The sequence below is a fragment of the Notothenia rossii genome (genome assembly GCF_949606895.1).
Source record: "Notothenia rossii genome assembly, chromosome: 8".
Classification (NCBI taxonomy): Eukaryota; Metazoa; Chordata; class Actinopteri; order Perciformes; family Nototheniidae; genus Notothenia; species Notothenia rossii.
The window spans coordinates 35,319,787-35,597,792 of record NC_136906.1 but is presented as its reverse complement, the minus strand read 5'-3'; the positions used below and the strand labels follow the sequence as shown (position 1 = coordinate 35,597,792).

Sequence of the window (278,006 nt, the reverse complement as noted above, 5' to 3'; positions counted from 1 at the left end):
CCCACATTGTCCCGCAAAAACGTCCTATTTGTCCCACATGTGGCTTGTTGGCACCTGGTCACCCTAACTGTAGGAATAATGTGTACTGTGTCTCATAACAGGAGGCAGCGCTGCGTTACGACACCAAGACTCCGCGCTACCTCCACATCTCCAGCAACAAGACCAACCGCTGGGGCCACCAGCGCTCCTACAGGCTGCAGGTGTTCAGCTTCACAGGGGACCATCTCCCGAGAGCCAGGCTGAGGAGAGGGCCATGTCCTGGGCAAGGTGAGACCAGACACAGCCACAAAGTCTATATTTAAAAAGAAATGCATTCCTAATAACACAATTAGGGTTATGCTCTTAATATAGCAATGTAAAAAGTATAGTTTTGAAAAACAGGATGTTGAATGGATACCTAGCATGTGATACTTTTATGCAGCATGTCCCATCATGTTAAGTTAGTCTCTTCATTAACCGTAATCTTGATTTTTCCTTAATCTTAACAATAATAGAGTAGATGCCATGAACTCCACAATTTAGCATCAAACCTGTTCTTTTTCATAGAACTTAATCTGTGGATCTGGTCCATAGCAATGTTCTTGTATTGCGGTTGAAGCCCCCTATGATCCACAAGGCATGCTTCTGCTATCTAAAGCCTCTCCTGCTTCTCTGCACCTTTTTGTCAATCACCAGGTATAAGGTTGCCATCACCAAGCATAAGGATGGAGAGCAGACCAGCAGCAGTCTGTACAGTCAAAACAACATCTGGTCTCCAGCTGTCGACTTCAGCAAGTACATTGAAGACAACGAAAGCATTGAAGACGAGGTGTGTTGTGATGGAATCTGTATGTAATGATGCGTTCACACGTGGGGCGATTACATGTAAAGTAGGGGTGTAACGGTTCACAAACATTTCGGTTCGGTACGTACCTCGGTCTTTTGCTCACGGTTCGGTACGTTTTCGGTACAGCAGAAAAAATGATCACAAAACATAAAATATATATATATTTTTTTTATTATTATTAAACTGTGAATAATGTATTCACTAAAAAAAATATATATATAATAAAATAAACATTAAGGTGCAGCATTTCGATTAACTGAAATAATCTGTATTTGAACTGTACTGTACTAGTACAGATGTAGCACTGAATTTCGGACTCCAGCTTACAGCTTCCTGCCTACTACCTGCCAAATACCAGTATAGAGGAATGTTAAGCCCTCCCACTATTTTCCAAGAGGGCGTTGCCAGATTTTCAATTTCAGGTTTTAACCAGGAGATGGCGCTTCATTCACAAATACAGAAAGACAAGTTTCATGGACTTTCAGTTGTGTTTTGAAGAGCATTTGAACACATCAATATTTTAGATCAACTAAAGTATATCTAATCTTGTAATTCAATCATATATAGTCTTTATATATTAAATAATCATAATGTAAATGTTTACATTACACTTCTTTATTTGTTATGCTCATACTTTAACCTTTACAATCGTTTACTTTAATATGCAGTATATTTTTGTGTTTGCTTCCTCCTGCTCCCTTTCGGACACATACTGTATGATTTATTATTAATATGAAGATATTATTAAGATAAGATAAGATGTTACTTTATTGATTGGACATTTTAGTTTAGAATGGGCTGTCCCACCGTAATTCAGAAGGCTCACAGGTCACATTCAGACCAATATTTAAAACAATAGGTGCTTTCACACCGTCTACAGTTTGATTTGTATAGAGGGAGCTCTGTCAGTTTTCGAATTACCCATTTGCTTTCGGGGAGCCCTATTTTTCAGAGCACATCCTGCTACTAAATATGTCACACGCACGCTCTGTTGACTGGCGCAGCAGCGCGGATGCGATCAATTGCTATAAAAACACTCTTCTACTAATACAGACGGTGTCACTATGCCGGCGGATGTGGCCGTTGTTGAAGCCTCTTCAGGCGCTCCGCATCGGCAGGCCTCTCCCTCGGTGTGGAGCTGTCAAGCTCGACCCTAACGCCGCTTACAGCCGGCCAACTAAAAGTTGTTTTCCGTTCACGTTGTCAATTTTAGACTCCTTCGCTTCTTTGCTTGTGAATCCAAAAGCTGTGACGCTTGGCTGTTTTCGTTTTGCCATATTTTTTTATTACACAGCCAGAGTAAAAAAAATATCAATATGAACATTTCAAATACCGCGCCGGCATCACCGCCATAACCATAGCAACGTAAGTCAGAATGCAGCGCCGCCACGTACAGATGGCAACACCCAGACATATTCACAAATATAAAACAAATATTCAGAAACTGTAATGAACAATAACTATTATTTATTTCAAGAACTGTTATTTACAGAAACTCAACATTTCTAATCTGTGTGACACAAATATGCACGATTGTTTTGGGCTCCCCCTATTTATCTCAAAGTCAGCCTTCAGGGGAGCTCCCTCCCTCTTCGGGGGAGCCAAGCTCCCCCTAGCTCCCCCCCATTTCGAACAGTGTCTGTAGCTGAATGGCCAGCGATTAGGTGCGGTGCATTTATCATAGGTGATCAGAGCTAACTGCCTGCCGTCAGATTTCATTTAAAAAACAGATCTGATTTTAAGACTATTTCTGCGCTCATAAAGAATGATAAGAATAAGAATAATGCGTATTGAACTGGTTTCATTAATTAGTGAGTTTATTTAACACTAGAACCGCCAATCGGGTCAATTTGTGTGATGTGTGTTGTGTGTGTGCAATGTAACTTTTTTTCAATAAAATATTAAAGTCTCCCAGTCCGTGACTTTTCCTGAAAGTGTGTTATGTAGCACCCTATGTTGTTAAAAATTGCATTCTAATAGCGTGATTTGACGGGTTTAGGTAGGCCTATACAAAAACCTCTGGCGGTTCTAGTGTTAAGGTAATTAGGTACAGTAGAAGCCCTTTTTTATCAGTAACGAATTTAGCAGTTGAACATAAAAGTCAACTAACTGAGGGTCACTTGCAATGAAAGTGTTGTGTCTAACTGTAAGCTTGTCACTCAGAGTAAAGTAGAAGTACTCAAATCTTGTACTTGAGTAAAAGTAGAAGCACTCAGGTCTTGTACTAGAGTAAAAGTAGAAGCACACAGATCTTGCACTAGAGTAAAAGTAGAAGTACTCAGGTCTTGTACTTGAGTAAAAGAAGAAGTACTCAGATCTTGTAATTGAGTAAAAGTAATAGTCCCAGAGTGTAGGAATACTCTGTTACAGTAAAAGTCCTGCATTCAAAATGTTCCTCAAGTAAAAGTAGAAAAGTATTCTCATCAAAATATAGTGAAAGTAGCGACAGTAAAAGTAGTCATTATGCAGATTGGTCCATTTCAGAATAATATATATGATATGTTTTATAATGATTGATCATGAAAGTGTTCTCAAAGCTGGTAACGGTGCAGCTAGTTTGAATGACTTTGTATACTGCAGGGTAGCTTGTGGATTTACTCCGGGTGGAACTAAAGTCTGATTTAACACTTGATTATATTTCACTTAATTAATCCAGATCTGTGAAGTAACTAAAGGTATTAAATACATGTAGTGGAGTCAAAGTACACCATGTACCTCTGAACTGTAGTGGAGTAGAAGAACAAAGTAGCAAAACATTGAAATACTTAAATAAAGTACAAGTATCTCAAAATTGTGCCCAAGTATAGTACTTGTTGAGTTTATGAACTTAGTTACTTTACACCATGTGGCTATAAAGATAAAAAGACTTAAGCCTTGCACAGAGGCACGAAAATACATTTTCAAAATGCTCAACAGTGCTGCCAAAATTATAAACTGACTGCTACACAATTTAAAATAAATGCTTTTATATATTTCTATTAGATGTGACTCTTTGGCGTTTCTGTTATTATTAACACTGCTGCTTTAGTTCTGACTGCTAAAATCCTCTGTCATTCCGTGGGTTGGGGGAGCCGGGGGCTCGGATCCTTGTCACCTTTTTCATACCTGATGAGTTTGCATCCCTGTATGTTAAAAAGCCTCAGTCACCTTAATTCATGTAATAAAAACATCTCAGGTCAGTAACACTCAAAGCTAAATGTGCAATACCATGTTCAGCTATGTTACTATTTATAATGTTATTGTTGTTACATCAGAAGATGTACATATTGAAATTATTTCTTAACTTACAGTAGGCTATTTTTTACAATGTGTGTTGGAAGGATTTATTAAATTACAATGAATATTGTCATTGTTGAAGGCTTTTAGAGAAGGGTGAACTATAAGCCTGAATTCAATCAATCAATCAATCAATGTTTATTTATATAGCCCAATATCACAAATGTTACATTTGTCTCAGTGGACTTCACAGTTTGTACAGAATATCAGTATGACAATACGACACCCTCTGTCCTTAGACCCTCACATCGTACAAGGAAAAACTTCCAGAGAAAACCCAGTTTAAAGGGAAAAATGGGAGAAACCTCAGGGAGAGCAACAGAGGAGGGATACCTCTCCCAGGACGGACAGACGTGCAATAGATGCCGTGTGTAAATTGAAAAGATAATACATTTGCAACATAGGTTGTCCAAATGTTTGGAAATGCATGTGTGTATAATAGGAAGATGAATCCATGAGTATATCCATCCAGGACTTATGATCCAGGACCACAGCCACGACTCAAGACCCAGGACTCGCAATCCATGACACAGGACCGCAGGATCATCCATGACTCCGGATCCCGGCGTATATAGACACCAAAAAGAAAGAAATTTGGGGAAGCTGGGTTAATCGGAACATGAGAGTACACAGGTATAGACAGAGAGAAGGAAGAAGTAAGATGTCCCCCGACAAACTAAGCCTATATCAGCAAAACTAGGGGCTGAATCTAATCAGCCCTAACTATAAGCTTTATCAAAAAGGAAGGTCTTAAGCGCACTCTTAAAAACGGATAGGGTGTCTGCCGTCCGAACACAAACTGGAAGCTGATTCCACAAAAGTGGAGCTTGATAAGAAAAGGCTCTGGCTCCCATTGTACTTTTAGAGACTCTAGGAACAACCAACAACCCTGCATTCTTGGAACGCAATGCCCTAGTAGGACAATAGGGTATAATGATTTCTTTAAGGTAAGATGGCGCCTGCCCATTAAGGGCTTTGTAGGCGAGAAGAAGAATTTTAAATTCTATCCTGTGTTCTATAGGGAGCCAGTGTAAGGCAGCCAGAACAGGAGTAATGTGGTCCCTTTTCCTAACTCTGGTTAGTACACGAGCTGCAGCATTTTGAATCAGCTGAAGCGACTTGACTGACTTCTTGGTACATCCTGATAATAAGGAGTTACAATAATCCAGCCTTGAAGTAACAAATGCATGGACTAGTTTCTCTGCATCGTTTTGAGGCAAGATATGCCTGATTTTTGCAATGTTACGTAGATGGAAGTAGCCGGTCCTTGAAATTGATTTTATGTGGGCGTTAAAGGATAAATCCTGATCAAATATAACACCAAGATTCCTTACAGTCTCACTGGAGGCCAAATTAATGCCATCCATAGTTAATATATCTTTAGATAATTTGTTTCGTAGATTCTTCGGGCCAAGTACAATAACTTCAGTTTTGGTCGTGTTTAACATCAAAACATTTAAGGTCATCCACGTTTTTAAGTCCTTGAGGCAGTCTTGAATTTTATTTAGATGATTAATTTCATCAGGCTTGATTGATAAATATAGTTGAGTATCATCCGCATAACAATGAAAGTTTACAGAATGATTCCTTATAATATTGCCTAACGGAAGCATATATAGGGTGAACAAAATAGGTCCAAGCACTGAGCCCTGTGGCACTCCATGGCTAACTTTGGTTTGCATGGAAGATTCATCGTTGACACGTACAAACTGAGAGCGTTCAGATAGATAGGACCTAAACCAGCCTAAAGCAGTTCCCTGTATGCCAACTAAGTGCTCTAGTCTTTGCAATAGGATATCATGGTCGATAGTATCAAATGCAGCACTAAGATCGAGCAAGACAAGAATAGAGACAAGTCCCTTGTCAGAGGCTATTAGAATGTCATTTGTGACTTTAACCAGAGCTGTCTCTGTGCTATGTTGTGTTCTAAAGCCAGACTGAAAATCTTCAAATAAATCATAGTTTTTTAAGTAATCACACAGCTGTTTTGCGACTGCTTTCTCAAGAATCTTTGAGAGGAAAGGAAGATTAGAAATAGGTCTATAGTTGGCTAAAACCTCTGGATCGAGGTTGTGCTTTTAAAGAAGCGGTTTTATCACTGCTACTTTGAATGATTGTGGAACATAGCCTGATAATAAAGACATATTCATAATATTTAATAAAGAAGTGCTAATTAATGGAAAAACTTATTTTAACAGCTTAGTTGGAATCGGGTCTAAGATACACGTTGATGGTTTAGAAGAGAGAATCATTGAATTTAATTGTTCAAGGTTTATGGCTGAAAAGCATTCTAGTTTACTATCTAGTGTAATATTAGAACTTACGTTTCCGGGAGCTGTTGATAACACTATACTGGTTAAAGGCAAGAGGTCATTGATTTTGTTTCTAAGAGTAACAATTTTATCATTAAAAAAGCACATAAAATCATTACTACTGAGTGCTATGGGAATAGAAGGCTCAGTCGAGCTGTGGCTCTCTGTCAGCCTGGCTACAGTGCTGAAAATAAATCTTGCATTATTCTTATTCTCATCTATTAATGAAGAGTAGTATGCTGCTCTCGCTTTACGCAGTGCTTTCTTATATTCATTGAGTGTAATATGCCAAATTAAACGAGATTCTTCAAGTTTAGTGGAACGCCATATCCTTTCAAGTTGTCTCGACTTTTGCTTTATTTTGCGGGTTTCGGCATTATGCCATGGAGCTAATCTATGTTGTTTTATTTTCTTCTTTTTCAAAGGAGCAACAGAGTCTAATTTTATTCGCAGCGCATCTGTAGCACTATCAACAACATGATCAATTTGGGGTGGTGTACATTTTGTATCCTTCCCTACATGCAGACATGCTATCGAGTTAAGTATTGGTTGAATCTCTTCCTTAAATTTGGCTATAGCACTAACAGATAGGTTTCTGCTGCAGGAGCTTTTGGCTAATGCTTTGTAGTCTAGTAACAGTACTTCAAAAGTTACTAAGAAATGGTCGGATAAAGCAGGATTATGCGGTTCGACTAATAGTTGCTCAATTTCAATACCATAAGTCAGAACAAGGTCAAGAGTGTGATTATAGCAGTGGGTTGGTTTATTTACACTCTGACAGAAACCAACAGAATCTAATATAGAGTTAAATGCAACAGTAAGGCTATTTTTATCATCGTCAACATGAATATTAAAGTCACCTACGATAATTACTTTATCTGTTTTAAGTACCAAAGCTGATAAAAACTTAGAGAATTCTGATAAGAATTCTGAATAAGGACCTGGTGCACGGTACACTGTAACAAATAAGATTGGCTGCAAAGTTTTCCAGGTCGGATGCGTAAGACTGAAAATGAGGCTTTCAAAGGAGGTATAATTTAATTTTTGTTTAGTATTGATAAGTAAACTTGAGTCAAAGATTGCTGCAACTCCACCTCCTTGGCCCGTGCCTCGGGCAATATGAGTATTGATATGGCTGGGTGGAGTGGCCTCATTTATGCTGACATATTCTTCATGTCTCAACCAAGTTTCAGTGAGACAGCATATATCAATATTATAATCTGATATTAAATAATTTACCAGTATTGCTTTAGATGCTAGAGATCTTATGTTTAAGAGACCACATTTAATCTTCCTGTTTTGTTCCACTGTAGTAGTTGTTACATTTACTTTTATTAGGTTATTATGTATGTCACCTCTATTAGGTTTTACCTTAAATTGTCCTTGGGCAGACACACACACCGTTAATATTGGGTATTTTATTGGGTTCGGGATTCCTATGGATGACTGCCTAGGAGAGAGCGCAGAGAAGCGTGTAAGACTGCGACTCTGCCTCCTGGTCTCAACTCCAGTTTGTCATGGATTAAGTCCACAGAGCCCTGAAATGTTTGCCGAAATGAGATTTGCACCTTCCAAAGTAGGATGAATGCCGTCTCTCTTAATCAGACCAGGTTTTCCCCAGAAGGCTGTCCAATTATTCACGAAGCCCACATTGTTTGCTGGGCACCACCAAGACAACCAGCGCTGAAATGATGACATGCGGGGGCTATACATGTCATCATTGATCAGATTGGGGAGGGGACCAGAGAAGATTACGGTGTCCGACATTGTTTTAGCATAACTACACACCGACGCCACATTAAGTTTGGTTACATAACATTTTATACCTAAAAAAATAAAAGCCACAATAAATAAATCACAATTATTCTAGTTATTTTTACCTCCCGTATTGCTTTCAACCCACCAGCTTTTATGGTGTTGTTACGTCACTAACTGTAAACTTGTCACATACAGTCTATGGTCACTCAGAGTAACCTACTGTTAATTTAGCTGCCGGAGAAGAAAGATCAGGGGGGGGGAGGGGGGGAGAGAGCTGTGGTTGATGGGCCATTAGTTGTGTAAATACACAGCTGAGAGCTGCCGTTTCATTCAGACTGTTTAAATAACTGTAACAACGGACTATTTTTCTTAGCGGATGCATGTCAATTTAAATCAATACATACAACTATTTTTTAAATCAATAAAAACATTTTCTAAATCCATAAAAGCATTTAAATTAATATTGGGAGTCATGTCGTTACTTTGTTGAGAATGTGGCCATGTAATAAGCGGGATAATTTGCTGCGACCCTTATGGGGAAAATAACACCCTTCATCCAGATGAGGATCCCTCCGCTACACTTTGGGATCCTGATCGACCGACGAAGCTCCATTAAGATATACATATTTTTGGTGAATTACTGAGTTTAGGCACGTTAATAACGTTTTAATGAAGTTGAATACAGTATATTCATATGTGTCAGTGATTTCATGTCAATTCGGGGAACATAAACATAAATGATCGTGGTGAAGATGATGATTAAATTAGGATTAAAAATCGAGAGCCGGGCTGCATTTTCTCCCGTTCGTTTTTTACGAATAACAAAATTATTTTGTTAAATAACAACATGGTGATGTTTTGTAAATGATTACATGTCTCTTATTTAGCACAGTAGTATGATATCCGTGACATATGGATCTTAACAAAGTTCCGCTGTACATCCAGCATACTGTATCTCACTTTATTTCACATCAGCTCCAGTGTGGAACCCCACTGCACCCCCTGGTGGATCAATGATCCATTGCAGCTGGCTTCATTGTAAATACATTTATCTATCACGGGGGCGGTCTCAAGTCAAGCTGGAGGTTTTCCCTTGAGCGAGGGCAGATCACGTACCAATCACGGCCCTCGCGTTTCAAACTGTCTGAAATGAATCGCTACATCTGTACCTAAGCAGCCAGTTTGACATTATGACTTGCTTGTCATTGTATTTTCATGTTTTTTTAAAGAAAAATGAACTTGCCCACATTGCTTGCCGAAAGGGCAGATCTGCTGGCACTAAAAATGTCTCCTGCTGTGGAGAACACCCTCTTGCTAGGGACAGAGGTGGCAGATACAGCCAGGTAGCGCTTTGCTAATATGGCAACATAAGGACATTTGGCATTTGTAATAGCTTTGGCTCGGTCTGAACTTTTTGCGAGTGGTGGAGGCTTAAATGCTAGTGGGAGTTGGGTTTGCACTTCAGTCTTTTTTCTTTTGGCACCTCGGTGATATTCACGTTCGGGTGATGCCTTTTCAAATGAGTCTGCAAGTTTGATGTATTGCCAGCCGCGTAACCAATTTAAGTTGAACAATGCCGACAAACAGCTTTGGTTCGGTCCACCTGTCTTTGTCCGTCATCCTTGTACGTAACTGTGAAACCAAAATGTTCCCAAACCGGAGACTTCAATGATGCTGGAGGATTTTCGATCTCAACTTTATACACATACACGTGTACCGAACCGAAGGAAATGATTCGGTACGGGCTCTTCGGTTCGGTACACGTGTACGTATACCGTTACACCCCTAATGTAAAGTCAACGCAAACACGCAGATACACAGGAATTGGCGGTGTGAATTAAGTGAATGACGTGGCCAAGCTTAATTTGTGAGAGTTCAAGGCGATACATTCGCGTGATGCTGTCCCGATAAATCTCAGCCGGTCACTGACGTTGTTGAATCAGACTATACATGTGAAACCCACACAGAATACAGTCGCTACTTTATTTATGTCAGCATGACGTTATTTTGAGTTTGGACGGAGCAGCTACAACGGTAGCTTAGCCGAGCCCGATTGATTAGATCTCCATTCAGAAAACATGCATTTGAAAAGTGTTTTGTCTGCCTTGTTGTAAACACACTTGTCAAAGCATTAATTCATGGTTTTTACTAACGAGTATCAGTATGTAGTTATAACGGCATCTTTTGAATACGTGTGTAACAATTGAATCACGGCATATTATGTTAGTTTGTTGTTGTTGGTATCTACATGGAGATAAGTCCCCGCCTCTGTGCTAGCGCATCTAGTTTGAGTGACGCTAGTAAACACAAATGATGCCGCGGTCCAACTCGCTCAAGTTGCGAATCTTCACTTTGTGTACGATGTGAACGCACTTTAAGAAGCGTGATGATACAATCATGTATTGCATGTTTACTGAAACTAATATAATGTGTTCGAAACTGTCCTGCAGGACCTGGTTGCCTGGGTGACCACCGGCTTCCTTCACATCCCCCACTCCGAGGACATCCCCAACACGGTAACCGTAGGCAACGGGGGCGGGGTCCTGCTGCGGCCACACAACTATTTTGACATGGACCCGTCCATCCACTCTGCTGATTCGGTGTACCTCTCCCCGGGCAGTGAGGACAGCTGTGACAGCAACAGGATGGCCTGCCTTGCTCAAGAGACCTGCAGCCCTGTCCTGGAACCCTTCACCTATGAAGGCTTTGATGGAGTCATGAAGTTTGAGGATTGGGTCTAATGTGTTTTTAGCCCTGATGAACTCTATTTGTTGACCTATCAGGAAGCTTTTGTCCATGTTACCATGTTTATAGAGGCAGTTTGGGACGTCACATTATGTGTGCTACATGATATGGGTCAGGGTTAAGGCTAGCAAGGAGCTCACCAGGTAAGATGAAAGAAATATTTTAACATTAGGAAAATATGCAAACTTCCTTTGTTGTGGAGAGTATGATGAGTAGATCCATATCACTCTCAGGACATGGTAAGTTGTGGAACATTTAGGGGGAAACAGCTAGCTCTGTCCTAAGTAAAATAAAAACACCTTTTTTGGTTTACAAACAGAATAGACCATCTTTGCCAGGGACAAAATGTAGGAGGCCAATGACCCCATCATCCTTCATGCTCGGATAATGCCTAACTTTTAACTCAACCTTTGTTTTTAACTCAACTTTAAATCTGTTACATTTCTCATCTACACCTTACACAGTAGCAGGGCTATCGTGGTGATGAAATCTTGAAACACTGACTCAATAACAAACAATACCATCTTGGCTGTAAATAAACGCCAACTCAGGTGAAGTTTCATGCTGGAACTATTTCTTTTTGGACAACATTCAGACTCAGTAGCTGCAGCTTCACAGTTGGTTTTCACACTAAGGTTGCGAAGTTTGGCATCAGTTTGTCTGTAATGACTAAAAACATAGCGTTGCTGACATATAAACTACATTTAAATATGTAACGAGGTAAAAACAGTGTGTAACCCATAAAACCATTATTTAAATATATCTAATAAACAAGTATAAATATCATATCAGTGAGCTTTATAATTGCTTTTTGATTTCAGAAAGAGCCAGACAGGCTAGCTGTTTCTCCTTACTTCTAGCCTTTATGCTAAACTACGCTAACCTACTGATTCCAGCTATGAACACACAGAGATGAATAAACTCAATCTTCTCCCTTCCCTTTTGGTAAAAAGGAGAATGAGGGTATTCCCCAAAATGTTGAATATCAAGAAAAAAGTCAGAATTCTGAGATCAAATCAAAACTTAACATTTTATTTAACTTTTGGTCACACCCTCATTTTCTTTCTCATGTGGCCCTAATCCTTGTCTGTAGATGTCCATGTCCGCAGATAATGACATTTTAAACTTGTTGATTATCTGACTTTTTGTCTTGCGTTTCTAACATTCGCATCAGCTGCATATTGTGTTTGCTTCAAGTTGGCAAATGTTAGAATATGAATTAGCTTAAATGCGACGGATAACATAGTAAACATTAGACCTTAGACTGCTTGGTTCTTATCATGTTAGCAATGTAATTGCGAGCAATATAGCTTGCTGATGTTAGCCTTGAGCTAAAAGAAACACAGTGCAGCCTCAGCCTCAGAGTCACAAACAAAGCTTCATTTTATTAGTGGAATTACCTAATTTATCAACAGGTTTTGTTTATTTGTTCTGTTTTCCTTTTTTCCCTTTAATAATTATATCTGCCACACAAATAGTAAGGAGCATATCACCAGTCAAATGTTATGAGTGGGAGATTTCCTTACTTACTAACAATCCCATTATTGTTTAAATGACACCCTTAATGTGAGCAAGCAAATAGGCTATGTGTTAATTTTTTTGTAATGTTGCACTTACCTTGCTTCTATGTAATCAAACACTTTTAAACATGGGGTAAAATGTTTGCCTATTACATTCAGAGAGACACAATGCTTTATCTATCTGCGTTTCCTAATTACACTGTGATGTAAACACAGTAAAGTGACACTGTAGAGCCAGCCGTGTGTAAAGCGTGCACTGAACAATATGAGCATCCAGTCGGGGTCACAGCCGGACCCCACTCTGATGCGACTCAGGACTGGGACCACCAAACAGCCGACTGGTATATCTTTTATATTTTTTATACAGGTCAACGTTGTGAGGAATGTTTTTGTTGTTTTCCCTCTCAAAATAAAAGAAGAGATTATTTGTCAAAGAGTGGGGTCTTCTGCCTTCGGTCTACACACATACAGATGTGCAACATGGGGAAGGGAGGACATTGAAACCAGATCAGCAATGTAAGGGTTAAACAGGCTCTCTCTTTCTCTCACACACACACATATGCAAACATACACAGTGACAGGATGTGACAAAAAAAGAACGCAGAGCCCCCATTGGGATTCCAAGAAAAATCTGAAGTAAAAGGCCAGACTGTTGCTGACCTCACAGATCACACATGAACTGAGCCCATATCAAGCCCCACAGACCAGTAATGTAATACACTTAGTGTATATATTTTGAGTAAAAGTGCCAACACAATAAAATGCTCTATTACAAGTCCTGCATTGAAATCCTATTAACAGTAAGTAAACATACTGATCATTTAAAAGAACCAATTCCAACTCACCCCCACCCTACCCACTTATTGCTCATGTGCGTGTTTGTGTGATTAGATTTGGGTGGTCTGTAGATTTACATGTTACTTGTTACGCTTTTATCCAAAGCAACTTACATACTCAATACTGTGCAATCCCCACAGGAGCAATTTGGGGTGAAGTGTCTGAGGGACACAATGACATGCTGACTGAAGTGGGGTTTGAACCTGGGCTCTATCCACTGTGCCACACGCCTATCCCAGTAGAGTAGTGGGTAAACCCTTCAACAGGAAGTTATTAAACTAATCTTAAAGGAAATTATTAAACCCTTCAACAGGAAGTTAGTAAACTAATCTTAAAGGAAGTTATTAAACCCTTCAACAGGAAGTTATTAAACCCTTCAACAGGAAGTTATTAAACCCTCCAAAAGGAAGCTATTAAAACCCTCAAACAGGAAGTCTGAATCTGTTCTGACTTAACTTCTCCATGTGCAACAACGCAGTGTACAATTCATTTCGTGAATACATTGACTGGTTAAGTCCGCAAAATAGGGCAAATATTTCATATTCTCACACAGAGTTTCAAGGTTGCAACGTTTTGTTTTTTTAAATGTGTGAAGTCTAGAAAACTAGAGAAATGTTCATTTGATTCAATCAATCAAATTTTATTTATATAGCCCAATATCACACATCATTTGTCTCAGTGGACTTTACAGTTTATACAGAATATGAATACGACACCCTCTGTCCGTGGACCCTCACATCGGACTAGGAACAACTCCCAAAGAAACCCCCCAGTTAATGGGGGGGAAATGGAAGAAACCTTGTGGAGAGCAACAGAGGAGGGATCCCTCTCCGAGGATGGACAGACGTGCAATGGATGTCGATATATTAATCGATGTTAATTGTAAAGTTTTGCATGTTTAAAGGGACTGTCGGAAAAAGCAAGAAGCTCATATATCTATATATCTGCCCTTCTGCCTAAAGATTTCTATAGTTTTATTATACATGTGATTTAATATGTTTTTACCCAAGAGATGCTGACTCTAAACTATGCCTACCAAACGTTACCATTTCCTGAGGGGGGTTGGTCCTGAAGTTTTCCACTGTAAACTGAAAAAACTGAAACGTTGATTTTAATGAAGTGTATTATTTCGACCAATTTCACATAACTGTATTAGTTGAAATAAATAATAATCAGTTTAAATAAAATATTAAGTTCAACTTAATATTATTGCTTTTTACTAACCTAATACAGTTATGTGAAATTTGTTGACATATTACATTTAAATAACTTCAACGTTTCAGTTTGTTCAGTGTATTTACACCCTCCACCTTAAGAAGGAGCCTAATGCAGCTGAGAGTGAACGGGGTGGGTTTGGAATTGGGCCTTGCTTCCAGGGTATTCCCAGTGGTATTTTGAGCTTTACTTTTTAGTTAGTCAAGTGTTTGTTTTGTTACTTTGTTCTGTCTGATTTTCTGGCAGTGACTGTAAAACAAGCAGAGATGGGAGAAGTACTCAGATTTGGAATTTAGTAAAAGTAGAAATACCAAAGTGTAGGAATACTCTATAACAAGTCCTGTATTCAAAATGTAACTCAAGTAAAAGTACAAAAGTATTGGCATTCAGATATAAGTACTCATTATGCAAATTGGCTTATTCGATTGATGTGTTTATCAAAGCTGGTAAAGGTGGAACTCGTTTACTGCTTGGTATAATGTGAATTTAATCCAGATATAATACAACTAAAGTATTATTCAAATTTGGATCATACTTTTTTATCATTAATCTATATCTGCAAAGTAATTAAAGGTACGCAAATGTAGTGGAGTAAAAGTACAATATTTACCTCTGAATTGTAGTGGGGTAGTAGTACAAAGTAACAAAAAATGTACTTAAGTACAGTACTTGAGTAATTATACTTAGTTACTTTACACCACTGAAAACAAGTTTGCTTTCATTTAAGTAAAGACTGTTTCTGAAAACATTTTGTCTGGGTTATGCAGTTGAGTCCCTTTCCTGCTGGTGTCAGAGTAACACTGTGATAATATGAGCCTAATATAGTTTCATTATTAACATTGACAGTGGTTGGCTTCACATTCCTGGGAGTACACATCCCAGCAGGCCTCACATGATCTGTAAACACTTCTTGCCATGTAAAGAACGCCCAGCAGAGACTGTACTTCCTCAAGTAGTTCACGTTCACACTGCGGCAGCCTGCATAGAGAAGTGCAAGAGAAGAAAGCTCTAGTGACTAAATAAAATATGTTAAAGCTTCTAGAAGTGAGTCTTGATATTATTTTTTTCAATGACAATAAGTGTAAATGTCAACTTTAAATGCATTTGTATTAAGCGTGAGTTATAACAGTGATTTTCATCTAAGGAGCAGTAGGCTTAAAGGTCCCATGTCATGCTTTTCCGGTCATTACCCGTCCCCTTGTGTGTTATGAAGGTTTTTCTGCATGTAAACGGTCTGCAGAGTCACAAACCCTCAAAGTACACCCTGTAGCGAGTAAAACTCTAAAACAGAAAAGACTATGAAATAAATAAAATAAAAGTCTATGCTGCCCCAGAATGCCTCGTTGGACATTTCTCTTTTTCCATTTTTTTCTTCCTCCCATACCCAAATGGACCCATCGGTCCAAATGGTACAATCCGTGGAGCCGTTACGTTACGTCCGCGGAGCCGTTACATTTGGACCAATCCGCGGACTTCCTCACACACACACACTCAATCTTTTCTCAGCTGCAGCTCCGCCGATTGCGAGGCTGCGGGTGTGTGTTCAGGCTGGGTTTTGCTGTGTCTCGCAGACGGCCACTGGGCTCATAGGGAGGGGGGGGGGGGAGGGGGGGGGGGGGGGTGGGACAGGAGCTTTTGGGAAATTGCACAATATAAATCTATTTTAGTATACTTCAACAATGGAATTATGATCAGTAATCAGTTGCTCTTAGTGCCCAAGATCAGGCTCAAAACCCGAGGTCACCGAGCCTTCGCAGCGGCTGGCCCCAGGCTCTAACACTCTACCCCTCCATGTGAGGTCGGCCCAGACCCTAGGGGTTTTTAAATCCTCACTAAAAACACATTTCTTCTCCCTGGCCTTCTAGTCAGACATGACACCTGGCTATTCCCTGTGTTTTTGTTTTTTATATTTCTGTTGTAAATTATTGTCTTTTATTGTGATTGTAGTAAAGTGTTTTTATTACATGTACAGCACTTTGGCTCGACCAATAATCGCTTTTAAATGTGCTATATAAATAAAACTTGATTTGATTTTGTTAGAAATGGCCATGACATGGGACCTTTAAATACCATTACAAAGGGATTCATACAAGAAAAAATGCAGGATTATCATCACAGATGGGTGAGGGGGTACTTATAGAATGGAGACCAGCTCTAGGGGTAAACGAGAAAAAAATGGTTGGGAGCCACTTGACTACATGAATACAGAAGTAGTTAGGATTAAATGTCTTGCCCAAGAACACTTGACATGTGGACTGCAGGGGATCGAACCACTGACACACGGATTGGTAGACGCCCATTTACCCCCGAGCTTCACCTGGTATGTTTGATAAAAAGACAAAATGCAGTTGAAGATCCTCGTTGCAGAATACTTGTACCGACACTGGACAATGACATAAAGCTTTGTAGTACTGCAGCCCATGCTTTTGTTTTATGATCCGTCATATACACAGTTTTTGAAACAGCAGCTAGTAAACCTACAAGCCACTCCTCACTGGAAGCAGCCACACTACACGTTATCCAGAAAATTATTTTTTGTGCATTTATTTATCAAAAAACAATACATCTGGTCATACACTTTTTGTTCAATTCTTGCCACACAATTCCATTACACAATACTATCTACCTGCTCTATCCTTTCCATAGTGTCTTATAGCAATTTATTTTTATTATTCCTGTGGAAATATGTTAATAATGTTTTTTATATCCCCTCAAAATCCCCAAATTACAAGTCAATGTCACATTTTGCTACTCCCCAAAGCAGCATGAAGACAAAACAAAAAGCCAATTATTTGTGATGGGGGTTACAAAACATTCAGTTACTTAAATGACCGCCATCAGAAGGTATTTGGGTTTAACAGAGAGAGGTATAAAGCAGCATGCTGTGAAATAGCAGCTAAATGACCCCACACCATTTCTCACACCAGTCAGTCCAAGCAGAAAACCTAGATTTGCACAGTGAAGACTTTCGACAGGAGTTTAACAGTTTCAGCACATCTGGAACCTGTCAGCAAGGAGGGGGCCCTTGGGAGCTGATCTGGATCCGTTCTCATAACAAATCTGTAACACATGTCAGAAAATATAATATAATATACTGTGACTCTGTTGTGTTGAAGTTTTTTCTCACTTTTGGACTTATTCCAAATCATGCAATATGGAAGGTATAATCATAACACCATTAGGTGTGGCTGCAGTTTGCTGTTGAATGAACCCTGTTTATATTGTGTTGACACGCAGATGCAGAAAGTATAAATTGTCTATCCTTCGGATAGAGTTTGGTATCTCACGTCCATGTTTGTCCATGTTATGAGGACATAGAAAACACATGGTTTCCTTTGTCCCTGCCTGCATTGTGTTTTGTATGTGAGCTGGCTGTAAACCTATTACATCTAAGGTAATATAAGGATACTATCACCAAAGTACCCAGTTAACTAAAACACTTTAATGTGTTGCTCTTTTATTCTAAAATGTCTATTGATTTCACTGTACGTACAATAGGGTGCCAGTAGGAAACAGTATTCTAGCATTATCCGGTTTCTTACATGAAATTACACTGAAAACATTAGAAACCAATAGAAAACTAAAAAAGTCAAAGGACCAACAGAGGTTTTAAAATGTATCTTCAAGGGAGCCTGAATATCTGTAGCAAATGCACGGCACTCCATCCTCTACAGGTGAAGCTTATATATCAAAACCAAAAAATGGCCTGCTCCCGGGTCGGCTATGCGTGGAAATGTGTACCTTTTGGTGGCATTAATGGAGCCATCAAGGGATTTTAAATATCTGTAGCAAAAGTACGAAAGTTCAGGGGATGCAGAAGTCAGTGAGATGCATCCACAATTGACTATGATTTTATTACCAAATGTAAAGCCGTCTATTCATATATTTCAGGACACATAAAACATGCTGAATATACTAAGCAACCATCATTGCAATTCCAGATAAGCATGACTTAAAATCGCAGAAAATGACTGTCATAAGGAAGGGAAATTATACAAACAGGTAAAACGACTATAAATAGCTTAGGATGGACATATGGATGGACATACCTGTAGCTATAGCTGTCTTTGTCATTGTGTGTGTGTGTGTGTGTGTGTGTGTGTGTGTGTGTGTGTGTGTGTGTGTGTGTGTGTGTGTGTGTGTGTGTGTGTGTGTGTGTGTGTGTGTGTGCGTGCCTGTGTACGTGCATGGTTGCCGACACTTTGCAACAATCAACAGAAACAGCGCCCAGTTAACACTTCCTGTGGTGGCTGTTTTCCAGGCAGATACAATGGGCAACAGTGAGTTTAAGGGGGAGGGAATCCATACCAGCTGAATCCAGTTCAATATACCCTGGATATGTTTGAGTTAGCTGGTTTACCTAATCCAAAACAAACGCGCTCTCGCTAAACTGTCCTACGACGCTGGTTATCAACTCGGTAACTCAATCCAGGGTTTTTCTGTCCGGCTGAGAGCGCGTTCACATGAAAGGGGCAGGGCTAGTAACATTTGACCAATCACAAACATGGAGAAGCAAACTCAGCGCAGCGTCATACTTCCTGAACGAAAAGTAAACTATAATATTAGACATATGAAGAAGTTAAACTTTAAACATCCATGACTTAAAGGTGGGGTAGGTAAGAAAAAGTGTTTGAATGCGTACATTAACAGGTTTATGATATCACTGCTAAGACCTAAGTGGATCTGACTTTAAAGGTCCCATGTCATGGCCATTTCTACTGATCATAATTCCATTGTTGAGGTATACTAAAATTCATTTATGCTGTGCAATTTTCCAAACTCACATTGGTTTCTCATACAGCATCTCTGTAAAGTATGTGTATTCACTCTCTGTCCTAAACGGCTTGTTGGAGCTCCTGCCCGTGTCACTAATTGTGTCTGTGAATGAGGAGTACCACGCCCGGTAGTTCTCTGGCTTGTCGTCAAATTGGTACAAGCTCGCGTTTGTAAGAACTCGCCTGGCTAAGTACTGAGCCAAGGGTTCTGCTACAGGTGTTGAGATAGCTGGAGAAGCTTGTCTCGGGATAAAGGGCTGAGCGTGCACATTTATTCGTTCTGGTGTCTGAGATAAGTATGGTTGGTTGTAACTGTCAGCTTTGGTAGGGAAAGGTAAGTGTACATCACTGGCTGCTTTAAATTCTGTTTTAAGGCTACTAAATGGTGGTGGTTGTACGATGTCTTCAGCAGGTGACAACTGAGGTATGAATCCTTCTTCTAGCTCCATGCATGGCTGGCCCATTTCACGTGAATGTTGGGGGTGAGCACTTTGTTTCAGTGCGTTTTGTTCACGGATATAGTCACTTATGTGTTCCATTTTGTTTTCAGACTCTGGTGCTCGGAATTCATCTTTAACTTTGAAACCGTCTGCCATTTCCAAAACCTGTGCTTCAGCTACTGCGGCTTCTGCTTCACACTGTAGATTTAATACTTCTAGTTCTGCATCTATTCTTGTTTTTTTCGAACTGTACTTCAGCATCTCTCCTACCTGACTCCAGCTTTAGTTTTAGTTGTTGTGATGCATAAACTGCTCTAACCTTGGCTGCTTCTGCTTTAGCACGAGCACGTGGTGCACTGCTTAATGAAGAGGTTGAGGATCTTCCTCCAGAGGTTGATGATTTTCCACTCTTTCTGGAAGTAATTTTTATCCTTTGTAAAAACTGATCTCTACTGTCTTTTCACTATAATGTTCTTATCCGGAGGTAAAAGCCGCAGACTTAACACAAAGTTAAACTCCACTCAAAATTAAGAAAAAGAGTCGTCGTCGTAGCTGGGAAACTTTACTGGTAACTCCTTCACCATGACATGGAGTGAAAACTGTAACAATAAATACAGAATGCAAAACGATCTTAGTCTTGTGTTATCTATTCAAACACCCTTAGTTGCATTGTAAATGTATACAGTATAACATTACATTTTTCTTAATTTCTTAAACATCTTTCCATCAAATAAGCATTGATATAGGAACTACAACATGTTAAGAATGAAATGTAATCACTTACGACATTGATTGATAAGTCTTTTCATGCAGATGCAAATCGATCCTAACAGTGCCTAAACATGTGGCTTCCTTGAGATTCTACCAATTTCTGATGGCATGACAGGAAGTGATGCAAGATTGACAGGAAGTGATACATTCAAATAACTTTATGAACAGTGTCAAATAAACAAACGTTACAAGTCACCTGAAAGGTGCTGTAAGCAGTATTTTAACCCTACAAATTATATGAAGTGTTTTTGAAAACACCACAATCATAAATACACAAACAACAATGAATACTTACAGACGCCTGTACTACGAAGCCGGTTCAACCTAATCTGGATATGTTTGAGTTAGCCGGTTGGCCTAATCCAAAACAAACCCGCTCTCGCTAAACTGTCCTACGACGCGGGTTATCAACTCGTTAATTCAAGCCAGCTTTGTCCTATCTAGTTATGTGCGCGTTCACATTAGAGGGACGGTATTTGGAGCGATCGACCAATCACAAACATGGACAAGCCGCGTACTGACAGCGCAGCGCGTCATACTTCCTGAATGAAAAGTAAATTATAATATTAGACATATGAAAAAGTTAAACTTTAAACATCCATGACTTAAAGCGAAGAAGAAGAAGAAGTTGATCTCTTATCCTGGAACCTATCCTGCTCCGGAGCAGGGGCCTATACTACGAATCTAGTTCAACATATCCTGGATATGTTTTGAGTTATCCGGTTGACTTAATCCAAAACAAACCCGCTCTCGCTAAACTGTCCTACGACTAGTGCTGCGTACCGGTACGCCGAACCGGTACTGGACTTGTAAAACGTTTTGGTTCAAGTCCGGTTAAAACTGGAACGTCGGGAACCGGTACTTGGACTCGCAAAAAAACTAGACCTTACGTATATTCTCCTTTTTGTTCTAAACCATCTAAAACCTTCCATAGATCGAGAAATTTGCTTTGATATGGCGGCCATTACTGAACTCACGAAGTCTCGCAAAATATCGCTACTGCTCACGAGATCTGTGTGACGTCAAGGGAAGCTAGTGATGTGATTGGCTTAGACATAGTGGACAGTCTGACTGTACAGTCACTCACTACAGTGTATACTGTATAGTAGGTGTGTAACAGTGTAATGCGTATAGTCTACTCTACACTCTACCTTTCAGCAAGGTTTTAGGGATTTAGGCTCAGTCAGCTCAGGGAATGTTTGGTTTACTTTAGTTTGGTAAATGAAATAAATGTTTGAACTTTGTAGTAGTTCACTGTAGTTGCTGTCATAAGTCATTTGTAGACTAAGTGGCAATTTTTTTTTACATTTGTTCTTTGTAGAGAAATGTAGACACAAGTTGGAAGGGAGCACAATAAACCTGACGAGTTTGAATTTCAGTTGATTATGAGCTTATTTTCAATTGATAATTAGCTCACAATAAGTTCACTTTAGTTACTCACAATACTTGACACAAGCCATGGGTTCAGGTCCGGACTTATAAGAACCTGAACCTCTGGACTTGAGTCCGGACCTGAACCTGAATTGTGAGTCCAGGTACGCAGCACTACCTACGACGCTGGCTATCAACTCGATCGCTCAAGCCAGCCGTGTCCTATCTAGTTAGGTGCGCGTTCACATAAAAGGGGTGGTATCTGGAGCATTCGACCAATCACAAACATTGAGAAGCGTACTGACAGCGCAGCGTCATACTTCCTGAATGAAAAGTCAACTATAATATTAGTCAAATATGAAGAAGTTAAACTTTAAACATCCATGATTTAAACACTTTATCCAGGATAAAAGCCACATAGCTGCACCTGCAAGGGGAATACAGCTGGTAAAAGAAAAAGTGTTTGAACGCGTACATTAACAGGTTTTTGATATCACTGCCCCGTCTAAGACACGATCTAACTTTAATTACATTTGACTCGAGTGTTGCCTCAACTTAATGGGTTGCTTAAAATAATACTTCTGCATACAGTAGGCCCTATGTGACACTGTGAGTGTTGCACGGCCAGATACGGCTCAAGAAGCTGACTCAGATAAGGAAATATATGATACATTATGATGTCATATCATGTGATAGGATAATGGGACACGACGTCTGCACTCACAGTGCCACGGACTGTAGGCTATGTAATGTTACTTTGATCCGGTTACTTATGTTGTGGCAGATATTTAAGTAAAATTTCTTAACGCTAATGTTATAATAGTCAGATTGCTCTGAAGATGGGAGGTGATATTCTATTCATTTTCACGTTCACACAGTCGGTGATTTGAACTGCAACGGCAGTTTAAACTGTATTTCCTTTATCCTGCAATATGACTTGATCGCTTTAAACTCTCCACACTCTTGTTATCAGCTGTCCCACCATGGTTTCTACCTCAACCTGTAATAGATTTATCCTTATTGAAACGGTTACATTCAACGAAAAATTAAATCAATGTGCAGGCTTACGTGAACACTGTTCTACATGAACAATATGGGTAGTTTACACATTAAATAAATCAACAGTATAGTGGCGATATGCTCCAAGTGGAAGCGATTCGCCATTAAAGCAAAGAAGGAGAAGAAGAACTCCGCATAGTTGATCTCTTATCCTGGAACCTATCCTGCTCCGGAGCAGGCTAGCCGTTCAGAATAAGCTATCTAGCCCGCTAAAAAGTGAACCAGCGTCGTAAGACCGGAAATCCCAGAAGTTAGCTTGCAAAACGAAAATCTTGATTCGTAGTATAGGCCCCCGGTTAGTCGCTCAGCATAAGTTACCATGGAGATAACCCGCTAAAAAGAGAACCAGCGTCATAGCGAAAATCCGGCTTCGTCGTACAGGCCTCAGGTCTTAGCGACAGATTCTCACTGCTTATCAGAAGAAAATAGATGGAAAACCTTATTATTGTTGTAAAATATCTATCAAAATGTTGTTATCTTTTCTAATACATTCTATGATAGGGTAACATAAATCCCCTTGTAGCCAAAAAGCACAATTCAGTGGCAGCCAGCTCAAATTATATCACAAAATATGAACAACCAGCAAATTAATGAGAGTTTTCAATGTTTTATTTAAGTACTTCATATTAAGTAAGACATTATGGATTTACCGTAAAAAATTATATGCTGTATCGAATCTGCAACGTACATCAATTCAATTATAAGTTCCTGTGTTCATGTAATTCGTAAATCCGTAAATGGGTGTAAAATGAACCAATAAAAAACGGAATTCATCAGTGGCCTCACAGGGAAGCAGCTCCTGGTTGTATTTCACAAACTGTCAATAAGTTACTTATTTTTAGAGAAGCAGAGACTTCTGGACCCTCAATTCCACTCCTTTACAAGAAAGGAAATACAAAAAAAAATGTTATCAATACAAGGATTGGCCCAGAACATATCTCCAAGAAGTTACTTACATCAACTATTTATAACATGGGTTAAAGTTAGATTTTATGTAGAGGGTTTTACTCGAAAACAGCGAAAGCTAACACATTTCTAAATGAGACAACTAAACGTCATTGTGTCGAACATTAGCCGCCTTTAGCTTAGCGGTTGTGCAACCGTAAACAAATATTTAATTTAGAGCCTAATGTTAGCCTTCACTTCTAACATTTACGCTTCAACTATTATAAAATGTGTGTTAATGTGTTGAGATTATCCTGCTGAACAAAACGTGTAAGTATCATAAATGTATGATTGTCACAGAGCAATAATCCAAAATCCATTGGAAAGTCCCCATTGCTTTTAGTCGAGAGAGCCCTTGCTATGCTCACTTCTGGGTCAGTCTAAAAAACGTCCTCACTGCACCACTCTATTTACAACCTGTCATTGCAATCCATAGAGCCACACAAATATATACACCATCATCATCCTTACTTAAGTTTATGTTGAAATATAATTACAAATGTATTAATCAACATTATTATGACATAATTTTCCAAAAACAAAATGATGATCAAAGAGAAAGCACCAAAACAAAGGAAGAGTCACATGTTAATTCTTCCCTCTCGCCTCTACTTTAAAGCCGTGGTAGGTGAAGGGTTCCAGGACGGGGCTGCAGGTCTCTTGAGCAAGGCAGGCCATCCTGTTGCTGTCACAGCTGTCCTCGCTGCCCGGGGCCAGGTACACTGAATCAGCAGAGTGGATGGACGGGTCCTCGTCAAAGTAGTTGTGGGGCCTCAGCAGGACCCCGCCCCCGTTGCCTACGGTTACCGTGTTAGGGATGTCCTCGGCGTGAGGGATGTGAAGGAAGCCGGTGCTCACCCAGGCAACTAGGTCCTAGGGAAAATTAAAAAAAGAGGTTGGATTAGGCAAGGACATTCTTTTTAAATGTGAGGAAGGTTCTCAAATGAGAAGCCCACCCCAAACACTCGCCTGGTTTTCGATGCTTTCATTGTCTTCAATGTACTTGCTGAAGTCCACAGCTGGATTCCAGATGTCATGCTGGTTGTACAGACTGCCGCAGCTCTGCTCCGAGTCCTTCTGCGTTGTGATGGCCACCTTATACCTGGGGAGGTAAAGATTAATGAGATTCCGGTGAACAAACACTCCTTTTCCACCCAGATGGTTCCAGAGGTGGTTCCTGATTGCCAACCAGTTGTTTGTGTTTCCACTGGAGTGCTGGTGGATCTTGTCCTTGAAAACATGTTCAACTTCAGAACTACCAATCTGCTAGAGATAGACCCTCAGGAAGCGGCATACGTCAGAGCCTGAGGCGGAGCTACAGCAGATCTTTGAGAGTGGACGTTTCAGAAGAAGTAGTATAGCCCGGATCGCAAAATGTCTAGAACATGACCACACACATATATCTAAACATTGTGCAACATTAACAAGACATAAATGTTATTTTTCACCAGACTTTTAATTAAAACATCCTTTGCTATAATTTTGTACTTACTCATTCAAAGCATTTTTGGTGAATAATTAATATGCCATATGTCTGCCCAAGCGCAATTTGGATTTTCTGCCCTAAATCCTGTTATTATTTATTCAGATTTGGTTGATTGGCTAGGGTAAAATCATCTATGCCATATGAAGGTAAATTCACATTATACAATCCTTATTTACAACATTATATTGCCAAACACTAGCAATGGTGCAGCTAGAGCGCTTTACGACTCCTGCGGTTGTCAAGTGCCGCTGAACTGTACTGAATACTAATGTCACCCTGGAGAGTATCAAGCTCATAAAGCAGAGCTTTTAATAAAATCTGGCTTCGTAAGTTTAAAGCAACATGAGCACAGCTCCAATGTAGTCCGCCATTGTTGTTATTGTGAGGAATATTCACACTGGCTTTGCAGCATTGTAAACTGTGACATAATGACGTGGCTCATCTGGGGCTCTGATCTGTGGAAAGCAAACTGGTTCTTTAATGGTTTAAAGTATGTTTAACCAACAGAGAACCAAACTAGCCCCAGCACTGGAACTAAAACGGAACTAATTTCTGTAAAAAGAAAAGGGTAAAAATGAAGAGGAATCACTTCTGGTCTGAGCTATGTTGTGTAGCTGCTGTGGCCTCAGGTCTATCATTCCCTCAGGGAGACTGGTTCCTCACCTGGCCCAGGACATGGCCCTCTCCTCGGCCTGGCTCTCGGGGAGATGGTCCCCTGTGTAAATGAACACCTGCAGCCTGTAGGAGCGCTGGTGGCCCCAGCGGTTGGTCTTGTTGCTGGCGATGTGGAGGTAGCGCGGAGTCTTGGTGTCCTGACGCAGAGCTGCCTCCTGTGGGAAAACAAATATATAAAACATGTAAGATACTTTGGCTGGAAGTGACCATTTAGACTTTACCCTTCTTCTTCTTCTTCTTCTTGAGAGTGCAGACAAACATGTACCTGTGACATCTGGTGTTTTCGATCATTCTCTATAAATCTGAGATTGTGGTCATAAATGGAGATAAGGATCATAAATATGCTGAGCTTGTGAGATGATGTTCACAAAAAAGTCACATAATGTCATTGTGTATGCATGTGGACACCAAAGTCACTGAGAAAACAGACTAACAATGGTCTTTCAATTTTTTTGAAACGTCATATGTCATATCATCATTAAGCAAGAACATCAATAGCTAACATTTTAATCTGGGCAGAATCTGTTACTCGAGGGCAGGGGTCGGCAACATATTTACATTTTGTTTTCGGATCCTGATCGAGACCGCCGCCAGGGGTAGTACCCCTCAATGCAGTGCGCAATACCTCAACATGGGCGGGAGCTCAACATGGGCGGAGCCTCAACGCCCCTCCTTCTCAACCTTTGAGGCACGTGACGCGAGCTTAACGTGGGCGGAGCTTCACAGATGACACGTTGCATCCTGTTTCCGGGGTAGCAGTTATGTTCTGTTAATCATGTCGTCAGAGTACGAGGGAGGTAAGTATCCCTGAATAAATTAACTATTTGTTTTTGCTGCGGTTTAAAATATGTTGATTTTAAGTCTCACTTATTTGCTGTCCAATGTGCGCTGTCGCTACTCGGACGTGCATGTCCTCGTGATGCAGTAAGTAAAACTACATTTGTGTTGCTTCAAAATAGTAGGATTGCTGTATAAGCAAAGTCCTGAAAACTTTATATTATTTGTGCACTACTTGAGAAATACTAATAACTATACTATGCATAACCTATATTTCAATTCGATTTTTACAAAATAAATGTATATGCAGCTTATTTTATTCCTGCCTATTGCCTAACCTGACTTTACTGACTGTGTGTTTGTATTCTGCCAGATCCTGAACAGCTGTCTTCCAGTTATTGAGAAGGTATTGAAGCTGTTCTAAAATATGTAAATATATGTATAAAACACACTATATTATACCAAACAATCATAAGATATTACATAATGAAACTACATATGTTACAGAGAGTAGATGGCGTCTTTGCTGCCAACAGCCACGTTATAGCTGCCTGGTTTCCACCATCTTCGCTGAATCCGATGCAACACCTGCCGGTATTTTTATCATGATTATCCATGTTGCTGCTCCATATTCTTGTACCAACTCATTACTGTAGTCACATCAACACAACTGTTTTTTTGCTTTTCCAGGAAAATGCAGCAAATCTCCAATGGCTTCTCCTTCCAGTGTGGGAACCTGGACACTGGACACTCTGTGTAAGTACATTTAGTTCAGTCTTTGCTATTGTTTGTTTACTGTACAATGAAGTTTGCCATGCCGCAAATAGTGTTTCTATCTTTCAATTCAACGCTTAATTTAGTTGTATAATACAGATCCTACAACTTTATAATATAACGTTTGTATGTCAAAGTATACCCTTTGATATTGGAACATGTGATATTAACAGATACTGAGGCCACAAGCTAGGGAGATTTTCTTTCTAGATCCCCTCCGTGGCACTGGCTGGAGAGATGATAGTCGCACCAAACCATTCAGGTTTTTTGGCGCAGAGTTACATCACATCCGGACAGTGGTAGTTCTGTTTTAGACCACTTGTCTATCTTTTTGGCTCTGTTTTATTTGAACTAACATACATTGTATAAAATAAAAGGCATTGAACAGAACCATAGATGCCACTTGACAGCGGGGCTGTTCTGTTGAATAAAACAGTTTTCAACAAAGTTGAATTAAATTGTACTTATTCTTAACTTTCAAATGCATTGTGTTCACAGAAACCTTGTGCTCTGGGCCTTGGGCAAGTCTTGGTGTGGATGATGTCCAGATTAGATATGTTAAAATTATTCAACTGAAGAGTATGATGTAATTGTCATTTTTGACACATTTTGACATTTCACACTACAGGGCCTACCAAGACAAGGGTTCTCGAACAACTGTGGGGTGTTTGTTTTGATGGTAAGATACTGGATATACAGTATATATATATATATAGTAGTCCTATTTTTCTGTTTATAATAATTTATACAAAGGGCTGTCAAGTTAAGCAAAAAAAAATTAACGCCACTAATTATTTTAAAGCGATTAACGCATGTGTATTTTTTTTCCTCGGCTGACCCGTAGTTTCAGAGCGCATTGAGTTTAAAATACCATCTACAAGCTGATGCTGACAGCCCCACTCCTGCCGCCCGCTTGTGGCATACCACACTTCCACGCTCACCGGCAGGCACTGACTGGCCATCGGGGGGACCAGGAGGGTGTGTGTATGTGTGGCGCAAGAGAGAGACCTTACGTGTTTTGTTGTTGTTGTTGTTGTTAGCATCTGGTGCTAGCTAGCTGCGCTAACGGATATAAGGAGCTGTTTCAATGAAAACAGAGGAGCGACATTTCGCCACAACTGCGCAGACCACTTGACTTTATGCAGGTAGCCGTGGGACGTTGTACTAAAAGTCAGCACACTCAGCACGGATAGTGCAACATGATTGCAGCGTCCAGGCAACTCCCGTTCGAGCATATTCCTTGCATAGCTCCGACGATCCAACACACACACACACACCCCCCCCCCCACACACACACACACACACACACACACACACACACACACACACACACACACACACACACCATTTGTATTGTATTATTGTATGATAGAGGTTCCAGGTTGAATTGAGGCAAATATTTGGAATGTTCAGAGGTTGTTGTGTTTAATATTCATGAGAATATTTGTCACTGTTCAAATGATAAACATTTGCATTAAGCATATTTGTCCACTCATATGTTGATAAAAGTATTAAAAACTTGAAAAATATTCTTCTAATGTCCATTTAGAACAGCTAAAAAATTTGCGATTAGTTTGCGATTAATCGCGATTAACTATGGACAATCATGCGATTAATCGTGATAAAATATTTTAATCGACTGACAGCCCAGCTTTCAGCATGCTATGCACTCCATTATAGAGAGCCGCAGTGACGCGTCCTTAAACCCGGAAGTAAACTTCTTCCGGTTCCTTCGTCTAAAACGCAATGCAATTTCTCCATAGGATTTTGGAAAATAGCTCGAAATAAGGTCTGTGGTTGACACATATTTAAGAGATGGATCACGTTTTCTTCAGCCGGATAATATCCACATGTCAACCCTACTTTTATAATTTTTGAATAATAAATCTAGTCGGCAGAAGCAAAATGCTAACGTTATGCTATAAACGAACTACAAGCCAGTACAGCAGCAGGGTCGCACGACTTCAACGTCACGCCAACTTAAGATCGTTTCAACTGACTTGCACTGAAACTGCACTTTGAAAACTTTAAATATATTAACATTTTAAACTGTATACCCCGGTTATCTAGGCCCGTTTTTTTTAATGTATACCACGTTTATCTAGGCCCTTTTTGTTTTGTTTTATGTATACATGTCACACTGTGGGAAACGATATTTCTGGATGTATAACACATGTAGAATTTTTGACAATAAAGCTGAATTTGACTTTCGCGTGCTTGCATATTTTAACAAAGCTTTTCATTTTAGCCACACTGAATTTAACTAGAAGTCATGGCTGTGTCAATTACCAGTCTGATATCGTTTTACAAAGATGACAAGAAGAGTGTAGATAGAGGAGAGAACCACTACAAGTCAGGACACGTTACAGTGCAGCCTTGATGAAGGTGTGCTTACCGGTGTTGTCAGGGCTAGCATGAGGGACAAGGTTTATAGTGTCGGTGAGTAGTGATAGCAAGAGTACCGTTAACCTTTTAAGACCGAGTTAATTTATTCACATTAATTCCCATCAACAAATCAATTTTATGTGTCACATGAAATCTTTATTAGGCAAGGCAAGGCAAGTTTATTTATATAGCACTTTTCAACACAAGGCAATTCAAAGTGCTTTTCAAAAACTGAAAGACATTAAGAAAATGGCATTTAAAATCAATCATTAAAAAGAAAAGCTAATAAAATAAACATTAAAAGAAAAAATACATGGATAAAAGTTACAGTGCAGTCTAAGATATGAATAGTTCAATTAAGAGCAGCGACAAAAAGAAAAGTCTTCAGCCTGGATTTAAAAGTAGTAAGAGTTTCAGCGGACCTGCAGGTTTCTGGGAGTTTGTTCCAGATATTTGGAGAATAATAACTGTACGCTGCTTTACCATGTTTAGTTCTGACTCTGGGGACAGAAAGCTGACCAGTCCCTGAAGACCTGAGAGATCTGGATGGTTCATCATTTAGCAGGAGGTCAGAAATGCATTTTGGTCCAAAACCATTCAGTGCTTTATAAACAGCAGCAGTATTTTGAAATCTATTCTTTGACACACAGGAAGCTAGTGTAAAGACTTCAGAACAGGAGTGATGTGATCCACTTTCTTAGTGTTAGTGAGGACTCGAGCAGTGGTGTTCTGAATCAGCTGCAGCTTTCTAATAGATTTTTTAGTGAGACCTGTGAAGACACCATTGCAGTAGTCCAGTCTACTGAAGATAAAAGCATGGACACGTTTTTCCAAATCCTGCTGTTACATTAGTCTTTTAATCCTAGATATGTTCTTTAGGTGATAGTAGGCTGATTTAGTAACTGTTTTAATGTGACTGTTGAAACCAATAACTAATTTAACCCGCTGACAAGAGAGCCTACCTCCGAAGATCGTGACTGGCTGAGGGACAGACTCGGGGGCAGGTTCTCAGGAATTTCTTGGCTTCTCTCCCCCGAGCCAGAAGAGGAACACTACAGCTTGGAAACACTTACTGTTCCTGAAATTATCAAATCTGTTGGGCATCAGGGACCTGAGGCAATTGCGGCAAGCATGGCATTGTCTGAAGAGCAACAGAGGGCAATTCAGGTGGCTACCACTGGTCAGCGAACCAACCCAAACTGGCATTTGTTCAGGAAAGGAAGGTTGACTGCCAGCAACTTTGGAGCTGTCCTGAGGTCAAAGCGTGTGACTGCTTCCTTTATTGCCAGGGTGCTAGGGCAACAACAGGCCCTTGATGGTGTTTTGTCTGTACAGTGGGGGACTATGAATGAATGTGAGGGCGTCAGGACATTCACCACTGCAACCCAGATGCAGGTCCATGAGTCAGGATTGTGGCTCTCCCAATCAGGAATGTTGGGGGCATCACCAGATGGTCTGGTAGGGTCTTCCGCTGTGCTTGAGGTAAAGTGTCCCTACGGAGCAAGGGAAATGACAATTAGTGAAGCATTGCAAATCAAGGGCTTCTTTGTCAGTAAGGAAGGAGAAACATTCAGCCTGCGTGAGGAACATCCTTACTGGCACCAAGTGCAAGGTCAGCTTCACCTCACTGCAAGAAAGAAGAAGAAATAATAAAATTGTGAATTGTTTTTAATTTACATTTACTCGCCTTTGCAATGTTGTGGTTGTTAGAGTGTTAGATTTTCTGTCAGCTCGTCTGTTGGGAAGATATAAAATATAGTTTCATGGAAGTCACACCGTCACATATACTGTAAGAGCATTAAGACATACAGTACATAGGCTAAAACAAAACATCTAAAGATATAACCTTGCACTTTGATAAGTCTCGTGAACATTTTCACTATTTTGACATTTTTATAGATGAAAATTGAACTAAAGAAATAAATGGTAGATTAATCCATATTGAAAATAGGTGTCAGCTGCTACACTAATTATAATAGTTATATTTCTTAATTAATTAAGATAAGATATTACTGTATTGATCCCAATTTGGGAAATGTTTGTGTTGCAGCAGCATAACAAGAAAAACAAAATATAAGTTATTATATATACAAAAGTATGTGAGGGATGGAATATTAAATTGAATATAAATGTAAAATGTACATGAGATTTTATGTCCAAGAGAAGCTATGGAGCAGAGAGTTCTCTGCCAGCCAGAGGTGATTTGTTATTAGTTCAATATGTCAAACTGATTTCCCTGACTACAATCTTTAGTTACATGGTGAAACGTTATGCTGCTTGTACTAATAAGACTTATCATATAAGCCACACAGGTTTTAATAGGATGTATTCATTATCTTTACTTGTGTTGCGGTCTTTTCAGCAGCGCCATCTCTATAACGGCGATACAGTCACTACCCATTATTTACATTTCACCGTGAAATAAAAATGTAACGTCAGCTTACCTCATGGCACGAATCCAGACTCTCCTTTGGAAAACATTGGCCGGGAAACGATAGAACAAGCACGTTTAATGCGAAGACATGTGGCTGCAACCCGGAGCAAAGCAACAAACCATTGCGTAGCTAACTAGTAGCGCTAGCTTTAGCTAACGTTAGCCAACGAAACGGACTGCCGAGTAAAATTGGAAAACACTGGTAATTAATTATTCTATAATTTGTAAAACTACGGTGTTAAAAACGACAATTTCAAAAATACAGATTCTAATGGTCAGATATAGATATACAGATACTAAAGATAGGCAGGTACTTGCTTTTAAGCAGAACACAGGGGAAAACAAACTTAGCGGGAGTGTTTACGTGTTCGGCGTAATGACGTACAACGGCCTCGACAATTTCTGTAGTCCTATTCAGCCATTCGGTAACAACCATCGTTTTTCAGACACGTAAACTCTTCAAAAATCCCCAGTGGGGTCACTGCTGATGTATTTAATGTCGTAGAACAAAACGTCAATTACCTCTTAAATTTGTATCAACCACAGACCTTATTTCGAGCTATTTTCCAAAACCCTATGGAAAAAATGCATTGCTTTTTGAGGAAGGAACCGGAAGTGCTAAAAATGCTAACTTACTTCCGGGTTTTACGACGCGTCACTGCGGCTCTCTATTGCTCATTGGAACCAGTAATCATTAACTTTGTTTCCCCCGGCCCCTTATTGGAGAACACCCTGCTAGTAACCTAGCAACCAAGCTTCAGCTAGCGGCAGTCAGAAACTCAGGTATCTTCAAATCTACTTACAAATAAATATGGGGAAGTGTCAGTTCAACCGTATTTGGTTGGAAAACATCGAATTTAGTGCTTGGTTGAAACCAGTGGAGGGGAACGTGTTTGAAGCCCGCCGCACCTTTTGCAAAATAAATTGCCGTTTGTTTTGTTAATGTAGCGTTAGCTAGTTTAGCGTTAGCTAGTGCAGCAGCTCCGAGCAGCTCCCGCAACAACACCGGGCGAAGTTTGGGTCTACGTCAACCCTAAAAGCGTGGGTGCTGTAGACGCCAGATACCGTAGCTAAACACCAATCATACAACAGCAACGATGAAAGATTGTAGCCAAGGCAGCAGAGCTCTGAATATAGCAGGTCACCCTTGAAAAAGAGATCTTTTGATCTCAAGGGGCTTTCACCTGGTTAAATAAAGGCTACAAACAAACAATAGCTCTTTTCACTCTCTCAAAAAAAATCATAATCACGATTATTTTTGGTCAATAATTGACATCACGATTATTAAATACGATTATTCATTGACTTTGAAAACATCAATTTATTGAACTTTAAAACATAATGTGTATAATTTGAACAGTATATTTTTAACTGTTGATTACCCTGAACGTATAATTCAACTGAAAAACCAATACAAAAATTAATTAAATAAATGATACATTTAAATAAATAATATCAAAAATAATAAATACCAATAAACAAGATCAACAAATATTTTGTATGGCACTTCCACAAGCTACTAAACCTATATAAATATGATAAATAAAAATAAATTAGACTAAAATGAATTAGATCAAATATGTTCTAGTGCACTGTCACAACCTAGCAGACCCGGCGCCAGAACGAATCTAAAGGGAGGGCATATGATTTTCATGGGAGTGCACACAAAACCGTCATGTGCTGCGGGCCTGCGGCACAATATATATCAAACAGCAAGACCAACAGCATTGCGTAAAGACGCACACTTATCGCAAATGCATACAGTGCATACACAAATAAAGGGCAACATAGAAACCACTTTTGAAACATTGTGTGCATGGCAACACAAACACTGGTAAATCACGAGCAAGGCACACTGGTTGAGGGTGGCAGCTTCCTCATCGTTGCACTCGGAAATAAATAGTAGAGACGGAGACGATGAACTATTTAGCCCGTGGTTTATTTTCCTATGCACTGCAGGTGCATCCTTTCGCTCAGCCGAGCTAACTTAGAACATTATTTTGGCCAACTCTGCATCTTTGTGCAGCGTATACTCAAACAGCAATAGGAAGAGCCCACTGCCTGACTCGGACATGCTGTGGAGTGAATCGTGGTCACCTCAGAGAGGGAGTTGGTTGACAGCTAAAAAAGCTAGAATATCAACGACAGCTGACACGTAATAGTGGTTCCGTGCCAGCTGATCTGCACCAAGTACTAATTTCCTTATTTGTTTCCTCGCGTATCCGTCTCTCTCTCTCCACAAACTCTCACATGAAATGTGTTATTTGATGTGGCATGCCTTAGCAGTCCTTTATCAGTCTGTAATGCGTGTTTCCAGTCGCAAAAACCTTTGACAGTAAAAGCCGCATCAGATGAAGACGTATTTACTTTAAACTGTACAGGGGAAACAAAAGGCTGCGTCTGCTTTTAACGAATATTCAAGCCATGGTCTGTTTTAGTACCATGCAGTGGCAAAAGTGCGCTTCTTTCCTGAAAACAATCTCCCTGGATAATGTTGGAGATTTGGAGGATGTTTAAAACCAACCTCGTCTCCGCGTGTCGTTTGATAAGCTGGGTAAATTCGTAAAAAGGAAGGGATTAAGAAACACCAGAATACAAGTTAAACAATAATCTTGCTTTAATGATAAAGAGTAACAATACAAATACAAAGAAATCACGAAGCACTCTGCAGAGTACTCCGGGCTCAGGTTCTACCACGTGTGAGACAGGTCTCAGGAACGGCCGGTGAAAAACAAGAGCGCGAACCAAAGGAAAACACAGGCTTTCATACTAAAACACAGGAGGAGGAGGTGTACGTGCTTTCCCCCAGAGGTCATCTTATTGGCAGAGACCAACACATGGCCTGTCGCACCCAATCAGTGCGACACAGCAGCTTGTAGCCAGCACACACACATCCCGTTTATGGCCCTTTGTCCCTGAGTCCATCTTTCCCCCTTCAGGTTACCACACACAAGTTAAAAGTATGTTTTAAGATATAGTTGTTATAGTTGGCTAAATATACGTAATACATGTTAATTACTTTCATATCAATAATAACGAGGAACACATTACCTATGCTCTTAAGCAGTATTAGAGATGCTTTTCAAATAGTCAAACTTCACACAGGCCTAATATAGAGAACACACTAATTTGTCTTACAGCCTTTCCATTTGTTTGAGCTATTGTTCACATCTTTACTTCAATTAAAAAGGTTTCACATTGTATATTTCCAGCTTCCTTTACACATACTGTTATTATTAATACAAAGTAACCAACCACACATATCTATTGAAAACAAGTCGATTTCCCTGATAATTGACATGCTGAAACTCTTCGGAATGTGTCCCCTCCCCCAACTCTCTCGTCCCTGTCATAAAAAACTGCTTCCATTTCATATAGAGTAATAAAAGATGTTTAAGCTAATTTCTCCACAATGTTTGTAGCCATTTAGTACCCACACATGAAAGAATAAGAACAGAGGTATAGTTGACCAGTAATCATGTAGCACATATATTTACTGCAATGAAAACACACACACATCTGCTCCAAGCATGTGTAACGCACACCCTTCTTTTACGAGGGAAACATTCCAGAGTTTTGGAGCTATCCCCAAATAAGGGTGTCCCTTGCTCACATCTCTCTCTAAACACAAGGACTTCACCTCAATATATTGGGGGAGGGAAAAGATACTTTGTCCCTTCTAATTTAACACACATGAATATATATAAGGTGACATAAAAAGGAATATACCAGATTGAACTTTCCTGCCATACCACGTTACTTTAATCCTTCAAATAATTCAAATAATCCTTCAATAACGATCCAGTTTCACCTGGTTGGGTTTATTAACCCCAAGACCCCCTGGGGGCCGGGGCTGTTGGTCTTTGAGCGGTTGCTGGCCCAATAGTACCTGTTGATGTGCTGCAAGGTAGCGTCTGTAGTGGAGGCACCGGCACGGAGGAGGAGGAGGAGGAGGATACTGGCGGGTGTGGTACAGGGTGTGGCAACGCAGGTGGTGATGGTAGGGGCACAAGAAGCTGTGCCTCGGAGGACAGCATTGGTGGCGGCCGCGTTGATGAGTCAAGGCTTGGGCTCGCTAACTCAGCCCCGGGGTTTGCCGAGGTCAAGCTTGTGACATTAAGGCGTGCTGCTGCAACGGCAGGTGCAGGGTCGCCAGCAGCACCATCGGCTGCAGTTCTTTCATCGCTATTTCGTTTGAATAAATCCTTAGCCCTTTTAAGCCAATTTCTGATGTCCATTTTGTAATTCAAACAGAAATGGGAGTCTACAGAATGCACAATAAACAAATCCAGAATAGGCGGCAGAGTGTGATGCTGTGATTGGTCCAAATGTGGACGAATCATAACAGACACATGCATTTATTTGACGTAGCCTGCTTTAGTTACTATCTGACATCACATACATCGTAGCATAAAAGTTTGCAGTTTATTTATAATTTAAAAAATAAAATATATATATTTTTTAATTTTTATAAATAATAAAAAACGTGTTTATTGGGGGAGGGCAGGAATGTCAAATGGGAGGGCCTGGCCCTCCCACGGCGCCGGGCATGCAACCTAGCAAAGCTAAATAATAGTTTTTTTCGATTATTTTGTTTTCGTAATTGTGGCAGGCCAAAATTAAAACACGATGAATTGCTCAGCCCTAACACACATACATACTTTTTGGCTAACACAGTTCTGTACTGTTATGCTGTTATGTTCAGTCATTGTTCTTATGTTGAACATGAATACATTTACTTTGTAAGTAATTATGGGATGTATTTCTTCTTTCATAGCAATTTTCCTTCATACTTTCTTGCCATGAAATAGGTCTTAAATTCTATTCAAAGTGGTCTTAAAAAGGTCTTAAAAAGTCTTAAATTTGAGTTGGCGATACCTGCAGGAGTTTGAGACATGCTGTGATTTATTTATATCCAAAACAACATTCACGGAGGAATATTATTTGTCAATGAACACCATAGCATCACAAAACCTAACATAATATACTATTTCTTTATTTACTGCATACATTTTAAATTGTGGCAAGAGCCCAATTAGATTTCAATGAGGTATGTTTAAATAAGGGTTTAATATTTCAGTTCTTCATTGATATCACTTGTGGATACAAGACTTTTCAGGACATATGTTGTTGACCCATCTGGTTGTGTGCTTTTTATATTCCAAGACAAACACGCAGCAAATTAGGCACTGGTGGTGCCTAGTTCTCCTCAAAAACGTTCCCATGCCGTATGTTTCTTTAATTTTACAATTTACATTTGCATTTTTTAAACTATTTGTTACACTGACCAGACTATATCATTTTTAATGAATGTTTTTAATGTTTGTCTTTCATTCACCAAGGTCTGAACAAGAGAGGTCGCAAGACTGCAAGAGGCGAGGGGAGGAAAAGGCAATGCAGGTAGAAGTTGTTGAATCAAATGATAAAGTCTTGAACCAGTGTGAGTGTTAAACATTTAACCTCTCTTTGTCAAACATATTTCAGGATGAAGAGGTTGTGAGGTTCCACAAAAGAAGCAGGCCATAATTTGAAGGCCGCTGGGAATTGAGATGGGGTCATGAGTGACCGCTGCTGGGGGGGAAATGTTACAATCAGCTGTAAGGTTCACTAATGACTCAAAATGTATTAGTTGTCACGATATGTCTGTGTTTTATTTTGTCCTGTCCCTGTCTCTGTGTTCAATACAATTGAAAGTCCTGAATTCAAAGTGTTTCTTAAGTAAAAGAGTATAAGTATTATCAGCTAAATGTACTCAAAGTATCAAAAGTAGAAGTATAGTATGCAGAATGGCTCTGTTGACAGTATTATATTACCATTAATATTATCCTGTCAATTCTATCAATTTGTCAATACGATGGCACTTTTTTAATATATTTTTTTAAATGGAAATACAGTACTATATGATTTCATTTATATCACATGTTTTTTATCAGTAAAAAGTGAGTAAATATACAATATTGCCTCTGAAATGCAGTGATTATATTGAAATTAAAAAGGTATACTTTAAAGTCCATGTAATGTCCAAAATAAATGTTATTCTGTGTTAATAAATCGCTTCATCACTTTCCACTGTTTCATTTGACATATCAACATCAATGATTCTTTCCATAAATACCCCCCAAATAACATGAAATGTGTGCCACTTTCCCGTGTTATTCCGCTCCGGTAGCGAAAAGCTTGCCAGCCATTAACCCAGCTGTGTGACGTCACACGTGGCAAACACCAGCCTCGTCTAGATTGTTTGTTTTGTATCCTTCCGCTATTTTCGCTCAACATATGTGTAACCGGACCTCGCTAAACTTTTTTTATCTAACAATTCATGATGGGGAAGCGATGTGTAGTTGTGAGCTGTGAATGTTTCCTGATTGCTATAAACATTGATCATGGGTGCTGGAAAATTGTGCACAAAACTCGGGTCAGAATTAAGTTACTACAGGTGTTATGCCAGCTTGAGCTAAATGTCACCAGAGTACAGTGAACTTGCCTTGTGACTGAAATATATAAAAGTTGAAGTGAAATAAGTAAGGCCAAAAATGAATTACGTCTGAATATCTTTATTATTTTTACCACTTTTAATTATTTGTGGGCTCGCACATACCAAAATAGACTAATGTACACTGCAATAAAGATCAAATGATACAAGTGAAAAATTAACAAAAGAACTCTTTTTTATTTATCAAACAGTAAATTAATACAATCTTACAAACTTGTGATTTGGAAAATGTTGTTATATTTACATGTTTCTTTGGAAAAATAATATTGTAAATGATGTACTTTGTAAATTATTTACATCATGTGAAACCATTTTAACCAGTTCAGCTGCATGATTTATGTCAAATTACAGATTTGGCCATTGAAATCCCTGATAGCGGCCTCCCGGTTCAGGGTAAGTCTTCCGTATCTCGGTTACAGCACGCAGCGGGACTCTGATTTTTGGGCCGAGTACACCCCAGCACCAACGTACAAACTGTCGATAAGCTGTAGGCTATATCGATACTTCCTAATGAAAAAAAAGTAGAGAGATTATAAATATATTTGGAGAAAAATAAAATGTTATGTAGTACTATTATGTAGCAATGGTTACAAATTGGCTTATAACATGATATTTGTATTTTACTTGTACAAAATAAATATGAGGTTATACATGACTGCTTGACAGAATCATAGACCTCTTATATATTTCCTCACATGTGTAGTTGTTTCTTTTCCCAAGCATACATTGAACTTGCATACACAGAAAAAATAAAAGCCAAGCTGTTTTTGACTGCTTGAAAGAGTTTAATGGTATCTTTAAAAGTGTACTATATCTGTAGCGACTAAAAGTATTATATGAAAGCAAAGCTGCAATAGGCAGTTGAGTCAATCAATATTTACTTACTGGTGTAGTGGGCCATCAACTGCTCTGTGTTGTTGTTTGTATTGAAGATACGCTATTTTCAGTGTCCAAACACTGAGACAGCCTTCTCTAAAGCCTGGGTGGCTAATAATGCACCTTGGTTTCTCGTCGGTGTCTTCTATCTGGCAAAGTCCTGCACGGGTCTGATTTTCAAGACCCGCTCCCGCCCCGCACCCGTGACGTGCAGTACCGAACCCGCCCCGCTACCCGCACATATTGCCAATTAGTTCCGCAACCCGACCCGACCCGCCGGCACAAGATCCGCAACCCGACCCGAACCCGAATATATATATAAGCAGTGACAACGTGCAATTATTAACACACGCAGTTGCATATTTGGCTCAAAAAGCCTGGGATGTTGTTTATTTTCTCCATCTAGGTTGACACCAAAAGCCTCCCAGACGTTGGATTTCGCTCTTGAAGAAGAGTTATTGAAAATTGTGTATTCTCCGCTAGAGAGCTTCACCTCAGCCATTCAGAATGTGGTGCGCTCAGCAGCAGATAGATGCGCTGCAGAGGTTATGATTATGCTCGGTCCCGCGGAGGAGAGGTCTGAGGATTTAAACATTAAACTAAATTATTATTGTTTAAATATATTTATTATGCAACACCCGCAACCGGACCCGCATCATCTTTGTTTTACCCAGAAGCGAACCCGGAAAAAAGCGTTTGAAAAAATACCACCCGCAAATCACCTTTTTTGCGGGTCACCCGTCGGGTAGGCCCACCCACGGATACCCGACCCGATTCAGGACTCTGCTATCTGGTCAGTAGGTTGCAAACTGTCTATTTGTTCCATCACCTGCCAGATCTCTCTGCAGCATACACATTCATCTGCAGTGGGCATGCTTTCACAGCATTGACATGTAGCCTACACCTGAATATTGTACATAACATTTAAAAAAAAACAATATCTGCCGGACGTGTGAGGAACAGATGACAAATTAAGATCGACATTTAGTGCAGGTCAAATTAAATAAAACTGAATTTACCATTCAGTATTGCTGACTCGAGTCTCGCCGGCTGCGGAATCCGCTTCTCTTTCACAAGTTTCTGCCTCGTTGTTCGATTGCCGGGCAGGAGGCTCGTACTGATAAGGCAAGATGCCTTGAAGTGAAAGGCTAGCTGGTTCACTCTCTACTTCTGTAACTGAATCCAGATAACCCACCGAATCTGAGCTTGAATGATCGCTCTCGCTGTCGCTGTCTGAAGTTGTCGCGTTGCTTGCCATTTGGACTGATTTGATCAGATGGCAATGTTTGCCACGTGTGACGTCACCGCTCGTTCGGGAGTGATCGGGGGCGTACTCGGCAAACTTCGGAACCAACATCGGTTTTTAACGTATATGTCATTTAATTATGACCAAACTTTAAACATTTTTATTTATTTTTATTCTGGTGATATCTAAACTACATGTTAAAAAACACCTGTGTTAGATGCATTACATGGCCTTTAAAAAACAAATGGAGGCCCTTTCTTGAAGTCATCACTGAAATAATTGATGCAATTAACATGCAAATAGACATTAAAATATGATTTGAAGGCTGTTAATGTGTTTAATTTAAGTTTTACATTTGTAAATGCCGTTGCCATGGCGACAGATTACTCACCATCATCACAGACCTCAAGGTATCATTATATATACGTATATATTAAAGATATAATATGTTAATATATATATACAGTGGGGCAAAAAAGTATTTAGTCAGCCACCAATTGTGCAAGTTCTCCCACTTAAAAAGATGAGAGAGGCCTGTAATTTTCATCCTTGGTATACCTCAACTATGAGAGACAAAATGAGAAAAAAAATCCAGAAAATCACATTGTCTGATTTTTAAAGAATTTATTTGCAAATTATGGTGGAAAATAAGTATTTGGTCAATAACAAAAGTTCATCTCAATACTTTGTTATATACACTTTGTTGGCAATGACAGAGGTCAAACGTTTTCTGTAAGTCTTCACAAGGTTTTCACACACTGTTGCTGGTATTTTTGCCCATTCCTCCATGCAGATCTCCTCTAGAGCAGTGATGTTTTGGGGCTGTCGCTGGGCAACACGGACTTTCAACTCCCTCCAAAGATTTTATATGGGGTTGAGATCTGGAGACTGGCTAGGCCACTCCAGGACCTTGAAATGCTTCTTACGAAGCCACTCCTTCGTTGCCCGGGCGGTGTGTTTGGGATCATTGTCATGCTTAAAGACCCAGCCACGTTTCATCTTCAATGCCCTTGCTGATGGAAGGAGGTTGTCACTCAAAATCTCACGATACATGGCCCCATTCATTCTTTTCTTTACACGGATCAGTCGTCCTGGTCCCTTTGCAGAAAAACAGCCCCAAAGCATGATGTTTCCACCCCCATGTTTCACAGTAAGTATGATGTTCTTTGGATGCAACTCAGCATTCTTTCTCCTCCAAACATGTCTAGTTGAGTTTTTACCAAAAAGTTCTATTTTGGTTTCATCTGACCATATGACATTCTCCCAATCCTCTTCTGGATCATCTAAATGCTCTCTAGCAAACTTCAGACGGGCCTGGACATGTACTGGCTTAAGCAGGGGGACACGTCTGGCACTGCAGGATTTGAGTCCCTGGCGGCGTAGTGTGTTACTGATGGTAGCCTTTGTTACTTTGGTCCCAGCTCTCTGCAGGTCATTGACTAGGTCCCCCCGTGTGGTTCTGGGATTTTTGCTCACCGTTCTTGTGATAATTTTTAGCCCACCGGGTGAGATCTTGCGTGGAGCCCCAGATCGAGGAAGATTATCAGTGGTCTTGTATGTCTTCCTTTTTCTAATAATTGCTCCCACAGTTGATTTCTTCACACCAAGCTGCTTACCTATTGCAGATTCAGTCTTCCCAGCCTGGTGCAGGTCTACAATTTTGTTTCTGGTGTCTTTTGACAGCTCTTTGGTCTTGGCCGTAGTGGAGTTTGGAGTGTGACTGTTTGAGGCTCTGGACAGGTGTCTTTTATACTGATAACGAGTTCAAATAGGTGCCATTAATACAGTTAACAACTGGAGGACAGAGGAGGCTCTCAAAGAAGAAGTTACAGGTCTGTGAGAGCCAGAAATCTTGTTTGTTTGTAGGTGACCAAATACTTATTTTCCACCATAATTTGCAAATAAATTCTTTAAAAATCATTCTTCCCAGCGTGTACCTAGGATGAAAATTACAGGCCTCTCTCATCTTTTTAAGTGGGAGAACTTGCACAATTGGTGGCTGACTAAATACTTTTTTTCCCCACTGTATATATATAGTATGTTACAAAGGTTGAGAATGAGGGGCTCCCGCCCACAGATATAACATGTTACTTTTGTAAGTACACAACATGGGAGTCGGGACGTCACGTTTGGGAAGGAGGGGCGTTGAGGCTCCGCCCATGTTGAGCTCCCGCCCATGTTGAGTTATTGCGCACTGCATTGAGGGGCTTCTCCGCCAGGGTGCGTCTCCCTCCTTGGTCTCGTGTCATCCATGTTTCACGGAAAACTCATGGATGACCATGGTCATCCATGGACATCCGTGATCTGTCCATGGTTGGTGTCCATGGTATGTTTGTCCGTGGTTTGTCCATGTTCATGAAACATGGACAGAACACATACTACCCGCCTGGCCGCGGTCTGACCATGATTGTCCATGGTCAGACCACGGACATTAAATGGCACCACAGATCAATCACGGAAAACCACGGTTAACTATACCATGGACAGACCACGGTGAACCACGTCTTTGATGTCCATGAACTACCGTGGTCTGTCCATGTTTCACTTGGCCGTGGGTTTCCATGATTCCTCCATGGTGCCATTTAACGTCCATGGTCAGACCATGGTCAACCATGGACAATATCACGGACAGATCACGTATGTCCATGGTTAATGTCCATGGTCTGACCATGGTCTGACCATGGACATAAATGGTCTGTCCATGATCCTGAGACCAAGGCTGTTACCTGCAGAAGGAAGCCATGCATACCACGCAGCCCCGCTCTCTTTAACTCCAGGTGACTTTCTGCCGCTTTCCTCCGTGGTGCAGTACTGATCGTCTCACCACAGAGGAAAGCACTTCACAAATTGCAGTACCCACAAGGAGCTGTACAAATTCAGTTTTTGCGTGGCTGTGTCTTTAGTTGAAAGCCCAGTGGCGATCCGCTCATCTCTCATCGAAATAACATGCTACACAGGGGCGGACTGGCCATCTGTGTGTTCTGGAGAATCACAAAACGGACGGTCGTCCTTATTATTATGCTGTTCAAACCAATTATTTAAATTTGTTTGTTAAATTCGGCATCATGTAAGTTAGGGATGCTCCGATCGATATCGGCCGATACTCACTCTCTGCCGATCGATCGGTGCTCTCTAAAAATGCCGATCGCGAGAGCCGATCGCATGACGTAAAATACATGACACATGGCCGGAGGTTCCCCACCCCACATGCTACACAGGGGCGGACTGGCCATCTGTGTGTTCTGGAGAATCACAGAACGGACGGTCGTCCTTATTATTATGCTGTTCAAACCATTTATTTAAATTTGTTTGTTAAATTCGGCATCATGTAAGTTAGGGATGCTCCGATCGATATCGGCCGATACTCACTCTCTGCCGATCGATCGGTGCTCTCTAAAAATGCCGATCGCGAGAGCCGATCGCATGATGGAAAATACATGACACATGGCCGGAGGTTCCCCACCCCTGCCCTAGAGCAGAGGTGGGGAACCTCCGGCCTCCGGGCCATATATGGACCGCGAGACCATTTGGTACAGCCCTCAAGGTAATTTATAAACACACGCAAAAAATAAAAGAATTAAAGAAATCTAGACGGTAAAAGAATTAAACAAGCGAGTGCTTGTTTTTCCTGGCCAAGGTCAGGGTCCTTGAACACAACAACGTTTCTTCACGTGGTATATGTTTCGTCTGATAGGGCTGTAGTGCTGACGGAGAGCACCAGAACGCCGCTCTGGTACTTCAGAAATTGCAGTACCCATGAGGAGCCGTACACATGCCGCATTTTTTGCGTGGCTGTGTCTTTATTGAAAGCCCAGTGGCATCTGTTCATCTGTCATACTGATCATACAGTCAATAACTTTGTTGTTATTAGCATCTGGTTAGCTAGCTATGCTAACGAATATAAGAAGCTTTTCCTAAAACCAGTGAGGTAAAGGCACAGCTAGTGGAGCCTCGCAGATGGGGGTGCTGCAGCCCCCTCAGCAACCCCTCCTTCCCGCGTCCATTTGCGATGTCTCGCAGACCCCACGCAGCAAGCCGGAAATGAACCCAGCTCACAATGTCCGCTCCTCGTAGCAGCGAGCTGCGCAACGTCCCGCCAACACGGCAAACCAGACCCCACTCAGCATTCTCATCTGTTTGTCATTACTGATGTCTTTTTCTGGTTGCTAACTAACGCCATTGTAAAACATAATCACTGATGTTCCGCTGTAACAGTGGTGGACTCATTAGAACAGAGTGGGCGAGCTGACCAATCAGAGCACAGAGGGCTCATAGGGGGAGGTGCGGCAGGATCTCCAACAAGCCGTTTAGGACAGAGAGTGAATACACATGCTATACAGAGATGCTGTATGAGAAACCAATGTGAGTTTGGAAAATTGCACAGTATAAATCTATTCTAGTATACCTCAACGATGGAATTATGATCAGTAGACATGACCATGACATGGGACCTTTAAGAATTCTCTAAATATAACATGTTTCCACTTTGCTATACTTTTTACCTGCTATGTGAGGGCAATTAAATACATGAATCTTAGCAGAAGGAACCTGTTTCAAGCAGAATGAATGTGGTTTAAATTATTCTGCTGGTTAACCGTATTGGCTTTCTGTCAATGTAACAATGTTAACCTTCCTGTGTCCTTGGGTCAAATTGGACCCCTTCCCAAATGTTTTGTGTCAGGATAAAATGTTTATTTTATGTTAGTTCCAGAAAAATAACAGATTTGCTTGTACACCACGTTTTTCCAAGAGAAAATAATTATGATCACTTTCATTAGGTTTTGGGGTTTTGTTAAAATGTATAGCATCTGTGGTCTTCTGGGGTCCATTTTTCAGAATAATTCAAAAATGTTTCCTTTTTAAACTCAGAAATTAGGTTTGATTTTGTGTAAATGAGTTTTAATGACCATACATTCCCAAAACAAGAGTACAACTTGTTGTAATAATTAGGAATAAAGTTGCCTTAAAGGGTGTAACATAGATTTTGGTGATTATTTATACTATATGCTTTATAAATAATCCAACCGGGAGGACAAAAGTTGATAGGAAGACAACACAAGGATTAAATACCTGCTCTGTTTGAAGCTGCTTCTCCACCACCTTAGGGATCATGGTATAGCGTTCAGGCATCCAGGGCATTGAGACATTCAGAAACTCCATGTCCTTGGTCTGGAATACATTCTCCTCTCCTGGAGAAGAGACACATTCCATTGACTACGACTTATTTTCATTTGACTTTTCCAATTATGCTTGTTTATAGTTTTTTTAATTGCATTCTGACATGCTCAAGTTCCTAAAAAAATTCCTATTACACTCACCTAAAACATCAACGTCCACTTTGAAGTTGATAAAAATGGGTGTGGATATTTCCTGTGACATTTTCGGCCACTTGGTGACCAAACGGAAAGTTATCCTTCAACGCGAATGAAGAGGCGATGTAGCCGGTGGCGTGGACCTTGGCCTCCACTGACCCGCTCTGGTAGAAGATGAAGTCCCACATGTAGTCATAGTTTCCGATAGCTGTGATGGTCCTGAACACTAACGCGCTGTTTGCCAGCCCTCCGTAACTGTTGTAAACAATCTCAGAGAAGTGCCTCCGCAGAGGACGGCCCATGTCATGCTCAAAGACGCAGATTGAATTTCTGAGTCTTCGTGGTACACCAGTGTCCAACAAGTGGAAAGTGTCTATGAAGGTGGCTGAATAAGGGCAGTCGACCCCCCTGACCAACTCATAGGCACACCGACCAATACCCAAGCTGCCGTCAAGGTACTTGGTGAGCATGAGATTTGGGGTGAAAGACCCATAAACTGACATGGCCTCCTGAACGCTTAGCTCATAGATGATCCTCTCTCCTCTTAAACGAACATCAAAAACTCTCATGCCTCGTAGAGGGCTCAGACCAAAGGCAAAGCTCCAGTCAAGGTATACGATGTGGTTATTCTTAATACTGAATCGCTCTCCTTGGGCGTAAAACTGCTGGGGCCCAACGCCCGTGGGCTTGTTCCTGGGTTTGAGTGAGGCGTAATTCACCACAGCTTTGTAGATGATTTTCGGAACAGTTCCTGCCTCGTATTGCTTCTTCAGGTCCAGTATGCTGTCGAAATACTGACAATTATACAGCACCTTAATCACAAGCCAGGACATGTTATCAGTGCTTTTGTGGTTGCACAATATCTCAAAACCTACAGGGTGGATGAAGAAGCCCTCTTCATTTCGACAAAGGGAAAACCAGGTTTGTCTATACTAAAACTGTCTAACAGTAGAGTACTGATTGGTTTAAGTAAATGTTGCAGAAACTTTATTATCAGAATGTGCTCCCCAGCATTTACCGGGCGTGCAGTCAAAGGGATCTCCCTTCCATATCTTTCTAAGGTGACATCGTAGTGGTAGGTTGGGTTGGGGAGCGGGCCCACCACATATTCACTTATGTTGTTGTTCATGCCATGAAAAACCACAGCGGTTGCCTCTCTTGCCGGTTTTGGGCCGTTAGTATCCAGATGGTTTAAAACATCCAGCTTTTTAGGCAGGGAGAGATCGATCATGTAGAGGTAGTCAACTGAAGGAGGCGACAATGGGTCAGTTGAGATGCTCATCCCTGGGATCTTGGTCATGTAGTCACTCACCTGATGAAACTCTTCCACTGAGAGGTCAGCGAAGACGGCGCTACGCTCATCGTGCACCACAGGTTGTCCTAGGTTTACCTGTCGGGCAGGGCACTTCTGAGTCCGCCGGGTGTTGAACCATATCAAGACACAGTTACCTATCAATGAGGCAACAACTACAAGAACCAGAATGCCTTTTAGAACATTGGAAATAGTTTTAGAGACAGTTCTCTGCAGCTGTGGAACAGTTTGAGTCAAGGAGAGGAAATGGCTGCTTTTAAGATGCCTATGTAAAGGGGTGGCCAGTGGATTTATGGTTTTATGGTTTTATTTTTCACACAATCACCACATTCAAGATCCTCCTCAAACCCCACCTGTTCAGATCAGCCTACTCACTGTAGTGCTCCCTATCATCTGTTTCCCCTGAATAACCTGTCCCTGTCATTTGTGTCCACTTTAATTGTCTTCTCCATGATGGTATGTTTGTGTTTTTATCATGTTATGAATATTTAACAAATTGTGCAGTGTCCTTGGGTGTCATGAAAGGTGCAACCTGAGAAGTGTTTCTTTTGATAAGAGCAATGGAACCTTTGATAAGATAATGTATTAACCATGTACAGTGGCGAATTTAAGGTTGTGTCAAGGGCAGGAGCGGACAAAGAAAGGGGACCAGCTGCATGGGCGCAGCATTTTCTATCTAAATATTCTTTGGGCCATTTTGCCTTTGTTTAAGATAGGACGTATTTACTTTAAGTTTTAACAGGCCTAAATCCTAACAACTTGTTTTGACTCGCTGACTATTCATCTTGAGCCATCATCAGCTCAAAAATTGTTTTGTTATCCAAACTAATAACCCCACATCTAATTTATGGGCTGGCACAACATTTGGTTCCTTTGCATCGCCACTGTGAGTTAAACATTTCAATATGTGCAATTATTTTGTTTATGAACAAATATGCCAACTAAGGATGTTTCCACCAACCTCAGCTGTTTTTTGTGTTTAATGATGGCCCAAATAGGATAAATAAAGTGACCAACATTTACTGATACAGTACATTCAAATGACTATCAGAAACAATAGGTTACAAAGGTACACTGACCTGAGCTGGCTCTTCACTTTTCATGCAGATGAAACTGTAACAGCTGCAAAGCTAATGTTTAATGAATTTACAACCAATGTCAGATCAATACTGAAAGGCTTTCACTGTGACTGCTGTGACACCATGATGTCAACAAATATTATTTAATGTAGATTAGATAAGCCAATCATAACGTTTTACAATATCATTGCTGTTGAAGAAACCTGTACACCATACCAAACTTCAAAAGATGAATAGACTAATTGACCTTTGTGCTAATATCCATTATGAAAGCTCAAAATACAAGGACATAGACATTAGACTCCCAGAATCTACTAATCATAATGATTTTATTATGAAAAACAATGATTCTCAAAAGAATGACATTAACCAAAGAACAAATTGTGTCACGAAAATGATGTTAGCTTCAAGCATAGGTGACGGGTGAGGCTCAGGATCGCTGATATTGACCAACTATGATACCAGTTTTAAACACGCAGAGGACGTAAGTATGTTAATAGAAGCTACTCCATGCAGTTCATTACCCGCCACCGCAGCATTCAAAGCTGTTTTACCTGGAGAGCAAAGCATGCAACTGCCCTGGGAGCCTCAATTCACACCAAAAACCCACACCCATTACAAATTGAACTGGAAAAGACCTTAAAGACCCTGTGAAGTGTGCACCTGTGCATGATCTGTTATGCTAATACGTATAGTAATGACCAAAATTGTCCATTGGAACCCATATCAAAAGATGTTGGAATAGCAACGAATTTGACGAGTTTTGAATTTTCCGGGGAAATCTGCAGTCGACCTTCGCCTTCGTGGGCGTGGCTTGCGATCTACTGCGTGACGTCACGAGATGGACGCCGCCGCACTGTTTACATTCACCACCGTTCATTTTTTCTCTTTTTCAAAGTCGAATTTCTCAACGTTTTTGAGCTAGTATTTTCCTGGAAAGTGTGTCGGAGTCGACTGGAAGTGATTGCCAATCGAGAAAACCTGACAATGGAGGCGACAGTGAAGAAAGAGGGATGAAAAACACAGGGGAAACGATGCATTGCCGCTGGCTGTAGTAATGTCAAGTCTGCCGAAGTGGCGATGTTTCTGTTCCCAAAAGATGAAGGTGAGCCTGGCTGGTGTCATTGTTTCGTAGATTCTTTGATTGATCATGATAAATAAAGGCCACTGGTCGATTCGAGAGAGAAAGAAAGAGAGACTGAGAGAGTTACAGGGTTGTTGTTAGCATCTGGTGCTAGCTCGGAGCTAACGGAGATTAGCTGTTTGAACAATAAGGAGAGGGAGAGTGCTCTCCTGTGGGACTGAGAGAGATAACGTCAGCTCAGGGAGGTAAACTGTAGCCTAAGTTATCTCAGTGGGTTTGGTCATCTATGTAAACAAATATTTCCATCTATGTAATATTAGTTGTATAAAATAGGTTAAGAAATCCTTCCAATGTTTTTTGATTATTGAAATATATGTTTCATATGAGTGTTGAGAGCTGTATCCATAAATCTCTTAATGTTGCCCTCAAAGTGCACCAGATTGATCACTTTCCTCATCTATCCTGTCCGAAAAGCTGTCCAAATCAATCATTTCTCTCACACTAGTATCACTTTCCAGAGTCTCCGCCATGTTTACAATCGCAACTGGGTACATCTTGTGACGTCACAGCCACTATCGTCTGCAACTTCCGTTAGGCTCAGACGGCAAAATTAATAATTCATTAATTCATTAATTATGAATTATTAAAAATTATTTTAGCCATGAACAGGCACAATGATATGTAAGGAATGAAACTGCCATTTCATTTTGGTGCAAAAACATGCACTTCACTGGGCCTTTAAGGTGGCTTTGGATTTTTTAAGTTTTAAGTTTAAACACCTTTTAATAATTTGAGTTGATGTAACAGTGCTTTTTTCCAGTGGTGTACTAAATGATAACAGCGGTAATAACTGAAACAATTTAATGAAACTCCTTGACAAAATACCAGAACCACAGGAAAATAATTTGAATTCATGGGTAACTATTTTGGTTTTTTTAAGTGTTTAAATAATCAATTTATAACATCAAGCCCTGATATATATATTTATATTAACAAAGTTAGTTAAAGTAAAAATTCCAATAAAAGATCAAATAAAAAATAAAAATAAAATGTATATAAATATAAGAAATTACATTTTAAAAAAGTCCAATAAAATAGCTAAAAAACTAAAAATGTAAAGTAAAGATGTGCATATTATGCTACAATATAACAATATATACAGTGCTGTATTATTATATGTAAATATATGCTGTGAACACATCATCAGAGTGATTGGTATGCACACTTGGTAAATGTTGCAAGCTGTTTTTGCTGAAGATGGTCTCCAAGCTTTTTGAAAAGGCTCCACTCAAATATCCCCTTGTAAGAAAGTTGTCTGTTCTGGATCCAAGGGTGCTCCTCAAGAGCAAAGAAGTAAGCACACGAAAATGCACTACTGTTCTGCGGCTCCTTGTGGAAACTGGCCCCATTGAAGAAAAATGTTGCGATGAGATCATTAGGGAGTTTGGTCACTTCTATGACCACAGCCTGATGTCAGCGTCAGATTCCTTCAGGGACTTCAACCCACAAAGTGGAAGATTTGATGAATTCTACCAGGAGCATTTATCCAACAAAGCAGAGTGTCGTCATCTATGGGAGGTAGTAAAACTCGTCCTGGTCCTTTCACATGGTCAAGCATCCGTTGAGAGAGGGTTTTCAATTAACAAGGAAGTTATGGTGGAGAACCTCAAAGAGCATTCATTGATTGCTCAGCGGGTCATTAATGACCATGTGCACAGTGTTGGAGGGCTGCTCAACATAGCCTACACAAAAGAGCTGCTCCTCTCTGCAGCATCTGCCAGGCAGAAATATCACATATATCTTGATGACCAAAGACGTCTAAAGCAAGATGAGAAGAAGACACAGAAGAGGAAAGGAATGATGGAGGAGATAACACAGATGAAAGCCAAAAAGAAGAGAATGGAAGAAGACATAAGGGTCCTCATGAAGTCTGCTGATAATAACGCAGAAAAAGCTGAGTCACAAGGAGAACTAAGCTTCATCTCCAAGTCCAATGACCTTCGAAGAGCTGCTAAGGAAAAGGAAAGACATCTGGAGACTTTGGAGAGACAGCTAACTGATAAACTCAAAGAACTGAGAGACACTCCCTAATAGGCTGCATGCTATTTAGCCTTGATGATTCAGTGTATAAGCCTTGTTGCCTCTGCTGCAGCTCACACACACACACACACACACACACACACACACACACACACACACACACACACACACACACACACACACACACACACACACACACACACACACACACACACTTTAGATGATTGTGGACTCCACGTTTGTTCAAGTGGTGAAGCCATGAGGATCCTGGGGGACGGCCAGAGGTAAAATGAGAGATTTTACAACAAGCAAAGCATACGTATAAACCCCTGCATGTCTGTCAATAAACACATGAATGCAACAGTACCAAAGCAGAGGTGGCAAGTAATTAAGTACATTTACTTTTAAGTACTTAAGTACTTACTTAAGTATCATTTGAGATACTTGTACTTTACCTGAGCTTTTGCATTTTTTGCTACTTTGTATATTTACTCCACTACATTGATTTAATACCATTAGTTACTTTACAGGTTTGGATTAATGATGTGAAATATAATCAACACTTAAATTAGACTTTTGGGATCAATAAAGTATCATCTTATCTTATCTTATCTCTCTTAGTTCCACCTGGAGTAAATTCACAAGCTCCCTGCAGTATACAAAGTCATTCAAACTAGCTGCACCTTTACCAGCTTTGAGAACACTTTAAAAGTCACTTATTATGTTATATTTAAACAATATATTATAGGGCCATATCCAGGGTACGAGTTATAATCTGAGCTTTATGGGCTCTTTAAAACTAAGGCGTGCGCACGCACCTGCGCTCGCACGCACGCACGCACACACGCAGGCACACACACACACACACACACACACACACACACACACACACTCTACTTGCTACAAACTTAAATATGAAAAGGTTCAACTACGCACACCACACACCACATCATCTCGGTTTATGCAGCACGCTCAGAGGCATAGATTATTATTATTATTATCAATTTATTGCGCACCTTGGAGGGGAAGTGCAGGCATATTGTCATTCAAGAGAGAATACGATGCGTAGTTCTTTTGGAAAACATGTTTTTCTTTTAGCCTATTTACCGCGTTAACGTAAATAATACTCATTACATTGACATATGCATTATTTGTGATTCAAATAATGGTTGTTGGTAATTGTTACGTTCCCTACTGGGCTAGGGGAACCAAAGGGAAGTAACACAAATATAAAATGAACAGGCGAGAGAAAAAGGAGGAAGCTGATCTCTGAAGCCACAAGCAGATCTTTTAATAGACAAAAAAAAAAATGGCTCGACCAGCCAACTTGCAAAGTAAACCAAGGTACAAACATATACTGGAGCACATCTCCTAATAATTAACGAAACACAGGTCCCACACAGAGACGAAAACACCATACTGCACCAACCCAGTCTCACAAAAAAACGCGTAATAACTACGTTGGTCCACAACTTGGGACGTAGTATTTCTACAAAAACGCCTCTGAAATTGTAAGATCCCTACGTCTTTTTTCACCATTCATTTCCAATGGCTGGCGTCTATGTCACGTGATCTTCAAATTTCTCCTTGCAGAAAAAAAAAACATGGCCGACATTCGTTTTATACGGAGCCCTGGAGGGTTCATAGAGAGAAAAATAAATAAAACGTGGCCACGTTTTACTAAAGCGTGCGCACGAGTTACTAAAGTGTGCGCACGCTTTAATAACTCGTGCGCACGCTTTAGTAACTCGTGCGCACGCTTTAGTAACTCGTGCGCACGCTTTAGTAAAACGTGCGCACGCTTTAATAACTCGTGCGCACGCTTTAATAACTCGTGCGCACGCTTTAATAACTCGTGCGCACGAGATAGTTAGGTATATAATGTAGCCTACAGCACAACAGACCAGCCTTTCTCCCCGAAGCATGAAGAGGAGTTCACCTGCTTGCTGACCTGGCAAAGCGGTTAGGGTTAGGTCAATGGTTGTAGCTATGGATAGAGACGCTTTAATTAAGCTTTACTTTGGACTTGGGATGAGTTATCAAGACATCCTGACAACACTTGCTTTGCAAGGGATAATTGTTAGTAAAAGTACATTAAGGAGAATATTGAGAGCGTGTGGATTAAATCGTCGGAAATATGCTGATTTGGAAGTTGCTATCGACTATATAGTTGGTCAATTGGGAGGCCCTGGACAACTTCATGGATATCGCTGGATGTATGCAAAGCTTTTGGAGCGAGGTATCCGCATCCGGAAAGAAGACGTCAGGATCCTTCTTTCTCTGCTCGACCCAGTCAACTCTCAAGCTCGCCTGAAAAGACGTCTCAGCCGGAGAAAGTATTTTTCACAAGGGCCTAATTTCATATGGCACGTAGATGGCTACGAAAAACTCAAGCCCTATGGAATATGCATTAATGGATGCATAGACGGATATTCCCATAGGATTATCTAGCTAAAAGCAGCTTTCACCAACAGCGACCCAAAAGTAATTGGAAGCTACTTTGTCGAAGCAATAGAGAATGTCGGAGGTTACCCAAGGCTTTTACGCACTGACATGGGCACAGAGAATGTGCTGTGTTAGAAATTAAAATCAATGTTTTGATGGTATAATGTAGCTTAAACATACCGTCAGTTTAAACGCTCTTTTATACTGAAAAACCAGAAATTCTTGTGCACAAGCAGTTAAGCTTTTATTCTGAAAATCCTTCATCTACGGTTAGCATGTAGCATGTGGCTAATATACGAATTCCTAAAGAGGTGAATTGAGTAGCGAAATGACGTGGTGTGGTGAAAACCGAAACCTACTGATTTAACACTACAACGATAGATGTCGAGATACTACCATGTTGAATATTAAATGAAAGTACAGTTTATTTGAATACATTATTGTTTACAGACGAGAGTAGCATGTGACAACATCCGGAATGACCGGAAACCAAACGAGCCGAGAAGTATTGTTTAGAGTATTGATTACAGCGTTTAGAATGTGTTAAATGAAAAGTGATGAAAGAGAATATGAGGAGAAACGGCGTGTTAAGCATATATTGAATGTGAAAAGAACCTATCCTCTGTTTAAATGCAATAACGGACATTGGAGACGAGGTGAGCCGGCTGGCGGGGAGGAGCCAGCAGAGGATATATAACAGCGCCGGAGGAGAGATCCAGTCTCTTCTCTTCTTGCTCAGGAGAGCCAGATCACAGCTGTTTTCTGCCGGAACAATATTCTGTCTGTAACACTACCGTGCCTTTTTTTTTTATTAAAGTATCCCATTTGAATCTTTTCAGAGACTCCATTTAGTCTCATTTTAAAGCTTCTCTCCTGGACGCGAGAATAAAGAACATATTTAACAGCTGCTACGAGACATCCAACAGTTTTTACGGCGAAACGATGAAGATGACAGAGCAGGAGAAAGGAGTTATATAACAGGAGCTAGCACAGCAAATCGGAGAATAGAGAGCTGGTGGGGAGTGATGAGAAAGGAAGGGGTTCAATACTGGATCCAGCAACTGGGAGAACTCAAGGATGAAGGGCTCTTCACCGGTGATTTTCTGGACAAAGCACTTGTCCAGTTGTGCTTCATGGCAATCATTCAGGTAAAACAATATGATGTTGATCTGACAATTGTTAGCTGCAGTTAAACAGAGACCATAACCATGTAAATTATACAAATATCGGGAAATAGTAAAAGTAGGGCACAGACTTAAAAACCACAGGATTTATTATGAGAGTCAATCATGTTGTATGCATCCATCCACATACTTTTACGCACTGATAGGCAGCAATGATCTGCCAAATACACCCACTGTAGAACAACCTTTCAAATCAACCTGAAATAAATTCATCATCAAGATGAACCTACGTTGAACACACAGGCTATAAACACACAGTCTGCCCAACATTCGTAACGAGTCACACAACAGTTTTACGAAAAGCCGCACTACGTTTTCTGACAACTTGCCAGACAATCATAGCCTACCAATGTCCAATGTTAATGCATAGACATGATTAACTTATATATAAATAGGCTATATAGACATTGGCAAAGATTTTTGATAGCGTATATTTACAGCTGGCATATAGGCCTTTTTTATTTAGGGTATAGCTAACGTTGTTGTTGAATGAGTTGTGTGAGTCTTTACGCACTTTGGGTATACTTTAATGAAGACTTAGGCCTACTATAGTTGCATGCATGTGTACCTATTCATTTAACGTAGGATTTATTATGATGAAGGAATTGACTCAAAGTTATGTTATGTATAGTTTAGTTGTGCTTAATTGTCAGTGTATAGGACACTTGATAGCTGCATGCATAATGAATGCGTAAGAATATGTGTCTGCGCTAAAAATGCCTCACACAATTAGACCTGTGATTTTGAAGAATGTACCGTGATGTAACCCATAACGCCAATTATCTGTTAATACGGCTCTATTATAGCGATCACTTTGTGTTTGATATATCTACATCTTTTATTTATCAGATCGCGTACAGCATGCCGTGAGGTTCAAATCTAATAATCTCTTGCCAACGCGCAACAACCCTGTCCATTGTTCTGAAATAACAGCGCTATGTCGAAGCTATGCTTGAATGATGTGTGTGCAGTGGGCAACGAGAGTAGATCAGATAACTTTGTTTTTTTGCTATTATTCCATACGGTACATACAATTTATCCCCCTTTCCATTTCTTTTTGCAGGAGGACTTCAATGAGATAAGACACGTTTGGAACACACATCGCATCAGGCCCTCTACAAACGCCAATGTCCCCGCAGGAATACCTAATATCATGTATACGGCACCTCATTTGTGGGGTGCAGATGACCTTCTTGTTCCATTCAGTGATGACTTACCCACTTGCAAAGAGAGCTGCAAGTTCCTAACTTCAGTTCCATGTGACGAGGACGTGTTTGATTTGTGCACAATCATAATGGAAGAATCAGGCATGGGGTTCCCAATGAATAGGTCACAAGCACTTGACTTATATCTATCATTGAGGGATATCATTCGCCCACAAGTATTTGAGGAGGCAACTGCATGAATGTTGCAGTTTTCTTTCTGCTATTGGTGGAAGAAGTATCAGATCCTTTACTGAAGTAAAAAGCCTACCTAACTGTGGAAATACTCCACTATATCCTACATTTAAAACCTTACATATTTAAAAGTATTTAAGTATGATCAGCTAAATGTAAATAACAGTATGAATAGTAAAAGTAGTCACCGTGCAGTAAAATGTTCCCTGTCAGTGTTTTATTATTATATATGATGTTTCAGGATTAATATTACTGCTGAATTAATGTTGCATTTTACTGCTGTTTAAGGCTGTGCTAATTTTAACTCCTTTATATACTTTTGGATAGTTTAGGATATACACATTTATATGTATGTATATATGGTAAATGTATCTAGCAATGTGTGACATGTATTGTAAACATTAATTCACCTTTGATATCTCATGTAAAGTCATATACAGTGAACAGAAAATGTATCTTACTTTAATGATAAATCTTTATTCCATGTGCTTCACATAATAATCGTCTTTTATTGTGTGGAACAAACAAACAAAGAAAGGGATCATTACTGACCTTGCAGTGAAGTAGTATTTGATAACAATGTAACAATGTTACATGATTGACAAATAAAAATAAGAAAACCAACACAAATACAAAAGGGAGTGCTTTTTTTAATCTTATTTGAACATTAAGCCCTACTTAGGCAAACTTGAATGTCACCAATAAACAGGCACTGACATAAGAACTTGAGTAAACGTTGAGGTTTTAAACGTTCCCCCATAAACTAAATGTTTACCTTGCTCAAAATACATTCATGCTAAACAGAAAGACCAGATTAGTCAAATGAATAGACTCTTAAAATAGGACCTGTGTACAACAGGAACAGGAACAACAATTAACACATTGGAGTAAAATATTCTATAAAAACAAAAACATCCTTCAATAGTTATTCTGCCCTTTGGAATCACTCTATTCCAAATCAACATGTTGATAGTACAGATTTGAACAACAATCATGTCATGCAGTGCAAGGATTTTCAAATGAAGGCAAAACATAATATGCAAATCCCTAACAATTAACCATAAATGCATATTTACTTAGCTCAGCTTATGCTTTTGCATAGAGCTATCTAGTAGCTGTTGTGTGCCTATTGAACACAATCATTGGCTCCTGTGTATCAGAACATGTATCTTCTTTGATATCATAACATAACTTCTACTGTGACTATGAGTAAAGATGTATAGAGAACCGCAGTGACGCATCATAAAATCCGGAAGTAAGCTGCGCATGGGTTCCTTCGACAAAAATGCAATGCAATTTCTCCATAGGATTTTGGAAAATAGCTCAAAATAAGGTCTGTGGTTGAAACACATTTAAGAGACGGATCACGTTTTGTTCAGCCGGATAATCTCCACATGTCTACCCTACTTTTATAATTTTCGAATCGATACATTTATGATCGATACATTTATGATTCGAAAATTATAAGAGATGGGTAGACATGTGGAGATTATCCAACTAAACAAAACGTGATCCGTCTCTTCAATGTGTGTCAACCACAGACCTTATTTCGAGCTATTTTTCAAAATCCTATGGAGAAATTGCATTGCATTTTTGTCGAAGGAACCGGAAGAAGTTATTAGAAATTAAAGTTTCAAAGTGCATATATAAACGTAGCGCCTAGCTAAGAAAAAATGTTAAATGCTGAAAGAAAGCCTTTTACACCTTGAAAATTATCTCCTGTCTTTAAATGTTCCTTTCAAAACCATAACTGCAGTAGAAATTGTGGGTGCAACCTATAGACGCTATCTCCTTCTTGTCTAGATGATATCCATCACCCACACAGAGCTTGTAAGTACACTATTAAAATCACTGCGGAGGTCTGGATAATTGTGGTACCCTACAGGTAGTTTTAAAAGGCAGCCACATGTGTGAGATTGTGGTCTTCGCTCGAAGTTCGAGGTTTCGATGAATTGTATCTTAATAGTTTGTTCCATTAAATTGGAACCAGTGCAGAAGCGGAGGAAAAGCTGAAGGGTGCTCAGATCAACTTCACCTACATATCTCTTCAGGTAGCGGGCAACTGCAGTCTGGGGTGGAGTCATCTCATCTGGGAACTGAAGGAGCTCCTTCACTGCTTTTCCAGTTGGTGTTTTCTGCTGTATAACATCATTCAGGGCATCTTGTGGCAACACACTTGCTAAGTGCACCACAATGGGACGCCAACACTTGATTACATACATTGGTGCCTGTATGAGAGCCTTGTGTCCCATCTGTGAAAGCAGTGGGATCAGATTGTCCTTGGTAGGAACCTGCTGGCACTCATGTGCTTCAAGGGCATCAAACAGTGCATCAGTGTCAACAGAGTTGAAGTCTTCCAAAGCCTTAACAAGGACCTCTCTCTCCTGTTCAGACACGTACTGCAAAAAGGTGTCCTTTAAGCTACTGGTGGATGTGGCGTACAGTGCCTCTTCAAGGAATGGTACTGCCAGTTTCACTGGGAAATAGCGAGCAATCCTCCACCCTACTACTAAGATTCTGGCAATTGCCTGCCACTCTTCAGACTGATAATCATGCCTAATAAAGGGAACTTTTACATTCCCTCCCAAGGTGCATCTTTCATAAAAGTCTGTCCAAAATTCAGTTAAGCAGTCCCGGGTCACACCACTTCCCTCTCCTTCTTCAAGTTTACCATTGGGTAGACGCATCTTTATAAACACCTCAGTGTTTAAAATGTCTGGGTTTGTGAAGGCTTTGATAAGGTCAGTGAGACAATGCCCCCTCCTGATAATCAGTGTAACAGGAGCAGGTTCATCCATTGTCTGGTCATTCCATGGCTCTGTAACAAGAGCAGGTTGCGGTTCGCCAAATCCATGTGGTGGCTGGTCATTCCACGGAGCAGGTTGCGGGTCGCCCAATCCATGTGGTGGCTGGTCATTCCACGGAGCAGGTTGCGGGTCGCCCAATCCATGTGGTGGCTGGTCATTCCACGGAGCAGGTTGCGGGTCGCCCAATCCATGTGGTGGCTGGTCATTCCACGGAGCAGGTTGCGGGTCGCCCAATCCATGTGGTGGCTGGTCATTCCACGGAGCAGGTTGCGGGTCGCCCAATCCATGTGGTGGCTGGTCATTCCACTGAGCAGGTTGCGGGTCGCCCAATCCATGTGGTGGCTGGTCATTCCACGGTAGTGTGTCATCGAACTGCACACCATCATTTGCCATAGCCCCAATAATAATCTCAGGATCGATCTCTTGATGAACCATGTCATCGATCCCCTGTACATCAGTTGAATAATGTGGCTCACTTCCAGTAAGATCTACAACTGGGGTTGAGGTTAACTGCATCTCTGCCTCCTCTTCATCTGAGGACAGCTCCACTTTCCTTATTTTGGTACGAAGGTACAATCTAAGGATTTTTACTCTGCTTTCTTCATACAAGTTATCCACAGTGCTAGAACTGCTGACCTGTACCTGAGAAGATTCAATTTCAGTTGAATAATATGAGAGCTTTCTCTTTCCCTTTGAAAAACCATCGGGGAAAAACAAGTTTTCAGCCATTTCTTTGATTTCCACTAATGTTTTGTCCTTGCTGATGATCAGGTGTCTGGTTCCTCCACCATTGATTGCCTTCACTTGTTTGTACCGTTTCTGCTTTCCATCGAAATCCATCCATCCAAGTTCAACCCATCTCTCTTGCTTTTTAGCACTTGTATTTCCTGCCCATGGCTTTCTTTTTGCAGGTACTGGTGCCTCACCAGAGACCAACGTAGTTTTATTCTCGGTGGAAAAGGCCTATTTTAAGGTTAGTTTGGCCATTAAAATGCGTTTTGATGTCATTTGATGCGAGAAATATGAGTTGTTATTTCAGATTATGTGTACATGATCTTTAGTTTGCTAGTTATTACGAAGATTACTTCAGGAAATTGTGTCCATTCAACGTTTTCATTGTTACCAAGGTGGTTGCTAGGGACGCTGCTATCGATATTATTTCTGTTATGTTGTGTAACTGTTTAATGGTGTTATCTTTATTGCTACCCCCTTCCCCGTCCATTTATAGTGTTGGTCCACAGCGCAAACGTATTAGTTTAACAAAATCTGTATCTAAAATGGTGGCATAGATACGTTATTTTCCCCTGTGCAATTCCAGTCTCACATTTCACATCACATCGTCATTAACAAATACCGGAAACAGACCGAAAACGTTTTTCAAAAATAAAATAATACTTTATTCCGAGTGTGCTTGCTTTTATCTTTGAAAGTCATCACATAACGGCATTGTAATACACGGTTCGGCTGCATTACATATTACATATCTGCTGTAGTTCTCTATTTATAGAGCCCTGATGAGAAGACTTCTAGACAAACATCAGGAACTGCCGCCAAAACTGAAAACGTGACGTGGGTCATATATCAGCAATTAAACAACATCTTACATTTCTTTTCACACAATACGTCTCTTTGCAGTATCAACACTAATTTGGCTGACTTTTATATTTGATCCGATTGGTAGATAGGCTGTATTTACACCATAACGGTGCACAGCTGATATAAAGGGACACTTGGTGGTTAAAGCATGTTATTGAATTTCCTCATTTTTATTATTAGATATTAATAGGATCCTATAAAGTATATTCATTACTCGTTATTCTCTACTAATAGTTAATTAAAGACTGTATATAATGACTATTTTGCACATCCCTTTCAAGATTTCAAGATTTTCTAAGGTTTATTGACATATCATATTATACACAACTACGGTTTAGTTATGCATTGAATGAAAAACTTGGGTCGCAGGTTCCTCAACAGTGCATTACAAGACATCTATCAATATGTGTGTATACCTCCAGCAATGTTATGTTGAAACACTGATTTTAACTGATATTATACATAATGTATTATACTCTTATAAGATGTATGTAGATAGTATAAGAAATGTGCAGAATATGACAGTTTAATGGTGGAGGTATACACACATATTGATAGATGTCTTGTAATGCACTGTTGAGGAACCTGCGACCCAAGTTGTTCATCTCCGACCTTGTCAGGTGTTGAACAATCAATAAATAAAGAACACAGAATTATTAAATATAAAACACAGAATTTGTGTAATTATACTAAATGATTAACAAATAAACACCACTGCATATTTACAACTGTTACACATGCTGATGTAACGCAAATGTTTCCAACTTGGGATAAAGTATATCTTACTTTAAGATGATCGATGGCTACTGCCATATTTGCAAAATTTGCCTCTGGACCCGTTCAAATCCAGTTTTGGACAGTCTGCCGTGGTTCCATCCCATTTCAAGTGCTGTTCGACGCTCAGCGTAACCCTCGGAGCACACTCAAACATCCAAACACAGAGCTTGATGACTATCACAGGGTTTGTCAAGCGAAGCAGAGAGAATACTTACTTCCGGGTGTAATATTCTCTAAAAACAAATGAGCTGCTCCGACCCTCGGTCCTGACGGACTCCAACTTGTGTTTATTAATCAAACAAATAAATAAACACAAGGATAATTATGTGTTATTGTTGAGTAAATGGAGAATTGCAGAGGCAAAAATAACGTATCTAGCAGCGTCCCTAGCAACCACCTTGGTAACAATAAAAACGTTGAATGGACACAATTTCCTGAAGTACTCTTCGTAATAACTAGCAAGCTAAAGATCATGTACACCCACTGCACACATAATCTGAAATAACAACTCATATTTCTCGCATCAAATGACATCAAAACACATTTTAATGGCCAAACTAATCTTAAAATAGGCATTTTCCACCGAGAATAAAACGAATGTCGGCCATGTTTTTTTTTTCAGCAGGGAGAAATTTGAATATCACGTGACATAGATGCCAGCCATTGGAAATGAATGGTGAAAAAAAACGTAAGGATCTTACAATTTCAGAGGCGTTTTTGTAGAAATAATACGTCCCAAGTTGTGGACCAACGTAGTTATTACACGTTTTTTTGTGAGACTGGGTTGGCTGCACACATGTAGCCAGAGGAGAAGGAGAGAGCAGGCTTGTTTGAGACGAGCTGCGGCTCGCCTCGAAAGTAGACGAGAATAGCCGATTGCAGCCGGGGGAGGTCTCAAAAAGCTCGCCTGAAGTCGGACAGCTCGGAGTCGGCTTCTTCTTCTTCTTCTTCTTCTTCTTCTTCTTCTTCTTCTTCTTCTTCTTCTTCTTCTTCTTCGGTGGTGGATGTGTGTTTGAAGAGGGAAGAGGGAATTTCAACTTTATCTCTTGTGTTTCTGTTTCAATCGTTTCTTTAACTGTATGATCTATCGTTGGGATTTTTGTACCCTTTGCAAGTACGGTTAATTTGTTAATTTAGTGTTTTTCCGTGCCTCGTGGCGGGGATGGCGTCCTCCGGGGCGCCGCCGGTGTCTCTGAGACACGGAGTGCGGCTGGTGGCTCAGGCAGCAAGCACAGTGGAGCAGGTGCTGCTGGCTGTGGGGGATCAGGTCGGTCATGTAAATATCTCCTATGCTTCCCGCATGAACAAAGCGGTCGTGGTCTTTTTGAAAGACCAGAAATATGTGACGGAACTTATCGAGAGCGGATTAATGATAAACGAGGAATACATTCAAGTTTCACCGCTGGCGACACCGTCCACGCGGATCACTGTGTCTGGCGTTCCTCCGTTCATCCCGAATGAGGCGCTGGAACGGGAGCTGAAGCGTTTTGGTAAGTTTGCCAGTAGTCTCCGCACTGTTGCTCTGGGGTGTAAGGATGAAAAGTTAAAACATATCCATTCTCTGCGGAGACAGGTTTTCATGTTTCTGAATTGTCCCACTCAGACACTAGATGTGTCCTTCCGGGTGAGGCACGAAGAGGGTTTTTATATGGTTTATGCGAGCTCAGGGAGCGTAAAGTGTTTTGAGTGCGGGGAGTCGGGTCACAAACGTGTTGCATGTCCACAGAGACGGCACGCCGCTCCGCCGGGTGCGGCCTGGTCCGCGGCAGCGGGACCCGGTGTCGCGGGGGCTGCTGCTGCACCCGCCGGGGCCCCGGTGGCTGCGGAGGAAGTAGGGATGAATATCGTGAGAGATGAAACAGGGACTGTAGAGAGTGTGGTGAGTGTGAGAGGACAAAATGTGGAAACAGGTAAACGGGTGAGAGATGATGTAGCAGGGCAGGTGAGGACTGGTGCTGTGGGACAGGTAGAGGCTGTTGGCACACAGAAGGAGCTGCCGTCTGGCTCTGGGCGGAAAAATGAGCTTCAACAGGCTGCAGACAATAATGAGGTGACAGAGATGGACACAGACGGTGAGGGGGATTCTGACTGTGGTTCAGTTGCAGATAGTCTCTCTCAGAACGCAGAGATATATTCTTTGGAAGAGATTAATGTATTTTTAGACGAGTCTTTTGGCAAGTCAGTGGAAGTGAGAGATTTTTTCCCTGACATTGACAAGTTTCTTCATACAGTGAGAACTCTTCAGAAAGTTGTAGGGTTAGACCTGCTGGATGAAAAGAAACGTTATCGTCTCAGGAGGCATGTAACTGCTGTGAAAAAAGATACGCCAGGAAGCAAAAGAGGGAAGAAACTGAAAAGTTCTAAATAATTTCAACATGATCATGCAACACTGGGTGTCTCCTCTCTGCTGTGTGTACCTGTCTGTTCTTTCTCTCTGTCTCCTTCCTCTAATGCAGGCTTTAAGGGTTGCTTCCTTGAACATGAACGGGGGTAGAAGTGCACAGAAAAGAGCTTTAGTGTTAGAAGTCTTTAATCAGAAAAAATTAGATTTGATATTTCTGCAGGAAACGCACAGTGATAGCCTGAATGAGACGGACTGGGGGATGTGGTGGGGGGGTCAGTATGTACTCAGTCATGGCTCAAACCTTAGTGCTGGAGTAGCTGTTTTATTCTCCCCCTCTCTAAATGTAAAGATTTTATCCAGCACTGAGATAGTGGCAGGTAGAGCCTTGATGGTGAAAGTGGAACTGTTAGAGTTCAGTTTCACCTTTTATTAATGTGTATGCACCCAATCAGGGCCCTGCACGTGTATCTGTGTTTCAGTTATTAAAAGACAAGCTAGACACTAGTGTACAGGGGGAGTGTGTTATACTGGGGGGGGACTGGAACGTTTGCACTAATGTCACTTTAGACAGAATAGGACGGGAGCCTCATCCTCAGTCGTCCCTTTTACTGTCACAGGTGATAAGAGAGGCTGACTTAGTGGATGTGTGGAGGATGAAGCATCCCTCCGTTAAACAATACACCTGGATGAGAATGCTAGATGGGGGCGTCAGTGCAGCCAGGCTAGACAGATTTTACATGTCTTCTTCTTTTATTACTCGTGCAGTGAACTGTCACATCCAACCTGTTGGTTTTACAGATCATCAGCTAGTTTCTTTGGATTTGGTTTAATCCAACACAGAGAAACCTAGATCGTTCTGGCAGTTTAATGTTAAAATTTTACAAGATTTGATTTTCTGTGAGAATTTTAAATTGTTTTGGATCAACTGGAAATCAAAGAAAGAGTCTTTTCCCTCCCTGAGTCAGTGGTGGGAGGTAGGAAAGGCTCAGATTAGAGTGTTCTGTCAACAGTATACAGCCTACTCCACTGCAAACACTAGGAGAGCTATAGAGCAGTTAGAGAGAGAGATCAGAGAGTTAGAGAGTGTGTCTGCTCGAAATATAGAACAGTCCCTCCTAAAACAACAACAGCTTAACTGTTTTCTTCAGGAGAAAGCCAAGGGAGCTCTGATTAAAGCCCGTTTTACTTCCATGAGAGACATTGATGCACCAACCACCTTTTTCTTCAACCTGGAGAGGTCTGTGGGCCAAAGGAAGCAGATGGTATGTCTGCGTCTTCCCGATGGACAGGTAACCTCTGAACCTGCTGAGATGAGGAGACATGCAGTGTCCTTCTACACGGACCTGTTCAAAGCCGAAGGTTGTGACGTGGAAGCCGCTGATGAACTTTTTCAGGGTCTTCCACAGCTGAGTCCAGCCGAAAGTGACACCTTGGGCTCTGACATTACGCTGGAGGAACTGACCTCTGCGGTGACACAGATGGCCTCCGGCAAGGCTCCGGGCATAGACGGTTTACCTGCAGACTTTTTTAAACATTTTTGGAGCATTCTAGGACATGATTTGTTGGATGTATTGATGGAGTCCTTTGGGAAAGGGACTCTTCCAGCTTCCTGTAGGCGTGCAGTGATTTCACTGTTGCCTAAGAAAGGAGATCTAAACCTGCTGAAGAATTGGAGACCTGTGGCTCTCTTATGTACGGACTATAAGATACTGTCAAAGGTTTTAGCTAACAGACTGAAGTGTTTTATCGAACTTCTTGTTGGTACTGATCAAACATATTGCATCCCTGGCAGATCAATTGTGGACAATTTGTTTTTGATGAGAGACACTTTTGATGTTTGCAAACTGTACAATATAAATGTTGGTATTATTTCTATTGACCAAGAGAAGGCCTTTGATCGTGTGGATCACACTTTTCTGGCTGCCACATTGCAGGCTTTTGGTGTTGGGGAGCATTTTTTGTCCTGGGTGAAGTGTTTGTACAGTGATGCATGTTGTGTTGTGAAAGTGGGGGGAGGGCTGAGCAGACCTGTACCAGTTAAAAGGTTGATCAGGCAGGGCTGCCCTATCTCAGGCCTATTATATAGTATTGCCATCGAGCCACTTTTGTGCAGGCTTAGAAACCGGCTGAGGGGCCTGAGTCTGCCAGTGTCAGCTCAGGCCCCCCCGGTGGTTGTATCAGCTTATGCTGATGATGTCAGTGTTTTTATCCAGGGTCAGCGAGATATCCAGGAGCTACAGGACAGTTTAGTTTTGTATAGGAAGGCTGCCTCAGCCAAAGTTAACTGGGAGAAGAGTGAGGCAGTTTTGGTTGGTCAGTGGAGTTTAGAAAATAGGCCCAGTCTTCCTGGTAACCTCAGCTGGGGAAACGAGGGTTTAAAGGTCCTGGGAGTTTGGTTGGGGTCTGAGGACATGGTGGCACAGAACTGGGAGGGATTGCTGGGAAAGGTGCGAGCAAAATTAGCTAAATGGAAATGGCTGCTACCCCAGCTGTCCTACAGGGGAGGAGTTCTTGTAGCCAACAATCTGGTTGCCTCATCTTTGTGGCACAGACTCCAGGTGTTAACCCCACCGCCGGACCTCATGAAACAACTGCAGCGGCTCCTCGTGGATTTCTTCTGGTCGGGTCATCACTGGGTGCCAGCATCGGTCCTGTACCTCCCTGTGGCGGAGGGGGGGCAGGGCCTTGTGGACATTACTGCGAGGACTGCTGCTTTTAGACTGCAGGCAGCTCAGCGGCTGCTGTATGGTGCCTCTCCCTGCTGGCTGGCTATGGCCCGGCTGTTGCTCTGGAGGGCAGGGGGCTTTGGTTTTGATAAACACCTGTTTCTGCTGAAGGCCCCTGCGTACAAGATAACTGGACTTGCACCTTTTTACTGCTCAGTCATCAATGCCTGGAAGATTCTGAGTTTTACCAGACCACCCGACCCCCGGCCTGGGATGTGGCTGTTTGAGGAGCCCCTGTTTGACACTGGTTTTCTTTCCGGAACCATTTTCTCTTCAGCCGCCCTAAAAAATGCGTTCATTGAAGCGGGAGTGGTAAAACTTGGCCATTTGACAGGGATCTCCACGGAAAAACTGGCTGAGGTGACGGGCATTCGATCAACTCGAGTTCTGGAGAACCTGGTAGAAGAGGTGTGGCAGTCGCTGTCGCCATCCCACCGGACTTTTGCTCTGGATGCAGATCTGGCCGACCAGTGGAGAAAGGGACATGATTATGTTTTTCCTGCCTTGAGGGTGGGTCCTGCGGTGGGGGAATGGAGAGAGGAGGATGGTCTCCTGCTATCACTGGGGACTCTAACACCTGGAATGTTCAACTCCTGCAATGGGAAGAAGCTATATCTTAGCTGCGTAAAGGTGCTAAACCTCAGCTCGCTCGCAGGCGTCAGAGAGTCGAGGTGGACAGATGTGTTTGGTTTGGGCTCTTCCCCTCAGGGCAGCTGGCGGATCCTGTATAAGTCTCCCGTTGAAAAACGGATGGCTGACATCCAATGGAGAATTATACACGGTGCAATAGCCACTAACAAATACAGGGCTCATTTTGACCCAGGCACAAGGGGGGGCTGTCCGTTCTGTTTTATGGCAGAAACATTGGAGCATTTAGTGGTGTCCTGTCCCCGGTTGGCTGGTCTTAAAAAAATGTTACAGGAGTGGGTGGAGGGGTTCGGGGAGGTTTTCTCCATACCACTTTTTGTCCATGGCCCCAAATACATCCTGAAAAAGAAGGAAATCCTACTATTGATCAATTTCTTGTTTGCTAATGCAAAATTAGCAATCTGGAAAAGTAGGATGAACAAACTTGCTGGAGTAGGGTGGACGGATGCAGTGCTCTGTCTGAGGGGGCTGGTGGCAGCGCGTCTGAGGGTGGAGCATGCATACTATACGCTGATCAATCATCTACAGGGGTTTCTGGATGTGTGGGCTGTTGGGCAGGTTCTGTGCTCACTGGGGGAAAATGACTCTCTAATATTGAAGTTTTAAAGGGTAGGTGAATTTTTTTGTTTTTGAAAGTGTGTAAAAGATGATGTTTTGAAATGGGTAAAACGTTTTCAAATGACATTTATTTGGTAGACGTGAAAATCTGTTTATTTATTTGATTTGTGTAATGTTTTTTGTTTCGGTGTATAGTTAAAACAAATGGAAATAAAATTTGTTTTAAAAATCAATCTTCTTCTTCTTCTTCTTCTTCTTCTTCTTCTTCTCTCGGTTTTTTGGCGGATTGCAAACAACTTTAAGGTGCATACCGCCACCTCCGGAGTCGGCTTGACTCGGTTTGCATTTATAAAGAATGCACAAATGTGTTTAATCGTTAATGTCAGATATGTAATAAGTAAATACATTTGTTCCTGCTCAAGATTGGATTCAACTTTATTGTTATTGCACATATTACAGGTACTGAGACAACAACATGCAGTTTAGCTAACAAGGAGTGCAACAAGCAGTAAAGTGAAAAGTAATGTAAACAATCTAAAGAATAAAATATAGAATTAATTGAATGAGGAATAAACAGTGAGGGGTATGAATACACTAGATATACACAGCAGCTGTATGACAGTGAGCAGTATGAACAGTGTGTATGAATATGCTAATTATATAAAGTATGAAAACGGTAAGCAGTGCAAGTATAGTATAAAATATGTAGATATTAATTTCATGATGATAAACATTGTGGAACAATGATGACAAATGTGACTGGAAGTGGCGACGTAAAACTGACACAAAACAACAACAAACTTTTGCCGAGCCAATTGGAGAGTTTCATCACCAGCACGTAGTAAAAACCACCAATGAGCGTTCAGCTCGAGATACCAGCGAGTCGTTTCCCATCAAGCATTTCGCTTCCGCAGCCCGTGGAGAGCAACTGTGCCGCATCGCCGCGCCTTGCTCTCAAGGCTGCGGGCGTCTTTGTCCCGCGAGATTTCAACGTCTCATTTGAGCGAGCCTCCAGAGCAAGTCGGACAAAATGACTAACCATCATGCAACGCACTAGCAAGACGTTGATCGCAACTGCACAGGTCTCGCTTGTCTCAAACAAGCCTAGAGACTGCAGCCTTCCTCAGGTCCTTTATGGAGGCACCTGGGGGAGAGGCTACACCTGGAGACCATCAGGGGGCCCTTTGGAGCGTCCGCATGCAAGCAGTGAGCTCTGTGAAGAGAAGGCTGTACCAGCAGAAACTCAGCTAAACGCTGCCGTGATTGAACGCCATATTATGTTCCAAACCACATCAAGCATTATTTCTGAAACAGTATGGAGCTCAAACGCTTTCTCTCTCGCGGGTTTACCACAAGGACATTACCTTTTTATATCCGGCTTCTTTACACGTATTCTCTCCAGTGCAGCGTTAGCTCTGAGGGTTAGCGATGCTTGCTAATGTAAACCCAGACCATATTACTTCCAAAACATGTAGCGCATTATTTCTGATACAGCACATAGCTGGACATATTCTTTACTCAGTGTTTACCACTAGAACAGTGCCATTATATGTATTTGATAACAACTTTACTCTAAGCCCCTTCCGTAGACATCCTGCTGAATACACAGACACACAGCTGGGGAGGGGATTCAGTTAGTGACTGTATATGGAGACGATTAGGTTGGGACGTATGTGGAACGTTGCCAGGAGTTCAACGTAAAGCCAGCCCACATTTTAGTAATGTTGTCATGACAGCAGAAAATCTGGATCAGCTCCGTTGAACCCCCGTTTTTAGAGATATGGGTAAGGTAGAAAAGAGAGAGGGTTGTTTTTTCTGACACTTTGTGAGTCTCCTAACACATGTATAAAAGACATCAAAAAGTACCACCTCTGCACCAAAGTAATACTGTCAGCAGAAGTTTAGTCAAAGTCACACATGGATGTGTGTTATCAGGGGGCATGAAGGTTGAGAAGTGTGCAGTGCTGGTTAACTAATGCCTGCTTCAAGCTGCACTTAATATTTAAAGGGGGTTCACTCATTAATTAAGCTCATAAGGTGAATGGCTGAGCTCTTTACTAACTGCTTCTTCGGTCTCTCTTCCAACAAACCGATTCCAGAGCCGGTTGCGGGCTAGAGCCTGATTTAGCTCTGTTTCTTCCTGTTTCCACCGCAACGGAGCCGCCTGTAAGCACCGAAAACCGGGGCTTAGCTGGCTCCACTCGGCTGCCCGGCAAGAACCAAGAACCAATACGTCACGCTTACGTCAGAGGGGGGCGAGATTAACCTGAGCAATAACAGTTCATGGCGAGCACGGCAATTAAAAGTTGTAACAAGCAGTAGTGCAGAGCAAAGTGACTAGAATGTGACAACACACTTATGAAAAAAGCCAGGCAACACTAACCAGGCATAGTGTGATTCTGTTTATGTTTTACCTATCTTTAATGACAATCCGTTCGCTGTTATTGATCATTGGCAGACTTGTTCCTGTTTTGTATTATAACAGCTACAGTATAGGATGGAATCAATACATGAGATACACAGGTAGCCATGTCCGACTATCACAAGTAGAATCATAATGAAAAATAAGCTGGTAAAATATGCCTGTAGAAAAAGGCTTATGCCACAATAGGATAGCAACAAGTAGTCAAGATAGTCAGATTAGCTTTGGTTGCTGCTATGCTAACATCCCCCATATAATACCAGAGAAACTTTAACAGCGTTGTGATGCCAAACAGCGTCAATTCATACTGAAACGCATCCACCTATGGGGATGGGGATATGCATCAGCTGCTTGTGTGACAGTCAGATCGGGGCCGGACTAGGACAATAAGTCAGACCGGGAATTATACACCCAGGCCACTACCAGTTTTTGTGCCATTTTGCTGGATTTATTTGTGAATATTTACAGCGTTGCTGTCCATAGTGATAGCCCCATAGTTTAAATCTACTACAGAATAATAAACATATGGACATGGATCACTATTTAAAAAAAATTGTAAATGTATTTGGGAACCTATCCATGTGAACATATTTTAAGTGGGGGTGGACATCACATTTTCTAGGGGGTCCAGGGGCATGAGTTAAATGCATCAATCTGGTGCATTTTGAGGGAAAAATAAAGAGACTAGGTCTATGGAAAAACCCATATGAAACAGAACTGTATACATTTAAATAATCATAAAATCATAGGAACATGGCCATAACCAATAATATACCATATCCAATATAATTTTTTTTTGTAAAGTTGTTTATTTATTTATTTTTGGTTGATTTATAGTTGTGAGTGTGTCTGGGCTCCTGCCTCACCTGTCTCCCTCCTCTCCCCCTTCTCCTCTTTGAGGCAGCAGCAAAGACTAGTTTTAGCTCTCAACAAGTTTAAACGTTTATCTTACCTTTTTTCACCTATTTAAATGTTTTTTCTTTTTATTCATGCATATTTTACTAATCACTCCCCCCTCAAATGGAAATATGTGTTTACATAAATGGTGACCAAACCGTTTGAGACCCACAGAGATAACTTATCTAAACACTCAGAGAGAGTCCTTTACCTCACCTGAGCTGTAGTTATCAGTCTCTTAGTCTGACCGGAGAGGACGCTCCTCCACCTTGTTGTTGAAACAGCTCCTTTTCTGTTAGAGCAGCTAGCTAACCAGATGCTAACAACAAAAATACAAGTAACCGATGCGCGCTCTCTCTCTCTCTGTCGCTCCCTTGCTCGTGCCACACATACACACACCCTCCAGAGCTTGAATGACACACAGAGACCAATCGAGGGCTTTGATTTATGATCGGTATGGAAGTGGCCATGTCAGCAGGCCACATCATGTAGACAGACAGTCACCCTCTGTGAGGCAGACCCACATTTGCACAGTGTTGCGTTCACAATACATTACAACAACAAAAAACCCGCCAGGCCATCGGGGAAACCTCCCGGTCCTCCCGATGGCCAGTCCGGGCCTGAGTCAGACTGAATACTTTCCAGCGGCCACTGCCGTGAGTTAACGGTAGAATAAACTCTGGTGGACGAGCTGAACTGCAGCGGTCGGTAAATACCGCTGAACCAGATTAATAAACAATGAACCACAGCACTATAAGTATCAGGTTGGAAAAGTAGTTCTTTAATTTAGTCTGGCTTTTTATGATTAAAAGCAACATGATCATCGACCCAACGCAGTGTTGTTGTTGTTGTGAGCGGCGTTGGGGAGAAAATCAGCTACGTAAACGGTGATGTCATGACGCAGCACCAGTCGGGCTCTGGCCAGTGGAAACACAACTGGGGCTAAAAAGGAGAACCCATGGAGCTAGAACTGGAACTGGTTTGGTGGAAAAGGGGCATCAGACACTCCCCATTGGTAAGGACGGCATGCAGCACCCATGATGTTGTGACTTGGTCTTGTTTTTACATCAATAGCTAAATTTCCTGTTTTGTCTTATTACATCAGCGGCCACGGACCCTGGGTTTCCCTATTACACACACTCAAAGGAAACTGTCCCTGAATGACTTTAAAAACACATAGGAATGTATATTTGTTTGCATTTATTGACATTACATTTAAAGCAAGAGACTTTCAACTGTTGCCTCTGGCCTGACTGTTGTCAGGCCAGAGGCTGAAGCTGGTCCTTAACCATTTCTTCACTTGTCAAGGCAAGTGCAGCACACCAGTCTCTTCCAAAAAGCAGGCTTCCTGGCATTGTCTTTCTCATTCTATATGGAATACAATAAAAAAGAGAATCAGTAGAGAAAGACATGTCATTTTCTAACATTCAACAAAATGCTGACAATCAGGAGATATCTTTAACCTGTTAAACCTGGGCAGGGGCTGCAGGCTTTTTTTCACGAAACTGTGTTTGAGGGCTTCTTAAAATTTAACAACCTATTAATGTGTCATACCCACTTAATGGGAAGAAACTAAAGTAAGTGTACCTTAGTTAACGCACTTAGCACAGAACTCACGGTATAAATACTTTATTACTTATCGGATCTGCACAAACAAGATATCAGATTAAAGCTGAGATTCCACGAGGTATAAGTGTCATCACTGTGCAACCAAAACTCAGGCCAGCGAAGGCAAACCCAGATAACACACCACGTAGCTTTACGGAGCCAAAACGGCAAATATGTCATTTTCAAAACTCATGAAGGCTCTGGACAAAGAAGCCTGACTTATGAGTTCAAGATTTGTTATGCTTTTATATCAGACAGAGAATCATTGAACGGAAACGAAGTAAGCAGAAGAGAAGTTCAAACTTGATAACACCTCTCTGCTGGTCTGTTCCACTTGACTTAACATTTTAAATCCTATCTTGTCTGGTCAGGTCCACTCTACTCTTGTGTACTGTTTAACTTGTCTGACTAATCAGCATGTAAGTGATTACCTACCTTTGAGAAGACATTGCGGAAGAAGCGGGAGAAGCAATTGCTGCTCCTCTTTGCCTTGTTCTCCTCAACATCGTCTTTGTTTTTGCTGAGACGCTCAGAGTCAGGCTGACACTGGACAACAGACATCTGGCTAAGGGTTTCGTCATCCTCATCATCAGAGTCGGTAAACTGATGAACCAAGGTTATAGAGCTGGCAGAAGACAGAGATGAGTCATTTCTGATAGCTCCCGGTGTCTGGTCCTTGTCCTCTATGTCCACTAACTGTAGCGGAATGGACCTACTAGCAGCATTGCAGGATGTGGTGGAGGGTGTTTCTTGAGAACAAAGAGAGCCCTGTTTGTACTCTCCACTGCTCCTAGATGTCAAGTCAGCACTAGCATAACTGAAGGGGGCATCTAAATGTTCCAATGGCTGAGTCTTTCTCTTGCGCCATCTACTGAAACTTCTCCTCCACTGAGACCTTTCTTTCTTTCCTTTACTACTAGGCAGTCTCATGACCATTGTCTGGGTCGTGGGAGACTCAGGGACCTCCAGTGTCTTAGTAGGCTCAGGGACCTCCAGTGTGTTTGGAGACTCACTGTCCTCCAGTGTCTTAGTAGACTCACTGACCTCCAGTGTCTTACTAGACTCAGTGACCTCCAGTGTCCTAGTAGACTCAGTGACCTCCAGTGTCCTAGTAGACTCAGTGACCTCCACTGTCTTAGAAGACTCATTGACCTCCAGTGTCTTAGTAGACTCAGTGACCTCCAGTGTCTTAGTAGACTCAGTGACCTCCAGTGTCTTAGTAGACTCAGGGACCTCCAGTGTCTTAGTAGACTCAGTGACCTCCAGTGTCTTAGTAGACTCAGTGACCTCCAGTGTCCTAGTAGACTCAGTGACCTCCAGTGTCTTAGTAGACTCAGTGACCTCCAGTGTCCTAGTAGGCTCAGAGACCTCCAGTATCTCGGTCAGTTCAGCGACCTCCAGTGCCTTAGTAGACTCAGTGACCTCCAGTGTCTTAGTAGACTCAGTGACCTCCAGTGTCTTAGTAGACTCAGGGACCTCCAGTGCCTTATTAAACTCAGTGACCTCCAGTGTCTTAGTAGACTCATTGACCTCCAGTGTCTTAGTAGACTCATTGACCTCCAGTGTCTTAGTAGACTCACTGACCTCCAGTGTCTTAGTAGACTCACTGACCTCCAGTGTCTTAGTAGACTCAGTGACCTCCAGTGTCTTAGTAGACTCAGAGACCTCCAGTGTCCTAGTAGACTCAGTGACCTCCAGTGTCTTAGTAGACTCAGTGACCTCCAGTGTCCTAGTAGAATCAGTGACCTCCAGTGTCTTAGTAGACTCAGTGACCTCCAGTGTCCTAGTAGGCTCAGAGACCTCCAGTGTCTTAGTAGACTCACTGACCTCCAGTGTCTTAGTAGACTCAGCGACCTCCAGTGTCCTAGTAGACTCAGTGACCTCCAGTGTCTTAGTAAACTCAGTGACCTCCAGTGTCCTAGTAGACTCAGTGACCTCCAGTGTCTTAGTAGACTCAGTGACCTCCAGTGTCCTAGTAGGCTCAGAGACCTCCAGTATCTCGGTCAGTTCAGCGACCTTCAGTGTCTTTGTACACTCAGTGATCTCCAATCTCTTTGGAGACTCAGTGACCTCCAGTCTCTTTGGAGACTCAGGGACCTCAAGTGTCTTAGTAGACTCAGTGACCTCCAGTGTTTTAGTAGACTTAGTGACCTCCAGTGTCCTAGTAGGCTCAGAGACCTCTAGGTTCTTGGTAGGTTCAGGAACCTCAACTTGCATGGGAAGCTCAGCAACCTCCAGTATCTTGGTCAGTTCAGCGACCTTCAGTGTCTTTGTGGACTCAGTGATCTCCAATCTCTTTGGAGACTCAGTGACCTCCAGTGCCTTTGGAGGCACAGGGACATTCGGGTTCTTGGTGGGCTCTGGAACCTCAACTTGCTTGGGAGGCTCAGGGACTTCCAATGTATTAGCAGGATCAGTGTCCTGCAGAGGCTTGTCAGCTTCTTCAAAACCATCCGCCTCTGTCTCCAGATCTTCTGGAAACAAGTAGCTGTGGCATACTTCAGAAATCACCTTGTAGAGATCCCGATCAACTGGTGCGATCATATCTGAGATGTCTGAATCATTGTCGAAACACCAAGTGTCTCCCATCCTGTCATCGCCCATGGTTGAATAGGACCATGGGCTGGTGACCTCTTTATCTTTCATAAGATCATCTCGATTCATGAGATCATCAAGATACGCAAGAGTCTGTTCAATAATTTCAGATTCAGTAATGTGATCTGATGGGCCTGAAAACACAGGAGAGATGGAGATTTCTTCCATGTTTTCCTCTTCCTTGCCCATGTTGTCTGAATGAGGAATCTGTGGAGATGTAAAACAGTGTTCTTGCTTGTTTTCATTTACTGATAAGGATTTTTGGACAAACAAAAACATGTTGCATGTTCTCGTGGATGGACGACTTTCATTTCTTCTTGCTTATATTTAGACTAAGTGTATTAAGTTTACTTGACATATTATCTGCTGTATAAATACAATTAATTTAGCTGTAAAATGCTCAGATTACTTTGTGATACAAATTTAAATAGTCTAGCTTCACCCTTGTTCTTTTATACTTAACATGCCTTAGGCTTAGGCTACATCAACACATATTTGCTGTTACATTGTTTGTTCAGATATCATGGCTGTAAATCTTTTTCCACATGTCCTAATCTCACCCTAAAACTCACTAAAGGCTATTTACGTCACTAATAATGTCTTCATCACTCTTTATAGACTTTTAACCAAGCCAAGTAATCTCCAAACCAGTTTAAGCCTCTTTAAAATGCCTTCACTTACCTGCCTGTTTTCAGATATTTTCAGTTTGGTTGACTTTGTCTTTCTGTTCTCTTATTCTGAGCTTTCTGTCTATGGGTTTTCTCAGTAAGAGGGTTGTAATACAGTGTCTGTAGTTTTGTGCAGATAATCTCTGTGAAGTGTTCACTGTGGAGAGTAAGTCTGAACTGAACCTGTCTCAAACTGCAGTGTGAGTGTGATAGAACTGAGATAGAACTCTCTCTCTGTTGTAGGACTTCGAGAACTACAGAATGTATTCATGACATTCCAATCCATGTGTTACCAATAGCAACACCAATGAAAAATGCACAGTCACAAAACATATATAAGACATATTTAAAACAGTAAAAAAACAATACACGACAATCGTTTGATTGCCACATTGCGCAAATGAGTTCTCCTGTCACGTCTCCTGGGAAATTCCAAAGCTATATAGCCCAAGATACAAAAAAAATCCCAAATGACCCATGATAATCTGCTATATCATAATTATTTTCCTAAAGCTGTTCATTTTCTCTCCTTATGAAGAATATCCCTTTCCTTCTAAAATCCTCAGTTTAGAAACAATAAGTCGGAAGAGAGGGACATAAAGAGGTTATCCTGACGTTTTTCATCAAATACATTTAGATTTTCCGCAGGTCCAGAAGTTCCTTCAGGCAAGTGCACTGAAACACTTTGAAAATGATACACCTTCAGAAAACTTAAAGTTAAAATGGTTTTATAAGTACAGTTATTTTACCCTCCTGGGTCACAGCCTGGCAGCCTACATCTCTGTGCTGGACAGAGAGAGACTAAGGAAGCTGACCACTGGATCCTGTCTGACACCACGCTGTGGCTCTGCAGACTCTTCAGGTACGCCTGCTGTGGATACAAAAAAACGTATGTTTTGTTTGGATTGATTAATACAAAGTAAAAAAACAGCGTCAGCAGTACCACAGCATCCTACAATCACAGCCTCTGTAGATTGGTGAGGAATGAGTCCTCAAACCCAGAAAGGAGTCAGCATTAAACCACCTCCCGTTTCCTTCCCTCAAAGACAGCGATTTGTGAACGTGTTTTTGGTTAGAAGCCTAAAACAGCTACTGTGGTTAACACAAGCTGTTTTTGTTTTGTTCTGCAGCATAAAATACGTCAGTCAATATCCCACTGGTGAACGTCTGAAGGTTCAATGTCTCATAAGTGACTAAATGAGACTCCAAACATTAGCCACCCTTAGCTTAGTGGTGGAGACGTCATGCAATGTATGACGTAGTTTTCTTTATAGCCTACTGCTTATTTTTCTGCCGATTATGTATAATCTTCATCATTATAAAGTGGTGTTAATATGTAGAGATTATCCTGCTAAACAAATCGTGTAAGTATCATAAACGTTTGTTTGCTAAATATCTTGTTTTCTTCAATATTCCCAAAATCAAAAATTGCTTTTGTTGAGGGAGGCGTTGTGATGCAGTTGGAGTGAAATGCACACCTCCTTTACTGTGGCGTTGCTCTTTACTGTCTGATTTCTGCTTTCTGGGCCCTGCTGGCCTGTATTTAGCTTCATGTGTCAGTGCAGTTTTTTATTGCAGCTGTTTACGCACACACAATCAGCACCACGGAGAGCATCCATGGAGAGCCAGGTTACCTGAGTAAGTGCGTTTATCTGTTGTGTCGCTCATTGAGCGTGTGTGTTAAAGAGGGAGGGAGAAATAAATGTGACTTTTTTGTTATGCAATGTTCTGCACATTACACTTCTTTTGCAATGCCTATGACACATGGACAGGTTCCTAAATAGATTTGCATATTTTTTTAAATAGTAACCCATCTCCATATGTTTATTTTTGGGTAGTAGATTTAAACTAGAGGGCTATCACTATGGGCAGCAACGCTGTAAATATTGACAAATAAACCCAGCAAAATGGCACAAAAAAAAAAAACGTTGCCTGGCTGGGTGTATAATTCCCGGCCTGACTTATTGTCCCAGTCCGGCCCTGAAATTTGACACATGACAACAATATGCCCAGCGTACATATGATGCGCCGCAGCGATAGACTAGAGCAGAAGAGACATCACATAACGTTAGCATTTCGAAAATGTTAGCGTGGCTTAATAATAGTGTGAAAAGACAGCAGTTGTGGCCGGACAAGGTTTCCCTCTCTCCTTTCCTACTGAAAGATGGTGAGTGTACTCAGGGACGAGGAGTCATTTAACCAGCCGCCAGTAGGAGTCAGGCTTTACTTTCTTTTATATCCATAAAGAAAAAGTAAATCTGTTTACAGTTGTTTCATATGGATGTTGAGAGGTATCCATATACTCTGAACAAAAATATAAACGCAACACTTTTGCTTTTGCTCCCATTTTTCATGAGATGAACTCAAAGATCTAAAACATTTTCTACATACACAAAATAACCATTTCTCTCAAATATTGTTCACAAATCTGAAAATATCTGTGATAGTGAGCACTTCTCCTTTGCTGAGATAATCCATCCCACCTCACAGGTGTGGCATATCAAGATGCTGATTAGACAGTATGATTATTGCACAGGTGTGCCTTAGGCTGGCAACAATAAAAGGCCACTCTGAAACGTGCAGTTTTGCTTTATTGGGGGGGTCTGGGGGGGTCCGAAAACCAGTCAGTATCTGCGGTGAGGGTTAGGATTAGGGTTAGGGTAATGTTGTGAATTGAGTGGCCTGTGTTCATCGTCCATAACATACGCCTGCCCATACCTGCTACCTCTCCTGCCTAGGGCCCCCCAGGAGACGCCTCTTATCACTGAGGACATGGTCTCAACTAAAACCTATTTCAAACTTCTTCAGGCCATCCACCATGGGGAAATCCTCAACGAGGCAGCTCGCCAAGGATCTCCACCTCCCGGTATGGCCAGAAAGGCACAATTCCTAACTTCCTTCATAAAACCAGCAGCCCCTAACTGTCATACCTTAAAACTGGTTGAGGAAAACACAGGAATGTGGTTGCAGCGCTACTGTGATTTTGGGTGACTCTCTGTTAGCCAGAATCCCTCCTTTCCACCATCCATCCATCCAAGTAGATAGCTTCCCTGGGGCCACCCTTAGACATATTACCCTAATTCTCCAGAAACACACCTCCCCCATACCCTCAGTCAGCCAAGTGATCCTCTCCATTGGCATCAACAACTGTCTACACACTCAAACAACCCTAACTATTAGCAAGGACCTCCGCCGTCTCCTGAGGATCACTCAAATCACATTCCTGCATGCCCAAATTTATGTCCCATTGTTGAACTACTCAAACAATCTTCCAAGGGCCACCACTCTATGCATTGAAGCTTTGAATGGCATGTTGACAAACTCCATTGGATCTTGGCAGCCGCATACGACTCATCTCCCAAAGTTGCCTTCCCTTCTATTTTACACCGTCAGCGATAACGTCCATTTGCACCACTGGATCAACCATTTGGGTTTGCACTAGAACCACCAAGTGCAGAGCTGCCTTCCACTCATTCGCTGTCCAACGTAACCAACCTCTCATCCTTTCATCTGTCACCTATGGAGCAGTCGGTCCTGGAACGTGGCCTCACGTTTATCCCGACACCCTCACTCCCAGACCGCCAAATCTTGAGAAGAGACCTCCATGTTTACCGCCGCCGTCTCAAGCTGCTCGACCACTTCCAATTCAGCACCACCAACACTCATCTTCCCTTCACCCTGCCATCTACCTGGGAACCCACTTTAGAGTCGGTATCCCTACCCCTGCAAAAATTGATCGATTCGAATAGTCGTACTCTAGACCACCTCCGTTCCCACAACCACAACAACCAATCAAACATCACACCTGGACAACAATTGGCCCTCCAGTCCTTGGCTGCTAAATATGAAGTGGTCATTAAACCTGCAGACAAGGGTGGCCAGATTGTCATTCAGAACAGGACGAACTATATCTTTGACCCGACAACTAAGTAATGCCACTTACTATCAACCTTTAACTGAACCACTCTACCTGGAAACGCAGAAATTGGTCAAAATCCTGGTAAATCAGATGCAAAGCCAGCATCTTTTAACAGCCAAGCAAACACTTTACCTTCTTGGTCCCCCCATACCACGGCCCAGCTTATTTTACCTCCTCCTGAAAATCCATAAACCCCCAGCTAGTTGGTCGATTCCCTTCCTAATACCACCAGGAAGACCAATCGTTAGCGATTGTGGATCGGAATCGTACCAACTAGCGGAATTCATAGATCACTACATCAACCCCCTTTCCCATAACCATCCAAGTTATATTAAGGATACTTTTACATTTGTCAAAAAATTACAACCCCTTTCGGTCCCCTCCAACACCTTTTATTTTCTCCATAGATGTGGATTCACTATATACCAACATCTCCACTCCACTCGGACTAGATGCAGTGTGCATCCAGACCCGGTGAGGACACTATCTATACTGACTCAGAAATCACTGTAAGTTATATTCTTGTTTAAATAGACTTCTCTGTTTCATTTATTCTACTCTGTATAATTGTTCTGTAGTTATTGTAGCTAAAACGGCGATTTCTGAGAGATTTTAAATCTCAGATCTGCTCAACTCAACCTGTTACACAGGTCTCAGTGGGTCACGCGCCTCAACCCTGCATTACAATAGGCGGGAACACTCTGCTGTCGCCCACCAGCTGAAGAGCGTTAACTAATTAGAGGGGCGTGCCCCCACAACTGTGAGAACTCAGCAATCAGGTGTCCATCTTAGGTGGCTCTTTCTCGGAGCGTCAGCTTCAGCGTCAGCCAGACGAAGACTGACAAAGACATTGGAGTCCTGCGGGAGTAAGACTGACAAAGACATTGGAGTCCTGCGGGAGTAAGACTGACAAAGACATTGGAGTCCTGTTGGAGTCACGAGGGAGGCAAAGAGGAGGCAAATCCTACTTTGATTGAGCTAAGTGTCGCTGGTGTTTTCTTTTGTTTTATTCAATTCTCTTTGGTTCTCTAGCCCCTCATGCTATAATCATGTGTATTTTCTCCATTCCTGTTCATGTGTCCTCTCGCAATTATCACTGGCCCTGTGTATCTCCTAATCGATTTAACCGGCCTGCTCTTGTCTATCCCACATGCTCCACTGAGATCCAACATCTCGTTTCAGGGGGCCTGTGGAACTGCCAGTCAACTGTTCCTAAGGCTGACTTCATCTCTGGCTACGCTTCCCTGCAGTCTCTGGATTTCCTTGCTCTCACGGAGACCTGGATTACTCCATCGAACACATCCACCCCAGCAGCTCTCTCCACAGCATATTCCTTCTCCCATACACCCAGACCCACTGGCAGAGGAGGTGGCACTGGTCTCCTGCTCTCTCCCAACTGGAGCTTTTCCCTCTTCAAGCTACCTAACTTCATTCCTTCCACCTTTGAATTCCATGCCGTCACAGTAACCCATCCTATACAATTAACCATTGTTGTTCTCTACCGTCCACCAGGCGCCTTGGGGGACTTCTTGGAGGAGTTAGATAATCTCCTCTCACACATCCCTGAAACTGGCCCTCCCGCTGTACTTCTCGGAGACTTCAACCTCCAGACAGGGAAGATATCTGAACTAACATCTCTTTTAACCACCTTTGCTTTCTCACTGTCTCCATCCCCACCAACTCATAAAGCTGGCAATGTCCTTGATCTCATATTCTCAAGGAACTGCACTACTTCTAACCTCTCTGTTAACCCGCTTCACACATCCGATCACTTCTTCATTTCATTCTCTCTACCCCTTTCCAAACATAACAACCTAATCTCTTCTAACTCTGCACCTGTCCGCCGCAACCTTCGTTCCCTCTCCCCCTCTACCTTTGCCTCATCGGTGCCCTCAGCCCTCCCTTCCTCTGATTCGTTCCAACTCCTGCTTCCAAACTCTGCTGCAGAAACTCTCCTCTCTACTCTCTCATCCTCTCTGGACTCTCTCTGTCCTCTCACATCTCGGCAGGCTCGTCAGTCCCCTCCTGCTCCCTGGCTAAATGATGCACTGCGTGCTAATAGAACCATCCTTAGGGCAGCAGAGCGGAAATGGTGGAAATCCAAACACCATGACGACCTCCTAACCTATCAGGCTCTCCTCTCCTCTTTCTCTGCTTCCATCTCTCAGGCAAAAAGCACTTTCTTTCAAGATAAGATCCAATCTTCCTATTCCAATCCCAAAAAACTATTTTCTATCTTCTCCACCCTCTTGGACCCTCCCAAAGCTCCTCCCCCCTCCTCCCTTCTGTCAAGCGACTTTGTTAACCACTTTGAAAAAAAGGTTGATGATATTCGCTCTTCTTTTTCTGATTCACCTTTACTCACCGCTGGGTCACCAGACCCACATTTCACCCACACACTGACCTCCTTCTCCCCTCTCTCTCCAAGTCAGGTTCTTACCCTCATTACCTCTGCCCGTCCTACCACCTGTCCTCTGGACCCTATCCCCTCAAACCTCCTTCAGACTATCGCTCCTGATATTCTACCATTTCTCACCCTTTTCATCAACACTTCTCTAACTTCTGGTCACTTTCCAAACAGTCTCAAGGAGGCAAGAGTAAACCCTCTCCTAAAGAAACCCACTCTCAACCCGTCTGATGTTATAAACTACAGGCCTGTCTCTCTCCTCCCGTTCCTGTCTAAAACACTTGAACGCGCTGTCTTTAAACAACTCTCCTGTTATCTCCATCAGAACAACCTTCTGGATCCGCACCAGTCTGGTTTCTAGGCAGGTCACTCACCAGAAACTGCTCTCCTTGCTGTATCTGAGGAACTGCACACTGCTAAAGCAGCCTCCCTCTCCTCTGTCATCATCCTTCTGGACCTGTCTGCTGCATTCGACACGGTGAACCATCAGATCCTCCTTCGCACTCTCCAAGAACTTGGAGTTTCAGGCACTGCACTTTCCCTCCTGACCTCATACCTCAAAGACCGCACCTACAGGGTTACTTGGAGAGGGTCCGAGTCCGACCCTTGTCAATTAACTACAGGGGTCCCTCAGGGCTCTGTTCTTGGTCCCCTCCTCTTCTCCTTGTAAACAAACTCGCTCGGGTCTGTCATTAGCCCGCATGGTTTTTCATACCACTGCTACGCTGACGACACCTAACTAATTCTGTCCTTTCCCCGCTCAGAGACCCAGGTCGTCGCACGCATCTCTGCTTGCCTAGCAGACATCTCTCGGTGGATGTCTGCTCATCACCTGAAGCTCAACCTTGACAAGACTGAACTGCTTTTCCTTCCGGGAAAAGATTGTCCCACTCTTGACCTAACAATTAACATCGGCACCTCTGTTGTTTCCCCGACTCAGACTGCAAGGAATCTGGGTGTGATCCTAGATAACAAACTGTCCTTCACTGCAAACATTGCTGCTACAACCCGCTGCTGCAGATACACGCTTTAAAACATCAGGAGGATACGTCCCCAGCTGACTCAGAAATCAGTGCAGGTTCTTGTCCAGGGTCTCGTCATCTCACGCCTAGACTACTGCAACTCCCTCCTGGCTGGTCTACCTGCATGTGCCATCCGACCTCTGCAGCTCATCCAGAATGCAGCGGCTCGTCTGGTCTTCAACCTTCCAAAATTCTCCCACACCACGCCGCTCCTCCGCTCCCTTCACTGGCTTCCAGTAACTGCTAGAATCCACTTCAAGACACTGGTACTTGCGTACCATGCTGCGAATGGATCTGGCCCTTCCTACATCCAGGACATGGTTAAACCGTACACCCCAGCACGTGCACTCCGCTCTGCATCAGCCAAACAGCTCGCTGTACCCACACTGCGAGGGGGACCCAAGGTCCCATCAGCAAAAACTCGTGGGTTTACTATCCTGGCTCCAAAATGGTGGAATGAGCTCCCCATTGAAATCAGGACAGCAGAAAGCTTACACATCTTCCGGCGCAGACTGAAAACTCATCTCTTTTGACTCCACTTCGAGCGAATGAATTACTAACAAAGCACTTATATACTAATAAAGGGCTGGCTTATCTAAAGCCAGTTGAGTAGCACTTGAAATGTTTGGCTCTATGAAACCTGATGTACTTATATGATTCTGTTTTCTTCAAGGTTGTATCTTCCTGGTCGAATGCACTTATTGTAAGTCGCTTTGGATAAAAGCGTCAGCTAAATGCAATGTAATGTAAGAAAGCACCCCTGTCCTCTCCTGACCCCACCCGCCCGGACCTATATATTCGGAAATTCCTAGAGATTAAACTGACCAGAAATGACTTTCAATTCAATGACCAATTTTTTCTCCAAGTCTGTGGTTGTGCCATGGGACGCAAATATTCCACCGCCTACGCGGACTGGGAGCAGTCTGCTATGCGCAAATGCCCCATCCTTCCACTCCTATATCTCAGGTACTTGGACGATGTCTTCGGACTTTGGGAAGGCTCCGAAGCATCCTTTTTAGAATTCTTTAACATTCTTAACAGCCATCACCCGCAAATTAAATTGAAGTATACACTTAGTTAACAACACATTCCGTTTTTAGATACAGCGGTTTTCTTCACGCAGGAGAATGAAGGACGCAAACGTCTCTCAACCAAGGTTTACTTTAAGGATACAGACAGACATTCCCTTTTGTTTAAAAGCAGTTATCATCTTAAACATACATACCGCTCAATTATCAAATCACAATTAATTCGCTTCCAACGAATCTGTTCTCTCCCTCTTCATATAGAAGAAGCAACAAAAACTCTGTTCGACGCTCTCTTGCCCTGTGGCTATTCGAAGCGCTTTTTACGTACCATCAAAAGAGAAGTGTCTGAACAGTTTGCAGTAGAGGAGACTATGGAACCCGAATCATCCTCTGACACCAACCTTATCCCTTTCATCACCACCTTTTCCCATCACCTGAGTTCCTTCAACAGGTCCATCAAGCAACATTTTCGCTCCATGCAGTCCACCGTCCCCTCACTCACCCCCTTTAATACTATTATGGCATATCATCGGAATAAGAACCTAAAAGATATCTTGGTTCGCACAGCTCTGAACAAGACCGTCATCATACCCTCAAACCTTGATATCTACTTCACATACCTCAAATTCCTTGCCGGCACGGTCCCAGGCCAGGGGGCCCCGATCTGGCAGCCTTTTGCCCTCCTCTCCACCAATTTGGTATATGTGATCACTTGCAAGCATTGTAAGAAGATTTATGTAGGAGAAACTGGAGCAACTTTAAAACAAAGACTTTATCAACATCTTTACCAAATTAAGAAAATCAACAACAATAAATTACTGTATGCCCACTTCATCTGACACACTATCTCCAACCTGTTGATCTCGGGTCTCGAATCAAACCCCTCCTGGTCCTTCGGCCAAAGGAGAGCAGCTGAAAGAAGATGGATTTGGAGACTTTCCTCCAAGTCACCTGCGGGTTTCAACGACGCCTAGCCACCGCCCCTGGTCGGAGTCGAACCATTGCCTCCCAGTCACAGTAACGACAGCTTATCCCCTCAGCTACCTTTCCAGTATATGGAGTTGCCCCTAACCCTTATGCTAACCCTAACCTCAACTCTTACCTTTTCCCTTATCAGCATTTATTTCTCCCTGTCCTAAACCCAACCACTCCCCAGTTTTCTCCTACCCCTTAGCATTATTTCAACCCCTCTTTCCCGTTTTCCTCCTCCTTCCTACCCCTTAGTTTTTATCTATTGCAATCAGCTCTCTTTGGGTGTTTAAATTATTCTTTTAAACTAAATAGCAACAGTGGTTTTATCTTTTAACAAATTCAATGTGAAACATGTGCCCGTGCTCTCCCCTGTCAGCACTAGATGGTGACAGGTGACCTCTATTTCTTCACCTAACCCTCACACCAGATACTGACTGGTTTTCGGACCCCCACAGACCCCCCCAATAAAGCAAAACTACACGTTTCAGAGTGGCCTTTTATTGTTGCCAGCCTAAGGCACACCTGTGCAATAATCATGCTGTCTAATCAGCATCTTGATATGCCACACCTGTGAGGTGGGATGGATTATCTCGGCAAAGGAGAAGTGCTCACTATCACAGATTTTTTCAGATTTGTGAACAATATTTGAGAGAAATGCTTATTTTGTGTATATCGAAAATGTTTTAGATCTTTGAGTTCATCTCGTGAAAAATGGGAGCAAAAACGAAAGTGTTGCGTTTATATTTTTGTTCAGTGTATCTCTTCATTTTGCTCTCAAAGCGCACCAGATTGATGCATATAACTTCAATATTTAAAAAAAAATCTTCCCAGGGGAGCATGCCCCCGGACCCTCCTATAGGGTGTCAGGTCCACTCCCCACTTATAAAAATAGCACTTTACCACTGCACCCCCTCTAATCTCAGATTCACCCTGAGTCATTTTGTTTAAGTACAGTGAGCCTTTCTAAAAATATACAGTAAAGAGACAAACACACCAGCATTATAAGATATAGGCCTACTATGACTTTGAGCCAAATACTTGTTTTTGGGCTGTATAAATAAATTGACTTGAAACAGTTGCTGATTTAGAGTACTGGTACCTTTTTTATTCCAATTCAAGCACTGCCCATAAGGTTTGCGTAAATAATATGTAATGGCCTGCTAACAGTTAAAGACTTTGTAGCGCTGTTTACATGTGTAAAACCGTTAAATAATGTGTGTGTATTAGCCTAGCTTCCCCGGTACGGCGCCATTTTGGGGACAACGTGATCTGACGCAGTTAGGATACAAGTTGGTCAGTATATCTGAAGGCTCCCGCACACTGAGTATTTACATACATGTATAGTGATTGTGAGTTTGTAATAAATATTTACTTTGTAAGGGTTATAAGTTAGTTCCTATTGGTAAAACAGTAAGGTTGTTACTTTTAAGTGAAAGTAAAAAGAAGAGTAGTATTATATACAGGTTAATACTGTATACTAAATGTATTTAAGGTACAACAGATTTTATTGAATGTGAAATTCAATTGGACATGTGTTTATCACCTAAAAGAGTAACATACAGACAGAGTGAAGGTATGTGAATGGTTATTAAGGAATGTAAGTCGAAACTGAAATGCATAAGATAATGAATGTTTATATGATTTTGTGTAATAAAACAGCCTGAGAAATAATCTGGAAGGAAACTGAACACAACGTGTCCTCATTACTTCTGTCTCACCTGCACCATACAGGTATCATCACTGTTACTGTGGTCCTCATATCGGGGACCCGTAACAGTTCTTGGGGACTCGTCTGGGATCGGCGCCACCTGATCCATTAATGACTTCTAGGACCAATACCGGAGCTGATGCGAGCAGAGAGCTGTAAGCTGCAGCAGACATGGAACCGTTGCTGAACTGAGTGATCCATCGTGAGTGAATTGGAAGAGCTGCTGTCATGTCGGAGAGCCAAAGGAAAAGTCTGGTGTGGGACATCAGAAGAAGCCTACTCTCCTTGTCAGCGAAATAACTCCTCCACATTGCCAAGGAAGTGGGTCCAGTGTCAGGCAAGGAACCGTCAGAGCTCAAGGAGGGAGACAATGAAGGCTGCTTCAACTATATCAGTTTATTTATGCACAGTAAGCACTTGCTTGAGTCAGAAGATAGTGGGATGGCTCACTTGTTGATGTTGAAAGATGCTATTGATGACATTGTGAAAGACAGAGAAGCACTGTTCGAAATGGGGGGGAGCCAGGGGGAGCTTGGCTCCCCCGAAGAGGGAGGGAGCTCCCCTGAAGGCTGACTTTGAGATGAATAGGGGGAGCCCAAAATAGTCGTGCATATTTGTGTCCCATTTTTCCCTTTAAACTGGGTTTTCTCTGGAAGTTTTTCCTTGTACGATGTGAGGGTCTAAGGACAGAGGGTGTCGTATTGTCATACTGATATTCTGTACAAACTGTGAAGTCCACTGAGACAAATGTAACATTTGTGATATTGGGCTATATAAATAAACATTGATTGATTGATTGATTGATTGTGTCACACAGATTATAAATGTTGAGTTTGTGTAAATAAAAGTAAATAATATTCATTGTTCATTACAGTTTCTGAATATTTGTTTTATATTTGTGAATATTTCTGTACGTGGCGGCCCTGGATTCTTTACGCTACTTACGTTGCTATGGTTGCGGCGGCGATGCTGGCGTGGTATTTGATATTTTCATACTGACATTTTTTTTTAACTCTGGCTTTGTAATAAAAAATATGGCGAAACGAAAACAGCCAAGCCCCGCAGCTTTTGGATTCACAAGCAAAGAAGCGAAGGAGTCTTAAAATGACAACGTGAACAGAACAACTTTTAGTTGGCCGGCTGTAAGCGGCGTTAGGGTCGAGTTTGAAAGCTCCTCCACACCGAGGGAGAGGCCTGCCGATGCGGAGCGTGAAGAGGCTTCAACAACGGCCACAGCCGCCGGCGCCACCTGCGCTAGCGAACCTTTCCTGACGATGCCCATGACCTGCCTTTTAACTGGACACAGAAAATATGGAGTGAGTGGAATGAAAGTTATCCATGGCTTTTCAAATAAAATAAAAAATGTGGATGTGAGATTTGCAAAGAGGCAAAAAGTATATTGATCTCCCTGCCGCTCGCAAAAAAATCCACCTTTGTGCACCTTTCACAATAATGGATTCAGGGAAAAGTCAGCTGTGATCAACAGCATAACCTGCAGAAAAATATTTATAAGCACTAAGAGCCAGGCACACGAAAAAGCGATCGAGATTTCGGAGATGAGAAAAAAGATGTCCTACCAAACAAGGTAGGCCTATTGGCAATCAATATTGATCTAATGCAGGAACATCTTTCAGGTCTGCCTATATGATTGCCAAACAAATAAATAAATAGGGCTCCCCCGAAAGCAAATGGATAATTCGAACACTGCAGAGAAGTAGTGTACCAGGTTTGCCACATGTAGAACCACACTTAGAGATAAACACAGGTAACAACACTAAGCAGATATCTGAAGCTGAGACAGATCTCACCGCTTCTCCAGTCAGTTTTAATGCTGTAGGTGATAACACAAATACTGGGTTACTGGAAATGCTTAATAGCTATGAAGACCTGGGTAAAAGACTAAGACAAGCATTATGGCACCTACAACCAGGGGTGAAAGTGGTTTGAATTTCTTGCAGGTACTATAATGCTACCCCGACCTTCATTGGTTCATATTGTTCTCCTCCCGCCCCCAGCTTCATGCATCACTGAACACAAACTTCAAATTGTTAATGTCTTTATGGGGTAGAAATTAGAAACACTTGACAATATGTATAGTCAATTATTTATTTTCAATTGTGCATACAACTTGTGTCAAAACTTAACAGACCATTAGCAAGGCATGTTGAGGGAGGTAAACTACACACTTTTCCACATTTTCCACAGAGGGCTGAAGTAGCTCTCCTCTTCTGTGTACCGGCGAGCCATGCAGCTTGTTGAGTGGGCTGCTCTTCTTCCTTTGCCCAGCCAGGTCTTCACATAAGGCAGTGGATCCCACTGTCTGCATGGTGGTCCCACAGAGCTGATGAAGAGGAGATTTGCTGCATTTTTTGTTGTAAGTTTGCTCCTATACTCAGTTATGATGTTATTCATTGTGCTGAACCCCCGTTCACAGTCAGCATTGCTCGGAGACAGTGCCACTGCCATGAGCAACTTCTTTATTTTGTTGGGAATGTTTCTTCCTCCACTGGCCTTGTATTCTGTGAATCCAAGATGGGCCTATTGTTGGTTCACATGTAGGACATCACACAAAGCCCTCACCTCATTATCTCCAAATCGAGGATTGTCATGGTCCCAGTTGTCAGGGTTGAGGACTGCCATTTGATTGATAAGGCTGTTATAAGCCTCTTTTCGGTTGGCTGCAACAATGGCCTGTGCTCTGTTTGCTGTGGTTGTGAAGAGTCTTTCTTTCATACTGTCTGCCACTGCTTGGATGAACTGAGCAGAGTCAAATATGGGAGACCTGCCAACTCTTAAATCCTCTCCCTTGAATTCCATCACTTCCTCTGCCTGATTGGCATCAACTGCATGTTGTCCTGGGTAGCGATTGAAACTTTCTATGCGTTTGACATAAGTCGTCATGATGTCATGGGCCTTTGGGAGTGTGGTCTTCCTGTTCTGAAGAATTTCTGACAAGTTCTTAAGTTCAGTCAGAACATCTGCCATCAGTGCAAGACTTTTCAGGAAGTTGATGGAGCACAACTTAGAAACCAGACCTTTGAATTTGGCCCTCCCTCTGCTGTCCCTTGTATCATCCTCTGATGCCTCACGGAAATGTTGTGCCAAGGCTGGATAAGACTGCCAAACTGCAGAGACTGCCCTCCATGAAGAAGCTACCCAGCGAACACTGAACACTTTTCCAATCCTCCTGAGGGCGATGTCCAGGTTGTGAGCAAATTCACTCAGCTGCCGCATGTTTTTTGGTGACTGGCTATATAATTAATATAGGCTGTCCATGAATGCCTGGAAGTCCTTTGTTCCCCCTGTCACATCCAGTGCCTGGTCAACAGCAAGCTCCAGTCTGTGATTAAGGCAGTGCCATAGTATGATGCCTGGGAAGTCATCCTGGAGCAACTTCCCAACACCTGACTTCACTCCCAGCATGACACTGGCCCCATCACTGCAAAATCCAATGAGGATTTCTCTCAGCAACTCAACAGTGAAGCCATTTTTAAGCAAGCAACCCATAATATGTTCCTTGATATGAGCAGCAGACATACTATCCAGCTCAACCAGGTCCAACGGAAAGGCAATGGGCTCCATGTCTCCATCAACACTAGCCTTCAGGAACACAATTAGTGTTGATTTGTGCCCAACACTGGTTGACTCATCAGCCAATACTGTGATTTTGCTCTTGGTCTCTATTATCTTTTTTAGAAGTTCCTTTTTCATCTGTGATGACACATGCTCAATTATGTCAACACAAACAGTTTTGCTATGCAAAACACGCCCCAAATCAGCAGAATTTGCATGCTGCAGGTCAATCAGAATCTCAAAGTCTGTGAAAGGCTTGTTGTTCTTGGCCACATAATAGGCTGTCATGAATACCTTGGCAGTAGACTCAAACACAGGCTCCTGACTACTCGCGTTCATGTTCAGAAGAATATCTTTATTTGCTGTCTGAATAATCTTGACTGCTTCATTATGTGCTGCAGAGTTCTCGTGTTCGCTGATTTTTTTGCGCAGTGATGAAAGCTGGACATCCCTTGATTGACCAGCTGGGATTATCTTTCCATCAGCCCACTGAATAGTAATATTAACACCACGGGAGGCCATGACACCGAGATCCTTCACATCATGGCATGGGGTACAGCCTAGCCTTCCATTGTGAGCATACATCCATCCATTCATGTTTGAACTGTTCATATTGTTCTTCTTTCCATATAGAAGGGTATGCAGTAGGGCTAGCATCACCTGTGGTGGCTTCTGAGGGACCTGCTGCCACTTCTTCTGGCTGAGTCTCATCTTCCTCCCTCTGGGCCTCAACTGTTATAAATTAGAATAAAGATGTATAACTAAATTCAGCAGACAGTCAAAAATGTACAAGTCTCTGTCTTTCTTTGAATTTTCAGAATATTGGTTACATAAATTAAAATACTAATAAAATAAAATGTATGCCACAATGTGCAGATTAAAATAGAAGATATCAAAGCAAAATATTTAATGTTAAAATAGTATGCTGTGTACATGTTGTGTTCTGAGTAAGATAGCCATTGACTATATAGAGCAGGGGTGCCCAACCTTTTTTGAACCAAGACGGCGGCAATCGTTGACGGGGGGGGGTTATTAACTATAGTTATTTGACCACAATATTTGAACACAATTACAGTTTATTTTATTTTCAACTATATTCTTCTTCTTCTTCTTCATATTACTACTACTACTACTATTATTATTATTATTATTATTATTGTTATTGTATATGTAATATTTTTCACTCCCTTCTCTTTTTCAAGTGAGGGTGCATAACATTCAACTGGGACCCTTATGCACCCCCGTAGAACCGGGCCTGGAGGTGGCCAAACTACGGCCCGCGGGCCACATGCGGACCGTTGATGTGTTTAATGTGGCCCGTCCAATATTGGTATAAATGAGCCAGGGTTCCCGCGCTGATCTTAAAAAGCCTTAAAGTCTAAAATACAACGATCCAATTTTTATTTATGTTATCCCCCACTGTCTACACGCCGCGCGCGCGCGCCGCGAAAAGTCCCTTCCTCCCTGGTCGTCGCAGCTGCGCGTGGACGTCGCCCCGCGCGCGGGAGAATGAGATTAAAACAACCCTCAGCCCGACATGAATCAAGACGGAACCAAACAATGCCCCCCGGCCCGGCTGTCACATTGATACATCATTGTGGCCCCTGAGCCACAAAGTTGGGCCACCCCTGTTGTAGAACATTAACGATAAAACAGAATATTGTTGTTCTACTTTTAGACATCTCGAGATCGACTGGGGATCGACTGGTTGGGCACCCCATATAGAGATATACAGTTTGCTAGTTAGCTAACTTATTATATTCATCATGGCCATATTCATGTCCATTCTCTGGGCTAAATAAGCATCATCACCTGTGTCATCTGTGGGCGTTGTTTTTCAAATTTTAAGCACATTCTGAGTTTCTTCATCTCTCTCCTTTCTCTTAAACATCTGAAGAGTCGTCGTTTGCATTTTTGCTTTAATTACCACGTAGCCTAATTTTCTAGCTGTCATTCAGTCACTCCATTCTTTTCTCCTCCCACTGTTCTGATCAAGTGGGGAAAAGCTAATATGTGACCCGCTCTATCGAAATCAGTCGGAAGTCGCAACGGCTCATTTCAAAATAAACGTGGATTTGCGTAAAAAAATTGTTTTTCGGGGTTCGGGTGTTTTGTTTGATTTTAAATAAACAAAGTCTTGGCTTTCAGAATATGAAACTTGTTTCGGCAAATTCAGATGATAAATACAACTTAGAAGCTTGTAACGGCATAATTACAAGCGGAGAACGGAGTAACTTGAGGTCACAGCAGGCATAACAGCAGCCGGTGTTTCTCGTTAGTGTTTTCCCCGGGACACAAACACAATACGCACAAACGCAAAAATACACAAACACACACACGTATACACACACACACACACACACTCGCGAGCTTCCCCCAGACCAGTAATCCAAACCAAAATATCTGCCCTTCGTAGTATACATTCCACGGGTGGAGCTGTCAATTCTTCCTGGTCCTCCGGACCGCCTGGAAATCTCTTACCGGTACTCAGGACCGGGTAGGACCGGCACACTTTCAACACTGCCTACAACACATACACTAGAACAACCCCCACTGTCACGAGCACACACTAGTAAGTCTCATTATAACATCCCACACTCACCAGCTCAGTCTGCTGCCCAGTTCGGCCCGGAGGCAATGATCTCTTTAAGAGAGCTCTCCTACCTCCAGAAGAGAGAGTTTAAGGTACAAGGGGGTCAAGTTGGTGATCATTCTTCTGACATAAGCTATAAAAATGTCTGTAAGCAAATCGAGGAAGGAATTAGAGAAGGTGTCCATGACGTAGACATAGTTTGTGGTGTGCTCCAAATCATAAAACCTGTAACTTTCAAGGCATGCTATTAAATAAGGATGACCTGACAGTGATGGAGCTCAAAGGCTCTTCCAGGCCCACTTAAGAGAGAAAAATAGTCCGGAGTTATTCCAAGAATTAATGTGTGCTAGACAGGCAACCCAGTCTCACGGCATTTCGTGTTCACCAACACGATCTTTAATCTATTGATTCGTGTTCACCAACACGATTTCCCCCTTTTTTTCGTATTGCACAGCACGATTTTAAAAGCAATGTATTTCTATTGGTAGTCTCACGGCATTACGTGTTATAGGAAGACCGGAAGCTGTGTGGTTCATAAAAACATGTTCTTACTCAATATCAAGCCACGATTATTGCTTTTATTTAAAATCGTATCATTTCGGACTTTTGTTGCTGTCTGTGAGGGGAATAAATGGGGCTAATTTTTCCTTCTAATTTGTTATTCTTTTCAAAATAACACACTGTTATTTAGTCAACAATAACACACAATTATCCTTGTTTTTATTTATTTGTTTAATTCTATAATCTCTGGCTTTTTTGCCGTCCTTCAGGAACTGAATTTCACAATAAAAATAACCGGAAACAGACGTAGGCCTATAAGGGACATTTCGAGCATCATCGAGTTTAGGATGGCGGAAGACACTACACTACCCATAATCCCCAGCTATCGTTTAGGACTACAGTACCCGTGATTAAACTTCAAGTCGGGATTGGATGTTGGAGTGGCAGTGCGCCAAGGTTACGGAATCGAAACTGGATCGAACGCCGCCCCCCCCCCCAACAATTAGAAGTTGCCAGTATTAAACAACAATTATTAACCAATTAAAATGAACCGATTAAACCTCTCTCTGACAGTTTAAACGCATTTCAAGTGGAAGAATTATTCGTGTCTCCTCTTCGTGTCTCGGAAAGCTGGAAGCTGTATTAATTTCAAAAAATAAAAATAAAAATATATATTTTTTAACCATAACGGGTACTTTACACAACATTGAGTCAAACTTATCCTTGTTTTAATCCTTGTTTTATTTATGTTAAATTGTTGTTGTCGGTTAATTTTCCATTTTATTTATTTTGGTTTAAGATATCATTATTTTTTATTTATTATTATCATGTTAGATGTTTAAACTTTTCTGCATTTTACAAGGCAATATATACTTTTTTGTTTTTGTCCGTAGGCTACTTAGGTTATTAAAGAGTTATCGTGTCAAAATATAGGAAATGTATTAATATTTTATTGTATAATCGGTACACCATTCAGAGCACCACCTATTGGCCAAAGACGCTGCCACCGGCATTGCGATCCATCCTCTGACAAAGTAAATTGGGTCACTAAAGTCTGATACATGTTTTGCTTCGATTTAATAATTGCCTCTACTCGCATGGTTCCTCATACATACTGAACTGTTCTAAGTCTGAGAAACACTTTCGCCATAATCAGCAAAGCAACATTAATGTGAAATTATTCTTGCGGGCGGCTAGCTAGCTAGCTCACGTTCAACATAAGCTTAAACTAGTTTAGCTACATTTATATCAGCTCATAAGTGGTGTGTGAAAAATATTTGTCTTAATTAGGGCTACATACGTCGGTGTTAAAGTGTGAGTTATACGTTATCTTAATCGCTTTTGTTTTACACATGACAGTTCTAACGCTGGCCGACATTTTAATATATGTTTGGGGGGGAGGGGCATAGTCCACGTCCATGTGCTTGTTACACGTATGAAACAGGAAACACGTAAATGAACTCAGTCTGTCTAAAGTAGTTAAACCGTCACAATGTGCATTTAAAAAAGCTAGTTTCACTACATAATTCACTTTTTCTGTTCTCTCCTGCAGCTCCCGTACCCACACCACAAACCCATACACTGATCTACACCATCATAAAACCAACGGCACTTTTAAGAGCCAAACTCAACCTATCTCTCTGTCTATCTACCTACCTTTCTTATAGTTATTGTCTCTATCTTTTTCTATCATTCATTATCTATTTCTTCATCTATCCATCTCAATCTTACAATCATTCTCTCTATCTCTGTTTGTCTCATACAGCAGCTGTTGCATATCTGTTGTGTCTGTCTGTCTGTCTGTCTGTCTGTCTGTCTGTCTGTCTGTCTGGCTGGCTGGCTGGCTGGCTGGTTGGCTGGCTGGCTGGTTGGCTGGCTGGCTGTGTTGCAATGGCAACAAAACACAACCCAGACCCCAATAATCCCTCATCCAAAGAAGGAAAACGCATGGAAGCATGAACACATGCTATCTGAAGCTAAGGTTGGTGTTTTAATCCATATGACCTCATTCATTTCCCACTTGAATTTGGCACTATCTGTTATCCAAAAAATGCTGAACAGGCCAAGAGTAACTGCATTTTGGATCAATGTATAGGGCCTTTTCAAAACGGTTCATCATTACAACATGGGGGGCAGAGGCTTACTAAATAAAGCTTGTTCAACTTGTTTTACTTCATTAGTTGTATATGGTAGGAAAAACTTGAAGCAAAAATGTTCTTCAAGTGAATGAATTTACTTTTAAATAAAAACAAAGTGCGAAAAAACACCAATACCGAACGAGGAAGTATAAAGAAAACAGGCCGCGTTTCAATATTTTCGTCCTAATGTCCACTGTCATATGGTATCAGTTTATCAGCAACATCAAACTTACATGAGTTGTTACTTGGTCACAGAAAGCAGCTGAGGGGAGGAAACGGGCACGCTCTGTAGGAGACACTTTACAGTCCCCTAAAAGGGGCTGTGTAGGACATGACAAGCCGAGAGGGAGGCGTGGAGGGCGACGCCAAGGCTCAGCTACAGGTTGAAATCCCAATTATTTTACATTTTTATGAATTTACTAAGTAAATGGTTGGAAAATCGAATTAAAACACAGTAATTGCTTGTTGAGAGTCTACAATAATTCCAATATATAAACGCATAGTGGCACTACAGTCGGAGGCATTCCCACTGTGGTGTCATAAGAACTATGCTTTATTTAATTTCACAAGCTTTTAAACAATAGGTAGATATGAGCTTCTCCGCTCACACAGGGTTCAAATAGGGACGGAAAGAGCAGGTTGGTTGAACACAGGCATTTATTAACTCCAAACAAAAATATACGCGGGTCTCAAACGTTGCCCAGGTGGGAACCTTCACAGGTCCTTTGGCGACCTTCCAGGATCCCGCCTACTGCAAAACAGCCCAGAACCAGGTTACGACATGCTTTTATTCAGGCACTGATTACCTGATTCCGATCAGCTCTCTGGCCTCCGCCCGAGCCACTCCCTTTACTCCAGCAGCCAGCGCCCAAACCACACCCCGCTGCCACATACCCCCACCGCCCGACTCAGGCCGGGATCCTGCCGGCCTCAAGCTGACTCTCTCCCCCCCCCCCCCCTCCGCCGAGCGAGAGAGGAAATCAGCCACGACCATCCGGTTACCTGGCCTGTGGATCACCTTGAAGTTGAAAGGCTGTAACACCAGATACCACCGAGTGATCCGAGCGTTGGCATCCTTCATGCGGTGGAGCCACTGGAGCGGGGCATGGTCCGACCAGAGAGTGAAAGGGCGCCCCAGGAGGTAGTACCGCAGGGCGCCGACCGCCCACCGTATGGCGAGGCACTCCTTTTCCACCGTACTGTAGTTCACCTCCCTCTGGGCGAGCTTACGGCTAATGTACAGTACGGGGCGGTCGACCCCCTCTACGTGCTGGGACAAAACGGCCCCCACCCCACTGTTCGAGGCGTCGGTCTGCAACACAAAAGGGAGAGAGAAGTCAGGAGAATACAGAAGCGGCTTACCACAAAGGGCTTTTTTAACCCTCTCAAACGCCAGCTGACACCACTCTGTCCACTGGACCGGATCTGAAGCACCCTTTCGGGTTAGGTCGGTCAGAGGACTGGTCAGCTCTGAAAAGGACGGGATGAACCGCCTGTAGTAGCCGGCCAGCCCCATGAACCTCCTGACCTCTTTTTTCGTCTTGGGCGCCAGACAGGCTGAAATGGCGGTTGTTTTCTCTATCTGTGGCCGCACCTGCCCGCCGCCCAAGTGGTACCCCAGATACTGTACCTCCCTCCGTCCAACCGCACACTTCTTCGGGTTGGCCGTGAGCCCCGCCTGCCTCAGGGTCTCGAGCACTGCCCCCACCTGCTGCATATGCTGCTCCCATGTCTCACTGTGAATGATGACATCATCCAAGTAAGCAGCAGCATATGCAGAGTGGGGACGCAGCACCCGGTCCATGAGCCGCTGGAAGGTGGCTGGAGCTCCGAACAACCCGAAAGGAAGTGTGATGAATTGGTATAAACCATACGAAGTGGAGAAGGCCGTTTTTTCTTTAGACTCTGGAGAAAGGGGAATCTGCCAATAGCCTTTGGTTAAATCCAGCGTCGTGTAAAAGCGAGCAGTGCCTAGCGGATCCAGGAGTTCGTCGACCCAGGGCATTGGATAAGCATCAAATTTGGACACCTCGTTCACCCTGCGGTAGTCCACACAGAACCGGATTGACCCGTTGGACTTACGTACCAGTCACTGGTGGACTCTTCTATCACTCCCATCTCTAGCATAGCCTGAAGCTCCGCCTGAACAATTTTCCTCTTGTGTTCAGGCAGCCGATAGGGCCGTGAACGAATGGCCACGCCCGGGGGCGTTTCTATGCGGTGGTGTATGAGAGAGGTGCGCCCTGGCAGCGTAGAGAACACTTCGGCAAACTGCCTTTGCAACGAAGCAACGTCTGCTCTCTGGCCCGGTGAGAGATTGTCGCCACAACAGACCGGGGCTAATTTGTTGCTTTTAATGACCTCCGGTCCCAACTCATCTCTCTCAATCACTTTGGTGGCCAGAGAAACCGACGCCACCTCCCTCCATGCTTTCAGGAGGTTAAGGTGGTAAATCTGTGTTGCTCCCCCCCTGTCAGAACGCACCACCTCATAATCTACGTCCCCCACTCTTCGTGTGACCACGAAGGGTCCTTGCCACTTGGCGAGTAGTTTAGAGCTAGAGGATGGGAGTAATACAAGCACTTTATCTTCCGGTGAAAATTGTCTCAGTTTCGACCCTCTGTTGTACAGGCGCTGCTGACGTTCCTGAGCCTGGAGCAAATTCTCCCGTGATATCTGCCCCAGGGAGTGGAGTTTTGCTCGCAGGTCCATAACGTACTGTATTTCGTTTTTACTGGTGCTTGGACCCTCCTATCAGTTTTCCTTAACTTGGTCCAAAACACCCCGGGGCTTCCTACCAAATAACAGCTCAAAGGGAGAAAATCCCGTGGAGGACTGGGGCACCTCCCGCACTGCAAACAACAGAGGATCTAGCCATTTATCCCAATTACGGCTATCTTCGTGAACGAACTTACGAACCATGTTCTTTATTGTTTTGTTAAACCGTTCCACCAGGCCGTCGGTCTGCCGATGGTAAACACTAGTCCGTATTGAATGGACGCCCAATAGTTCATACAGCTTGCGTAGTGTGCGTGACATAAACTGTGTGCCCTGGTCAGTCAGGATCTCTTTTGGGATCCCGACTCGGGAGATAATGTGAAACAGTGCCTGCGCGACGCTCTTTACAGAGATATTAAGCAGCGGCACTGCCTCGGGATATCGCGTTGCATAATCCACTAGGACTAGTTCAAAGCGATATCCACGTGCACTCCGGTCTAATGGCCCGATGAGGTCCATATCAACTCTCTCAAAAGGCACCTCAATCAATGGTAACGGGCGCAAAGGCGCTCTGGGGATGGCCGGCGGGTTAACCAGCTGACATTCACGGCAATATGCACACCACCGCTTCACATCTGCGCGAATGCCCGGCCAATAAAATCGGGCCATTATCCGGTGTAGTGATTTGTCGTACCCTAGGTGACCTGACATGGGGTTATAATGAGCCGCCTGGAAAACCATATCCCGACGGCTTTTTGGCACCAACAACTGGGTATTTATCTCTCCTGTCTGTGTGTCACGGCTTACACGATACAGCCTGTCCCTAACCACCGTAAAGTGTGGGTGAGTGAGTGCTGCGTTTGGGTGTAGCTGGGAGCCATCAATACTCACCACCTGGCCGAAGGCGTGCTGAAGGGTCTCGTCCCTCGACTGTTCGAGGGGGAAATCCTCCACGGGAAACACCAGTGGGTCCAGAGGGACCTCCGCGGCCCCCTCCGTGTCCGTTTCCCCTTCGATGTCGTCAGCCGCCTCCGACTCTCCACTAAACACAGGACACAACTCACATTTCCCTGCCGTCCTTGAACGCACCGGCCATAGCCCCCGCTAGCTTAGCAAACCCCGGCCAATTCGTTACCAAAATCAGAGGGTGCGTAAGGCGAGTGCTAACTCCAGCCCTGACTCTATGCTTTTTCCCCTTATAAGAAATTTCCAGCATCACCTCCAGGTACTGGTGAATATCCCCATGCACACACCTCACCTTCACCCACGATGCTTCAATCAATGCCCTAGGCCGAACCAGGTGCTGATGGATCATCGTCTGATTACAGCCCGTGTCCATCAGAGCCTGGTGTGTACCCCCCTGTATACATACCGGTATACGGTACGTCTCTTCCAAATCGGGGGAGGCAACTGGCGGTTCTGCAACCCGAACCAGCTGTCCGACCTCCATGAGAGGACACTCCCGTTGGAAGTGGCCGGGCTGCCCGCACTGCCAGCAATCCTGCCCTGACGTCTGAGGAGCCCCCCGTGGTGCGGGACGACTAGAAGCGTAGGCCGGACCCTGGGGAGAGATAAAAACAGGAGGGTAAGGTAGAGCTAGGGGGGAAAGTGTCGGGGCTGCGGGGTTGGGGCCGTGTGATGGTGGGGAGGGAAGGGCAGCTGCTACAGGAAACCTCCTCCTCTGGGCTGGGACGGGTCTGCCCACTGAGACGGCTGGTGGTCGGGGCTCCTCTTTCATGCTCCGCCGGGGAAGCGAGAGGTGGTCCTCCGCGAGGACGACGGCTGCTTCCAGGTTCGCGGGGCGATAGCACTGGACCCAATTCGCCGTCGAAGATGGCAGGCCGGCGATTAACTGCTCCAGCGCCACCTGACCGACGACTTCCTCAGCGGAGCGCACCCCCGGCTGGAGCCAGCGGCTCGCTGCATCCAAGAGCCGCTGCGCGTAGGAGAAGGGCCGGTCAGCGTCCTCGAAGGGGAGGGCCCGGAACCGGCGGCGATGTCCCTCTGGTGTTCTGCCAAGCCGGTCCAGGATGGCCTTCCTCAGATGCCGGTACACATGCCAAGAGGCTGCTGGCAGGCTGTGGGCGGCTAGCTGCGCACTCCCAGATAGCAGAGGCAATAGCCGCGCTGCCCACTCCTCCTCCGGCCACCCGCACGCCGCCGCTGTGCCCTCAAAGATGTCCAGGTATGCCTCCGGATCATCCTCTGCCGTCAATTTCTGGAGGGCAATTGAAGGTGGTCGGGCCGGGTTGGTAGCGGGATCGGCCTCCCGAGCGGCCGGACGCTGCAGCAGCTCCCGTAGGAGAGCCCGGTCCTCGCGCTGGCTCGAGGCGATCCCGAACAGAGCCTCGCTCTGCTGTCGCTCTAATGCTGTGGTGGTCTCCTACATGTGAGCGAGACGTTGGAGGGCCTGACCCAGCGGGGTTTCTCCTTCCGACATGATGTCCCTGTTCAGGCGCCACTGTGAGCCTCTCCGCTCACACAGGGTTCAAATAGGGACGGAAAGAGCAGGTTGGTTGAACACAGGCGTTTATTAATCCAAACAAAAATATACGCGGGTCTCAAACGTTGCCCGGGTGGGAATCTTCACAGGTCCTTAGGTGACCTTCCAGGATCCCGCCGACTGCAAAACAGTGCAAAACCAGGTTACGACATGCTTTTATTCCGGCACTGATTACCTGATTCCGATCAGCTGTCTGGCCTCCGGCCGAGCCACTCCCTTCACTCCAGCAGCCATCGCCCAAACCACACCCCGCTGCCACAGGAGATAATACAAATCATCAGTTATCTGTTGTTAACCCTCTGTGTGATGTTTTACAGTCACATCCCCCCCGACTGAGGGCTTCCAGTCTTCCAGTGTGGAGGTTCTGCGTACTGAACCTTCAGCACAACACGAATTTGGTAAATCACAAAAATGGCTTTAAGTTTAAAACTAAAATCAATTTTTAAATAAATTGTGTTAGTGAGAGAAAATAACCTTATACACAACTGACAGTTCAGGACTCGAACGAGGATTCAGTAATTCCGTAAAGATATTGGCCAGACTCTCTGACATTCTTTCCTCATGTCCTCCTCCTGAGCCTCAAAAAAGCTCAGCCTCATCCTGGTCTTTTCGGCAGCAGAAAGCCTCAGAGCGCTGGAAAGAAGCGAGACCACACCACCAACAATGCCTTCTAGAAAAAGAGGCTGTTGGTCATCCCCTGTGTGGCCTCTGCCACGAGCCGGCTGTTATTAGGTGAGATAACATTTACCTTTATTTAAATTACTTTACCTAATTGTAATTTTTCAGTATTAATGCTCAGTGCCCTGCTATTTCAGCTAACATGCATGACTTTTGGGATGTTAGAAAACTGGATACCTAGAGAAAACCCACATGAAAATGAAAGTAATTCTAGGATATTAGAATAATTTTGTATTTCCTCCCAAGGTGTAGAGAGTGTCTCCCCGAGGAGTGGTTCTGTGGAGACTGTGATGTACTTCATCACAAGAACCAGCCACTCCACAACAGGGACAGTTTAATGAATGTTTTTTGTAAACCAATTAGTCCAACAACGTGTGTTGTTAGAGTGGAAGGTGGATATGACACCCATGACCAAGGTATGCTCTCTCAAACTTGCATTTTGATGTTCACATGTCTCTTCGGCCAGCATATAATGGTAATTAGTGCTTTTCTTTTTTTTTTGACAGCTTGCATATTGCCAACTGTGAAGGCACCCAACTGCTCCTTTAAAGGCAGAAACTTCACTGTGGTACCAGGCAAACCAGTGATTTTAATTACCATCAATGGTAAACAAATATATATATATATATATATATATATATATATATATATATATATATTTGGATTTCTATTGAATTGTTGTTATGTTTACTGTTGTGGGCTGAGCCATTGTGCTTCCACTTTGAGTAAAACCTTCATTTAATATCTGTTCATCTTTGACTATTTGTAGATGGAACTGTTGTAAAATGTGTCTTAATTATGTTTATTTACTTGTTCCAAGGGCGTTATGACTTGCATCTGCCACTATATGTCTGTCAAACTTGCCAGCAGCAGTGGACCCCCGACTTGAAAGTCCTCCTTAAGAGTGGATACTGGCCAGCTTCGGTCAGTATTTCCACACTTTACACCTTGGACCTCCTGAGCTCCTTTGAAGAGCTCAAGATCATCTCTCCGGGATTCTCCAGACAGGCCTTTGCAAAGCTGCTGGAGCATCGCACAAAGTGTGGAGGAAGAGTAAGTGTAAATATTCTTTACCATATTATACATTATAACATTTCTGTAAATAGACCAAATCACAGCAATATATGTAATTATCTTCCAGTCTGGACCTGTCAACGGAGATGCACTGCAGCGCAGCTTTCTGGAGTTCTCCTATGCCTCGTATGAGGAAGACCAGCTCTGCTGTGGTGCTCCTCTCATCTGCCCTGCCTGCACGCCGGAGATGTTGGCTGTTTCTGCCGATGGAAACAGGAAGCTGTATCGCTTTCGGCGAAGTGGAAAGTGCTGTTTTTACAATGTTGTTATTTAAGTTTTTTGATTACTGTTTATATTTCATGGATATATTTGCTAATCTTTTTTTCCTCAGTTCTGATGGCAGCGCCTTTTTTAATGGGCTCTTTGACAGCGCGGTGGCTGCATTTGTCGACAAAATACAGAGATCACTGAAAAATGCAAGTTTTTATTCTTCATTTTACCTTATAGGTATATCACAAAAATAGCCATGTATATCCGACCCTGACTTTCTTCAAATTCAGCTACTTCTCCTTACCATCTACTCCAAAATCAGATAATTAGAACAAATGTTGTAGATCGTGATTCCATTGCTTTTAACTGATTTGTCATGATGTAATGTGTGTCTTAGACCCAGGGAAGAGGCACATGTGGGGACTCCCCAGTGGACAGCAGCGAGGGAGACGTCAAGGAGGGCTTCGAAGCTGGATGAAGAAGGGATGGAGGTGGCTGTATGTCGCCATGTTTTTTTTTTGAAGGCCTTAAATATGTACAGGGGGGAGATATTCGCCTACCCCCTGTATCTTCAAAAGGAACTCATGCCAGCCAAAGCCAAGTTCTTCGCCATGGATGTGGCTTGCAAGTACTGGCTGTACATGGAGAAAGCTGCAAGTGTCCTTCCTGCTCTCCAGGAGCTGACCACCATGAAGCCATTCCTCAGTGTAATGCATGCTCGAGCCCATGCTACCAAATGCGAGGTATGTGAAATATTTTTGTATCACGTACATTTATATTTTTTATATTTATAATACTGAAGTAGTAAATATCTAAGCTATACTGTTTAGTATAGTAGTATGTAGCCTCTTTGCACAACCATTCCAGCAACCTTTTACTATCAGATTATATGGAGTGGGAAGAACCAGGAGGGAGCAGGGATGACCGCTGGGGAAGAGGTGGAGCAGGTCAACAGCTGCCTGTCCCGTTGTGCCCTGACAACAAAATACATGTCCAAAGCAGGTGAGTGGAAGGTTTTGCCCTATTATTGCATACTTTTTTAGATGACACATCATAACCTCATTATTGCTTTCAAAAGCACGACTGGACATGCTCACAGTGCATGCAATGGGATGGAACAGGAAAAAAGGTGACTCCCTTCATCAGGCACTTTCCACAAGATATGTGAAGGTGAGCCTCCTATTAAAGGTATTGTTGTGTCCTTTGTCATTTGCACATGGCTTGTTGTTAATCATAGCAAGTTTTAATCTTGATAAATGTCCATCGTCTACTGTTTATCAGACTAGTAAGAGGCTCCTGGAAGAGACTGCAAGTCTTGAGGAACTCAAGACGGAGCTACATTGTGTCTCAGATGACATGGTGTCGACGTGGATTTCCGACGTGAAGGAATGGGCATCTGGTAAGCACGACGCGATAACACCAGCTACATATCATTGTCCATGACTGTTTGAATTTACAGATTTGATCCTAAAGAGCAGCCAATTTTAAGGCAATAAGGCTGATTTTTCATGCCACGTAATGGGACCCTCACTGGATTTCAGTAGACAGGGACATACTGTAATCTTCAACCAATAGCAAGCCAACTATGTGTCCATGTTTATCTCTGATATGTTCCAGTTTCCATAGCTGTACCATCAATTTGTGTTAAAAGGTGTTAAATATGTTGCACAACTTTGTTTCTCAAAACCGTTACGTGTTGTGTAACAGTACATTTTACTGCCAATATTATTTCTACAGGAACATCAGAAACATCGGGTACTTCTGAAGACATCCTTCAAACAGCACTGCAGCAAAGCATTGAGGGGCTTTACCTAAGTGTGAGGCAGCGGAAGCAATCCCTTTACCGACAGAATGGTATAACAATATAATGTTTTAGGTTGCAGATTCAACCTACTGAATTATATATATTTTTTGCACTTGCAAATATAGTTTGTCACATATCCCTATCCCACTACTTCATGTCTTTTTCACACAGCAGCAAGCTCCGCCATCGACTTCGAAGGAAGCTTGCAGACGACAAAAAGCGCCTTAATCAGGAGGTACTGAAGTACAACCAGCTGGTATACGACTCTGCCAGAGGCATAGATGTTGCTGCGGTGGAGCATTCCCTCTCTGGAGGGAGCATCATGTCCGCGCTGTGGCCGTGGGAAGTTCATGGCATGGGTCAGTTTTCAGATATTTCATAATAATTCATTTGAAGTTCTGTTATATGAAGGTATACCTTGCTGAGTTATGCACATATCATGTAAAGTGTTAGAACGTTCATTTAGTTTAAGGGTATATCTTAAGTTTTCTTATTGTGTATACATTTGATTATTTTGAAAGTACATGTTTGGAGTTTTAAACATATTGTTATGCTATAATGAAAATGTGATTCATGTATAAACATAACTGTGATTGGTTTTTAGCTAACTTTACAGCCAAGAAAAAGATACTTGATCAAGTCATGCTTACACGGAGACTGCAAGAGGAGAAAGGCATCCTATTGTGGGAGATGGCGCAGCATTGCACATGGTTGCAGAACATGGCAGTTGCTCTAAAAAATAAGGTGGCTGAGGAAGGTAAGTTGAAAGAAAAACTTAACCTACCTTGTAAAGTATGAGTTTTAAAGGAAAAAAAGTCAGCCCAAATCATTCTTGGTCACAGAAATTGGATGGAGTATAATGGCCTTTGCCCATTCGACCCGGCCATTTTACATAATAAAGTCCCTTGACAGTGACAATCATCTTTATATGTACATGGGAGAGAATATACTCCATTGAAGTGCTCTGGCCTCGTGAAGCAATCTTACTTTATAGTATGTCCATATAACAATATTTTGTGTATTTTCAGATGTAGACAAGGGGAATGGAGGACTTGGGTGCACCCTAAGAAGGAAGCATGCTGAGGCGTTGGAGAAGTTGCAGGTGGTACTGCAGCAGTACAAGACCGCTTTAGGTCCTGATGTTTGTTTCCTTCAACATGAAGAGGAAAGTCAAAGTGGCCGAAGCAGTCCAGACACCAGTGAAGATGAAGAAGGAAACATAATTTAGGTAATTTACTTATGAATTAATGTACAGTATCTTTGTTGATTTAGCCTCAACCTAGACATGTTGCTGTTACTTTTGTATTCATTAATGCTAAACATTGTGTATTCAAAAACCTCAAATTTGGTTTCTGATCTGCCCCTCTTTTTTGTTTCTCTGTATTTCCCCAGATTGCTGCTGCTCTCAAGCACGAATATCCGCCAAGACTTGATGTGCTATCAGAAATGTAAATACTTTACTGACTTTATATTTGGAGTTTGTATTCATACTCCTCAATGGAAGATCCCCCTTGAATATGTTGACCATATGACTTTTCCCTATACCGCAGCATCAGGCCAAACATTTCACTTGTACACAACTTAAATTGTATTGAAGAAAATGCTCAGCGTCCCTGGAATGCATCCTGATCAATGAACCATTCACTTTTGACTCTTTTTGAAACACTAGAATGTAAATTCCTAAATCTCCAAGTATATCTTGCTGGTTACCATACAACTTGGTGAGCACATCATTGTCCAAGAGCAGGAGGTCTTTCCCTTTTTTCCCAGAAAGGGATGCCTATGCATTATTATTTTCGATCTCTTATAGGATTTACCTGTCATTAACTTTATATGACTGCACCTGTTACACCGCAGGCCAATAACAGCTTTCCTCTAATTGTTCATTTTTGTTTCTTTTGCGTTACTTGCTTTAATTGCTTTGTCAGTTATATTTCCTTTTTGGTCTCCAGCTATTAACCTGATTGATTGAAGTACTTCAACATGTACAATGCACAGTCTTTTAGGATGTATAATTAGGGACATTGAGATAAACAACAAATACTTTATTTGGTGAATCACCTCATTGTTGTTCTCAAAACCAAATAATACATTGTTATAAATTGTTATATTTGATTTACACATAGAATGTACATGTTTAATATACATAGTTAAATCATAAAAAAAATGGTTGTGTTGTATGATTTCTTAATACTGTATGTTATAACTGTTTGCATAACTTGATTTTATGTTCTGTTGTCCATGCTTTTCATGTTAGACTAACCCCAACGCTCTAGAGTCAAGACATATACCCTTATGGTGGCCTTTTACTTGTATTGTGGTGAAACACATAAGTAAACCATTGCCAGAGAGGACCATTTTATTGTTTTAAAAACAATGTTATTGATGTGGTTGGTTGATGAATAAATATAAATTAAGCATACGTCTGTGGTACTTTTTGTTGTTTACATCACACTGCATTATAATGCGTTTGGAAATAAATTCATTTAGAAGTAACAATATGGGTTAGCACTTGAATATTTTTGTAAAGAGATGATCCTCATCCGGAACACTGGTTGTTGGTTTAAGATAAGATATAACTTTATTGATCCACATCTTTGCGTTGCAGCAGCATTAAAACACATGGCATTATACAATACAAATAAAAAGACAAGAAATAAAGAAGAAAATATACATGTTGAATTTACAAATGAGCAATAACAAGATATGCAAGGTATTATGTTTACATAACTATGTGACAGATGGAATATTAAATATTACACTGAATATGTCAAATGTACAGTGAAGAGAGAAACTGGAGCAGAGAGTTCTCTTCCAGCCAGAGGTGATTTGTTGTACAGCAACACGTTCTCACTCCCAACCCGTCACATGTTGACGGACGGTCAGGACCCCTCCCCGTCACCGACTTGCATAGAGCTCCCTGAACATTGGTAATAGACACGTTGGGATCGCGGCGAAATGCTCTCCGCAGATCCATTCTCACGGCGTTTATCAAACGTTTTCTTACTCAATATCAAGCCACACTTATTGTTTTTACTTCTTTATTTTAATTGAATAATGTAGGACTTTTGTTGCCGTCAGTTATGGGGGGAGTAGGGGCTCAGAATACTGAAATCTGTATTGTTTCATCGTTTTTTCCTTCTAATTTTGTATTCTTTTCTAAACCACACACTGTCATTTACTCAACAACACATAAGTATCCTTGTGTGTATTTATTTGTTTGATTAATAAACACAAGTTGGAATCCGTCAGGACCGAGGGTCGGAGCAGCTCATTCGCTTTAGAGAATTTTACACCCGGAAGTAAGTATTCTCTCCGCTTCGCTTGACAAAGGTTATGGCTAGGAAGGATCCGTCTTATGTAAAACTCTCGCGAGAGTTTGGCTGAATGTCACGTGGCTGAATGTTTACGTTTGGCAGGCAGCCTTTCAGTTACGATCGTTAACATCAGTGGGCCACAGCAAATGATAATGAGAAGCTAAACTATCTATTAATTATGTCAATTACAGGGAGTGTGATTGTTGAAATAGGGTGTTAGCGGTCTTGCTGGTGTTCAAAGAAGAATGACAACACTGTAGATCACCAACACTATGGTTTATTTTTTATTCATAGGCAAATCAACGTTGTCACAGTAAAAGTCCCAAGATAGTTCCTGGGTGCAATAAAATGTTCCCTTGCAGTGTTTTACTATTATGTCTGATGTTTCTCTATTAATATTGCTGCTGCATTAACGTGTATTTTGCATCATGTTACTTCTGTAGATGTGTTTCCGAGCCGCTCCGATTACAACGAGAGTTACAACGAGAACGTGACGTCATATTTACACTAGACGGATCCTTTCTAGCCATAACCCTTGACAAACCCATCCATGGACAAACCCCGTGATAGTCCTCAAGCTCTGATTGGATGTTTGAGTGTGCGCCGAGGATTACGCCGAGCGTCGAACAGCACTTTGAAATGGGATGGAACCAGGGCCGTGGGAAGTAGGGGTGCTGAGGGTGCTGCAGCACCCCCTGGTGGAGTACAGGGGATCTGCACTTCAAAAAGATATAATAAAAAAAAAAAACGAATTTTCAGCCTTGATGTAACAACATTCATAATTAAGTAAAGATAACACCCTTTTCAACCCGGTAACATTTTCCATTTGCCCTGTACGATGGGCGCCGTAGTGATGAAAGTGGGGGATGTTGGCTTAGCAGGCGCCCGCAGCTCACAGCCAAAGTGAGAGAGATAGAGAGAGGGGATACCGCGGTACCGGCGGGGGTGTTGTTAGCTTCTGCTGCGCTAACGGATATAAGAAGCTGCTTCTACAATAATGTGGAGAGAGAGTTCTGTCCTGTCAGACTGAGAGGCTCAGTGAGGTGAAGGACTCTAAGGGTTTGGATAGTTCACTTTAGTCTAAGTTATCTCATTGAGTCTCAAACGTTTTGATCACAATTTATGTAAACAAAGGCACACCTTTTATAATTATTAGGATAAATAAAAACAGGTTTGAAATCATTCCAATGTATACTATAGGACAGTAAACCAAAAATATTGTTTAAAACTGTTCTATGGCACGTCTCTGCTGGGAATTGTAGTTTTAAAAGACGTTTTCATATTTCCCATAATAAGAAATTGCCAGTATTAAACTGTGTACATCCCTGGGGGTTTAGGGGATAGGAAACACTCACATTTAAAACATATAATTAATAAATGGGGGAAAGTTGCTTGTGCCCCATAATGGGCAGCATTAATATATATATTAATGCTGCCCATTATATATAATATAATATAAATAATATATATATATATATATATATTATATATATATATATATATATATATATATATATATATATATATATATATATAAATATATATTAGGGCCGGGACTTTAACGCGTTAATTAAGATTAATTAATTACACAAAAATTAACGCGTTAAAAAAATTAGCACATTTTAATCGCACTTATTTTTGCACCGCGGAACGTTTCTCACTGGATGAGTTTCAGGGGTACCGATTATACTGGAGCACCAACTAACGTTCATGACTTCAAACAACAACAAACCACAGCGAACAATAGTCAAACGTGAACGAAGAAGCTGATGAGACCGCTTTGGTTGGCCCCGTGGATGGGACATTTTGTTTTAAAAAACGGACGGATGGAAGCATCGATAAGAGCACGGTTGTTTGCAAATTATGCAAAAAGGAATTTGCATATCACCGCAGCACATCAAGCCTCAAGTATCACCTCAATGCAAAACATATAGCAGCTAGCGTGGAAGCTAGCGTGGACTTTAGCCCAACTCGGAGTACAAGGACCCACACCCAATTCGCGTTGATCAAACAGTGGCCTATGCAACAGAGAGATTTTATTTTTCATCAGGATATTGGAAGAATAGGAGGGATTGAGGTCAATCGCTGGCACTTTTTTTATTTTATTTTAAATGGTACACTTTATGTTGAACTATTTATTACGTTGTTGGTGCAACTGGCACTTGTTGAACTGTTTATTGTTTTGGCCAAGGTTATTGAGAGAGTTGGACTGAAATTGATTAGATTTTTTAAATCAACTGTTGGTAAATCAACAAAGTCTGTTATGGCCTCTGAAGCAACAGAGAGATGTTTTCTAATAGTCAGGGTTTCCAATGTTCTGAATGTACTTGAAAGTATTGTGTTTTACTTAAAAAACAAAGTGTTATAGTTTACAGAAGGTCTACCTACCTATAGGCTACCTGAATCTCTGAAATGTACTATATTCCTAAATATGCTATTGCTACACTTTATGGCAAAAATTGCACTTTTCTGTTGGTCTTTGTTAAGTACCACCTTGAAAAAAACAAACAATGTTTTGTTGCTTAAGCTTACGTATTCAGTCATTTTTCAATGGTATACTAAAATCCATGTGAAAAAAATTGCTTCTCACTGTTCTCAGGTCAAATATTTATATGTGATTAAAAATGCGATTAATTGCGATTAATTAATTACAAAGCCTGTAATTAATTAGATTAATTTTTGTAATCGAGTCCCGGCCCTAATATATATATAATATAATATAAATAATAAAGCTCTTCTGACCTTAGCTGTCACGTGGGTATATATACCCACATGCCAGCTAAGGTCAGAAGAGCTTTATTTAACAGCTGGTCTTATGTCTGTGACCCCTCCTGTTGTAAATTGATAAGCCTGAAACATGCACTTGTCAAGGTTCAGAGGCAAATTTTGCAAATATGGCAGTAGCCATCGATCATCTTAAGATAAGATATACTTTATTGATCCCAAGTTGGAAACATTTGCGTTACATCAGCATCAGGATCAGGTTGTAAACATTTGTAAATATGCAGTGGTGTTTATTTGTAAATCATTTAGTATAATCACACAAATTCTGTGTTTTATATTTAATAATTCTGTGTTCTTTATTTATTGAATGTTCAATACCTGACAAGGTCGGAGATGAACAACTTGGGTCGCAGGTTCCTCAACAGTGCATTACAAGACATCTATCAATATGTGTGCATACCTCCAACATTAAACTGTCATATTCTGCACATTTTTTATACTATCTACATACATCTTATAAGAGTATAATACATATGTATAATATCAGTTAAAATAAGTGCTTAAACATACAGTAGTTAACATTGCAGGAAAGCAATATATTAGTACTTTGTCAGGCTTAATATTTATACCCCCAAAGCTTTTTACTTATTCAAAATAAGACCTTAACCTAAAGTATTCTTTAATGTTTAAATAAAGCCTTATTAGTTTGTCTGTCTGTGTCTCCTATTAATATCTAATAATACAAATAATAAATTTCAATAACGTGCTTTAACCACTAGGTGTCCCTTTCTATCAGCTGTGCACCGTTATGGTGTAAATATACCAATATACCGATTGGATCAAATATAAAAGTCAGCCGAAATAGTATTGATACTGCAAGGAGTTGACCGTCCGTCAACATGTGACCGGTTGGGAGTGAGAACGTGTTGTGTACAGAGTTATTGCAGTGGGCAGGAATGTTTTCCTGTATCGGTTCCTGTGACAGCGGAGCTGCAGCAGTCTGTTGGAGAAGGAGCTCCTGTCTGTCCAGGTAGGGGGGGGGGGGGGGGTTATCTGTCTGTCCAGCTGCAGGTGGAGAGGATGGGTGGGGTTACCCATGATGGAATAAGAATAAGGTTTTTTTTTGGCTTACTTTCATCGTAGTGGAAAATGTTGTCATATGCAATATGTTGGATAGTTTCACCATTGAAATGCGTTTGATAACACTAGGTGCTCTAGTGCCAAAGTTGTGGCCCTACAAAAATATCAACTATTCATTTGTATGGCATCCAGAGCTTCCACATTTTAGGGAATATGTTTTTTGATTTAAAATATCATCAATGTCATAAGCAATGGTTACATTAAAACCCTCCTATTGTATTCGTTTCCCCCCCTTACTTTGGTGTTCGCGGTCAAATTTGACCGGTCCTGTTTTAACTGCTATTACATTAACACAAAAACCATGAATCATCACCAAATTTCATTCATTTCATCAACATTGTATGTTGAGTTGGCATCTCAGCTCAAAACATACATTGAAATGATATGAGAGCAGTGCTACAAACTACAATTCCCATTAGATACGCGCCCATCAATCGTTACGAAGTACACAGAGCTGACATATTTGTAGTTCTACCGGCGTGTGTGCGTGGACTCGTTCGACTTGTCTTGCGTTGACGGCCGTATAGGCTCCATTCCCTTTCAGAAATCCGTCAATCGGGCGCAATCCGAAACCAAACCCTGTGTTTAAAAAAATATAAAATACAAATTTGCACTTTTGCCTCCTTAGCAACGGCAGTATCGTTTGGGTGGCGATCTGAGTTCGGGTACCGTATCTTTGACGTGACAAAGGGTCGCCGTGACAACGTGGTGATGAGAAGTGAAAAAGAAAATTCAAAGTAATCACTACCATTTTAATATCTCAAGCATTTGTCCCCAAAAGCTTTCAAATGTAGTAGCAAAACCAGTGATCCAGATCAGGATCATTTTAATTAGGCCTATAATTAAATGATATAATAATAATACATTTTATTTTTAGAGCGCTTTTCTGAAACCCAAAGACGCTTTATATGCAAGCCTACCTCCAAAGCGTTATACTTCGGAAGTTAAACATCTTAGATAAGGCAGTGGATGGCAAAGTACCAGATTTCACACATGAATATGCTTAAAATAGGTTATGGTGTTCCTATCACTGACAATGAAATCATGTAGTATTTCAACTGTTATTTCCTAAAAAGTCAAATGCATTTTTGTGGAGGTTTTCATCTTATTTCTAATAGAAACATATTAAATATGACTCAAATGGAGCATATAAACAAGAGAACAAACGTGCAAAAACAAAACTGGTGTTCAAATAACAGATTTTATTTGTATGCATTATCCCGGAGAATTCTTCGGCTGCCAGGAATGAGCCCACTCCTTGCCACTGAAAACAGAATGGAATAATGTTAGTTACAGTTACTGGTTTCGTCTTTCCGAAAAGCATAAACCATGTGTGAAGCAAACATCTTATAACTCAATTTATATAAGTAAATGTTTCATTTACCATTTAGAAAAAGTGAACATAGAAATTAAAACAAATGTTCTAACAAACAATAAAAACAAACAAAAACACATACATTAACAACAATGAAGTTAAACAATCATTTGTTCCTACACTACTTCAGCTGCTTCAGAATAACAGCAGTGAAATATATAAGAGGACTGGTGGTAGATTTGGATGTTTTGCATTTGTTAAATATCATGTGTTTGTTCTCCAACATGGGACTACATCAGATGACATGAAGCCAAGTAACTGGAAGATATATACCATACTGGACAGGGCTCCCACTCCACCAACATTTCTGCTTTTCCCTATCAAGAGAAGAAAACAAATCTCTAATTTCGGAAAGACCTAACGCATATTAGCTATTTAGCAAACAATTGTGTTGGAAGTTTGTAAATCATAAAGCAAATCCTATGCATTACTTTTATTCCCGTCTAACCTTTCTCATTCTTTCTTTTATTACACTCCTGATGAGGAAAGTTTCTAGGCGAGTGACACGCAATCTGTGAACATCAAAGCAGGTTCCACATACAGTATTAGTCATATTAGAAATAAAATCAATACAACTATGAACACTTAAGTAGCAACCAGACTTGCACGATGAAAAGTGACCACACTGTTATCACTGGTCAAAAGTTACTGTATACATCATTGAAATGGAACCAAGCTGCTCTCAGTCGTAACATGGGATGCTTGTTTGAATGGCCATACCACTGCTGAGCCTGAGATGACCAAAGAAAATACTGCACTGCTGCTTCCTTTACTGCCTAGCATTCTCATCACCACCTTATCAACTATGACTGTATGTATTTGAGTCTAATTAGACAATTAAAGCCCTTTGGATTTTTGGATAATGTATCAGTTATAGCTATTAGTCACAATATAGCATTGTTAACTCACTGAAGAAGCATCAATCACTGCGTTTACATGCACTTTGCTAAAGTACATGTCGATAGATTTATTAGAATACCAATCAATTCGACTCATGCAAATGTTTATAATCAGTCAAAATACTTAATACTGTTAATATACCTGACTTTTTCTTTTTGCGTCTAGGACCAAGTACTGTGTCCCTCACGGACCCTGTCCTGACAGCTGTGGGTTGAAGAAGAAATGTTACTATATACATACAGTACACCAAGTTAAGCTTAAACTCAAGTTTCAAAATACATCCCACAAATGCAGCATCACATGATGCAATAGGTGTTAGGTACAGATATTTTTTTGTTATTGCGATTTAATTGAGGTTGATCTATGAAGTCTAGGTGTTTTGTTGTCTTGCCTATATAATTGACTCCATACTTTATGTGTAAGGAATAGTTTGATAAATATTAACATGCTGTGCTGTAACGTTAAATGAATTTAACTTTGATTCAAAAACCTACGTTTATTCCCCGTATGTTCATTATGGGACAGTGTCGTATCTAAATGCAGTTCTTGAGTATAAAGTTTAAATATGCTGCATGACGTTGTTGCATGAGTTGCTTCGAAGTTTACCCCTATGGTCAGGGATTGCTTTAGGTAGACCACAATATTAATGATATCAACCTCTCGTACAATATATGGGCATGAGCCAAATCATTTTTATGTAATCGACCTACTGCCCAACGCTACAATGTAAGACCCTTTCTGTGTGTAAACCAAATCACATAGGAGTTTTATTTTGTGATTTATCAAATGTTAAGTAAGCCTGCTGTTGCTTTGCATTTTTGTGTGAAAAAGGTGTAACCATATAGTAACGACATGTCTGTTCAGGAATGAAAGACTGTATTTTTCTAAACGTTTAATATTTATTTATATCCGAGTACCTAAGGATATACACATACCCAAGTATCCCATTTTCCTTTCATATTTATGAAGTTGTAGGTGAAATTGTTATTTAAATTAAGCAATTGTTGTTATTATTATTTACCGATTGGAACAATCATTATTCCCAAAAATGCAAGAAGTTCAATTAGGTGTTTTGAGATATTGTAGAAGCATGACTTGTCAACAAGTTACCTCCAATAATTTTTTAGGAAAATATCGGAAAACACTCTTGACTTTTATAAATATAAAAGCTGCAAATCTCAGAGAACAAATGTCACTGTGTGTGCTGTGTGCTCTGCATGTGTGACCATTAAAGAGGGTTTCATCCCTCCGATTCTATCTGTCTATTTTATTACCTGGCCCCTCCGTGGTGGTAGCCTGTCTCACATCATCCCGCTGCGGCTGCTCCCCCTGCCCCACTTCTATGATGGTGCACTGCTTCACGGGGGGGGGGGGTCTTCAGCACATCCACCTGCACGGTGCTTGTCTCTGGCACCTGGCTCTCTGTGGTCCCTGCCTCCTGCCAGTTGTTTTCTGGTTCAGATGGGTCACAGGGTGTGAGGTTCAGCGTGACTGTCTCTTCCTCAGGATCTTCCGCAACCCCCTGGCCAGTGGAGTCCTGTGTCCAACCTGTGCAAGTTAAACAAATGTTGGTCTTGACTTGCTTAAGACAAAGAGGTTAACTCATATATCTAGAAATAAGAAATACAGCGTGCTTAAGGTATGTTTCCAGACAGGGTCAAAAATATACTCGTCATGTCATAGGACTGTGTGCAGTCAAAGTTAATAGCAGAGAAATAGTGGTATTTATCCAGTCAACCATTTATAGTTTTGTTTTTGCGATATTATTCTTCCAATTTGTGTCTACATTCCATGTGATGTGACATGTCAATTTGTCGGTAGACAACATATAGACGTGTGCATGTATGTTCCCTTACATTATTTACATCCACACATTTTGTTCAGAATTTATGAGACTGACGCAAATGTGTTTTGCATAAGTGCAATCAAATAAGTAGCAAGTCGCTTTGGATAAAAACATAAATGTAATGTAAAGGGACCTCTGGATGCACTGGATAACTGCTTTTGTTTACAACCCGAGAAACATGACCTTAATACAGAACTGCCAAACTGAATATGTGGTCAACTGGGATCGTCTTCATGTATTGTGCTCTTACCATTAACTTCAAAATATTTCTCCCTTTTGGGCGTTGATAAAGGAAACCGTTTAGGAACGGTTTGCTAAAAGGAAATTGCTTAAGGGATGGCTCAAGCCTAAACATACATTTCAGTCATCAAACCTAACTACCTTGACATTAACAACTTTACAACTTTCAATTTGTATACAATGAATGCGCAAGTGGTAGCACAATACCCCAAAATGGTTTTTCAAATTCACGTAAACTTGCCTAATTATTTCCTGATAAATAACAGTTAAATGTCCACAAGTCCCCTCTGCAGAGTAAGCCATGTCTCATTAGGCTACATACTCAGTGTTTAAAAATGTATTTATTGTATGTAGTTTGCTAAAATAATAAACAGTCAAACGTTGTCCATAACCCTAAATATTTTGCAATTACTTTCAACTTTTGTAATACTTTGCAGCTAAAAATAGTGACAGTTAACAGGTAGAAAGGATGTGTGTTAGTTGTCTCACAAAAATATAGTTTGCCAAACCCAAATAAATGGCTCGAATGACTGCTTTCTGGCTGTATCAAAGGATAAATACTGGATCAAGTTGTTGTCCCACGAGATTTGGATGGATTGAAAACAGTCGCTGTAAGTTGTTGTTAACTTAACTGACTTTATTAAATGAGTTGATCCAAACTCATTCCATATAACTGTGTTGGTTATAAGGAAATGTTAAGCTCTCCATTGATACAAAGATTTTGTGTACACAATACTGTGAACTGTGAAGATATAGTGCAAGCATCTCACCTTCACAAAAGGTACTCATAAAAAGTGCCTATCTTGTCAAGATAATCCTGGGCATAGGTCAGTGTGCAGCGAGGGGCTTAGGATTTCACATTTGACGTCCTTCTTCCTGGTCTCCTTGCGAAGAAGCAGCACTGGTTTGAAGGCAATGGCATGGAGTTTCTCAATCTGTAATGACAAAATAATATATTTACTGTTTAAAGAAATGGAAAGGAAACATCAACAACAATTATAAAACTACAACTATAAAATTACTGATGACAGCATCTAGTTGTATGCCATTCATAAACCTAGATGCTGAGTTAAGCTTTTGCAGAATCATGTATTTACCAGGAAGGGTTACACAGTAGAAGCAGAAAATATTTTATAGACAAACACAAAATACTAATAAATCAGTATCCTGAGTCCCAGTTCAAACCCTGATAATCTTAAAGTTAAAGTACAATAAGATACAAATGTGTGACCACTCAACAATTAACACTTACAATGACTATTGCATAATTAAAAATGTAACACAATCCAAGCATAGCTTGACACTGTTGAAATTGAAATTGCGTGCTACGATGTAAAACGTTCCCGTATGTTGTGGCTGCAGTCGTAAGAGTAATATAGAGTAGTAACATACAATTATGTAGTCTTATTAAAGGTGGGGTAGGTAAGTTTGAAAAACCGGCTCGAGATACACTTTTTGTTATATTCCATGGAATGCTCTTAACATCCCGATAGCAATGAATATCTTAAGTGATTTGACAACAAATCCATAACAAAATGTCATCTGTGGAAGCATAATACTGTAAAAAGCACGAGCAATCATCTGAGCCGGCCCGGCTAAAGTAACTGAATGGCCTACCTGCCTGTCAGCCTTCCATCTGTGCAGAAACTTATCTCGTGCCCTCATTGGTCATGTGCGCGTTTGTGTGTGTTGGAGGAGGGGCTCTATAAGGAAGTGGCAGATGTCTCCGGTTGTGTATTTTCAAATTCTAGCGATCTCGAGCCGGTTTGTCAAACTTACATACCCTGCCTTTAAGGTCTAAAAGTGTGTACATAAGGAAGAATGGAACACAACATGGAAGTGAAGGAAGTGCGCTGTTTATTTAAATGTGTAGTTAAATTAAAATAGTGTCCCTTGGCTGTGAAAGTTAAGATAAGAGTAGTTTTAAAATTGAAAGAAAAGAGAATATTAAATAATACCTTTGCAATAATATCTATATTTGAAGTTGATATCAAAGTGTACATTGGTTAATAAGATACAAACATCATTAAGAAATAAATGTATATAAAAACAACATTCAACTTGATCCTGGCCCAATATAGGCCTATAGAGAGGCGAAGTCCCTCCCCTTCCGGGAGCCTCCATGGGACCCCGGAAGCGGAAAATTATACATTGAATTCAATGGAGAGAGAAAACGTATCTTTTGATCCCGTTTGAATTGTGCCACGAATGACACATATGATGTTTGTCAATTTAAAAGAACATTTTGCAAGTCAAAAAAATTAAAATGTGTCGTAAAACTGTGAAGTAACACATTTTTTTATGTTAAGCCGCTCAGTGAACTACATGTCTCTGGTCCCGCACAATACGCGTCACCAACACAAAGATGACCGTCACGTTGGAACATTTCACCTCATTCTTTCAGAATGAGAATACAAGTATAAAACGAGGTGAAAATCACTACAAGTCTGGGCCCGTTGAGAGCTGTACATACACGAAAGGGGAGTTAGTCGGTTCTGTAAGAGCCAGCATGCGGGACCGGCTTTACAAGGTTTCGGTGAGTAACATGAGTGCAATGTTTAACGTTAATGTCAGTCAATAAGGAGGAGAATGAAAAAGAAGATGATGAACCACAGACCCGGCATATAATGACTGAAGTGTGCAGGGCTGTGTTAATTTATGTTACTGTTATCAATAGCATTAGTTGACTGAGAAAACCGTCAAGAAAAAAAGTTTAGCGATGTTACGAGTCGACTAGCATAATATGAACCACGGCTGTGATTGACAACCTGGACAGCCAGTCAGAAGCTAGAATGCCAACCTAGAGAGCCAATCAGAACCTAGAACGGGTGTACTGTATACGGGTGTGTATGCTGTGGATAACATTAGTGTTCACAAGAACAAGGTATACTCCCGTGTTTTGTTTTAGTTGCTCTTCAGATTGAAGCGGCCAGTTTTATATCGACTATATGTGTGATCTCCTTTTTACATCTCGTTGTGTCATTTGAGTTTATTTGCTGTGTGTAGATTCAAGGATTTTGGTTATCTTGTCAATTTGTTTGGTTATCTAGGCACAGCTGTGTGTGACTCCCTCTGGTACACTGGTATGTGTTTTCCTAATGTAGAGAGCATTGATTAATTCATAAACTACACACTGAGTCTAGATCCTGACCAAATCCTTTTTTGTTGATCAAATGTTTTTCAAAAATGTAATACACATTTAAAAAAAAATACAATGTACAATCACAACCAATACAACACAAATTACAAAAACTTCAGAAAAAACAAACAATAACAACAATCAGACAAGAGGACAAAACAATGGAAAAATAAACCCTCCCACCCCCAGATCTGGACCATCCTTGTATTGCTCATTCAATCTATTATAGCATGTTAACAAACATGGTACTTACTTTATTTGTACAGATCTACATGGGAGAGGATGGCGCGATGCAGAGCGCTGTCTGTGGTTGTGCACGGGGGATGTACAAATGCAGCCACGCTGCAGCATTGGCAATATTTGCCATGTGGCAGATCAGCTCCACAGAAGTTGAGTGCCAGTGGAGGAAGCCTGGCACTTCAAAAGTAGTCCAGCCGGTGTCTCAACTCTACCAACAGCAAGAGGAGACATACAACCCACTGGCCAGAGACATCGCCACTGAGGAAGTAGACTGGTTTAGGTCTGCACTGAGGGGCGCAGCTTGGCATGGCATGGCTTTTGTCACCTGAGCCAGAGCTGCAGCCTCAACATCAGGCCATTTTCAACGTGCCGGAGCTGGTGAAGGAGCATGGGGGTCGGGGGCTTGAGGCAATTCTTGCCTCAATGCGACTGAGCAGAGACCATTAAGCTGCCATCCAGACAGCCACCGTAGGACAGCAGACAAATCCTCAGTGGCAGTTACACAGGCAGGGCAGGTTGACAGCCAGCAATTTTGGTGCTGTGCTGAGGTCGGGACTTTCATCCACTCCATGCGCGTCCCTCATGAAGAGGGTGCTTGGGGGGTACAATTTAGACGGAGTCATGGCTGTCAACTGGGGAGTTGTAAACGAGGTGTGTTTGGCCTTTTAAGTGTGACACATATGTAGTGATAAATGCTTCACCTGACCACTGTTCCTAAATAAAAAAAGTTTTCTGCATCGTCAGTCATTTTTTCCTAATAATTACCAATATTTCACAAATTCTTCATGTCAACTTAAGAGCACAGCTTTGTGTCAGCTTTGCTTGGTTCATCTTACTGGGGGGCAGCTACATGGATGTCGGTGCAGTCCACAATCATTTTGCAGTTGAAGGCAGAATGAATTTATTATTGACTCAGAATGAAGCACAACTTCATGTCATACAATACATTGACTTTATTTGTAATTGTGTAAAAAAATAAAGCATTTATGAGCAAGCAGGACCTGCAGGAACAGAGAACGGTGATGGATGGAGCTGGGAAGAGAGAAGAATAAAGAAAACAGATCAACTTTATTATCGGATATTAATTCAATTTCAAAACAAGTTGCCGCTCCTACAGTTTTCTAGTATGTAAAGATGATTTCACATGACCTATGCAAAATATCACACTCAATACATGTGTCTCTCTGGGGGGTGCATTGTGCCTTTGATGTATATAAATAATATACCATAACCAAATACTATTACGTACAGTGGAAATCAGGTTGCCAGAGCAGGTCAGTGTGCATGTTCCTCAGGGTCTCAGCAGTTACAGGTGAGGTAAAGACAATAAGAGAAAAAGGTCAGTAACAACACTTTAAAGTAACAACACTGAATAATTATCTATTTTAATAATTTTCTCTCAGTAATCACTCAACTACTGTCTTTCCAACAAACAGCTTGACTCACCCTCACTGTCATCACAATGACACATGTCCAGAAGCATGTCATGCAAAGCTCCCTGCCTGCCTGCCTTCCTTCGAATCTCCCTGAACTGCTTCCTTAGCACCCGGTGGAGGGCGCAGTAGGCTACTCTTCAAATGTTTCACGAAATACTTACCATGATGACTACTCTTACTGTTTAACATTTTGGTGTACTTCATGTAATAAAATAATAACTTCATGGTAAGGCTACTAAAAATGACAAGGCTAAGTAATGTAATGCTAACTAACGTGCTCGTTACTCGTCGCTACAAGCTAGGTAGCTAACTTGACTATGTTCCATGCACAACATGTATATTACCTATGATATTACCTGATATGTCTGATCCAGCGACTCCTGGTCCTTTCATAAGACGGGAAGCGATAGAACGAGCAAGTGGTATGATCACTTTTGTGATTACAACATGGTACAAAAGCACACAGGCATCTTGTAAAAGTGAATTTATTGGAACAATCTCTTATATTTATTGGAGGGAATAAATCAGTTATGAAATCTTCTTTTTCGCTTTAATTACGAGTCGCAACCACTTGGAGCATTATCGCCTGTGACATCACATGCGCGACCCAGAATGGGATTTGGGATTTGTAGTCTTTGTAGTCGCATATTTTTCATAGTCTTATATTTCAACAGTTTTACGACAAAATGTGACTTTTTTGACATGGAAATGATTGTTTAAGATTGACAAACATCATATGTGTAGTTCGTGGCACAATTCAAACGGGATCAAAAGATACGTTTTCTCTCTCCATTGAATTCAATGTATAATTTTTCGCTTCCGGGGTCCCATGGACCGGAAGTAGATGGGCGTGACTTCGCCTCTCTATCGGCAAACAGTCAGGGTCCGTCTGTGTCAGTTCTTTGGGGTCAGCTTGGTGTGTCCGGGCCTTAACATACAGTAAAAAGTGTACATACTAAGACAATGGCTTCATCCTTGATGGAAGCAATGTTGTGGTTCTTCTTCCGCCCTGACACCCAACCCCCTTGCTTCTCATCAAACCTCTTGAGCTTCTTCTCAAGGCGCGGCTTTTTTGGCTGCTCCTTAAAGAGCCTGTGACACGATTTCCCCCCATTATCCAAACCCATCAATTTGAGTAAATATTGTCCCCTTGAAAACCGTTACTGAACTGATTTTGGATATTTGTACTTTGATAACCATTAATCTGCCTTTCAATGTTGACCATTTCCTGGATCTTCTCGGGGATTCTTCAAGTCCCGCCAAATTATGGGTGACGTCAATGCGGGCACAGCGCTCCAGCTGCACCGTTCAGGATCCCAGCATCTGCATGTAAACGCACGATGGCGCACAAAGCAGCAAGCTCAGACAGCGATGACAGTTTAATTTTGAACTTGTCTGAGAGCTCATATGAGGCTGAAGGATCGGTTTATTTTGTATCTGTTAGAAGTTTAGGAATTAGGTGCGTAAATATGGGCGATCATACGGTCATGTAGCCAGTGGTGGACTGGGACTAAAAATCAGCCCGGGACTCTCGACCGGCCCACTTCGGTACAACTAGTAAATTGTCAACGGGGGGAGTGGGGGATGTGCTAGTGACTTATCCGACCGGCCCACTTCGGTACCGGCCCATCGGGATTCGTCCCGATGGCCAGTCCGCCACTGCACCCAGCCCAGCCCACGTAAACTGTCAACGGGGGGAGCCTCGCTGCGGGGAAACGGTGGACCTAGTGTCCCGATCGGAGTGGGAATAATAATAATAATAATAATAATAATAATAATAATAATAATAATAATAATAATCCGTGCATTTTATCCATTAATTTCCCCAACATTGTGGTAAAAAAAAACACACGTTTAATCCATGTTGGTGTAGGCCTACTAGCCTACTACAACCAGTGGTGTAGTGGGGATGTTTAACTGGGTGGACGGGAGACACTTTGGACGCGCTTGTGAACTGTCAACTTTGGGACCTCTGTGTCGCCTGTCAGCGCAATTTACATGATGCCGTTTAGACAATATAATAATAAAGGGCGGTGCCGGCTGTCAGCGAACCGATCCGGCCTTTCTGCGCGACTATCACTCAAATGCGGGACATAGTCTCAATGTGTGGGACGCGGGACAAATAATAAAAATGCTGTGTGTGCAGTCCCGCACAGTGCGGGACACCTGGTCACCCTACACACACAGTTCTGCCCATCACACACACACGCTTCAAATCAAGTTGCATAAATGCTTGAGCTACGTTTTTATTATAATTACTGTGAAATCTGCCTATTATGTTTTAGTCATTATTACAACAAACACACACTTGCAACTGATAACACTGGCAATGATTTTAGATGTATTAGACTATTTAAAAAAGAAATCATGCTTCAAATAAGTGGGGGTACGGCGTACCCCCGCGTCCAACGCCCACTACACCACTGAGTCTGCAACTACAAAAAGCTAAGGTTTGTTTTCTCATCAGGAAATGCAGACCGGCTCAAACAAATGATGTTTACATCATCATCCTCACGATCATTTAATGTGTCATATGTTCGCCGAATTGACATGAAAGCACTAATAAATGTAGTTTCATCCTCTTGAGTTTACAAAAATAATCGATTTGTTTTTATATCACATCTGACGGGATGAAATTCAGCAGCTCTCACTACCGATTTTTAATCTTAATTTAATCATCATCTTCACCACGATCATTTATGTTTATGTTCGCCGAATTGACATGAAAGCACTGACAAATATGAATATACTGTAGTCAACTTCATTAAAACGTTATTAACGTGCCTAAACTCTGTAATTCACCATTTCTACGCATGACAGCACACTTTGTCCGTGTTTGGCTCTCTCGCCGCACAGTGAAGCGTTCCCGCATTGACGTCACTTCCGGCTTCCCCCAAAACCTCAAAATGAGTCGAAGGAATTTTCCCGCGATGTTCGAAATTATTGATATTTATCGGAACGGTATCGCTTTTTCTTTTTTAAACTGACGGTTCGAGATTACTAGTAGCCCACTATTTCATTGCACAACAGTTGTTGGGTTCGTGTCACAGGCTCTTTAAGGCAATGTCCACAGATCTTCTGTACACAAAATAAAATGTTCTGACAGAAGGGACATGTCTTTTTTGTAGACCCACCTGGCATGATTAACACGGGATTACAAACAAACAGACAGACAGATTGACAAACACAGGAGAGTAGAGAATTACACAGCATTGATAGAAGGGTGAATAAAGAAATAGATGATAGATATTTAGAGCTACAGTAGATAGGGAGATAGGGAGATAGGTTGAGTTTGGCTCTTAAAAGTGCCGTTGGTTTTATGATGGTGTAGATCAGTGTATGGGTTTGTGGTGTGGGTACGGGAGCTGCAGGGGAGAAAAGCGTTCGATCCAGTTTCGAGCTGGGGATTATGGGTAGTGTAGTGTCTTCGGCCATCCTAAACTCGATGATGCTCGAAATGTCCCTGATAGGCCTACGTCTGTTTCCGGTTATTTTTATTTTGAAATTCAGTTCCTGAAGGACGGCAAAAAAGCACGAGATTATAGAATTAAACAAATAAATAAAAACAAGGATAATTGTGTGTTATTGTTGACTAAATAACAGTGTGTTATTTTGAAAAGAATAACAAATTAGAAGGAAAAATGAGCCCCATTTATTTTCCTCACAGACAGCAACAAAAGTCCGAAATGATACGATTTTAAATAAAAGCAATAATCGTGGCTTGATATTGAGTAAGAACATGTTTTTATGAACCACACAGCTTCCGGTCTTCCTATAACACGTAATGCCGTGAGACTACCAACAGAAATACATTGCTTTTAAAATCGTGCTGTGCAACACGAAAAAAAAGGGGAAAGACTACCAATAGAAATACATTGCTTTTAAAATCGTGCTGTGCAACACGAAAAAAAGGGGGAAATCGTGTTGGTGAATACGAATCAATAGATAAAAAATCGTGTTGGGGAACACAACATGCCGTGAGACTGGGTTGAGACAGGATGATAAGGAAACACCACAACAGTTTCTCTACCGAGTGATAGGGTTAAAGCAACGTGTCCTATTCACCTCCAAACTGTCAGACGCAGGCATTAAATACAGTCCAGCTACTGTTCAAGATGTGTTTCCACTAGGGCTGTCAAGTTAACGCGTTAATAACGCGTTATTGCAAAAAAAACAAACAACGGCACTAATTATTTTAACGCATGTGTATTTTTTTTCCTTGGCCGCCCCGTAGTTTCAGAGCGCATCGAGTTTAAAATACCATCTACAAGCTGATGCTGACAGCCCCGCTCCTGCTGTCCGCTTGTGGCAGACTACACTTCCACGCTCACCGGCAGGCACCGACTGGCTATTGGGAGGACCGGGAGGGTGTGTGTATGTGTGGCGCGAGAGAGAGACCTTACGTGTATTGTTGTTGTTGTTAGCATCTGGTGCTAGCTAGCTGCGCTAACGGATATAAGGAGCTGTTTAAATGAAAACAGAGGAGCGACATTTCGCCACAACTGTGCCGAGCACTTGACTTAATGCAGGTAGCCAGACAGTGGGACATTGTACGAAAAGTCAGCACACTCAGTGCGCGCAACATGATTGCAGCGTCCAGGCAGCTCCCGATCGAATATATGCCTTGAGTTGCACATAGCTCCAACGATCCATCTCACACACACACACACACACACACACACACACACACACACACACACACACACACACACACACACACACACACACACACACACACACACACACACACACACACACACACACACACACACACACACACACACACACACACACACACTTTGTATTGCATTATTGTATGAGAGAGGTTCCAGGTTGAATTGAGGCGAATATTTGTAATGTTCAGAGGTTGTTGTGTTTAATATTCATGAGAATATTTGTCATTGTTCAAATTATAATAAACATTAGCATAAAGCATATTTGTCCACTCATATGTTGATAAGAGTATTAAAAACTTGAAAAATATTCCTCTAATGTAAATTTAGAACAGATCAAATAAGCGCGATTAATTTGCGATTAACTATGGACAATCATGTGATTAATCGCGATTAAATATTTTAATCGACTGACAGCGCTAGTTTCTACATACGGTCTTGCAGGGACTTGGATATAAACACAGTGATGTACGCAGAGAACTAAAGCCTCTTCTGTCAAGTGGTGAGGTGAGTGATGAAACAATATTACGCCATGTAATGAGAATCACCATTGAGGAGAGTGAGAGACAGAAGAGGATAGGTCCTTCTCGTCGGCAAGCAACAACTAGTGCTCATAGCGCACAACTTGAGCTTAACACAGTCCAAGAGTGTGGCAACAATCAAGAGAGCACAGAACACAAAACAAAGAAAGACCCAATAAAAGAGCTTGCAGCCAAGGTAGATGAGCTAACCAGCATGGTTGAGGCTATGAGACAACAAAAGCAGCCACATCCGGCAGACATGATTAACCATAACCAATACTCTCAAAACAGAGTGAGACCCAGGAGAGAGAAACCTTTTGGTTGTTCAAGATGTGTCGAACAAAACAGGCCAGATTGTAACCACTGTTTCTATTGTGGTGATGGAGGACACAGGGCTGTGGGCTGTTTAAAGAGACAAGAGAGTCAGGGAAACTCAAGCCGGTCACTGCAGCGGGGTTGCCAGTGATCGGATCCACAATACGACCCCAAGCTGAACATTCTAGTGAGGCAAAAGCGCAAACCAGTTGTGAGGGCAAAACAGTTGAAGTAGCTGGTGCACAGAATAGTTACCAGCAAGATGAATCCTCGACTCAGTTATATTTTTGGTTCACCAGGGGTGAAACGTAGAACTGTTGCCAAGCTGATAGGAAAAAAGTCGCTAATACAGTGTAATCTAAACGGATTGGCAGTGACTGCATTGCTTGACCCCGGTGCTCAAGTCAGTATCATAAGCCGCGCCTGCAAAGAACAATATCTGCCTAATCTTGATGTTCGACCAATATCGGAGATTATCGAGGATCTGAACGAACTAAAGGTGTATGCAGTTAATAGCTTATTCCGTTCGATGGCTGGGTAACCATTATGACCAACCTGCCAGGAAATTAAGAACTCATTCTTTCCATCAGTGTTCCATTCCTAGCCACAAGCTTGACCATGGAGAGACCATTGGTTGGTTTTAATGTTTTGGAGGAAATCATTGAGGGACAGCCAGAACGATTGATATGCACTCTGGTTAAACTACTTTGTGATGCCATCAGTGTTCCGGTGGAGAAAGCTGAAGCAATTGTGAGATTTATTCAGGCAGTTGAACCAAGTACGTCGCAGGGACGCCTAAGAACAGGTGTAAATGACATCGTCATTCCGGCTGGTCAAGACACCTGGGTGAGGTGTCGTGTTCCCCGAACCCTGAAACCCTCTGATCGTCTGGTGTTGTTTGAAGCTGATGAAGGCAGTCATCAATTATCGCAGCTGGATTTAGGGACAGGTTTGTTTGAGATACAGAACCCTGCAAAGCCTTATGTCACAATTCCAGTAGGCAATAACACCAAACATGATGTCACCTTACCACGCAAGACAGCCCTGGGCGTATTGCAGCACATTGAAAGGTTTGTGGAGGCTGAATCCCCTGACAAGAAAACATGTACTGCAACAGTCAATGAGGTCTCAACTCAACCCCTTGAACCAATCCAAAAAGCTGAGCCGATTCCACCCCTGTGGCACCCACCAGTGGACCTCAGTCACTTGGAGGAGGAACAACAAGAGATTGCCAAGAGAATGTTGTACGAAGAATCAAAGGCTTTTGCGAGGGACTGAAATTACATTGGCTGTAACCCTGGCCTATAAATGGTGATAAATCTGAAGGACGATATTCCAGTGCAAAGGACGTATACTTTCATACCAAAGCCACTTTTGAGGGAGGACAAAGAATATATTCAAGACCTACTGGTGAAGGAATGGATTGTTGAATCCAAGTCTTCCTATTCTGCCCCTGTTGTGTGCGTGTGGAAGAAAGATGGCTCTTTGCGCATTTGTATAGAATATCGCCTGCTCAATCAGAAAACTGTACCAGACCGACACCCACTGCCTCGGATACGGGACCTACTGGACACCTTTGGGGGATACTCTTGGTTCAGCATCCTTGACCAGGGTAAGGCCTGCCACCAGGGTTTTGTGGCTGAAGGTTCACGCCATCTGACCGCCTTCATCACACCCTGAGGGCTTTATGAGTGGGTGAGAATCCCGTTTGGTCTTACGAATGCACCAGCAGCTTTTCAGAGGAGTATGGAGGAGATGTTGAGTTCCTTGAGGGATGAGTGCTGTATACCTTACCTGGACGATATCCTGTGTTACTCCCAGACCTTTGAAAAATCATGTGGAGGTGGTTCGGAAAGTGCTCCAAGCGATACAGAGTCAGGGAGTGAAGCTCCGCCCTGAGAAGTGTGACGTGTTCAGGGGAGAAGTTCGCTATGTCGGACGCCTGGTCTCTGGTGAGGGTGTTTGATCTAGAAGCTGTACTGGCCCTGAAAGCGAAAACACCGAAGACCGTAGGTGACTTGAGAAGAGTCCTCGGCTTTCTCAGTTATTACAGGTCGTACATACAAGACTTCTCAAAGATAGCAAAGCCATTATACGAGTTGCTCCAAGTGAAAGTCTCAACACAAGCTCAACAGATCAAAGCTAAAGGCCCCCAGCTGTCATCCAGGGCGCCTATAGAGTGGACTGCTGTGCATCAGACTACACTTGAGGAACTGGTTAACATGTTAACTCATCCTCCAGTTCTCGGATACCCAGATTTTGACATGCCATTCGTCTTGCATACCGATGCATTGGAGCAAGGACTGGGAGCAGTTCTTTACCAACAGCAGGACGAAAAGCTGCGAGTCATTGGCTATGGGTCACGAACCTTGACACCGGCTAAAAGGAATTATCATTTGCACAGCGGCAAATTAGAGTTCCTCGCGCTAAAATGAGCAGTGTGTGAGAAGTTTAGAGATGACCTCTTTTATGCTCCTCACTTCACCATCTGCACTGACAACAATCCACTTACTTATGTTATGAGCACGGCCAAACTCAATGCGGTCGGTCACCGTTGGGTGGGGGAGTTGTCAGACTTCCACTTTAACATTAAGTACAGACCTGGAAGAATGAACATTGATGCGGATACACTGTCCACTACATGTCAACGTGCACAGAAGAGTTGTCGCAAGATGTGGTGAGTGCAACCTGGGAAGGAGGTCAAGCAGCTCAGAGAAAAGATGTTGCCTGGGTAGCTGCCCTCTCTGCCTCCTCCCTTGACGTTATCCCACAGCCGTGCACACCTCTACAGGAAATAAGTCACAATGAGTTGGTTCAAGCCCAAAGGGAAGACCAAACGATTGGAGAGATCGTAAGGCTAAAAGAAGTTAGTGATAAACTTTCAGATGATATGAGGAGGTCAGTCAAGGGAACCGCGTGTAAGCTTCTCCACGAGTGGAACCGTCTACACCTTGAAGATGGAATCCTATATCGGTGGAAATCAGAGAGAAAACAGCTTGTCCTACCTCTGAAATGGTATCTCGAGCTGAGTGCTCATTGGTGGTTTTTACCATGTGCTGGTGATGAAACTCTCCAATTGGCTCGGCAAAAGTTTGTTGTTGTTTTGTGTCAGTTTTACGTCGCCCCCCTCCATTAACATTTGTAATAATTGTTCCACAATGTTTATCATCATGAAATTAATATATATATATATATATATATATATATATATATATATATATATATATATATGTTATTCTATACTTGCACTGCTTACCGTTTTCATACTTTATATATCTTAGCATATTCATACACACTGTTCATACTGCTCACAGGCTGCTGTGTATATTCATACCCCTCACTGTTTATTCATCATTCAATTCATTCTATCTTTTATTCTGTAGATTGTGTACATTACTTTTCACTTGCTGCTTGTTGCACTCCTGGTTGGAAGCTAAACTGCATTTCGTTGTCTCAGGGCAGGAATTTCACGAGGGCCACGAGGGCCATGGCCCTCGTGGCCCTCGTGAAATGATATCTGCCATAATGATATCTGCCATAAGGCCACAGTGGCCTTGATGCCCTCTCTGACTAAGTTTTGTGGTTTAGCAGTCTGCCTCTTTTCTGACACAGCTTCAACACCAGCATATTTTGAAGGAGGAAAAAAAAATCAGCGGTGCGCTTGATTTGAGCCTGGAATGCACCGCTCGGACGGTCTATGATGACAGTTGACATCAGTCTAGGAACTATCTCCGCCCACCCCCTCACGCGTCCGTGTGCGTAGGACGGTCTAGGACCTAGCTAGCTGATTCTCCGCTCAAGAAAAGGCTGAGGTGAGGTAAGGTTTTGTGATGATCCTGTTTGCCGTTAAGTTTTTCATTTGTCCAGCTTTAAGTGTAATTTTATGGATAACATTTCTATTTCTTGCTCGTATGGTAATGCATAATTATAATATTTTGAAGTGTTTTTGTTACTACTTGGATAAGTTATCAGGGTTCGTACGGGTGCTTGAAATCCTTGAAAATGCTTGAATTTTTACGAGGTGTTTTCATGACTTGAAAAGTGATTGAATTTTGGGAATGGTGCTTGGATTTGAGATAAAGTGCTTGAAATTGTAAATGCTTTACTTTTACAATAAATTGCTGTCTGACTGAATAGTTCGCTTTTTAGATTAAAAGAAAATAAAGAAGTCGGAGCGCCCTTAGTTGCTTCGCTTCTACATAAAACAGCTCCGCTCCGGCCTTCCCGCGCTATGCGCGCGACCTGCAAGTGTTTTATTTGTGTGACCTGGGCATTCTAATGAGAGAATGACAGTATGCCAGGAGGTTGCTGTTTTAACGAGCGTTGGCTATCCGAAAAGAAATACAAGCTGTGGCTAAAACGAGGATCAACCCAACGATTCGCCTTCTGCACAGTTTGCCACAAAGAATTTCAATTATTCGCGATGGGAGAGTCTGCGCTGACGAGCAATATGAAAGGTAAGCCGTAGTAGAGCATTTTGGATTAGGCTAACGTTGCATGTTACGTTTGTTTAAGCTAGTAACGTTAGCGAACTTGATGTGGGATAATTGCTTATGCAGGTGACAATAATAAAAAGGAGCGTACCTATGTCAGTATGTGCGACAGTCGCCATCCTGTGGTTTTCAGAGGATGAAGCACATAAAAGGTAGTATTTTTCGTGCCTAAACTTGCTCCATCGAAATCAGTCACATTGACCCGAAGACACATTTTGAGTTATACACTGTTGGAAAAAGGATATTCCTAGCTTTCTAACGGAGGAAACATATTTTCGTTTGTATTAATGGTCTGGGGGAAGCTCGCGAGTGTGTGTTTGTGTGTTTGTGTATTTTTGCGTTTGTGTGTATTGTGTTAGTTTCCCGGGGAAAACACTCACGAGAAACACCGGCTGTTGTTATGCCTGCTTTGACGTAAAGTTACTCCGTTCTCTGCTTGTAATTATGCCGTTACAAGCTTCAAAGTTGTATTTATCATCTGAATTTGCCGAAACAAGTTTAATATTCTGAAAGCCAAGACTTTGTTTATTTGAAATCAGATGAAAACAAACTGTAACGGACCCTGCCGTGTTATCTATGATTACTATACGCAAGGGGTCGGCAACCCCTGGCACGCGTGCCAGCATTGGCATAACCAGTGGCACACTAGGAATAAGTGGAATAAGTGTGCAAAATATTTAAATTAATTTTCGGATCCTGAACGCGAGACCGCCGCCAGAGGTCGTCTCCCCGTTACCTGCAGAAGGAAGCCATGCACGCAACGCAGCCCCGCTCTCTTTAACTCCAGGTGACTTTCTGCCGCTTTCCTCCGTGGTGCAGTGCTGATCGTTTCACCACGTAGGAAAGCACTTCACTAATTGCAGTACCCATAATGAGCTGTACAAATGACGCAGTTTTTGCGTGGCTGTGTATTTAGTTGAAAGCCCAGTGGCGATCTGCTCATCTCTCATCGAAATAATATGCTACAAAGGGGCGGACTGGCCATCTGTGTGTTGAACTTTCCTGTCGGCTCCCAGACCGTAGTCGAGGAGGGCAGAAGCAACAAGCTTCAGGTTCAATAACCCACTTTAGCTTAAATGACTGGAGAGAGGCGAGCTCTTCTTGGGAGGACGTTGCATTTATTTAGCTGTTCTTCTGTTTCACAAAATACATCACAGACCTCTGTTTTTCTGCTTTCCCGTTTCACTTCCAGAAACATATAGCCTACGTTCCCTCACTGTCGCTCTACCATCCACAAACACACATGCACAAGCCGCACCCCTCTCTCTCTCTCTTAAAGGGACAGCGATCTCATCTCACTCTGCATGACCCTAATATCATAACTTGTGTGTTCTGGAGAATCACAGAACGGACGATCGTCCTTATTATTATGCCGTTTAAACCAATTATTTAAATGTGTTTGTTAAATTCGGCATCATGTAAGTTGCGCTGACAGGTCCACACACTGCTTCCCCGCAGCGAGGCTCCCCCGCCCTCCAGCTGATAGTTGACGAGCGTCAAGCTCCTCAACCCCCCCCCCCCCCCCCCCCCCGTTGATAATTATCGATCGTTGGCACGCTGATAACATTTTTAAAATGGCACTTCATATCAAAAAGGTTGCCGACCCCTGCTATACGCCATACATTCATAATGTCAGCGGGAGGGAGGGGGGAGCATCGCTACGTAAAAGCATTAGTGCGAGGGAGAGCTGTCATCTTCCCTTTACAAGCTTCAAACATGTATTTATCGGGAGATTTTGGCAATAAAAGTTTCATATTCTGAAAAAGATTCCCTGGAAACCTCCAAAACTCTTACACAGAAAGAGGATCTCTGCACACGCTTTTTTTTATATCAGCTTTGTGTTTCAATGGTTTTGTCCTAACCTTGGAGAGCCGTATGTTTACTGCCACCCTAAAAGGACCTCAAAAATGTTAAAAATGTTAATAAAGAATTTATTGAAAAGTTAGTTGGCTGATTGTTTTATATTGGCTCAGCCAGGTTATATGGGATGCCCAGTCTACTATATATGATATGGGTCACTCATTTTACAATATTAAACTTTGTTTTCTTATCTTTAATTTGTCATCCTTATGTAGAATGCTATTACGAAACACACATTTGGTTGTTTATAGCATAAAGAACATCGGATTTAATGTGAGGTAGGGAAATAATCATTTGAGTATAAATATGTGCATATAAATATGTAATTTACAACAGCTGTACGCTGCTTGAAAAGCTTGAAAATGCACCTTGAAAATGCTTGAAAAGTGCTTGAATTTGACTTTGGAAAAGGTGTAAGAACCCTGAGTTATGTTGCAGTTGTGTTCTTTTTTTATTATTATCTAGTGCTAGGCAGTTAGCGCTGTGTTGTTAGCTGTCAAAGACCTCTGTGCAGACTTATTTGACCACCGGCGATCGCAGACGGAAGTTCAATGTTTGCTGCTCGTTTATATCGCCCAATTTTCAAAACGCGATCAAAATACCCATTCACATGTCTTGTGGCATGCCTGAACTGTCTACATACGACATTGTGCGTCACCATAGTAGGGAAACTTTCCTCCCATTATGGTCCAGATTCTTGTTGGAGAAGGGAAGAATGTACCCCAATCTGCTGCACCTAATACAAATAGTCCTAGTTGTTCCTGTCTCTACCTCTCAAGTTGAACGGCAGTTCTCAGTAATGAAGAGAATGCAGGGCGATTGGCGTTTAAGCCTGCACACTTCAACAATTGAAGATCTACTCCTCATCAAATCCCAGGGTTGTGCTCCTGCTGAATATCAAAGTGATGAAGCTGTGGCAAGATGGTGGGCAGCTGGCATCAACAAAAGGAGACCCAATATTCATCCCTATGGTCAAAGGAACCCCAAAAGTCCAAATCTCCCTGACTCGTCATCATCTCCATCTTCAAGTGACTCAGAATAAGGACGCACCTTGACGTAGGCCCACTACCACAGTCTCACAGTGAGCCAAACATGTCTGTGCTATAAGAATCCTTTGTAGTTTTAATAAAGAATTTGTTTAATTGCAATTTGGTGTCCATTGAATGCTTAATAAATATATATAAAAGTATTGTAAATGCATATACAATCGTAGTCACTTCATATCGTATGTTAAATCATTGTTTTAATTTATGGCCTTGGTGCCCTGGCTTTTGGCCTTTGTGCCCTTAAAAAATTGACAACTCAAAAGGCCAAGTGGCCTTGCCCCTAAAATGACGAAATTCCAGGCCTGCTCAGTAGGCTACCTGTAATATGTGCAATAACAATAAAGTTGAATCTAATCTTGAGAAGGAACAAATGTATTTACTTAGTACATATCTGACATTAACGATTAAACACATGTGTGCATTCTTTATAAATGCAAACCGAGTCAAGCCGACTCCGGAGGTGGCGGTATGCACCTTAAAGTTGTTTGCAATCCGCCAAAAAACCGAGAAGAAGAAGAAGAAGAAGACTCGGAGCTGTCCCCGGCTTCAGGCAAGCTTTTTGAGACCTCCCCCGGCTGCGATCGGCTATTCTCGTCTACTTTCGAGGCGAGCCGCAACGTGTCTCAAACAAGCCTAGTATATATGAAGGCTCCCGCAGTATTTACATACAGTGATGGTGAGTTTGTAATAAATATGTACTTTGTAAGGCTTATAAGTTAGTTCCTGTTGGTAAAACAGTAAGGTTGTTTGTTACACTTAAATATGTTTCAGTAGTGCATTTTAGTGACCTGCCATTAATGGTAGAAGGTAAATAGTCAACATGACAGGTTAGAGGGGTCATGAAATACTACTTTAAGTGAAAGTAAAAAGAAGAGTAGTATTATATATGGTTAATACTGTATACAAATGTATTTAAGGTACAACAGATTTTATTGAATGTGAAATTCAATTTGAAGTGTTTATCACATAAAAGAGTAACATACAGACAGAGTGAAGGTATGTGAATGGTTATTGAGGAATGTAAGTCGAAACTGAAATGCATAAGATAATGAATGTTTATATGATTTTGTGTAATAAAACAACCTGAGAAGTAATCTGGAAGGAAACTGAACACAACGTGTCCTCATTACTTCTGTCTCACAGGTATCATCACTGTTACTGTGGTCCTCAAATCGGGGACCCGTAACATTACTTTGTAATTCTACTCCACTACAATTCAGAGGTTAACCTGGTATTTTTACTCCACTACATTTATTTTAGTTACTTTGCAGATTCTGATTAATGATGTGAAATATAAACAACCCTTAAACCAGACTTTATTTACGCCGGAGTAAAATTCAGGGAAGGTGATTGTCAAGTGCCAACAATCAGGAGAGATATTTGATAGTTGGTGCTTGAGAAGACTAAACATTTATCTGCAGATCTCTATAAAGTATATTCATTACTCGTTATTCTCTACTACTAGTTAATTAAAAACAGTATATAATTGCTATTTTGCACATCCCTTTCAAGATTTCAAGATTTTCTAACGTTTGACATATCATATACACAACTATGGTGTAGTTATGCAATGAATGAAAAACTTGGGTCACAGGTTCCTCAACAGTGCATTACAAGACATCTATCAATATGTGTGTATACCTCCACCATTAAACTGTCAAATTCTGCACATTTCTTATACTATCTACATACATAAGAGTATAATTCATATGTATAATATCAGTTAAAATAAGTGCTTCAACATAGTTAACATTGCAGGAAAGCAATATATTAGACGTTAAGTACTTTGTCAGGCTTAATATTTATCTTTTGATACCCCCAAAGCTTTTTTTTTATTTAAAAGAAGACCTTAATCTAAAGTATTATTGCACACAAGGTACACACAGCCATAATAACTTTGTATTATTAGTATAGGACACTTATGTTTGTACAACATCTGAAGATGTGTAGTTTTATTCATGTTTCCACATAATTTTACAGCATATTGCTATATTATTTCAGACTCAGTATTTACATTCTTATATTCAAAGAAAATCAGTAATATCTTTAAAAACTACAAGTCCTTTTATCCAGCTGTGCACCATTATGGTGTAAACATAACCTATCTACGAATTAGATCAAATGTAAAAGTCAGCTGAATTATTGTTGATACTGCAAGGAGACGTATTGTGTGAAGAGAAATTGAAGATGTTGTTTAATTGTTGATATATTTATTATCCACGTCAAGTGTTCAGTTTCGGCGGCATTTCTTCCAGTTTTTCCAAAGGTCTTCTCATCATGGCTCTATAAATAAAGAACTACGGCAGATCTGTAATATGTAATGCAGCCGAACCGTGTATTACAATGCCGTTATGTGATGACTTTCAAAGAGAAAAGCAAGAACACTCGGAATTAAGTTTTTTTTTTTTTTTTTAATGTTTTTCCAATTTCATATCATATAAACACCAAATCCCAACATGCATTGCGGCTAAAACATCCAATCAGCGAGCTTAAACCATAGCCGAGGATCCAAATGCCTACGTCTGTTTCCTGTTATTTTTATTTTGAAATTCAGTTCCTGACGGACGCCAAATAAGCCCGAGATTATGGAATGAAACAAATAAATAAAAACAAGGATAATTGTGTGTTATTGGTGAGTAAATAACAGTGTCTTATTTAGAAAAGAATAACAAATTAGAAGGAAAAAAAGATTTAAAAAAATACAGATTTCAGTATTCTGAGGCTCTGAGCCCCATTTCTTTTCCTCACAGACGACAAAAAAAGTCAGACATTATAAGATTTAAAATAAAAACAATAATCGTGGCTTGATATTGAGTAAAAACATGTTTTTATGAACCCCACAGCTTCCGGTCTTCCAAGACCCGAACAAAAAGACGTGCTGCAGACACGAAAACATACTACCAATAGAAATACATTGCTTTTAAAATCGTTCTGCGTGACACGGAAAAAAAAGGGGACAATCGTGTTGGTGAACACGAATCGATAGATTAAATGTCGTGACTATAACACGAAATGCCATGAGACTGGGTTGGATATTAAGGGAAAAGGAATGTTGGAAATAATAATGGCAGATATTGAAAATCTTAAACTGGATCAACAAACCATGTTAGTGAACCCTGCAAATAGGAAGCTAAAACATGCAGGAGGAATAGCAGTAGCTCTGGCAAAGAGAATAGGTCCTAGCATGCAAGCAAAGAGCGATAATATGATAAGGACTATTAAACTGTCAGAAGGCAATGTGTTGATCAGATGACACACAAATACTGGTTGTTTTGCATGTACTTTTTAAAAAACCTATGTGGGAACTATCAGCAGATATCAAACCCCAACAATATCTTGAAAACCAGGAGGACGCTTTTTGATAAGCTACAGCTCAAATACTTTAACAAAATCAACTAAACTATTTGCTCTTGAGCCGTTTTCGGAAATGGGATTTTCCGTTACACAACAGAAGACTCAATTCAGGCCTTAAAGAACGCTTTAAAAACAAGTCAGGGAGAGTTAAATGTGGTGCTATTTTGCTCATGAAGGAGATTACACTTTTGGAAAATATCACCCATTCTCAGCAATTAACAATGCAAGATATGGAGAAATCTTTGAAAGTTCATCTAACCACGAATGATTTAGGAGGAGGTTTGGAGATAAGGAACCAGGGTGATAAAAAATCTGTGCTGTTCATGTCCATGACTTGATCAGGAACAGAGGAAAAATTCTCTCCTGAAGAGAAGCATCTTGCACTTGCATTCAGATTTTATCCAGCCCTGAGGGAAATGTCTCAAGGTACCAACATTTGCATATACACTTCTTATTCTTCAATATCTGAAGCTACTAAACAAACTGTTCAGGGAGCAAAAGCAATGATGAGTGGATGGGGAAAATGGAAAATGATGATGTCGGATCCAGATGTGGAGTTTAGGACCTCAGGAAGTAAGCCACAAAGGGGAAACAATGAAACCTTTACAAAAAAACGCTGCTCCAAAGATAACACTGTTTACAGATGGGAGTTTGCGAAAAGGTGATCAAGCAGCCACTTGGGCCTTTATAATGAAAAATGATTCAGGAGAAGTACTTTGCAAGCAAAAGGGTGCAATACCAGGTAAAGCACAAACTGCTGAGGCAAATTACAAAGGCAGTTCCTAAATATGAAAGGTGAAGCACTGACACATGCCCATCTAGTGAGGGTCTTATTGCAGTCAAGGGCGGGCATGTACCTAGAGTGGAATCATGTCCGTAGCCATACAGATAAGATCAAATTCGACTATCAGGGTAATAGAGAAGTTTTACCTTGCTCAAAGCAGGAGAAGAGTTAACCACCTGACTGCCATATTTCCTAGTATATGGAAAAAGGGTGGAAGCATTCACGTACCCCCCTGAAGAAGCTCCTCAGGTTGTGCGTGAATTACACAGCAGTTTATGCCATGTGGGCCTAGTTCGGATGAGAAAATATTGTCTCAACAATATTTTCCTCATACCGAAACTGCGATTGCACTTACAACACACACGATCAACATGTCTTCAATGTGCAGAGGTGGATGGGTTCAAGAAAGTTCATCCTGAACATCTTAAAATAATAGAGGAAGAACCACTAATCAGTTTTAGTGCTGACATAGCAGGTCCTTTTCTGACCCGCACTCCCAGTGGGAACAAGCATTTCCTTTTGATCTGTGATAATGGAGGGAGTCCGAAACATGTTTATCCTGTGACCAGAGCAACTGGGAACACAGTATCTGCTAAAATGGCAGAGCATATTAGTAATTTTCCAAAAAACTGAGAGAATGAGAATGGATAATGCAACTCACTTTAAAAATGAGAACGTTTTGTCACTCTTGCAGGATAATGGAATCACACCTATCTGACGACCCCTCCACACTACGTGGGGTGCCGTATGTTTGTGTGTGCTTTGTGGGTGTTCACACGTTCCGGTGGTGATGAGCCCCACCTGTCGGGGAGGATACCTGCCTGATGAGCTACACCTGGGGAAAAGTATATTGGAGGAGCCCAGCCGGATACGTCTCTCTCACTCCTCTGGGCACTCTCCGTGCCAGCCTTGGGGACCTGTGGCTGGTTCCTTGCACTATATTGTTTATTAAGAATAAACAATTGTTATATTCTTACCCTCGTCTCGTCTCCCTGCTTTTTGTTGCAGCCCAGGAGCCGGGTTGTAACAGATGGGGGCTCGTTGTTTTGGACCTGGGAAACGTTTGGTATTGGATGTTCGTTGTGGAAGCGGATTACGCACAGCTGTTGTCGCAGAATGCAGCTGATTGTTTGGGAGTAGCGTTACAGGGGTCAGTGTATTGCAGTTTTGAATGTACAGGGAATGTATTGGTATTGTTACAGTGTGTGTTAACGGGTAAAGCCCAGGAAGCCAACTCTGCTCTCACGGTGACGAGTACAAGCACAGTCATGTTAGTTACCGTGGTTGCTGTCCCTGTTAGGTTTAGTATGGTCTTCCTTGGAGGTCGTAGGGGGGGCTGTTAGTGTGGTGTGAAGTGGTTAGAGCTATTAGCTCTGGAGCACGCCGAGGCTACAGGTGGAGTTGCCGGTTTGCTGGTCGCTTCGCTGAGCTTACGGTATAAAGTGTTTAAGTACCTGCCGTAACTAGCACCTGAAGACTAGTTGGGGAGTTTAGCTAGATACTGTGAGGGACAGGCCGCGGTAGCGTGTATGCTGTGTAAGTAGCGTAACGTGCCACACAGTGTTGGGAGTGTAGAGGATTTTTTTGAGGGCACCTTCAGAGGAGCAGCTGGAGCTTCTCTCACATGAGCAGCTGAACATTTTCACTTGGATGTTAGGGATAAGAGAATGAAGGAGAACATGAGGGAGAATGTTAGAGCAAATCTGTTTGAGTTAGGTGTTTTCAAAGGGGGAAAACATACTGTTGATCCTAGCAGAGACAGTGGCAGTACGTCTGGCTGCAGTGATACAGGCCTGACTTTTGAACAGAGAAAGGAGTTGCTGTTGTTGTAAACAGAAATGGAGAAGCTGGCAGTGGAAAAAATAAGGGGGGAAGTAGAAATTAAAAGGCTTGAGTTAGAGGAGCGGAGGTTGGGTTTTCCTGCTGGTGGTGCAGGTCAGGCCTCTAATTTCCCTGGTAGAGCTACTCCATTTGACGTTGGCAGTAATTTGTGGGTAGTGCCTCAGTTTAGTGAACGAGACCCAGATAGTTTTTTTTCCCTGTTCGAACGTGTAGCTGAGACCAGAGAGTGATCTGACGCTGAGGGGATCTTATTGTTACAGTGTGTGTTAACGGGTAAAGCCCAGGAAGCCAACTCTGCTCTGACGGTGGCAGAGAGCAAGGTTTATCTGACTGTTAAGACTGCTGTGTTGAAGGCATACGAGTTAGTCCCTGAGGCATATCGACCGTTCAGGTCCTGGGAGAAGGCTAGCGGACAGACCCATGTTGAGTTTGCCAGGGATCTGGTTACCTTTTTCAGTAGGTGGTGTAAATCCCTGAATGTCGAAACGTATACTGCAGTATCTGAGTTGATGGTGTTGGAGCAATTTAAAAATTCTGTGCCCAGCCACATTGCGGTTTACATCAGCGAGCGCAAAGTGAAGACTGCTGCAGAGGCTGCTGCTCTGGCAGATGACTATGTGCTAACGCACAGGGGCGGTCGAGTTTTCAGGGGCCAGGATGAAGCTGGTATGTGTCGTGCAGCAGGGAGATGGGAAGAGAAAGCTAATCCGCACTGGGGTAAACCTGAGCGTGAGATACGAGGTCAGCCACAGGGTGATTCGGAAATCTGTCATTTCTGCAGGGAGAGAGGGCACTGGAAGGGTGACTGTCAAAAAAAGCTAAGGCTAGCAGGGGGAACTGTGTAGGCCAGTTTAACTCTGTTGCTTGTGCTGTATATGTGGTACCCTTACCTGTCATCTTTCCCTGTCAGCAGATTAATGAACCATGCAGGTTGAAGGAACCACTGTTTTCTGCATTTTTGTCAACCGGATACGTGTCATTGGTGGGAAGTGATATCAGCGTGCCGGTAAAGATTTTGAGAGACACTGCATCGTATGACTCATACATTCTGAGCTCTGTGTTACCGTTTCCGGATAAATCCAGAACTGGAGATTTTGTCCGGATGCGAGGTATGGGAATGAATGTTGTGCCTGTTCCTCTGCATTCTGTTGTGCTTAACTCTGGTCTGGTGCAGGGTGAGGTCGCCATGGGGGTCCGTACTGTAATGCCAATTGGTGGTGTGGATGTTATCCTGGGTAACGGCCTGGCTGGCAGCCGTGTGTGGGCTGAGGGTCCACCACCTACCATGCAGTCATCTTCACCCACTGTGACTGTTAACGCAGAGGAGAGTGTTAAGTGCTCTCCTGGAGTGTTTGTGGCTTGCTCTGTGAGCCGTGCACAGGAGGAGTCTGGGCAGGGGGAAGAGGTCAGGGAGATAGATTCTGTGGTTATTCCTGACTGGTTGTTGTCTGTATCCCGCAGTGAGTTGGTGGTAGAGCAGAAAGCGGTTGTCTCCCTCAATCCGTTTTTTGAGGCGGTTCTCTCCACCGAGGATGGTAATGGTGTCACCAGGGGTTGTCAGCTGCAAGGGGGATTGCTGGTCAGAAAGTGGTGGTCACGTGGGAAAGGCTTCATTGGTGAGCCAGTGTATCAGATTGTGGTTCCTGTCAGATTCCGTGAGGAGGTCCTCAGGAAAGCGCATGGGCAGTCGGGACATCAGGGTGTGCGTAAAACATGTGGTTACATGTTGCGGTATGTCTTTTGGCCTGGTCTGAAGAGATAGTGTCATGTCAGACAGGTAAGCCAATTCGGCAGCGACCTGGGGATCAGGTCTTTGGTTTGTTGCCAAGGACTAGTTTGCGGGTTATGGAAGGACATTCCGGGTTCTTCCAGGTGCTGGGTCAAGGGACTGACCAGAGTGGTCTTCTGTCCACGGAAAAATATCGGAGAAGAGCTCCTAGCTATTTAGATAGTTAACGGTGTTCTTAGGGGAACTCCTTTCTTATGGGGGGGGGGGGGGGGGGAAGTGTGACGACCCCTCCACACTACGTGGGGTGTCGTCTGTTTGTGTGTGCTTTGTGGGTGTTCACAGGCTCCGGTGGTGATGAGCCGCACCTGTCGGGGAGGATACCTGCCTGATGAGCTACACCTGGGGAAAAGTATATAGGAGGAGCCCAGCCGGATACGTCGCTCTCACTCCTCTGGGCACTCTCTCCGTACCAGCCTCGGGGACCTGTGGCTGGTTCCTTGCACTATATTGTTTATTAAGAATAAACAATTGTTATATTCTTACCCCTCGTCTCGTCTCCCTGCTTTTTGTTGCAGCCCAGGAGCCGGGTTGTAATAAGTCTCAAACAAATGGGGTAGCAGAAAGAGGTGTTAGAGCAGCCAAAGAATGGATTACAAAGAACTGTAAAACAAATTGGGACATTCCAATCAATTTGACAAGGCTGAATATATTCCGATGTATGGAAAAGCTACCTAGGGCAAAGGTCAGGTCCTATCTAACTATCACACCTTTTCCATTTAAGTTCATTAATCGTGTATGGGTGACTAGAAAGGGGCGAAGTCCAGAGAAGGGTCAGCTTAAAACTAACTTAGAAGGTTTGGATACAGTGATGTCAATCTCTGAGAACGGAGTTTCACTCCAGAAGAGAGGGCCCAAGCCAACTGATTTTAGAATCCAGATAGGAATATGACTGCGGCCTACCCAATCCACTATTGATGCTATCAGTCTCACATCACATGACATGTTTTGCGCACACACACGTGGCAGTTAATGTGCATTCTTCCATAGGAGAGGATGGCTTTTTGTGGGATCTTCCCGCAAGAATTTAGAATTTGTCTTGGTAAATTCGGTACCAAGGGATATTTTATAGAGCAAAAGAGGGAATTTAAATCTGAGTAACAAGCAATATTTGAATTGCAGACGATTTAGTATTACAACTGTTAGAATCTTTAGTGAATTATGCAAAGAAAGATGGCAAGACGAAACTCTGTCTATTAGCATATGGATCATTAGCTTGAATGGAGGATACCTCAGTATCAAATGGAAATGGAAAAAGAACCTTTATATTATTTTTCTCATTGTTTTTAATTTTACATTATTAGTTTTTCTCTTCAGTTATTTTTAATTGTTATATGCCTACACCCTACAACAATATTAATTACATTTTTTGAGGACATCTTCCTCCTTCTTTTTTGCTGGTTTTCACACAGCATGGAGGTGTAGGGCTGTCAGGTCATTAAACTGATAAGAGTGAATTATGGCCCAGTGCTTTCTGCCGTTAGAGGCCAACTGAGTAAGAGGAGAAGCAATCACCTTGCTGTCTATAGAAATTCCAGAGCAATATGGAATACATAACCCCCTTGAAAAAATCCTTGGGGACGTTTTTTTTATCTGAAACTCTTTATGAATCAGAGGACAAATTTATACTTGATCTTAGCTATATTGTTGAGATTAATACCTCAATCTACCAAGATGATTTGAACCTGCCTAGCGGGACAACTTCAGTCACAGTGCCTCAAGTGAAGCCAACTCCTGGACACAGGAAACCTTTGCCCCTGCCAGTGGAGGATGATGTTTCTTCCAGCTATGTGGGACAGGCTGCATCTCTACCCGCTGAGCCACTCAGATCGCAGTGGATTTCCCAAAAAGGACGACGACTACCTGATAACTGCATGGTCAGATATCAGACGCCAGGTAGCAGAAGCCCTACCTACCCCTGCCACTGGTCCACTTCACCATCTCCAACCCGACGACTTCGTGATGGTCAAGGACTTCCGGAGAAAGAGCTGGAAATCCAACTGTTGGCAAGGTCCCTACCGGGTGCTTCTCGTCACCCAGACAGCGGTCAACGTCGCCGAGAGAGCAGACCCGGCGGCAGACATACGTCTCAGGGCGGGCATTTGATTGGGCGGGCCCACCCCGAAACTTACATTTCCCGGGAAATCTGAATTGTCAACGGGGGGGGGGGGGAACTTGGGCAAGCACGCAGGTAAACTTGAGGAGTGCACACAGGAGAGAGAGAGAGAGAGAGAGAGAGAGAGAGAGAGAGAGAGAGAGAGAGAGAGAGAGAGAGAGAGAGAAGAGAGAGAGAGAGAGAGAGAGAGAGAGAGAGAGAGAGAGAGAGAGAGAGAGAGAGAGAGAGAGAGAGAGAGAGAGAGAGAGAGAGAGAGAGAGAGAGAGAGAGAGAGAGAGAGAGAGAGAGAGAGAGAGAGAGAGAGAGATGAGAGAGAGAGAGAGAGAGAGAGAGAGAGAGAGAGAGAGAGAGAGAGAGAGAGAGAGAGAGAGAGAGAGAGAGAGAGAGAGAGAGAGAGAGAGAGAGAGAGAGAGAGAGAGAGAGAGAGAGATTTTGAGCGAGGCAGATAGCGTGTGCAACGGTCTGCTTGCGCACAGAGCCGGAGTTTGTGAGAGAGCCGGCTTGAGTCAATTTCTTAAGTAAGTTGAATGTAAGGCCTATAATGATTTATGGGTGTCACTGATAAGGGAGAAGACAGTTTTCTTCCCTCTCTCCCTACAGCGGTGCACAAGGAGGGGGGCTCCTGACTTAAGGAGATATACATTGAGGCCTCAAAAAAGGTGGTTATGTCATAGCCGAGAATAATATTTTGCAAGTCCTGCAGGGGTCATGTCCTTTTTACACAAACATGGGGAGTTGTGTCTTATGCCAGAGCCAATAGAATATGTCTGGTCATGCCCAGTTTTCACAAATATGGGTATAGAGGAGGTGTCTTTAGGTTTCTATATCCTGTCGTTGAGCATAAAGACACTGGCGGAGAGGGAGCAAGCGGAGAGAGAGAGGAGGAGGGGGGGGTTCCCCTGGTATACTCTCACCCGGTAAAAGCTCTGTCCCTCAGAGCTGGGTTAATAGCTCTCGGTAAGGTTCTCTCAGACTTGGTAAATATCTCTCACATTTCTTGGTTGAATGCTGAGTGAATTTCTTTGTGAAATGAATTGATGTTTGTTGAAAGTTAGTACCCTGCCACCTGTGAGGACAGGTCCTCCGAATTCATGCGTGACTAGTTGAAGTATACGAATGTCGAAATGTGAAAATTAACTGTTTTTGGTGAATGAAAGTTTGAATGAGCTTTTTAATACCACCGGTCTTTTATGAAGTAAGACGTCTAAAATTCTATACAAATCACAACTGAATTGGGCAGTTGAAGTTACAAATTATGGTAATAAATGTAAAACTGTGAATTAAAGTTCCATATTAGAACATGATCACAGCATGATTTAGTATGATTATAATGTTGTAAAGAGAGAGAAGGTAAAAACCCTGTATTAGTTAGGTAGGGCCACACCTCATTTACTGATATCAAAATCCTTCGGGATCGCTTAAACTAATTTAAGAGAGTTGTCTGAATTGAAACAGCAGTTAATTGAACCGAGTTCTTCAGGAGTTAATAGAGGTGAGATCTTGCTGACGTTGGTGGATCTGAGCCAAGCAGTAAACTTACATAGACTCAATAACTTTGGTTAGGTCAATTTGTAGGTCTGAGTAATTTGCCGGAATAAATTATCTTCCCTCACCGACTCTTACAGTCGTTACAGATAGTCAGTCATGTCATGACTGGGGTTGTGTTAGACTTTCTTGTTCTCTGTCCAGGGGTTGTCATTAATTCACGATTCCTTTTATTAAGTATTCATTTTTTCAATGCTTGTGCATATATATTTGGATATTTTGCATGTGTACCAACTAAAATAAGAAAACCCAGTCACTGTTCTGTGAAAACGTATCATTCAGATATAATAATTTCGATTAGGCTACCCCTCCTGCATGCAGGTTCAATCAGTTTCGCCACCAACCACTTCAGAATAAGGGTACAATAGTAATTTTTCTAACGAGCCAATTGGAGCAGGTTGAGCTTTTTTTGAGGGGTCTTATAGAGAAAGGTGCTACTATATTGTCTGAGGAGACACGACCAGCTTGTATTCGTTTGATATAGGCCTATAGGTAATATGAACGCAGGCTAACGTTGGCTGTAGCTAACGTTGATATTTGTGACAGCAGTGGAGGACTAGACACTGGAGACTCCAGGTTGAGCATGCTTGTGACTCAGCTTTCACCGAGCGAATGGGACCATGGGATTTTTACGACCGACAGTAAAAACACCTGAGAGTGGAATCCTGTGAGACTGCAATTATGGTGTATTATTTTAATAAAATGTTACATGGATATACATTTCAATTGATTTTGAATTTGTTTCGACCACATTTTCAAGCACGCAGAGAGATTTGTTCCTTTAACACTTTATTTGCATAAAAAGTTGAAATAAAAACATTTGTGCATGCACTTTAAAGGCGATCCTGGACGTGACTTTTTAATTTCCCATAAGGTCAGTTGCAAAAGTTCATTAAAGCACCGGGCTTCAATATGGCATCACAATGTGAACAAAATACAAAATAACATTATTATAGCAGAATACATCTGGGGAAAACTGAAGAGTCCAGATTGAAACTGATATTAACTGTGCAGGGCCTTAAAAACTATAACAGCTTCATGGAACTACAGACACTCTCTTTTTTTCTTTTGGTTTGGCAAGGGTGTCACAGTAAAAGGAGGGCAGGCTAAATGGGGTTTTCTTGAAATGTCAGAGTAACAATATGACGCTAAGATACAACAAGCACTGGATAAAAAAGAAAGTGGGCAGGGGGAAGAATACAAAATATTCTTCACGTCAAGACCAAGACTAAAAAATGAGAAATGAAGTCATGCCGGACAAAACTTTTCAGTCGCATCTCTGCATATTGTTTGAAATGGGAGTTCTTGACAGTTTAAGGGCCACCAGGAGAGGACTCGCTGGAGTTGGAGTTTTAAATTCCAATTTTGTCCAAGTTCCAGACACGGGGTATGAACTAAATAAAAGGAAGGAGCTAAAAAAAAGTGTCAAAAACTGAAAATAAATCCTGGGAGAGGCACGGCATCCATGAGAGCAAAACTCAACCAGGACCCTGACAGGAAGAGAAGCAGCAGGAGGCTCTGAGCTTCAGTCCCAGTGGAGCAGATGGGAGGGGGGGCTTTGCAACTACAGCTTGCAGCCCATTCCTTATGGGAAAAAGTCAGAGGTCACGCTGCAGAGTACTGAGAAGTCAAGACCGATGGTTACGTGTCAGACAGCATGTGGGAGAATGCAGGGTCAGGCCAAAAGGAACAGCTGAAATGTATCCGTTTGCTTTTTCAAAAGCATATTAATGGATTACTCTAGCTCACTATGGACCCACACAGCTGGGGTTATACAGATAGTACACTACAGTGAGCCCGGCAACAGCAAATATCTGCCCAAGTAGCGCCTGATGTGACACGTCGTGAATTGTCCCGAGGTTGTAAAAACCGAAAAATAACAGATAGTCCACGACAAAAAATAGAATTATTGGTCAGTATTGTTGACTGAGCAGTGTGTGTGTGTGTGTGTGTGTGTGTGTGTGTGTGTGTGTGTGTGTGTGTGTGTGTGTGTGTGTGTGTGTGTTTTTAGGTTGTCAGTAAAGAGCTTCAGCATTGCTGTTTCTTGGTTTCTTGATCTTCTCAATGTTCTTCAGGATCATATCATGAAGGATGACCTATAAGCAACAAGCAGACATATTAATATGAACATTGTGCAGGTCACATCTGACTCAAACAGAAAAGGAGTTTGGGGAAATAAGATTTGGATCTTGTTTTCATCTAACCCTAACCCGGAACCTGAAAGTAAGAATAGCCAAGAAAACACTAGAAACGGTTTGTATGAGTGGTACTGCACTCATATTAAATTACCAAAAGTTTGATTAAAGTTAGAAGAAAACTAAACTATTTGTGTATTAGATTTATATATTCTTTTACTAAATCCTTTTAAGGTTACACTGGCAAATATTCTGGGACAGCAGGTGGTAAAATGCTGACTCATGTATAGGTTTAGGACTTATTCCTGCAAATGTGTATTGAGAGTATTGTACAGAGGACTTCTGTCCCAGTTGTATGTCTTTTGACCTGGTTTTAATGCAGCTTTAAAATGACAAATCAACACTCACATATTGGTTCCTGAGCTCTGAGACGATGATTTTCAAACTGATGTACTCCTTCTCATCGATCTCTGATATGGTCCTCCTGTAGTCCTCCTAAAGATTACAGACAGCTTGTTATTAACACAACCTGTAAGGGTCTCACTAGCACTGAGCTAGCTATCCATCCAGTTAAACCATTTGAAAGAAAACTCCAGCGCAGTTGTCAGTTTTACTGAAGTCTCTTTACTTGGTGAAACTGTAAAGACAATACAGACATAACAGTTTATTATTGACTGCCCGACTGACGAGCTAAAATATAACAGAATACTTCACACAATGAGCTACGGTGCACAAACTGAGAGGCTAACCAGCCTAGCCGCTAGTAGCTTAGCCGCAAGGAATACTCACTGCATTCCTACAAACATAAACATTTGCATACAACATATTTCCATTAAGTCGGACAATAACACTCACAGACGATGCGTGAACCAGCGGGAAATACGAAGCACAGCCCATGGAGAGCAGATGTCCGTTCATGAAAACAATCCAAGCTACACGTGGAGCGCACTTGGAAACAAACAAGTTCGTTCTCCTAGCAACAGGAATCCAATAAACCACTAGCAAGGAGCAGTGTCAACCAGCCACCACAAGGTGGTGCCAAAACACAGCCAAGAAACACATACATAACAGATATACACCAAAAAACACACATCAAGGACAGAACACAACCAAATGTGCTTTTCAGAGCAGATATAGACTTGCTGCCATATGCTGCACACACAGATTACACACCACGTGAGGGTACTTGACAATTTTGGAGACCAGCTTGGCTCTTGTGATGTAATATCTGGAGATCTGGTCCAGGTAAGATGCTGCCTCTGACTCCACTGTCCTCAGCTCTGCCACCGTCTCCTCCTATACACACACACACACACACACACACACACACACACACACACACACACACACACACACACACACACACACACACACACACACACACACACACACACACACACACACACACACACACACACACACACACACACACACACACACACACACACACACACACACACACACACACACACACACACACACACACACACACACACACACACACACACACACACACACACACACACACACACACACACACACACACACACACACAAAAAAGCAAAACAAATGATATCATTGCTCAATCAATCAAGTACAAAGTCATTTGGGATATAGATAAGTATAGTAGTATACTTATTAAAATTTCCAATTTGCACTAGTGTTTACATGACTGCTGATTATAAAATGTAATATAAACCAGCACTTTAACACTATATACAATCCCAGTTGAGTGCTTAACTGAAATAAACAGTAACTGGAAGTTAAGGAGCATGTCAGTGCTGCTCCCTAGTGGCAAACATAGGGAGTGCAACACATTCAAATATAAAGCATACTGTATATTCTATATAGATCTATAGAGGAGTAAATATTAAGGAAATAAAAGATAATGAGAATCAAGTCCTGTACGGCTATCCTTATTTCAGGATCCTCTATTTCAACCCAGGATGTGTACTGACCTGTATGGACACTCCAAAGTTGTTTCCATCTTCTATCCTGGGGATGAGCAGCTGGACCCACATCTTCACCTGGCAAAGAAGAGATGAAGGAGTGTTAGTATGCATGCTAATGTTTATGTTGGCAAAATAGGTGTATATTCTTTGAATTTAATTTAAATTAATGTAATAATCATTTTTATAATAATTTAATTTTTGTAAACTTTTCTGGACTGCTAAGGTTAATATTTATTATTGTTTACGACTTAGTTTCATGCCGTACAGCAGACTCTCCTGCAAAGTATAAAACTACCCTATGCCAGTAAGACAATAGACGTTTTTTGATGGCCCGCGTCCACATTTGACCATGTGATAGTGTGATAATGTGATAGTGTGATAGTACTCGAGTGTAACTTACTTCACCAAGCTTCAAAGTGTCTTTAAGTCGGTAGTGGGCGCCAAGAGGCATATGGATTTGGAAGCTGTGATTCACATGAATAAACCTTTCAGACTTACCTGTGACTACCTTGGGTCTTCATTAAATGCATTTTGACGCTTTGGATTGTGAGTCACTACAACATTCAAATTGTTCTACTTTTGATAAACGGCCACTACAAACGCTTTTATTTCAAAAGCATAGTGACAGTACTTATAAACTGATTGTACCCAGGAAGAAGCTAAAGGTTTCTGATAAATAAACTTAGTCAGGGTATATACAGGAATCCTGAAGTCAAATTTAATACCTTTTAAGACTTTTTTTTAAGACCCTTTCCATACATTTTAAGACCTCATCGCCACTTCAAGTTCTAACATTGGCGACACACTTTACCTCACATTTACTATATACAGTATTGATTGTAAGATAGCACAACTAAACCGTTTATGATAACTCCTTATCATAATTCAGATAGAACAAAGCACAAGAGAATGAATTTTGTGACCAACCCAATGCAAGGTTTATTAGAAAAATAAACTAGTATTTGACCAATAAACAAAAAAATTGACAAAATGTTGTACTATGAAATATACATTAAACTTTGGTCAGCTTCAGCGGGGTAATGCCATGTAGGAGCTCACAAATACCCATCATGGCATGTGCCTCAATTTATTTGCTTTGCTGTCCCACTCTTTTTTGGTTTGTTCCAGCTCAATGCGTTTCTCTTTGTGCCTCCTCCTGAGGGTGTTGGACTTTGTTAGCAGGTGAGCCATTAAAGATCCAGCTTTTCCCTCAGCCTGCTCAGCAAGTTGATCAGCATCTTTCTGAAGGACGCCGCACACTTCTTTTAGGATCTTCCATTTCTTTTTTAGCTGTTCTAGCTAATCTTCAACTGCTCTTCTCTTGAGGCTCTGTGTGGCACTGTCTCTTCTTCTGTTGTTGATCCAGGTAAATCCTGTACCTTGATCTTGCGAAGGCTGCAGAAGCCAGGAGCTCCTTAGTGAGTGTCACCTTTAGAACGCCCACACAGACACTAACCTGGTCGCAGATCAACCTTTGTGCCTCCAGGGATTCTTCAAGGAGGTTGACAGTTTCAACCTCCTTGTTGACAGAGAACCCCCTTTCAACCGTGGCTTGACCATGGGACAGAAGTAGAATGCTCTGGCAGAATCTCCGCAGCTCAGGGTATGTGCTGAGAGCTTCGTGCAGGAAAACATCGAGCCGCTGCTCAAATGGCTGGAAGGAGAGGAAGCCTTCGCCTCTACCCTCAACAGACAGAAATCTTTGAAATTGCTGGACGATCACATCACCTACAACATTGACAGAGAAAATGAAATAAGTAATTGTTCATATGTCATTATATTTCATTCCACAGTCATCTGCTTCATCATTTGTTTGAGAGATACATAGCTCGCAGCATCTGTACACATAAAAAGCACAGTGTATTGTAGATTTCCTAAAACAAATTTAAACAAGAATGCGTAATAATTAAATCCACACAAGCTTCTATTGTCCCTAAACAATACTTGTTCCTACCAGCTGAAACTCCTCCTGCCAACTGCTTGTCCTCCAGGAATCTTTGGACTACACTCTTCATCTTTCCGATGCACCACTCTGGATCCCTGCTCATGTTTGTGGGATCTAAACATGCAATGTGCCTGACGACTGGAAATTTGAGGGGGGTTTTCTCCTGCACTTTCTTGACCATTGCAGCCAGGCCCTTCATAAACTCTTTCCTGAACGTGAGCACAGAAAGCTCACCTACTCTGCCTCCTGGTTTGCTCTGAAGTGCCTGACAAATAATACATAGACTGTAAATTGTGCAGAAAGGATGATTTACAAAAGAAAGTTTATATCAACCTCATTGAAATGACAAAATTAGTTTCAATATACATTTATTTGAAACTACACAATATGTAATGCAAGTTCATTTTATTTTTTAACAAATGTCCCTTCATTAGCATAATAAAATGGTAAAAAGGTCAATTTATCATATTAAACTGGCTGGACAGTGTACAGGTAGAGCAAAGACATAGTAGGCCCATAACTGTATAGATCTATAAATATACAGTACGTCTCTGAAAATATATCAAAATTACCTTGATGACAGATTCAGCACCAAGGCCTATGTCAGCATTCATCGGGGAGACCCAGTTCTTTTCATCAGCTGCATCGACTTTGGTGAGCTTCAGGGGGGTGATGTCCTCTAGGAGTTCCCTCTTCACAAACCGTCTCAGTAGACTCTACCATATTATAAAGAAATAACAAGAAATCAATGACAGAACCATTAGTGTGGATTAATCAAATTCAGTTTAATTACTGTTATTATTACCTTCAGTAACTCAGCCAAGTCTTTAGCTAAGAAGGGCATCACTGGCTCATCAGTTTGACATTTTAACAGGAAGGGGCTGAAGGTCCTGGATATCGCAAATAAGAACTGCAGCTTGGCTATGATGAGTGGATCCCCTTGTGCTGCCGCAATGGTGTCATAAGAGGCTGTGGCAGGGTTTGGGATCTTCTTGTTTTTGACATCATCCACGTACTTCTGTAGCATCGGCCAAATTTCAACCGCTCTCTCTGCCACACGGACATTTTCAACCCATCTGTGGCCGCAGAATGGTAGTGGGAAGCAGGAGGACCCTGTCAGACTGGTGAAGTCCTCTCTCCTCGCAGGAACGTTGTGGAAGAGGTAGTGCATTGCTCTCAGGAGCCTCTCAAGCTGCCACATCGTAAAACCGGCCTTTACTGCGTTGTGGAGAGTGTGAAGGTCACAGCTTCCAACAAGGACAAGCTGAGCACCTCCATAGAGCTCTGCGTGCTCTTTCTGTAGAAGATTCACCAATTCGAAGTTGACGTTGGGTCCATCCATGCTGACAGACATAAGCTGCCTCATCTTCAGTTGTGCACCACATTCCTGTGAATTAACAGTAATAAATTAATGACAACAATCCTTGAAAGTGTATTCTTGAAATACAGGGTCATTCAGATGCACGGTAAGGTGCAGCTATAGGTTTGTCACTCCTAACATCTAAATTAGTCATTTATTTGGTGTTCAAATGTTATGAAGCAAGATTGCAATATTAACTTACATTTTATGATTGAAACACATTACTGGTGGTATCTCCGTTCTCTCCTCCCACTGTGAATCGCGAAAAAGTTTCAGGGCGACAGAGACACAGAGCGTTTCCGTAACCATAGTAACTCACTCTCACCAGAGGGAGAGACGCTGTGCTGCTGCTGACCAGAGCCGTATAATATAATCTATCTATTCTATCTATACGGCGCTGCTGCTGACTGAGATTACTCTGAGCAGCATGCTAAATTACCATATAATAGATCTTTATGTATATTTTTCGCATTTTCCCAGGTAATAACTTTTGTCGTAAAAATGTGTCGCTAGTCGCATCTTAAATAATACTCGCTAATTGCCTAAGAGTGTCTGAAAAGATGCCAAATCTACCAAAAATAGCCATGTGTGCAACAAAAGATTCAGTCGTTTACAAAGCATATAATTCATATTCATAATATATGTTTTGAAAATAAAAAAAGACCTGGGATTGAAGAAAAAAGACCCGTGGCTATAGCCCAGGCAGGCCCTAAACATGAAATGCAAGTAGACTAGAGATACACTTACTTTAATGTGATGCAGCAAGTCCTCGGCTCTTCCGTGTTCCAAAAATTGCGACCCAAAATACCTGGCCCGTACACAGCCATCATCCCAATAACGAATGTGGACGTCCATCTGTTTTTTCTTGGTGGCTTGATTAAGGCTCTCGTCAAACATCAGCACAAACGGCCCAGCCTTGTTGATGCTATTAACGAGCTGTTCTTTAAAGTAAGGGGCCAAGCCGAATCGGACTATGTACCCTGTTTTGTCTTTTCCACAGGCGAACTTCTTGGCTATTTCCGAATCTGGGAACATAGCTTGGAAAAGATCGGAAATCCCTTCATTGGAATTGATGGATTGGTGTTTAATTACGGTGTTGAGGCACCACAGAACCTCTGCCTGCAGCGTTGGAGTGGCGCCCAGCATCACTCGGAGGTCAGCAGTAGCGCTAGATGAAGTGGCGGAGGCCGTAGTAGCTTCAGCGATAGTGGGCGGTGATGTTGCGCAGAATTGCGCGATTGAGACCTGCTGTCTGCGTGTCACAGCGGCTTTGTGGCTAGCACTTAGCATGTGGGACCGGACAGCTTTGATCCCCATCGAGGCAACACTAATTGCCTTCCGACACACGCAGCAGTAGGCCTCACGGTTCTTCCCAGAGACGGGCCTCAGCCATGGTTCGAACTCCATATCCTCCAACCATTTGGATGCAAACTTGCATTTCCCCATGTTGTAACCGGCGTAAATTGACCTTCGCGCGCTATCAAGCAGTAGTCATCAGTGAGCGTGCAATGTCCTGTTCAGATGACGTAAAATCCAACGGGATGAAAAAAATAAATAACTACACAGAATCACACTATACACCTACGCAATGATTAAATTCAGGCAAACTTTAGAATATAATTTATATACTTATTGCAAACAAGCTACAAAATGTAATACCTTGGAAAATGCCGTTTAATACTTTTTAATACTTTTTAAAAGCCTTATTTTTCGCTAAATTGATTTATCAACTTCTAATACTTTTTAAGACCCCGCGGACACCCTGTTAGTTTCATGTTTACTGAGAAACGCAGAGCATTATTTGTCACACTGACATGTTTCTTCGTCCCATCTACTCTGCATCGCTCAAGCTCACCCTGACAGCTCCTACAGAGGAGGCTGCTCATTCTCAGCTGCACACAGTGGGTGTTTCTCAATGTCGAGTAAAGCTGCTCCAGAGCCACTATTTCAAGCATATTACGCCGCCGAACAGTACTGTTCCAATGTCCAGCAAACTTGGAATTCTACCGACCAATTTCCCCAAAACTGTGGCGGAAAATGTAAGGCGGGGCCTCTCATATGACGCACACCTGCACACTTGCTAGCCTGTTCCACTCTTTGTTTTCCGAATGGCAGGAAGTATTCTTGCCTCGCTTCTGAAGCGAGACGCTCGAAAGACATGTGCTACCAAGCAAGCGTACTCGACATTGAGAAACACCCAGTCACACAGAAGAGATGCCGGGCTAATAGTGGTGCAGGAATGAGTCCAAAATCAGGAAATTTGTTTTTTAGCACTTCCAGGTTCCCCTTGTCTCAAAGTCAATTGTTTTCTGACTAGTTTTTGGATAGATTCCCAAATTAAAGTCATAAAATAAGTCAGTAAATACCCCACTTGTGAATGTCTGAAGCTTTTACCTGTCTAAATAAGACCACTAAAGGTCATCATGCTGAACATTAGCTACCTTTAGCTTAGCGGTGGTGACGTCAATGTCTATAGCAATATGTCTGCCGGTTGCATTTATGCTTTCACTATTATCAACACGTTCATTTATTTGTCATCTATCCGTCATTATACATGTGTGTTTACACTAATCCATTGACTTCCGGTAAAAGTTCCTTCAAAATAAGAGTCCCGATCTTATTACTATCAAAATAAAAGTGCAAAACGAAAACTTTACCATAAGAACATATTGGCATACAAATATAATCCCTTCTCTAAAAAGGTAACTCATTTTAAATATAGTTAGACGTATTAAAGGTAATTTACAATAATAATAATAATATTAATATTAGTAATAAGCTTTATCTTTGTATAGCACCTATTATACAAGAATATTAGCCAAACTCACTTCACAGCAGTTCAATGGACACATTAGTATAAAAGGATAAAAGCAATGTAGAGGAGCAGCTACATTTCAACAATACATGAAGACTTGTGACTGACTTAACTTGGACTCTTCTTGGGTGACTCAGACTCGACCACTCCTTGGGTGACCCGTCAAACTGGTGACTTGGACTGGTGACTTGACTACAACACTGATATATGGTATTTATCCTTCTTAATGAAAAATCTTAGTATAATAAATGATTGTTCGCCTCAGATCGTATTTTCTGCAATATTCCAGAAGCCAAAGAAAAATCCCATTGGCTTTTTGTCAAAAGATGCTAAACATATTAATCACTGAAACACTATACGGTTGGCTCACCATATATTATATAGCATACACATGTCTGTGCAGTTAGTTTAGGTTGCATTTTGTATGAGACTTACTGTGTTACACTTCTCTATCAGCGTGCGGATCTCTGGTTTGACTCGTTCGATCAGGTCCACCAGCTTGGTGTTGCATTTTATTATCCCCTCCGGCATCACAGCTGTTTTGGTTCCGCCTGAAACAGAACAGAGCGTCCATAATTACAAACGGTTCCTCTCACCAAAGAGTTCTGTAGCGGCAGGTTACAGGTCTCACACTCTGCTGTGCGATCAACCAGAGGCGGTCACCGTGATTCTTTACCAGGTTTAATTTTACCTTGCCAGCTCTCATCAGCCAGTCCATCGTCAAGTTTCCTCTTCCTGGTGTTCTGCAGCACAAACAGAAGGGCTCATTTCATTTTATTCATGACAGACAGTCCTGATGGATGGATGTTGGTCTGAATCCCATATTGTCCATTCTCACACTCTTTCCTTTCTGACTTCAGCTGTACTGTAATAGAGGCAAAAGAAGCCCCGTAATCTTAAAGGTGGGCTCCACTCAAACTGTGCTGCGTATCAAATCAAAGACCTTCCTAGACTGACAGTGGAGAATCTGTGAGGCGTGTGTGTGAGTGTGAGTGTGAGTGTAAGTGTGAGTGTGTGTGTGTGTGTGTGTGTGCACGCACTAGGGCTGCAACAAACGACTAATTTGATAATCGATTAATCTTTTACTGAAACGACTATTCGGACTATTACTTGCACAATTTCTCAAATTCTCTTATTTAGCCATCAACTTTTAAATTTAGGTTTGAGGTTGTTTAAGGCATGTGGAAACTAACAATGAAGACAAAATAGACAAATACTTGATTCAAAAATGCATATTTATTCAACTTTCTGCTGAAATATATAAAAGATAAATAAAAAATCTGTCCGTCAACATTTTTAAACCAAGGACAGCAGCAATACAAAATAAAAACTACAGCAGTTTCCCTTAATCAAATAAAAAAACTATTTCAACTTAAAAGGGATAAACACTCTTGCATCTAGGCTAGATTATTCTGGGTTGAAATGGAGGAAAGTCAGCATCTCCACATGATCTCGGGAGAGGCTTGCTCTCTTCTGAGAGCAGATATTCCCCGCCACAGACAAGATTCGCTCAGACGGGGTTGATGTTGCAGGAATGCAAAGGAAAGATCTTGCAAGCTTTGACAATACAGGGAAACGCCCCTTATTTTCCCTCCACCATCTCAGAGGGTCATCTTTTTTGTGAATGGCTGGCTCTGCGAAGTACGTCTGAACTTTGCTCCTTGCCATTTGGAGCTTTTGGTCCTCGTGAGATTCATCCTCTTCTTCAATCAGACTGTCTGTGTCAGACTGAAGGAGGTTATCCAGTGCTGATGTGTCCCCTCTGCCTGGAACACTGACCCTCTGCTGTTGAACTTGCTCACAGCCTTGTATCTCAGACCCCCTTACCTCTTTGATTGCAAGGACTTCAATTGACCCTTGCACCCGTGTGCAATATTCAGCTCCCATAATCTTCAGCTTTCTGAATCTTGGCTCAAGGGAAGCTGAAAGAACAATCGGGTTTTCTTTCTCTGCTGAGATGGTGTTCAGGCACCCCCATCTTTCGTTTATCCCTTTTTCTGCACTTGCCAAAAATAGTTTTCCTGCGCCTGTCTCAAAACGGGTTTGCTGTTCGAGTTGCAGCCCTTTGACCAGCTGTGGAAGACATGAAGCGGTTGCATACTCCTGTCCACTTAGGTAAACGGTAGCACATTGAAAAGGCTGCAACCCTTGTGTCAGCTCTTCAAGCAGCACCCATTGATCTGGCTTCAAGTCAAAGTGCTGTTTGCCCCTTGGAGTTACCTCAGGATCGGATAGAGTTGCAGTAACTGGCCAGCGCTGTTCCAGGAGTCTCTCTACCATGTAGTATGTACTGTTCCATCTTGTACCGACATCCTGGATCAGTTTATGCTGTGGTGTGTTCATTTGCTGCTGTTTCACCTTCAGTTTTGTATTTGCCAGCTCGCTTCTCCTGAAGTGTTCAACCAAGTGTCTTGCAGCCCCTACAGCTCTGCTGATGCTGGGCTCTTTGAGGGCATTGTTAACTATGAGCTGGAGTGTGTGGATGTATTCAGGGTTAAACTGCCTGATCATTTCACGAAACCCTTCACCATCAACCATCGACATTGGTCTCATATCCTTGACCAGCATGGTCAGGATTGAGTTTGTTAGCGCAGTGGCTTGTTTGAGAGATACAGGCCTTTTCCTTTGAAGATACTGATCCATGGCTGTGGGACTGGCACAGCTCCTCTTTGGCCTGCATTTGATATACAAATACATGTTTTATTGTCAGGCAAAAGAGTATAATTAGTTTCTAAAAACATACATATACAATCAATTACATTTGATTTCACATTAAATGAAGTTGAGCTTTGTTATGCTTATCACTTTAATTAGCAAAAGCCAAATCCGGAGATTGTTCGAGTAAGTTAAATCAAAAGCATCCTGTAGATCATTCTCATATGATTGAAGTGTGTCCTTTGCAGGCCACTGTAGCTAGTGCCCCAGCGCCAACCGGTGACGTAACAAGAAACAACAACTTCTACACATCCAATTTGGACACAAACACATTAAATGTTTTCCCAATTATCCGGTATTCTCTTGTGCACTCGATCAATTACATCTCCAGCTCCATACTGATTGCAACCATACAACGTGTACAAATATTTAGCCCCCGCTGCCTCCTGCCTGTCATCTCTCCTAACAGCGCTCTTATTATTGTGAGACTGCCGGGGGCGGGGCAGACGCAACATCTTGCAAGAAACAGCATCTCAGGGCTTCTAAATATTTAACAACCTATTAATGATGCATAGTTACCCACTTAACGGGAAGAAACTCAGCTATTGTAAGACGTGCTAACTGCTAATGTAGCGTTAGCTTGGTGCTAATTCAGCACATAACTGGCAAAAGCGATCTTTTCTACTTCAAACTCACTGAACTAGCAGCCAGGAAAGAGCAAGAAAACAACTTCCGTTTACAGATCCATATATACAGTGGGGCAAAAAAGTATTTAGTCAGCCACCAATTGTGCAAGTTCTCCCACTTAAAAAGATGAGAGGCCTGTAATTTTCATCCTAGGTATACCTCAACTATGAGAGACAAAATGAGAAAACAAGAAAATCAAGAAAAACACATTGTCTGATTTTGAAAGAATTTATTTGCAAATTATTGTGGAAAATAAGTATTTGGTCACCTACAAACAAACAAGATTTCTGGCTCTCACAGACCTGTAACTTCTTCTTTGAGAGCCTCCTCTGTCCTCCAGTTGTTAACTGTATTAATGGCACCTATTTGAACTCGTTATCAGTATAAAAGACACCTGTCCAGAGCCTCAAACAGTCACACTCCAAACTCCACTATGGCCAAGACCAAAGAGCTGTCAAAGGACACCAGAAACAAAATTGTAGACCTGCACCAGGCTGGGAAGACTGAATCTGCAATAGGTAAGCAGCTTGGTGTGAAGAAATCAAGTGTGGGAGCAATTATTAGAAAATGGAAGACATACAAGACCACTGATAATCTCCCTCGATCTGGGGCTCTACGCAAGATCTCACCCCGTGGGGTCAAAATGATCACAAGAACGGTGAGCAAAAATCCCAGAACCACACGGGGGGACCTAGTCAATGACCTGCAGAGAGCTGGGACCAAAGTAACAAAGGCTACCATCAGTAACACACTACGCCGCCAGGGACTCAAATCCTGCAGTGCCAGACGTGTCCCCCTGCTTAAGCCCAGTGTTTCCCCTATATACAAATAGTGGCGGCGCAACGCCACTGCTGAAATATGAGCGCCGCTGCTAGGGGGCGCCAGCCAGGTACCCAAAATAAATAAAATAAAATAAAATATATATATTTTTTTCTTAAAATAATAATAAGTGGCGACCATTTTTCATTTTTGATTGTTTGTTATGTGGATTTGTAGTATTTGTGTTACTGGCATAGGCGACACAGGCGGTCGCCTAGGGCGCCAGATCTGGGGGGCGCTTGACTTGTAGCTCTGGGAGGGAAAAAACATTTTTGAACGTTGGCGCTCATCCAAATGTTCGGCCTTGATGTAACAACATTCATAATTAAGTAAATGTAACACCCTTTTCACCCCGGTTACATGTTTAATTTGCCCTGTACGGTGGGCTCTAGGTTAACTAGGTAAAATAAGATATGAATAAACAACTAAATTAAAATAAGCTACATTTATTTGTTATTGGCTATGGTAGGTTATTGGTTATGTTCACATACTTATTTGATTATTAAAATGTAAACCGATCTTTTTCATATGGGCGTTTTAGAGTTGTACCCCCTAGATCAGGTTTCTAGTAATTCTGTGCTCAAAGTGCACCAGATTGAAGCATTTTACTGCAAAATGTTCAAAAAAAAATCTTCCGGGGAGGGCATACCCCCAGACCCCCCTAGAGGATGTGACGTCCACCCCCAAATTCAAACATGTTCATACAATACTGAATACATTTGAAGCCATTTTGACGTCTATTACCTATGTCAATAAGTTTCTGTTTTTGCAGTGTATTTGTCTTTTGTAGAGATTTTTCATTTATTCTTTACACATAAAATGTCGACTAAAATCTCACCAAGGGCAGCAAATTGTCTAGAACCGGCCCTGGTACTAGGCCTCAAGAGCCTTTCTTGTGCTGACACATAGAAACAAATTGGCGGGGCGCACTTCGCACGCGCACACACACTAAAAAATTCCACGCGCTCCGTGCTCACATTATGCTGGGCCCACGTGCCTTAGCACCGCTGCTATGACTTCATCCTAGGGGAAAAACTGTCATGTCCAGGCCCGTCTGAAGTTTGCTAGAGGGCATTTAGATGATCCAGAAGAGGATTGGGAGAATGTCATATGGTCAGATGAAACCAAAATAGAACTTTTTGGTAAAAACTCAACTAGACGTGTTTGGAGGAGAAAGAATGCTGAGTTGCATCCAAAGAACACCATACCTATTGTGAAACATGGGGGTGGAAACATCATGCTTTGGGGCTGTTTTTCTGCAAAGGGACCAGGACGACTGATCCGTGTAAAGGAAAGAATGAATGGGGCCATGTATCGTGAGATTTTGAGTGACAACCTCCTTCCATCAGCAAGGGCATTGAAGATGAAATGTGGCTGGATCTTTCAGCATGACAATGATCCCAAACACACCGCCCGGGCAACGAAGGAGTGGCTTCGTAAGAAGCATTTCAAGGTCCTGGAGTGGCCTAGCCAGTCTCCAGATCTCAACCCCAGAGAAAATCTTTGGAAGGAGTTGAAAGTCTGTATTTCCCAGCGATAGCCCCAAAACATCACTGCTCTAGAGGAGATCTGCATGGAGGAATGGGCCAAAATACCAGCAACAGTGTGTGAAAACCTTGTGAAGACTAACAGAAAACGTTTGACCTCTGTCATTGCCAACAAAGGGTATATAACAAAGTATTGAGATGAACTTTTGTTATTGACCAAATACTTATTTTCCACCATAATTTGCACATAAATTCTTTAAAAATCAGACAATGTGATTTTCTGATCTGATTTTGTCTCTCATAGTTGAGGTATACCTAGGATGAAAATGACAGGCCTCTCATCTTTTTAAGTGGGAGAACTTGCACAATTGGTGGCTGACTAAATACTTTTTTGCCCCACTGTATATAAATACGTCTTACCTGCTGTTTTGTGATCAAAACTAAAGTTGTGTTCAAGGACATGCAATTTAAACATTGGCTAGCTAGCTTAGTTGACTTACCGAGTGGAGTCATCTTCCAGAACTCCGAAATGCTTTCTTTTGAGATGTTCCATCATTGATGACGTGCTCCCATGCCAGGCTAGATCGCCTTTGCAAATGTTGCACTTAACAACCTTTTTCACATTGTCAAGTATGAAATGATCCCACACTTTGAGGTTTTCGTTTTAGGTGTTGCCATTACGCTTCTTGTTCTCTCTCGGTTTTTTTAGCGGGCCATTCCGCTTATCAAACTCCAGTATATTAATATCTACATGTAAGCGCGTAAAACACCGGTGATGACGTCACCAACGAATCAACGATTTTAATCGATTAGTTGTTGTTGCAACACACACACACACACACACACACACACACACACACACACACACACACACACACACACACACACACACACACACACACACACACACACACACACACACACACACACACACACACACACACACACACACACACACACACACACACACACACACACACACACACACACACACACACACACACACACACACACACACACACACACACACACACTAGTTGGAATGAAATCTTCATATTTTAACAATGCGATTGCTTGATTCCTTCTGATATTATTGCAAATCTGCTGTAAGCTTACAGTTATGAAACAAACTAAGTCTGCCAACCGAGACAGTTGTTCAGCTTTATAATCCTGAACGTCACCAAGCGCTCCGATCCCAGCTGTGTGTGTCACTTTTTAGTGTCCCCTGGTTTCCGTTGGATTATGAGCTTCTTAGTGTTTTTTATTAAAGCGTTTTGTTTATTCAGCTGTGCATGTTTCCTCAAGTTGGTGAAGATGTTTCTTCATTTGCATGTGTTTTGGCACATTTCTGTTTTTATATTTACATTGTTTTTGAAACCACAGCACTCTCTCACAACTCCCTCTTCTGCAGAAGGCCAAAGGATGTGGCAGGAAGTTGCCACATATGATTACTTTCCATTTTGTTTTAATTGTGAAAAAGTGGATGTTGACTTGGATCTCCATGTATGTTTTTGCATGTGTTCCAGAGTGTTTGATAGAAACACATGAATTAGGAAGGCTTTAATCCCTCCAAACAACTTCTATTGTTTGTTTCTTGTTTCTGCTGTACTCTGTTGCTGTCTTATGCTGCGTTCACACCGGACACGATCGATTAGAGCAAAGCAAATATTCGCTCTAATCGCTCGAGTTTCACCACGGCTGTCGGCTGTGTTTACTCGCATCATTCAAACAAGACGCGCTGGCAAGGGGGCTACAACTACAACAAAATGAACATATTTGACCGTGATTAAATTGTAATACACGTTTCTAAATGATGCCGAAGTAACAACATACTGATACCGGTTAGTAAAAACCATGAATTAATGCTTTGACAAGTCTGCAGACAAGACGGCAGGCGAAAAACCTTTTAAAATGTGTGTTGTCTAAATGGAGATCGGCTAAGCTAACGCAGTATATGCTCCAACCGTCCACACTCACAAAAACGGCCTATACAGACATAAATAAACCAGCGACTGTATTCGCCATGACACAGACAGTCTGTGGTTTGTACTTGTTTAACTTTTGTCTAGTTTCTGAACAGATATCAGGAGCTGTGAGCTCTGAGGGCTAACAGCTAACGGCTGATGTTGGTTTTGTGTTTCTACGTCAGGCTGAGATCCTCATCGCCGATTGGCTACCGCGAGATCTCGCCATGCGAATTTGACGCTCGATTTGAAAAAATTGAACTGGAGCGTTTGTCGCGGCCCCCTTCAATCGCACCGCGGCATTTGCATCAACCAAGCGCTTCATGCACGCCATCGGACCTAATTCGCACCTGTCCGTGTAATTGCGCTGCCCCCAAAGATTGCATCCGGTGTGAACGCACCATTAGTTGTTATGTCTGTCTTGGAAAGTGTATAATAAAAATGTGTAATAACAAGATACATTTTTACATCAAGAGCGTCCCTACATGATGCTAACAGTTGAAACCATGAGATTCTATAGTCACTGTACGATAAAGTGCTGACTCACCGTGTCCATGCCGTCATGGCTGTTGGTGAAGAGGATGGGCTCTGGGACTCTGAACTTGATCTCTGAGTGGATTTCTTTCAGGTCAGTCACGTTGAGAATCGGCTCCTGGAACACCAAGGGAAAAGGTCGAAAATCAACTCTTATTCATGGAATACAAAAATATAACATACATACTATTCACTTTTCAAGAAATGAATTGGCATTGTTGCTCTACCGGAGAGAGGACAGGCAATGAAGGAGACAGAGATGCTTCAAACTAAGGACGTTTGAATATAAAATAAAACCATTTAATCATTATGATTAACATTCTAGGGCTTGTTATTTACTAAAACAGACATTGATTTGATATCATTTATCGTTCCTAAAAGGGGAAATAAATTCCACTCTGCATTTTCTATTCTAGTGTCTAGTGTGTTATCTGAGGTGAAAATCTGATTCGGACTCAATTAATATTCATTATAGATAATTAATCGGTAAAATGTATGCGTTTTAGATTTGGCCAAAATAAAGTCATTAAAGAGCAACTTGCAGGTTTTTTTTTTTTTATTAGATTTATGCTTAACCTTGCCTGAAAATTACAATTAAAAAATGTAATGCAGGATTTCATGTTTTACAAGACATAAGGGCAGGAATTCAGAGGGAAAGGAGCCGTTTTGAGCTCTGCTACTAAAAACTGCTTTTTTTTTAAACGTCATACGTCAAACGCGTCATATTACGTCACATGGGGGACCAACTTTCTCGGACTCCTTCTCTGCCCAATCCGCGGTAGTAGTTTGTAGTTGGTTTGAGCGGTTGTGATTTAGTGAGCTGGTATTTTTTCGGTCATTTTTCATTGCATTTCACCATTTTTAATCATGGTGAGTTGGAGTTTGTCCACAGTTTCCCTAACAGGCCCGGAGCTAGCTTTCGTTCCTGGGTGCGTTGTGCGAGGTGCATCCACCTCCCTGCAGCACATATTCTCCACAGCAGAAGCCTATCAAACAAAACGTTTATCAGGAAACCGTATTACATCTGTCAACCCCCCTTCGCTCCTCTCTCTCCCCCCCCCATCACTCCTCTCTCTCTCCCCTCCGGTACACAGCACCGTAAGACATAGTGTAGAGTTGCATTAGGTAACTCTGTGGTGGCTGTACTCCTCCAGCCGTCTCCTTTGTATTTGTTTGTTTCCCCCTGTCTGTTTTGTTTGTGTGGGCGTGGTGGCTGTCACTCCTGGCTCCCGGCTCAACCTCCACTCACCTGCTGCAATCAGCTGTGCACCCTCCCCGACTACACACCTGCTTTCCATCAAGCCATTTACAACGGCATATCAACGGAGGCTCCACAACCTTTCTCCGCCAGATCGTTGTAAAACCACAGTAGTATAACTTCAAGGCTACTTAGCATTATATCTATTTTCTAATACCTGGATGTTTTAATACGGCTGATACTTGCGCATTCGTTTCTGTTATGGATCAGTATCAACAGTCCTGCCAGTAACGTTACTATATTATCAATACTACTTTAGTTATAGCCTAATATATGATAGCTAACTTTACAATGTTTTGATGTGACTGACGTTAGCTAACATTAACTGCAGCAAACGCCGGTCACTCACCAAGACAGCTGCCCAGTTCTCCCCTGGTTCTCCTCACAGCACAGCTCCATTTCTCTCTGATGGCCGTTATTTCTTCTAATCCTTGGCTCCTGGTCTCTTGGACGCCTAGCAGGCTAATAATGATATGGTTGTGGTCCGTCATATGCATTTGAATATTTATTTTCAACCTCTTCTGAGTCAAAACTAGCATTGTGATCCATGTTTATTACTACGGTAGACCGGCCGCTCTCCCCCATGTTACGTCACACGCGGGAAGGCTTTTTTTATGCGGAAGTGAAAATGTTTTACTAAAACGACGCCAGATGTCACTGTAGTGTATATTTCTGTATATTTTTGGGAAAATCTAGTGTATACATCATTTTCCTACACATGTATTCACTGGTGTCTCTAACCTGCAAGTTGCTCTTCAAGAATAATTTTGGATTCACCTGGGAATCAACATTAGTAAACTAGTCATTTTTTACCAGCAATATTCTGTTGTGATGTCCAAATTAACAGTTGCTTTTTTGATTTGATCTCTTTTCATTTTCTTCATATGCAGCACAAAATATATGCATTTAATGAGGTAGTGTTAGGTGCCGCACAAGACGTGACCTCTGACGGGAACGTGCACTGAGTCTGAAGAAATACCACTAGGGGGAACCACTGTCGTGGTACCAGTGTTCTTTGAATCAGGCTCTATGCATTGTCCTGCCAGCTAAGGCAAGATAAACTGGCTCTGACCAATAGAGCGATGCAATAACTCATTCTAAAACCTGGTAACCAGCCAGCATTTAAGCTCTTCAAAGTTTTGTTGGGTCAAAGTCAAAGGTTTTGGAACATGTTTTTGGTTAATTACCTGAAATAGGTATGTGGTTAACACAAGCTGAAGATTTGTTTTTGTTCTACAACACAAAATACGTCAGTAAATACCCCACTGGGGAATGTTTCTTAAGCTTTTTCGGGAACATCGTGGATGCTGTTGAGCTGGACTGGGAAAATGGCAAATGTCGTGTTTCTGCTGTGCCTTTTTTTGACTGTGCTGGACAAGGAGAAGTTCGCTAGTCATCCTGAAAATTCTGCTGGATTTGGGTCTGTTCTGCCGCCCGCAGTGGACATCCCCTGTACAGGTTCGGATGGGTTGCACAAACAATTGCTAGTTGAACTGTCGCGGACATTTATTTCGTCAAATGTCTGTCTTTCTCACATGCCTGCCACGATGGTCCTTCAGAATTGTTTTTTGAACTCTAATCTCACTTTCGCAAAGTTTGCTGGTGACTCTCGAACACCTAACAATGTATGTGTGTTGATTAAGAGGAAAAGGTGCATGATATTTTTATTGTTGTTACTATCAGGAAATGTACAGCCAAATCCGGGTCCACCTAGTAGTTTTAGTCAAATAGCTACTCCTGCTGATTTTATTTCTAGATCGGGGTTAGTTTTAATTCATTTAAATGTGCGCAGTCTGTTACCTAAATTAGATTTTGTCCGTATTTGGGCGAGTTCAACTGATGCTGATGTCATTGTCTTATCAGAAACGTGGCTAGACAAATCGATCTTGGCCTCTGACATTTACATAAATGGTTACAATGTATATCGCACTGACCGTCCTAAAAAAGGTGGTGGCGTTGCCATTTATGTGAAAAATAAGTTTTGTGTAACAAAAATGGTTTCCAAATCTGTTAGTAAACAACTAGAATTTTTAGCTGTGAATGTCGAAGTAACAAAGGGTCAACAGGTCATGGTGGTGGGTTGCTACAGGGCCCCCTCGGCTGTCAAGGACTCCTTATCTTCATTGGCGAAACTGTTATCTCAACTTTCCTACAAGGAAATAGTGCTGCTTGGTGATTTTAATTGGGACTGGTTAACTTCTGTGTTAGAGGATTTAAAAAACCTGTGTACCTCTTTGAACATTACTCAGATTATAGACAGTCCTACTCACCCAAATATTAAGTCCCCAAATAAATCCTCCTTAATTGATCTAATTTTAACAAATGTTCCATATAAATACTCATCTGGGGGAGTATTTGCTAATGATGTGAGTGACCACTGTGTTGTAGCCACAATTAGGGACACTAATGTCCAAAAAGTTAAACCACGCATCATCACAAAGAGAGATAAAAAACACTTTGTGGAGCAGGGTTTTTTACATGATCTGTTTGATTTTGATTGGGGAAAAATCGATCTGTGTGCTGATGTAGAAACTGCATGGTCTTATTTTTATCTTGGTTTTATGAAAATTATAGATAAACATGCACCTCTGCGTAAATTTAGAGTGAAGGGACGAAACAATCCCTGGTTTTCTGTTGAACTGTCCAGTCTCCTTCATGAGAGAAACAATGCCTGGGCAAAGGCTAGGAAATCAGGCTCAAAGGTAGAATGGCTACGCTTTAGGCAGCTAAGGAATAGCTTTACTTCACATATCAAAAGTGCTAAGTCAAAGTACTATTTGTCAGTTACCACAGAAAACCTGAATAATCCTAGGAAATTTTGGAAAGCCATAAAATCGATTTCCACTAGTGATATCCCAAATGAGCTACCTCCGTGCCTCACCACAGCATCTGGCATTATATCAGACAGGGCCACCATGCTAAATTGCTTTAATAAGCATTTTGTCTCTTGTGGCTCTCTGTTTGATTCTGTCACTGACTGTGCTTCTGCTTCTGTGAACGCTCCAGTCCTTGACTCTGAACAATGTGGTCTGGAAAACCCTTTCAGTTTTACTCCTTTAACTGTTGGTATTGTCCATGAAGCTTTATCCAAGTTAGATCCTAGGAAACCAGCTGGCCCGGACAACGAAGAACCTTTCTTTTTAAAGATAGCTGCAGATTTTATTGCTCCACCTCTTACTTCTCTTTTTAACCTCTCCCTCAGCACAAATACAATTCCTAAAGAATGGAAGTCTGCTTATGTCCTGCCTCTACTGAAAGGAGGGGAGGCAACTATTTTAAATAACTATAGGCCAATCTCTAAATGGTCAGTTCTGGCTAAGCTGCTCGAACGACTTGTGAGTGAACAAGTAAAGGAGTTTTTACGTATAAATGATATCCTTTCTAAACATCAGTCAGGCTTCAGGAAGAAACATAGCACCATCACTGCAACAATGAAAGTGCTAAATGATATTACTAGTATGCTAGATAATAAACAGAGTTGTGCAGCTCCGTTTATTGACCTTTCCAAAGCGTTTGACACCGTTGATCATCGCGTTTTAAAACAGAGGCTACTCAGTATTGGCATATCCAGCCATGCAGTGGGGTGGTTTGTGAACTACCTCTCTGAAAGGTACCAATGTGTTCACTTTGATGGGCTGTCTTCTGAGTGGTTAAACATTGCTAATGGTGTTCCTCAAGGTTCTGTTTTAGGCCCACTTTTATTCTCCATATATATCAACAGTTTAGGTGAAAATGTGGATGAAGCTACTTTACATTTCTATGCGGACGATACCGTGATGTACTGTGCAGGTCCCTCCATTCAGGAGGCGGTTGTTCAATTACAGGCTGTTTTTAAACATTATTCAGACTCAGCTCTCTGAACTAAAGCTTCTTTTAAATGTGGATAAAACCAAGATAATGCTCTTTTCAAAAGCTAAAAAGACACCAGAGCCTGTTTTAGATATTGTATCTACGCAAGGAACAAAACTTGAAGTTGTTGCCTGTTACAAATACCTTGGTATCTGGCTTGATGACTGTCTCTCTTTTAAACTTCATGTCAATAACCTGCTTAAAAAACTGAGGGTTAGGCTAGGTTTCTTTTTCAGGAATAAGTCCTGTTTCTCGCTTGAGGCCAGGAAAAGGCTAGTCACTGTGACCTTTTTACCTGTGCTGGACTATGGTGATCTGATGTATATGAATGCACCTGCCAACTACCTGAGCAAACTAGATGCTGCGTATCATAGTGCTCTGAGATTTGTCACAAATTGTAAAGCACTTACTCATCACTGTACACTGTATACCAAGGCAGGTTTACCATCACTCACTGTACGGAGGCTCAGTCACTGGTACACTTTTATCTATAAAGCTATGTTGGGCAAACTCCCGTATTATATCTGTTCATTGATAAAGCAGAAAGTTGCAAGCAGCTATTGTCTGCGATCGCAGGATATAGTCTTGTTAGATGTGCCAAGAGTAAGGACTGTCTTAGGTAAGACAGCTTTTATGTGCGCAGCTCCACTTGCTTGGAACAGTCTACAGGCAAAATTGAAATTGAGCATTTTTATTTCTCTGAATGTATTTAAGGCACGTCTAAATGAAATGCTTTCTGACACTCTGGGTATTTGTAAATGTTGAATATGTAAATATGATATCCTCTGTTGTTTGTTTGTATGTTGTTTTTATGTTTTGTGTGGAACTAGATGATGCAGGTCTCCCTTGTAAATGAGATCGATGATCTCAAGGGACCAATCTGTCTAAATAAAGGATTGAAATGAAATGTCTTAAAAACAGCAGATGCTATCAAGTGTCCAATGAGACTACTAATGTCATTCAAGTCGGACATTAGCTACCTTTAGCTGTGGGATAGTCATGTCGTTTGTTTATTGCCTCACGTTAGCTTTTTACTTCTGGCTTCAAAAATCATTAAAGTGCTATTCATTTGTGGAGATGATCCTGCTTAACAAATCGTGTATGTGTGATAATGGTGTGTTTGCCAGATATATTTTTTTGTCTCGATATCCAATATCCGATGGGAAGATCCCATAGCTTTTTGTCAGGGAGCTCTTGATGCTAACTTCCATGTCGGCCATCACTGCACCTCTTTATTTGCATCACGGCTCAGCTGCTCAACCATGTGTTGCTATTAAAGTGAACTTATCGTTACCATCAGTGACCAGACACCGAGGACAGTAATAATGCGTGATTCTACACTTTATTCAATTTAAATTTGCAGTCAGGTCTCTCACCCTGAGAAACTGATCCAACTCCAGGAGCTTTTTAGGGAAGAAGCAGGCAACCAGGTGCTCAGCCTACAGAAACAAACAGGAATAAACGTTGACTCATTAGAATAACATACTTTTCCCAAAGATTGTTACAATGAAGCATAAAGTGAACCAGAAGGCAGACATACAATGAAAGACAGATAGAGTGACCAGAGGACCAAATCCTTGGCTCAGGTGTGTGATGTCAGACACTTACCTCACTGCTGATCTGAGTCCTGAACGTCTCCACCTGCCAACACATTGGAGGCCAATTAAAACAATTGATCAGAATCTAAATACTTTATTTATCCAAGGAAAAACTGGGCTATGTGACAGTTGCTCCACCTTCGTTAAATAAACCATAAATAATACAAATATTTACATCAACATAAGAAGCTAAAGTAAAAAGTCCATTAAGATAAAATAAAATGCATATATTTATATAAATACAAGAAATTAAAGTGAGAATACGCAATAAAAGACATTAGATATTTGATAGACATGATACGTTAGAGCAAAATGTTCAATTCAAATACAATCAAATATAATTAAAATAAATTGTTTATAGCAAACATTAGTAACAATTTAATTTTTATAAACCTCAAAAGGTTATACTAAAATTAAAAAAAGATAATATAACATAATATATACTACATATATTTCTATATAAACATAAGAAGTTATAAAGGGAGAATGTGCAATAAAAATATGAAATAAAAAAGATATTGATGTAAACATAAGAAGTTAGAATAACATTTCATATAAATAGATCAAATACAATATGTATATAAACAAAATAAGTTAAATTAAAAGTGTGCACATTGCACTACATTATTTAACATGTACATTAATACAATATGTACTGTGATGTATAAGTATTAATACAACACTAATGCTGAGTTGCACAGTTTAATAGGTTTTGGATGCATGAAGACAGTCCTCCATGCATTTTATATGAAATAATGCAGTACGGTACTATCAATATATATATTTTGTATTCGAAACATTTCTTAATATTAACAAACTACAACCATGAAATGCTCCCACAGTTAGATTGTTAAATATAAGCAATTAAAAGCAGGAATAATGTAATATTCTATCATAATATATTACTTTCAAAAGAGCCATGGTCCATAATGGGTGCTTTTGATACTTTAAAGTACATTTAGCTGACAATACTTCCATATTTCTACTCAATTCAGGCCCTAGGTCATGAAGTGTTTTCAGACCAAAGTATTCTACTTTTACTTAAATGAAGGATCCAAGTACTTCTTCCACCACTGCCGTTAGTGTTCTACCATCGTTGTTGTTGGGACACATGGACATTATGCAATATGTTACACACTAAAGGTAAACATTATAATTTAATAAAAAGCTATCTAATATAATATTAGTAATGTTTACTTCCGCCGAGAAGCAAACGAAGTAAAGAAAAACGTGTTAATGCTTCAGTGAGCAGAACCAAGGACTACTGTTGTAAAACTTAATGATATTACAGGGAGCCGCTAAGAAGCACATTATTGACCGGCTTAGAGCCTCTACGGTGATACAAACACATGTGGAATGTTCTCGGTGGATCCACACACTCACTTTGCTCTTCAGCTCGCGGTCGACTTTCAGTAAAGATGACATGTTGTTGAATAAAGGTGAAGAAGTGTCCAGGAAAATAACCGTTTACTGCTGCTCCAGATACACCGCATGCACAGCGTCAGGGCAATGACGCACTCAGAAAGCGACACGTGAATTCAATGTGCTTGTTTTTTTAAATCCTCAGAGACACTTTTCCGTCAGTGGGATGTAGAGCCGCCCCTCCCAGACGAAGCAGTGAATGAAATCAAGCGACACCCTATAACTAGTTTTTGTTTTTTAATCACAGAACAATAGAAAAAGTGAAGGGGAGTTATTGATAATTGTGCAGGATAATGGTGATAATAAATGTGTATAATACATGAATAAGAAATGTAATAAGAAAATCTTCTTCTTCTTGTTCTTTTTTTTCTTCTTCAATTTTAAACTTTGACATGTAGGCTACAAAACAACATCACTGACAGATATTTCACAATAATAATAATAATAATAATAATAATAATAATAATAAGTAAAACTGCGGTCACAGATGTGAACGCAGTTGTGGGCGGGCCTTCGCGTCCGAGCGCCTGTAGGGAGGGTCGCCGGTCGTCCCCCGACGTGTCCTCCGAAATGAGCCGTTCGTCATTTTTCAAATGTTTGGTCCCGGGCCGTTTCTCAATCTTGAGGAAACTGGCTTCCAAGACAATATTTCAAGGATGCTACGTCATCGAGTGCCGCCGAAGGACTGTTCCATTCTCCAGCATACTTGGAATTCCACAGAGGCCGCGTCCTTGGTTTGGGGGTAATTTTGAGGCTGCACATGGGTAGACACTAGAGGCTTCTCAATACTCAAATTTCCCCTCCTCGACTCCTCAGCCGTTTCTCAATCGCGAGGATACTGGCTTGGTAGTTGCATACTTCCAAGTCACTTCCTTCAGAAACGAAGCAAGTATACTTCCAAGCCACGGCTTCGGAAAACAAAGAAGAATGGAACAGGCTAACAAGTGTGCCACTCTCTCTAACGGTTTCAACATAAACTGTACCGAAAATAAATACCTCACAATGTCTATCTAATTATGAACTTGCTTTACTTTTAGGGAACACATTTTTGGTGATAACAAATGCAACAAAGTAACATATTTACCAACAAATGTTCTAGGCCACTAGATACTTACATTTAAATGTGTGCTGCGCTGCGTCGGTTCAACCATTCTCCGCAAGGGTTTTTGAAATTGGAGGATCGAGGATCGAGCGTCCAGGAGGCTCTCTGGAGGAGCTATAACCCAGGATACACTGATGGTTCCTCCACGGCTCCTCCGCGGATGCATTTCCGGGAACGGTGGAGGCGTGACGCACGGCCGGACTTATCTCAGCCAATGACAGCTCTGCATGCATCCCCTGGATATTATTTTAGAAACTGCTTTCATCGCGTCGCGATGTTTCCAGAGAGAACAGCTGTGAGGTCCGTGCAGAAAGCAGAGCAGTGTGTATAATATATATCACTCAGTATAACAGGCCCACTCTCTTTATTTGATTTAGTTTAGTAGATATCTACAAACAAAGAGTCGATATTTTTCTAAGACCATTTAGTGCTTCACATAATAAAATACACAACGGCTGTAGCCTGATTATGCTTTAGGAGCTGTAGGTGTGTGTGGTACAGTGTGTAGGTGTGTGTGTGGTACGGTGTGTAGATGCGGAGGACAGACGGGTCTCAGTTGGTTTGGTGTCCTCTGCTTACTTTTAATACTTGTAAATACAACTTTTGGCCCGTAATTTAAATTCCCCATTTCAGTGACCAGAGAGAGGGGTGGATATAACCAGTCTTTGATTGTGTTACATTATTATGAGAGTGGTCTCATACTTCAAATTGTATATATTTATATAAATATATTTGTGTGTGTGTGTCCGCATCTGTAACCTGTTATTGTCTCATTATACCGCACTCTCAATGAATTCAAAGTAAATATGTGGGGTAACAATGTTCAGCTGATCTAACAGAGATTATAAAATAAAGCGCTATGACAAAACACTCGACTGCTGATGCAGCTGTTGCCACGTAATAATGAATGGACGTCGCTTTAATATGACCGCTCAGAGGAGAGGAGTTCTCATTTCTTTAAATGTCTGCTGCTTCCCCTCCTCTCTCCTCGGTTCCCCTCCTCGGTCCTCTGCTCGCATCTCCTGTGGGCGGGACTAAGTCTCGAGGAGGGGAGTTGAGGAGGGGAAATTTAAGAATTGAGAAGCCTCTTTTGCGTCCTTAAAATCCCCACAATGCTTTGCGCACGGACTAATTTCCCCAAATCTGTGGCGGAAAATGTAAGGCGGGGCCTCTCATATGACGCACACCTGCACACTTGCCCCAGATAGCAAAAGACATTCATTTAACATTGGATTTTGGTTACATTGGTTATTTTTGGTTGAGGTTGAAAAATCAATGTTGATTCGATGTGTTATTACAGATACCATTTCAACGTTTGACATTTTTTTGTTGAATCAATGAAATATAGATGCCGGTTTTTCAACGTTGAAATTCCCTACATTGAATTTAAATTGTTCCAACGTGAGACCAACTCTCCCCTCCCCCTCCCCTATACAGCTGTATTTAAAACACAGCATAACAAGGATTTTTGAGTTAACCGTTAATACGTTGCAGTCACATTTTCCTCCATGGAAACCCAAGCCTCATCCCAATACCCCTCCTCAACTCCTCTCTTCCCCTCCTCCGGGACTTGACCCGGAAATCGATCAAGACACGCCATTTTGAAGGACGTCCCAATAGCTGAAATGCACACGGAGGAGTCGAGGAGGGGTGAGGGAGGAGGGGTGCGGGAGGAGACGAAAGGGAGGATACACGCGAGCAGACTACGCGGAAGTGTTTTCACCACTCGCGTATAAAAGCCCCGCCCCCACCTTCACAGCTGGTCGATTTCAACCAAGCGGCAAACTCTGGGGAAGAGCCGGGACGCCAATGCGGAAGTGCCTCAAACTGCAGTTCATCTAGTGGCCAGTAGGAGCAGTCTGCAGAAGGGAGCAATTTCCATAGACCCCAATGTTAAAATGCCCAACTTTAGAGCAGAATTAAACATGTTTACATCTTGGTTCAAAAAACCATATTCTCTGTATAGTTAGATCCCCCCTTCATGAATATGGATTGGGGGGGTGAATTTTTTCACCCCCCCAATTTTTTCTCAAGTCATCTGTTTAATTAATATTAAGCCTTAAAGCTTTTGCATAAATTAGGGCGTGGTCACTTTGATGGACATGTACATGCCTCACTGTCAGCTAACAGCAACTTGTCCACTCTGCTAGGCTACAACCATAGAGGCTACAACGTTAGTTAGTTGTAGTTACTGTACTTGACCCTTTAGCTTTAGTCGTGTTCGTGGTGATTGTGCCTTTTAGGGAATATTGTTACAAATACCAGACAATTAAAATTGTGTGCTGTGCGCTTGAATGTACTAACAGAACTTCCAAGAAGTCTAAAATGATAATATTATACATGTCCCGTTCGCAGGTGTTTGTGTGCTTGGTAGCTTAGCTTGTTACTTATTAGCCAGCTAAGGACGTAACCCTTTATACTATATACATTTTAGTTTATGATTCAGCCTTGGGTAAGACTTTTATAGTCTATGGCTATGACGCCGATAATGCTAAACGGGAGCAAATGTTAATAGGGGACCCAATTATCCCAGTGGTGGCCGCCGGAGCTAACGGAGCCGCAGGGGTCTAGCTCCAGCCGGCGTCCCGGAGCTAGCCCACTGCTGCTCCTTTAGGTCCGGGGCCGGGCGGTGGAGTCCGTCTTTTCTTAATGTGTGAATGACAAGCATTAAGAATAACAAAACATAGCTAATTCTCTTGCAGATTGTCTCATTTGATTATGAATGTAACGTTTATATAGGGGAACTACACTGTTAGCATTAACTTGGTGTGCACGTATCATGTTAGCTTAGCTTCTTAGCCTGAGCTAGCTCTGTTTACTTCCAGTTCGGAGGCAGCAGGTCCCGCCTCGGCTCCGCCTCTTTGCCCTTATTTGGAGCAGGCGCATAGCCGTGGGAACATGTTTCAAATGGGGGGTGCTGTGGGGATGACACCAGGGCTGCTTCTGACCAATGTGCTGCCCTATAGGCAAGATTTTAGCTGGCAATGAAAAACCTCCGCAAAAGACAAATACACTACAAAAAGAGAAACATATTGACATGGTGGACAGCTTATATAACAAGGCTTCAAATGTATTTAGTATTATAACATGTTTTAATTGGAGGGGTGGACTTCACATCCTCTAGGGGGGTCCAGGGGTACCCCCCCGGGAAGATTTTTTAACATTTTAAAGTCAAATGCTTCAATCTGGTGCACTTTGAGCGCTCAATTACTAGAGACTGATCTAGAGGGTACAACTCTAAACACCCATATGAAAAAGATCGGTTTACATTTTATTAATCAAATAAGTATGTGAACATTTCCAATAACCTACCATAGCCAATAACAAATAAATGTAACTTATTTTATTTGTGTTTATATTTTTTTATATTTTTAAATCTCTCCAGTTTTAAACAATATTTTTGGTTTACTGTCCTATAGTATACATTGGAATGATTTCAAACCTGTTTTTATTTATCCTAATAATTATAAAAGGTGTGCCTTTGTTTACATAAATTGTGATCAAAACGTTTGAGACTCAATGAGATAACTTAGACTAAAGTGAACTATCCAAACCCTTAGAGTCCTTCACCTCACTGAGCCTCTCAGTCTGACAGGACAGAACTCTCTCTCCACATTATTGTAGAAGCAGCTTCTTATATCCGTTAGCGCAGCAGAAGCTAACAACACCCCCGCCGGTACCGCGGTATCCCCTCTCTCTATCTCTCTCACTTTGGCTGTGAGCTGCGGGCGCCTGCTAAGCCAACATCCCCCACTTTCATCACTACGGCGCCCATCGTACAGGGCAAATGGAAAATGTTACCGGGTTGAAAAGGGTGTTATCTTTACTTAATTATGAATGTTGTTACATCAAGGCTGAAAATTCGTTTTTTTTTTTTTATTATATCTTTTTGAAGTGCAGATCCCCTGTACTCCACCAGGGGGTGCTGCAGCACCCTCAGCACCCCTACTTCCCACGGCCCTGAGCAGGCGAGATTACACTCTGACGTCGCTGTCAAGCCGTTAGTGGCCGCCTCCGCCTACTAAGGGCTTCTCGGCAACTCTCGGCAGAATCCTATGGGTGACGTCACGGACACTACGTCCATTTATATATAGAGTCTATGATTTCAACAGAGGAAAACCTACAACTGGAAGATGAGTGGAAAAGCGTCACATAAATGTATAAGTGCTCACAGCTCCGTGGGAATTATTATGTGCAATTCATTTCTAAAAGGCTTCACATTACTATAATTATATTTGTATTTAAATGTAGGCTACATTTTACACCAAAACGGAACACAAAAGCAGGACAAACCATCATACATTGAATTCCTTGACTAACAAGAGAAAGATTCATTCATTTAAATAAATATTTAACCAGAAATGGGCCAGTTCTAAGGGGTTATTCAGTTAAGCCCGATGAGAGGGGATACAGCTGTTCGCATGTCATCATTAACAGACGTCGTCTAAGAGTGACGTTTGAGTGAACGAGGACATCCCAATTAATACCTGAGGACTCCTCTGTCCTCGCATCACCTCCTCGTGTCTCTCGCTCGCATCTTACGGAGGCGGAGCTAAGATGCAAGGAAGGGACGCGAGTGAGGGAAAGGAGGAGTCGAGGAGGGGTATTGGGAGGAGGCTCCAGACGACTTCGCGCATGCGCATTGCTTTCGTCTACGAGGTTTCCGCAGGGTCTGAGCAGGGTCTCGTCACTATAGCCGCTTTCACACCGCAGGACTTGCCGTACTTTAGTGCTGGCACTAAAGTACCACGGCACTGAATCCGCCAGGGGGCTAGTGCCAATCGCATTCACACCGCAGTACTTTCCCTGAGGCAAGATTACGCTGACGTCACTTCGTCTTCTTCTTCTCTGGGTTTACTGGCAGGCCGCAAAACCACTTCACGGCGAATACAAAAAAAAACGAGAGAAGAAGAACTACACGGGGGAGGGGGTATAAAGCCCACCCGCTGTACATGATATATATAGGTAGGCCTGGAATTTCGTCATTTTAGGGGCAAGGCCACTTGGCCTTTTGAGTTGTCAATTTTTTAAGGGCACAAAGGCCAAAAGCCAGGGCACCAAGGCCATAAATTAAAACAATGATTTAACATACGATATGAAGTGACTACGATTGTATATGCATTTACAATACTTTTATATATATTTATTAAGCATTCAATGGACACCAAATTGCAATTAAACAAATTCTTTATTAAAACTACAAAGGATTCTTATAGCAGATACATGTTTGGCTCACTGTGAGACTGTGGTAGTGGGCCTACGTCAAGGTGCGTCCTTATTCTGAGTCACTTGAAGATGGAGATGATGACGAGTCAGGGAGATTTGGACTTTTGGGGTTCCTTTGACCATAGGGATGAATATTGGGTCTCCTTTTGTTGATGCCAGCTGCCCACCATCTTGCCACAGCTTCATCACTTTGATATTCAGCAGGAGCACAACCCTAGGATTTGATGAGGAGTAGATCTTCAATTGTTGAAGTGTGCAGGCTTAAACGCCAATCGCCCTGCATTCTCTTCATTACTGAGAACTGCCGTTCAACTTGAGAGGTAGAGACAGGAAAAACTAGGACTATTTGTATTAAGTGCAGCAGATTGGGGTACATTCTTCCCTTCTCCAACAAGAATCTGGACCATAATGGGAGGAAAGTTTCCCTACTATGGTGACGCACAATGTCGTGTTTGGCTCTGAACCATTCTTTGTCTACCTCAGGCACATTGCAGCCATTTTTGGTCAGGAGGGGCTCGAAGTGTTTACACAAATGATGGATTTCCTCCTCCCCAAACTCCTCTAAGAAATTTGGTTCTGTTGGGAAATTGATGGGATCGAAAATTTCGGCAGCCAGGAGTACAGGGTCGGTGGAGAAAGTAGAGAATCTCTCACCAATGGCCGCAATGATGTTGTCAACTATGTTTTTCCTTGACAGAAGGAAGGCTTCAGCAGAAACATTGGACTTTCTGATGTTAATATCATTGTATGCAAATTCCTCACTGGTGGTTGTGAAGGACTCAAGCACTGGACGGAGATAGGGGCCTGGCTTCTCTGTTTGTTTGCGTAGCGCAGCCTGTACAGCCAGGATCCTGCTACGCACACACGACAAGGGCAGTTGATCACCTTGGAAATTCAGTGAGAGTTCAGCCAGGTCAGATAGAAGATCCTGATACAGTGCCATGTGAAGAATACACTTTGGTGAGGTCAACTGCCTTAACACTGCCCTGATCTTTTCTTTGTCTGGTGATGCCTCATCCTGTCTTTCCTGGAGGTGGGTAACAATGCTTCTGTAGTTTTTTGTCGTAAGACAGGAAACAGCCCTCCTCCTGTGATCTATCCACCTGGTCCCCACGGAGCGAGCTGGTTTAATGACGTGCTCCTCCAGTTCCTCTCCAATGGCCTTCAACTCCCTCCATTTTTTGGGAGAACGACGGTAGAGAGAGTAAATCTTCATGAGCAGGTCATCAATCTTGTTCAAAGAAAAACTGAAAATACAGAATTAAATAGGCATTAGTAAGGCATTAATCAGACATTGTATTACAAATTCTATTTTCATATTTTATAGAATAATTACTCCTCCTACCTGTTCAAAGTATGTGCCCTTGAAGGCATCCTTCAGACATAGCTATAGTCTGTGGGCAATGCAATGTACTTTAAGCATCCACGGCACATGTCCCTGTAGTTTGGTGAGGACACCATTTGTCTTCCCAAAATTGACTGCTGCACCATCAGCTGCTGTTGCTGTCAAGCAGCCACTCAGATCAATGTTGTTGTCTGCACACTTTTCCATAATGGCCTCAAATATTCCATCTGCATTACATGCTGTTGGCTCTGCAATACTTTAAAAAATATGGAACACAAAAAAGAAATTAACAATTAGGTCTTCTTACTATTAAATAAGTGAAAATGTAATTACAATCACCTGATCATGTAAAATCCTTACATTCTTTCTCTCAATTGTCCTGCCCTTTTCTAATTAATTGTAAAGCAAAAAAACAAACAAACATATTTTTACATCTATATAGTAGACTATTTGTCTCTCTTATTCTTACCCAAGTATTTTGATCGCGTTTTGAAAATTGGGCGATATAAACGAGCAGCAAACTTTGAACTTCCGTCTGCGATCGCCGGTGGTCAAATAAGTCTGCACAGAGGTCTTTGACAGCTAACAACACAGCGCTGACTGCCTAGCACTAGATAATAATAAAAAAAGAACACAACTGCAACATAACTTATCCAAGTAGTAACAAAAACACTTCAAAATATTATAATTATGCATTACCATACGAGCAAGAAATAGTAATGTTATCCATAAAATTACACTTAAAGCTGGACAAATGAAAAACTTAACGGCAAACAGGATCATCACAAAACCTTACCTCACCTCAGCCTTTTCTTGAGCGGAGAATCAGCTAGCTAGGTCCTAGACCAGGGGTGCCAACACTTTTTTGGCTGGTGAGCTACTTTTGAAATGACCAGCTAACCGAGGTCTACCAACCAAAAATAAAATCCCAAATTGCAAGGGTTGCTGAATAACACGTTTTATTTTTACATGGGATAACTACAATAGGGCTGCAACAAACGACTAATTTGATTATCGATTAATCTATAGATTAATGAAACGATTAATCGACTATTCGGACTACTGCTGTGTGCCTTGCACAATTTCTCAAACGCTCTTATTTAGCCATCAACTTTTAGATTTAGTTTGAGGTTGTTTTAGGCATGTGGAAACTAACAATGAAGACAATAAAGATGAATACTTGATTCAAAAATACATATATTATTAAATTAACTGAACAAATTGTGAACAAAATTAACATTGCTTTTTATTTGAATTAAATAAATAATATTTCATATCAAAAGAAACAACAATGTTTTAACAAATCGTATTAAATAATGTGATGACAGAACTGTAAACAGAATAGCTGAAACTTTAACAAAATAAATAACTCAGTTACTAAGTCTAATCATTAACCCATGTTTGTATAATGTAGTTAACTCCGTGTGTTGCTGCTAGCATACATAACACCTGACGTGGAAACGTTACTCGTGGATGGGGCTACAGAGCTACGAGAAAGACAGTCGAACCCGGTGCATTCCTCCGTTTGAATGTGGTGCACTTTTGCTAAATGTTTAGACAAATTGCTCGTGTTACCGCCCTTACATGCTAAACACTTTTGGTGACGAGCATTGTCCACCTCAAGACGGGTAACATGTAACCACACCTTGGAGCGCTTCTCTCCACCATCTCCTCCGTGTGTTGCTGCATGTAGCAGCTGCGTGTGTGTAAACTGCCCCGCCCCCTTGCAAACAGACGGGGGAGAGAGAGATCTCTTCTGGATTGGAAAGATAGAAAATACACCGACCATAGACGCATTTGTTTGTCTTTTTGCATGTTAGAAACGAGTTGGCGACACGAAGACTAAGAGATAATGTTTGTGTAGCAATAATACATGACCTTTCTCTTTCTCAACTCGCTACTCGGAGGGAAGTCGCTGTCATATGCCTTGTGAACACTCCGATAATGCCTCTCCACGTTACCTTTCTTTGGCAGAGCGACGCTTGCTTTACAAATAAGGCAAATAACCTTTGAATGTGACATCACAAAAAAAGATTCTCCCTCCCATTCTGTGTGGAAGTGGTATGTCTTTAGCTTTTTGCTCGTTCCCGCACTCATTTTGTTGTTTGTCTCTCCCGGCACTTGACTGATTTTGTATCGCTTTGCATTCTGGGTTAACAGACTGGAAAGCAATAGGTCGCTTTTTCTGTCAATCAAGTAAACTCCTGAATTAAGTGGCAGGGAGGCCAAGGGAGGAGGAATCAAAAGCTGTTTTGTCTATTTTAACGGAGCTGGATTTTTTTTTTTTATGAATGACTCGCGATCTACCAGCATTGCCCCCGCGGTCGACCGGTCGACCGCGGTCGACGTACTGGGCACCTCTGTCCTAGACCGTCCTACGCACACGGACGCGTGAGGGGGTGGGCGGAGATAGGTCCTAGACTTATGTCAACTGTCATCATAGACCGTCCGAGCGGTGCATTCCAGGCTCAAATCAAGCGCACCGCTGATTTTTTTTTCCTCCTTCAAAATATGCTGGTGTTGAAGCCGTATCAGAAAAGAGGCAGACTGCTAAACCACAAAACTTAGTCAGAGAGGGCATCAAGGCCACTGTGGCCTTATGGCAGATATCATTTTAAAGTGAAATTCCTGCCCTGATAGGTAGGCTCAGCAGACAGACCGTAGTACAAAGATAAAGTGTCACATGATTACTAATTACACTAATTCAACCACTGACACCTGTCTGCTCTCACATTCTTCTATTCTGCAAATTTGGGGTGGGACACAATAAATAAAGCTTCGCCAGTTTGTTTGTTTTATTGCACATTCAAGACATAACAATAACGGCATCACGACACTCAAGTAGCTTTTGCGAACATCGCTCAAAACATTTGGAGTTGGGAACTGCTTTCTGTAGAAGCTGCTGCATCCAGTCCTCAGAGTAAATTGCCAGAAGCGCCGACACTTCCGGCCCGTCTACACTACAGGCATCGAAAAATGCTTTCAACGCTTCGCCCATTCACTTGAATGGGGTGACGTAGACGATTTTTAATCTTTGCTGAACAGCATTGTGGGGAGCATGGCATGGCTTTGCAGTAGCGTGGCGTGGGGAAAAAATTAGGGGAAGCCAATAATACGTCCTTTCTTTTGGGGGGGGGGGGGTGGTCAATGTAATAACGTAACCAGATGAGTGATTACAGCGCACGGTATCATTTTACACACATTTGTATCATACAGATGGAGGATTTACACACGCCTGTTATCTAACCGACAGGTCCGCACGCACTCTCCAGCCGAAACTCTAATAAGCATTCATTCACAAACTAAATCAGGAGACCTTTAACGTTTTACATCCGGTTCGCTCCTTTGTTCCTCGCTGTACACAGCTCCAGTTTGGGCATTGGCCTGTCATCAGATTGTATTTGTTGTTGCTGCTACTGCAGCGGAAGTTTAGTACAATTATTTTCTATTAAATACTCCAAATCTCCACCCTCCATAATTGCACTTGCTTCAGTTGCTTGCTACTTTCTAACGGCAGTGAGAGTGGTGCAGTGACGCTATCTATCTTCTATCGATTAGATTTATGATTCGAAAATTATAAAAGTAGAGTAGACATGTGGATATTATCCGACTGAACAAAACGTGCATTTAACTAACAGGTTCGTTTTCCACTGACCTTTTTTCAAGCTATTTTCCAAAATCCTATGGAGAAATCCCATTGCTATTTTGTCGAGGGAAACCGGGCGTAGTTTACTTCCGCTTTTTGGGACGCGTCACTGCACCACTAAGTTGATGCGATTTGATTGGATTGTGAGGCAAGGGAAGCCAGCCGCCTCTGGCTTCCCTTGGCATGGCCCTGACCAATTACAGGTTGGCAGGGGCATGACGTGAGCCTCATCTGATTGGTCAATCCCCCCATTTTTTTTCACCAAGGGAAGCAAATTTCGGCTGGCCTCCTCTCGCAACAGAGAGTGCAATCTACTGTTTCACCGTAACATCTAGAGGGGCACTGTTTCACTCTTTGTAAAATAATCAATGAGAATGGGGGAGAGACGGGCCGGTAGCAACACACAACAAAGAATTTCCGAAACTAAACGAAGTGTTTTCATTTATTTATTAAAATTATAACTACAATCCGAAAAAACAGGGGAAGCCTGGCTTCCCTTGGCCTCCAGGAGAAAACGCCACTGTGGCTTTGCAAGCATCACGAGCATCTATCGGCATCAAAAGTGGAACAATGTACAACTTTTGAGGCTCGATGCTTGGCATCAGCCAATCAAATCTCGTTTATGCAAATCCCGCCAGTGCAAGCGCTAGCCAATCAAACCGCATGCAAGCTGGGAGAGCCAGACCGCAGTTCATTTCCTCATATTCCAAACGAGATATTACGGTAGCAAATCACCCGGTTCTTTACGACCAGAACTATTTACCGGGATACAAACCGGAGGAACCAGGCATGGAGGGAGGTGGCAGAGACAGTGGGTGAAACTGGTAGGTTTTTCGCCTGTTTGGAGAGTTTATATCCAGTTTACTTCGTTTTAACATTGCTATTGCTTTGTATGTCGGGGGCGGGAGATTCATGTGATTGGTTGTTGGTCGCGTTGCTCGCAAAAAATCGGCAAGCTTCAGACACGCCCAGCTTCAAGATTTTTTGATGCCTGTAGTGTAGACGGGCCGTTCCTCATCAATCCACCGCTCCGGTGTTGTAGTACGTGTGGTCATAACTCCTTTAAAGTAAAAAAAAACGACTCGCTCAGGTGTGGATGTGGTTTTGTAGCAAGGAAAAAACTGGCTGCCTAACAAAAAATATTCAGAGTCTAACGGGGCGTGGTTTGCAATTCGCCCAGCCAATAGAAATAGAATAGAAATCGGCACTCTTTTATGACCAGGTTCGTACCACCTCTCTAGCAGGGACTGAAAATGGCCAAAACAGTTCCCGGCATTGAGTAGTCCCGGCGGTGTGAACGCGACATTATTGGTACTAACGGAACTAAAGAACCAAAGTACCAGGGAAAGTCCTGCGGTGTGAATGCGGCTTATGAGCGGGCGAGCAGCGCTGAGCGAATTTGTCGGACATTTTGCGGACAGAAACATCGACATGTGGCCGAATTTGGATGTGAAGTTGGGGATTCTTGGGACATTTGTCTGCCTCGTTTGCATAATGAGGTAAGTATGTATTTGACCTAACAAGGAATGTTAACAGTGAAGTCCACTGTACTATTTAAACCAAAATATAGATACATTGAGTTCAACTACCCACCACAGTTAGCTTTGCTAGCTTAGCTACAGATGGCGTCGAATTTATCTTCAAGCACCTGAAGGCGTTTATAATGCATTTTGATGGTGAGACGACCGGTGTTATAGTAAACCGAGCCAGACGTATAACGCTATAACTTTACACACAGCATTGATTGGGATATGACAACGTTGCCGCTGTGTTGAAACGTAGCCTTGACTTGTATTTTTACAGGCCAGCCTTGTACGATGTTGGGTTGAATACGGTTTCCCCGTTGAAACATGGCGGCGACGTAAAAGCGCATGTAGACCATGGCGGAAATGTATGTGTTATACATTTTCGCTGTGAGCCGTGTTTGTACGTTTTATAAAGAACTTGTGTGTATGTGTGACGATACACGGAATGGGGGGGGGGGGGGGGGCATTGTTGTTAAGCGGTTAGTAACGTCTGTTTATTGGGGTAGCCGGCCGCCGGTGACTCTGACATTGTTGTGTTACAGGTCTTGTTGTTTGGTTGAGGGCAGCGCCATATAGATAGAAGAGTTATGACAGCGGAAGTCCAAAAACGGTTATCGTCACGTGGTTCTTGTAGACGAGGATCGTTCCCCGGAAGTTCATGGCGGGCAATGTGAATATACATTGATAACAGGAGATAGAACTACGATATTTGGTAATTATTAGTGAATAAAGGTTTTGATTTACAATATTTATACAACAAATCGATATGTGTATGTATTTACATCAATATGTTTAAAAAAATTAAATAGAATTTGCTAATATTAAGTGATAATATTAGGATTAGTGTGAACAACTAGTTTACATGTTAGGCTAACAGTGCTTTGGTTAAAGAGCCTGTTGCTGTTTATGTATAGCTTTGAATTCTTTAAAACCAATATTATCTTCTTAAACTTGTATGGTAGTCAGGAGCATCACTTTCTAATGTTTATTGATATATTTAGAGGGAGGGGATCTAAAGGAATGCTTCAAAATTCAGATTAGATTAATTTCTACCATTTTCTTAAATTCATGGTAGTTTCAGTAATCCCATGGTAATTGAGGACACAAGTTATCTAAATGACTAATGTCATCTTTATGGCTTTCAGAAAGGACGGGAGACCGACAGGTGACTATCAAAGGACTAGCAGCAGCAGCAGCAGCAGCAGCAGCAGCAGCAGCAGCAGGATGATGATGATGATGATGATGATGTTAAATGTGTTGTTTTAGGAACATCCATTGAAAATACATGGAATTCAATAAACATTGAATAGCATGTCATGCAGTTTGTCTGTGCATTTTCCTCCGTGTTGTCCTGGTTTGCTGTGCTGCCTCCTAGTCGCCACCATGGTTTGCCTGGGGATGCTCAAATCGCTCCGAGAAAGGAGTACGAATGTACAGCTTCCCCACTGACACAGAGCGGAGGAAAAAATGGCTGGCTCAAGTCAGCAGGAGCAATTTCACGACCAACAGCAAAAGAATATGTGAGGTAATTATATACAAACACTGCATTTGCACTTTTTTACAAAACGAAAACCACACCATTGGGAAAGCTTAATGTTTTGTTTAATACAAAAAAACAGGGAAAGGCTTGAAAAACACCAAGTTGAGACTCAGGGTGCAGGGTGAGGGTCTCAGTGCAGGTATTCAGGCTCCATTGAATCCCCCTCTGGTTCTTGTGCTGAAAGAGGGAGTAACAGACAGGAGAAAGAGTTATGCACACTTATTGGATGGGAAATTGCCTTGGGGAGATAAGGTGTGGTCTTTGTTCCCAACTGAAGTTATGGAACTTTATTATTTATGAGTTTAACAAAGTATGACAAATGGCATCAGTAACAGATGTGATATGAATTTCTATAAAGTTGTCTCACATTCTTGGTCATATTTTATATACAGTATGTAATGAGTATAACATGTCCATTAAGTATAAAGTATTTCCTAATACTGTGTATTCAACCACTATGGAATATGTATGTGGGCAGACAAAACTGAGTTGTTCTGTGTGTGAAGTAACCTCAAGTCACTCCGCAGGCACATTTTGATGCAGACCAGTTTGTCAAGACAAAAAAGGGCAAGACTAGGCTGAGAGCAGAGGCTATACCCACCATCTTCGTGCATCGCCCTGTGGTCAAAAAGAGAAGGGCCCCTGCACCACGATTCACCCCGGGACCTGTATCTACAAAGCCCATAGCTCATGATCACAGCTATAGTGTGAAAGGTGATAATAAGCATGAACTCATGAAAACCACCAAGCATGAAAAGCATGAACTCTTAATAACAAAAGTAATATTTCTTATTTTTAAGCGGTATAATATTTTAAATGTTCGAAAATCTACAGTGCCATGTCTTCTACTTACATTAGTCTCAAAGATTGAGGGAAGAAGGGATGAGGAGACTGAGAGAAAGGAAAGTGAGGGTGAAGAAAGAGAGGACATGGCTAATGAGGAGAGACAGACACCACCCACTCGGACACCACCCACTCAGCCAGCAGCCAGTCAGCATACGAGGGAACCAGCAGCCAGTCAGCATACGAGGGAACCAGCAGCCAGTCAGCATACGAGGGAACCAGCAGCCAGTCAGCATACGAGGGAACCAGCAGCCAGTCAGCATACAAGGGAACTAGCAGCCAGTCAGCATACAAGGGAACCAGCAGCCAGTCAAACAGATCTATTAAAAAAATTAAAGAGAAAATTAAAGAGCCAAGAAGGAATCACCAAAAAAGCAAAGTCTGCACTAAGAAAAATCAGGAAGGAAAATGCAGCTCTCAAGAAAACAATGAAAATTAGGGACAAGAAATATAAGAACACGTTTTCAAAAGACCAACTTAAGGCATTAGGCAGACTCACCACAAAGGGGATGAAATGGAGCAATGAGACAATTAAGAAGGCTTTAAAAATTCGCTTTGCGTGCGGACCAACGGGTTACAAAACTCTGCAGGAATTGCAGATTCCCCTTCCAGGAATAAGGACACTGCAAAGAAGGATGCAATGTGTTAAGTTTGAGCCTGGTGTGTAACAGCTAACATCACTGCCCCTCCACCCGTAACATCACTGCCCTCCACCTGCCAGCACCCAGCCAGAGGAGCGCAAACAACAAAAACAAGCAAGGTGTCCCGTCATGTACCTGGAAGTTTGGGTTGGCAAAATGGAGTAAGAGAGGGACTTGAAAAACCTTGGTGGCTCTCTACTCATGTTGTTACATTTCATTTCATTTCAAACCTTTATTTAGACAGATTGGTCCCTTGAGATCATCGATCTCATTTACAAGGGAGACCTGCATCATTTAGTTCCACATGAAACATAAAAACAACATACAAACAACAGAGGATATCATATTTACATATTCAACATTTACAAATACCCAGAGTGTCAGAAAGCATTTCATTTAGACATGCCTTAAATACATTCAGAGAAATAAAAATGCTCAATTTCAATTTTGCCTGTAGACTGTTCCAAGCAAGTGGAGCTGCACACATAAAAGCTGTCTTACCTAAGACAGTCCTTACTCTTGGCACATCTAACAAGACTATATCCTGTGATCGCAGACAATAGCTGCTTGCAACTTTCTGCTTTATCAATGAACAGATATAATACGGGAGTTTGCCCAACATAGCTTTATAGATAAAAGTGTACCAGTGACTGAGCCTCCGTACAGTGAGTGATGGTAAACCTGCCTTGGTATACAATGTACAGTGATGAGTAAGCGCTTTACAGTTTGTGACAAATCTCAGAGCACTATGATACGCAGCATCTAGTTTGCTCAGGTAGTTGGCAGGTGCATTCATATACAGCAGATCACCATAGTCCAGCACAGGTAAAAAGGTCACAGTGACTAGCCTTTTCCTGGCCTCAAGTGAGAAACAGGACTTATTCCTGAAAAAGAAACCTAGCCTAACCCTCAGTTTTTTAAGCAGCTTATTGACATGAAGTTTAAAAGAGAGACAGTCATCAAGCAAGATACCAAGGTATTTGTAACAGGCAACAACTTCAAGTTGTGTTCCTTGCGTTGATACAATATCTAAAACAGGCTCTGGTGTCTTTTTAGCTTTTGAAAAGAGCATTATCTTGGTTTTATCCACATTTAAAAGAAGCTTTAGTTCAGAGAGCTGAGTCTGAATAATGTTAAAAACAGCCTGTAATTTAACAACCGCCTCCTGAATGGAGGGACCTGCACAATACATCACGGTATCGTCCGCATAAAAATGTAAAGTAGCTTCATCCACATTTTCACCTAAACTGTTGATATATATGGAGAATAAAAGTGGACCTAAAACAGAACCTTGAGGAACACCATTTGCAATGTTTAACCACTCAGAAGACAGCCCATCAAAGTGAACACATTGGGACCTTTCAGAGAGGTAGTTCACAAACCACCCCACTGCATGGCTGGATATGCCAGTACTGAGTAGCCTCTGTTTTAAGACGCAATGATCAACGGTGTCAAACGCTTTGGAAAGGTCAATAAACGGAGCTGCACAACTCTGTTTATTATCTAGCATACTAGTAATATCATTTACCACTTTCATTGTTGCAGTGATGGTGCTATGTTTCTTCCTGAAGCCTGACTGATGTTTAGACAGGATATCATTTATACATAAAAACTCCTTTACTTGTTCACTCACAAGTCGTTCGAGCACCTTAGCCAAAACTGACAATTTAGAGATTGGCCTATAGTTATTTAAAATAGTTGCCTCCCCTCCTTTCAGTAGAGGCAGGACATAAGCAGACTTCCATACTTTAGGAATTGTATTTGTGCTGAGGGAGAGGTTAAAAAGAGAAGTAAGAGGTGGAGCAATAAAATCTGCAGCTATCTTTAAAAAGAAAGGTTCTACGTTGTCCGGGCCAGCCGGTTTCCTAGGATCTAACTTGGATAAAGCTTCATGGACAATACCAACAGTTAAAGGAGTAAAACTGAAAGGGTTTTCCAGACCACATTGTTCAGAGTCAAGGACTGGAGCGTTCACAGAAGCAGAAGCACAGTCAGTGACAGAATCAAACAGAGAGCCACAAGAGACAAAATGCTTATTAAAGCAATTTAGCATGGTGGCCCTGTCTGATATAATGCCAGATGCTGTGGTGAGGTACGGAGGTAGCTCATTTGGGATATCACCAGTGGAAATCGATTTTATGGCTTTCCAAAATTTCCTAGGATTATTCAGGTTTTCTGTGGTAACTGACAAATAGTACTTTGACTTAGCACTTTTGACATGTGAAGTAAAGCTATTCCTTAGCTGCCTAAACCGTAGCCATTCTACCTCTGAGCCTGATTTCCTAGCCTTTGCCCAGGCATTGTTTCTCTCATGAAGGAGACTGGACAGTTCAGCAGAAAACCAGGGATTGTTTCGTCCCTTCACTCTAAATGTACGCAGAGGTGCATGTTTATCTATAATTTTTATAAAACCAAGATAAAAATAAGACCATGCAGTTTCTACATCAGCACACAGATCGATTTTTCCCCAATCAAAATCAAACAGATCATGTAAAAAACCCTGCTCCACTAAGTGTTTTTTATCTCTCTTTGTGATGATGCGTGGTTTAACTTTTTGGACCTTAGTGTCCCTAATTGTGGCTACAACACAGTGGTCACTCACATCATTAGCAAATACTCCCACAGATGAGTATTTATATGGAACATTTGTTCAAATGAGATCAATTAAGGAGGATTTATTTGGGGACTTATTTGGGGATTTGGGCGAGTAGGACTGTCTATAATCTGAGTAATGTTCAAAGAGGTACACAGGTTTTTTAAATCCTCTGACACAGAAGTTAGCCAGTCCCAATTAAAATCACCAAGCAGCACTATTTCCTTGTAGGAAAGTTGAGATAACAGTTTTGCCAATGAAGATAAGGAGTCCTTGACAGCCGAGGGGGCCCTGTAGCAACCCACCACCATGACCTGTTGACCCTTTGTTACTTCGACATTCACAGCTAAAAATTCTAGTTGTTTACTAACAGATTTGGAAACCATTTTTGTTACACAAAACTTATTTTTCACATAAATGGCAACGCCACCACCTTTTTTAGGACGGTCAGTGCGATATACATTGTAACCATTTATGTAAATGTCAGAGGCCAAGATCGATTTGTCTAGCCACGTTTCTGATAAGACAATGACATCAGCATCAGTTGAACTCGCCCAAATACGGACAAAATCTAATTTAGGTAACAGACTGCGCACATTTAAATGAATTAAAACTAACCCCGATCTAGAAATAAAATCAGCAGGAGTAGCTATTTGACTAAAACTACCAGGTGGACCCGGATTTGGCTGTACATTTCCTGATAGTAACAACAATAAAAATACCAAGCACCTTTTCCTCTTAATCAACACACATACATTTTCAGCTGTTCTAGAGTCACCAGCAAAAATCGCAAAAGTGAGATTAGAGTTCAAAAAACAATTCTGAAGGACCATTGTGGCAGGCATGTGAGAAAGACAGACATTTGACGAAATGAATGTCCGCGACAGTGCAACTAGCAATTGTTTGTGCAACCCATCCGAACCTGTACAGGGGATGTCCACTGCGGGCGGCAGAACGGACCCGAATCCAGCAGAATTTTCAGGATGACTAGCAAACTTCTCCTTGTCCAGCACAGTCAAAAAAAGGCACAGCAGAAACACGACATTTGCCATTTTCCCAGTCCAGCTCAACAGCATCCACGATGTTCCCGAAGCAAAACCACGTCAGGACAGCAGCAAGGAAATAGGCAAGCAGCAGTGTGGCAACACTCCGGTTTCTCCGCGGTATCTCCAGACCAGGCCTCCCCCGCACAGTAGCACCCAACAGGTGGGAGTAGGCCTCTAACAGCAGGTGGATAGCAGCCTTCAGCCGTGGGAACCACCACCAGCAGAAGCAGAAATGGGTGGACGGCAGGCTACAGTTGTATTGGTTACAGCTCTCAAGTTTTTTTTTTTGCCATTTCCACATCTTTAGAAAATATGAAATAAAATATTGAAGTGAAATCAACCTATTCTTTGGAGAACAAACTTTGATTTCTCTGTCTTGTGAGTTTGCAGTCTTGCAGTTTTGCTCCTCCACCTGTAACATCACTGCCCTTCCACCTGCCATACAGTAGGTTACTAACAAAATTACTCATATAATACAGTGATAGAATACATGTTTAGTATGCTTACTTATATAAAACAGTAGTATTAAACTTACCTTGTCTTTTCACTCTCACTTAAGTCTCTCTCCCTTTGCCATCAATCCAAAATCAGCTGAGCTGCAACATTATACAGACAGGTAATCATCAACATAATCACAAGGACACAATATGGCTCTGCTCAAAAACACTCACTCTTACACGCACCAAAGTTATATTTATCTAATATTTAACTCCCTCCAACCAATACAATACAATCCCGTTTAGAAGCCCCTCTTCTCTAATTCAACAACGTTGGACGAAATGACATTAAGAGAACGGAATTTACAATTAAAAGGCTGTTCAACGTGTGTTGCTAACTTGATCCGGTATCCTAGCTTTATCTGTTATCTGTAAACGTTCCCTAAATCTACTAATTTAGGGATAATCCACTGACATCCTTTAATATACATGTTAATTTGAATCAGATGTACTTATAATATCCGCAATATAAATCTTTAAACTTCTTCTTACCTTTAAATGTCCGTCACGAACGGTCTATTATGCTGCAACTCTACAGCTCTGCTAGCCTTGGCGCTAACGATTGAGAGGCTCCACGATCCGCCATTGCTGTAAAATGTGGTCCATAGAGAACCGCAGTGACGCGTCGTAAAACCCGGAAGTAAACTTCTTCCGGTTCTTTCGCGAAAAACCAATGCAAATTCTTCATGGGATTTTGGAAAATAGCTCGAAATAAGGTCTGTGGTTGACACACATTTAAGAGAGGGATCACGTTTTGTTCAGCGGGATAATCTCCACATGTCAACCCTACTTTTATAATTTTTGAATCATAAATCTAGTCGCCAAAAGCGAAATGCTAACGTTATGCTATAAACGAACTACAAGCCAGTACAGCAGCAGGGTCGCAAGACTTCTACGTCACGCCAACTGAAGATCGTTTCAACTGACTTGCACTGAAACTGCACTTTGAACCCTTTAAATATATATTAACATTTTAAACTGTATACCCCGGTTATCTAGGCCCGTTTTGTTTAATGTATACCACGTTTATCTAGGCCCTTTTTGTTTTGTTTTATGTATACATGTCACACTGTGGGAAACGATATTTCTGGATGTATAACACATGTAGAATATTTGACAATAAAGCTGAATTTGACTTTCGCGTGCTTGCATATTTTAACAAAGCTTTTCATTTTAGCCACACTAAATTTAACTAGAAGTCATGGTTGTGTCAATTACCAGCCTGATATCGTTTTACAAAGATGACAAGAAGAGTGTAGATAGAGGAGAGAACCACTACAAGTCAGGACACGTTACAGTGCAGCCTAGATGAAGGTGTGCTTACCGGTGTTGTCAGGGCTAGCATGAGGGACAAGGTTTATAGTGTCGGTGAGTAGTGATAGCAAGAGTACCGTTAACCTAGAGTTAATTTATTCACATTAATTCCCATCAACAAATCAATTGTATGTGTCACATGAAATCTTTATTAGGCAAGGCAAGTTTATTTATATAGCACTTTTCAACACAAGGCAATTCAAAGTGCTTTACAAAAAATGAAAGACATTAAGAAAATGGCATTTAAAATCAGTCATTAAAAAGAAAAGCTAATAAAATAAACATTAAAAGAAAAAATACATGGATAAAAGTTACAGTGCAGTCTAAGATATGAATAGTTCAATTAAAAGCAGCGACAAAAAGAAAAGTCTTCAGCCTGGATTTAAAAGTAGTAAGAGTTGCAGCGGACCTGCAGGTTTCAGGGAGTTTGTTCCAGATATTTGGAGAATAATAATTGAACGCTTCTTTACCATGTTTAGTTCTGACTCTGGCGACAGAAAGCTGACCAGTCCCTGAAGACCTGAGAGATCTGGATGGTTCATCATTTAGCAGGAGGTCAGAAATGCATTTTGGTCCAAAACCATTCAGTGCTTTATAAACAGCAGCAGTATTTTGAAATCTATTTTTTGACACACAGGAAGCCAGTGTAAAGACTTCAGAACTGGAGCGATGTGATCCACTTTCTTAGTGTTGGTAAGGACTCGAGCAGCGGTTTTCTGAATCAGCTGCAGCTTTCTAATAGATTTTTTAGTGAGACCTGTGAAGACACCATTGCAGTAGTCCAGTCTACTGAAGATAAAAGCATGGACACGTTTTGTGACATTAGTCTTTTAATCCTAGATATGTTCTTTAGGTGATATTAAGCTGATTTAGTAACTGTTTTAATGTGACTGTTGAAACCAATAACTAATTTAACCCGCTGACAAGAGAGCCCACCTCCGAAGATCGTGACTGGCTGAGGGACAGACTCGGGGGCAGGTTCTCATGAATTTCTTGGCTTCTCTCCCCCGAGCCAGAAGAGGAACACTATAGCTTGGAAACACTTACTGTTCCTGAAATTATCAAATCTGTTGGGCATCAGGGACCTGAGGCAATTGTGGCAAGCATGGCATTGTCTGAAGAGCAACAGAGGGCAATTCAGTTGGCTACCACTGGTCAGCGAACCAACCCAAACTAGCATTTGTTCAGGAAAGGAAGGTTGACTGCCAGCAACTTTGGAGCTGTCCTGAGGTCAAAGCGTGTGACTGCTTCCTTTATTGCCAGGGTGCTAGGGCAACAACAGGCCCTTGATGGTGTTTTGTCTGTACAGTGGGGGACTATGAATGAATGTGAGGGCGTCAGGGCATTCACCACTGCAACCCAGATGCAGGTCCATGAGTCAGATTTGTGGCTCTCCCTATCAGGATTGTTGGGGGCATCACCAGATGGTCTGGTAGGGTCTTCCGCTGTTCTGGAGGTAAAGTTTCCTACGGAGCCAGGGAAATGACAATTAGTGAAGCATTGCAAATCAAGGGCTTCTGTGTCAGTAAGGAAGGAGAAACATTCAGCCAGCGTGAGGAACATCCTTACTGGCACCAAGTGCAAGGTCAGCTTCACCTCACTGCAAGGAAGAAGAAATAAAAAAAATTGTGAATTGTTTTTAATTTACATTTACTCGCTTTCGCAATGTTGTGGTTGTTAGAGTGTTAGGTTTCCTGTCAGCTCGTCTGTTGGGAAGATATAAAATATAGTTTCATGGAAGTCACACCGTCACATATACTGTAAGAGCATTAAGACATACACAGGGCTCGACATTAAGGGCTGCCCGATGGCCCGGGGCCATCTAGTATTTAGCTCGGGCAATGAAGCCTCACCTACTGGTTGCCCGATCGGGCAATCTATTATTCCAGTATTATGCAGCTCGCGGATCCAGTAATGAGTGACCCGACAGTAAAACTAAACCTATCTATAACTAGTTTAGGTAGTTTGAGAGGTAATTAAAATAGCTACGTGTGATATTCTAACCTGAAGTGTGCGTTTTGTTCCGCTCACCGCTGCATGTGATCATGCGGAGCTGCGTGTCGACTCGTCAGCAGCAGCTGATCTCTCTCTCCCTTCAGATTAGACTTCACTCGCGTTTATGTCCATATCGATCAGATCTAGCTAGTTCTAGCTAATGATATGACTACCTGCTTATTAAAAGACACCTAAACAATAAGTGTCGCTATGCAACTGGGTGAGGCCACAAAGTATAGCGCAGCATTATGCATTTGTTTACATGCCCACCGGAACCCCGAGGCATTACCAACGCACAATCAACCCATACAGCACATCTCTTTCTCCACATTAAGTGTTAGACATTACAATTGACTATTCTTGTCTGTCACATATTCTTCTTGTCTGACACATAAGTGGCGCAACTGAAGTGGTATTGCGCTAAAGGGAAATTATTTTGACCGGAGAGATTTAGATTTGCCGGCTAACGGGAACTCTGATGTGAGTATATTTAACGTGACATTGTACTAATAAGACTTACCATATAAGCCACACAGGTTTTAATAGGATGTATTCATTATCTTTACTTATGTTGCGGTCTTTTCAGCAGCGCCATCTCTATAACGGCGATACAGTCACTACCCATTATTTACATTTCACCGTGACATGGACAAAAATGTAACGTCAGCTTACCTCATGGCACGAATCCAGACTCTCCTTTGGAAAACATTGGCCGGGAAACGATAGAACAAGCACGTTTCATGCGAAGACCTGTAGCTGCAACCCGGAGCAAAGCAACAAACCATTGCGTAGCTAACTAGTAGCGCTAGCTTTAGCTAACGTTAGCTAACGAAACGAACTGGAAAAAATTTGGTAAACACTGGTAATTAATTATTCTATAATTTGTAAAACTACGGTGTTAAAAACTACAATTTCAAAAATACAGATTCTAATGGTCAGATATAGATATACAGATACTAAAGATAGGCAGGTACTTGCTTTCAAGCAGAACACAGGGGAACACAAACTTAGCGGGAGTGTTTACGTGTTCGGCGTAATGACGTACAACGGCCTCGACAATTTCTGTAGTCCTATTCAGCCATTCGGTAACAACCATCGTTTTTCAGACACGTAAACTCTTCAAAAATCCCCAGTGGGGTCACTGCTCATGTATTTAATGTTGTAGAACAAAACGTGATTTATCTCTTAAATCTGTGTCAACCGCAGACCTTATTTTGAGCTATTTTCCAAAACCCTATGGAAAAAATGCATTGCTTTTTGAGGAAGGAACCGGAAATGCTAAAAATTCTAACTTACTTCCGGGTTTTACGACGCGTCACTGCGGTTCTCTATTGGAGTGAACGGAGATGACGTAACTCTCGGTCTATACGGCGCTGGTTGAGGGTAAAAAACATCTCAAACTTGAGAGAAAAAATATATACTTTGCCGCCACACCCCGTTGCCAAGCAACACTTATTGTTTAGGTCACGCAGCTCCGTGATCACCTGAAACTCAGCCGCTGTAACGGATCGATGAGCGGAGCAAAACACACGTTTCAAGTTAGACCAAACACACTTAGATCTTTTATCTACCTCTGGAACTAGCTAAACTAGTTATACATAATGTTTATTCTTCACTGTCGGGTCACTCATTACTGGAGTAGCGAGCTGCATGAGATACTGACGGGCTGTCAGGAGAGGGAGAGAGAGGAAAAGAGAGCGCTCCGTTTATTATACCGGTGTTATTATCTAAAGTGAATGTTCATTTTGAATAACGTAGTATAGGCCTACTATTATTGGTTTCTTTAAATGTATTCATTGTTTTGTTTTTTGTTTGTAGAAGAATACCATTTATTGATATATTGTAAAATGAATCGGAACGTTTAGATCTGTTACGATGATAAACTGAAGCAATTTAAAAATTAACCCCATTAACTGAGTTTTAAATAGTTTTTTTGTTAAGTCCTAAGTATATAGAGAGGCGAAGTCCATCCACTTCCGGGAGCCTCCATGGGACCCCGGAAGCGGAAAATTATACATTGAAGTCAATGGAGAGAGAAAAGTTATTTTTTGATCCCGTTTGAATTGTGCCACGAATGACACATATGATGTTTGTCAATCTTAAGCAATCATTTCCATGTAAAAAAAGTCACAGTTTGTCGTAAAACTGTTGAAATATAAGACTATGAAAAATACGCAACTAGAAAGACTACAAATCCCAAATGCATTCTGGGTCGCGTAAGTGATGTCATAGGCGATAATGCTCAAAGACTGGTTGCGACTCGCAAAGCAAAGAAGAAGAAGATCTCGCAATTAAAGCAAAGAAGAAGAAGAAGACTGATTTATCCCACAGGCAAAGGAAAGCCCCACAAAGTGTTCACATAAGTGTGTGATAGGAGAGGATGCATTGATTGTCAATAAGTACAAGTTTGTGGCCTTTATTGGAAAAGTGGTGAATGTTGCGTTACAACAGACAAAAAAGAGGTCAAGACTGAAAACAATAGTGGAGGCAGCAGGTGAATTTTTGGGGATAAAGGATATAACCGTTGAAATGATACATGAAATGCTAGCCACCAATAATGATGATTCACAGATTGAGTAGATGAATGGTTTTTCTCATTCTGCAATGGAATGCTAGAAGCCTTATTGCAAATGGACAAGAATTCAAGACCTATATATATCAGTTAAAAGAAAAACCAGACGTTATTTGTATTCAAGAAACATGGCTGAAGACTCATTTGGACTTCATAATTGGGGGATATACTGCTATAAGACAAGATAAAAATGATGGCCAGGGAGGGGGATGTGCAATCTTTATCAGAGAAGTCATGTCTTATAGTAAGCTAACTTTTAAGAACAGTCATGATTTAGAAATAGTGGGTGTAGAAGTTTGGATTAATAAAAGGAAAATTAGTGTGCTGAATTTTTATAATCCATGTAATAAACTCAAAATAGAGGAATTAGACAAGCCAAGGAAATGAAATAATATGGTGTGGTGATTTTAATGCACATAATACAATGTGGGGAGGGAGATCAACAGATTACAACGGACAGGTGGTGGAGGATTTAATGGAGGCAAAGGAATTAGTTTGTTTAAATAATGGGCAAGGTACAAGGATCAATTTTAGAGATGGAACAGAGTCTGCGATCGACCTAACTCTTGTAACAAGTGAATTAGCTTCTGGTAGCAGTTGGGAAGTATTGACAAATAACAGTATTGGGAGTGATCATCTTCCGATTATAATCAAGTTTGATATAAATCATGTGTTTGAGCTAGACGGTATCATGAGATGGACTTTTTCTAAAGCAAATTGGGAGATGTTTGCTAAATTGTGCGATAATGAATTGGATCAGATTGATATGGCAGAAAGTATTGATGAAATAAATTAGCAATTTACTTCAAATATAATTAAAAGCGCTAATCAAACTATTGGGAATAAAACTGGGAAACTTGGTAAATGTGTTAAGATGGTACCGTGGTGGAACAAAGACTGTAATGATGCAATCCGAAACAAAATCAGGCTGTTTGGAAAGCTAAGAAAGACACATTCATTACATAATTTATTAGAATATAAAAAGGCACAGGCTCAGGTAAGGAACATTGTTAAAAGAGCAAAAAGTGAGTGTTGGAGAGGATTCTGTTCAAGTATTGGGAGAACTACACCATTAGATAAAGTATGGGGAATGATTAAGAAGATGAGGGGAATAAGACATCAGAGTAACCTGCCAGTATTAGAGAATGGAGGGGAAGTTGCCACTGGTGCTTTGGAGAAGGCAGAAATTCTAGCTGAAAATGTTGTCAAAGTTCATTCTTCGGAAAATTTGACAGAAGAAGGTAAGATCAGGAGGCAGGAAGTGTTAGATGAGCATCCTAATGTATATGAAGAAAGACATTCGTCGCAGAGTGTTGTAAATATACCTTTCTCTATTCAAGAGTTGAGAAGAGCATTAAGTAAGTGTAAAATGACTGCTCCTGGGAAAGATAATGTATGTTATATAATGTTGACCAAATTAAGTGATTTTGCATTAGGAAAGCTGCTGGAGATGTACAATAAGATCTGGGAGAAAGGGAAGCTGCCAATAATATGGAAAGAGTCAGTCATTATTCCTATTAGGAAACCTGGGAAAGATCCAACCAGTCCAGGCAGTTATAGACCTATAGCTCTGACATCACACTTGTGTAAAGTTATGGAAAGAATGATAACAGAAAGGCTAACATACTACATCGAGAAAAATGAACTAATGACTCCTTATCAGAGTGGGTTTAGAAGAGGGCGGAGTACTTTAGATCCACTGCTGTGCCTGGAGTCTGAAGTCAGGAAAGCCCAAGCGAACAAGGAGTGTGTTGTAGCTGTATTCTTTGATGTGGAAAAAGCTTACGATATGATGTGGAAGGAAGGATTATTAATAAAACTGGACATTATGGGTCTGGGAGGTAATGTATATAATTGGATTATGGATTTTTTGTTTGGCCGTGCCATCAGAGTCCGAGTTGGCAAGTCATATTCTCGAAGGCATGAAGTTGAAAATGGAACCCCGCAGGGGAGTGTCATCAGTCCTCTTTTATTTTCTATCATGATCAATGATATATATACACAAGTAGGATCTGATATTGGTAAGTCACTTTTTGCAGATGATGGAGCTATTTGGAAAAGGGGCAGAAATGTAAAATATATTGTAGCTAAGATTCAGGAAGCCATTAGGGAAATTGAAAGCTGGTTTCTGACATGGGGGTTTAGATTGTCGGTGGAAAAAACTGAAACTTTATTTTTTACGAGGAAAAGGATAGGTGAGGAGGTTAGGTTAAAACTTTATGGACAAGATCTAAAGAAAGTGAAGACATTTAAATTTCTGGGAATATGGTTGGACGAGAGAGTCACATGGAGTACTCACATTGATAAAGTCGTAGATAAATGTAAAAGGGTTTTAAATGTTATGAGGTGCTTGGCAGGCACTAAGTGGGGGGCTGATAAAGCTGCTTTGAGGAACGTATACACGGCCTTAATAAGATCAGCCATAGAATACGGACTAATAGTGTATGGGTCAGCTGCATACTCTTCTCTTCAAAAATTAGATAGAGTCCAGGCACAAGCACTAAAGATCTACACCAGTGTCGGCACTTCGGGTAGAGGTCGGAGAAGTACCTATTTCTTTGAGGAGAAAGCAGTTAATTGTTAATTACTGGGCAAATCTACAGGGTCATAAAGATACTCACCCTACTAAACAAACTTTACAAACAAGTTGGGAAAGTAACAAAATAAAAAAAGAAAGTTTTTGTTTTTGTGTTTCCGAAATATGTAAGGAATTCAAAGTTAAGGAATGGAATATTAGTCCGACGGTGTTGTTATCAGCTGTTCCACCATGGTTGCTACCTCATCCTATAGTAGATTTATCACTATTGAAACGGGTACATTCAATGAAAAACAAATTCAATGTACAGGCTTATGTGAACACTGTTCTACATGAACAATATGGGCACTTTATAAAAATATTTACTGATGGATCCAAAAATCCAGAAAATGGTCTAACGAGTTGTGCATTTTATGTTCCTGAGTTAAAAGTCAAAGTGGGAAAGCGTACAAGTGATCACATTGCAGTATATACAGTAGAGATGATGGCTATCTCTCTAGCACTTCAGTGGGTAGAGGAAATACAGCCAATGCGAGTGGTCATTTGCTCTGACTCCAGTGCAGCTCTGGAGAGTATAAACAACTTCTCTTCAGAATGTCGTCAGGATATTTTACATGAAATTTTACAAAGCATGTTTAGGTTAGTTCAGCTGGGAATTGTTGTTCAATTTGTGTGGGTTCCAGCGCATGTGGGCATTAGAGGGAATGAAGTAGTGGATCAACTGGCAAAATGTGGTTTGAAAGCAAACCAGATTGATATTATGGTACCCATCAGTAGAGCAGAAGTCAAATCTTTTACTGAAGTGGTTATCAAGCAACAATGGCAAAAACTATGGGACAGTAACACCAAAGGAAGACATTTATATCAGATATAAAGGGAAGTAGGAACAGGAAGCACTTGGGGGAGTAGTAGAAGAGAGCAGAGCATCAACAGCAGGATAAAATTGGGACACTCTGGACTAAACTCATCACTGCATCTGATTGGAAAACATCCAAATGGCAATTGTGATGGTTGCCAACAACCAGAGACAATACATCATGTATTTTTTAGCTGCCCGGACTATAACAGACAAAGATTCATTCTGAAAACTGCACTGGAACAACTCAACATCAAGGACATGGATTTCAAGGCAATATTTGAAAGTAAATCAAGAAATGAAGCAAACAAGCTGATCTTCAAATTCCTCAAAAGCACTGGTCTGAGGACAAGGATTTAGTATGAACATTTAATAACTAAACAGTAGGTGGCGATATATGCTCCAAGTGGAAGCGATTCGCCATTAAAGAAAAGAAGAAGAAGAAGAAGAAGACTGATTTATTCCCTCCAATAAATATAAGAGATTGCTCCAATAAATTCACTTTTACAAGATGCCTGTGTGCTTTTTACCAGGTTGTAATCACAAAAGTGATCATACCACTTGCTCGTTCTATCGCTTCCCGTCTGATGAAAAGACCAGGAGTCGTTGGACCAAACATATCAGGTAATATACATGTTTTGCATGGAACATAGTCAAGTTAGCTACCTAGCTAGTAGCGAGCATGTTAGTTAGCATTACATTACATTACTTAGCGTTGTCATTTGTATTAGCCTTAACATGAAGTAAACCAAAAGGTTAAACAGTAAGAGTAGTCATGATGGTAAGTATTTTGTGAAACATTCAAAGAGTAGCCTATCGCCCCCTCCACCAGGTGCTAAGGGGGCGGGAGGTAGGCTAACGCCACATTAGCATCAGCGGTCTACTTAATGCTATCTGCACAAATGGTTAACATTGAACATTAAAAGATCAGGCAGTTCAGGGAGAGTCGAAGGAAGAAAGGCAGGCCAACCTGATCTCACCAGAATGCGTGACTCCTCCACGACTCCTTAACACCGCATTGCGTGGTGGAGTCACGGAATCTTTTATATTTGCGTGTCGGTACCACGCAAACAACCCCAATGTAAAGTGAATGAGGCTCCTTTGTCGTGGTGCACACACGCATTTCTACAACGTACGGCAGTGAACTTTTTATTCTATATAACGTTTTAAAAATCTACTTTATAGCTTGTAGTATCTCACGGGAGGCTTTTTTTATTTTATTTGTATTCATAATAATTTTCATTTTTCGTCAGAATGCATTATGGTGCATTATTTACCAATGTTTGTTCTCAAAAAACGGTGCATTTTTATTAGATTAGTTATTTTTTAAGGAAGGCCAGAGCTTCAGCTGTCTCAAATAGATTGTTCCCTTTAGTTTACGTTATTTAAAAGACAATTACATTAATATTTGATCATTAATAGTAATAATAATCATTTTTTTTATAACAACGATAAACCAGAAGAAGATGCCGTCGTTACCACGGCAACGTTATGTCGCGCTTGATGGCAGTGACATAGCCACGTGGCGTTGCCCACGATCACGTCACTTTCATTCATTTCATCTCACAACGGACTACAGTAAGTATCTAAAATCAAGGGGAGTTTATTTCTTTAAAACACGAAATGATATTGCTTTTATTTATTCCACTGTAGCACAGTCTGTATAGCGTTTCATTCCTGGATATTATGTTGAGTTTTGTAGTGTGTTTAGCTTTTACAATAGGCTACGCGTAAGCTAGCGGCCACGTTCAGCTAGCCTCCGGCTTTCCGGTCAAAGTTTGTAGCTGGATAGCATTTATAGTTTATACAGCTAAATGACATTAGCTGTCCCCGGCACAGTTGGATAGTGGAGGTGCTTGCTAGAAAAATATGTTTAAATGCTTGTATTTGCTCATGTGTTGTAAAGACAGCTTTCAACACAGAGTTGTAATAGTGGAATCGGCGATGGAGTGGAACAGAAATGTGGACCTGGAGTTTTTCCAGAGGATTTGACTGGCCAGTGGGGACATTGGGATTGTTACATTGTACAATTAAAATATATAGTAGAAGATATAAGATATATAAATTATACTAAATTATTATTGCATAATAGAGTAATACACAGATTAATTATTTTTGCACTCTCTTCATTTTGTGTATTGTTTGTATATTGTGTCAGTATTGTTTGTATGCCATGTCCCTCATAATATAACAATATGCACAGTATAAATTATACAAAATTATTATCGCATAATAGAGTAATGCACAGATGTTACTGTTATTCTAAATAATCCTAATCATGTTTTTATTTTTCCTGTTTTACAGCTTCTTTACAACTCTATATCACCAACACACACATATCCACACACACACACACATAAAACCAAAGGCACTTTTAAGAGCCACTCTCTCTCTCACTGTCTCTCTTTCTATCACTCTCTCACTTTCTCTTTCAATCACTCTCTCACCTTCTCTTTTTCAATCACTCTCTCTCACTTTCTCTTTTAATCACTCACTCTCTCTTTGTAAGCCATGTCCCTCAACCGTGAAGTGAGGGTCTTTGAGGATCCCAATGAGGCCAGGATGCACATGGCAGCATTGATTAGCGAGGCTCTTGTCCATGAGGCCAGGGTGAGGCTTTTCATGATAAGCAAATACCCAAGTCTGTAATATAATCATTTCTATTGCTTTTTATTGATGTCATGTAAAGGGTCCGTTAGACCTTTTTATGCAACCATTAAATAATTGCTCAAATATAAGAGCTGCTGTCTTATGTTGTATTAAAACTTTGTTGTTGATCTCAACCTCTGAAAAAATATAGGCTACTGAAACCCCTGCCATCCCTCCGAAAAAGAAAAGAAAAAGCAGGAAGAGACCCCTTTCTAATCCAGTGGTCACACGCAGACGTGAGAGACAACGGGAAACTCAACGCTCCGCATCAGGTTTGTTCTTTACTATATCATGATTTCTAAATCTAAGAATAAAGATAATTCATAACAAAGTTATTTTGGTGTACACAGTAAGAAATTATGTAATGTAAAGATACCTCTTGACAAATCTGTTGCAATGTTTAAAACATTTTCAAATTAAATCAAGATATTGTAAGAGCCTGTGACTGATAATCCTTGCTTGTGTTGTATTTTTGAACTTGTGTACCTCGATTTGGATAAAAGTATGGCAAATGTAAATTGTCATTGTGATGCTGTGGTAATATGTTCTTAGTTTCATTACCTGCAGTCCTTACAGAGCATTTTCATATTACAATTAATTGGTGTAATTTTAGATTGATTGAAGGGTTAAGCAAAAATGAGTGTCTTTGCAGCTTCACAAGCCAGAAGAGACAATCCTGTGCATGAGGAAGGCCTTCAGCTAGAACATCAAGAGTTTGGTAGTCTTGGTGAGTATATTGATTATAACAGCAGTTGACTGGCACTACAGTTTTTCCCAATTTTTCCATTTTTATACTCATCTAGTTAATCATAATAAAGTATTGAGTGTTGACTGTTTCATGACAAGTGAATGCATATTTGGTATAAGTATCACTTGCTAATATTGCTTTGGATGCATATAATGATTCATAGCATGTTGCTATTATTAGTCCGCATGTATTTTTCCAACTCAAAAGTGTTTCAGTATACTACCTTAAAGACCCGGTGAAGTGTGCACCTGTGCATGATCTGTTATGCTAATACGTATAGTAATGACCAAAATTGTCTATTGGAACCCATATCAAAAGATGTTGGAATAGCAACGAATTTGACGAGTTTTGAATTTGCCGGGGAAATCTGCAGTCGACCTTCGCCTTCGTGGGCGTGGCTTGCGATCTACTGCGTGACGTCACGAGATGGACGCCGCCGCACTGTTTACATTCACCACCGTTCGTTTTTTCTCTTTTTCAAAGTCGAATTTCTCAACGTTTTTGAGCTAGTATTTTCCTGGAAAGTGTGTCGGAGTCGACTGGAAGTGATTGCCAATCGAGAAAACCTGACAATGGAGGCGACAGTGAAGAAAGAGGGATGAAAAACACAGGGGAAACGATGCATTGCCGCTGGCTGTAGTAATGTCAAGTCTGCCGAAGTGGCGATGTTTCTGTTCCCAAAAGATGAAGGTGAGCCTGGCTGGTGTCATTGTTTCGTAGATTCTTTGATTGATCATGATAAATGAAGGCCACTGGTCGATTCGAGAGACAGAGAAAGAGAGACTGAGAGAGTTACAGGGTTGTCGTTAGCATCTGGTGCTAGCTCGGAACTAACGGAGATTAGCTGTTTTAACAATAAGGAGAGGGAGAGTGCTCTCCTGTGGGACTGAGAGAGATAACGTCAGCTCAGGGAGGTAAACTGTAGCCTAAGTTATCTCAGTGGGTTTGGTCATCTATGTAAACAAATATTTCCATCTATGTAATATTAGTTGTATAAAATAGGTTAAGAAATCCTTCCAATGTTTTTTGATTTTTGAAATATATGTTTCATATGAGTGTTGAGAGCTGTATCCATAAATCTCTTAATGTTGCCCTCAAAGTGCACCAGATTGATCACTTTCCTCATCTATCCTGTCCAAAAAGCTGTCCAAATCAATAATTTCTCTCACACTAGTATCACTTTCCAGAGTCTCCGCCATGTTTACAATCGCAACTGGGTACATCTTGTGACGTCACAGCCACTATCGTCTGCAACTTCCGTTAGGCTCAGAAGGCAAAATTAATAATTCATTAATTCATTAATTATGAATTATTAAAAATTATTTTAGCCATGAACAGGCACAATGATATGTAAGGAATGAAACTGCCATTTCATTTTGGTGCAAAAACATGCACTTCACTGGGTCTTTAATATCCATCATACCAGTTTTAGGGTGTCTTAACAGCTGTTTTATTTTTTAGAAACACATCTCCAAGAGTTAAGGGACACCCTAACTGCAGTCCAGGTTCTGGGGCCAACAGACGGAACGGTTTCTGCCTGGGCACAAAGGCAGCTTCTCACAGATGTGAGAATGAAAACTGCTAGGCCAATGCTTTTTAATGCAAAACTCTCAGCTGAGAGAATAGCCATTCAGAAGTGCCACAAATGCTGTGCAGAAGAAGCGGCTATTAGGTGCCTGGACTGTGTTCCACTCGACATGGAGTTCCTCTGTGCAACCTGTGACATTGAGGCTCACAAGAGGAATGTCTTCCATGACAGAGAGGCTGTGTTCAATGGATTTCTGGAGCCCATTCCCCCTACAACTGCTGTGGTGGTGGATGAAAATGGCCAGCCTCAGTTTTGTGAACCAAGTATGTAAAGATTAACATTACATTACAATGTCCCATTATAGTGTAGTTCCCAAAATTAAGTGTGAATGGGAAGTGTACATAGCGTATCGAAAAAAGTATGATTGGTTTTGACTAGGGCTGCAAGATATGTGGAAATTATGCAAAATGTTATTGAATATCTTGATAATCTGGAGAATTAAGGAAAAACTGTAAATACACCCTTCCTAACTTATTTTCTTCAGTATTTTCTACTCATTTCCACTGTGTGACATAAGCACATTTAGTGTTTCCTACTGAGAAATCACAGAAGTTTCAGAGTCTACACATGCTTTTATTCAAAATCTTAGCTTCTCTGCCATTCCTTCGGGATGTTGCTGTGTCTGCTAATGGACTGATTACATCTTACATTGCTTGCTACTGAGTGGATATGTTTTAGTCTTATATTCATTACACTGGGACTTGGGCTCTGTAGCACTATATTACATTAAGCAAGGATGTGCAAGCTTTCCATTCAATTATAAAGTATAGAAAGGTTTTAATGAATGTGACTTCAGCTTATCAGACAACATACATACAGGTTACTCTGTTGTGTCTTTGTTTTAACTCCAAAATGTGCATGTGTGCTAAACATTAATATAGCATCCATGCATAACATTTGAAGGCAAATATGAGTCCGGCCTTTAATAAATCAATGTTTGAAATGTCTACAAAAATCGCAACATTAACTTACTGATGCTTATGTGGCATCTAAATGAGTAGAATACAAACTAAACATACCTTTCATTTTGATGGTTCTTTTACGTTGCTGCCGCTTTGGTGGGATTTGGTGTGATGGTTCCTGGTGTGGTGGTGGGTGGGTGATGGGAGCCTGGTGTGGTGGTGGGTGGGTGATGGGAGCCTGGTGTGATGGTGGGTGGGTAATGGGCGCCTGGTGTGATGGTGGGTGGGTGATGGGAGCCTGGTGTGATGGTGGGTGGGTGATGGGAGCCTGGTGTGGTGGTGGGTGGGTGATGGGAGCCTGGTGTGATGGTGGGTGGGTGATGGGAGCCTGGTGTGGTGGTGGGTGGGTGATGGGAGCCTGGTGTGATGGTGGGTGGGTGATGGGAGCCTGGTGTGGTGGTGGGTGGGTGATGGGAGCCTGGTGTGATGGTGGGTGGGTGATGGGAGCCTGGTGTGATGGTGGGTGGGTGATGGGAGCCTGGTGTGGTGGTGGGTGGGTGATGGGAGCCTGGTGTGATGGTGGGTGGGTGATGGGAGCCTGGTGTGATGGTGGGTGGGTGATGGGAGCCTGGTGTGGTGGTGGGTCTGCTGTTTCCCCTGGTTGCTGATCACATGGCACCAAATGTAAGATATAGCTATCGGTTGGGTTGGGTGGGTCTTGGGGTGGTGTTGGTGTGTCAGGGGTCACTTCTTGATCTGGGTTGAGTGTTGTCCAACCTACAAAGGGTTTGCAGGACAAATCTGTTTAAAAGCCAACATATGTATTTATTTATTATGTATATTACCAAAATGTTGCATTTGTTAGTTATCTGTTCATATATATTTATACATATCCACATCTGTTTATACAACCATTTCATTCATGCCTCCCCATTAGGGATGTTAAGATTCACCGATTCGCATCGGTGCACCGGCATAAACGTTCAAGATGCGAGTGCACCGGTTGAAAGACTGTACATCGGCTACAGTTTGGGTTGAACTCGCGATGCATCGATTGTAGCGTCTTTGCATCGGTAAAAAAACGATTCATTCATATAATATCCCCTCATCCTGTCAACGCTCAGCAGAGACGATCTCTGATTTTTGCTTCGCACTATGGAGGCCGAGAGTCTCAGTTATCAACACACATGGAAGCTGAAGAGAAAGAGAAACACAGCGTACCAAAAAATACCTACAAATCAAACGTTTGGCAACACTTCGGATTTTTCAAGAAAGACGGTCAACTTGAAAAATCGCTCGCAAATTGTAAATGATGCCGTGCCGCTTTAGTAGTACAAGGAATTTAGCGAAGCACATAAAGAGGCGACATGGCTGCGGCTGAAAAGAGAAACCTGAAAGTTAGACATGAGTTAAATCACTCAGTGAGGTGTTCTGTCAGAGAGAGTGGTGTTTAGTTTACAGCAGCCTGTGACGGCCAATAATAATTTAAATGTCTTCCTTACTGTAAGCAGTTATGATAGAGCTTTTTGTGAAAGGTTATTTGTATTCTTTATTGTTCCTATAGAAACCACTGCTTTCTGCTCACTGGTGAGTTAGCCTATGAGTGTAAAGCACATCAGGCTGGCAGCTGTATGGGCATTGCACTATGGTAGCTGTTATCTGCACATTGTTAATCATGGGCAATGCATCCTTAAATTGTTTAACTGTGAGGTGTTATAGAATTGTACTCTGGAGAGTTTTTTAAGGTCAAAAAGGTAAAAAATAAACAGCATGATGGGATGTGCAGTGCTAGTAGAGAGAACCAAATATGTAAAGCACTTTTTTGTTAATGTATTATTTACTTAATATGAGGAATAAAACAAAAATCCTCTGTCGTACCATATTGAAGTATCATTATTTTGCATCGTGTAGAATCGCATCGTATCGCCCCGTATCGCATAATGTTGAATCAAATCGTATCGAACTGTATCGCAACAGGGGTGAATCGTATCGTATCGCATCGCCTGGTGTTTCAAATGTATCGTTAATGTATCGTATCGTTGGCAACGTATCGAGATGCGCATCGCATCGGCCTCAGTGATGGAGATGCACATCCCTACTCCCCATATTAGTATTTCATTTTACTTTCTGTTTCATCTTATTCTATTTTAGATGTATATATTTCAGTGCATGACATTAAGGATTTTGGGAGATGGCCCTGTGGGCCATCTAAGATAATTTACAGATGGCCCTGAGCCCAATAGAGATTGCCCTGAAAAATGCGCGCGGACGAAATGACGCACGAAGGGTTTGGGGGGCCTCCCCCTAGAACATTTAGATTTTTGCAGGTCTTAGATGCTGTCTTGTGCATTCTCTAGACTGAATTATAAGATGAACCACCACAATATTACAATTTCAATTGTATTCTTCATTTCACTTGTTTGTGTTTGCTCGCTTGCATGCCCTGCATAGCTATAATAAATACTTAAGTTGTTTGTCAAGACACTTTCCAACACTTTTGGACACTTTCCAAATGCCTTCCCAGATGTAAAAAAGTAGAAAACATTACATTCAGCTATAACTGCCAAAACAAACATTATTTACGCTATTATGGCCCCTGTTAAAAATGTTTGTAATGTTATCGACTGTAAGTTGTTCGAAGGAATGCCTCCTCATCCAGAAGCTGACCGAGCAGACCCGAGCAGCCGAGTGCATCCGCGAAGCACACACAATGGCGACGTCAGAGTTCCCGTTAGCAAGCAAATCTAAATCTCTTCTGTCAAAATGTCCGGTCAAAATAATTTCCCTTTAGCGCAATACCGCTTCAGTTGCGCCACTTATGTGACAGACAAGAATAGTATGTGACAGACAAGAGTAGTCCATTCTAATGTGTAACACTTAATGTGGAGAAAGAGATGTGCTGTGTGGGTTGATTGTGCGTTGATCTGTTGGTAATGCCTCGGGGTTCCGGTGGGCATGTAAACAAATGCATAATGCTGCGCTATACTTTGTGGCCTCACCCAGTTGCATAGCGACACTTATTGTTTAGGTCACGGTGTCTTTTAATAAGCAGGTAGTCATATCATTAGCTACAACTAGCTGGATCTGATCGATATGGACATAAACGCGAGTGAAGTCTAATCTGACGGGAGAGAGAGATCAGCTGCTGCTGACGAGTCGACACGCAGCTCTGCATGATCACATGCAGCGGTGAGCGGACAAAACACACACTTCAGGTTAGAATATCACACGTAGCTATTTTAATCACCTCTCAAACTACCTAAACTAGTTATAGATATGTTTAGTTTTACTGTCGGGTCACTCATTACTGGATCCGCGAGCTGCATGATACTGGTATAATAGATTGCCCGATCGGGCAACCACCAGGTGAGGCTTCATGGCCCGAGCTAAATACTAGATGGCCCCGGGCCATCGGGCAGCCCTTAATGTCGAGCCCTGTATTTGACTTATTCCTGCATGTTAGTTTTGTACCTACGTTGTTGAACTAGTTTCTTCTTGCACTATTTTATTTCTTCTTGTACTGTTTGTATACTGCATTGTTGGAGGAGCCTGGGAGTTAAGATTGTCATTGGCAACAACTACGCTGTAGCTGTGCATAACACCTTTGAATATTGAATGTTTGAAAACAGGAACATGGAATACACACACATACATTATAAAACATGAAATTAGGCCAATGTGCAAAACATGCAAAAAAAGGCAACCCTAATCTACCTAAACTGTAAAAAAAGTCAAATGGATTGAGTATGTTTATAAATGTTTATAAATGTTTACAGCAATCAAACTGATCGCTTCAATATTTGCAAAAGTCAATGGTATCCCCCACACTGGGTTATCATTGGAAAATGGAAGTTTGATAAGTGAACAAAATGTATTTATTTAAGTTTTGGCCTGCAATATAAATAGGACTCATATGTGAGATTGTGCGAGAGCTGTCACTGGCTTTATTTCTAGACTTTGCTATCCATATGTGTAGGAGGGAAAGATGTGCTGGGTGAGGTCACTTGAGAAGACGTGTGTGGGGGCCGGAGTGTCTTCAGTGCGCTCTTTGTGCACCACAGAACGCATTGGAGACACAGTCTGGTACTTGCATCTGTTCTGCTATTGTTTACTGCTATTTCATGTTATCTTGGATATTTTTCCTCAGCTGCAGTGCGCTCCACAACTGACCACGAGTGTCAGTACTATACTGTTTCAACAATCTCCTCTGCGCTCCGATGGTGGGGAATGTGATGGCGAAACAGTGCTGATGAAATACTAAGTGGAATTTGATTTGAGATTTGAGTTGGCTTACTTCTTTTACAATTGAAAGATGCTTATGGAATTAGTTATGGCTCACAAGCATATGCACAAATAACACTGATGGTTTGAATGTAGGATCTTTAAGAAACGTGTGATATTAACTGAAATGAAATATGTGAGAGATTATATGTATAATGATGCTTATTGCTTATAACATGTATTTATACAATCTGGCTTCAATTCACCACCTCACCATCTGCATAGACAATTTCCCCTGTCACCATAATCTTCTGTCAATTAAAATATATATATAGATTACAACTTTTGCATGGGAAGTGGCATACACCTCTTTCAAGCCCTGTTTTGTGCATACATAACAGTTATAAATGAGACCCCAGCTCTTTAAAATGACTCTCTTTGTTGCTTTGAAATAAACAGGACAAAGCAACACCACACATTGTATAACAGATAGTCAATATATGCATGAGTGACTCGTGCAGATGGTTATTAAATAAATGCAATCTCACCTGCAACCATCAGATTGTAGATGACCTCCACATTTTCGAGGCATGTCTTGGCGTATGTGGTCAGCTGGGCATGCGTGGGCATCAACACCTTTGTTTTAGATGCCACCCTCTTGGTAGGGGGATACGCCAACAGCAGCAGGGGTTTCAAGCCAAGGGCATGCAACTTCTCCAGCTGGGAAAGTAATTGTTGAGAGGTAGAGAGATCAATTAGACAAATACACAAAACTGTTGTTTACATTTGTTGAATTTATCTGCAAGCTTGCCCTGAAGTAGCATCAAAATAAATCATCTACACTAATATCCTGGCATCATAATAAAAACAATGATTTGTTCATAATGTTTTGTTGAATACATTTGGGATTTTTAACTTATTAGACATTTCCTAAACTTCCTACACATAATAGTTAATTCTGTTTGAAAATCATTAATCATGAATTATATTCTCATTAAAGGTAGGGTATGTAAGTTTGAGAAACCGGCTCGAGATACACTTTTTGTTATATTGCATGGAATGCTCTTAACACCCCGATAGCTATGGATATATCTGAAGTGTTTTGACAAAAAATTCATCTGTGGAAGCCGTAGTACTGTAAAGAGCACGACCAATTATTTTAGCCGGCTCGGCTGTATAACTGGACGGACTACGTGCCTGTCAGCCTTCCATGTGGCAGATTTTTTACGGCTGTGTATTTTCAAATCCTAGCGCACTCGAGCTGGTTTCTCAAACTTACATACCCTACCTTTAATGAGGCAATTAATACTTTGGATGTGAAGCAATACCAGTTAATTTATAATCCTCTGACAAAGTAATAAAACTAATTTTCACACTTTTGGTGAATGAGATAATTCTGTAAACTACATACCAGAATGGCGGCGTCATCAATAACGTGGGACTTGATTCGGTTTTTTGTCATTGATGACAACCACTGCTGCTGCTGGCTTTGGAATTGTTCTATTTTCTTTTTCAGTCTCAATTTTTTGGGCTGTGTATGGTAACATACTGGGCAGATTTTATTACCACAGTAAATACTTTGCCTACAGCTTGGGCAGGTCTTTTTTTGGGACCCTCCAGCCATTTGTAGGAGTGAGAGAGTGAGTGATTAAAAGAGAAAGTGAGAGAGAGTGATTGAAAAAGAGAAGGTGAGAGAGTGATTGAAAGAGAAAGTGAGAGAGTGATAGAAAGAGAGACAGTGAGAGAGAGAGTGGCTCTTAAAAGTGCCTTTGGTTTTATGTGTGTGTGTGTGGATATGTGTGTGTTGGTGATAGAGTTGTAAATAAGCTGTAAAACAGGAAAAATAAAAACATGATTAAGATTATTTAGAATAACAGTAACATCTGTGCTTTACTCTATTATGCAATAATAATTTAGTATAATTTATACTGTGCATATTGTTATATTATGAGGGACATGGCATACAAACAATACAGACACAATATACAAACAATACACAAAATGAAGAGAGTGCAATAATAATTAATCTGTGCATTACTCTATTATGCAATAATAACTTAGTATAACTTATATATCTTATATCTTCTACTATATATTTTAATTGTACAATGTAACAATCCCAATGTCCCCACTGGCCAGTCAAATCCTCTGGAAAAACTCCAGGTCCACATTTCTGTTCCACTCCATCGCCGATTCCACTATTACAACTCTGTGTTGAAAGCTGTCTTTACAACACATGGGCAAATACAAGCATTTAAACATATTTTTCTAGCAAGCACCTCCACTATCCAACTGTGCCGGGGACAGCTAATGTCATTTAGCTGTATAAACTATAAATGCTATCCAGCTTCAAACTTTGACCGGAAAGCCGGAGGCTAGCTGAACGTGGCCGCTAGCTTGCGCGTAGCCTATTGTAAAAGCTAAACACACTACAAAACTCAACATAATATCCAGGAATGAAACGCTATAAAGACTGTGCTACAGTGGAATAAATAAAAGCAATATCATTTCGTGTTTTAAAGAAATAAACTCCCCTTGATTTTAGATACTTACTGTAGTCCGTTGTGAGATGAAATGAATGAAAGTGACGTGATCGTGGGCAACGTCACGTGGCTATGTCACTGCCGTCAACCGCGACATAACGTTGCCGTGGTAACGACGGCATCTTCTTCTGGTTTATCGTTGTTATAAAAAAAATGATTATTATTACTATTAATGATCAAATATTAATGTAATTGTCTTTTAAATAACGTAAACTAAAGGGAACAATCTATTTGAGACAGCTGAAGCTCTGGCCTTCCTTAAAAAATAACTAATCTAATAGAAATGCACCGTTTTTTGAGAACAAACATTGGTAAATAATGCACCATAATACATTCTGACGAAAAATAAAAATTATTATGAATACAAATAAAATAAAAGAAGCCTCCCGTGAGTTACTACAAGCTATAAAGTAGATTTTTAAAACGTTATATAGAATACAAAGTTCACTGCAGGACGTTGTAGAAATGCGTGTGTGCACCACGATAAAGGAGCCTCATTCACTTTACATTGGGGTTGTTTGCGTGGTGCCGACACGCAAAGATAAAAGATTCCGTGACTCCACCACGCAATGCGGTGTTAAGGAGTCGTGGAGGAGTCACGCATTCTGGTGAGATCAGGTTGAGGCAGGCAGGCAGGCAGCTTTGCATGACATTCTTCTGGACGTGTTTCATTGTGATGATAGTGAGAGTGAGTCAATCTGTTTGCTGGAAAGACAGTAGTTGAGTGATTACTGAGAGAAAATTATTAAAATAGATAATTATTCAGTGTTGTTACTTTAAAGTGTTGTTACTGACCTTTTTCTCTTTTATTTTCTTTACCTCACCTGTAACTGCTGAGACCCTGAGGAACATGCACACTGGACTGACCTGCTCTGGCAACCTGATTTCCATCCATCCATCCATCCATCCATCTTCTCCCGCTTATCCGTGGTCGGGTCGCGGAGGTAGCAGTTCCAGCAGAGAGCCCCAAACTTTCTTTTCCCTGGCCACATCAACCAGCTCTGACTGGGGGATCCCAAGGCGCTCCCAGGCCAGAGAAGAGATATAATCCCTCCATCTGGTTCTAGGTCTACCCCTTGGTCTCTTCCCAGCTGGACGTGCCTGGAACACCTCCCTAGGGAGGCGCCCAGGTGGCATCCTAACTAGGTGCCCGAACCACCTCAACTGGCTCCTTTCGACGCGAAGGAGGAGCGGTTCAACTCCGAGTCCCTCCCGGATGACCGAACTTCTCACCTTATCCCTAAGGGAGACACCAGCCACCCTGCGGAGAAAACCCATCTCGGCCGCTTGTACCCGCGATCTCGTTCTTTCGGTCATGACCCATCCTTCATGACCATAGGTGAGGGTAGGAACGAAAATGGCCCGGTAGACAGAGAGCTTTGCCTTTTGGCTCAGCTCCCTTTTCGTCACAACGGTGCGGTAAAGAGACTGCAGTACCGCTCCCGCTGCTCCGATTCTCCGACCCATCTCACGCTCCATTGTTCCCTCACTCGAGAACAAGACCCCGAGATACTTGAACTCCTTCACTTGGGGTAAGGACTCATTCCCTACTTGGAGTGGACAGTCCATCGGTTTCCTGCTGAGAACCATGGCCTCAGATTTGGAGGTGCTGATCCTCATCCCAGCCGCTTCACACTCGGTTGCGAACCGATCCAGTGAGTGCTGAAGGTCGCAGACCGATGAAGCCATCAGAACCACATCATCTGCAAAAAGCAGTGGTGCAATCCTTAGTCCACCGAACTGCAGACCCCCTCCCCCACGACTACGCCTCGAAATCCGATCCATGTATATTACAAACAGGATTGGTGACAAAGCGCAGCCCTGGCGGAGGCCAACCCTCACCTGAAATGGGTCCGACTTACTGCCGAGGACCCGGACACAGCTCTCGCTTTGGGAGTACAGAGATTGGATGGCCCTGAGTAGAGACCCCCTCACCCCATACTCCCGCAGCACCTCCCACAGTGACTCCCTTGGAACCCGGTCATATGCCTTCTCCAAGTCTACAAAACACATGTAGACTGGATAAGCATACTCCCAGGCACCCTCCAGGATCCTTGCGAGAGTAAAAAGCTGATCCGTCGTTCCACGACCAGGACGGAATCCGCATTGTTCCTCCTCAATCTGAGGTTCGACAATCGGCCTGACCCTCCTTTCGAGTACCTTAGAGTAAACTTTCCCGGGGAGGCTGAGTAGTGTGATGCCTCGGTAATTGGCACACACCCTCTGATCCCCCTTTTTGAAAAGGGGAACCACCACTCCGGTCTGCCACTCCTTCGGTACTGTTTCCGACTTCCACGCAACGTTGATGAGACGTGTCAACCATGACAGTCCCTCAACACCCAGAGCCTTCAGCATTTCTGGGCGGATCTCATCCACCCCCGGGGCTTTGCCACTGTGAAGTTGTTTGACGACCTCAGTGACCTCCCCCCGGGAGATTGGTGTCGATCCCCCTTCATACTCCAGCTCTGCCTCTAACATAGAGGGCGGAGTTGTCGGGTTCAGGAGTTCCTCAAAGTGCTCCTTCCAACGCCCTAACACTCCATCAGTTGAGGTCAACAACGTCCCATCCTTACTGTACACAGCTTGGATGGTTCCCTGCTTCCCCCTCCTGAGGTGTCGGACAGTTTTCCAGAACAACTTTGGTGCCGCCCGAAAGTCTTTTTCCATGTCTTCTCCGAACTTCTCCCACACCCGCTGCTTTGCCTCGGCCACGGCTGAGGCTGCTGCCCTTCGGGCCTGTCGGTACCTTGCAACTGCCTCGGGAGTCCCCCGGGATAACAAATCCCTGAAGGCCTCCTTCTTCAGTCGGACGGCTTCCCTGACCACCGGTGTCCACCAGGAGGTTCGAGGGTTACCGCCCCTTGAGGCACCTAAGACCTTGAGACCACAGCTCCCCACCGCGGCTTCGGCAATAGAGGCTTTGAACACCGCCCACTCTGGTTCAATGTCCCCAACCTCCACAGGAATGCCCGAAAAGCTCCGCCGGAGGTGTGAGTTGAAGGCCTCCTGAACTTGGGCCTCCTCCAGACGTTCCCAGTTCACCCGAACTACACGTTTGGGCTTACCAGGTCTATCCAAAGGCTTCCCCCGCCACTCGACCCAACTCACCACCAGATGGTGATCAGTTGACAACTCCGCCCCTCTCTTTACCCGAGTGTCCAAAACATACGGCCTCAGGTCCGATGATACGATAACCAAATCGATCATGGACCTTCTGCCTAGGGTGCTCTGGTACCACGTACACTTATGAGCATCCTTATGTTCGAACATGGTGTTTGTTATGGCCAATCCATGACTAGCACAGAAGTCCAGTAACAAACCACCACTCCGGTTCAGATCAGGGGGGCCGTTCCTCCCAATCACTCCCCTCCAAGTGTCTCCATCATTGCCCACATGTGCGTTGAAGTCTCCCAGCAAGATTAAAGAGTCCCCTTCAGGAGCCCCATACAGGACTCTTTCCAGGGTCTCCAAGAAGGCCGTATACTCTGAACTGCTGTTGGGTGCATAAGCACACACAACAGTCAGAGTTTTCCCCCCCATAACCCGCAGGCGTAGGGAGGCAACCCTCTCGTCCACTGGGGTAGACTCCAACAACGAAGCACCCAACCGGGGACTTGTGAGTATCCCCACACCCGCCCGGCGCCTCACACCTTGAGCAACTCCGGAGAAGAATAGAGTCCAACCCCTATCCAGAAGTAAGGTTCCAGAGCCGACGCTGTGCGTAGAGGTGAGCCCAACCAGATCCAACTGGTAACGCTCCACCTCCCGCACAAGCTCCGACTCCTTCCCCCCCAGAGAGGTGACGTTCCACGTCCCCAAAGCCAGCTTCTGTCGCCCGGGTCTGGTCTGTCGAGACCCTCTGCCTTCACTGCCACCCTTCTGGCAGCGCACCCGACCCCATTGCTGTTTCCCGTAGGTGGTGGGCCCGCGGGACGGAGAAGCGGAGGTGTTGCCCACGTTGCCTTTTCGGGCTGTGCCCGGCCGGGCTCCGTGGCAAGCCCGGCCACCAGACGCTCGCCGACGAGTCCTCCTTCTGGGCCTGGCTCCAGAAGGGGACCCCGGGCTTCCTCCGGGCCGGGTATCCTCACTTCGTGTGTCGTCTTTCATGAGGTCTTTTGAACCAATCTTAGTCTGGCCCCTTGCCTGAGACCAATTTGCCATGGGAGACCCTACCAGGAACACAAGGTTCCAGACAACACAGCCCCCAGGTTCATCAGGGCACACAAACCTCTCTACCACGGTAAGGTGCTGGTTCTTCAGAGAGGCAACCTGATTTCCACTGTACGTAATAGTTTGGTTATGGTATATTATTTATATACATCAAAGGCACAATGCACCCCTCAGAGACACACATGTATTGAGTGTGATATTTTTCATTGGTCATGTGAAATCATCTTTACATACTAGAAAACTGTAGGAGCGGCAACTTGTTTTGAAATTGAATTTGTAATATTCGATAATAAAGTTGATCTGTTTTCTTTATTCTTCTCTCTTCCCAGCTCCATCCATCACCATTCTCTGTTCCTGCAGGTCCTGCTTGCTAATCAATGCTCATATCTTTTTACACAATTACAAATAAAGTCAATGTATTGTATGACATGAAGTTGTGCTTCATTCTGAGTCAATAATAAATTCATTCTGCCTTCAACTGCAAAATTATTGTGGACTGCACCGACATCCATGTAGCTGCCCCCCAGTAAGACGAACCAAGCAAAGCTGATACTCAACATACAGCTGTGCTCTTAAGTTTACATGAAGAATTTGTGAAATATTGGTAATAACAGGTTTAAATGATTATTAGTAATTAATTGTATAATTGTCTCATTGTAGACGAGCAGACAGGGAGCCAGATGAGAAAAGCAGAATATGCAGCTGCCATTTTCCACATGGAAAAGAGAAAGGGCCAAGTGTATTTGAGTGGACAAAAGAGAAATCCCAAATACGAAAAATAAAATTATACAATTTACAGATATGCATACAAATACATATATATATATATATATCCTATATACACCATGTATAATGATGGTGTATGATGTAGAAGGAAGTGTGGTAGATAACAAGTAAATATAGAGTTACATACAGATCCATGTTGCAGCAAAAGATGGAATAACTAAGAAGCACGCAGTATAATAATAATTACATGCAACAATTAAATAACTGCTCAGCATCTCCACCACAATCCCAATCTGCTGTGTCCTGTTTTCCTCCCCTCTGCATAACACCCCATCACACATACGAAACACAACGCAGAGTCCGAGGGTGTTAAGAGTATGTTTATTTAAATGTCCTCCTCTCTACTGGCCAACACAGGGAGCATATGCTGGGTGTAGAATTGTTCCAGGAGGAGGAGATTTCCATGCCATGCAGGGTCTTTGGGGATGGGGATGATGATCGCCTCCTTCGTGGTCGACAGTAGCAGAGACTCCGGTCTGTGATGTGCAGCTGTTATATAATATACAATACATTTTTGAAAAACATTTGATCAACAAAAAAGGATTTGGTCAGGATCCAGAGTCAGTGTGTAGTTTATTAATTAATCAATGCTCTCTACATTAGGAAAACACATACCAGTGTACCAGAGGGAGTCACACACAGCTGTGCCTAGATAACCAAACAAATTGACAACAGGGATGCAAACTCATCAGGTATGAAAAAGGTGACAAGGGTCCGAGCCCCCCGACCCCACAGAATATCGGCTTTAAAATGAGGAATAACAGAGGATTTTAGCAGTCAGAACAACTAAAGCAGCAGTGTTAATATTAACAGAAACGCCAAAGAGTCACATCTAATAGAAATATATAAAAGCATTTATTTTAATTGTGTAGCAGCCAGTTTATAATTTTGGCAGCACTGTTGAGCATTTTGAAAATTCATTTTCATGCCTCTGTGCAAGGCTTAGTCTTTCTATCTTTATAGCCACTGGTGTAAAGTAAGTAAGTTCATAAACTCAACAAGTACTATACTTGGGCACAATTTTGAGATACTTGTACTTTACTTAAGTATTTCAATGTTTTGCTACTTTGTACTTGTTTTGCTACTTCCACTACATGTATTTATTCCCTTTAGTTACATTACAGATGTGGATGAATGATGTGGAATATTATCAAGTCTTAAATCAGACTTTAGTTCCACCTGGAGTAAATCCACAAGCTATCCCTGCAGTATACAAAGTCATTCAAACTAGCTGCACCTTTACCAGCTTTGATAACACTTTAATGATCAATCATTATAAAACATATGATATTATTCTGAAATGGACCAATCTGCAAAATGACTACTTTTACTGTCGCTACTTTCACTATATTTTGATAATAATACTTTTCTACTTTTACTTGAGGAACATTTGGAATGCAGGACTTTTACTGTAACAGAGTATTCCTACACTCTGGTACTTCTACTTTTACTCAAGTACAAGATCTGACTACTTCTAGTTTTACTCAAGTACAAGAACTGAGTACTTCTACTTTTAATCAAGTACAAGATATATACTTATACCACCTCTGTTTATAGCCTATGAAAAAAACGATTAGAAAACGAAGGCTAAAGCTAACGTTAGCAGATAGTGACAATGTATGCTAGTTAGCTAGCTCAACGATAATATTGCGACGGGAAAAAAAAACTTTTCAGTGCACATCACGCTCTGCCGCTCCGACAGGGAGCTCTGCTCTGAACACTTGAACGGCCCGTTCTAACAGCTGTTCACCAGCGGTCCAGTCTGTGCCACAGTCACTCCGAACCACGCAGTTAATATTAACGAACGCACCGTAGGTAATGTAGCTGCTTAAGCTAGACCATCATCGCCGAGCAGCAGAGCCTTATTATACATCATGAGCAGAGCCGACAGGCAGGAAGACTCGAGCACACAGCTCGCGCTTCATAAAAAAAGCTTGCAGCCGCACATTAATCCGGGTCCCAGACCCCCTCCCATACCCCAATTTTTTTTATTGCAGATCTACATGAATCACACAAACGACCTATTTTGGATTCAAAACGGCGAATTTCGCAGAAAGGTGACAAGTTTGCATCCCTGGACAAGATAACCAAAATCTTTGAATCTACACACAGCAAATAAACTCAAATGACACAATGAAGTATTATTTAAATTATTTGAAGGATTAAAGTAACGTGTTATGGCAGGAAAGTTCAATCTGGTATATTCATTTTAATGTCCCCTTATGTGTGTTAAACTTGTGATTTGACCAAGAAGAGGCCCCTAGGGTCTCTCTGTTAATTATCAATAGTCCTTGCAATTAACAGGGGAATTCCCAGATACATTTTCAGATATAAGGCAGTTAAAGTCTTGTAGTTAATGATGCACATCCTGCAGGCCTTGAGACTTGGGTCACCCAGCAGTAAACGAGATAAAGGTCCTTTTGAGCTTATCAATAAAATGTATTCATTTCTAGTAAGTTGACTTCAAGGTGAAAGGAAGTTCACAGAAGCCATTAAGCGACAAGAACAATTAACTTCTGTTAAAGATACATGATAGGATGTTTGTGTGTGTTGAAGATGTTTAGGGGGAATGAGTATGTGTCCTGTCAAAGAGTCCTCTGTCATGACTCCAAATCATTGATTGGGGGATCTGCCTAAGGGCAGAGGGACAAACACACACACAGACATACACTGTGAAGCAACAGATGGAATCAACAACTGTGGACTTACTACCTGGGGTCCCGCCCAGAAGGGAAACCGACCAATGGAACACTGGAAACTCACTGGCTAGCTCGCTCAGAAGTGAACTCGCCAATAACAAATAGCTAGGGAAGATCAAGCGACAAAACTCCTCCCCACCTGTGTATAAATGTTGTGATCATTTTGAAGATCGGCGCTCTTGTTTTTGACTTGCCGTTCCTGAGACGTGTCTCACACGGTGGTAGAACCTGAGCCCGGAGTACTCTGCATAGTGCTTCATGATTAGCAGTGGTGGGCCGTCAGGGCCAGCAAGGCCTTCTCTGCTGGCCTAAACATCATCAGAATATAAATTAAATTTTGATATATTTTTTCCACAAATATGTATTAAATTATTCCCTGTAGTCTATTCTCTTCATTTCATAGCTTTCCTCTTGGTTGCGCTGCTTCCAGCCTCAGAACGAGATTTGGAGGGTTGGCCTTTATGTTAGAGCTTTTATCCAATCATATTTCAGCCATAATGTGTTGCCAGGGTCCAAGAAATCTGCCCTTAGGCCTTCAGAATCAACAGTGCGGGCGCCTGTAGATTAAAGTGAACGGAAACAAAACTGTGGCGTTAACCAATCAGATTTTGAGTTGGCGACAACGGGCCAGCTAGCAGGCGTACGATGACGTTAGCACGTGCACGTCTTTTGATTGGATACGCACTATTGAGAGGCAGAGCTATGTAGAGCTAGCAAACTGAACTTGAATTTGAACGAGCTAATTTGTGTAGATTTCTACAAGCTGTTTTTTTTCAACCCACAATGGCTGAAGGAGGAGAAGAGATCGATTTGATCGCAGATATAATTACAACGCCATTTTCAAGACAAACTTTTCAAGAAAAGCTAGACATCGTGAGAAGAGAACGGCCAACCCCGACGCTAGCGAGCCTATCACAGCGGGGGAAAGGGTTTGTCCGCCACTTTCAAATCACTAACTACGAGCGGTACCCCTGGCTCACAGCCTCCGAGAGGCACTGCAAATTGTACTGCTGGGAATGCCTGCTATTTGCAACTGATCGATTTGGTGTTTGGAGCCACACTGGATTTGCAAACTTGAGTTGTCTAACCAAGGCAGCAACGAGACACCAAAGCACGGCTGGGCACTTACAAGCAATGGTGCTTTTGAAAACCTTTGGGGACACCCGAGTGGATCTACAGCTCAACGAACAAGTGCGCCGGGAAACGGAGCTCCACAACGAAAGGGTGAACAAAAATAGGGAAATATTGAAAAGACTGATTGATTGTGTCCTGTTTTTGGGTAAACAGGAACTTTCATTTAGGGGACACGATGAAAGCGCCGAGTCCAGAAACAGAGGAAACTACGTGGAGCTTCTTTCTTTGCTTGCTGAGAACAACACAGACTTGCATTACCACCTGTCCACAAACAAAGTGTTTACTGGGACGTCAGGCAAAATACAAAACGACCTGATTTATGCTATTGCTGAAGTGATGGGAGAAGAGATCAAAATGGAGATTAAAAAAGCACCCTTTGTCGCTGTTATGGTGGACGAAACGACAGACGTGGGTAATGTAGCACAACTGGCACTTGTCCTGCGTTATGTGACGGACACAGGTGTCAAGGAGCGGTTTGTCAGATTTGAAGATGTTACAAGCGGCAAGCGAGCTGATGACATTGCCGCTCTTATTTTCCGTTTCATGGAGGAATATGAATGTAGTCTGGATAAAGTTGTGGCACAGTGTTATGATGGCGCAGCGGTCATGGCATCTGGAGTAAACGGGGTGCAGGCTAAAGTTAAGGAGAGGGCACCTATGGCCTTATTCATTCACTGCTATGCACATCGACTAAATTTAGTACTGACTCAAGGGGCCTCAAAGCTTAAAGAATGCAAGGTCTTTTTTGCCAGCCTCAATGGCCTTGCAGCATTTTTCTCCAGATCCCCTAAGCGCACGCAACTGCTGGATGACATTTGCAAGCGTCGTCTTCCTAATGTTGCACCAACGCGGTGGCAATATACATCGAGATTGGTCAATGCAGTCTTTGAGAAGAGAGTTTCCCTAAAGGAGGTGTTTGACCACATACTGGAACATCATGAGGAGTATGATGGGGATACTATGCTTAGCGCTGATGGATTTAATGCACGTCTGGATGATTTTGAGTTTTGTTTTTTGCTTGAAACATTCAATGGGATTTTTAAGCATTCAGATGTGCTCTTTGGAATACTACAGAAACAAACATTGGATGTACAATTCTGTCTGACAAGGGTGAACGAGTTTTGTGACACAATTGAGCGAGAGAGGTGCCAGTTTCGTCAGATCTACGAGGACACAGCGCGCATCTCAAGTGGTCCGAGCGCACGCAGAGGCCCACGTACAGCACAAGGAGACCTTCGCGCATACTACCAACAACTCCACAGCAATATTCTGGACAACATTCTTTGCCAGATACGGAGTAGGTTTCAAGAACACGAAAAATTCATGTTTCTCTCCCTCCTGGACCCCCAGCACTTTCAGACCTACCGGAAAAAATTCCCGCATACAGCCTTAGCCAAATTAACACAGAGTCACGGAACACTGTTCGATCTGTCCCGGCTAAAAACAGAACTGACTGTAATGTATGCCATGACTGATTTTGAAGGGAAAAGTCCCACTGATCTCCTTGATTTCCTTAAGCAGAAAAATCTGAGTGAGAGCATGGGGCAGCTTTACACATTGGCATGTGTGGCAGTGACTATCCCTGTGTCCACTGCTTCTGTCGAGCGGTCATTCTCGGCCTTAAAGCGAATTAAAACTTATGCCAGAAATTCTACTGGACAGACTAGGCTTTCATCATTAGCCTTCATGTCTATAGAAAATGACTTATTGGTGGAACTGAAACGCACAGATAAACTGTACAACAGAGTCATTGAAGTCTTCTTGAGGAAAGAAAGGAGGATGGATTTTGTATTCAAATAATCAGTTGTTTTGGTGAGTACAAAGCATTTTATTTTTTATTTTATTTTAATATATTTTTGTCATTTTATGTCGTTAATATTAAATCAATATTAACGAATTAATATATATGTAATTAAAATGACAAATATATAAAAAATAAATGTTTGATGCTTCTGCAAGAGATAGAGATGTGTGTGGCGCACTGGCTCAGCTGTGCAGTAAAAGTACTCAAGGAGACTTGTTGAATTGTTTTGGTTTAACCTTTATCAAAGTGGACATTCAGTGCTAGGAATACACTTTCACCACTGTCGCAAATATATCCTCATGAACAAATGCAAATTATTTGTTTCTTTTATTTTATTTTCAGTGAATAGTTTGTGTCTTTATCGTCACGTTTCTTAAATGAAACTGCTTTGGGTGCGACAATGCGCTGTTTAGTGAACAAACTTGGTTTGGTGGACTTAATAAAACTTTGTAGACTAATGCCTTAAAAGCCCCTTTTATTTTTAAGTTTTGACCGTATCCAAGCGATCTTAAAGCTGGTAGTTTAACACTCTTAATTGTAAATGCGGATATATTGATTATAAATGCTTCGGAAATATTAATATAACTCTGTTGTACTTGACTATGTTAAGGTGATGCAACGCCCGGTTATACTGCGTTTCTGTCTAAATGTATAGTTTCTAGAGCCATGGCGTCATAATGATGGTATTAAGAGGTGGAATAATTCAGGTAGGACTGTGTAGGACATCACTGAAGGCCTAGGTGTGAAATGCACGGCCCGCCACTGATGATTAGGTGATTGGGTGATGTATTGTATGTTTCTACCATTAAAGCAGATTATTGTTTAACCCTTATCCTGGTGCTTTGACTTCTCCTTCTTTTAAAACAAACTCATAGAGGAACGCGCGAAGCAGAGATTCTGCCTCAACAAATGGTGACCCCGACGTGATGACGTCATGAGGTGGCGACGTGAGGACGTGCCGACATGCCGACGTGGTGACGTCATGAGTAGGAAAACACTAGCAGCCAGCGGACGGAGTAGTCCGGAGAAGATGCCTAGAATAATCTCTGACAACGGAAAAGGTGAGCAGGCAACTGTGATTATCAAACATCTGTAATTGGCTATATAACCCAAATTGTTGAGTTGTCAGAGATATTCCGGTGTCATAGGTGTTATGGTGGAATATGCAATTCATATTTTAGGTAGGTAGGAAAGTTACATATAAAAGTGAAGCAGCAAAGTATTTCAGCGTAGGGTATTGAGTCTCTAACGGCTGGAAGGGTATAGAGTCCCTAGCTTAAGTGAAGGTATTGAGTCCTCACAAGCTATACTTCCTGGGGGAGGTGCGTTATAAGCCAGTGTAGTGTTGGTTGCGGGTATACATGTAGAGTCCCGCACGGCAGCTAGCTGAAGGTGCTAGTATTGAGTCTGCATCTAAGACTAAATTAAATAACAGATCCGACGCTCATGGGGCGGGAGGTGCGTTATAAGTCTGTTGGGTTTAAACTCCCATTCTGTTGAAAGAAATATTGCATCTTAAAAGCTGCACAGACAGTGAGGAGGATATATTTATGTACCAGGTGAATAAATAGAATATATTATTGAACATGAAACAGCCTTAGTCAGATGAATAGATACAAAGTCATAATGAAGGGAGAATTTGAACGAGAGGAGCGTGAGTTAAGAGCTTACGAGAACAGTGGGTTCAAGCAGAAAAATTGAATAAAAGGATAGCAGAAGTGTTAATTGTTGAAAGAAGCCCCCCTTCTCCTAAAAAGGCTGAGAGCTACAGCGAGGGAGAGAGAGGGGGGTGTCAGTATTTGTCTGTGAGAGTTCCCCCCCTTTTTCCTCTCGAGAGCAGCAGTGGCCCGGAGGGTGTCTGCTTGCTTTTTTCTCTAGTGATCTGAAGTTGGAGTGAAATACATTGAAAATTAACAGATCAAGGTGTGATTTGAAGTGGTAGATATATTGAAATAAATAAGAAACAATGATTTGCTGCTATTTAAACATAGTCTTTGAGAACTGATTGATACCGTTGCATTGCATTGTGTATTTCATGGTATTTGTCATTAACTAAGGATTGTACTTAATTATTTTTCAAAGAAAAAATTATATTACATACAGGAACGTAAGGGGAAAGTGAAAAGTGGTTTACTGAGTATATGAAGTACATTAAAGTTAAGGCTCTATTCAAATTAAATGTAATAGTGGATATTTCCACCTAGAATAAGACATAGAAAGAGGAGAATTTGTTAGACATGAAATAACGAACTCACTGGAAGAAATATATTTTGTAATGTTATTTATGAGTTGTATTTATCATAAACAGTTACTCTCAGTTGATGGTTGTTTAAAGTAGATAGGAAACTGAAAACGTAAACGATTCACCTCAATGGTGTTTTTAAGTTTATGAAGAAGGAGTAGAAAGTAAAAAGAAGGTTTTTGTAAGTTTGTCAGTCAGAGGGAATCTGTTAATGTTTAAGCATGACAGAGGTCCTGCACGAGGTTTTGCTCCAGCCATCTCACACGATTACACAAAGGGGCTGCAGGCCGCAGAGAGGAAGAGAGAGAGAAAAGTCAGATGGTTTGAAAAGTATAGAGAGGGTAAATGTTATATAAAGTTAACTAATATTCTGGAAAAGGTCATATTGTTTTGTGAGTAACATAAAATAAGAATATATTTACTAGATATAAGAACAACAGGCTTATCTAGGTTAACAGAAAATTGCTACTAACCAGTTTCAGATGCAACTATCCTATCTTTGTTCTAAAGAGAACATACATTGCATTTATAATTAATATTAAGAAAAGTTCACAATTGATACCATTAAAGACCGTTTGGGATTAATAGGACGAGTTTGTCATAAACATTCGTGCTTAGATGGAATAAAAGTGTTGAGATGTTCTCAAAGGAGGAGTTTTCACAATTTGTTTTAGTTTTTATTTTAAAGATTAAGTAATAAGGACAGAAAAATGTTCCGTGATGATTTATTTAGGTTTCAGCTTTAGTAATAATGAAGATTACATTTTGTAATAATTCCTTTAAGTGTTCCAAAAATATATTCATTAACTGTAGTCAGATTACTTGTTTTAAATATATAGCGCTGAATACAGTTAGTTTTGTATTCTGTTACAAATCTAACCATGCTTGTAACACACAACTTAGATAAACAATTTGGAAAAGAATAGAATAAGCAAGTAAATAAAAGATGAATCTATAGTGGTTAAGAAAAGTTTTTGTTTTGCCTATTAACTTAGAACTGAAGTAATGAAGAATAGGAAGACTGTTACCATTAATGGGTTTAACATTCACATGTTTCAGCATTCCTGACCACATAGACACTCAGCTGTTTTGTTTTGTCACCCGCTGGGGGAGAGATTTAAATTGAGTTTTTCTCAGTAGTTGATTTGCTGTGATTACAGCAGCATTGGATAGTTGTGCGCCACCTTTGGGTTGTACTCTGAATCAGTGTGTTGGTGAAAAGCTGCTCATTACAGGAACAGAAGAAGTGTGCAAAGAACGCATCTCTGATAAGGTATTGACAGTTTGCTTGTGCCTCGTTGTCAAGGCAACAGTGGTGTGAAGAGGTACTGCAGTTTTTGGAGATTTCTGCTGTACAGAGGACAACGTGTGTCTGCTGATTGTATCACATTGATCCAGAGGTCCCTTCCCCCTCAGGACATCCCAATGCCAGAGAGAGTTTCCTTGAAGCCCACTGACCAGGGCCGGTTCTAGCTTTTTGGGGACCCTGCCACTGACTACAGCTGAAGAGGACAATGAATAATTGACTGTTCTCAATATAACAAGATCTTGAGACAGGCTGGTCTCAGTCTGTTCAGACTCTGAAGAAATCATGCAATGATTTTACAGCATAACTGTGCAAGAGTTTACCAGAAGGTGGTGTAGGACGATATGCTTAGTGTTTGGGAAAGGAGGCTGATTGTTTAATGATGGTCTGGAATACTGAAAAGATTCAAGTTTAATATCCTTGTTTGGCAAACAAGACATCTCATTTCATTTCATTTCAAACCTTTATTTAGACAGATTGGTCCCTTGAGATCATCGATCTCATTTACAAGGGAGACCTGCATCATTTAGTTCCACATGAAACATAAAAACAACAAACAAACAAACAACAGAGGATATCATATTTACAAATTCAACATTTACAAATACCCAGTGTCAGAAAGTATTTCATTTAGACGTGCCTTAAATACATTCAGAGAAATAAAAATGCTCAATTTCAATTTTGCCTGTAGACTGTTCCAAGCAAGTGGAGCTGCGCACATAAAAGCTGTCTTACCTAAGACAGTCCTTACTCTTGGCACATCTAACAAGACTATATCCTGCGATCGCAGACAATAGCTGCTTGCAACTTTCTGCTTTATCAATGAACAGATATAATACGGGAGTTTGCCCAACATAGCTTTATAGATAAAAGTGTACCAGTGACTGAGCCTCCGTACAGTGAGTGATGGTAAACCTGCCTTGGTATACAGTGTACAGTGATGAGTAAGTGCTTTACAATTTGTGACAAATCTCAGAGCACTATGATACGCAGCATCTAGTTTGCTCAGGTAGTTGGCAGGTGCATTCATATACATCAGATCACCATAGTCCAGCACAGGTAAAAAGGTCACAGTGACTAGCCTTTTCCTGGCCTCAAGTGAGAAACAGGACTTATTCCTGAAAAAGAAACCTAGCCTAACCCTCAGTTTTTTAAGCAGGTTATTGACATGAAGTTTAAAAGAGAGACAGACAGAGGCAAGATACCAAGGTATTTGTAACAGGCAACAACTTCAAGTTTTGTTCCTTGCGTTGATACAATATCTAAAACAGGCTCTGGTGTCTTTTTAGCTTTGAAAAGAGCATTATCTTGTTTTTATCCACATTTAAAAGAAGCTTTAGTTCAGAGAGCTGAGTCTGAATAATGTTAAAAACAGCCTGTAATTTAACAACAGCCTCCTGAATGGAGGAACCTGCACAGTACATCACGGTATCGTCCGCATATAACTGATTATTATGTCACACATGATAATCTTGACATAGTGTCTAGCTATGGGTAGACGTGTGGACGTTATACCATTATTATCATGAACTAAAAATAAATAGGGAAATAGTATCTGGTTAAAGATGAATGGATTTCATATCCTATAGAGGATTAATTATATTGTGAATACTTCACAAGGTATTTACTAATGTATTTTGAAGAACACATAACAAGAACACAAGTCCAGTTTTGTTTTGTTTCTAGATTAAATTGTCCATTAAAAAACTGTTCAGCTTAGGTCTAGCTTTAGACTTTAATAGTAAAAGAGTATTTAGGCTTATTTTTGTATATCTGACATTTTTTTTAATATGTTGGCTATTCACTAGATAGAAAGATGACATTACTCTCCATTTGTTAAGAACATTTCTGAAGATTAAATATTTGTTTCATTTATAATATTCCTATTTAAGACGTAATTTTAGAGTAACAAGGCTGATGCTGAAATTGGCAAATGTGGTAGTGGTTTGCCTGATGTAAACAAAAAAAGGTTTTGTTTGTTCAACCTCCAGATGGATTATTGTTATTATTATTGATTAATTTGGAATATTAATTCAAAAGGCAGTTTTCTGCAGGTTCACTTAAGAATGCCTTGCATGAACATTTGTCAGGTATTGTGTTTCCTAGGGGCGGTATATTAATAAAGTGTATTGATAATTTGTTTGTTTAAACATCTGAAGAAAAATGGTGCTGCGAACACGAGAAAAACTTTGTTGCATTGGTTGACATCAACACAATGATGTCACTAGTACAACTCCAGCCAGCTAGTAGAATATTAAAGTCTCTACAGAGCACGACATGGCCAAAAGACTGAGACCAAATGACCTATGACCCTGACTGACAGTGTGAGTGTGAATGTATGTCTGCATGTGATCAGTGCAACTGCATGATTCTAAAACAATGACTAACCAAGCATGTTTTTAGACTAATACATTATTTTGGAGCTCCAAGGGAAACACAGGTTTCCTACAATTCCACACATTTGGAAAAACGCACATGTGACCCGTTTCTAATTCCCACAGGAGTTGGTGGTTTGCAAATGTAAAACTCAAACAAAAATTTGAAGATTCTGTTTCTTTTAGGACTGAAGGATGGAGAGAAACACTCATTTTCACTGGAGTGTTTACTGCGAAAAATAATGGATGTACTTTTGTGAATGATGTTTGGTATTTTCTTATAACCACTGGTTACCTGAAGGTTTTCTTCCCATACAGGATTTTGTTACACATGTGTACATGTGTAAAAAGGGGGAGTGTGGGATTTTTTTCATTTAGGGACTGAAAGAAACCTGCCACCCCAACTCGGAGGTTCAATCTGACCATTGATTGACAGTTTTAGATTTAACCTGCTCCATATCTGGGGATAAGATACTGTTTGATGAATGTTGACATGTTTCTAATATTGATTGAGTTATAACAGGTAACACAGATGCAGAATCAGTGGCCAAAGGGCTACTGTGAGAGATGTAATTCCAGAATGAGAATACCAGAGAAGACAGCTGTTGTTTTAAGACACCCCACCAACAGGCTCCAAGCGGCCTACCAGTGGTGGGTCAAACACCTGAGGGCCCAGGAGCCCTGAGCGTAGACTGGAGGGGTGGGTATCAGATTTCTCCACACAGGTTGCTGACGCCAAAAGGGGGACCCGAGGAGCAGGAGGCCGACACAGCGGAGTTCGTCTGGCTGAAGGTGGCTCAACCCCAGGTTCTCCGGCCTCTACAGAGTGACCCAGAGGACATCTCATGCCGTCCGCCTAGGAGAAAAGGGGGACATCTGGTACTACTGGAGCCAGTGTGCGGCGGGGAAACCTCCGGCTAGGACCTTGGACGATATCAGGACGGACCTGGCTATCGTCAACGAGGACATCCCTACAGCAGACGACTCGGAAGCTGGCGTCAGCAGGCTGGGGGACTTCTCGAGGCAGCAGAGGAGTCTACTTCTCTCTGATCAGATTAATCAGTTCCATCTTTGAAGGAAAGGCCGCATCTCCCCCTCCCTATCAGCTACCCTTGTTGGCGTATTCCTTTGAGTTGGAGGGGGGCCCTGATGATTCAACAACACGCAAGGACACTGCTTTCTGGCACTCAGGTTCGCACTCTGATAGTTCCTTTACTGACATTGAAAGTTGTGTTCTGTTCACAAAGGTTTAATGTAGGGCAGGGGTGTCAAATTCAAACTTACTGAGGGCCATTCTGACGGTTGTGAATAAAATTAGGGGCCATGACATTCATTACAGTGATTCTTGTTATGGTTACAACTCATATACATGACTCAGAGATAACGTCAATGCAGCCAAACTGGCGTGTTTATTCACAATCAAACCAAACACATGACTGGCGAGAACCTGCCAGGAGAGGGCACATGGATGACAGGACCATAACAAATATGTTTAGAACTAGGCTAGCAGGTGGATTAAATAAAATAAAAATAGTGTGTTCCCCCTTCATATTTGTGGATAATTCTTTATATCAGCAAAATAAGATGAAAGTGCTGTCAATAGCATCAAGTGCAAAACCAATGCTGTTTTTAAAGATAATAATAATTTTTAAAAAAAGAGAAGTGCACAATTAAACAAACTACATTAGCAGTCTAGCCTACAGTAGGTTCAGTTTATAACAAAATAGTTCACAATTAAACAAAACCATTAGGACTACTACTGTATCTTTCAAGACAACAAATGTTTTCTGTGATAACACAAAATAGTCAGTGCAACAAGGCCTATCTGAAATGCATTGTAGTTTAACTTTTACCAGACACTCTGCACCTTTTCTTACAGATGATCTCATCTATTCTAGGCTTAATGTCCTTTGCTGTGGCCACTTTCAATACCGACGTCAGATGCTGGTCAGTGATCCGGGATCTGTGGGATGTCTTATTCAAGTTCATTATAGAGAACATCTGTTCGCACGAGTAAGTGCTCCCGAACATGGACATGATGTGTGCAGCATGAAGACGCAACTCTGGCACAGATTCAGGGAGGAGAGGTGCAAACTCAGCAGCCCCGACTGACTGGTACTGGGTCTTCAGAGCGCTGTTACATTGCAGTTCAATGAGTTCCAATTGCAGGTGCTCAGGGGCAGTGTCGACATCAATTGCAAAAGGATTTGCGAACAGGTCAATGTTGAATTTCTGTGATTCAAAATCAGCAAACCTCCTGCTGAATTCCTCTTTGAGTGTGTTCAGTTTGTCAGCATACACTTGGGTCGGGAGTGGAATGGTGACGGTGGCGCTTATTGTTTGACAGGTAGGAAAGTGGGTCAAATTACCTCTACGCATCTGCCCCTCCCACAGACGCAGTTTCAGTTCAAATGCCTTCACGGAGTCCCGCATCTCTGTGATCAGCTGCTTTCTTCCCTGGAGTTTCACATTCAGTGAATTGAGGTGCTCAGTAATGTCACACATAAACGCCAAGTCGCCCAGCCACTTTTCATCCTCAAGCTCGGGGACGGGCCTCTGTTTGCTTTGCATGAAACGAGCGATCTCAGTGCGGGTGTCGTAAAACCTCCTCAGCACTTTCCCCCGACTCAACCAGCGCACCTCTGTGTGATAGGGCAGATCCTCTTGCACGGAGTTCTCCTCCTCTAAAAGAGCCCTAAACTGCCGATGATTCAAGCCCCGTGCACGAATAAAGTTCACAGTTTTAGTCACAACAGTCATGACATGTTCCATGCCCAACACCTTACCGCAGAGGGCTTCTTGGTGGATGATGCAGTGGTAAACTACCAAGTTTTCTCCTGTGTCCCCCATCGCCTTTCGGGTCAAACCGACCAAACCCCGAACTTCCCCGCACATCGCCGGTGCACCATCCGTTGTCAGTCCAACAAGTTTACTCCAGGGTAGCTCCATCTTGTTCACGCTCTGCTCCACTTGGGTGAAAATATCCTTTCCCGTTGTTGTCCCGTGAATCGGTTTCACGTCTAAAAGTTCCTCAGTGACGGACAGCTGACTGTCAACCCCGCGGATGAATATGGACAGCTGGGCTGTGTCCGTCCTGTCTGTACTCTCATCTACAGCTAGTGAATATGAAATAAAGTCCTTGGCTTTTGTTTTTAGCTGGCTCTCTACATCGGAGGCCAGTTCATCAACGCGCCTAGCCACAGTATTACGGGACAGGCTGATGTTTGAAAATGCCTGCTTCTTGTCAGGGCATACAACGCTGCACACTTTTTCAAGGCAGTCTTTAATAAACTCTCCCTCGCTAAACGGCTTGCTAGCCTTTGCGATTTCCTCTGCAATAATAAAACTTGCCTTGGTAGCAGCCTCACTTTCACTACTGATGCGGGTGAACATGCTTTGCTGATGTTGAAGGTTGCGTTTCAAGTCTTTGGCTTTCTGCAGCCGCTGCTCCATGGACATGTTAGCATATTGCTCGCCATGTTTCGTTTCGAAGTGTCTGCGGATGTTATACTCTTTGAACACTGCCAGCGACTCTTGACATACGAGACACACTGGCTTTTGTTTTAATTCACAAAACAGGTATTCAGCTTCCCACCTCTCCTGAAAATGTTGATAATCTTTGTCTACTTTTTGGTTTTTCGCCATCGTTTGTTTATGCTAGCTTTCAATCTCCTTTGCAAAGCGTACCTTCAGAGAAGGTTACTCGGCCGTTACTGACGTAGTGAGACGTGCGACAGCGCCCTCTTGTGTTTCAGCGTTGCATTGTCACAGACACCAGCTCGCGGGCCACATTAAATTGATGACCAGGATTGACAGGAGGCCCAGATTCAATATTGCAGAGGGCCATGTTTGGCCCGAGGGCCTTGTTATTGACACATGTGATGTAGGGGGAGAGACACAGTAGCAAAGAATGACAGTAGTTGTGTTTCAAATGTCTTATGTGAGTTGGTCTCGTGGGGCGAGACCAAAAGGGGGAATTGAATTATTATTTGAATTATTTGAAGGATTAAAGTAACGTGTTATGGCAGGAAAGTTCAATCTGGTATATTCATTTTAATGTCACCTTATATAGAATGTGTGTTAAACTTGTGATTTCTGCATTGAGTGACTTCTGCCTAGCAGATACCAAGAAGAGGCCCCTAGGGTCTCTCTGTTAATTATCAATAGTCCTTGCAATTAACAGGAGATACATTTTCAGATATAAGGCAGTTAAAGTCTTGTAGTTAATGATGCACATCCTGCAGGCCTTGAGACTTGGGTCACCCAGCAGTAAACGAGATTAAGGTCCTTTTGAGCTTATCAATAAAATGTATTCATTCCTAGTAAGTTGACTTCAAGGTGAAAGGAAGTTCACAGAAGCCATTAAGCGACAAGAACAATTAACTTCTGTTAAAGATACATGATAGGATGTTTGTGTGTGTTGAAGATGTTTAGGGGGAATGAGTATGTGTTCTGTCAAAGAGTCCTCTGTCATGACTCCAAATCATTGATTGGGGGATCTGCCTAAGGGCAGAGGGACAAACACACACACACACACACACACACACACACACACACACACACACACACACACACACACACACACACACACACACACACACACACACACACACACACACACACACACACACACACACACACACACACACACACACACACACACACACACACACACACACACACACACACACACACACACACTGTGTGTCACAATTCTCATGTTATGTCACGTTTATAGTTTTGTAGGTTTGGGTGTTTTTGCTGTTTTCCATGTCATGTTTTCCTTTGGGTTATTGTCTTGTCATTAGTTTCCCTGGTGTGTCTAATTGTCTGATTATGTTCACCTGGGCCCCTGTGTTTTCTCCTCCCTCCTCACCTGTGTCTTTTTGTGTGATTGAGTCTTGTGTGTATTTAAGTTCTGGGTTGTCTGTCTGTCTTGGTCGGTTCGTCTTGTTCCATGACTAGTTCTGCGGTAAGTGTTCTGTTTTGTCATTGTATATATCATAGCCTTGAAATAAAGGAAGTTTCAGTTTATATCTGCATTTGGGTCCTGCTTGTTTCACAAACCGTGACAGTACGAACCGACCAAGAAATGGGCCCAGCAGATCCGTTCGAGTCGGAATTATTACATTTTTCCTTTTTTTTGGCTAACTGCTCGGATAGATGGAAGAGAGCACCCGGAGTTCAGCAGCGGGAGGCTGTGTTGTCGGAGGCGCGCCAGATGGCTAGAGAGAAACCAGGTATGGTGAAGTTCTTACCGGGCTGGATTTCAAAGATCCTCCCTGTGTGTGATTCCCGGCCTGCCAGCCCCAGGCATGCTAGCTCCCGGCCTCCCAATTCCCAACCTGGCACCATACGCCTCGGTGGGTTCCGTCTGCAGTCAACCCAGGCTTCTACCCCAGTTCCTGCTCCTGTCCAGGAGTCATATTCTGGAACTCGCCTGGCTTATGGAGGTCCACGGAGTATTCAGGCGGCTGCTAAGAGGAGGAGTCGCAAGGCCAAGCTTGCAGCTCAAGCCCCAAGAGCCATGGTTCCAGCCCCAGAACAGACCCCAGCAGCCATGGCTCCATGCTCCAGTATCGGCCCACGCAGCTTTCCTTCCATACTCCATTACCTGGCTTACACAGCCAGGATCCAGGCTCCGGCTCCGGACCTTACAGCCATGTTTCCGGCTCCAGAACCGGACCGTACAGCCATGTTTCCGGCTCCAGTGCCGGCCCACACAGCCATGTTTCCGGCTCCAGAACCGAACCTTAAAGCCATGTTTCCGGCTCCAGAACCGGACCTTGCAGCCATGTTTCCGGCTCAAGTGCCGGCCCACACAGCCATGTTTCCGGCTCCAGAACCGAACCTTACAGCCATGTTTCCGGCTCCAGAACCGGACCTTACAGCCATGGTCCCGGCTTCAGTGCCGGCTCCAGTAACCATGGTCCCGACTCCGGCTCCTCGTCACCTGCTGACTCATCGGCCGACGCCAGCTCCTCGAGTCCTGTCGGCGTACCGGCCGACTCCAGCACCTCGTCTCCGGTTGGCTGTCCGTCCGACGCCAGCTCCCCGTGTCCTGATGGCTGTCCGTCCGACGCCAGCTCCCCGTGTTCTGTTGGCGAACCAACCCACTCAAGTGTCGTTGGAGGTCCCGCAGACTGCCTTTCTGCCGGGGGTCCTGCCAACTCCATGTCTTGTCCCGTTTGAGGTCCCGCAGACTACTCTTCTGCCGGGGGTCCTGCCAACCCCATGTCCTGAGCCGTTGGAGGTCCCGCAGACTGCTCTTCTGCCGGGGGTCCTGCCAACCCCATGTCCTGTGCCATTTGAGGTCCCGCAGACTACTCTTCTGCCGGGGGTCCTGCCAACCCCATGGCCTGAGCCGTTGGAGGTCCCGCAGACTGCTCTTCTGCCGGGGGTCCTGCCAACCCCATGTCCTGTGCCATTGGAGGTCCCGCAGACTACTCTTCTGCCAAGGGTCCTGCCAACTCCATGTCTGGTCCCGTTGGAGGTCCCGCAGACTACTCTTCTGCCGGGGGTCCTGCCAACCCCATGTCCTGAGCCGTTGGAGGTCCCGCAGACTGCTCTTCTGCGGGGGGTCCTGCCAACTCCATATCCTGTCGCGTTGGGGATCCCGCAGACTACTCTTCTGCCGGGGGTCCTGCCAACCCCATGTCCTGAGCCGTTGGAGGTCCCGCAGACTGCTCTTCTGCCGGGGGTCCTGCCAACCCCATGTCCTGTGCCGTTGGAGGTCCCGCTGTCATGGCCTGGCTCTTGGCCATAACAAAAAGCGTGGGAAGGACAAGAATATGTTTATAAAAAGGTATTTATTTGGCAAAACGTAATGTGGCCAAAAAACAAACATAAGGCAAGGCAAAATAAGAATAAGCGCCGCTGCTCTCCGAGGTCCAGTCCTCTGGCGGGGAGAGACCTCGAGGCTCTGGCTCAGGCCTTTTAATCCTCCGGTGCGAGCTGTCAGGTGTCCTCAATCAGTGCGTCAGGTGTCCTCAATCAGTGTGGGCACAAGCAGAGGAGGATCATTAAAGGGCCCTACGCACCACAGGAGACCTCCAAGCAGGGGTCGTCACACCCCCCCCCTTAAAGTCGGTGTCCCCAGGACCACCGGCATAATGAATGAACCCTATCCCAAACAAAAACAAAAAGTCACAGAACACAACAAATATATAGCACCCTCTCTTAGCGAACCCTAATTGTAATATACCACCTTATTACAACGTCTCTGGATGTGACCAAGCCCACCGCAGTAGTAGCACCTCCGGTCGTTGGCACGCCCGCAGTCACGAGCCATGTGGCCTGGTTTGTTGCAGTTGTAGCACACGTCCTCCGTTTGGTCACAGTCCCTAGCCATATGTCCTTGATCTCCACACCGATAACAGAACATTTCCTTGCCACGTCCTCGACCCCTGCTGCCGCTGCCGCCACGACCACCATCAAAGCCGCCGCCACCACCACAACCACTTTGACCAGTGGAGCAATGCTTGGCCTTCTGGTTTCTACGCAACATAGTTTTGGCCATAGCCCGCGAGATCACGAAGTAGGACGTGACCTCTGGCACCACTGTAGAGCTCTCCTCAAACCCAGACTCAATCAGCCCACCATTCACTAAAAATGCCGGAAGAACATCAGCCCAAACTCTGCTACGTGCCAAACCGTTGCCCAGAATAAAATGTATCCCCTCGATTGGCAAAGCTGGACGTACACCAACAGCTATTTCACCTTTAACAAGGTCACAGTCAATATACACCTTATGAACAGGCATAGGAAGAACTTTTAATCCCATTCCCCAACTCAGAACTGTGTCACCTGTGTCACTTTCATCCGACAACGGCAAAACAGAGTCAACAATATAGGAGTCAAAAGCCCCTGTGTCCCGCAAGATTTTGATTGGAACTCTGACATTACTACCTACCAATGACACCAAGCCGTCTCGTATAAATGGAGTATAAGATGCCAAAACCTCAGATCCACATAAGTGGGATTTAAGCACATCGGCACCAAAGCAGCTTTTCACAGGAGCAGCCAACGCAACAGGCCCAACAAAATATCTTCCTCCCTCAGATTTTGCTCTAAGCGCAGGACATTCTTTCTTCCAATGGCCTCTTTCACGACAGTAGTGGCAATCATCGTTATTAACCACATTAGATTTGATCAAACTCGATTTCTCTGGATCCATCCCAACATCCTTCCTATTTCCTTCACAAACAGTTAGTGCCCCAGAGCACCCTCCGAACCTGCTCTAATGAAGCAACACAAACTCATCAGCTGCCACTGCAGCTCCAGCCGCGGAAGTTACCTTGTGTTCTGTTATGTAAGTAGCAATCCTGTTAGGAAGAATATTTTTGAACTGTTCCAAAATCATGAGTTCACACAAATCGTCAAAAGAAGCGATTTCAAGAGCAGTTAACCAACGATTAAAATGAACCGACAAATCCCTCGCCATCTCCACATAGGTTTGACCATGTTTCTGCTCAAAGGACCTAAAACGCTGTCGATAGGCCTCTGGCACCAGTTCATATGCTCTAAGTACCGCCGATTTTATCTTACTATAACTAGAGCTATCCTCAAAACATAGGGAGGAATATGCAGACTGTGCTTTTCCTGTGAGAACACACTGAAGCATCAGTGCGCAGTCTGCATCAGGCCAATCTCTAGCCCTAGCTACACGTTCAAACAACAACAAAAAACGTGTCAGGATCACTTTCATTAAAGTGCTGCAGCAAGCGCAGGTTATTAATATCAAAACGATGAGACCTGGGCACCTGTTCACCCTGCCCTTCACCATCTCTGAGAATAGACAGGCGATGTCCCTCCAACTCTATCTTGGCTTTCTCAGATTCTTGCCGTATCCGCTCCACTGTGATTTCCTTTTCAATTCCCAATGCATACTTTACTCTGTCATATTCCAGCTGCAACAACAACAATTCCTTCTGCTGCTCAAAAGAAAGTGCACTAGCCTGAAAAAGACGTTTTGACAAAACCCCCTCTTCCTTTGCAGCAAACACTCCTGTCTCACTCAATGTCGACACTATAGAGTCTTTGATGTTCCCCTTCATCTTCCTATCACCGACAATAGTCACCGAGAAATGCTCAGCAATCAATAGCAGCTGGTCTCTTGAAAAAGTGCCAAGAGACTCCTGAGACGGAGCTTCAATAAATGCCTCTACGTCAGCCATATTAATTTAGACCGGGCCCTCACCGGAATAAAAAACCGAACCTTTTAAGCCGAGAGAAGAAAAAAAAAAAAAACGGATCAACACCACAACGTTTGCTATGCGTCCAAAGTGGAACAACACTAACTTATTGATTGGAGTTTCCCTATTAACTGTTAACATCCCACTGACTAATCTCCTCCCTAGTCTTCATGCAGTTACTTGTGGTGGGTATTTATGCACTGGAGACCGCTGGCCCAGCAAAGCGACTAGCAGGCTAGCAACACTACTGAGACCACGGCCATGCTCCCAAGCCGAAGCTTCAACCACTTTCTCCGCAACACTACACACCCCGCTCAACAATCCCAAGGGAACAGCCGCTTAACCTGCCAGGGAAAACTCCGCACCGCTCCGCACTGCTCCACATACAACGCACCCGTGTCAACGAGAGACAAAGGAAAAATAAAGCAAACAGCTGATCACGGCTAAGAACAACTGGCAAACCCTGTCCTGAAATATAATGCAAAACAAATCAAAGCCTCACAAAGTGATCTAATCAGTCCCCAAACAACGATCTGAAATCTAATGTCCTTCCCACAATGAGCCGAAACAAAGAAACCGGCCGCCCTGCACACGCGCTCCCAACAAACTTTATACACGCGCACCAACTCCCAACACAAATCTTACCTATCCGTTGTTGTATCACAGATAAAAGAAGTGGACGAGCCCCCATCTGTCATGGCCTGGCTCTTGGCCATAACAAAAAGCGTGGGAAGGACAAGAATATGTATATAAAAAGGTATTTATTTGGCAAAACGTAATGTGGCCAAAAAACAAACATAAGGCAAGGCAAAATAAGAATAAGCGCCGCTGCTCTCCGAGGTCCAGTCCTCTGGCGGGGAGAGACCTCGAGGCTCTGGCTCAGGCCTTTTAATCCTCCGGTGCGAGCTGTCAGGTGTCCTCAATCAGTGCGTCAGGTGTCCTCAATCAGTGTGGGCACAAGCAGAGGAGGATCATTAAAGGGCCCTACGCACCACAGGAGACCTCCAAGCAGGGGTCGTCACACCGCAGACTGCTCTTCTGCCGGGGGTTCTGCCAACCCCATGTCCTGAGCCGTTGGAGGTCCCGCAGACTGCTCTTCTGCCGGGGGTCCTGCCAACTCCATGTCTTGCCACGTTGGAGGTCCCGCCGACTACTCTTCCGCTGGGGGTCCTGCCAACTCCATGTCCTGTCGCGTTGGGGATTCCGCCGACTGCTCTCCTGCTGGGGGTCCTGCCGGTCCTGTGTCCTCTTCCATGGGGGATCTTGCCGACACCGGCTCCTGACCGGCCTCCGGAGCTGTCTGGTCTTCACCCCTCCTCGGACTCTGCCTTGCCCCCGGGCCGTCCGCCCGAATTCCCCTTTTTGAACTCTGCCTTGCCCCCGGGCCGTCCGCCCGAATTCCCCTTTTTTGAACTCTGCCTTGCCCGAGACCCGTCCGCCCGAGACCCGTCCTCCAGACCCCTCCACCCACCCTGCTGGACTTTTGTTTTTTTGGGACGTCTGGAATCCGTCCCTTGAGGGGGGGGTTATGTCACGATTCTCATGTTATGTCACGTTTATAGTTTTGTAGGTTTGGGTGTTTTTGCTGTTTTCTATGACATGTTTTCCTTTGGGTTATTGTCTTGTCTTTAGTTTCCCTGGTGTGTCTAATTGTCTGATTATGTTCACCTGGGCCCCTGTGTTTTCTCCTCCCTCCTCACCTGTGTCTTGTTGTGTGATTGAGTCTTGTGTGTATTTAAGTTCTGGGTTGTCTGTCTGTCTTGGTCGGTTCGTCTTGTTCACTGACTAGTTCTGCTGTGAGTGTTCTGTTTTGTCATTGTATATATATATCATAGCCTTGAAATAAAGGAATTTTCAGTTTATATCTGCATTTGGGTCCTGCTTGTTTCACAAACCGTGACACTGTGAAGCAACAGATGGAATCAACAACTGCGGACTTACTACCTGGGGTCCCGCCCAGAAGAGAAACCGACCAATGGAACACTGCCAACTCACTGGCTAGCTCGCTCAGAAGTGAACTCGCCAATAACAAATAGCTAAGGAAGATCAAGCGAAAAAAACTCCTCCCCACCTGTGTATAAATGTTGTGATTATTTTGTTGATCGGCGCTCTTGTTTTTGACTTGCCGTTCTTGAGACGTGTCTCACACGGTGGTAGAACCTGAGCCCGGAGTACTCTGCAGAGTGCTTCGTGAATAGGTGATTGGGTGATGTATTGTATGTTTCTACCATTAAAGCAGATTATTGTTTAACCCTTATCCTGGTGCTTTGACTTTTCCTTCTTTTAAAACAAACTCATAGAGGAACGCGTGAAGCAGAGATTCTGCCTCAACAACAACGAGATGTAAAAAGGAGATCACACATATAGTCAATATAAAACTGGCCGCTTCAATCTGAAGAGCAACTAAAACAAAACACAGGAGTGTATCTTGTTCTTGTGAACACTAATGTTATCCACAGCATACACAGAGACCACAAAGTTCTTAAGGAGAAAACTAGTTGCTAAAACAAAACACGTTAGTGTACCTTGTTAGCTAATGTTAGCTAGCTGACATTAACCTTAAACATTGCACTCATATTACTCACTGAAACCTTGTAAAGCCGGTCCCGCATGCTGGCTCTTACAGAACCGACTAACTCCCCTTTCGTGTATGTACAGCTCTCAACATGCCCAGACTTGTAGTGATTTTCACCTCGTTTTATACTTTTTCGCCTCATTCTGAAAGAAACAGGTGAAATTTGCTAACGTGACGGCCATCTTTGTGATGGTGACGCGTATTGTGCGAGACCAGAGACCTGTAGTTCACTGAGAGGTTTCACACAATAAAATGTGTAACTTCACAGTTTTACGACACATTTTTATTTTTTTGACTTGCAAAATGTTCTTTTAATTTGACAAACATCATATGTGTCATTCGTGGCACAATTCAAACGGGATCGAAAGATGACTTTTCTCTCTCCATTGACGTCAATGTATAATTTTCCGCTTCCGGGGTCCCATGGGTCGGAAGCAGATGGGCGGGACTTCGCCTCTCTATAAGGAAAGGATGAAAACTGACAAATTAAACGTTTCAAAAATGATATCCCTGCGAGTGCTGACTGAACTGAATGTCCTATATGTTTCTCTTGTGTTTCAGGGCTGGATCACACGCAGTGCAGATTTTGCAGATTTGCAAGCTCCAATCAAGAGACTCTTCTAAAGCATTATCGCCTTCGTCACGGAAAAGGTGCGAACTGGCCCTGTATTCACACTGACTGTGAAACTATACTATGCCCTACCACTCCACTACAGGCCCCTCCAACACACTGCGCCCCACTTTCCAATCAGTCCCCAACATTTTAATACCAGTTTTTTTTTTATTAAAAACATCCAAACTATCCCCTTAAGATGGTGCAGACTTTGAACAAGACAGCTACCCAGGAATTTGCTGCACAGAAAAAACATGACATTGTTTTGTTATTGTGTTTTTCAGATATCTGAAGAAGTTCATCGGATCACCAGCAAAGACCTCCTGGGGACGTTCGGTACAGCCTTTGACAAACATGTGCCTTGCCTGCTGAAACTGTACCGGGCTAGGAAGGGAGTTTTTGGACAGAAGATGGAAGACCTCTTGGAAAAACTTGATGAAAAAGTGAGTGAAGTGCCTCAATTTAAGAGCATGCAAAAGTTGAGGGGAAAATGGCCGGAGCCGGGTCCACCAAAGCCCTTTTCCCCCCGTTTGAAAATATGAAATGCTCCTTCGCCTAACATTTGTAGGAGCAAAATCGCCTTGATTGAAAGGCTTCAGTAAAAATGGATGTTAAAAGTAATTGCTTGGTGTTCTTAGTTTGTGCAATTTGAGAAATATAACAGTATTTTTTTATTTGTAAAAGTAGACATTTAAATTGTCCGCAGGATTGCAGTTTTTCTTTTGTTTTCTTTTACGAATTTTACTGAAGCATGCTAATGGGATCTGAGCTGTTCTTTATTCTCCTCATTACTATACAGAACGTCGGATTTTGTATAAATTCACTACGGCACTAAACTAATTGATGTTTGTGTGTTTCCACTGGGTACTCCTTAGACATCCGACATTGTGTCTCACCGAAAGACAGCAGCACTAAGAGGCCTGCCGAGATGACACAACCAAGTTTCTTCTGGAGTGTTTGGTAAGTAATACTAACTGTAGGAAATAAACAATACAAGTAATATTGCTTAATGTAGCTTAAACATTTCATGACCTCATAGCTTATGCTAATCATTTTATGCATAATATACTTTGTGTAACATTTAAGATTATTTTGAGCCCAGAGATGTTTTCACCTCATGAACCCGAGCGCAATGAGTTCACCCACAATTAAAAATAAATATCAGCGCTGTTTGAGCAACAGCCAACCCGATACAGCTGGCCATTGTTGTTGTCTGGTGTTCTTTGTCAGAAAATACTTCTTTATAGAACTCGGCACAACAAGGTTGGTGGGTGATAGCCGTCGTGCTGTTTAGTTGCAATTATAACTTCCACAAGCTGAATGGTAAGACTCAGTAGCTTGGTGCTAACGTTAGAATCAGTGGGTATGTATTTTGTCGTTTAGTTTTCCATAGCATTCATTCATGCATATTTTACTTTTCCTCAGGATACTGACCATGAAGAACGATTGCTCAGAGGTGTGTCTGTGGCCATCCTCACCGTCATTGAAGATGATGATGCCGCCTGTTGGAGCTATATATGTCTTTATATTATTTAATAGTTTAATATTTATTTTCATGCTGTTTATTATTATCATTTATTTATATGTATTCTTAGTTAGCTTTATAAGTTAAAGTAGTTTCTATGCTTTTATTTTTGAAGGCATTTTTTGGGCACTGGGTGATTAGAGCACCTGGTGTAATTGTATATATTGGAGACAGGTGGGTGGTGGGAGCCAGAGCACTAGTAAGCAAACAGTTTTTTACCAGGGTGTTTCATGCCAGCAAAAGGAAAGCCATAGGAAAGGCTTAAGTAAAAGGCTTAAGTAAAAGGCTTAAGTAAAAGGGATATAGGAAACCTGTTCGTTGTACTTTGTTATTGGAATAAACTGCACAAATGGAGAATCTTGTCTGGACCTGGATCATTGCCCTGCGTAAGATCCGCTAACTAGTGCCTCAGCGGCTGTATTATTTTAAGTTAATTATCTGTTTTATTTCTATATGATTTTGGCCGCTACACCGCCATATCGCCAAATGTGCAAGACGTGGCTGTTGTGTGGGAAGGGACCATTGTACTGCATGACCTACCAGACCTCTCTACTGCCTTTGCATACCTCTTCGGCCTACTTTATGCAATGAACATGGATTATCCAAAGGAGATGAGGTATACCTTTGAAGCCATTCAGGCTATCTTTTACGAGCTTGGCTCTCGATGCTCGCAGCGCATAAGGTCTCGGAAAACAAAGCTTTTGCTGTGAATGTTAATGGGGAAGCCAGAAATGACTTTAATCTATGTTTCGCCTGTTCTAGTGCATTGTGGTTAGTGCTCATGTAAAACCTTGCAGCATTCATTTAATTTTAAGCATATAAGTTCTCTTCTGAAATAGAGAATCAAAGAATGTGTGGATGTGTAAGTTGCCAGTTCAAAAGAGGGGCATATCCAGTATTTCTACTGTTCAAGTTCATTGTTAGTGATCAGGTAAAACTTCAATGTATGTACATGCTTGCACATGCAGTCATTTTAAGCATGAAGTCCCATTTGCCTGTAAAATTGAAATGTGTGGAATTGTGAGTTGCCAGTTGACAAGAGGCACTGGATTGTAATTGTTATATTTGTTTATTCTTAAATTCTTTGATTGTGATATGCTGAAGAGGTTGAGGCCTGATATATCACAATGATGTCAGGTATGTGAATCCTATTTTGACCTGATGGATAAAAGCAGAAGCAGAAACGATCCTCAGAATCTGTGTTCAAAGGCCATCATCATTTTCTGTTCAGGCTGTGTGTGTGTGTGGAAATCCGTTACGTCACTTTACTCAGGAAGTAAACAATGGAAAAAGAGAAATGTTCAACGAGGCGTTCTACGGCAGCATAGACAGGTCTTTTCTGTGTTAGAATTTTACTCGCTACAGGGTGTACTTTGAGGGTTTGTGAATCTGTTTATATGAAGAAAAAGCTACATAACACACAAGAGGATGGGTAATAACTAGAAAAGCATGTCATGGGACCTTAAGAGAGAATATTTTGTTTGCTTGTGGACAAAAGATGTTACAAAATGTTAAAAAAAATTAAGAAATGTAAGCTTGTGGACAAAAGATGTTACAAGATGTTCATATCATCGAATCAGAATAAATAACTGAATAAATAATGGGCTCTTTTTTTGTTTGTTCATTTGTGAACCGCTCTATCGAAATCAGTCGGAAGTCGCAACGGCTCATTTAAAAATAAACGTGGATTTGCGTAAAAAACTATTTTTTCGGGGTGCGGGTGTTTTGTTTGATTTTAAACAAACAAAGTCTTGGCTTTCAGATTATGAAACTTTTATTTCCAAACTCACACGATAAATACATTCTTTAAGCTTGTAAAGGTAAGATGACAGGCAATCTGCTCTTCCGTAGCGCCGCCCCCCCTCCCTCCGGCTGACATTATGAATGTAAGCGTATAGTAATCATAGATAACACGGCAGGGTCCGTTACAGTTTGTTTTCATCTGATTTCAATTAAACAAAGTCTTGGCTTTCAGAATATTAAACTTGTTTCGGCAAATTCAGATGATAAATACAACTTTGAAGCTTGTAACGGCATAATTACAAGGGGAGAACGGAGTAATTTAACGTCACAGCAGGCATAACAACAGCCGGTGTTTCTCGTGAGGGTTTTCCCCGGGAAACAAACGCAATGCACACAAATGCAAAAATACATAAACACATACACACACACACACACACACACACACACACACACACATAAACACACACACACACACACACACACACACACACACACACACACACACACACACACACACACACACACACACACACACACACACACACACACACACACACACACACACACACACACACACACACACACACACACACACACACACACACACACACACACACACACACACACACACACACACACACACACACACACACACACTCGCGAGCTTCCCCCAGACCAGTAATCCAAACGAAAATATCTTCCCTCCGTAGTATTTTGATAATTTGCTCCGCTAATAATCAATCAGATCGATGGATTCCAGAGAAGAGAAAACTTTGAAGGCCTTTTTCTCAAAATGATGACTCTGTGACAGTCATTATATAATGTGACATATTTCGCCTAATATTTGGAGTAAAAAAACAATCCTGATATCATTAGAAAGCTAGGAATATCCTCTTTCCAGCAGTGTATACTCAAAATGTGTCTTCGGGTCAATGCGACTGATCTCGATAGAGCAGGTCACATTTGAGTTTATTTTCAATGTTGATTGCAATCTTCAGCGTGACAATATCTCAATGTTGATTCAATGACTTTTTGCAATCTGATAATAACATTGTTTCAATGTATAATGCAACGCATAATATAGTTGATTCAATGTTGATCCAATTCTACATTCTTTCAATGTTGATCATATCGTAATTGAATCAAGGTTGATTCATTGTTGGGATTGGTTGAAAATTCAATGTTGTTTGAATGCTGATCATAGCGAGCACTTTCACTGTTGTTTCAATGTCTGACTTCAATGTTGAACACAATCTTCAGCGTGACAATATCTCAATGTTGATTCAATAACTTTTTGCTATCTGGGATAGCTAGCTATGCTAACGAATTTAAAGAGCTTTTCTACAACCAGTAAAAGAGAGCTCTCTCCTGAGAGGCTCAAATAACCTCAGCTCAGTGAGGTTAAGGCACACCTTGATATGATCATTATAATTATTAATGAGACATTAGAGACTAAATGAAAAACAGGTATACAATACTATATGACAGTAACAAAAAAGTTGTTAAAAATAACAAGAATAGAGTTTAAAAGGGGAGTGATTTGTAAAATATCCAAAAAGAAAGATCTGCTTACAGTTCTGTTTCAAATGGGTGTTGAAAGATGTACCCATAGATCTCCTCATGTTGCTCTCAAAGTGCACCAGATTGATGCTTTTAACTTCAATATTTTAAAAAAAATCTTCCCGGGGGAGCATGCCCCCAGGCCCCCCTAGAGGAGGTTAGGTCCCCCCCACTTAAATCATGTTCACATGGATGCTAAATACATTTGCACACATCTTGTGTCCATATCTTTCTGTTATGGTTGTCATGCCACACCGTGCACATGCATGCATGCGCGAGTCATGGTAAGATATCTGGGTTAAGAGGTTGCTTTTTCTTTGCACAGCATGAAATAAAGGCCAAATGAATTGGCTGTGATTTTTGTTTTTTTAAGCGGAGGTTGAGTTCAATAATTTGTACGGCCCTCGGAGGATGTTGTAAAAATTGAAAGGAAAAAGGTTCCCCACCCCTGCTGTAAGTAATAATAAAAACCCTTGATTTATAATTTAACATCGCTGTCTCCTATTGATCTGAGTATATTATAAAGAATAGCCAGGTAATTGAAGCAATATAGCACAGGCCTTTGCCAGATGGTATATTACGCAGTTTTTTTCCTGCTTCAAATAGTTATCTCTTTTTTCACCATACCTGTGTTTGCATCACTGATTGTTGTGTGGCTATACTGTTTAGCATCCAAAGTAAAACAAAGAGATGTTCTCACACTCAAGGAGCAAGGTGAGGTCCATGTCCTCCGTGCTGCTGTCCTCCGTGCTCTGCCTGCATATCTGCATGAAGATGACTCCACGTTTCTGCGGCTGTGGCATGTAAGTCAGCATAATAACTGTTTTGAATGTATGTGACAGATCATCAAAAAATATAGTTTATCTTGTTGCATTGTTTCAAGAGCTCTATCGGAGGAAGACAATTATTTTAATTTTTATAGTGAAAAAATTATAATAAATGATAGATTTAGTTTGAAAAAGTATGAACTGTCCTGGTGTCCTCAAAGCTTGATTCTGTCACTGAGGTGTTGTCCCTGCGGCCTGGCACCGACCCATTTTTGAGGCGGTTCACAATCTTTCCCACCCTGGTAGGAAGCCGTCCGTGAAGTTGTTGTCGCAGAAGTTCGTGTGGCAGGGGCTTAAGAAGGACGTGAGGTCCTGGGTCGACTCGCGCGTGGCCTGTCAACGGGCCAAAGTCCACCGCCATACTAGGGCCCCCTTTGAACTTTTTGCGGTTCCTGAGAGGAGGTTTGACCATGTCAATGTCGACCTCGTGGGTCCGCTTCCTCCTTCTCCCGGTTTCACCTACCTGTTTACGATGGTGGACAGGCTGGCCCGAGGCCGTTCCCCTCGCCTCGATGTCAGCTTCCGACGTCGCCCGCACTTTCATCGGCACGTGGTTGGCGCGCTTTGGGACCCCGTTTGACCTCTCCTCTGACCGCGGTTCTCAGTTCAACTCGGAGCTGTGGAACGCTGTTGCTGTGGGTTTGGGGGTCAAACTGCACCGCACCACCGCATATCACCCCCAGGCTAACGGATTGTGTGAGCGGTTTCACCGGTCCATGAAGGCGTCACTGCGTGTCGGCTTGACCGACGGCAACTGGGTGGATAAGCTCCCGTGGGTTATGCTCTGCCTCAGTGCCCCCAAAGAAGACCTGCAGTCCTCGTCGGCGGAGCTTGTCTATGGCCAGACGCTACGGATCCCCGGGGAATTCATTCCCACCGCCACTGTGCCCTGGTCTGCGGCCGGGCAGCGCTCCTCCCTGCTGGAGACCGCCGGGACATTCGCGCCCGTCCCCACGTCGCAGCACAGCAACAGCAACCCAGCTTTCCGGGTTTATTAGCAACGATGCCCACCGCGGTCACCTACGGTGACAAGAGCCTGGTGGTGGACATTGGTGGCAGGCCTGAGACTGTGTCCGTTGATCGGATTAAGCCTGCTCACATGGACGTTTCCAGGCCGTTGGAGTTGGCTCTGCCCCGACGTCTTGGCCGCCCTCCCATGGCCTGCCCCCCGCCCCCTGTGGGGATGCCCTCGCCCTCGTTGGCGCCCCTGCCCCTGCCCTCGCCTGCGGCCCCGCCCTCCTCTGCCCCTGTGGTCCGTACGCGCCGGGGTCGGGTGGTACTTCCTCCGAGGCACGGGGATTTTGACTATGGGTGAATCATGGGGGGGCTTGTGTGGTGATTGACATTATTCACCCACGGATATGGGTTGGGGTATTGTTCTGCACGGACATTTGAGTGAGCCGGTCTTCGCTTCCCGGGCTTGAAGTGTTTACATGTGTTTGCAGATGCTTAATAAAAGTATAGCTTGTACCTTTGATACCCCGCCTCCGACTCCCGTCTCTCGGTACTACAAGCAGCTGATTTGAAAAAACAAACTCGAGAGAAAGCTGAGTTGACCGCAGTGCAGAATCGCTCTATAGTTTTAATCTCCTAACAATGTTGTCCATTTTAGACAGAGGCTTATTATATTTACAGACCTCAACAGAGGCGCGGGAAGGTATTTTGAGTGGGGGTGCTGAGGTGCTGGACTCCAGTGAACAGTATTACGGGCACCATAGAGCACGCACAAAAAAACTCCCCACACGCAAACACACAGTAAACCCGCGACTGTTACAATGAAGGCTCGATAATCAGCTCACGGCATATAGGCAGGGGTAATGTGCTATTTTTTTACGAGTGGGGAGCGGACCTCACCTCCTCTAGGGGGGTCCGGGGGGATGCTCCCCCGGGAAGATTTTTTTAAAATATTGAAGTTAAAAGCATCAATCTGGTGCACTTTGAGAGCAACATTAAGAGATCTATGGATACATCTCTCAACACCCAGATGAAACACAACTGTAAGCAGATGTTCTTTTTCTTTATGGATATTTTACAAATCACTCCCCTTTCAAACTGTATTCTTGTTTTAATGCCATATAGTATTTCATAACTGTTTTTCCTTTATTCTCTTATTTTTTTTATAACTATAATGATCATGTGAGGGTGTGCCGCGGAAATAATCTTTTGAATAATTTTTGACCAAACCGTTTGAGACCCACTGAGATAACTTAGACTAAAGTTAACTATCTAAACACTCAGAGAGTCCTTTAGCTCACCTGAGCCTCTCAGTCTGAGAGGAGAGCTCTCCTCCAGCTTGTTGTGGAACAAACAGCTCCGTATGTCCGTTAGTGCAGCTAGCTAATCAGATGCTAACAACACGGTCCCTGCTGCTGGCACCGGTCCCTCTCTCTCCCCCTCTCTCACACACACTAAATGCGCTATTTCCGCACACACACAGAGCCGCGAGCTTGAATGACACAAGCACACTTTTATTTCCATGCAACTCTCTGATTGGTCTGGTGTCTTGCCTCTGTTGCATTCACTGAACACGGGAAATTACAGTCCTGCCGTCCTTTCTAGTGTCTTGATGAGGTTCACGTAAAGCACGGTTAATGTATTATATTATTGAGGTAGAATTGTCCGGGGCTACAGAAAAAACATTTGGGGCAGGCCAAAATATTATTTTACCAACAATGTGGAATTTATTGGCTACATATTACACAGATTATGCACAGCGGAAGCAGCAATAACCGTCAAATAATAATTCAGACAGGGGAGCTCCGCACCCCCTGCCTGCCGCTAGGGGGTGCTGCAGCGCCCTCAGCACCCCCCTTCCCGCGCCCATGGACCTCAATAACATCAATTTTCTGGGCTCAATATGTGTCTTAGTCGTTTTCGTTGTAATCGCTAAATTCACCTTGTTTCCCTTTGTTTATAATATTATCACCGCTTTTGTTTTGAAATCACTTCCGTCATTTTCGCCCCGCCCCTCGCTCCAATGACCATTAGACCAGAGCCCTAGAGAGATAAGAGTTAGGACACTCCCATAGACCTCCGTTGTAAAAAATGGCGGCGCCTACTTCCGGGGTATGGACATCGAAATAGTTCAAAATATTGTCATTAACTTACATTACGGCGCGTCGATTAGTTCCAGAGGTAAGTTGCTGAAATATCGAACTCCTTTGAATTGTCAACTGTCTATATTGTCTTAGAGGCCCTTTATGATGCTTATACTGGTCTTCATTTGTATATGCACAGCGTAATTATCTATATTTTATCTTGGTTGTTACAACCAATTTTGCTAGCATTGCCTGCTAGTTAGCTGGCGCGACTTCGTCAGCTTTGAAGGTAAGATTTCAGTAATGAATCGCTAGCAGCTTATATATCAATGATGCTGGGTAACTAACAAGCAGGATTTAGATTGATTATGTTTTGTTTTTTTGTTATTTTGGTTTTTATCTGCTGAACCTGACCGTGTCAGCCATCCTTAGTCGGCTTTTTCTGTATGATATGACTTAACTGCTAGCACTAGTAGAAATGAGGTGGCGTTTGTGATAAATATTTCATTTAATATTTCATTGAATTTTGGGATATACTAACATTTCATTAGGTGACATGTTGACTGTACTTAGTTTTTTTTTGTACTGTTCCGTGTTAACTCATCTGTATTGTACAACTAGCCTAGCGCTACTTTTTAATGCTTGATGGCATGCTAGGATAGATTCCTTTGTATTGTAATATACACACTAGTTTAATGATTGTTCTTCAAAGGTATTATTCAGCCTTAAAAAAATAATAGCCTACTGAACAGGCTATTCTACAGCAGTGAATGAAGGATGAGCCTAAAACATGTTCATGCATTCAAAATGTTTATTTTTAACAAAATAAACACTTATAATAAGCACTTTTTTTTATTCAGCCTCATATGTCAGCCATGGCTGTTGCTGCTGCTGCTGGAGGAGGCTGCTGCTGCTGGAGGAGGGTGCTGCTGGTGGAGGAGGGTGCTGCCTCTGGAGGAGGAGGGTGGTGCTGGCAACGGCTGCAGGTGATGACTGCTGAAAGAAGAGGAGGCTGGAGGCTGCTGACGGTGGACCGGGAATGGAGATGCCAAGTACATCGATGGCAACGAGTAAGGTGTTTGGCAGTGGCCTAGATGTTATGACCTTCGGTGCAGAGGTCCGTTGGGTCTTCTTTGCCTTCTTACTCTGACTCTTGCTGCCAAGATACCCTTTATGTTTATCCTTCCTCTTAGCCCTGATGCACTTTGATGCAATCCTTAACCTCAGCCTGATGTATGTTGAGAGGATTTTTTTCTTCAGGTCATGGCATGAGGGAAGGTTGCTGTCCAGCAACATGGCTTCTTCAAAATGTGTTATTCACACTCCTGACTCCAGTTTGATGTGCTGCATTCTCCTCTGAGTGGTCCTGACTTCAGGCAGAGATCATGTCTTGGAAGGTTTTATATCCTGTAGTGGTTTTGAACCATGGTTCAAAAGGAGCTTCTGTAAATAGTTTTGTAAATAGTTTTAATATTTATCATAGTAATCATTTTCAGTCTCCCACTCTGTCTCAATTTAATTTATCGTTTCTTTGCCCCACCATATGTTTTGTTGTCCAAGGGCACTAATTTGGTCTGTGTTGAAGATTGTTTTCCACTTTAGATTAATCAAATTGTGTTTTTTGGCTGAATTAATATTTTTCTGTTTAACCCTAACCCTCTTTGTTCTCCTTCTCATTCATTTTACTTTGTTTTGTTCTAACACACATCACTTTTTCCATATACTGTTCTTAATACTTGTTCACACATTTGTTCGTCCCTTTTACTTTGTTCTTCCTGTTGTTCTTGGTCAAGCACATGTATCAATTGTTCATTCACTGTTGTGCTAAAATGATATTCATAGTCTTAACATGATCATGCTACCCATGCTAACATGAACACAAGCGTTTCCCTCCAAAAATGTAAAACGTATCTAAGTAGGCTAATACCAAGCTTTCCGTTGCCTCTCCAAATGCAAAACTGTTAATAAAAAGTATGCAATAATGCAATTACAGCTGAAAAAGTACTTGGGTGTGCGTGTTTTTTTTATATATACAGTATATTTACCATTCAATAACGCAATCGCTGCTGTCTGTCTGTGACAGTCGCAGTTTGATCTCAGTGTGTCTTATAAACTGTAGGGGCAGGGGAAAAGGTTAAGACATGTAGTTTAGAATGAATTGAAAAATCTATGATGCATGTGTATTATCCTCGCAACTACAGTCATTAAATGTCCACTTTTGTGTAAGGTTTGAGGGTGTGGTTCTGCAAGCCTCATTTGCAGATTCACCTGTCGCGGCGAGCCCAGAGGCTTTTTAGTAGGCGCGTCACCGGGATGCCAGGGGTGGTTCCAGGGTGGTTCTCACGGGAGGAGGAAGTATATGTGTGGTGAATGCGGGTATTCAGCGGGATATTTAAGTTTCCTCAGCATGTCTATCTATGTTAAAATGCAACGGGGGAAGTAACTGAAAGTAACCGTATGTGGATATTGCATCGACCAACCTCGAAGCACGTCTCCCTGGAGAGGACGCGCACAATGAGAGAGATTCTCTCCAACACAGGGTGAGATCGCTCCTTTGTGCCACGCCGATCATCGTGTTTTCCTTTTTTGTGGATTATAGCCTGAAAAGGCCAACAAACATTTCTGTTTTTGCCGCCGACGGGCGCAGGAGCAACAGCCTTTTTTTCTATCAATGAACTACACTATGGCCTGGATTAGGCAGTAAAGACAATTTCAATGTATCGCGAGTGGACTTTTTGTTGGGTTTTATTTGTTTAGCTCGAAAAACAGTGAATACACTTGAATAACGCAGAAAACCTGTCTTTGTTTATTTTGTTAATGTGTGCATATAGACTTTAGTTAATACATTTCCGTGGGGACTATTTTGTGGGAAGAGCAGATTATCCGTTTATTATTTCTGTTTACCTTTTATAATATTATTTCATTCAAGAACCCCTTGTGCGTTTAATTAACACAACTATATTTAGATAGTTGATCGTTACATGTCTGTCCCATAGAAGAACATGACAGCGCAGCGCAACTGTACTACGGACATGACTGCCGGTGTTACAGTATAAATTGAGTCATGACAACTGGCGACATTCTATTATTTTCGTCATCGGAATCCGGGGCGTGTACATTGAGGACCCATTGTTGACTTACCAGGAAAGAAACATCGTTTGTCGTTTACGTTCATCTTTTGCTATATCTGCCTCCATAGGATCACTTTGATGCACATTCAGTACTCGTATGTGAGGTTGTGGGGCAGAGGCCGATATCGTGACGCTTACAGGGAGGTATCGAACATTTCAAAGTAGGTGACTGTGTGGATGCCTGTTCAAAACATTGCAAACTTCAATAAATCATTTAAATTATATATTTGTGTCCGACTTTCATTTGTTCATCGTTCTTAATGTGATGTATAGTAGCTTTGATAGCTGTCCATACCTTCAGACAGCCTAAAAGTAAAACACAAGTTGTTTATTCACAGCCTGAACGCTCATCGAGATGACTGGATCAGTCATGACAACTTGTGATCAGCTCCGATTAAATTGTGATATCAATTCTGTAGCTAACCTCCAGGGATCACGTTTATTTTATGAAATACCTGTATCCCTCTCATCACAACACGACTCTACACTGTGCAGGAAAAACAATTACATACATGAAAATAATCTTGATGCATGGGAATTAAACACACAAACTAACAGATAAATCATCAGAAGAAGGCAGAGAGGAAGTAAATAACAAAAGGAACACGGAAGGCAGACAGAATTGCTTAGACACGGGTGTCACATGAAATTTAAAGGTTCTGGAAAGTTCCTTATACAGATTCCTCATGAGATTTTTCTATCTCATGAAGTCCCTAAGTGACACACACTGAACAGTCTGGGGTCATGGTCCTTGTCATTTGCTTTTGTCTTCCCATAACAACATGTCCAAGATGTCCATGTGTCAGGCTAAAACATGTGACAGAACTAGCTAGATTTGGAAAGGTTTTTTGTTGCTAAAGTTAATATTCAAGCCATTTAAGAATAAAAATGCTTACATGACATGTCATTTGTTAAACATTAAGCTGTCTTCGGCTCTTTTCTGCTGTAACAAATGTAAATTTCCCCTCTGTGGGACGAATAAAGGTATTCTGATTCTGATTACATTTAACCTGTTGTGGAAACATTTCTTGATGAAATTGATATGAAACAAATGCCATAAATATTGCTGTGACACATGTTGTCACATCGGGACTTTAACCCTAAACATTCACAGTAAACCCGGAGTGACATATATGCACAATTAGAAATATGAGTATGGTCTGGTCAGTTAATTTAGCTGATTCAATTATATTTAGTTAACATATGCTTTATTCTTCAATTCATAGTATGTTCAAACAAATGCAAACCAAAACATCATCCTTGTTAATTAAGTTATAAATAAGAGTTACTTTACCATTAAAGCCCAGATATTTGACACTAGGGGGGGTTACTTGTCAGAAATGTGTCTATTTAGTCTAAATGACGTTCCCCTTAATTTCCCCAAAAGTAGAAATGGGTCCGGGTTCTTATGGGTTAAACGTATAGGCTTAAAGGCATAATAGAACTACCGTATTATATGTATTCAACTTGTGCCCCGCTGGACTTATTTTTCTGTGGTTTACCGTTACTGTGACATATCAATATAGCCACGGAAGATAGTTTGTGTGTTTAATTCCCATGCATCAAGGTTATTTTCATGTATGTAATTGTTTTTCCTGCACAGTGTAGTCTTGTTGTGATGAGAGGGATACAGGTATTTCATAAAATAAACGTGATCCCTGGAGGTTAGCTACAGAATTGATATCACAATTTAATCGGAGCTGATCACAAGTTGTCATGACTGATCCAGTCATCTCGATGAGCGTTCAGGCTGTGAATAAACAACTTGTGTTTTACTTTTAGGCTGTCTGAAGGTATGGACAGCTATCAAAGCTACTATACATCACATTAAGAACGATGAACAAATGAAAGTCGGACACAAATATATAATTTAAATGATTTATTGAAGTTTGCAATGTTTTGAACAGGCATCCACACAGTCACCTACTTTGAAATGTTCGATACCTCCCTGTAAGCGTCACGATATCGGCCTCTGCCCCACAACCTCACATACGAGTACTGAATGTGCAGCAAATGGATCTTAGGAAGGCAGATATAGCAAAAGATGAACGTAAACGACAAAACGATGTTTCTTTCCTGGTAAGTCAACAATGGGTCCTCAATGTACACGCCCCGGATTCCGATGACGAAAATAATAGAATGTCGCCAGTTGTCATGACTCAACTTATACTGTAACACCGACATCAACATAGCCTACTTGTGTTACCACACTTTCCCCTCAAAATATCGTTAAATAACGAAACTTTGAAATAGTGCCAATCCATACAAAGTGTAACCACATCATGTAAATATGAAAGCAATATTTAAAAAATAACAGCGTTGGTTTAATCTATGACTATTTTGACCATGTTCGTGCTGTTTTTGCCATAGAGAAGCATTGCCCCGGAACTGCGTTTTGAACTATGCCGGTGTCGGTACCAGATGTGTTCGGGGTACCATATGTGTTCGGGGGCCGTCTCTTACCAATGACGTCACGCATTGTACGCATTGTGATTGGCTGTACGGTAATTTACCCAGGGGTGCTCGGGGGCAAATCACATCTACAGATCATGACGAACCGAATTGAATTATTCCTATGCTCCTAGCGTGTGAAAATGTTTGTGAAAAACATGTTAAAAAAACATGAAAACGGAGCAATGGCTGTACGCCATTGGCTGTACGGCAACTCAAGAGGACCATCATACACGGTCAAATTCCGAACATTTAAACATAGTACTACACTTCATTCTTTACTTTGTCCGTTATTATATGTATAAGAGGAACTACCTCTCTGAAAGGTCCCAATGTGTTAATTTTTATGTGCTGTCTTTTGAGTGGTTAAACATCACTAAAGATTTTCTGACTTCTGACTGCTTTGGATATATAATTACACAACAATAAGGTTTTACTATCACAGTGCACTGAGATTTGTGACAAACTGTAAAGCACTTACACATCACTGTACACTGTAAACCAAGGCGGTTTTGCCATCACTTACTGTACTGAGGCTCAGTCACTGGTACATTTTCATTTACAAAGCCATGTTGGATAAAGTACCATCTTATATCTGCTCCCTGTTCTCTCGGCAAATTGAAAGTACTTATTGCCTGAGATCTCATGCTGTGGTTTTATTAAATGTGCCAAGTGCTAGGACTGTCTTAGGGAAGAAAGCTTTTAGATGTGCAGCTCCACTAACTTGGAACAGTCTGCAAAAAGAATGTAAAATTACCAAGCTGGTACCACTACATGTTTTTAAAGCTCGGTTGGATGCTCCACAGTCAGATGCTGTTGGTACCTGTACATGTGGATAGATATGTAAATTGTAATCCCTGTATTTTTTGCTGTATGATGTCCTTTTGTTGTTCTGTTGTTTAAGTTTTTATGTCTTCATGTGGAACCTAGTGTTGCAGGTCTCCCTTGAAAAATAGATCATTGATCTCAATGGGATTTTACCTGGATAAATAAAGGTTTTGAATTGAATGTCGAGCATTAACTGCAAGTCACTCAAATGCATAAACTGGAGAATAATTATGTTACAAGTGTTACAGAAAACATATCCAAGTGTAACAAACATCCAGTATTAACCTTACTGTTTTTTTACTAACAGTAACCAACTAATAATTTTCATGAAGTGCATATTTATTCCAAACTCACAATATATATATATTGTGAGTTTGGAATTGTGAGTTTGGAAAATATTGTGAGAAATATTGTCAAAATAATATTGTGAGTTTGGAAAAACGTTGCAGAGATCAAATGTTTCCTTGTCTGAAAGGAGAAACCTAATTTTAAAACAACATTTTCAGTGTGTGACTTGAAAGATAAGTTCTGATCAATAATAAAACCTAGATATGTGTATGTAGTGACCCTTTCAATGTCAATGTCAGTCCCTTGAACAGTACAAAGGTTGGAGAGAAAAGAAGTTAACTTTTTGAGATTTGAGAATATCATGAGTTTGGAGTTGTCTGCATTTACTGTAATACTAACTTGAGTTGAGATAAATGGGATGGAATAACATCAAAGGCAGACTGGAGGAAATCAAGACTTGCTCTATAGAAGAGGATGAACAATAAATAACAGTATCATCTGCATAGAAATAGAAAGCAGCATTTGAAAGATTATTAGAGATTATTTACATATATGGTGAAATGATTGGTCCTAATATGGAACCTTGGCGCACACCCTTTCAAATCAAATCAATCAAATCAAGTTTTATTTATATTCCACATTTATAAACGATTTTTGGTCGAGCCAAAGTGCTGTACAAATAATAAAAATACCCTACAGTAAAGACATTTTACAGCTAATACAACAGCAGTTTGTTCAGAATATCAGTATGAGAAGAAAACGACACCCTTTGTCCTTAGACCCTCACATCGTACAAGGAAAAACTTCAAGAGAAAACCCACAGTTTAAAGGGAAAAATGGGAGAAACCTCGGGGAGAGCAACAGAAGAGGGATCCCTCTCCCAGGACGGACAGACGTGCAATAGATGCCGTGGGTAAATCGAAGAGATAATACATTTGCAACATAGGTAGACCGTATGTTAGGAAATGCATGCTTCTATAATAATAGGATGAATCCACGAAGATGTCAACAATCCTGTGGGAGCCTTCAGGGAGGCAGCACGACGAGACCCAGGCAGGACCGCAGAGACAGGTTCAGCCATGACCCGAAGTCCACGACTTAATCCAGAACTCAGGATAGAGGATCCAGGATGCGGGACCACAGCAAGAGGATCAGCCTCGACTCAAGATCACATCAAGACACAAAAGAAGAAAAATTTGGCTGGGTTAATCGGAACATGAGAATACACAGATTCAGACAGACAGAAGGAAGAACAAGAACTCCCTTTGGAGTGATCTTTTTTAAATATTGAAGTTAAATGTATCAATCTGGTGCACTTTGAGAGCAAAATGAAGAGATATATGGATACCTCTCAACATCCATATGAAATAACTGTAAACAGATTTACTTTGTCTTTATGGATTCGATTGTGGACTTGATTGTGATTGCTGCACATTATCCCTTACTTAATAAATACTTTTTTTGATAATTTATTATATAGAAAAGTATATCATATTGATATATAATATATAATTTATTGATAATATATAATATAATCAAATATAACAATCAAAACGAAATAAGTAGTATTAAGTATTAGGGCTAAGAAAATATTGTACATGTGAAATAGTTGTATGTATTGATTTAAATTGACATGCATACGCTAAGAAAAATAGTCCGTTGTTACTGTTTGAACTAACGTACCAACGGCACTGAACATATTACATATTACCTACCATATTACGTTATATACTTCTTACCTTCGATTTCTCTTGTTCTTCTCCTCATTCGTCTTTGTTTTTCTTCAAGTTTTATTGTATTTCTTCAAGTTTTTATCTTGTTGGTCGAATGCACTTAAGCGTCAGCTAAATACAATGTAATGTAATGATCAAAAAACCCCTCTATACTAGTCTAGACAGCGTGGGTAAATTACCGTACAGCCAATCACAATGCGTGACGTCATTACGTCGTGACGTCACTGGTAAGAGACGGACCCCGAACACATTTGGTACCCCGAACACATCTGGTACCGACACCGGCAGCGTCTATCGTTATTCCAACCCAGTTTAGATTTAACCACGCCCACTTCCGCATTACGCAAGGATCGATGTAGCTCTACGTAGACACGGCACACCCGCGAAATCTGAATCTGACAATGAATCTGACAAGCAAAATACCGTCCTTATAAACGCTGCATAATATCATAGACTGTATGCATAATATACAATATCTTTGTCAATTTGACTGACGACCACACTTATGCAGTGCTGAGGTAATGTTAATTCATCATTTAATATTAATTCCTCATGGATATAAGAGGGATACATTAGCAAACATCTGTATATATAGCCTATATATCATGTTTCGTTTTTTTGTTTGTCATGTAACATGTTAACGTTTATTTAATATTTTATAGACTTTTATAATATGTTATAAATGTCTATTTTAACATTAATATATATATGTTTATAAATGAATAAATGTGTGTAGGCCTATATATATATATATATATATATATATATATATATATATATATATATATAAAATAGTATCATTAAATAATGCTAATACTTACACCAGCTGAGATGACAAAACACCAGTAAACATCTGTGTGTATAAATGAATAAATACATGTGTTAGTACATATAAGTGTGTGTTTCAGTGGCGGCTGGTGGAAAATATTTTTGGTGGGGCTGTTGATATAGTGAGTAAAACAAATTTTTTTGGGAGAAATTACCCCTTAAATTGGGACTTCTGGTGATGTAATGGCCCCATAAAATCGTGGTTCTAGGGCCAGGAACAACCAGGCTGAGTCGGGCTGAGTATGCTAAACTAGAGAGAGAATCGCTGTCAAGGAGGCTACAACTACAACAAGATGAACATATTTGACCGTGATTTAATTGTAATACACGTTTCAAAATGATGCCGAAGTAACAACATACTGATACCGGATATTAAAAACCATGAATTAAGGCTTTGACATCTCTGCAGACAGACGGCAGGCGAAAAACCTTTTAAAATGCGTGTTTTCTGAATGGATCAATCAGGCTAAACTAACCTGTTGCTGCTCCGTCCACGCTCACAACAACGTCCTAAAGACAGAATTAAAGCAGCGATTGTATTCGCCATGACAGTCTGTGGTTTGTACATGTTTAACTTTTGTCCTGAGCTGTGAGCACACACACACACACACACACACACACACACACACACACACACACACACACACACACACACACACACACACACACACACACACACACACACACACACACACACACACACACACACACACACAATGTATGTGCAGAGTTTGACCCTTGAAGGCTGTTTCTTCTGCTCTGAAATTGAATATATTTGTTACATATTAATATAATTTTAGATGTTTTGATTTGATTTTGTGAATGGGAGAAGTAGATGGAAAACATACCAAACACTAATTATTCAAAGTAAAGTATTTAATTTTATATACGGTAATACTAAGGAGGCATAGGCCTACATGATGATATAATGTTTGACATTATTGATATTAAAGTGATTTGTTTTTCTTATCAGAAAGTGAAGTTATTTATTTGTAAGCTCCAAATCCAAATGTTTCCCTCAATGGCCTTTGTGCCCTGGCATGTGGCCTTTGCGCCCTGAAAAAATGTGTGACGCCAAAGGCCAAATGGCCTGCCCCTAAAATGACGAAATTCCAAGCCTGACAGACAGACAGCAGCGATTGCGTTATTGAATGGTAAATATATATATAAAAAAACACACACACCCAAGTACTCTTTCAGCTGTAATTGCATTATTGCATACTTTTTATTGACAGTTTTGCATTTGGAGAGGCAGGGTGACAACGGAAAGCTTGGTAGCCTATTACTTAGATACGTTTTACATTTTTGGAGGGAAACGCTTGTGTTCATGTTAGCATGGGTAGCATGATCATGTTAAGACTATGAATATCATTTTACCACAACAGTGGATGAACAATTGATATATGTGTTTGAACAAGAACAACAGGAAGAACAAAGTAAAAGGGACGAACAAATGTGTGAACAAGTATTAAGAACAGTGTATGGAAAAAGTGATGTGTGTTAGAACAAAACAAAGTAAAATGAATGAGAAGGAGAACAAAGAGGGTTAGGGTTAAACAGAAAAAGATGAATTCAGCCAAAAAACACAATTTGATTAATCTAAAGTGTAAAAAAATCTTCAACACAGACCAAATTGGTGTCCTTGGACAACAAAACATATGGTGGGGCAAAGAAACGATAAATTAAATTGAGAAAAGTGGGAGACTGAAAATGATTACTATGATAAATATTACAACTATTTACAAAACTATTTACAGAAGCTCCTGTTGAACCATGGTTCAAAACTACTACAGGATATAAAACCTTCCAAGCCATGATCTCTGCCTGAAATCAGGACCACTCAGAGGAGAATGCAGCACATCAAACTGGAGTCAGGAGTGTGAATAACACATTTTGGCCAAAACAAATTGTTGCTCACCAATACAGTGGCTGAACAATGGACACCAAAAAGTGAAAAACAGAAGTATAATTGTGCGAACAACAATTGTGGGGGGGGGGGGGGCATTTTACAAATATTTACAAACAACTATTTACAAAAAAGTAACTATTTATAAAAAAGCAATACTATTTACAAAAAAGGGTTAGGGTTAAGCGACTATTGACAAAAAAAACCCATCTGTTTCGGGGCCTGAAGATCGGTCCCAAAGGCAGCTGGAAACCAGTCCAGACAGTACTGGTGATGGCCACAACAACAATCCTGGAGGTCCAGCATGACCTGTTGAGACAAGGGCACAAATTTGTTCTCACAAGCCGCTTCACTCAAGACTGCCTGGAAAACACATTTTCGTCCATTCGTCTGAGGAACTCTGTCCCAACACCTGTAGAGTTCCAATATGCACTGCGCGCTGTCACCCTGGGCCAGTTCCTATCGCCAGTGCATACTGGCAGTTACGTGGAGGATGGATCAGACAACTTGGCAGACTTCCTGGACACGCAGAACAGCAGCTGCAGTCCTCCTGACGTTCTGAGAGTGGAGCAGCTGGTAGACCTGACAACACCACCTGACATCACTAAAACCGAGTCCTGTGTGCTCTACCACCTTGCAGGATACATCGTGAAAAGGGTCATCAGCTTCTCACTTTGTGACAGATGCCAGTGTGCCCTGGTGAAAAATGTCAGTGATGGTGAAAATGAGAGAGCTGGTCTGCTGGTATTAAAATAATTTAAAAGGGGTGCACTTTACCGTCCATCTGATGAGGTTTTCACCCTTGTTCAGAACGTGGAGCAGCTGTTCCGTGTGAGGACGACGATTCCCTCATGGAGTCCTCAAATGCAGTGTCACAGCTGGAACAAGAAGCCATGTTGCTGGACAGCAACCTTCCCTCATGCCATATCCTGAAGAAAAAAATCCTCTCAACATACATCAGGCTGAGGTTAAGGATTGCATCAAAGTGCATCAGGGCTGAGAGGAAGGATAAACATAAAGGGTATCTTGGCAGCAAGAGTCAGAGTAAGAAGGCAAAGAAGACCCAACAGACCTCTGCACCGAAGGTCATAATATCTAGGCCACTGCCAAACACCTTACTCGTTGCCATCGATGTACTTGGCATCTCCATTCCCAGTCCACCGTCAGCAGCCTCCAGCCTCCTCTTCTTTCAGCAGTCATCACCTGCAGCCGTTGCCAGCACCAGCCTCCTTCAGCAACAGCACCCTCCTCCAGCAGCACCCTCCTCCAGCAGCAGCACCCTCCTCCAGCAGCAGCACCCTCCTCCAGCAGCACCCTCCTCCAGCAGCAGCACCCTCCTTCAGCAGCAGCAGCCTCCTCCAGCAGCAGCAGCAACAGCCATGGCTGACATATGAGGCTAAATAAAAAAAAGTGCTTATTACTTTTTTAAGTGTTTATTTTGTAAAAAATAAACATTTTGGATGCATGACCATGTTTTAGGCTCATCCTTCATTCACTGCTGTAGAGTAGCCTGTTCAGTAAGCTATTATTTTTTTAAGACTGAATAATACCTTTGAAGAACAATCATTAAACTAGTGTGTATATTACAATACAAAAGAATCTATCCTAGCATGCCATCAAGCATTAAAAAGTAGCGCTAGGCTAGTTGTACAGTCCAGATGAGTTAACACGGAACAGTACAAAAAAAAACTAAGTACAGTCAACATGTCACATAATGAAATGTTAGTATATCCCAAAATTCAATGAAATATTAAATGAAATATTTATCACAAACGCCACCTCATTTCTACTAGTGCTAGCAGTTAGGTCATATCATACAGAAAAAGCCGACTAAGGATGGCTGACACGGTCAGGTTCAGCAGATAAAAGCCAAAATAACAAAAAAAAAACATAATCAATCTAAATCCTGCTTGTTAGTTACCCAGCATCATTGATATATAAGCTGCTAGCGTTTCATTCCTGAAATCTTACCTTCAAAGCTGACAAAGTCGCGCTAGCTAACTAGCAGGCAATGCTAGCAAAATTGGTTCAATCAATCAATCAATCAATCAATCAATCAATCAATCAATCAATCAATGTAACAACCAAGATAAAATATAGATAATTACGCTGTGCATATACAAATGAAGACCAGTAAAAGCATCATAAAGGGCCTCTGAGACAATATAGACAGTTGACAATTCAAAAGAGTTCGATATTTCAGCAACTTACCTGTGAAAATAATCGACTTCACGACAAAGTGAATGAGGTCCAACGCCCAAATGACAATATTTGGAACTATTTCGATGTCCATACCCCGGAAGTAGGCGCCGCCATTTTTTTAAACGGAGGTCTATGGGAGTGTCCTAACTCTTATATCTCTATGGCCCTGTCTCAGTTCGACTATTTTAATTTCCTCGCTCCTCGGTGGTCACCGGAAGTTGATTTGTCTGCGCCATCTTGAGTATCATCCCATGGCTCTTATTTCTGCTGGAGGACCGAGGATTGAGGAGCGAGGAGCGATAATGGATTGAGGAGCGAGGAGCGATAATGGAGGAGCGATAATCGAGGAACCACCAGTCCATCCTCCGATGAAATCCTCAGATACTCGCCCCGCCCCCTTACTGTGTATCGCTCACTGATTGGACGATACAGTGCACGCACTGATCTCATGCTTCTTGTTCTTGACATGAGAGCAGTACCCCAGTGGAGTGAAGAAAATAAATGAAACTCACGAGAGTCACTCCTCAGTTTAAACTGTGTTTTGTTTCAACTCATGCAGGGCCGTGGGAAGTAGGGGTGCTGAGGGTGCTGCAGCACCCCATGGTGGAGGACAGGGGATCTGCACTTCCACAAAATTAAATACAAATATAATTTCAAAAAAATGAATCTTCAGCCTTGATGTAACAACATTAATAATTAAGCAAAGATAACACCCCTTTCACCCCGGTTACATTTTCCATTTGCCCCGTACGATGGGCGCTGTAAGTGATGAAAGTGGGGGATGTTGGCTTATCCGGCACCCGCAGCTCACCAGCGTGAGAGAGAGAGAGAGAGAGAGAGAGAGAGAGGGATAGATAGATTGAGAGAGGGGGTGCACCGGTACCGGCTGGGATTGTTGTTAGCTTCTGCTGCGCTAACGGATATAAGAAGATGTTTCTACAATAATGTGGAGGGAGAGCTCTCCTGTCAGACTGAGAGGTTCAGTGAGGTAAAGGACTCTGAGTGTTTAGATAGTTGAGTGGGTCTCAAATGTTTTGATCACAATTTATGTAAACAAATATTTCCAAGGCACTCCTTTATAATTATTAGGCTGAATAAAAACAGGTTTGAAATCATTCCAATATATACTATAGGACAGTAAATCAAAAATATTGTTTAAAACTGGAGAGATTTAAAAATATGCATAAATAAATAAATGTTAACAAAAATAAAACAAGTTAGCCTACATTTATTTGTTATTGGCTATGGTAGGTTATTGGTTATGTTCACATATATTATTTGATTATTAAAATGCAAACCGATCTTTTTCATATGGGTGTTTAGAGTTGTATCCCCTAGATCAGTCTCTAGCAATTGGGCGCTCAAAGTGCACCAGATTGAAGCATTTTACTTTAAAAGGTTAAAAACAAATCTTCCCGGGGATGCACCCGCAGACCCCCCAAGAGGATGTGAAGTCCACCCCCTAAATTAAAACATGTTCATGCAATACTAAATACATTTGAAGCCTTTTTATATAAGCTGTCCACCATGTCAATACGTTTCTCTTTTTGTAGTGTATTGGTCTTTTGTAGAGGTTTTTCAATGCCAGCTAAAATCTTGCCTAGGGCAGCACATTGGTCAAAACCGGCCCTGGTGTCATCCCCACAGCACCCCCCATTTGAAACATGTTCCCACGGCTATGAATTCATGTATCATTTAGTTACAAATATGTGATATGTACAACAAAGTGGTCAAAAATCATTTTATTCGTTTATTGGAAACATTTTCATGATTGCTTTTTTCGTTTTATGTTTTAATTTACTGTCATTTCCATTCAGTCAGTCATTAAGTGCTATTAAAATGTTAATGTGCTACATATCCACACAAACAAACAAAGTGTGCAATCCAATGAATGTTAATCTAACTGGGTTTTGATAGATAATATATATATTTTTCTTCTCTCAATTATTTTATTTCTATTGTGCACTCTAATCAATATTAATCAAACTATTGTTCGTTTATACATTTTAAGAATGGCGTTTATCTTTTTTGAGAATGAGTTCTTATTTGATTTTATTTATTGGGGTCTACAACAGATGATACAAATGTTTGTGTCAGTAAATGTGTGGCAGGGGTGTTTGTGAAAATAACGGGGACAGAGCTGCTGTCAGACGAACAGCTGTGCGGCGTCATCACAAACGGACGTCGCTTCACGTGACGCTCCGGAGGAAAGGACGTCCCATTGCTCTTAAAACTCATTTCCCTGCTTCTCGTGGTTTCCTTCGTCACTCCATGCTTCCCTGGAGGGAGGGACTAAACACAAGGAAACGACGCAAGTGAGGGAAGCAAGGATTTCATCTAACCGACCTGAGACGGGGCCCGTGTCTAAATTCAGGGGTTGCACCCGGTTGCACCCTTCGGAGTACGCAGCCTACGCGGTCCACGGAGGAACCAGCCCACGTAGACCGGGTAGGCTGGACCGAGCGGCCTACGAAATGAGATGGTCTAGCTTACGGAGGACTTCGTATTTACGTGACCTGATACGCACTGTTCGGTTGCGCTGCTTCAGCAGCCTTCTAGCAAATTAGCTTACAAGCTAACTCAGCTGAAAAGGATCCAGAAACGTTACTTTTACATTTTTTTGAGATCACCGTCGGCGATGAATTAAAGAGGACCATGGCCAGGTAAATAAGATGAAGCTGTTCCTTTAGCCCCCAGTAATGTAAGTTAATAAGTAAATTATATATAGCTGATGTAATTTAATCATATTATTTCATATTTAAAATAAGTCTTAATTTTTCTGTACTAGGCTAATAAAACAATGTTTTTTTAAATGAACAAAATCATGTTGTATAGATTGATTGTAAACAATAATAGTGTTCTAATCTTAACAGCTGTGATTATAACAGTTTATATTCTCATTCTTCCCCTAAACCTGCCCAGATGATGTCCCACTGACCCCAGGTCAGCACCTCCAGGTCCAGCAGCACCGTGCCCCCCCCCCCCCCCCCCCCACTCTGCTGAAATACACAATTAAACATTTTCTATTACCTATTTTTTGTATTAATACAAGTTTAATGACCTAGAGATACCCTATTATTCCACTGCTTATGTACACACGTTTTAAATAATGGTTAAAACCTCAGTAAATGAAATAAAGAACGTGTTTAACAATTACAATGTAATACTGTATTTTGATCTTATCACAAAGTAGAGGTAAGAATATATCCATCCTCTCTCTGCAGCTTCATGTCTTCTATTATTATAACTTTCATCATTGAGATGAATCAATGAATCAATCATGTTATTTAACATCACAGTAACACAAATATCAGCAAAAGTGTATTTATGAAGTTGTTTATTTGTATTATATATGCAGCAAGTATATAGAAGCAGCTGTTTGGGGAATCAGACAGACTCAAGCTATAATCGTTAAATATCTATTAAAAGAAAGGACACGTACAAAATCAAATTCTGAAACTAGACACAAGTCTGTAGGACGGCAGTAAGCAGAGATCTGGGTGGAGGATGTTCCTGATCGCCGTTTTGCTTTCTTCAGCACCACGGGGTGTCCAGGTGGATGGCTGCTCTGTCCTGATGATCCGCTGGGGTTAGGGGTCCTTCTCCAGCACCTCGGGGGGTCCAGGTGGATGGCAGCTCTGTCCTGATGATCTGCTGTGCACTTTTCAGATTAGGGGTCCTTCTCCAGCAGATCCATTCCTCCAGAATTGTCCTAATTACAGAGAAAAACAAGAGAAAAAGAAAAAAGTGAATTAATCATATTAAACACAGGGTTGCAAAAGTATTATTGCAAAATGTAACTCAGCATTTCAGACAAACAATCCATAAAGGATCATTTAAAAATGATGTACTATTCTGGTTTTTAAAAAACTAAAGAGATGAAATGAAAGTCACACCTGCATCCCTTTGACAGCACAAACTAACACCAAGCTAAAGGATGCTGTATATTTGTGATTGTTTTATTATTATGGGATTAGGATAAATTAAATACAATTTAACCTAAATAAAGATGATCAAATCTGGTGGAAATATTTAAAATATGCTTTTCTTTTAGCCCTACCTCAAAGCAGCATGAGCTGAATACAAAGGTTGTAATGTTTTCCCAAAGTTTAATAAACAGTAAAACATTGCAACATGTCAGAGAAAGAAATAAAAGCAAACAGCAGCTACACGTCAGGGTAGCATTTTATAAATCCCACCGTAGGCTATACCGGTCTAAATGTTTTCATTTTGGTCTATGTATGTAATATAAAGTATAACTTATCTATAACAGAGCCAAGATCTCTGTATGACTTTAGTGAACTTCTGAATTGAATTAAAAATAAGTGTAAACAGTGCAGTACGTCCAGCTAGCTAGTTAGCGTCACATATTTATCCCTATTATTTAACGAAAATGTACGTTTTAATGCCCCTTGGGTTTGACGTGTGTGACGTTAGTTAATTTAAAGTAAGTTCAAACCCACTCACATTTATTAGTGATTCCTCCGCTCACTGCTGCTTTTAAATCCACTGCTGGGGAGACCGGAAGCCATTTCCTTTGAAAAAAACTCACTCTTCCCTGTGCGCATTGCACCCTGGGATATGGTAGGCTGCAGAGTGTACATCAGATGTATCCTTCAAATTGGGGAAAAGTAGGCTGCATTCGTGGGCCACATTCGGAGGATTCTCGTCTTTTTTTTGGGACAGCCTTCTTTCGGCGGAAGTGACGTAAGCGGTCTACGAATGCACCCTTCGAAGGATGCAACCCCTGAATTGAGACTCTGCATTAGACCATTTAGGCCCCATCCCAAACCATTCCCTCGACCCTAACCCTCCGCGACGGAGTGAACTCCTGGATGTATAATAAGAACTGGATACAGCGTGGGAGGTGGGGCCTCATTCATTCCTATGAGAGTTGCTCATTAGCGCATGATGATAAAATGGCCCAACTTCCGAGAGAGCGAAACTTCTTCTTCTTCTTCTTTCGTGTTTATTGGCGGTTGGCAAACCAACTTGTAGGTGCATTACCGCCACCAACTGGACTGGAGTGTGGACAAGAGACAAAGCAGAAAACAATAAACAAAAGAAACAAAACAAAGAACCAAAACTCTAGATTATTTTAAATGTATCAATTTCTCTTAGAAATTTAATAATCTCACAATATATATTTGCTGATGTTTTCCCTAACAGTCCTGATAGCGATAAGTTATGAAATGTTGCTTTCTTCAGTGTCTGGAAAAACATATTTCTCTGAGTACTATATTTCCTGCAAAGCAGTAAAACATGCTCAACAGTTTCTGGTTGGCTACAGTTTATACACTTTCCGGTTGGATGCTTTCCTATCATACTTAATGTATGATTGAGACCTGTATGACCTATTCTTATCCGAGAAATTACATATTCCTCCCTTCTTTTAACCCCCACCTTCCTTCCATCCCCCACATACCTTTGAATGTTATAAAGATGTCTTCCTGTATCACTAAGGTCCCAATGATCTTGCCATGTTGTTTGTGCATATTTCTGTATGAATGTTTTAACCTCCGCTTTACTGAGTGGAACTTCTATGTCTATGTTCATACTTCTGAGTGTTTGTTTGGCCAGAATATCCACCTGTTCATTACCCTCCACACCAACATGAGCAGGAACCCAGATGAAACGAGTTGCTATGCCTTTGATTTGCATTTTGTGGTGGCTGTCCATTTCCAGCCGCCTCCTTGGGGATGTTTTCCCTTTGCCTGTTGTGTGGGCGTGGTGGCTGTCACTCTGGCTCCCGGCTCACCTGCTGCAATCAGCTGTTCACCCTCACACCTGATTCTTGTCAGCCATCTACAACGGCATATCAGCAGAGGCTCCACAACCTGTCGGCGCCAGATCGTTGTTAAACCACAGTGGTAAACCTCCAGGCTACTCAGCATTATCAGCTACCTTATTTCTGGATGTTCTGACGCTAACGTGTTTTCTTCCTGTGCTCCAGGATCATTCTCTGACCGCCGTGTTGTCGTCACCAGCCTCCACTTCCTCGCCACTCCTGCCGGATTATCCTTCCCGCACCTTTTGTTCACTAATAAACCCTTTTTGAACACTCTGCCGTGTCCTGCGTTTGGGTCCTCTCAGATATCGTAACAGAACGATCTGGCCAGCATGGACCCAGCGGACACAGGCCACCAGTCCAAGACTGCGGACGAACTCAGCCAAGCCCTGGCCAGTCAAGGCGCTCTCGTGGGGCATCACGCTGTGGTTCTCCGTGAGGTAGTGGAGACTCTCCGGAACCTCTCCGCTAACGTGCAAAGGATCGGCACGCAAGTAGAACTGCTCACCACACAGTATTCTCCTCCGCAGCCCGCTGCAAAGCCGGCAGCCCCTCCTCCCGCTCCTGCCGCACCTCTCTATCAGCTACGAGAGGCCGTCATTCCCACACCGGAGCGATACGCTGGAAATTTGGGGATTTGTAGAGCCTTTGTGTTCCAGTGTACGTTAGTTTTTGAGCAGCAGCCCAGTACTTATCATACAGATGGGGCTAGGGTAGCATACGTAATGAGTCTGTTGAAGGGGAGTGCTTTAGATTGGGCTACAGCTGTTAGGGAGAGCCAGCCACACATTTGCTTATCATTTGATACTTTCATTTCCGAAATGAAAAAAGTTTTTGATCACCCGGTACGAGGGAGGGACGCTTCCAGGCGCCTTCTTTCTCTCCGGCAGGGCTCCCGTAGTGTAGCCGAATTTTCAGTTGAGTTTAGAACAGTTGCTGCAGACTCAGGCTGGAATAACGAGTCATTGCAGGATATTTTTCTTCAGGGGCTGAACGAAGCAATTAAAGACGAGCTAGCTGCTAGGGATGATCCAGTTAACTTGGATAATTTAATTGCCACAGCTATCAAGATTGATAATCGCCTCAGAGAGAGACGTAGGGATAGGAATAGCCGTCACCCCAATCCCAGCTACTCCTCACCTGATCCCCAAATTGGGACTGCCACTGCCCCAATCTCCAGATCCTTCCCGATTCCTTACACGGCCTCACCCCCAGAAGACGAGCCCATGCAAGTGGGAAGGGCCCGCCTCTCACCATCTGAGCGTGCTAGAAGGATCCAGGCTGGGGAATGTGTTTATTGCAGCCAAACCAGCCATCTCGTTTCCTCCTGTCCTAATCTGCCAAAAGGTCAGGCTCGTCAGTAGGTGTGGGGATTCTGGCGAGCCCTTCCTCCTCTCTCAACCCCCGACCCAGAACGCAGCTAGAAGCCGTGCTTTGCTGCAACCAACAGTTCCTACCTCTGCTCGCTTTAGTGGACTCGGGGGCGGACGAGAACTTTTTGGACATTAATATTGCAGTTCAGGCAGGAATTCCCTCCGAAGTGTTAGATTCACCTCTTAATGCTAATGCTCTTAATGGTAAATTCCTGGCCCAAGTCACTCACCGCACCTTGCCAGTAAACCTCATTCTGTCTGGAAACCATCGTGAGGTTATTCAGTTTCACCTAATTTCCTCACCTCATGCCCCCATAGTGTTGGGCCATCCCTGGTTAAGAACACACAACCACCAGATTAATTGGGTAACTGGCAAAATCCTTAGTTGGAGTTGTTTTTGTCTATCCTCATGCCTGCAGTCTGCCCTACCGCCTGCAGAGACAGCCACTCCACCACCCAAGATCGAGCCGCCTGACATGTCATCTGTCCCCACTGAATATCATGACCTGGGAGAAGTGTTCAGTAAACAGCGAGCTCTTTCTCTTCCCCCTCATCGACCCTACGACTGTCCCATTGACCTTCTTCCCGGGGCCCCTCTGCCTTCCTCCCGTCTGTTCAACCTGTCTCGCCCTGAGAGGAAATCCATGGAGAGTTACATCCATGACTCCCTGGCTGCCGGTGTCATCCGCCCATCCTCCTCCCCGGTCGGAGCTGGTTTTTTCTTCGTGTCCAAGAAGGACCGCTCACTGCGGCCCTGCATTGATTACAGGGGTCTTAATACCATCACTGTAAAAAACAGATATCCATTACCCCTCATCAACTCTGCCTTTGAACCCCTCCAGGAAGCCACAATTTTTTCCAAACTGGATCTCCGCAATGCCTACCACCTCGTCAGAATCCGAGAAGGGGACGAGTGGAAGACGGCCTTTAACACACCACTCGGTCACTTCGAGTATCTGGTAATGCCTTTTGGACTGATGAATGCCCCAGCAGTTTTCCAGTCGATGGTTAACGATGTGCTCCGTGACCTCCTCAACCGATCAGTTTTCGTCTACTTGGATGACATGCTTATATTCTCTCGTAACCAGGAGGAACACATTATCCATGTCAGGCAGGTGCTGCAGAGACTCCTGGAAAACAGACTCTTTGTGAAGGCGGAGAAATGCGCATTCCATGTCAACACAGTCTCATTCCTGGGCTACATCGTTGAGGGAGGAAAGATTAGGGCCGACCCTGAGAAGATCCAAGCAGTGGCAGGGTGGCCAAAACCAACCTCAGTGAAACAGCTTCAACAGTTTCTTGGTTTCGCCAATTTCTATCGGCGCTTCATCAGAGACTACAGCAGAGTGGCGGGCCCTTTAACCAGACTCACTTCCCCTACAACTGGCTTTTCCTGGACCCCAGAGTGCGATGCAGCCTTCTCGGAGCTAAAGAGACTCTTCACCACTGCCCCTGTGCTCATCCACCCTGATTCCTCTCGCCAGTTCGTTGTGGAGGTTGATGCCTCCAACACCGGGGTAGGCGCAGTTCTTTCCCAGCGCTCGGAAAGAGACCAAAAATTACACCCTTGTGCATTTTTCTCCCGCCGCCTCACTCCAGCTGAGAAGAACTATGACGTGGGTAACAGAGAGCTGCTGGCTGTCAAACTTGCCCTAGAGGAGTGGAGACACTGGCTGGAGGGAGCTGAGCTCCCTTTTATTGTATGGACAGACCACAAAAACTTGGCTTACATCCAAACTGCCAAGCGCCTTAACTCCCGTCAGGCTCGATGGGCTCTGTATTTCGGTCGCTTCTCATTCACCCTTACCTACCGCCCAGGGTCACGGAACCTCAAGCCGGACGCTCTCTCTCGCCAGTTTGCTTCCGAAGAACCAGCTGCCGGTCCAGACACCATCCTGCCTGCCTCCTGCGTGGTAGCGGCTGTTACTTGGGAGATTGAGTCACTTGTTAAGGAGGCTCAGCGGGCGCAGCCTAACCCAGGTAACTGCCCAGCTAATAATCTCTTTGTGCCTATCTCTGTCCGCTCCAAGGTCCTGCAGTGGGCACACGCCTCCCGTCTCTCGTGTCATCCTGGTGTCCATCGCACACTGTTTATCCTCAGACAGCGGTTCTGGTGGCCTTCCATGGCTCAAGACACCAGGGTCTTTGTTGCTGCCTGTACAGTATGTGCCCGCGCCAAGTCCTCCCACCAACCTCCCTCTGGTCTGCTTCGCCCGCTGCCAGTACCTAGTCGCCCTTGGTCGCATGTGGCCTTGGATTTTGTTACTGGACTTCCACTCTCACAAGGTAATACCATCATCCTAACTATTGTGGACAGATTTTCCAAGATGGTACACTTTGTTGCTCTCCCCAAGCTTCCCACAGCCCGAGAGACTGCAGATCTTCTGGTCAACCACGTTGTTCGACTACATGGAATCCCCACCGACATCGTTTCTGACCGGGGTCCCCAGTTCATTTCCCACGTTTGGAAAGTCTTCTGTCGGGCTCTGGGAGCATCGGTGAGCCTGTCGTCGGGTTATCATCCTCAAACAAACGGGCAAACGGAACGGGCCAACCAGGACCTGGGAGCGGCTCTCCGCTGTGTGGCTTTCAGGAACCCCTCTTCATGGTGCCCACATCTGCCATGGATCGAATATGCCCACAACTCCCTGTCAAATGCAGCCACAGGTATTTCACCTTTTCATTGTGCCATGGGTTTTCAACCACCCCTGTTTCCAGCACAGGAAGAGGAAGTTGCTGTTCCTTCCATTCAGACCCACCTTCGACGCTGTCGTAAGGTGTGGAAGGACACCCGAGCCGCCCTGCTCCGTTCCGCTGCCCGCAACCGCCTCATCGCAGACCGTCACAGGACCCCGGCCCCCAACTACTTACCAGGTCAGAGTGTTTGGCTTTCCTCCAAAGACCTCCCACTCAAGACAGAGTCTAAAAAACTCACGCCACGTTATGTCGGCCCCTTCATCATCGACTCTGTTGTTAACCCATCTGCAGTCAAGCTCAAGCTTCCCCCGCACATGAAGGTTCACCCTACTTTTCATGTTTCTCTGCTAAAACCTGTTGCCAGTAGCCCCTTGTCTCCTCCAGTGACTCTTCCCCCACCCCCCCGCATCATCGATGGTCACCCAACCTACACCGTCAGGCGATTGTTGGACGTTCGTCGCCGTGGAAGGGGATTCCAATATCTCGTGGATTGGGAGGGCTATGGCCTGGAGGAGAGGTCTTGGGTTCCCCGGTGAAACATCGACGATGCGTCCCTGGTACGGGACTTCCACCGGGATAACGCTGGTAGACCTGGTAGACCAGGTAGGCCGCCTGGAGGCGTCCCTTAAGGGGGGGGTACTGTGGTGGCTGTCCATTTCCAGCCGCCTCCTTGGGGATGTTTTCCCTTTGCCTGTTGTGTGGGCGTGGTGGCTGTCACTCTGGCTCCCGGCTCACCTGCTGCAATCAGCTGTTCACCCTCACACCTGATTCTCATCAGCCATCTACAACGGCATATCAGCAGAGGCTCCACAACCTGTCGGCGCCAGATCGTTGTTAAACCACAGTGGTAAACCTCCAGGCTACTCAGCATTATCAGCTACCTTATTTCTGGATGTTCTGACGCTAACGTGTTTTCTTCCTGTGCTCCAGGATCATTCTCTGACCGCCGTGTTGTCGTCACCAGCCTCCACTTCCTCGCCACTCCTGCCGGATTATCCTTCCCGCACCTTTTGTTCACTAATAAACCCTTTTTGAACACTCTGCCGTGTCCTGCGTTTGGGTCCTCTCAGATATCGTAACACATTTTATATAAAATTAGATATATTTCATTTATTATGTCCATTCTAGATGAAGATCTACCCGATCGTATACTCGATAATGCTGAAAAGCTGTCAGATGCAATTACACTATTATGTATTTCTTTCTCCTCTATCCATTTCAATGACCAATGCCAACAACTCTGTGGTGTATACTGATACATGGTCTGTTACTAGGGATGTAACGATATACCAAATATCGCGGTATCGCGGTAAATAAACTTCCCAATACCGTCGTGAGACTGACAAAATCTACCGCGATTTTTAAAAAAAAGAATTAAAAAAAAAAAAAAGTTTTTTTTATTTTTTTAAAAACCTTTATTTAACCAGGTGGTCCCATTGAGATCATCGATCTCTTTTTCAAGAGAGACCTGTCTAACATGGCAGCAAGTAGGTTACAACATGAAAATAAAACAACAGATAACACAAAAGGACATCGTATTTACAGGGCTACATTTACACACCTAGAGACATTGACAAGTACCAACCATATATTTATATCTCGCCATGTCAATAAGCCTGGCGTTAGACTTTTTCGCTGTCCGTCATTTCGACAGACAGGATCGTAAAATATCCGTCATAATCCCTTATTACCCGTCGGGTCTGAAAAGTTCACGATAGAGCATGCTCATGAACTGTCAACGGGGGGGGGGGGGCGGTGTTATACCGTGTGTGCATGCACCTCGCGGGACGCGCACAGCGTAAAGCAAGACCTCCCAGACATGTATTGATCTGTACGGCAAAGTACGGTTTGGAAACTATATCATTTCCTTTTGGAGGGCATGCATAACACAGCATAATACCAGAGCCTGGCTGCGGGGAAACGTTGGCGCTGTTCCGAGTTTGTTCTAATCTGTCAAAATGACAGACTGCTTTCAGATTTTTCCTTCATTGTTAAATAAAATATTCGGTTAACGCGACCACTGGTGTCCCAGCAACATCAGTACCAAGCGAGAGAGTTGTTTCCAGAGCAGGGGATATTGTAAATGCCCAAACATCCCAGCTTATAAATACCTGGAAATGTGGACATTCTCATATGCCTAAAAACCTGTCTGATGATGCTGAGTGAGTGACTAGTGAGTTTGAGTTGAGTTACTTGAAAAACTAAAGTGAAACTTGATTTATTTTATTGCAGGGTCTGATTATTAAATGTCCTTGTTTATTTGTGAGATGCAGTGGCATAAAGAAAATGCTTACTTTGTTTGGTAGTAGCAGTAGGCTACTAGTAGGTACAAAAACACTGGTTTTCTTGTTCCAGTCTGTTACTGTCACTTTGTTTTTGACACTTTAAAATACTGCTATCCTACAAAAATGCTGTAAAAATCAGATTTACTATGTAATAAAAAAACATTTTCCGAGTAAAAAAATGTTTTATTGAAAAAAAAAAATCTGAATTTTTTTTCTTCTTCCCTTTATTATTCAATATCGCGATAAATACCGTACCGTGGACTTGTTATCGCGATATTATCGTACCGTGAGTTTTTGGTATCGTTACATCCCTACCCTTTTCTTGATATGTGTATTACTCACTGGGATGTATACTGCTGCCCCTGCACGCCCTGTCTATGGATCTTTGGAACCATCTGTAAATATGATTGTTGAGTCTGAGTGATATCTTGCAAAATAATTCTGGACTATGGGCCATACTG

At 42.1% G+C, this 278,006-nt stretch overlaps 7 protein-coding genes and 3 long non-coding RNA genes across 26 annotated transcripts in view; 4 read left to right on the top strand and 6 right to left on the bottom strand.

Moving 5' to 3' along the window:
• The window catches only part of LOC307017357 (primary amine oxidase, liver isozyme-like), an 18,486-nt gene extending 5,615 nt beyond the window's left edge, over positions 1–12,871 (top strand). Inside the window, 4 exon segments of the mRNA XM_079646927.1 lie at positions 102–222; positions 225–267; positions 676–808; positions 10,623–12,871. Of these exon segments, the coding sequence (XP_079503053.1) occupies positions 102–222; positions 225–267; positions 676–808; positions 10,623–10,913 (588 nt within the window). The 3' untranslated portion in view covers positions 10,914–12,871.
• A 10,884-nt stretch (positions 12,872–23,755) lies between these two features.
• Positions 23,756–48,044, bottom strand: LOC307016179 (amine oxidase [copper-containing] 3-like; the record flags this gene model as incomplete). Its single annotated transcript, XM_079645216.1, is given in 8 exon segments — positions 23,756–24,723; positions 24,820–24,952; positions 26,000–26,166; positions 46,067–46,185; positions 46,315–46,348; positions 46,350–47,120; positions 47,327–47,757; positions 47,996–48,044. Coding segments are annotated over 8 exon segments (1,989 nt in total). The 3' UTR covers positions 23,756–24,438.
• Positions 48,045–97,158: 49,114 nt separating this feature from the next.
• Positions 97,159–102,176, bottom strand: LOC307016178 (uncharacterized protein; the record flags this gene model as incomplete). The annotated part of the gene is made up of 4 exons (XM_079645215.1): positions 97,159–97,668; positions 100,447–101,457; positions 101,893–101,954; positions 102,128–102,176. The coding sequence occupies 4 exons, from the start codon at positions 102,174–102,176 to the stop codon at positions 97,159–97,161; spliced, it is 1,632 nt and encodes a 543-aa protein (XP_079501341.1).
• A 1,435-nt stretch (positions 102,177–103,611) lies between these two features.
• LOC307016777 (uncharacterized protein) lies at positions 103,612–107,779 on the top strand. Of its 5 annotated transcripts, none has more exons than XM_079646098.1 (10): positions 103,612–103,745; positions 103,937–104,282; positions 104,424–104,541; positions 104,618–104,709; positions 104,821–104,938; positions 105,277–105,393; positions 105,515–105,702; positions 105,960–106,100; positions 106,372–106,571; positions 106,736–107,779. In XM_079646098.1, exons 2-7 carry the CDS (start codon positions 104,025–104,027, stop codon positions 105,583–105,585), a joined length of 774 nt encoding a protein of 257 aa, XP_079502224.1. In that variant the 5' UTR covers positions 103,612–103,745; positions 103,937–104,024; the 3' UTR covers positions 105,586–105,702; positions 105,960–106,100; positions 106,372–106,571; positions 106,736–107,779. The 5 variants fall into 5 exon arrangements, with proteins under 5 accessions (XP_079502224.1, XP_079502225.1, XP_079502223.1 ...); XM_079646099.1 differs by having other exon boundaries at positions 105,518–105,702; positions 105,948–106,100; positions 106,736–107,776; XM_079646097.1 differs by having other exon boundaries at positions 105,948–106,100; positions 106,754–107,776.
• A 5,927-nt stretch (positions 107,780–113,706) lies between these two features.
• Positions 113,707–116,536, bottom strand: LOC307014550. Of its 2 annotated transcripts, XR_013801252.1 has the most exons (4): positions 116,074–116,536; positions 114,941–115,003; positions 114,173–114,216; positions 113,707–113,788 (listed from the first exon to the last, which is right to left on the bottom strand). It is a non-coding gene; the product is annotated as an uncharacterized lncRNA (long non-coding RNA). The 2 variants fall into 2 exon arrangements; XR_013801253.1 differs by having other exon boundaries at positions 113,713–114,216.
• A 2,447-nt stretch (positions 116,537–118,983) lies between these two features.
• On the top strand, positions 118,984–121,001 carry LOC307014011. The gene is made up of 2 exons (XR_013801129.1): positions 118,984–119,421; positions 120,291–121,001. It is a non-coding gene; the product is annotated as an uncharacterized lncRNA (long non-coding RNA).
• Positions 121,002–146,714: 25,713 nt separating this feature from the next.
• Positions 146,715–172,626, bottom strand: LOC307015033 (proteasome activator complex subunit 3-like). The gene is made up of 10 exons (XM_079643378.1): positions 172,477–172,626; positions 171,104–171,136; positions 170,872–170,934; positions 164,402–164,506; positions 156,934–156,985; positions 156,678–156,793; positions 150,129–150,197; positions 149,344–149,466; positions 148,579–148,665; positions 146,715–148,131 (listed from the first exon to the last, which is right to left on the bottom strand). The coding sequence occupies exons 1-10, from the start codon at positions 172,516–172,518 to the stop codon at positions 148,051–148,053; spliced, it is 771 nt and encodes a 256-aa protein (XP_079499504.1). The 5' UTR covers positions 172,519–172,626; the 3' UTR covers positions 146,715–148,050.
• LOC307015032 (uncharacterized protein) lies at positions 150,207–156,663 on the bottom strand. 5 transcript variants are annotated; one of them, XM_079643377.1, is made up of 3 exons: positions 152,873–156,663; positions 152,077–152,783; positions 150,207–151,850 (listed from the first exon to the last, which is right to left on the bottom strand). In XM_079643377.1, the coding sequence occupies exons 2-3, from the start codon at positions 152,264–152,266 to the stop codon at positions 151,429–151,431; spliced, it is 612 nt and encodes a 203-aa protein (XP_079499503.1). In that variant the 5' UTR covers positions 152,267–152,783; positions 152,873–156,663; the 3' UTR covers positions 150,207–151,428. The 5 variants fall into 3 exon arrangements, 3 of the variants coding, with proteins under 3 accessions (XP_079499503.1, XP_079499502.1, XP_079499501.1); XR_013801386.1 differs by having other exon boundaries at positions 152,640–152,783; XM_079643375.1 differs by having other exon boundaries at positions 150,207–152,783.
• A 6,228-nt stretch (positions 172,627–178,854) lies between the features above and the next one.
• On the bottom strand, positions 178,855–213,681 carry LOC307014196 (uncharacterized protein). Of its 7 annotated transcripts, none has more exons than XR_013801179.1 (5): positions 213,313–213,681; positions 212,450–212,621; positions 207,798–208,457; positions 180,189–180,444; positions 178,855–180,090 (listed from the first exon to the last, which is right to left on the bottom strand). XR_013801179.1 is itself a non-coding variant. In XM_079642005.1 (5 exons), the coding sequence occupies exons 1-4, from the start codon at positions 213,523–213,525 to the stop codon at positions 188,275–188,277; spliced, it is 1,137 nt and encodes a 378-aa protein (XP_079498131.1). In that variant the 5' UTR covers positions 213,526–213,681; the 3' UTR covers positions 187,927–188,063; positions 188,243–188,274. The 7 variants fall into 7 exon arrangements, 4 of the variants coding, with proteins under 4 accessions (XP_079498129.1, XP_079498131.1, XP_079498130.1 ...); XR_013801180.1 differs by having other exon boundaries at positions 178,855–180,074; XR_013801181.1 differs by lacking the exons at positions 178,855–180,090; positions 180,189–180,444 and adding exons at positions 186,013–187,077; positions 187,502–188,063.
• LOC307014203 lies at positions 195,311–207,781 on the top strand. 2 transcript variants are annotated; one of them, XR_013801192.1, is made up of 3 exons: positions 195,311–204,403; positions 204,594–204,714; positions 205,095–207,781. It is a non-coding gene; the product is annotated as an uncharacterized lncRNA (long non-coding RNA). The 2 variants fall into 2 exon arrangements; XR_013801193.1 differs by having other exon boundaries at positions 203,326–203,371; positions 204,098–204,403; positions 204,594–207,781.
• Positions 213,682–278,006: the final 64,325 nt, after the last annotated feature.

Coding starts and splice junctions, on each gene's coding strand:
- LOC307016777 (XM_079646098.1), top strand. CDS start 104,025: ATGGAGGTGGCTGTATGTCGCCATGTTTTTTTTTTGAAGGCCTTAAAT. Junction 104,710..104,820: donor TTTCCACAAGATATGTGAAG/GTGAGCCTCCTA, acceptor ACTGTTTATCAG/ACTAGTAAGAGGCTCCTGGA. Junction 104,939..105,276: donor CGTGAAGGAATGGGCATCTG/GTAAGCACGACG, acceptor TTATTTCTACAG/GAACATCAGAAACATCGGGT.
- LOC307014196 (XM_079642002.1), bottom strand. CDS start 213,525: ATGGCTGGAGGGTCCCAAAAAAAGACCTGCCCAAGCTGTAGGCAAAGT. Junction 212,622..213,312: donor TTGATGACGCCGCCATTCTG/GTATGTAGTTTA, acceptor TTACTTTCCCAG/CTGGAGAAGTTGCATGCCCT. Junction 195,301..207,797: donor AAGAACCATCAAAATGAAAG/GTATGTTTAGTT, acceptor CTGGCTCCGTAG/GAAACTTTACCTCCAGAACA.
- LOC307015033 (XM_079643378.1), bottom strand. CDS start 172,518: ATGTCATCTTTACTGAAAGTCGACCGCGAGCTGAAGAGCAAA. Junction 150,198..156,677: donor TGATAGAGAAGTGTAACACA/GTAAGTCTCATA, acceptor CTTCTTTGCCAG/GTGAAGATGTGGGTCCAGCT. Junction 148,666..149,343: donor TTGTCAAGTACCCTCACGTG/GTGTGTAATCTG, acceptor TGTAATCTTTAG/GAGGACTACAGGAGGACCAT.
- LOC307015032 (XM_079643375.1), bottom strand. CDS start 153,433: ATGAGGCAGCTTATGTCTGTCAGCATGGATGGACCCAACGTCAACTTC. Junction 152,784..152,872: donor ACTTGGCTGAGTTACTGAAG/GTAATAATAACA, acceptor ATAATATGGTAG/AGTCTACTGAGACGGTTTGT.